The sequence below is a fragment of the Symphalangus syndactylus genome, chromosome 10, assembly GCF_028878055.3.
Source record: "Symphalangus syndactylus isolate Jambi chromosome 10, NHGRI_mSymSyn1-v2.1_pri, whole genome shotgun sequence".
In the NCBI taxonomy this organism is placed as follows: Eukaryota; Metazoa; Chordata; class Mammalia; order Primates; family Hylobatidae; genus Symphalangus; species Symphalangus syndactylus.
The window spans coordinates 63118149-63406506 of NC_072432.2; the positions used below are offsets into that span (position 1 = coordinate 63118149).

The following is a 288358-nucleotide window of genomic DNA, read 5'->3' on the forward strand; positions in this document are numbered from 1 at the left end:
TGTAAAAAAAATGCAATATTTGAGAAACACAGTAAAGTGAAGTGCAATAAAACAACATATGCCTGGATGTCTTTTCTTTTCTCAAAATCCTTTGATGGCTTCTCAGGGAACTTATGATGAAATCCAACGTTATAATGTGTCCTACAAAGGCATGCATGATCTGACTGATTCTCCAGACTCCTCTACCATAACACTCCCTTCCACTCTTTACAATCCAGCATGCTTTCTTGTGTATACCCAGAGCTTTCCACATCATGACCTTGGGGCAAACTCTTCTCTCTACCTGGAAGCTTTTCTTTTAGGTTCTGATTCTGTCTACCTAATTAACGTCTACCAATCATCCAGATACAGGCTCAAATGTCACTTCCTCAGAGAGACACTTTCCAAATGTATTGATCTAAATTATTATTCTGTATTTATTCTCACATAATACTTTTCCTTAAGTGCTTACTAAAATTTGTAATTCTGTGTTTATTTATGTAACGACTGTTTCCTCTACCAGCAAGTGAGCCTCATGAGGCAGAAGCAATATCCAGTTTGTTATTATTAGCATATGGAGAGCATGTATTTTGTTGGCAATAAATATTTGTTGGAATAAAGGTATTATGATTTTTATTGTAAATTAAAAAATATATATTTCTGGAAAGTAATTTTGGGGGAGACTAAATTTATTTTTGGAAGAATTTATCACAGAAATTCTCATATAAAAGACATTATTAGATAGTGTAACATAATATATTAAACTAGAATTTATGTGAGATATGAAAATATTCATTAAATTAATATTGAAAATGTAATACTGGCTTTTTTTAATCATAAAAAGTAATATTTGTGTAAGTGGCACATTGAACAAGTAGGACTCTTGGGATGTATTAGAAAAGCATATTTACTTATTTTTTTTATCTCCCACTGTCTGTATAAAATATATTCAGTGGAGAAAGTGTTTCCCCGCCCTGGTTTACTTTCACGTAACAATAAAAAATCATGTTAGAGTTACAATCACTGTCTCAATTCAGAAATTGAGACATCCAGTCCCGAGGAATGACCCAAACTCTGACCTTGATTTAAGGTTAAAGTATTTCTCCTCCCTTGGCCGGTGGTTTTCTTCAGGCAGGAAGGCAGGGAAGGAGAGGTATCACCCTTCTCTTTCCTTTCTCAAGTTAGGCTTCCATCCCCTTGTTTTTATCTTGCTAATTGTGGCTTTCTATCTTTACCAGGATTGGTGTAGTGGTGGGGATGAGGGATGTAGTGATATAAGAAGGAGAAGCAACAGGGATTGAAAAGCTCTAACTGTGTGGGCCTTTTTGTTAGATGGCTGTGCATTCTTTGGCCTGGGCAGGTGTTTACTATGGACTCTTCCTCTCTCTTCCTCTTCAGAAGTCTTTCTGAGAACTCCTGAATGTGTGTCCTGAGAGGCAGACAATGAATTTCCTCCTGCTGGCAGCTCCTCTCTCAGGCTTTGTGTTCCAGAAGCTCACTTGACACTGATTGTATTGGCCGGGGTTCTTCAGAGAAACAGAAACAAGAGTGAGAGCAAGAGAGAGAGAGAGAGAGAAAGTTATTTTAAGGAATTGAGTCATATGATTGGAGGCTGGCAAGTCCAAAATCTGTAGAGCAGGCTGGCAGGATGGAAATTCAGAGAGGAGTCGAGCCTTCTCTGAATAAGACTTGAGTCTGAATCTGAAGACTGGAAGCTTGGGTCAGTTTTCTGTGTTGCAGTCTTGAGACAGAATTGCTTCTTCTTTGGGAACCTCAGTCTTTGCTTTTAAGGCCTTCCACTGATTAAATGAGGCCCACCCCCCTTATGGAGTATAATCTGCTTTCCTTAAAGTCTAGTGATTAAAATGTTAATCTCATCTAAAAAGTACCTGCACAGCAACATCCAGACTAGTGTTTGGTCAAACAACTGGATACTATAGCCTAGCCAAATTGACACATAAAGTTAACTATCACACAGACTATTTCTGGTAAGTCCCATCACCCTTCCAGGATACTCTGTTGGACAAGGTTTAAAATGGCTTCAGTGTGGCTTTTCTCAAGTGACACATCTAGTCTAAAAGAAATACTCATACATCCTTTGTCCCAACAAATTTCAGACTTTTGAGTCACCTAGTGCAACAAACTCACCTTTGATCCCATTATTGAGGGGGCTTACCACTGTCTTCTAGGTGAGAATCATACACAAGTTCATTGTTCCCCCTGAACTGTAAGTGGCACATAGCAAACTGAATTGAATGCCCTCTCTATAGGCTTGATGTGAGGGCCACGCACTAGAACAGAACAGTTCTCTGCAAAGAAATTTTCCTTACAAATCTCTTTTCAGATTCTTTCCCAATCACTAAACCCAACTGTTCTTTAGCCTTCTTGTGGGTGAGAGGCTTAGGAGCTATGGACTCTTAGAATATCTAGATATTCCCTTTGAATATTTGCATCTTTGCCTCATGTCTTACCTTATGTAATTCTACTTCATCTTGGTGACTCAGTCAAAACTTCAGTTATAATTCCATTTAGAAACTCTGAAAAACCTAAAAACACAGCATTAAAACTTAGAAAATGAAAATCACACTTGTTGTCATCATCCAGGTCACAATAAACATTTTGATATACATCATTCCTGTGAGGTAGGGACAGACAATTCTTAAACATACTAAAGTGATATCTGATTAAATTCTCGATATTTCTTGTGGCTTTGGATTTACAATCTAAGGTCATTCTATGTCTAAGGTTACTCTACTGTCACCTCTCAATAGCAGTTGTTTATGACTATATTCATATGTCATATAAATATATACATTTTAATAAAAATAATGATCATATTTTTCATATTATTTTTTGTAATTACTTTTTTCACCAATATTTTGTGAACCTGTTCTCATGCCATTAATTTTATTTATTACATACATTGTAGTGGCTGCATGGTATTCCACTATCCACAATTTAACTAATCCACTATTGTATACCATAAAGTTGTTTCCTTTAAAAATGTTCTTGTTTGCTTATTTTCTTCATAATACAAGCATTCTTATACACCAATAACAGACAAACAGAGAGCCAAATCATGAGTGAGCTACCATTCACAACTGCTTCAAGGAGAATAAAATACCTAGGAATCCAACTTACAAGGGATGTGAAGGACCTCTTCAAGGAGAACTACAAACCACTGCTGAACAAAATAAAAGAGGACACAAACAAATGGAAGAACATTCCGTGCTCATGGATAGGAAGAATCAATATCGTGCAAATGGCCATACTGCCCAAGGTAATTTACAGATTCAATGCCATTCCCATCAAGCTACCAATGACTTTCTTCACAGAATTGGAAAAAACTACTTTAAAGTTCATGTGGAACCAAATAAGGGCCTGCATTGCCAAGACAATCCTAAGCCAAAAGAACAAAACTGGAGGCATCACGCTACCTGACTTCAAACTATACTACAAGGCTACAGTAACCAAAACAGCATGCTACTGGTACCAAAACAGAGATACAGACCAATGGAACAGAACAGAGTCCTCAGAAATAATACCACACATCTACAACCATCTGATCTTTGACAAACCTGACACAAACAAGCAAAGGGGAAAGGATTCCCTATTTAATAAATGATGTTGGGAAAACTGGCTAGCCATATGTAGAAAGCTGAAACTGGATCCCTTCCTTACACCTTATACAAAAATTAATTCAAGATAGATTAAAGACTTACATGTTAGACCTAAAACCATAAAAACCCTAGAAGAAAACCTAGGCAATATCATTCAGGACATAGGCATGAGCAAGGACTTCATGTCTAAAACACCAAAAGCAATGGCAACAAAAGCCAAAATTGACAAATGGGATCTAATTAAACTAAAGAGCTTCTGCACAGCAAAAGAAACTACCATCAGAGTGAACAGGCAACCTACAGAATGGGAGAAAATTTTTGCAACCTACTCATCTGACAAAGGGCTAATATCCAGAATCTACACTGAACTCAAACAAATTTACAAGAAAAAAACAACCCCATCACAAAGTGGGCAAAGGATATAAACAGACACTTCTCAAAAGAAGACATTTGTGCAGCCAACAGACACATGAAAAAATGCTCATCATCACTGGCCATCAGAGAAATGCAAATCAAAACCACAATGAGATACCATCTCACACCAGTTAGGATGGCGATTATTAAAAAGTCAGGAAACAACAGGTGCTGGAGAAGATGTGGAGAAATAGGAACACTTTTACACTGTTGGTGGGACTGTAAACTAGTTCAACCTTTGTGGAAGACAGTGTGACGATTCCTCAGTGATCTAGAACTAGAAATACCATTTGACCCAGCCATCCCATTACTGGGTATATACCCATAATACATAATACTATTATGAAAAACCATCTATGTAAATGGTGCATCTCTATTCTTAATTGTTTACTTAAGATTTAGGATTAATTCCTAGAAGTTAAAGTACTTTTCTGGGCATAGTTTTAAGGCTTTCCCGTGTATTCCTGAATGACCCTCCAAAAACTCTGGAGAATGCATTTTCTTCGGTAATAATACCCCTAACCTGAGAAGCATAAGCTACGTCTGTCAAAACATTGTTAAATTGGTTTTTATCTCTCTGATTATTGGCAAAGTTGATCCTTCCTTCCTTCCTTCCTTCCTTCCTTCCTTCCTTCCTTCCTTCCTTCCTTCCTTCCGTCCTTTCTCTTCGTCTTTTTGCAGATTCTCCATTCAAGGTCTGTGCCAATTATTTTATTGGGGTGTTCGTCTTATTTTTAAAATCAAGTTCTTCTTAACATAGCAATAATTTAAATACCTGTCAATATGTTGCAAATATATTTATCCAAGTAGTTGCTATTATATTTACATTTTTTTTCAATTGAGACAGGATCTCACTGTGTTGCCTAGCATGGACTGGAACTTCTTGGCTTGAGAAATCTTCTTGCCTCAGCCTCCCAAATAGCTAGGACTATACGCACATGCTACTACACCTAGTAAGTTTCCTTTTAACCTTATAATATTTTAACATATAAAGTTAATTCATTTTTAATTATATATTAATACATTTCCTTATGTTTTTTCCCTTTGTATTTATGCTTTAAAAACTTTTCCTGCGCTGAAATTACATATATATCCACCTATTTTTTCTTACAGTTCCAAAATTAAATTTTTTTTTGTCTATTTTATTCAACTCTTGTATGGAAAGACCAATCCAGGTATCCGTCATTACCACTGACACCTTCTGAATGATGAGTCCTATTTAGCTTCTTGTGCAGATTTCCATATGCTCTGTCATGTGACTCCACTTATCTACTCTGGCTGCCACTGAATAAGCCAGATGTGTGCACCTATCCCAAGAGAACCAATCTTCAGGGAACCAATTTCACAAGTCACCAGCTAGGGGGCTATGAGGTGGACTTGCATGATAGCTCTGTCCAAATGGGAATGACTGGGCAAAGAAGTTTCTTTTATAACTTGCGTGGGAGTGTAAACAAAGATATAGCTGGTTAGTAGCAAAAGGATATGATGAGAAAATGCATGCAAAATTCCCATAAGACAGAGAAAACCAGTAGTAAGCTGAAGATATGAGTAAACAGAAGCTATAAAACAGAGAATATAAAGTAGCTAGCTTTTTGATAGCACCAAGAGTGTAGAAATAGAATGGAAAGGTGCAAGGTCATCTGCCATGAGGGTGAACAATAGAATAACATTAGATGTAGAATTACTTTAGATTGCAAAACCAAAGACTTGAGAGATATCAAGAATTCAATCAGATGTCACTTTAATATTTGTAAGAGTTTTTTGGTCCTATGAAACAGAAAATAAAAGAATAGAAATCCATCAAATTCAGAGTGCTTTATAGTTATATGGAAACACATTTGCATGTCTTAAAATCCAAAGATTGAAGTCAATTGGATGGAGGCTCCAGATTCTAAGGTAACTTGAAGATTAACAGTAATATGAGCAAATCTAGGGTATGTGAGTTATGTGGCTTTCTCCTTTAAATTTTGGAGTCATTGATACAGCTATAAATAGACCCTTCCCATCAGTGTAACAGACAAGGATCTAGTCCCATTCTAGACTGATACCCTCTGGTTACCGGGAAACTTCAGCAAACTAAGAAATGCCCTCCTCTTAATTATTTGGGATGACATATTTACTTCCTTAGTGAGTATGCTGGATATTCTCTTATTTGCTGTTTACTCCTTAAGATTCACTCTCTTTCCCTCTCTACTCGCCTCTGAACCCCCAGAAAGCTGATCTAACAACCAGATCAACCAGGCTCTCTTGTTTTCTGGCTGCCAGAGGTTCAGAGGGTGACAGAGAAGAGAGGGGTGAAGTATTTGTTCCCCTGTCTTTGTATATGTCAGGCTTCAGATTGGCAGTGGCTGTGCTCCCTCACCCAAAGCCATGGCTCCTGTCAGGGGACCACCTGACAGCTCGAGGTTTTACTGCATTCTGATAAATGCCCCTTTAGACCTAGATAGGGTATCTGACCTCTTGTTGCTAGCCCTGGGGTTTTTTGCCATTATTGTGGGTTTCCACCACATTTTTGTCAATAATCATTTAGCCAAACTTTTCTCCATTACCCTGTCTGAATGTGTAATCTATGTCCTGCAAGCACCCTAATGATTACATAACTGGTACCAAGAGGGGTCTCAGAAATAAGCTATTAAAATGGGATTTTGGGATTGAGTGTCTCACTTATTTGATGCAAAGATAAATAATCTTTTTTTTTGGCTGGGACACTGGTAATCCATGGTATGTGGTGTTATCATGATTACTCAAAGTATCATCAGTAGTAGCATAGAATGGAGTGCAGGTGGAGGGTGAGGGTTAGAAGATAAAGCTGTCTAATTCTCCTGGCATCCTTTATTGAATAACCCAATTCATTATTTTATATTTAACATTTTAAATGTTTCTTTACTGATTGAAACAGTCTTTACCATAAACTAAATTCTTTTATATACTAAGGTCTGTTCCTGGGCTATTTATTTTGTTCTATTTATTTGGGTAAGTCTCATGGGATCACTTTATTTTATTGATCCTTCCTGTAAGTCAAAGACATAATACTGGCTCATAATAATAAAAGCTTCTACTTACATAGCATTACTTTGTCTCAGGCAATTTTCTAAGTGTGTTATATATATTAACTCATTCCATCTTCACAACCACTCTGAATAGAAGCTGTTATTTTCTATTTTTTGCAGGTGGAAAATGAAGCACAGAGAAGTTCAGTGACTGACCTCAGATACTACCAGCAGAAAGCAGAACAGCTAGGATTTCAACTTAGGATGTCTGGATCCACAGTCTGCAGTCCTACCCGCTATGTTACACTGCCTCTAACTATGAGGAAGCAGGGGCATTTTTTTTTTTCTGGTGACTAAAAAGATACAGTTCAGGTGCATGGCTCCTGATAATCTAACTTACACAGCCTGGAAAAATTGATAGTTACTATATCCAGACTGTCTCATTCAATTAACAGTTTCTCAAGTAATCTTCTAGTTACTGTCATATTTTATCTGTATCAACTTAGCAAACCAAGTCCAAAACATTTTATACGTGTCTATCTTTTCCACTGTTCTTATTATTGAGTTAGCCAAATAAATTTAATTTTTATTTCTACTGTTGGTTTCTCACAAATTATGACTAGCATCTGTATATCTCTGAAGGTTCTACTGCATTGCTGGATTATCACTATATAATTATAAGAGATCACAGATTGCATTGATGAAGGCCACGATAAGACATGATGAGACAGGGTCCATCATGACTGGGTGAAACTGTCTTCAATTTCCTGGTCTATAAAGCAGAGGTGAGAACAACTGACTCATAGCATTGGAGTGAATATTAGATTAAATAAGATCATGCATGTGGGAGCATCTAATGGTGTCTGGCATGGGGCAGGTCTTCATGTAATGTTAGTTGAATCTAAATCATTGTAGGTTATGGTTATTATATGGCCAAGACTATAAGAGGAGATGAGGAGTTTTATATATTCATTGAATACTTTCCATAGTTTAGGCACTGTACTTGGTGGTTACATGCGTATAGTTTTATATCATGGAATTAGTAAGTACTTTTATAAGATTACTTCCCTATGAGGTATAAGGCCTAAAATTAAGTTTCAACATGTCGCGCTGCCTTTACATCTGGTGAAATCAGGGGCCTGGAGGGTCTTGAGTATCCCAATCACAAGTTCTCCCCACTCTGCTCTTGTGGATAAGGTCTCCAACCAGATAATCCTCTTAATCAAAGGGACCGGGGCAGTTCCTACTTATCCTTGAATAGGTATTTCAGTCCCTGACAGCCTGAAGATTTATTTTTAAAAGTCACTTATATTTTCCCACAGGAAATAGGGGGCAGCTCACCCTCTTGACTAACTAAAAGGTCTGCCTCCCATAGCCCTCAGTTATTGATTCTATTCCTGAGTGCAATCTGTCTATGGCCCAGTGAATTGTGCTATGTTTCTTATGCCACCATGTGCTGTGAGTATATGTACTAACAAACAGCTGTGATCGCATTGGTTCAGTTTCAGGTGTTGTGTGTTTGGCCATCCCCATAATTCTAGGCTGAGAATCCTTTAAACCACAAGGTGATGTAGAAGGTTGTCAAACTCCCTAGGAGAAGCAATTGTACTGAATGTGTCCCACGGAATTCCCCAGATCATTGCTTCCCAAATTTTAATGTGGAAACCAGTTACCTGGGGATTTTGTTAAAATGTTCATCTGACTCAGTAGGTCTGCAGTGGGGCCTGAGACTCTGTATTTCTAACAAGCTCCCAGGTGATGCAGCTGTTCTTCAGACTGCATATTGACTAACAAGGCTCTAAGAGACAAATTCTAGCCAAGGGAAAATGGAACATTCACTGTGTCACTTGTTAATGGCCTTCCAATCATCTAAAAATCTGTAGCTTGCAGAATGGCTGGTAGCACCCACCAGGATCTGGGACATTCAGCCTGAGAAATAAAAAACTCATCAGGATCTGTGTAAGACATGAAGATAGAAATGGTACTAGAAGAAAGAAAATGCTTAGAAGTCATATGCAGGTAGGGGAAAAGGTACTTATTAATCTCTGACACTGATCAAAGAGCATTACCATTTTAAAGCAGGATGTATTAGTACTCATAAAACTTATCACTGGACTTCTTAGCATTAAAGAACTTGGCTTGAGAGGGCGTTCCAAGATGGCTGAATAAGAACAGCTCCAGTCTGCAGCTCCCAGCGTGATCGACGCAGAAGATGGATGATTTCCTCATTTCCAACTGAGGTGCTTGGTTCATCTCTTTGGGACTGGTTGGACACTGGGTGCAGCCCACAGAGGGTGAGCCAAAGCAGGGCGGGGCATCGCCTCACCAGGGAAGTGCAGGGGTCAGGGGATTTCCCTTTCCTAGCCAAGGGAAGCCGTGACAGACTACGTGGAAAAACGGGACACTCCTGCCCAAATACTGTGCTTTTCCCAAGGTCTTAGCAACTGGCAGACAAGGTGATTCTCTCCCCAGCCCATGCCTGGCTCAGCATCTCCCACACCCATGGAGCCTTGCTCACTCCTAGTGCAGCAGTCTGAGATCAATCTGTGAGATGGCAGCCTGGCTGGGGGAGGGGCATCCGCCATTGCTGAGGCTTAAGTAGGTAAACAAAGCAGCCCAGAAGCTGGAACTGAGCAGAGCCAACCACAGCTCAATAAGGCCTACTGCCTCTAGACTCCACTTCTGTGGGCAGGGCATAGCTGAACAAAAGGCAGCAGACAACTTCTGCAGACTTAAACATCCCTGTCTCACAGTTCTGAAGAGAGCAGTGGTTCTTCTAGCATGGCATTTGGGCTCTGAGAATGGACAGACTGACTCCTCATGTAGGTCCCTGACCCCTGTGTAGCCCAACTGGGAGACACCTCCCATTAGGGGCCGACAGACACCTCATACATGTGGCTGCCCCTGTGGGACAAACTGTCCAGAGGAAGGATCAGGCAGCAACATTTGCTGATCTGCAATATTTGCTGTTCTGCAGCCTCTGCTGGTGATACCCAGGCAAACAGGATCCGGAGGGGAACTCCAGCAAACTCCAACAGACCTGCAGCTGAGGGACCTGACAGTTAGAAGGAAAACTAACAAACAGAAAGGAATAGCATAACATCAACAAAAAGGTCATCTACACCAAAACGCTATCTGTAGGTCACCAACATCAAAGACCAAAGGTAAATAAAACCACAAAGATGGGGAGAAACCAGTGCAGAAAAGCTGAAAATTCTAAAAATCAGAGCACCTCTTCTCCTTCAAAGGATCGCAGGTCCTCACCAGCAACGGAACAAAGCTGGTTGGAGAATGACTTTGACAAGTTGACAGAAGTAGGCATCAGTAGGTCAGTAATAACAAACTTCTCCAAGCTAAAGGAGGATGTTTGAACCCATGGCAAGGAAGCTAAAAACCTTGAAAAATGATTACACTTATGGCTAACTAGAATAAACAGTGTAGAGAAGACATTAAATGACCTGATGGAGCTGAAAACCGTGGCACAAGAACTTCGTGATGCATGCACAGGCTCCAATAGCCAATTTGATCAAGTGGAGGAGAGGGTATCAGTGATGGAGGATCAAATTAATGAAATAAAGTGAGGAGACAAGGTTAGAGAAAAAAGTAAAAAGAAACAAACAAAGCCTCCAAGAAATATGGGACTATGTGAAAAGGCCGAATTTACGTTTGACTGGTGTACCTGAAAGTGATGGAGAGAATGGAACCAAGTTGGAAAACACTCTTCAGGATATTATCCAGGAGAACTTCCCCAACATAGCAAGGCAAGCCAACATTCAAATTCAGGAAATACAGATAATACCACAAAGATACTCCTCAAGAAGAGCAACCCCAAGACACATAATTGTCAGATTCACCAAGGTTGAGATGAAGGAAAAAGTGTTAAGGGCAGCCAGAGAGAAAGGTCGAGTTACCCACAATGGGAAGCCCATCAAACTAACAGCAGATCTCTTGGCAGAAACCCTACAAGCCAGAAAAGAGTGGAGGCAAATATTCGACATTCTTAAAGAAAAGAATTTTCAATCCAGAATCTTATATCCGGCCAAACTAAGCTTCATAAGTGAAGGAAAAATAAAATACTTTACAGACAAGCAAATGCTGAGAGATTTTGTCACCATGAGGCCTGCCTTACAAGAGCTTCTGAAGGAAGCACTAAACATGGAAAGAAAGAATCATTACCAGTCACAGCAAAAACATGCCAAATTGTAAAGACCATTGATGCTATGAAGAAACTGCATCAATTAATGGGCAAAATAACCAGTGAACATCATAATGACAGGATCAAATTCACACATAACAATATTAACCTTAAAAGTAAATGGACTAAATGCCCCAATTAAAAGACACAGACTGACAAATTGGATGAAAAGTCAAGACTCATCGGTGTGATGCATTCAGGAGACCCATCTCATGTGCAAAGATGCACATAGGCTCAAAATAAAGGGATGGAGGAAGATCTACCAAGCAAATGGAAAGCAAAGAAAAGCAGGGGTTGCAATCCTAGTCTCTGATAAAACAGACTTTAAACCAGCGAAGATCAAAAGAGACAAAGAAGGCCATTACATAATGGTAAAGGGATCAATTCAACAAGACGAGCTAACTATCCTAAATATCTATGCACCTAACACAGGAGCACCCAGATTCATAAAGCAACTCCTTAGAGACCTACAAAGGGACTTAGACATCCACATAATAATAATGAGAGACTTTAATATCCCACTGTCAATATTAGACAGATTGACGAGACAGAAGGTTAACAAGGATATCCCGGACCTAACTCAGCTCTGCAACAAGCAGACCTAATAGACATCTAAAGAACTCTCCACCCCAAATCAACAGAATATACATTCTTCTCAACACCACATCACACTTATTCTAAAATTGACCACATAATTGGAAGTAAAGCACTCCTCAGCAAGTGTAAAAGAACAGAAATCACAACAAACTGTCTCTCAGACCACAGTGCAATCAAATTAGAACTCAGGATTAAGAAACCCACTGAAAACCGCACAACTACATGGAAACTGAACAACTTGCTCCTGAATGACTACTGGGTACATAATGAAATGAAGGCAAAAATAAAGATGTTCTTTGAAATCAATCCAAATGCCCACAAGAGAAAGCAGGAAAGATCTAAAATCGACACCCTTACATCACAATTAAAATAACTGTGAAGAAAGAGCAAACAAATTCAAAAGCCAACAGAAGGCAAAAAATAACTAAGATCAGAGCAGAACTGAAAGAGATAGAGACACCAAAAAACCTTCAAAAACATCAATGAATCCAGGAGTTGGTTTTTTGAAAAGATCAACAAAATTGATAGACTGCTAGCAAGATTAATAAAGAAGAAAAGAGAGAAGAATCAAATAGACGCAATAAAAAATGATAAAGGGGATATCACCACCCATCCCACAGAAATAACAATCTGCCATCAGAGAATACTATAAACACCTCTACTCAAATAAACTAGAAAATCTAGAAGAAATGGATAAATTCCTGGACACATACACCCTCCCAAGACTAAACCAGGAAGAAGTTGAATCTCTGAATAGACCAATAACAGGCTCTGAAACTGAGGCAATAATTAATAGCCTGCCAACCAAAAAAAGTCCAGGACCAGATGGATTCACAGCCAAATTCTACCAGAGGTACAAAGAGGAGCTGGTACCATTCCTTCTGAAACTATTCCAATCAATAGCAAAAGAGGGAATCCCCTCTAACTCATTTTATGAGGCCAACACCATCCTGATACCAAAGCCTGGCAGAGACACAACAAAAAAGAATTCTAGACCAATATCCCTGATGAACATCGATGTGAGATTCCTCAATGAAATACTGCCAAACCAAATCCAGCAGCACATCAAAAAGCTTATCCACCATGATCAAGTCAGGTTCATCCCTAGAATGCAAGGCTGGTTCAACATATGCAAATCAATAAATGTAATCCATCACATAAACAGAACCAGAGACAAAAACCACATGATTATCTCAATAGGTGCAGAAAAGGCCTTTGACAAAATTCAACAGCCCTTCGTGCTAAAAGCTCTCAAGAAGCTAGGTATTCATGGAACATATCTCAAAATAATAAGAGCTATTTATGACAAACCCACAGCCAATTTCATACTGATTGGACAAAAACTGGAAGCATTCCCTTTGAAAACTGGCACAAGACAAGGATGCCCTCTCTCACCACTCCTATTCAACATGGTGTTGGAAGTTCTGGCCAGGGCAATCAGGCAAGAGAAAGAAATAAAGGCTATTCAATTAGGAAATGAGGAAGCCAAATTGTCCCTGTTTGCAGATGACATGATTGTTTATTTAGAAAACCCCATTGTTGCAGCCTCAAATCTCCTTAAGCTGATAAGCAACTTCAGCAAAGTCTCAGGATACAAAATCCATGTGCAAAAATCACAAGCATTGCTATACACTAATAACAGACAAACAGAGAGCCAAATCATGAGTGAAGTCCTATTCACAATTGCTACAAAGAGAATAAAATACCTAGGAATCCAACTTACAAGGGATGTGAAGGACCTCTTCAAGGAGATCTACAAACTACTGCTCAAGGAAATAAAAAGACACAAACAAACGGAAGAATATTCCATGCTCATGGATAGGAAGAATCAATATCATGAAAATGGCCATACTGCCCAAAGTAATTTATAGATTCAATGCCATCCCCATCAAGCTACCAATGACTTTCTTCACAGAATTGGAAAAAACTACTTTAAATTTCATATGGAACCAAAAAAGAGCCTGCATTGCTAAGACAATCCTAAGCAAAAAGAAGAAAACTGGAGGCATAATGCTACCTGACTTCAAACTATACTATAAGGCTACAGTAACCAAAACAACATGGTACTGGTACGAAAACAGATATATAGACCAATGGAACAGAATATAGGTCTCAGAAATAATGCCACACATCTACAACCATCTGATCTTTGACAAACCTGACAAAAATAAACAATGGGGAAAGGATTTCCTATTTAATAAACGGTGCTGGGAAAACTGGCTAGCCATATGTAGAAAGCTGAAACTGGATCCCTTCCTTGCACCTTATACTAAAATTAATTCAAGATGGATTAAAGACTTAAATGTTAGATCTAAAACCATAAAAACTCTACAAGAAAACCTAGGCAATACCATTCAGGACATAGGCATGGGCAAGGACTTCATGACTAAAACACCAAAAGCAATGGCAACAAAAACCAAAATAGACAAATGGGATCTAATTAAACTAAACAGCTTCTGTGTGGCAACAAAACAAAACAAAACAAAACTACCATCAGAGTGAACAGGCAACCTACAGAATGGGAGAAAATTTTTGCAATCTACCCATCTGACAAAGGGCTAATATCCAGAATCTACAAAGAACTCAAACAAATTTACAAGAAAAAAACAACCCCATCAAAAAGCGGGCAAAGTATATGAACAGACACTTCTCAAAAGAAGACATCTATGCAGCCTACAGGCACATGAAAAAATGCTCATCATCACTGTTCATTAGAGAAATGCAAATCAAAACCACAATGAGATACCATCTCATGCCGGTTAGAATGGCAATCATTAAAAAGTCAGGAAACATCAGATGCCAGAGAGGATGTGGAGAAATAGGAACGCTTTTACACTGTTGGTGGGAGTGTAAATTAGTTCAACCATTGTGGAAGACAGTGTGGCAATTCCTCAGGGATCTAGAACTAGAATTATCATTTGACCCAGCAATCCCATTACTGGGTATATACCCAAAGGATTATAAATCATGCTGCTATAAAGACACATGCATACGTATGTTTATTGCAGCACTATTCACAATAGCAAAGACTTGGAACCAACCCAAATGTCCATCAATGATAGACTGGATTAAGAAAATGTGGTACATATACACCATGGAATACTATGCAGCCATAAAAAAGGATGAGTTCATGTCCTTTGCAGGGACATGGATGAAGCTGGAAACCATCATTCTCAGCAAACTATCACAAGGACAGAAAACCAAATACCAAATGTTCTCACTCATAGGTGGGAATTGAACAATGAGATCACTTGGACACAGGGCAGGGAACATCACACTCTGGGGTTGGGGTTGGGGGAGGGATAGCATTGGGAGAAATACCTAATGTAAACGATGAGTTGATGGGCGTGGCAAACCAACATGGCACATGTATACCTATGTATCAAACCTGCACGTTGTGCATGTGTACCCTAGAATTTAAGGTATAATAATAATAATAAAAAGAACTTGGCTTATTTCTATTAGTTTTCTAGTAAGGTTCATTGAGAAAAATATCTGTTTGACTCAGAAGAAGGAGGAATTATTTAGGATTTATTTCATAGTACTCTAATAACAATCATGCCAGAATCTTCTCACTGAGAAGGACAGAAGGTAAAGGAGAGAAGTAGGAGAGGGCTGGATGAAATCAAATCTTGTTTTCTCCAGGAGGTCTGACTTTAGTGAAGATCCAAAGGCAGAGGCCCCATAGGAGTCCTTCTGCTCCCTGGAGACAGTCCATATGAGATTGGCCTTATGCTTAGCAGACAAGCCTTAATACTAATTTATCTTGACCTTCTCATGTGATTCATGTCAGCTTGGCCCTCATTTGTTAAGCTTGCTTTAATTATGTGCAAAATGCCTCATTATTTTTTATAAAGGAAGCAGCAAAGAGACAATTATGCAAATGAATGAGGTGTGGTGTTCACCGAGGAGTTGCAGGCTAATTGGGCACTGGTACAAAAATATAATTGCCAAATACAGTGCTGCCAAAAAGATTCCCACCTATCCCTATTTCAAATTAAGTACATCAGTGCCTACAGGATAAATGCCCAAGAAGATAAAATGCCCTGAGAACTCAGATACGGCCAGGATTTTCTTGCTAAGGTTGAAGGCTTATCTAAGTTGGCCAAGGTGAAGCTTCTCCTAGAAACATCTTTTTAGTTTTGTCTGTGGTCGTTGCCAAATGGGAATAATTTGTGTGTTGAACCTAGTATTATTTCCCCTTGTCTCTCCTTTGGAAAGTCTCACTCATTTATTCATTTTGTCTATTTTAATTCAATCTAGTTAAAATCTTTACCTAGGCCCTTCATGTGTGATTTGGCTCCTTCATACCTTAACTCAGGTCAGCTCTCATTGTCACCCTATCTTCACCCCACTGTGTGACCCCTAATTCCGTTTTATTAGATCAGGTCAGGAATAGATGTCCTATGCTTCCATGTTACCCTGTGTTTTTCTCTCAGGACTCAGGACATCTGTATTTAAATTCATTGCTGTTGTAAAATGACCTAAGCCACCTTGGTTATTTGCAATTATCATGTTTTCTCCAGAACGCATAGCCAGCGGGGATATTACACTGAAGGAAAGTTTCAAAACAGATTCTTCACAACAAATACCAAGCAGGCACAAAAACTGTCACACAGCTTGTTTTGTTGGCATAGTGAAATCCTCACTTTCTGTCTTTTTTTCTTTTTTCTTTCTTTTTTATTTTTTTGAGACATAGTCTCGCTCTGTCACCCAGGCTGGAGTGCAGTGGCACGATCTCGGCTCACTGCAAGCTCTGCCTCCCGGGTTCACACCATTTTCCTGCCTCAGCCTCCCAAGTAGCTGGGACTACAGGCACCTGCCACCACACCTGGCTAATTTTTTGTATTTTTAGTAGAGATGGGGTTTCACCGCGTTAGCCAGGATGGTCTCCATCTCCTGACCTCGTGATCTGCCCGCCTCAGTCTCCCAAAGTGCTGGGAGCTGTCTTTTTAGTCTTTTTAAGCACCCAAACTAGCCCTTAATTAAAGGGTTCATTTGAGGCAGATGTGAAAATATTCAGTAACAAGAATCAGCTAAACTTCTAATCAGGATCAAATACTGACTAAATGGTAGGAACCAAAGAAATACCAAGGTCTAGGGCATTATTTTAAAAGATATAAGGCTATGAGTTTTGCTAAATTTTTATATGTGTTTATTGCAAGGTTGGGAGTGCCTATAGAATACTTTTAGTCATTCCATACAACTGGCAGATCTTTTCTTTGACCAAAGAAAAATCATCTATAATATCCATTGTACTAAGTAACAAACCTGCTGTTGATCAGATATTAAGGTAACTAGCTTTCTGATAGCTGCCTCCTGAGTGTGGATTTTGATTAGTCTTTCAAATGCTAACTAATCATCCTGGAGTGTGTATTTCCGATTAGGGTAGTTCAGATATTAATCAACCACCTCTAAGACACAAATTAAAATGCCCACCTATTGATAAACACAGTCTATGAAGTATTTAAAGTTAATTGCAGACAATGTAGCAGTTGTTAAACTTGCAAGTTATTGTCTGACTTACTTGCTGAAATGCAAGCCCCGTGGAGGGGAAGGAGATTTATTCACATCATATACCCAGATTCTGCATGGTTCCAGACCTGGAGCAGGTGACCAAGAAATGTTTTTGGAATAAACGGGGATCATCTGACATCCTCACTTCTTTGCTTCTCAATTCTCCCTTTGCTTCTCATTTTCTTCTATCACTCTTCTTTCTTTTTTTCTCTGTCTCTCTTTTGATTCCCCTGCACCTCCCTTTTTTTTATTTGTGTGGGAAACTCATGTGACTTTTAAAGAATTTTGGCTATATATTCTGCTGTTGAAGAATTATGTTGTGTGAAGATTTGCTTTATCCTGATTCGGTCACTTGGAGGCTTCATACTTTGTGTTTTTGTCTGTAAAAGAAGGATAGCAGTAGTGCCTATCTGGAGGCTGTGAGAATTTGTGGATTGTGCTTAGCATGTTTAATTCTTCTTCTCCCTCACTCTTCTGATTTAGCCCTAGACCTGCTTCACTAATAATATGATTACTTGAATTTCCTTAGCCATGATGTCATTCATTTATTTCTCCCTTAGTCTTGAGAGTGTGCCAACGCAGTGTTTTCTTTGTTGGATGTGTATATGTGATGTAAAGTAGGTGGGCAGGGGTTGGCAGGCCAAGGAGAATGCTTTGCTGCACTTATCATCCTCTTCTAGCTGGATTCTCTTAGACAAGCCAGTTAATCTCTTTCAGGTTTTGTTTTCTTATTTGTAAGAGGAGGTTATGATGGCAACCTCACATAGAGATCATAAGAATAAAATGAGATTAGTGTATGTGGAAGACATTCCGCCCAGATCAATGTTCAACAAATGTTAACGGAATGAAATAATCCTTTTTAGCCAATTGTCACATCAAGAGTTTAGTGAGGAAGCTGATCTTTCTGAGCTATGGATATGAGATTTATTATAGGAATGAGATCCTATACAATTGTGGGAAGTGGGGGAAGTGAAATGAAGGGTGACTGGGGGATCAAAGAAGACAAAAATCGGAAAGCCAGTCACATCCAGCCACCAAAGTGAGACCAAGGGAGAGCTGATGGAGAGGTCTATGGGGGCAACTATTGCCTGTTTGGATCCACAGCCATGTTTGTTAATGGACCTGGGGTCTCTTAAACAGCAGAGGGAATGGTCAGGAAGAAAAGCTTGACCTTGAGTGGAGGAGGGTGACAACAATGTGGACTCCTCTGGCACCTGCATCTGTCTGACACCACATCCAAGGACGATGTTCAGAGAATAACAGTTACTGTTTCATTTCCATCTTCCAAATCTATGCAAATTCCACTGTTGACCAATATAACGCTGTATAATATACAGCATAGGTATAAGCATTCTAGGAAACGTAGTTTCAGCTTTTCCAAGTTGACACAGAACAGACCACCATACCAATGTTTTCCAGTTTAGAGTTAACTTATTTTGGCTTTGATTTAAACTACTCCCCAAACCCACTAAGGAATTCTGAAGATTACCCTTTAACTATGACTTAAGTTTACAGAGTTATATGAAGTATTAGCCTAAAGAGGCTCAGGATCCCTACTTCACACTTAAAATGCAATCTCACATAAGAGAAGGAGTGTAATGTAATTATAAATTAGTTTCCTTACAAATAAGAAAGGGAGTTTTATTGATTATAATTTGGGTTTAAATTTATTTCTTTTTTTTAATTTGAAGCTCTCAAATTATTTATTTTCAATTCAAGTGAAGACAATTAGGCCACTGCAGTCATTTCCTCATCTGAATCACTTGATTCATCATTTAGTTCCAATTCCCCCAAATCTTGGTCTACAGTTATAACAGTTTTCCTCTTGCACTTCTTGGGGATTGCATCATTAGTGCAAATTTTTCTCATTTTAATGTTTGTTAATTTCTTCAGATCAAAGTCCCATTCCCTAAATGTTTTCAGATTACTTGCATTTAGAATGTCTGGAATCTCAAGGCCATATCCTTCAAACTGCTGTCGCTCCCGCTCCATCGTCTGCTTGATGACGGTCTCCCGGGAACAGTGCCGCCTCCCCTGCCTGTCCCTGATACTGTTATGTAACTCAATCTGCTCCAGCTCACTGCTGAATCGATTTAAGTACCTTTCAATTAGTTCACAAGCATCTTTCTTTGAATATCTCTTTTTTTGGGGATCAAGATGATTTTGAAACCATTGCAGTTTTTCACCAACAAGGTTGAGACACAAGCCCTTTTCATTCTTCAATTTTTCGTTTTTTTCTTGTTTGTGGGCCTCTCTCGTAATTTGAGCTGCTTTTCTACTATATGGATGGATGACTTTTTTTTCCCGTCCTGCACTTTTTCCCTTTGGTGCTTTAGGCATGGTGACGTCCTCGTGGCCACGGAGCAGTTCTGCACTCTAGACCCAGGTAATCTCCTTGGGTTTAAATTTCAAATATACAGTATTACTTCTCAGGTTCTTTATGGTTTATTCATTGATTTATTATTTGTCTTCTCCCATTAGATTTGAAGTTTTATGATAATAGAAACATTATCTCTCTTGCCATCTTTTCTGGGAGCCGCTTGGGACTCTGGCATGAGAGGCCTGGACTCTTTTGAACCTGTGTCTCTGTATCTTTGGTGGACCCAGAGCACCCATGGGTAAAAAACTGAAGTAACGAGTACCATCTTCCACTTGTTGAGGAGAAATTAAGTGTTATGGTTCTTGGTTTTTTAAGGTTTGTTCCTTACATTTTTCTTAATAAAATTTGCTTCCTTACTTGAGGCTAATAGCACAACTGTGACACCGATTATTTCAATATTTTAGTGTAGGTTAAAAGCATTAATCTTCTGTCTTGTTAAGCTTGTGGGAAGGAAAGAGGAAGGAGACGCTGGCATTGCGCTCAAAGAATTTAAAATCTAGCGGGTTTCAGGAAAGGGGAGAGTACAATTGTAAGATGATTTTGGTCTCTGGAGAAGAACGTGGCCAGTTCTTGGGGAGGTGAGAACAAAAATCATGAGAAGAAAACTAGACGGGATGCCCTCAGTGGTCAGCCTTCTAAGAGTTCATTAAGCAAAGAAAGTGGGCAGTGTGTGTTTATTCCCAATAGAGGAAACTCGAGGAGATCTGAGGACTGAATTAATCTTTTAACAGTTCTGGTTGGGTGAACTGAGAAGCTTAGTTCTTATTTTAACAAACTGAAACCTAACAAGAATAGACAGAGGAGAAGATAGAAAGCAACCAAAATGGAATGTCTGTGATAGCAAACAGGTAAATCGCTAAGGTGGTGAGGTCTATTTTTAGCGTCTCCATTGATCCCCTGGGGGCCTTCTCACCCCTTTGCACCCAGGCTCGTGGGACCTTATGCTGTCTGTGGTTGCTCCCCCCACTTTCATGCTACACTATGGCTCAGCAGGACTCTTGCTTCCCTTGAACCTTACCTGCTGTCTTAGTCAGTTCATTCTGCTATACAAAATATCATAGAACAGATGGTTTATAATCAACAGAAATTTATTTTTCATAGTTCTGAAGGCTGGGAAGTTTCAGCTCAAGGCACTGGCAAGTTTGGTGTCTGGTGTGGGCTTACCTCCTCATAGGTGTCAGTCTTGTTTATGTCCTCACATGGTGGAAGAAATGAAGGATCTTTCTGAGGTCTCTTTTTAAAACAGCACTAATCCCATTCCTGAGGGCTCCACCCCCATAACCTACTAACCTCCCAAAGACCCCACCTCCTAATAGTACCACCTTGCAGGTGAGAATTTCAACACAAGAATTTGGGAAAGACACAAACATTTAGATTATACTTCCTATCTTCACCTTATTCTTCTGGGGCTCTTTTGTTTATTAAATTATATCTTTACCCAGACAATTATTATCATCATTAGAGTGTCTTACATTTGTAGAGTTTCTTTAAAGTTTGCTAAGTGCTTTTAAGTATATCATGTCATTTGATCAACTTATTAAAATGAGTTAATATCTTAATAATTTATTCCTCCTAGGTAACACATTGATACATTAACTACTGGAAATAGTACCATACTGCCCCAGATATCTTAGATTTGCAGAGTTCTTTATACTTGGCTAAGTGTTTCAATAACAACTGTTATTGAAAAGGCTCTAGAGTATTGAAAATTGGGCACTGGGGTAGACTGGTGGGGACTTTTGGGCCAGGGCCACCACACTGCACAACCTCAGAGAGTGCTGTTTGCACTGTGGACACTGGGAAGAGAATCTGGCAGCTGTGCAGAGTACTGCCTGTCAGTGGCCAGATGCAGCAGCTTTGTTTGTGGCCTTTAATTCACCCTCCTGGTTCTGCTGCCCATGCCCAAGAAGATGGCTTAAACCTCCTAGCCGGTAATGGGTTGGTGTAGGGGTTGGGTGGAGGCGATCCTGACCCTTATACTTTCCAAGATGGAATAACTGAAGGCCCCACAACACATCCTTCTTCCTTTAGCCCAGGGGCAGTCATAAAGCTATGATCCACAGAAATTTTTTTTTTCTGAACATTCAGAGTAAGTCTTCTTGGAGTTGGGAATACAGCAGAGGTCAGAGATCTTATGAAGTACACAAAGTACAACAGGCTTTATTTGTATTTATTTATTTATTAGACAGAGTCTCACTCTGTCGCCAGGCTGGAGTGCAATGGCTTGATCTTGGCTCACTGTAACCTCCACCTCCCAGGTTCAAGCAATTCTCCTGCCTCAGCCTCCCGAGTAGCTGGGATTACAGGTGTGTGCCACCATGCCCAGCTAATTTTTGTAATTTTAGTAGAGACAGGGTTTCACCAGGATGATTTAGTTGGCCAGGATGGTCTCGATCTCCTGACCTCATGTTCCACCCACCTCAGCCTCCCAAAATGCTAGGATTACAGGCATAAGCCACTGTGCCTGGCCAACAGGCTTTATTTTTAAAAATATGTACTCCTCTCTCCTAGGCAGCTGTCATTTACAGCTCAGTTACTATGCTCATGTTGCCTAGGACTTGCACACAGGCTGCCGCGATCTTCAGATGAATTTGCACATGATACTCTAGTTTTAGACATAGTTTGTTTGAGTGCCAAGCACTGGATGTCAGGTGCCCTTCTTTTTCTTTCTCTTTTTTCTGTGGCTTAAAACAACAGAAATTAATTTTCTTGCAGATCCAGAGGCCAGAGTCTCAAACCAAGATGCCAGCAAATTTGGTTGCTCCTGCGAGCTCGAGGGAGAATCTGCTCCATGCCACTTTCCTACCGCCTTGGTGGTTCGCTGGCAATCCTTGGCTTTCCTGGACTTCTTGATGCCCTGTCTCACACAGCCTTCTCCCCTGTGTATCTGTGTTTAAATTTCCTTCTTATAAGGGCTCACACTGATCCAGTGTGACCTTACCTTAACTAATTACATCTTCAAAGATCCTATTTCCAAGTAGATTGTATTTCCATTCTGAGGCTCTGGTGGATGTAAATTTGAGGGGTACAGAAGGAAAAAGGTGTGTAGGCAAGATCTGGGGACTGCAGAAGTCTTCTCTTCTTTCCTTCTTTCCCTTCTTTCCTACCTGCTGGTGCTTACCTTGAACATGCATTTAAAAAGCAATAGAGCAGAGTGGGTTATGCTCTGGGCCCTCAGTCACAGCATCTGTATATCTCAGCACTGCATCTCGCCTTGTGATGTTCTACTTCTTTGCTTCTGTCTCCTCACCTACTAAATGGGGATAATGATAGTCTTCACTTCAAAGTATTATTCTGAAAATTATCCACATTAATCAATGTGGAGTGCTTAGAACAGCTCCTGGCATATGGTTGGTGCTCAATAAATGTTACCAGCTGCTGCCTATATTTTCTTTTAAATATTTTCAACTTTTAGATACAGGAGGTACATGTGCAGATTTGTTACGTTGGTATATTGGGTGATGCTGATGTTTGGATATGAATCCAGTCACCCAGATAGTGAACATAGTACCAAATAGGCAGTTTCAACTCATGTCCCCTTTCTCTCCATCCCTCCCCCTCCAGTAGTCCCCAATGTCTATTGTTCCCATCTTTATGTCCCTGTGTACTCAATGTTTTGCTCCCACCTATAAGCAGGAGCATGCAGTATTTGGTTTTCTGTTCCTGTGTTAATTTGCTTAGGATTACAGTCTCCAGCTACATTCATGTTGCTGATAGACATGATTTTGTCCTTTTAATGGCTATGTAGTATTCCATGGTGTATATGTACCACATTTTCTTTATCCAATCCTCAGTTGATTGGCACCTAGGTTGTTTTCATGTCTTTGCTCTTGTGAATAGTGCTGCGATGAGCATTCGAGTGCTTGTATCTTTTTGGTAGAATGATTTATATTCCTTTGGGTATATGCCCAATAATGGGATTGCTGGGTCAAATAAAAAGGTAGTTCTGTTTTAAGCTCTTTGAGAAATCTCCAAAATGCTTTCCACAGTGCCTGAACCAACTTACATTCCCACCAGCAGTGCATAAGAATACGCTTTTCTCCACAGCCTTGCCAGCATCTATTACCAGGGCCCCTTCTTATCAATCTTTCACAACAAAATGGTGTTTTCAGAACTTCCTGGTTCTTCTGCTATAAACTCACTGTGATGTTTCTGCTTCAGAGGCCCAGGAGTTCTGCAAGGACTCCTGAGACCTTTGGTTGTCCTAGCAGTTTATCAAGACATCATCAGAAAATGTGATGATTTTACAGGAAAGAGCAATGACCATTTTCTCCATATTTATTTCACATATTTGCAATACAAGATTAATTATAGGCTTTGGAGAAATTCTGTTACATTCTTAACAAACCAAAATGTTCTAAAAGTGTTGCTTCTGTCAAAACACCATGTGGGTCAGCTATTTCTGCTGACATCTGGTTCATCTTCATTACCATGTTCATGTTAGGTTTGAATTTCAAAGAGTTTGGAATCACTTCTCCAGACACACACAGATTTTGTCTCAGGCCCCATAAGGAACAAGAATAAATGGCAAAAGCAAGGTTTCTTTAAACATTTAGGCATTCCCCCCTTCCCAAATCTCAATTTGCCATGTAAGGAATGCAGGAGCAAGTGACGTTTTCTTCAGATCTTGGTGGGAAACATGGAGAGCCACAGAGATAATACAATACATTCGAGCAGCTCTGCAGGGCTTAGGGCAAATGAATGTACAAGTAGCCGATGCTCCTCACAAACTCTTACATGAAAGCTGCCTGTAAAGCCACTTTGTTTGAGGATGGTTTTGAAAGTCAGAAGGAAGTAGGGTCTGTGGGGTGTGGGAGTCTAACCCTCCAGTCCTCGCTGTCATTTCCTCAGCCAGATGGCCATTCTAGCTTCCTCTATCTGTCCACAATTGTTTTCTCTGAACTTTAACCCCACAGTCAATTCATGCCAAAACTTAAGAAATGGTTATTACCTGATATTACTGATTTAAAAATATATGGATGTTATCTTAGTGCCCCAATTTATGCCCAACATCTTAATCAATGTCATTCATACTACATGCTTGACACATTTGAACCCTCACATCAGTAACACTTTGCTTTACAGTTGTGACACTCACAAGCTCTTCATCCAGAGAAACTAAACCATCTCTAGTTGCACCTAAACTGGAGATGAGGTCTTCACAATTTTGCAGAGAAAATCTGACAAGTTGAGTAATTTTTCTCAGTTCCTCTCTAGCATTGTGTTTTACCATTGGTGTTGTTATTTATATTTGTTATTTGTTATTTTGGTTGTTGCATGATATCCTGATGTTGTCAAAGTGATTCAAAGCCTTAAAAGGGTTTATTGATGTATAAACATAATTATAATAATAGGCACTGTGAAATTCCACAAACTGGGACAAGTAACTCCATGGGAATAATGATTTTACACAAGAAAAATATATTATTAGAAAGCATAACAATAAATACCTGAATTTGAGCGTTACTGGACTGACAATTTAATTTTCCCTTATAGTATATTGGCCTTTGGAAAAAATGGCATGGAGTCATTGTACTCTTTTTCAAACGAAGTTTAATAATACACCCATTGGGGATAATTTCAGCTGCATATAAGAAATAACTCCAAAATAACAATGACTTGAGATTCATTTCTCTTTCTCAAAGAAGTCTGGGGTTAGGCAGTCTAGGGTTGGTATAGTGGCCCCATGGTGTCATCAGAGCCCAGGCTCTTTACTCTTTATTTCACCTTCTTAGTGTGTGGCTTCTTTCTTACCTTTAATTCATCATCAAAGATGGCTGCTGGAGTTCCAGGCAACACAATCTTACTGTAGCCAGCAGGAAGAAGTAAGAATGGGTGCACCCATTCTCCTTCAAGAAGGCTTCCTGTAAGTCATAACATAAACACATCTATTTATATCTCATACCAGGATGTCACATGACAATCCTAGCTGTAAGGAAGGTGGGCTGGTTGTCTTCCATCTGAGCATCACAGTGTCCATCCTAAATTTGAGGTTCTGATACTAAGGAGGAAGGGGAATATGGGCATTTTACAGTCAACTAACAGTTTCTTCCACAAATGACCTCCACAGCAAACCAATTTGTTTCCCAAGGAAAAGCACAAAATGATGATTTCTAGTATAATACCAATAAATTTTATTGCTAAATGTGAAGAGACCAACGTGGAAGAATAAAGTAGTGCTGCTTATGACAAAAAATTAATACTTGTTACACAAATCACAAGAATCTTATAAAATTGGTCACAAAGTTAACGATAAATATGTTTGAAGACTATTGGTAAAATTCCTTTATGAATTGGCTCCATTGTGCATTGCTCAGTATCAATGAAATGTAATGTGAAGAATGAACTACTATCATGATAGCATAATAATGGTAAATATTTTACTTGGCAGTTGTATAAAATCACAGAGATTCAGAGTTTTAAATTAGCTCCTGACATTTGTCAAGTTATATGTGAAGGAAAATTGCTTGATAATTTTTTGTGTTATCTATTCCTGAAAAGCCATGATATAGGAGATTTGTGTTCTTTTAGTTAGGAATAACTTTGTAAATCATGATGTATATAGGAAACATACATGGAGATTAGTACTGAAGAAGAACCAGCCATGTTTACATCAGATCAAAGAGATTCCACTGAAATGTGAAATCACTCACTGTTTTATTTACACGGGACAGTTGGTGGTCAAGTAGGCCACAGGTTGTAATTTTAGAGGGAATAGTGGAAGTTGTAAATATACATAGTGGTTACCAAGTGTTTTATGTTCAATGCATTATTCAAAAATTTGGGAATCAAGTGAAATCTAATGATGGAAGGCAGAACACAGATAGCCTGAGGCATGTGATGGTGGTGCATTTGTTGAACATTTTAATGAATTAGATAATATGCAGCCAACACGTTGACTTTGGCCTTGTGAGATCTTAAACAGAGAATCCAGTTGAGCCTGCCTGGACTTCTGACCTATAGAACTGGGAAGTAATATATGAGTGTTGTTTTAAGCTGCTAAGTTTGTGGTAATTCTTTATGTAACAACAGAAAATTTAACACAAGATGTTCTAGAGGGTGAGAGATAAACACTAAGAAAATTCAGGGGCTCACAAGATTAATGAGATTTTTGGCCTAATAGTCTGAACTATTGTCTCCAAAGTTAGGGGAATATTATTGCATCTTATGCTTCCCATTACCAGGGAGGAACACAACGCCTGGCAGGCATCTTTGATGTATAGAGGCAGCATATTATGCACCTAAGAATATTGCTTCAACCCATATACTGGGTGACACATAAGACTTCCAACTTTGTGTGGGGCTCAGGACAGAAAAGGATCCACAGTAAGTATAGGCTGTGAGACCCCTTCTGCACTGGATTTGACACCTATTCCAAATATGGGTTTGCCTTTTCTGTCTGCAGGGCTTCATCCAGCACCATTAACCAAGGGCTGAGAGAGAGTTTGAGCTATAGCATGGGATCCCACATAAAACTGCAATGGGCCCAGACACCCATTATATAGCAAAGGAGGTGCAGCAGGGGGCACATGGCCATGGTATCCACTGGTCCTATCAAATACCCCACCACCTAGAGGCTAGTGGACTGAGAGTAAAGCAGTCTGTCAAAGGCCCAGCTGACATACTATCTGGGAAAGGATGCCTTGTGCAGATGGGACACCACCCTCTAGGATGTAGTATACACCCTAAATCCATACACATATCATGTTACACATATCGTGTTTTCAAAACATAGAATATATAGATCTGGAAAGCAAGAGGTGAAAGTAGCAGTGACCCTGTTACAGTCAGCCCTAGTGGCCCCCTTAGGGAAATTGTGTGCTTCCCTTCTCTGCAACTCTGGGTTCTGATATTTCAGTGGCTTTGGTTTTTAGAGGGTAAATCGTTTCACCAAGGAACACAGAAAGATATTTTTAAGGTAAGAACTACTGCTCAGTTACTTCAAAGACCTTGTCCCAAGAGACCAGTAGGCAAAGAAAGCAATTGCCATACTGGCAGGAATAATTGACCCTGACCATCAGCTGCTGCTGAGCAATATAGGAGCAGAGAATGATATATTTGGCACCCAGGTGATCCACTTGGTTTGCTCTTGGCAACCCTTTGCCCAATTTTGATGGTAAATGAACAAATACAGCAATCATCCCCTAAGAAGGTCATGGTGACCAGTGAGTTGCCAATGGCAACCCTAGGAGTCTATCACATCAGCAGCCTAGCTACCTAGATCAGCAGAGATGCTAGTTGAGGGAAAAGAGACTCTAGAATTGGTGGTGGAGGACAGGGAAGATGACTGCCTGTTACTTCCTTGAGATTGCTGCAGTGACAGGAATGGTAGTTTCTCTCATTAACCTTTATCTTATAAGAGTCCGCCAGAATACTGGAGTTTTCCCAGAATTTATTACATGAAACGAGTGGATCTAGATGGTGCCAAACTTGTCTACAGTGGAAGTCATGGTGTGCCACCCAGATCCCCTTCCAGGTCTGTTTGTTAATCCCCCCAGCTGGCAGGAGCGTTGGTGGCATGTAGTCTCAGTTGAGCTTCCTTTCTGGGACTTGCTGTGGAGTGGAGAGAGCTGTCTTGCCTGAATTTATGTCCCTGTGGGGTGAGGAGACAAGTGAACTTGTGATACTCACCAACTTAAGACAAAGCTGAAGGGGCACCTCAGACTCAGAGGTCCTCACAGGATTGGCTGAGACCTTTGTTGCAACTGTACTGCAGTTCCAACTTGCCCTCTGCCCAATCCTGCTTCTTTCTCTCCCTTTCAGGTGCTGATCCCAAATTCACTTTCCAATAAGCCTCCTGCACACAAATCTCCATTTTGGAGAATGATCCTCAGGTTTCTGATCTGTGAGAGGTTTTTGCCAACTTATATTCCACTAGAAAAAATAATCATTTTATTAAAGCATGTCTGGCATTGGATACCTTGATTTTTAAAGTTGGAAATGTATTTTTTGTTGTCTAATTTTACTATGCAAAAATGGTATATCAATTTTATTTAGAATTTAAAAAATTACCACCAAGTTTGAAAATATTCTTACATATTCATTTACTAGTTATACTTTTTCTTTCATAAAATGTCTGCAGGCATGAATATTTCTGGACCTGGCCTTTTAACGTCATCCATACCAATAACTGTTTCTTTTCTACCTTTCCTACTTCTTTTATGTGGTGCACAGTAGAGGATTTTGAAGCATGCTGATCTTGTTTACTGTCAGGGTTTAAGACACTATTCTATTCTTCAATCTCCCAAATTCCTAGAAGTGTCTATTAATAAAATTGGGTAGAATATTGGGTTGAAAATATGCTAAATGTAAACAGGTTTTTTATTAAAGAGCAATAAACATACTTCATTACTCCTTTTGCTTGTTTAAGCTTTTTGAGCTTGTGACTTCAACTTTTCCAAGGCTGGGCTATTTACTCTGGATGTAGGATTACATATTTCAGGACTAAATGTGCAGACATAACACTCAGTATTCATGACCCTGTATTGGGACCCTCTTCAGACTGACAAAAAACTTCAGCTTTCATTTGACTTCTTAGAAAAGATTACACAGACTCAAGGATATTTAGAAGTCTTTTCAAAAGTCAGAAACACTTTTATATCACTCCAAACTACTACTGACATTTAAAAACTTGATTATGCAAAGAACTTCATCTCTAGGACATGGAATTACCAAATGCCAAAAGTAACTCAACTGAGACCCAGAATCTTTTCCTAGCTCTAAGAGAAGTGATGTTAGTAGGATTAGTTAATAGGCCAGAGTACTCATTTTGAGCAAAGATATCGTATGTGATTAATGGTATATTTGGAAACAGGCACCACTTGACTTAGGATGGTTTAACTTGAGAACTTTCATCTTTATAGGCTGATCATAAGTAGGGCTTTAATGATAAAGAACAAATTTTTATATATGATTACCTAACAGCTGAAACGGATGCGCTCTCAGAATAAAGTCAATGCAAATAATTAGTGATAAGACAATGTGATGTGCTAATTTGAGAGGTGGAAAAATTGTGATGATACGGACTCATGATTGGCTAAAGAACATGCCCTTCAACTAAGCTATAAATTTCAGCAAGGGCAGTAATTATCTCTTTTTAAAACTCTTACATACAGAGCTTGTGAAAACATCAAAAAACATGGTAAATGGTACAAAAGATGGTTTGAACATTCTAGAAGAGAACTGATTGTCAAATTGTCAGATTTTAGGGCAAGCTGAAAGGGTTGATATAGAGAAGTTAGCTGAAGTCTTTGCAAATGAAAGCTACTGTTCAAGATGGGTGTTTAATTTTTGAAAGGGAAACAGGAGACCTCTGTAAGAGAAGTCACCTGGAAAACTCCTCCCTTAGAAATGACCACTCATCTTCACTGGCTTATCAGTGGAAAATTTTGCCCCAGACAATCCAAATATTGAACATTTTTAGGTTCCTGGAGCAAAGAGAATTGCTGATTCTGACTACTTAGAAACTTACCAGGAAAAGAAGGCCTCTTTAGTCCACTGGACTCTCATTTTCAGGAACTAAACAATTAGCCTATATCCTCCCTCATCACAGACGTTTTCAAATGTAGATTTGTATCGTGTGTTTGGTTTTACATACTAAATATATTTTTATCAAAGTGTGTATACAAAGTGTGGGGGTTTTTCTTTTCATGATTATTTGGCATTTTAATTAAGCGAAATGGGTTTTTAGGAACAAAACACAAATTTATAAAACTTCAACTAATTTAGCTGTCATCCAGAAAGTTTATTGTAAATAATTTGTCAACAAGATCTGCATTTCTAATTTCAGTTTGTCATTCCTTCTGAGGCACAGAGAAAGGAAAAGAAAAATGACAGTTAATGTTTGTTGAGCACTATGTACAAAGGATCTTATTTAGTCCTTATAAACAACACTGCCAAATAAGACTTAACATCAGTAGTTTTTTAGGTGAGGAATTAGAGGCTATGGAAGACTGAATTACGTGCCCAAGATCATTAAAGCCAGTAACTGGCAGAACTGAGACTTAATTGCAGGTTTATGTTCACATGCCAATTTGCCAATAATCTATCCAACAAGAAGATAAAGGTGTGGCATGAAGTGATTAGTTTGAAAGTAAACATTGTGAGTCCCTGGGCGCAGTGCCTCACGCCTGTAATCCCAGCACTTTGGGAGGGTGAGGTGGGTGGATTACTGGAGGTCAGGAATTTGCGACCAACCTGACCAACATGGTGAAACCCCGTCTCTACTAAAAATACAAAAAAATTAGCCGGGCGTGGTGGCAGGCGCCTGTAATCCCAGCTACTCGTGCGGCTGAGGCAGGAGAATCTCTTTAACTGTGAGGCCGAGGTTGTGGTGAGCCGAGATGGTGCCACTGCACTCCAGCCTGGGGGACAGAATGAGACTCTGTCTCAAAACAAACAAACAAACAAACAAAAAACATTGTGAGTTTTACTTTGTTTTATCCTACAATACGCCTAGCTTAAGGCTGGGTACATAATAGACGAACAATGGGAAGGTGAGGAGATGGGTAAAGCAAGGACTTGGGAACGATAGCACTCAGGCTCCAGAGTCAAACCTTTGGGCTGAAATCCTTGATTCACCACTAACCAAATAGGTTACCTTGGGTGAGTAACCTTTACTTCCTAGTTGTGCCTCAGTTTCCTCACATGGTAATGTCATGGGATCCGTGGGGTGTTGTTTTACCAGCTGGAAACCTCTGTGGCTGGTGGCACCTTCTGCCTGAGCATTGGTCAGGCCTGCTGGGCTTGTTCCACCCACTCGGCCTAGCGGGCTGCGCTTGGCTCATGCTTCTGGCCCAGATCCCACACCTGCCAAGGGCGAGCTGGGCATGGAGCTGAAAAGAGTGTGTGGGTGAGTGAGTGCGTGGTCTGGCCACTGTGCACGGCCAGGCATGCTGGCTGTTGCGGCAGGGCAGGCAGCTCCAGGAGCCAGCACAGGTGCCAGCCCCGCGCAAGACTGCGGGTGGACCAGATGGACTGCATGCAGCTTCTGCTGTGGACACCTGCATCTGGACGAGGGGAATGTGTTGGTGCCCAGAAGCTTGGAGATGCCAGGAACTGCAGGGCCTCAAAGAGGATGTCACAGTCCTGGCTCAGGGAGCCCCTAGGTCTGGGTTCTCTGAAGGGCTCCAGTTCTTCTCTCCTTCTTGTTGCCCACAGCCTGGTGAGATGGCAAGAGTATTTCAGCCCTGTTTGTGTTATGGCTCTTTCAGTCCTGCCATTTGGCAGGTCCTGAGTTCTTGTCCTGTGTCCAGGAAGAAAGAGATATGTAGACAACTGGAGGGTGAACAAGGCAGAGAGGAGCTGCATTGAGAGGCAGAACAGCTCTTAGGAGACCCACAGTGAGTAACTCCTTTCCACAGGCAGGTCTTCCCACTGAGCGTCCAGCTCTCAGTAGAGCGGGTAGCTCCTTTCCACAGGCAGGTTGTCCTGATATCTGTTGGATGCTGGCTGAGTCCAGGGTTTTTATAGGCTCAGAAGGGAGGCAGTGCATGCTGATTGGTTCATGGACGACCATGAGTGGGCCTGGAAAAAGTATCATAAACTCTCACTCCTGGCCAGGGACTTCATCCGGAACTGTCGGGCCCCGAGGCTTCAGGCCATCCCTGGCTTGAAGGTGGGGTTTCACCAGGGACCCACCCCTTTCAGCCCAGGAAACTGTCTGCCTCCTGCCATCAATGGGCCATCCATGGTGCCCAGGCTGTTCCTGCCAAAGGGTGCAGGCAGGCCCCAAGCAGCCCTCAGCACTCCCTCATCCTCCCTCCCATGCTGGTTGGTGCCCAAAGTCCAGAGGGACCTGAGGTGGCAGGGACTAGTGTGTCAGTGCTGCCCTGAGCACGTGCACACCCATCCAGGTTGCAGCAGTGCCTGCCTGGGCTTGGCCACAACTTTGCGCCAGCCTAGAATGGGCACCAGGAGAGGGAGCAGGCACTTTCAACCCTGTAGGGGGAGGGAAATTCCTGGACCTCGGAAAGTGCAGTGATGCCTGGGTCCAGAACAGTCACTGGGCAGCCGCAGCTGTGCCCGGGAATGCGGGCCTCCTGTCCCACCAACTGGGTAAGGGGTGGGGCTCCCGCCTGTTCCCAGCCCTGCCAGCTCCACTGAGCATAGCCCTGGCCATGCTTCCCAGGCTGCAGTTAGCATCCCCACAAGGGGCTGCTCCAGACAGGCCAGTGCCACCATCAGTAAAATGGAGATAAAATACCTATATTTTAGGATAATTGTGAGGATTGAGTTGATTTTGGTAAAACACTTAGAATAGTGTCTGGCACATAATAAGTGCTCAGTGAATATTAGCTTTTATCATTATGATTAATCAGATTCTACTACACTGTGGCTGTGTTCAACTTGAATGTCTCAGTTTCCTCATCTGTAAAATGAGGAAAATCATTTACCTTACATGGCTATTTTATTTGGCAATAATATGCTTTTATTATTTCTAAATGAAATATTTTATTGTGCTGTGGATCTAATGAAACAACATTTGTAAATTTGCTCTGTGCCAGGTACTATTCTAAGCATGCTGTTGGCATTGATTCATTTAACTTTCGTAACAGCCTAATAAGGCAGATGCCATTCTGATCCCCATTTTACAGATGAAGAAACTGAGGAAACAAGAGGTTAAACAATTTTTTCAGGGTCACAGAACTGGTAATTAGCTCAGCCGAGATTCAAACCCAGACACAGTAGCTCCACAGTAGTCTAAGTCTATGATGACTACACTATGTCATGGATCTAATGAAATAACATTTGTAAAGAACCTGCCCAGTTCCTGATATAGAGAAGAAACTTAGTAGACGCGAGCTCTTTGCCTATCTTTTCAATAAATACCCTTCGAAATTCTCATGGAATGCAAAATGATATAAATTTTTCAGCTGGCCTACATGGTTTACTAAAATGTCCAATTTTAAGTAATAGTGGCATCCCTGTACTCTTGGAAGGCATACAGAAATATATGAACACACCTCTCTCTGATTAGGCCCACCTTGGATCATCTTTTCTGTTGACACTTAGGAGTTTCAGTTAGCAAGACATCAACATGCACTCATGTGTGTGCAGTGATATCCTGCAGAGCAGCTGTCAACGATGACAGTTTGGAACAGAACAGCTGGAGGGCAGACCTGAGTTTCTAATGACTGAGAACAAGTCATGGAAATAAGGTAGCCAAAGGGCTCATGGCTGACAGTGGTGCACACCTCCCCATGTTGCTGTTCTGGGTTTCTTAATAGGATGCTATAAAAATTGTAGGTGGTACAATTCTGGGTTGTGCAGGACTGTCCTGAACAAATCAACCTAGACTATTTCTTTCTCTGTAGCAGCATCCTTGACTCCCAGATACCAAATGCCAGTAACTACACCAGTCATAGTAACAACTAAAAAACACAACTAAGAGATGTTGCCACACTTTGTTGCCCTGAGGGAAGATGTGGTGTTATCACCCCTATTGAGAACTGCATTCTATGGGGCCTTTTGGGTTTACCTAGGCTTATGTGTAGAAGGTTGTGTCTTACGTATTATCTCCCTTCTCAAAATTGGGGGCAGTATCCCAGCATTAGCACCACCTGGGAGATTATTACAAATGCAAATCTCAGACTCCACCTCAGAACTATGAATTAGAATCTTATTCTTGTTAAAATTAGAATTTTAACAAGATCTCCAGTAATTTGCAGGCACATTAGAGTTTGGGAAGCATTTCCATACTAGGTAGAACATGGATTTTGGAGTAAGAAGGTCCAGGGTTAAAATTCAGACTCTGACGCTTACTAGCTGTGTAACCATGGGAATGTCACTTAACCTTTCTAAGACTCAGTTTTTTGCTCTCTGAAAAGACCTTAATTCCTCATGTGTAGGCACATAACAGGCATTCAATAAATGTCATTTCTCTTCTCCTCTTCAACCTTTCATCAGAGAACATAGTCAAGAAAACCACTTTAGCTCTTTGGATAACATTAGGGAATTATTACCATAGGATAGTGTGGCAAGATAAAGAAAGATGACTACTTTCTCTCTTTTTCCACAGTTAAAGACATACTACATATGAAGTTCCAGTTGTGGCATTGTTGGGCATGGCAGACACCGGAAGAGGGGTTGACCTGGGTGTGACCAGGATTAGAAAAGGCCAGTACCCCTGGTTCAAACAGGTCAGTTAGAAGGAACAAATCAAATTTCCCAGATGAAATCTGGGACTGATGGCAAAGGATAGATCTTCACAGGGAGAGCCCAGAGAACAAGTTCAGGCCCAGGAAGTCAGTTAGGCAGATGGTGGGGCATGAGAATCAGAGAGACATCTGGAAATAAGGAAGAGAGGAAACACTTCTCAGGATGCTCTCACATCCTTTGGCCTTATCCTCTTCTTGCTCCTGGTGTACCCTGCACATTGCTCTACCAAGGTGCCCATTATACACTACAGAATCATAGATTGGATTGTTTCATTAACAGATTCAAAGCATTTTGAAGATGAGTTTTTGAGAGGTCATGTCTTGTTTTATTGTTTTACCTAAATATTGTATGCAATTTCTAAGAAAGTATCTGGAATGTGTAAAAGAATACTGCTTGTTAAATGTTGAATACTGTTTGTTAAATGTTGAAATACTGTTTGTTGAATGGATGAGTGAATGAATCTTTTGTTTCCAACACTGTATTTCCATCACAGGCCATTCCTTAGAGAAATCCATGGGGCCTTTAGGAGAGCAAACATTGAGACTCTCTGTGAACAAATGCATCCTTGCTGGTTTCAACTCCCATTTGCCTGTAATCAGGTAGCAGCCTGGATTTCCCACTGCCCCCGTCTTCTTACATCTAGTGTCTCAAGCCTGTGCTTCTCTATAGGAGAAACCAAGAGAAAAAGGATATAAAGTTGTCAGAATTTTCAGTCTATCAGTTTTTCTTTGCTCACGGTTTTGGCTATGGTTAGATTGAGAGTCTGCTACTTTTCAAGGACCAGCTCCCTAAGTTTCTAGAAGATCAAGGAGGCTAGGAAAGAATAATTGTGCCTTTCTTTACTGAAAAGCCACCTGCCAGCCCCCTGGGATTGCTCAGATGGTCAGTGCCCCAAATTCTTGCTCAGGGATTTACCTGAACTCTAGATAGATGAAGCATTGAAACTGGCCTATAGGAGACAGACATGAAATCCAGCCTCTCCAGCCTTTGGAGGAGAAGCCAGCGGCTAGGTTACACTGGAAACCCTTAGAAGGGGACAGGTAAAGTCCTCAGGTTGTGTTCCCTTGAGTAGAGCTGCTTGATGAACTTGGCTCCTTTCCAGAAATGGATGTTCAGAAGGAGGATGGGACAACCCATCAGACAGTCCCTGGGCCTAAGGACGTGAGATTAATTGTCATTGAGGATTACTCATCCTATAAAAGTTAAGTGTATTTCATTTCATTGCTTATCAGCTCTAGAGCTTGTTATCAGTGGCTCAGTAAAAGCATCTGCAGCCTGAAATGTGTATGAAATGGCTCATGGCACTTCTAAGTTGAAAGTGAATACATTTAAGAAAACCTTGTTCTTTCTCTCCCCCACACTTCCTGGCATGTCTTTTATCAACTCCTTGCTGTCTGAAGGATGCATAGGTCTTCTCAGAAGAGCTCAAGCAGAGATAGGAGAGCTGGGGGTAGTTAGTGCGCAGATGGGGGCATGGAATGGTCCATGGCTCTTCAGGCAGCAAGCCAAGGGCTGAGAATGGTTCTGAATCTCTTCTCTATTTTCTCCCCCACTTTTTCTTTACCTTTTTGGTAAGGGTAGGTGAGGTGGGCTGGAAGGATGGGGGAGGAGAGAGAAAAAAAACAATGAAAATAGGAAGAGGAATGTATTTGGAACATTACATGCAATGTGAGCTGGTCTTTCTTTCAGGGGTAGAAACATTATTCAGTTTAGTAGCTCCCTTTTTCTTTTCTAGTACCCAAGTGTTAGCCATATTTTGAAGGCAGGTTTGAGTCACCCTGCCACATAAAGAACCAGGACGAAATAAATGTCGACTGAGGACAAGAGGAACATGTAATGATTAGTGGAAGAAGAAAGTTATAAATACCAATATGGTCATATGACTAGGGGTAAAAGGGAGTCTTTAGAAACTATGCATATTTTCTTGCTTGCTTTGATATGTATATGTGTGTCTGTATAAATCAGTTCTTTTTCTGTCCTTTCTTATCCCCCTCTGTCCAATATGAACTGAGTTAAAGTAACTAACCCCATAATTTGGTATCAAAGGAAGATTGCATCTGAACTGGAAAAGGCATGAACATTCCCAGAGATAAAAGCAACACATGGAATGATGTGTCTTTCTTTTTAGGGAGAAGGTGTGTGCATCCTCAGTTGTGTAAGGAACAGTTGCATAATGTTACAGATAACATACTGTTATTGACTTTTTGCAAAGTTCTCATTTGGGGTAACAGAGGTGGCCTGTGATTATTTGCTTATTTTTAGCTCAGCATTATCACCTTTTCTAAGATCTTTGTAATACAGAGGAGAAGCCAGAAATTACATTTCTCAGAATGCTCTTTCCCTTATGGCTCTGGCTGGAGTTTGTCAATGAGAGGTTCTCAGGCAAGATATGGAAGATGGAAAAAAGGCAAAGCCATTCTTCTTCAGAAACACTTGCCATCAGGTGTGTGGGCAGGTGTGACTTTCCAGTGAGCTCTTGAGAACCATTCACTTCACTGTTGTAGCCTGAGATGGTGGCCATTTTCCAGAAACCCTGGCATTTTAGCAATTATCTACTGGTGGTTTCCCTAACCTTTTCTCCTGCTCTCTCAAAGTCCGTATAAGAAACTAAGTTTTATATGAAATCCACAACTTTGTATTAAAACTTTAACATATATTCCAGAAATACACAGAGCAGTTTTTTGGTTTTTCATGTTGAACCTCTGAATGTCCTGGCACAGTGGCTGGCAGTGAGCATTTGTGTCTCACACTACCTGGTAGACAACACTTGGCTTATGACTGATGTGAACTTTTCAACACTCTTCTCAGTGGTGTTTGTTGCAGCAAATTCTGTCCAAATGCCGAGGAAGAAATGGCTAGTGGGAGAACAAGACAGTAGTCTAGACTGTCTCATTACAGCTGCTGTATGGACCTGGTGACAAGGGAAGGGTCAGCCTGGAGTGCCCTGCTGTTGAGTTGGTGGTTGTCAGATGAGTGACTTTGACTGGAAGTGTCATGGTGTAGACAGAGACAAGTCAGAGTCTGAAAGGTCATCAGTTCTGAGGGCGCGACTGTTTTCAAAAGATCCTAAGCCACCATCCTGACAAACATGAATATGTAAAGGCTCAACCACAGAGCTGCCCAGTTGTGGGTGCACTTAAAATAGGCCCTTTTGGGCCACTCTAGAAACCCTTCTTCAGGGAGAAAGCTGCTTCTGCATTGGATACCCAACTTTGGCTTCAGGTTGTCTCACATGGCTGGGCATGTTTGTCGGGCAGCAGCACGTACATGTCAAGAATCTCTGGCATGGAGTGAGAATTTGACTTGGGAGTGGTCCAGAGCATGGACCCTGGAGACCCATGGTCCCCATTTCAATTCTGCCCTACCGCTGTGTGACCTTGGGCAATTTTCTCTACCTCTTTGGCCCTTAGTTTTCTCTTCTGTACAATGGAGATGTTAATAATATCTATCTCATAGGGATGTTAACCCATGTAAAGTTCTTACAACAGTATCTATTTCATAGTAAGTGCTATGTGAGAATAAGCTGTCATTATTATTGCTACCCTGAGGAAAGACAAGTTGGCCCAGTGATGGACTCTCAGGGTAAGATCAGGGAGTGACTTCGAGGGCAGCATCTCTAGTCTAGGCTGCCATGAATTCACATGTGATTCCTGGGAAGAGCAGGGAGGCTGCAAGTTGAAATTAAGAGAGGTTTTCACCAAAATTCTGTGAGACAATGGGGCTCTGTGCTGGTGTCCTGACAGGACAGGACGGAAGGCAGTCTCCCTCTTGGCAGAGAACACAGTCATAGATGTGGGAGTCAGCAGAAAGAGACAGTGTCTGGCAGGGGATATGCGCTTTAAGAGCTGACTGGGCTTGCTCTGGACTGCATGCTAGACACCCTTGAGACTGCCTGCAATAGCTGAGAGGGACTTTGCAAGGGGCAGAAGGTCTCATATGAGCAGGAGGTATGAGGGTCTTAAGACCCAGGTTAGATTTACATTGGACACTCATCCTTTGGGTGGTAAAAAACCAAGGGCTCTGGTGCCAGATGGACATGGTTTGAACCCCACCTCTTCCACTTACTAAACTGTAAATACTTGGAGGACAGGGACTATCTTGTTCATTACAGAGTACATAGGATTCAATATGTGGATGAATAAATTTAATATTCTGGAACTTCAGTTTCCCCATCTGTAAAATGGAGATGTAATGACCACTAAAGCAGATGCAAGGATTACACTCGATAATGCTCACAGACACCCAAGTTCCCTAAAGAATATGATACTTCTGTTTTTGTAGAGTAATTATTATATATCTTGCTTAGGATAAAAACTCAGCACATTTGTTGACTCAAACTGATTAATAGTGTTTTGGTGCAGTAAATGTAGTCTACATCTGCCAAAGACTAGATCCTTTAAAGGAAGGGATCATGCCTCTTATAGGTTTTTCCCAACATGATCAGTGCTTTTAAAGGTCATTTATGATTCAGTGCTTTCTGACGGAAGTCAAAATATAGTCAGCTATTGGAAAGTGCTATTGAATTTTGGGGGAGTAAATAATAGCGTGTTTAGTTGCTTTTGTGCCCACAAAATGGTCTCGAGAAATGACCAAATCATTAATGGAAAGGGCCTGTTTCATGCTCAATCCTCATTCCCTATCTCGACTCTTCCCAGTCAATCCTCTATGTTACGTCACTGGGAGCTGAGTAACTAAACTTATGAAATCTGACCGAGTAACTAAACCTATTAAACCTGACCCCAAGTTTATATCCATCCTCTAATCAACAAGTTCTAGTTTGCAGGTGATCCATTCCTTTTCTATGGAACAAAATGAATGGGTTTTGCTGCTGCTCTTTTCTTTGGAATCAGAATCATCTTTAGTTTGCTTTTGGGGGTTGAAATTACATTTTGGATGACTGAAATTGCCTGCTATTTAACTGTCAGATAAGGATGAGTATTCTGAATTTAATTTTTAAAGGGGAGTGAAGCAAATGTCAAATGTATTACTCATGCCAATATGCGTTAATATGACTTGATTATGTATTGCTATCAACTCATTGAATCAAAGTGTTTGTTTTTACATCTATTTTATAAGGCCCAGAGTATATTTGAGAGTAAAATCACTGCTTGAAAAGTTTCTTCAATTCTTCAATTCTTGAAAACTTTCTTCAGTTCTGACATTCTTCAATTCTGTTTCAAGGTCATAGAGACCTTTCTGCTATGCAGAAAATATTTACTGGTGTGGGACACATTTTCTTTAAGAGCAAGTCAGAACTACTTAATATGAGTTGTGCTGAGCATATCAATCAAGTGGTTTGAATAACAAAATATATCAAAATGTGAATCACCCACAGCCAGACGGAAGCTTTTATCAACTTTAATTGATATAATTATAATTGGTATGCAATATGTCTTACAACAAATGTGGATACAATGACATCAAATATCAAAGAATTTTCCCATCTTTCCATCTTTAAATGACTTCAGCTAACTTACCCCAAGAGAAAAATCTGGCATTGATCTCTTGGTTAGCATTATTACCAATATCAACTAGCACTATTAAAATCAAAGTTGAAATGGTACATTCATTTGCCAAAAAAAAAAAAAAAAAAAAAAAAGGGTTAAAGGCAAAGAAGGTGAATCAACGTGCAAATTAGCATCTGGCCCAATTGCAAAATTCACTTCCTGGATGTGAGGGATTGAACCATGCACACTTGCAAGCAAGATGAAGGGCAAACAGATGACATCAAATCAAAATTAACCCCACAAATAATCCAGAAGACCTAATGGTAAAGGCCAGAGGTCTATGTCTACTGCTGTTTAGTGCTCAGGTGTTGATCCTGTTTTCCCTAACCTCCTGATTCTGATTCAAGAGTCTTTGAGACCTATGTCCTAGGCCATCCTTTCATCTAGAAATGGAAACCATGGCTGTAACCCCAGGCATGGTCAACCCTGCAGTGATTCAGCTGCACAAAGGGGTAGTCCAGAGCTTAGATAGCCGTCTGATGTGGCTAGGACACAACTGTCATTTTATGGAATAAGTTAAAACAACACATTAGTATCATAGCAAACAAGAAACTGAGATCACTTATATGTCTCTGTAATAGTTAAACTGTCTATAAGTATTTTTCTCCAGAAACTGAAAACACCATAGACATAATTTTATTAATCCTCACAACACATCTGTGAGGTAGTATGGGGTGAGGTCAATATGAAAGCATCACCCCCATTTTAGAAATGAAGACACAGACGTGCAGGGAGGGCAGGAGGTTTCATTGGGGCCACAGGAAAAGAAAACAAAGTTGAATCCCGCTCTTTCATCATCTGCAGTCGATGGCCGAGAAGAGGCGACTTGCCTCCCTCCTGCTCTGACATTCTCTCTAAAGTGTTATGACTAGACCTATCCACGGATAGGATGTGGTTGTTTAGACCCACTGGAGCCATTTCCCTTAGGTAGACCTGAACAGGTGCTCTCCCTGAGGTCAAAGACGTCAATTTTCAGCATATATTTCAGATGTGTGTGTGTGTGTGTGTTATAAGTAACATTTGTAGAATATAGTTGCTAAAATCTTTTGGCCAATTCAAGAGCAGAAAAGATCATTTGGCAAAATAAGGTTCAACCCTTAAATATTTTATATTCACATAAGAAGTGTTAGAATTGTTATGGGAAACTGTCACCTTGCTGAATATATCTGCTCCAGGCCCACATCTCTCTCTTTGCCATGCACATTTGGAAGCCAATAAGAGCAACAGACCCATTATGTACCCTTACACAATAGCAGCCTTTTGGTAAGAAAAAAAATATGCCTGCTTGAGTTCACAGTTTGTAGAAGGCCATGGTTCCTGGGAAGAGGCTGGTCCCTTGCCCCAGGATTTACGGCAGAGGCAGCATTCAGAAGTGCACCTCTCCAAAGGTGTTTCACAAACATTGTGTCAAAATGTTTTTGGCCGATGCAAAAAGAAACACATGGAATGTCCTGTTTTTATCTGCTTTTCCTTTGCCAAACTGAAAGCCCTATGATGGGGGTGGGGAAAGAGAGGCAGTTACTCAAGCCAAGCATGGCCAGAAGGGGCGCCCTTGGTCATTTGCTGCCCTTTTTTTCTGAGAAGGTCCACTTTTTTAGTTGTTGTTTTCAATATTCAGAGATATCACGATTCCAGTAAGCCCCCTCCTCATTACCCACTCTGGTTGTAAAATACTTGCTCATTTCTCCGTCCGCACTTAAAGAGAGTTTAGGAATAATTTTTTTCAGAATTACTCCAGTGTGTGGGTTGGCAGGTTGTAGAAAGTGGCACTGCCCCTACTGTCTCTGAGACCAGAGGGGTTTTCAGTGCTTTGCCGGGCCACAGCCAGAGACAGGACGAGCCAGGGTCAAGTTTCTGTAAACTAAACGGTCATGGCAGCAAGGTCCAACTTTAGAAACAAAAGTTCATTTTCAGGTTCTTTATGACACTGTAGGAAAATATTACACACTTTGAAGTCGGACCCCATGTTTGTTTTCTACTACATGAAATCAGGACATAAGATGCTGCTTGCTAATATCAGCTGTTACAAGAAGACAGAGTTGTAGCCATGAAATAAAGCTCTCTAGGAAGCAGAAATAAAAAGGTCACCATGCATACCAAGAACAACCCATCAGCCAATAAACTAAACACTTTGGAGATAAAAACTTAACACATCATTTCATTTTGTTTAAAATAAAACGTATCACTAATCTGTGAATGTCTTGTTCTGTCACAGTGGGCATTGTGATAAATCAGGGCTTCTCAATCTCAGCACTATTGATATTTTGGGGTGGATGATTCTTTGCTGTTGTAGGCTGTGCTGTGCATGGTAGAATGTTTGGCAGCATTCCTGGCCTCTAGTAGCACCCCCAAGTCATGACAATGAAAAGTGTCACCAGACATTTTTGAATGTCCCTAGGGTGGAGGCAGGGGGCAAAATCACCTCCTGGTTGAGAATGATTGCAATACACGGTTGCTTACAAAGAGGAACAATTCTTTCTCAAAATTTATTGTGCAGAATTTTAAGACTATACCCAGGGTTGCTCATTTATTAACGGGAAGAATTAGTAAGGTAAGTGTGTGGGAAGAATAAATGGATTAATCATAGTCTGTTTCCTATGAAAATGCCTCGTTGAATAATTGCAGATAGACTAGTGCCTCTTTTTTGTTTTGTTTTGTTTTGTTTTTAAACAGGTTACAGCCATTATCCAACAGACAGTAAAGCAGTGGACCAGTTGCTGTGTAGGTATAAAGCAAACAGTCTCTGGGCTCCTCCAAGCTGTGGATATCTCTGGCCATTATCGATAGCTGATTCTCACTTGTCCTAATGAAGTACTCAGTGCAGGTTAGCCTCCTTCTCCCCCGCCAGCTTCTCTTCCACTTCCCCACACCATACATGCCTCTCCCTTTCCCTCTATAACTCAGCTCATCTCATAGCCTTTTTCTTTGGAAATGAAACTCTGCTGATCACTTGTGGGCTGGGATCCCAGCTGCCTTTTGAACAGAGCAGACATCCTTTACAGAGACAGGTGGCCTGGAGGGGAGAACAGGTAGGGGCACACTGAGATCCCACACCAACGTGAGAGATTCTGCCCCGTGACCTGCTGGCCTCCTCCAGGGCACTTCCTATTTTCAACTTTCATTAATTGGGCAGCTAAGAAGCTGCTTTCCAGCTTGTAGAGCCAAGCAGGCAGCATCCTGTCAGAAACAACCAGATAAACAGAGATTTAAAAGGAATCTGAGAAAACCCTGCTCTCTCCCATGCAGGGTGAAATCCTCGTAGAGCTCATTTCCTTTCCCCTCATTAATACTTAATGTAATTTCCTAAATATAAGTTTAAGAAATAACACAAATGAAATGTTCCCCTGAAAGTAACCCCTGACAAAACAACCCAAACCCTCCTCCTCGGTCCTTCTCGAAGTGGGTCCTGCAGTGGGGAAAGAAGCCTTCACCATGGTGGTCTGGCCTGGCTGGTGCAAGGCTGGCCCACTTCAGCTGCAAATCAGCCTCCACTCACCTTTAAAGAATGGTTCTTTTAGTACCAGAAAGGGGAAGTTGTAGCAGCCAGAGGAGAGGGAGGAAAACAAAAACAACCATACCAACAAAACAGGGCTTAAGATTGTCGTTCAATGCGCATCAGGTACTTATTAATTCTACTGGATAAGCACTTATAAATAAAGAACAGTTAATCCTCATCCCAGGCCATATTCCGTTGTTAGGAGTCATCATACAGAGGGTTGTTGTAGTTTCCCCAGGACCCGTAGTCATGGTCGTCCAAAAGCCTTCCATAGGAGGAATGCCTGGTGGAGAAACAGAAGAAGGTTGTGATTATTTGGAAAAGTTGCCCATCTGAGGACAGCGTACTGCCCTGCACTGAACTGGGGATGCTTATGGGGCCAGGGAGAGGGAAAGGTGTGATGCTCTCACTAGGACAACAGACCTACCCACCGTGGAGGCCCTGGTCTACCAAACACCCTGTCAGTGACAACTCTTCCTGCTAGGATCCTGACTGGCACGTTTTGTTGGGATCATCTGAGTCCTTGTTGTCTTCTGGATCCCAAGTGCTGGGGAAGGAAGGGGAGGCCCCATTTCCATAGTAATTTGATAAGATGAGATGGGAAAGGGAAGCTTGCATTCCTAACATTCTGACTTAGGTTCTGGACTTAATTTTCCCTGAAATAATGGTGACACAACCACAACCACTGTTGCTATGACCACCTCTCCTGACATTTATATTGTCTTATAATTTATAAAGTGCTTCTATATTTAGTTTTTACTTGATCCTCAAAATAAGGCCATGGGGCAGGTATAGTTTATACTTATTTCTCTGACAAGGAAAATGGGGCTCAGAGATGTTAATTGAAGTGCCCAAAGTCATCCAACTGAGCTGTCAGCCAAATCCCCATCTCCTGTATCTAAATCCAGCACTTAGAGCTCGAGTTCTCAGAGTCTCATTAGCACCTGAGTTGAATGGCAATATGGGTTAAGCAGAATTTGGTGGATAATTAATTGTGAGACCCTCTCTCATAATTAATAATATATCTATAAGAAATTAAATCAGATTGTTATCACTCCTCTGTTCAAAACCTTTGAATGGATCCTTATCTCAGAGTAAAAGCCAAGTCATTAAAATGCCTTGCAAAGCCCTATGGGGTCTGGCCCCAGCTACTTTTCTGAGCATACCAGCCCCTATTATAGGACCCCTGCTCCCTCTGCTATAACTATATTGGTCTCCTTCTCTTCACTCTCATGCCTGACACACCTTTGCCTCAGGGCCTTTGCACTATTTCCTTGGCTTGGAACAATTGTCCTCCAGGTCTCCACAGAGCTCATTCTCTCATTTCCTTCAAGTCTTTGCTCAAATGTCACCTTCTCAGTGAGGCCTTCCTTAACAACTTGATATGGTTTGGCTGTGTCCCCACTCAAATCTCATCTTGAATTGCAACTCCCACACTTCCCACACGTTGTGGGAGGAACCCTGTGGGAGGTAATCATATTATGGGGGCGGGTCTTTCCTGTGCTGTTCTCATGATAGTGAATGAGTCTCATGAGATCTGATGGTTCTATAAGGGGGAGTTTCCCTGAACAAGCTTTCTTTTTTATTGCCTGCTGCCATCCACATAAGATGTGACTTGTGCCTCCTTGCCTTCCGCCATGATTTTGAGGCTTCCCCAGCCACATGGAACTGTAAGTCTAATTAAACCTCTTTCTTTTGTAAATTGCTCAGTCTTGGGTATGTTTATCAGAAGTGTGAAAATGGACTAAAACACAATTCAATTTAAGTTTTCAACCCCCACCCAACTCCCAGTTTAATATTTCTCACAGTACTCCTCACCTTCTAACATACTATATAATTTACTTGTTATTGGTGGAGCCAAGATGGCCGAATAGGAACAGCTCCGGTCTACAGTTCCCAGCCTAAGCGACACAGAAGACGGGTGATTTCTGCATTTCCGTTTGAGGTAACGGGTTCATCTCACTAGGGAGTGCCAAACAGTGGGTGCAGGACAGTTGGTGCAGCTCACCCTGCGTGAGCCGAAGCAGGGCGAGGCATTGCCTCACTCGGGAAGCTCAAGGGGTCAGGGAGTTCCCTTTCCTAGTCAAAGAAAGGGGTAACAGACGGCACCTGGAAAATCGGGTCAGTCCCACCCTAATACTGCGCTTTTCCAATGGGCCTGGAAAACGTCACACCAGGAGATTGTGTCCCACACCTGGCTCGGAGGGTCCTATGCCCACGGAGTCTTGCTGATTGCTAGCACAGCAGTCTGAGATCAAACCGCAAGGCGGCAGCCAGGCTGGGCGAGGGGCGCCTGCCATTGCCCAGGCTTGCTTAGGTAAACAAAGCAGCTAGGAAGCTCGAACTGAGTGGAGCCCACCACAGCTCAAGGAGGCCTGCCTGCCTCTGTAGGCTCCACCTCTGGGGGCAGGGCACAGACAGACAAAAATTCAGCAGGAACCTCTAAAGACTTAAATGTCCCTGTCTGACTGACAGCTTTGAAGAGGGTAGTGGTTCTCCTAGCACACAGCTGGAGATCTGAGAACGGACAGACTGCCTCCTAAAGTGGGCCCCTGACCCCCGAACAGCCTAACTGGGAGGCACCCCCAGTAGGGACAGACTGATACCTCATTCGGCCGGGTACTCCTCTGAGACAAAACTTCCAGAGGAACTATCAGACAGCTGAATTTGTGGTCTCACGAAAATCCGCTGTTCTGCAGCCACCGCTGCTGACACCCAGCCAAACAGGGTCTGGAGTGGACCTCTAGTAAACTCCAACAGACCTGCAGCTGAGGGTCCTGTCCGGTAGAAGGAAAACTAACAAACAGAAAGGACATCCACAACAAAAACCCATATGTACATCACCATCATCAAAGACCAAAAGTAGATAAAACCACAAAGATGGGGAAAAAACAGAGCAGAAAAACTGGAAACTCTAAAAAGCAGAGCACCTCTCCTCCTCCAAAGGAACGCAGTCCCTCACCAGCAACGGAACAAAGCTGGACGGAGAATGACTTTGACGAGTTGACAGAAGAAGGCTTCAGATGATCAAACTACTCTGAGCAGATGATCAAACTACTCTGAGCTACGGGAGGAAATTCAGAACAATAGCAAAGAAGTTAAAAACTTTGAAAAAAAATTAGACGAATGGATAACTAGAATAACCAATGGAGAGAAGGGCTTAAAGGAGCTGATGGAGCTGAAAGCCAAGTATCGAGAACTACGCGAAGATTGCAGAAGCCTCGGTAGCCGATGTGATCAACTGGAAGAAAGGGTATCAATGATGGAAGATGAAATGAATGAAATGAAGTGAGAAGGGAAGTTTAGAGAAAAAAGAATAAAAAGAAATGAACAAAGCCTCCAAGAAATTTGGGACTATGTGAAAAGACCAAACCTACGTCTGATTGGTGTACCTGAAAGTGACGGGGAGAATGGAACCAAGTTGGAAAACACTCTGCAAGATATTATCCAGGAGAACTTCCCCAATCTAGCAAGGCAGGCCAACATTCAGATTCAGGAAATACAGAGAACGCCACAAAGATACTCCTCGAGAAGAGCAACTCCAAGACACATAATTGTCAGATTCACCAAAGTTGAAATGAAGGAAAAAAATGTTAAGGACAGCCAGAGAGAAAGGTCAGGTTACCCACAAAGGGAAGCCCATCAGACTAACAGCTGATCTCTCAGCAGAAACTCTACAAGCCAGAAGAGAGTGGGGGCCGATATTCAACATTCTTTAAGAAAAGAATTTTCAACCCAGAATTTCATATCTAGCCAAACTAAGCTTCATAAGTGAAGGAGAAATAAAATACTTTATAGACAAGCAAATGCTGAGTGATTTTGTCACCACCAGGCCTGCCCTAAAAGAGCTCCTGAAGGAAGCACTAAACGTGGAAAGCAACAACCGGTACCAGCCCCTGCAAAAACATGCCAAATTGTAAAGACCATTGAGGATAGGAAGAAACTGCATCAACTAACGAGCAAAATAACCAAATAACATCATAATGACAGGATCAAATTCACACATAACAATATTAACTTTAAATGTAAATGGGCTAAATGCTCCAATTAAATGACACAGACTGGCAAACTGGATAAGGAGTGAAGACCCATCAGTGTGCTGTATTCAGGAAACCCATCTCACGTGCAGAGACACACATAGACTCAAAATAAAGGGATGGAGGAAGATCTATCAAGCAAATAGAAAACAAAAAAAGGCAGGGGTTGCAATCCTAGTCTCTGATAAAATAGACTTTAAACCAACAAAGATCAAAAGAGACAAAGAAGGCCATTACATAATGGTAAAGGGATCAATTCAACAAGAAGAGCTAACTATCCTAAATATATATGCACCCAACACAGGAGCACCCAGATTCATAAAGCAAGTCCTGAATGACATACAAAGGGACTTAAGCTCCCACACAATAATAATGGGAGATTTTAACACCCCACTGTCAACATTAGACAGATCAACGAGACAGAAGGTTAACAAGGATATCCAGGAATTGAACTCAGCTCTGCACAAAGTGGACCTAATAGACATCTACAGAACTTTCCACCCCAAATCAACAGAATATACATTTTTTTCAGCACCACACCACACCTATTCAAAAATTGACCACACAGTTGGAAGTAAAGCTCTCCTCAGCAAATGTAAAAGAACAGAAATTATAACAAACTGTCTCTCAGACCACAGTGCAATCAAACTAGAACTCAGGATTAAAAAACTCACTCAAAACTGCTCAACTACATGGAAACTGAACAACCTGCTCCTGAATGACTACTGGGTACATAATGAAATGAAGGCAGAAATAAAGATGTTCTTTGAAACCAACGAGAACAAAGACACAATATACCAGAATCTCTGGGACACATTCAAAGCAGTGTGTAGAGGGAAATTTATAGCACTAAATGCCCACAAGAGAAAGCAGGAAAGATCCAAAATTGACACCCTAACATCACAATTAAAAGAACTAGAAAAGCAACAGCAAACACATTCAAAAGCTAGCAGAAGGCTAGAAATAACTAAAATCAGAGCAGAACTGAAGGAAATAGAGACACAAAAAACCCTTCAAAAAATTAATGAATCCAGGAGCTGGTTTTTTGAAAAGATCAACAAAATTGATAGACCGCTAGCAAGACTAATAAAGAAGAAAAGAGAGAAGAATCAAATAGATGCAATAAAAAATGAAAAAGGGGATATCACCACCGATCCCACAGAAATACAATCTACCATCAGAGAATACTACAAACACCTCTATGCAAATAAACTAGAAAATCTAGAAGAAATGGATAAATTCCTCGACAAATACACCCTCCCAAGACTAAACCAGGAAGAAGTTGAATCTCTGAATAGACCAATAACAGGCTCTGAAATTGTGGCAATAATCAATAGCTTACCAACCAAAAAGAGTCCAGGACCTGATGGATTCACAGCCGAATTCTACCAGAGGCACAAGGAGGAACTGGTACCATTCCTTCTGAAACTATTCCAATCGATAGAAAAAGAGGGAATCCTCCCTAACACATTTTATGAGGCCAGCATCGTCCTGATACCAAAGCCTGGCAGAGACATAACCAAAAAAGAGAATTTCAGACCAATATCCTTGATGAACATTGATGCAAAAATCCTCAATAAAATACTGGCAAACCGAATCCAGCAGCACATCAAAAAGCTTATACACCATGATCAAGTGGGCTTCATCCGTGGGATGCAAGGCTGGTTCAACATACACAAATCAATAAATGTAATCCAGCATATAAACAGAACCAAAGACAAAAACCACATGATTATCTCAATAGATGCAGAAAAGGCCTTTGACAAAATTCAACAACCTTCATGCTAAAAACTCTCAATAAATTAGGTATTGATGGGACGTATCTCAAAATAATAAGAGCTATCTATGACAAACCCACAGCCAATATCATACTGAATGGGCAAAAACTGGAAGCATTCCCTCTGAAAACTGGCACAAGACAGAGATGCCCTCTCTCACCACTCCTATTCAACATAGTGCTGCAAGTTCTGGCCAGGGCAATCAGGCAGGAGAAGGAAATAAAGGGTATTCAATTAGGAAAAGAGGAAGTCAAATTGTCCCTGTTTGCAGATGACATGATTGTATATCTAGAAAACCCCAGAGTCTCAGCCCAAAATCTCCTTAAGCTGATTAGCAACTTCAGCAAAGTCTCAGGATACAAAATCAATCTACAAAAATCACAAGCATTCTTGTACACCAATCACAGACAAACAGAGAGCCAAATCATGAGTGAACTCCCATTCACAATTGCTTCAAAGAGAATAAAATACCTAGGAATCCAACTCACAAGGGATGTGAAGGACCTCTTCAAGGAGAACTACAAACCACTGCTCAATGAAATAAAAGAGGATACAAACAAATGGAAGAACGTTCCATGCTCATGGGTTGGAAGAATCAATATTGTGAAAATGGCCATACTGCCCAAGGTAATTTATAGATTCAATGCCATCCCCATCAGGCTACCAATGACTTTCTTCACAGAATTGGAAAAAACTACTTTAAAGTTCATATGGAACCAAAAAAGGGCCCGCATTGCCAAGTCAATCCTAAGCCAAAAGACCAAAGCTGGAGGCATCACGCTACCTGACTTCAAACTATACTACAAGGCTACAGTAACCAAAACAGCATGGTACTGGTACCACAACAGAGACATAGATCAATGGAACAGAACAGAGCCCTCAGAAATAATGCTGCATATCTACAACTATCTGATCTTTGACAAACCTGACAAAAACAAGAAATGGGGAAAGGATTCCCTATTTAATAAATGGTGCTTGGAAAGCTGGCTAGCCATATGTAGAAAGCTGAAACTGGATCACTTCCTTACACCTTATACAAAAATTAATTCAAGATGGATTAAAGACTTAAATGTTAGACCTAAAACCATTAAAATCCTACAAGAAACCTAGGCAATACCATTCAGGACATAGGCGTAGGCAAGGACTTCATGTCTAAAACACCAAAAGCAATGGCAACAAAAGCCAAAATTGACAAATGGGATCTAATTAAACTAAAGAGCTTCTGCACAGCAAAAGAAACTACCATCAGAGTGAACAGGCAACCTACAGAATGGGAGAAAATTTTTGCAACCTACTCATCTGACAAAGGGCTAATATCCAGAATCTACAATGAACTCAAACAAATTTACAAGAAAAAAAAAACAACCCCATCAAAAAGTGGGCGAAGGACATGAACAGACACTTCTCAAAAGAAGACATTTATGCAGCCAAAAAACACATGAAAAAATGCTCATCATCACTGGCCATCAGAGAAATGCAAATCAAAACCACAGTGAGATACCATCTCACACCAGTTAGAATGGCCATCATTAAAAAGTCAGGAAACAACAGGTGCTGGAGAGGATGTGGAGAAATAGGAACACTTTTACACTGTTGGTGGGACTGTAAACTAGTTCAACCATTGTGGAAGTCAGTGTGACGATTCCTCAGGGATCCAGAACTAGAAATACCATTTGACCCAGCCATCCCATTACTGGGTATATACCCAAAGGACTATAAATCATGCTGCTATAAAGACACATGCACACGTATGTTTATTGCGGCACTATTCACAATAGCAAAGAGTTGGAACCAACCCAAATGTCCAACAAGGATAGACTGGCTTATGAAAATGTGGCACATATACACCATGGAATACTATGCAGCCATAAAAAATGATGAGTTCATGTCCTTTGTAGGGACATGGATGAAACTGGAAACCATCATTCTCAGGAAACTATCGCAAGGACAAAAAACCAAACACCGCATGTTCTCACTCAAAGGTGGGAATTGAACAATGAGAACTCATGGACACAGGAAGGGGAACATCACACTCTGGGGACTGTTGTGGGGTGGGGGGAGGGGGGAGGGACAGCATTAGGAGATATACCTAATGCTAAATGATGAGTTAATGGGTGCAGCAAAACATCATGGCACATGTATACATATGTAACAAACCTGCACATTGTGCACATTTACCCTAAAACCTAAAGTATAATAATAATAAAAAAAAATAGTTTACTTGTTATTGCTTCTCTTCCAGAACTAGACTGTAACCTCCATGCAGGCATGGATTATTTGCCTGTTGTGTTTATTCTTAGCTCTAACTCCAGCACCGAGAAGAATATCTGACACACAGTAAGTCCTCAATACATGTTTATGAAAGAAACAGTGATTGGAAAAAATAAATCCAGAGGTTCCCCCAAAACTGATATGTTCATAAGACGGGAGCTTCCTGGAAAGGAATATGGTCATTTTAAGACTAAAACTATTGGCAGGATTAGAAGAGCATCACAAAATGAGCATTTGTTACCTCTAAGGCTCATGCTAGCATATGAATTATTATACCTTGCCACTGGAAATCATGTATGCTAGATACAGTACAAAAAATGACCACTCCTAGTAATTTTTATCTCAGCTAGATGTGAAAATTAAACAAAATGAAAACACAATTCGAAGGTGCAAAAAGCATTTGGTATACTTATATCTGTTGCTAAAATAATTGCTATTGCAATTTTGAAGCTTATTTACATCTGCCAGGTATTTGCAAAAAGACAATTTTTTTTTTTTTTTTTTTTTTTTTTTTTTTGCGAAGAACGAGACCTTTGCTGTGCTCGTTTCAAACTCTTAGCCTTCAAAATTCGATTTATGTCCTGAAGGCTGATTCAGCTGACCTAATCTATGTACCTGAAAACCTGAAGACGTTCCACAATTTACTTTGCTTTCCCTAAAGGCTCACATTTATTTCTGTGGGTATGAGAATGAAAGAGACCATAAATAGAAACCCAGAAACACCACTGCTTCTTTGATCTATAGAAATAAGGGAGGTAGTTTTGGTAAACAAAGGTCATGGGCTGTCTATGGCCAACACTCTCCCCAAATGTGAAACCTCCAGTTCCAGTCAAATCCTTTAACAGGATGGTTGAGAAATGGAAGCTGCAGAATGAACAAGTTAAAACCCGGTAACTAAAGCCCTGGAGCTCTGCCTAAATTTCAGCATAACTTACTGCTACAAGCCTGGCAAAATATACTTAATAAACATGCTCCTTTATTGATAGGGTACTCCTGCTTCACCTCATGTGGTAATTGAACTTCTCACAGAATTTTTTTCTCTATCATATATTTTTATTCCCATAAAATGTGAGTTTGGTCAATAAATGTATGTCCTTGAATAAGTTTTTAACCCCCTGTTTCTTCATCTATAAAATGGAGAAACTTTTAAAAAAATTGCTTTATGGTTGTTAGGAGGATTAAATCAGGTAATGAACATAAAAGGCCTGCCACATAGTAAATGTGCAATGAATGTTGGCCAATATTGTTTTTAAATTTTTAATATAATAAATCTTACACAAGCACATGGTGAACCTGCCAAATAGTAAAAAATGTCATTGAATGAAAAGTGGGCCGGGCGCGGTGGCTCACGCTTGTAATCCCAGCACTTTGGGAGGCCGAGGCGGGCGGATCACGAGGTCAGGAGATCGAGACCACGGTGAAACCCCGTCTCTACTAAAAATACAAAAAAAATTAGCCGGGCGTGGTGGCGGGCGCTTGTAGTCCCAGCTACTCGGAGAGGCTGAGGCAGGAGAATGGCGTGAACCCGGGAGGCGGAGCTTGCAGTGAGCCGAGATTGCGCCACTGCACTCCAGCCTGGGTGACAGAGCGAGACTCTGTCTCAAAAAAAAAAAAAAAAAAGAAAAGTGAACCTCCTCCCACTAGGAACTCCTGAAACTATACCCCAGGCATAGTTATAAAACCAGTTTCTTACATGGCTGTTATTGTATTTGAATTTTTAAAGTTTATTAGTATGTTGGAATGAGGGTTAGAGGATTGAAAATCTTCTGGCTGTCAGGTTTTACTGGCTATGGTTATTTTAGGCAAGACTATTTGGTTAATGCTATATCTGAATCTCCTATATTGTAAGACACACCTCCTATACAAACACTAGTAAAATAAAGGAAAAAGACTGGCCTTTACTGTTTTGTTTTTTTTCCTTCCCATTAAAGAAACAGTGAGTTGAGTAAAATGCTTATAAGTGAGGAAAGATATACAAGAGATATGGATGAACCAAAATTGGGAATGTACTGAACCCGTAGGGCTTATTTACCACATTAATGAGCTTAAACAGGAAAAATTGGGTGTACTGGGATTCCAGCCAGGTTTGGACAAATTGGATACTATTGTAGTAAGAGTAAGACAAACACATTTTTTGTACGTATGATAAGAGGACAATAATTAGTGAGCATGTTAAACTTTCTCTCTAGGTCAGAACCTTTTAAATTATGGCACATTTTGGAGGAAATGGGGAGGTTTTCAGATTGGCATTTGCATAGTGTATGAGGTTAAAAAAAAATCAGAAACCAAAAAACAAAGTAACTCCCATTCCCAAGATAAGTAAAGTGGGACCCAAGGAATTTAGGTGACTTGTCAATGTTATTTAATGGTAGTGCAGCTAATGAAACCAAGGTCTCTTTGCTTGCTTTATAAGGCAACATTGCTTTATCTAATTTCAACCTGAACAGCAATCTAGATGAATGATGTCATTGTCAGGTCAAAGCAATTTTATTTACTAGAAGTCTTAATAAGACTGGCACTGATTCAATATAGCCATGTTTTCTCTTTGCTGTGTCTTGGCTCCGCTTAGATGGTAAACTTCTTGAGGGCAGACTATGTCCTACTTTGCTTCTAACTACCTGAACACCTAATATGTTGCTGTTGATATAATGGTTATTTTATAAATATTTGATGATAACTGCTTATATCCAGCAGCATAAATAGTGTATATGGAGTGTCTATGGGGTTTGGCTAATACCGGCTAGGATTAGTATGGCCCATGGAAATTCACTGTATAGTATAATAGGAAAAATGAAAACATCCCATAAGGAATATTGATGGTCAAAGTCACTATTTTGACTTTAAACACAGGAAGGGAAAAGAGAATTATGGCTGGACCAGCATGCGATGATGTGGCTTTAAGGCCCTTAGCACAGTGCTCACAGCCCCTGTTAATCAATGGCACTGTGCTTATTGTCAATGTGAGTCTACTGTATCATATGATGCAGTAAGCAAATTAAAACCCAAGGGGGAAAAATGAAGAATGATTTCTTTTAAACTCTTCCCTCATTACTCTCTTTCTCTAGTGGTTTTTCCCTAATAGAAAGCAGCACTCCCTACTCCCTGCCCCTACTTGGTGACTGCTTGTTGGTAACAAATGGTAAATGATGTGGTGATACTTGTGGCTTGAGGTATTCTCCAACACTGCAAAATGGTACCTATTTAAAGATAACTGTAGGATCAATACTTAATGAAACTCTATTGTCTTTGAAAATGAGTGAAGTGTCCCTTTTCTTGCATTGAAACAAAACATATTTTAGGAAACATCTTGTCCTTTACAAGGGTCAGCCCCAGTTCTCCACAAGTCTCCACATTTATTTAAATGACTATGCCCCACAAAGCCCTCTCCTCTTTAGCCAAGCAAGTCTTGCCATTCAATCATTAGTGCTTACCATGTGCTAAGGATATGAAGAAACATGGAAGGATACAAAGATGATTAAGACATGGCTTAGTGCTGGAAAAATGCAGCTGAACTTTCAGTTCATTAGCCATGAGTAATTAAGCCTTAGACTCTTGGCGTCCATTAACAAAACTGTTTGATGCAGCTGTCACTGTCTCCTTTTTATTGTTTCCATCGTTCCCTCTTTTTTTCTGATTATCATTTCCTGCCTGGCTTCTTTAAGTATTCATTGAAAACTTACCATCTATCAGGCCCTACTCTAGCACCCGGTTGATACCTTAATAAACTGAACAGATCAAAATCCCTGTCCTTAGGGAGCTTACATTCTACGTGGGGAGACACAATAAATAATATACAAATAATAACATGGTAAATATTACTAAGTCCACGGAGAAAACAAATAGAAGAAGTGGGTGGTGAGGAGTTCCCAATAGGAGGTGGGGACTGTAATTCTGAATATGATGATCAGGGAAGGTCTCACTAAGACATCATTTGAGCAGACACATAGAGGAGATGAGGGATGAGCCATGTGGATGACCGAGGGGTACCGTGTAGACAGAGGGAGCAGCCAAGTACAGAGGCCCTGAGGCAAAAGCAAACAATATACCCTCGTGGTAGCTACTGAGTCATAATTAAAAAAAAATAAACTTTGTATGTTGGAATGATTTTAGATTTAGAGAAAAGTTGCAAAGATAGTACAAAGATTTCCCGTATACCCTTCACCCAGCTTCCACTAATGTTGATACATAATTGTGGTACATTTGTCAAAACTAAGAAATTAATATTGTGAGCCACAATTTTGGGGGTAAGAAAACTGAAATCATTATAATTTATTTTATTCACCCAAAGTTACGACAGCAAGTTAGTGGCAGAGTGAGTATCACAACTCAGGAATCCTATCAGTTCCATGTTTCTAACAAAAATCTCACTGATGGGAATATTTCCAAATATTTATTTTTAAAATCCTTTTTTCCAGACTCTGGGTTTCTTTTAAAAAGCTATTACTTTCAAGCATATCTTGAAATAATTACCTTTGCTTTGAAGGGGCAGGTCATATTTGTTTATTTAAAAAATTATCCGCCAGATGGCATACTATTGGCAGACAATCATCACAGAAAAGGTCTACACATTGGCACATCTGTTTATTTGTAAACTAGTTCAGTGTCACGAGGTAGCTAGTAAAAGTCTGTGTGGTTTAACAGATTCCCATGGCTTCCCCTTCCCCAAACCCTGGTTCTTCTTGATTAGGAGTAAACAAATGTTATTGCTGCACCCTCAAACTTTCCTATTCAGACTTATGAACTCATCCACTAAATGTTCATTAAGCAACTACTATACTTCAGGTACTGCCAGGGACTTGATATTGTTCTAGTGGAGGAAACTGGTAGAGAATGCACTGATTCCAGTACAAGGAAGCGCATGGTATGAGGGAAGCATGCACAGCAAGGAACTCAGTATGGAAAGGTGGATGAAGGCTTCCCAAAGGAGGTCTCTCTTGAGCTGGACAACTTGAAATTAGCCAGATGAGAAAGGGGTGAACCAAACACCTCTCACAGAGGGATCAGCATGTTCAAAATTACAAAGGCAATATATCTGAAACAGGGCAACATATCTGAAATATATGTGAAACAACAGGGCAATCTATCTGGGAAACTCTACAGCAGAGACTGTGTTTGGGGTGTTAGAAATGGGTAAAACAGAGCTACTGGAGTGTTAGAAGTGGGTAAAACAGGGCTACTCAAAGTGTAATCCTTGGACCAGCAGCACCGGCATCACCTTTGAGCTAGTTAGAAATGTAAATGCAAGGGCCCTACCTGGACCTACTGAATCTGAACCTATGGGGATGAGACCCAGGAAACTGTTTTTTTTTTTTTTTTTTTTTTTTTTTTCTCACTGTGTCACGCAGGCTGGAGTGCAGTGGTGCGATTTCGGCTCACTGCAAGCTCCACATCCCGGGTTCATGCCATTCTCCTGCCTCAGCCTCCTGAGTAGCTGGGACTACAGGTGCCCGCCACCATGCCTGGCTAATTTTTTTTGTATTTTTAGTAGAGACGGGGTTTCACCGTGTTAGCCAGGATGGTCTTGATCTCCTGACCTCGTGATCCGCCCACCTCGGCCTCCCAAAGTGCTGGGATTACAGGGGTGAGCCACCGCACCCAGCCAGAAACTGTGTTTTTAATAAGCTCTTCCATTGATTCTTATGCACATTAAAGTTTAAGAACCACTGAGGGAGAAAATTGAGTAAACAAGACCTACCTAACTCCAAAAGGTGACCTGAAAAAGTCAACTGTGTATAACAAAGTCTAGAAGATCTTGGCCTTTATGGCTGGCTGGGCCTACTCTAACAACCAGAAGGAATCCAATTGTACAACATGCAATCACTAGAAGACATAAAGCAAAATAGGTGACTTCTAACAAGACGTCTTAAAAGACAGGTCCTGTTGTGTCTATAAATCAAGATTGCATTTATTTTTGTGAAGAGAACACCCCATGTAGTCTGTCTGGGTCACCAGCACACCTAATTATAGCAACATCCACATCACTGGTCTTAGCAGATACAGTCCCCTGTGCAGGGAGATTACGTCTTGGCTGAACAGTTTTGAGCCAACTTAAACAAATCAAAACAGACTTATCTCATTCTTCAATCATCACTAATTAAAGATACTTCTGCAAAAGGCAGACAGGGCCTTTGCTTTCTTTTAAAATTGCAAACAAGCCCTGGCATAAAGACTGCTCAGAGATAGTTTCCATTTATAAATGTGTAACATGGATGCAACTTCACAGGCGTTTCAGAATAGCACTAACGAAACTGCCAAACTGGAACATGGAAGACTGCCATATCAATATTCAATTAGGAAATGAGCTGCTGCGCCATCTTCCTTCTCCTTCTCTCCCCTCTCCTTTGAATCCCTACGCCTACTGAATGGAAATGGTAGGATGGAGACTGTGCTCCCAACCTCACAGCCTATGTGTTAGTGGTTACCAGTTTACTGAGTCCCTATTTGCTAAGCACTGTTCTAACAACTACAGCAGTAACAGTAATTGCCCTTCCATCATCCTCACCTCATACCAGGCACTGAACGTTTATATGTATCATAATTTAATCTTTGTAACAATCTTGAGTTAGGTACTATTATTATTATAGTCTCATTTTACATGAAGAAACTGAGCACAGAGTGATTAAGAAACTTGCCCCAGGCTGGGCTCAGTGGCCCATGCCTGTAATCCCAGCACTTTGGAAGGCCAAGGAGGGCGGATCACCAGGTCAGAAGATCGAGACCATTCTGGTCAACATGGTGAAACCCCATCTCTACTAAAAATACAAAAATTAGCCGGGTGTGGTGGTGTGTGCCTGTAGTCCCAGCTACTCGGGAGGCTGAGGCAGGAGAATTGCTTGAACCCAGGAGGTGGAGGTTGCAGTGAGCCGAGATCACGCCACTGCACTGCAGCCTGGGCGACAGAGAAAGACTCTGACTCAAAAAAAGAAAACTTGCCCCAGAGTGCATGTTCTTAGTCACCATGCTAGTCTCTCCAGTTACTCTGCATTCATTACTTCATTTCGTCTTTAAAACAACCTTGAAAGATACATATTATTAACTCTATTTTTTTGCAGATTGAAGAAATTGAGGATCAAGGAGTTAATAATTTGCCCAAGGCCGCCTAAATAGTAAGTAGAAGAGTCAGCATTAAACTTGACTGCAAAGCTCACATTCTTCCCTCCACACCACACTGCTGCTGGTTAAAAGGTGGGGTCATAAACCAAGAAGGGCCCTGGGTTCAGGGCAGTTCATTTTATAAGTCACATGCAAAAGTGGCTCAGGTTACAAAAAGATGTGGTTCTCCAGGCAGGGGTCATTGTGACAAAACTAGGGGTCATGGGTCCCTGGAGGAAGAGAGTGTGAAAAGCAGATGGCTCTTAAGTTTACAATGCCTTTAGAGGAAATGAGGATTTGCGAAGAAAGGTGAAAAGTCCCCACCCACTGTTAGCAGAGCTTGCCAAGCATTCTATTTTTCTGGTCATGAGGCTGCCTTTTCAAGCAGATTCTCCCCTTGCATTTGCAGAGAACTTGGCTGGGCCAGGACCATATCCCATGGTTGCAGGTCAGAAGCTAATGGCTCCCTATGGGTTGTGATTTTAGTCACTCGCTGCTCCAGCCAAACAAGCTAAAAGACCACAGAAAACAGATCTTTTGTTATGTTATTGTTTTTAGAAATCTGGGATGAAGAAAGAAGAGTAAATTCCCAACCAAAGCAAAGCCTGTCCTTAGGAACATACATGCACACACACACGTCAACTGAAGTATTTTTGATGAACGATTAATGGGGCTTTCCGACAACCTGGCAAAATAATAGTTGAAGGGGTTTTAGCATAGCCTTAAGATTCATAACAACGATTAATCTCCTTATGTTATCATTTTACCGAAATAATTAATAGAGAAGCAGAAAGGGGCTTTCCTTAGGGGATTTCTGAAACCCCTTAAGGTTCTAATAACTGTATCCATTCATAAGATTATAGTGCTTAAACTTAAGTAGCATAATAGATAAATAGCAACCTTATATTTATGCCACTGTGGATCTTACTACATTTAAGAGACAGAAGCTGTATGGGGAAGAAGAATAATGATTTATTCAACTTAATCATTTACTTAATTTATCTGGTGCTCTGAAGGCCTGGGGAAAATATAGCTTAAAATAAAATTTTAATCAGCACTCATTAGAGCAAATTATAATGGCCTGCTAACAAAATTTTCCAAGCATGGTAAGTTCTGTGATGGCAGAACTGTGTCACATCACTGATGTGGCCTGGCACATGGCTGACACGCTACAGCTATCTATCAAGGACTGTCTTCCCGGGGCTCCTTCCAGTCTACTACTTTGATGATGATGATGATGTTGGCAGTGCTGTGTACTTGCTTCCAAACAACGCTACAAGGTAGAAACTACTGCCCTTATTTTACAGGTGAGGGAAATGAGGGTTAGTGGTGCTCTGTGACATGCCCAGGTCACAGTGCTGGAAGTAGTAGAGCCAGGATTTGAACTGAGGTCTCCCTGCTTCTGGAGTCTGAATTGTTAATCACTGTTTTAGACTGCCTGCCCATAGCCAGTGTGGGTTTAGAGGTGGTAAACTTGAATTCTTGCCAAAGTGAAGAGGAAGAGTCCTTCCAGTTATTTCAGCACCGTTTTGGGGAAGTGTGTAGCAAGAAGGAAGTGTTTCTATTTCACTCCACACTTCAGTGAAGGTCGTATTTTTGATAATGTAGCCTGTTAGGAACTCACCATTGGTGATTCTAAAATGACTCTAAAATTTATGTGTAAGTTCCTTTTTGGGAAGGAGGGGCAGAACATATTTTTCAACAGATACTTTGTTAAAAAATGGAAACGAGGTTCCCAGAGTAGTTCATAAAAGCCAATTTAACTCGTAATTAAAATACAGTGTATCTGCAGCAATAAACTAAACGAGATGGAAAAAGGTACCATTCAGTAAGATATAATTTATAAAATTAAGTTTAGTGCTCAAGGACATGCAAACTTATTGAAGAAAAATATTTTTTTAAATCTGGGGGAAACTTCTGGATGCTTTTATAAAATGTTTTATTAGAAACAGGTCATGCGGGCCCTTTAATTCCAATTTCTCTTCAAAACCTGGCTTTCCTGTTCTTTGTATCGTAGATGCAGGTGATATTACAAGGCACTCTCATACTTGACATTATCAAGATTGATTTGGTGCACATTTAGAACACAAGATGGAGGGAGATAAAAGGGAAGGAGGAGGGACGCACTCCCAGTGGGCACTGGGTGGGGCTGGGTGGTGAGTGGGGATGAGAGGAAGCAGCAGCAGAGTGGATATGTGCTCTGAGATGAGGAATCATATCCATGAGCTCCACGTGGGGTCAAAGGCAGGAGGGAAGGACAGGGTGGCACAGCCTCTTGAGGAAGAAACATGGCTGCTTGGGGGACAAGTCAGGGGTGTCTGTGTGTGTGTGCCACAGTGCCCATGGGATAATGTGTCCCTATGGTTCGCTGCTCATTTGTTCAATATATCAAGCACTGTCTTGGTCCCTAGCAGTGTCCTCAAAGACAAATCCAGGTCCTCAAGGACCTTACATTTTTTGTGGGGAAAAGAGACAACAAACAAGCAACACATATGCAAAAACAAAATGAGAGTAATAAAATAAAATAATAGACAGTGGTCACAGCCAGGATGGACTTAACAAGGCACTAAGAGAGTAAATAACAGGGGCTCCAAACTGGAAAGGACATCTCTCAAAGGAAGTGAGATGAAAGTCAATGTACACAGCATGAGAAGAAGCTAGAAGACAAGCATCTCATGGAGGGAGTAGCAAGATTCCAGGGTCTGGGGAAGGAAGGACAGAACCTGGTGTGTCCTAAGAATTGGAGGGAGCTGGAGTGACTGGAGCTCAGGGCTTCAGAGGGAGAGAGGGATGTGATGATTGGAAAAGGGGAGGCAGGCACGGTCCAGGATGACTGAGGGCCACGCTGAGGAGTTACAATTTAATTCTCAGTGCAAGGGGAGCCACTGGGGTTTTTCAGGAAGGGAATGACAGGGCAGAGGAGCTTGCATAGAAATGGTTCTGGTTCCTGGGAGGAGAACGAATTGGAGGTCAAGGGTGAGTGTGCTCACCATGCAGCTTGTGTCTTTCTGTCCTTTGTTATGGGCACTGCACAGACTGGGAAATAAGACTGTCACTTGCCATCTGGCATTTTACAGCTGGAAGGACACTCAGAGACTGTGAGTAATGTGATGTTGAGACTTGATTTCACAGAGCAATAGAAAACAAAAATGGAGGACTCACAGAGTATTGCAACTTCCTATTAGGCTAAAGAAAGTAAAATCTCAGCTACTATCACTTCATTTCATAGGAGAAAAGATAAAGCCAAAAATATAAAGACATAATCTCAGGGGAAAAAACAGTTTTATAGGAAATGCCACACCTTTCTTATATTTTTTACATTTTGCATTGGAATCAATGAAAACCTCATTAACAGATTGAGTACAAATCCACAGTTCAGTATTCAGAACATCAGAATTTAGGAACCATCGATCCCACCCTTCTATCCCCTTTCACAGATGAGAATAGGTGAGCTTTAGGAGGCATGAGGCTTTCCCAGGGTAATGAGGTACATTCAGGGCAGGGAGCCTAGGCTTCAGTCTCCCGACTCCACGTTAATTCTTTCATTGCATCATCATGCTGTATATCTCAGCTTGCTTCTTCTACTTTGCCAAGGTTCAGATACTGTACGTCTATACCCGTGTTGTGCGGAGTAGGAGTACACCCGCCATTTTTCACTTCTCTGACAATATTTCTGAGGGCTAAGATACCTATTAAGGAACAAATATCCAGCAAAACAGTGCTCAGCCCAGAGCCCAACAAAACAGAATCCTTTTTGTTAAGAGTAAGCTGCGTCTCACCTGATTTTTAGGTAGGCTGCAACTCCAAACACCAGCAGCACCACGGCAATGACTGTCACGGTAATGGCGGCGATGCTGCCTGTGAAGGAGGAAGGGCACAGAAAAGAAGATACATGAGGATACGGGGCATCATGTGACTTTGGCCTGCATAGTATCCACCTTCTGCCTGATCCCATCTTTTCTCTGAAAGGGGAAAAAGCTACTTCAGATCATTCTGCATGACATTCACAGCTAGAATAAAACCCAGGATTTTAATTCTGTTACCAAAACACTTTTTATGCAGGTGAAATTGGGTAAATGGTCAATATTTATCAAGACTTTTTGGCTGGCCTGGAATTTAGAGAGGAGTACTTAGTCATATTTTGATTATCTTTTTAAGAATGACATCAATCTGTTGTTGTTGCTGCTGCTGTTGTTTGCAGGGGTAGTGGGTTTTAGATTTCTTGATGTCCTATTTTCTTCTTTTGTGGGCTCTGCCTCATCTTTCTATTACTTGTGAAATATTGAGAGACTTAGGATGTTTTACTCAAGAGTCAGTGCAAAGTAATGTGGTTGGTTTTTTCATAAAAATATTGGCAGTATCCACTTCAAAAGGGTCGTCTTGGTAGGAAATGCACTAATTTTAATGAGGCAATCAAGTCAAAGCATTTTAAAACATTCCTCTGTGGGAAATATGTTCAGTTTTCATTCTTGAATAGTAAACTTGGTTTTATAGAGAATAAAGTGAAATTTGATATATAGAATAAGGTCAGGTCTGATAGGTAACACTTTTTTGTTTGTAGAAATATCTTGGTGCAATATAAAGTCACGTGAATATTTTATTCTGTAGTTTGAAATCTGGTTCCAAAAGCAACTATTAATGGGCAGTTTAAAAAAACTCTTTGAGCATGTACCCTTGTAAGAATAACGACACCTCCTCCAAATACTACTTTGAAGCACAACATGCTTTTTGTGTGAGCTTTGCATTAATAATGAATATACTTTAGTTTTATTTCACCTTAAAAATGGCAAAAATCAACTGGGCTCTTGTCCCCTAATACTTAAAGTGAGTTTTCAGCACTAAAGCTGGTGTTAGGGACCCCATTTACTCTTTTAGGCAACTGGGAAATTATTTACTAGTACTTCAACAAATGAATGGGACTCTTTTAAACACACTGCAAAGAGCACAAGAGACTTGGAGTCTGAATATGTGGATTCGAGTGTGGTTCAACCATTAGTAGCTGTGTGACCATGAACTATTTACTTAAGCCTGATGACTCTTATACTACTTACCTGCTGAGACAGAGGAATAAGAGTGTTTTACCCATCTTGCATGATTTTAAGGGGATTAAATGAGATGCCAAGTGCACCAATCTAAAGAGCTATGCAAATATACGATCCTGGACCAATTCTCATCTCTTGTGTACTAGGTCTCAAAAGTGATGAGTCTCCCCCACATTTTTGGAGATTTATCACTGTAGATTATTTTGGTATCTCTTATTTATTTATTTTTGTCTGCTGGTATGAACGGCTCTTGTTACTGTTCGTTTTATTAGCCTTCCCACCAAAAGAACTGTAGGACAGTTAAGAAGCAAATCAGTCCACTTGTTAATTCTTTAGTAACTTCTCAAAAGCTTTGGATGAAAGAATGCTACATCAGACACCCATGCTCCCGCTGGTTATAATTTCTAAAAGAGAGACGAAAAAAAATCATTGCTAACATTAAGACTAAGACCAGAGCTTGTCGTGTCTGTGAAGACGGATCATATTCAACCGTTTCAGAGCTTACAAGCTTCTGAACACTCACAGATCCATTTCTTTGCTCCTGGAATCATTTTGAGCCAGATTAATATAATTATCAGAATAATTCTCTTTCCCTGTTTACTACTGTAAAGACAGAATTATGGCACTGAATGCTCAAACTTGCAGACTGGGTCAAGCAGAGAAAGTCCGAGGTCAGTTCCCCTTATGGAAAACCTCCACTCCTACTTTGAAAGGCTCCTCTTGGCTTCTTGGCTTCTAAACTGTGTTGAAATTAGAACAATTCAAAGTTCACTGAAGCCTCGTAATAGCTCTTTTAAAAGCTTATGAAAGGAGGGTTATAACCATAGGGTAAGGTGATGGGAGTATTTTAAGACTCAAAAAGATACAGTCATTTCAATTAAGAGGAGTGTAAAAAACTGACCTTTTAATTTAATTTCTCCTTTTAAAAAAGTGGAAGAAAAGAATGAATATAGCTGATTTTTTTGCAAGACTCTTCTTTCTTGCTCCAGGGATAGTTTCATATAGGAAATCACAGGTTTGGCCTTTTTTCAAAGATTCTTCTCTAACTTTAAGCAGTTGGGTCCCCTCCAACTTTGTGATTTACTGAATTTATTTATATACCACTTCTTTCTAAAGATAAATCAGGCAGGTTCTCCAACTAAAGTGTGATTTTTTTTTTTTTTGATTGTAAGTGATAGAGTGACCACTTCTCCTCCATATGATGGGTGGCTCTCTAGCTCCAAGTGTACCCCCAATCTTCAAATGGGACTCTTCCATGTCACCCTTCCATGTCCACAGAAGATAGCCTATATGACCAGAGCTGGAATTAGCCAATTATTTTCCTCCTGATGGGCCCTTGAGGGCAGCTGGGCAAAGGGGCACTTCTAAGAGTTTGTACAGCCCAATATAAGGCCAAATGGTATAAGATAAAACAGATAGCAATTAAATATTTGAACCACTGTATTAACTATTCTGTTACCCACTGGCTCTTCTCAGTGGATGCCAGCCATGGGAACAAGAGTCCTCCAAAAGCAGAAAACCTTTATCTGGCCCTGAGCCTAGGAGATCTTGTATCCTGAGCTTGCTGTTACCTCCACAGCAGTGGCTGCTTTCAGAAGCAGCTGGTAACATCAGCCCTGGGAAGTTCCACACCTGAGGACATCACAGTTTGAGAACATGAATGGGTTGCTGAGCCCACGTTAGCACAACTTTATAGGGTGACTGAAAAGGCTTTATTTCCTCCTTGTGAAAACAAATGCCATTTCCCCCTGAGTTCTGTTTAAACTAAACTGGAATTCCCCTCCTCCTCCTCCTCTTACATTTTTCATTATGAGGAAGGGAGAGAAAAAAATGAGGAAGGTGTGGCTGGGGGCAGGGGAGCCTCTGCCTTATGAGGAAGATGTGGGACACTGATGGGCAGTCCACTGGGAGTGGAGACATGGGGAAGGTGGCTGGCATTTCATTTCTTCCTCATTGGGATTTGTGAGTTAGAGACTGGGTGTGACTCATGTTATAAAGCCCTGGAATGGGCAGAAATTAAGAACTGGAGGAAACTTATCTACATACTTTATAATCCCAGATACAAGAATATTCCACTGTGCTAGCACATTTCACTCTACCAACATGTTCTGCCTATCCAGAGGGCTGGTGAAGGCCTGTGAACCAAAGCCTCTTTGAATTTTGGGCCTCCCTGAAGTATGGAATTCCTCAGGGTTGCATTTTGCCACTTTTTTTAATGGCCCAGGATCAGAATAAATAGGCTAAAGAATAACCATAGCTACCATTTGCAGATGATTACTTTGGGCTGAGACTATGCACAAAACTGTATAGCTATCATCTTATTTAATTCTCTTTACAAGGTGGGCAGAATTATTCCCATTTTATAGATGAGGAAGTTAAGGCTCAGAGAGATTAAGGTTTTACATGTGGTAAATGATTGAACTATCATTTGGACCCAGTACTATTTAATCCTGGTTTTGCATTTTTAATCATTAACTTTTCTTAGCTTGGCCAGCTCCTATTCTTCTTCACTATCTAGCTAAATATCAACTCTTCTGAGCCGTTTTCCCTGACACCCCTGAGTAAATTACAGTGTTGCTGTGTGTTCTCAGATCTCAGCATCAACTTCTTTCAAGCATTCTGTATTATGTTTATGTGCTTCCCTAGGTCATTTCTATTCATGGCCATCTTGCATCTCTTCCCATTTCTTTGTGCACTGTTAGCTTAAGGCACCATCTTTGGCCCACAGTGGGTACTTAACTCATGTATTTAATGTTGAATAAACAAATATACTTTTAGCTTAAAAAAGATTACCAGAAATTTTTTTTTACCCTAATCACTGTGCTAAGAAAGTGTCCACACAGCTGACTCACCACTTATTCACCTTGGAATCACCTGCTCCAGTTCTTACCTGAGTACCTACTCCTATGACTACATCTATGATCCCACCTCCCCAGCCCCCTGCCCTTCTCACTGTGCACTTGAAAGTCCCCATCAGTGACCAAGGTGGTTAGTTGGAGGAGAGTTCTTTTAGGAATGAATTAGTCCATTCTCATGCTGCTAACAAAGGCATACTCAAGACTGGGTAATTTATATGTAAAAAAAAGGTTTAATGGACTCACAGTTCCACATGGCTGGGGAGGCCTCACAATCATGGTGGGAGGTGAAAGGCATGTCTTACATGGCGGCAGGCAAGACAGCATGGGCAGGTTAACTTCCTTTTATAAAACCATCAGATCTTCACTATCACGAGAACAGCATGGGTAAAACTTGCCCCCATGATTCCATTACCTCCCACTGGGTCCCTCCCGTGACACATGGGGATTATTACAATTCAAGGTGAGATTTGGGTGGGGACACACAGCCAAATATATCAAGGAATAATTGTCTAAATATATTCAGATAACATCCTTGAAGCAGCCAGAGTAAACTCCTGGTCAGCCTGGTCGGCCACTACTCCACTCCCCTACAACCCTGAGGAAGGAGACTGCCTTCAGGGTTATTCCTTTTCCTGTTTCAGCTCTGTTCTATACCCTGAGGCAGTCCAGGAATTGACTGTAGCATCATTTAAGAGTCTCTCTCCCCACACTCACACATCCCCATGGGCCTGCACGCCACACACATGGGCCCCTTTTCTTGATCGCACACTCAGAAGGGGTTCTGTTCATGCCCAAGCCTCCTGCCTCTCACTTGACCAAAAGGGTCCTTCTATATTCCTGGGCTTAGCAATATTCTCAAACCTCAAATGTTCCTCTAGGGACTCTTCTCATTGAGGGATTTTCTTTTTATTTCACTTTAAACATGAAATAAACATTTTATTTGAGCTCTTTGGAAGAAATATTAATATTCACCAATTGTATCCAAAATGTAAATATTAGGACATGATGGGATGAACCCAAACAACCTCTGAAGAAAGAACTTTGCTGGGCTCTTTAAAGAAGTTGTTGTTACTCTGAGAGAGCTGGGGGTGGAGGAGGTGATGGTGCAAAGTTTCCAGAGGTGAAAAAGAGGTGAGTGTCTCACTGCTATCCATAGATGACTCCTGAGCTACATTCTCCTTGAAAATTCACCAGTCAGCTTATTTAGAAGGTGCGTGTAAATACTTGACCAAGTTCCTGAGTATGTGTGCATGCCTTTGATCTATTTTGAGAAGAGTCTTTAACAAACCTCTTGACTGTTTTTCAATATTCTTGCTCTTTTCTTTCCACTTCCTGGTCCAGAGATTAGGTAAGAATCGGAGAAGAGGAGCAGGTGGCCACTTCAGAGTGTGCGGCAGCTCCTTCAGTCAAGGTCACCGAGAGGAAAGGAACATTTTGTCTCAGAGGAATTCTTTCTCTTTAAAAGCATGTGTCTGCGGATGTGCTGGAGGAGGGAAGTGGGCGACTGGCGAGGGCTTGACAGTTAGAACTCTGTGTGTGCTGAATCTCTATTTATTACGCTAGGCTCTTCGTTTTCACAGCAAGAGCATCAGATCATGTCTCCTTCCTCCAAAGAACAACAGTAATAGCAAGAGAAATCAATAACAACAAAAATAATAGCAACTAACACTTTCCTGTTACTTACTGTGTGCCAGGGACTGTTCTATGAGCTTCACTTATTTCAGTTCATTTAATCCTCATGAGAAAGTAGGTATTCTTGTTATCTCCATTTTACAGTTGGGGAAACTGAGTCACAGAGATGCTAAGGACCCAAAGCCACAGAACTGCTAAGTAGAAGAACTGGGATACACGCACAGGTTCGAGAATCCATGTGTTACCCACTAGGCTCTCCTGCCACCCTGGGCTCTAGTACTAAATCCTCAATTGTTTTTAAGTAAAACCTACAGCTCTGGTACATCCTCTGTCTGCTTTCTGTTAGCTGCCCAGGAAACAGGGCCTGCCTTAGGCTGTGTGATGGCTTGGGTCCTCTTGTACATACTGGTGAAGGAAGAATGAAGCTCAATAATTCAAATTAATTGGGAAGAGGGCTAGTTAGAAGCAGACAACAGTTCTAGAACAGCAACCTTAGATCATTCAGGTCATTGGTTTCTAGTGTGCTCTGTGGTGCAAAATAACTGCTCAGAATGCTGCCAAATGCTGTTCATTTCAGTGTGTTAAATAACCCAGGGTACATGGTAATTGCAATTTGCTTCTAGTGGGGTGGTAGTGGGAGTGGGGTGTAGTTTGTGAGATGGAGAGAAAATGAGAAAAGAAAACCTTAGTTCTTAGACACTGCAACCTGGGTAGATCTTAATTTTACCATTATTGGAAGTCTCTTTGTCTTCTGGCCTTGTCTGCTTGGATTTCATGCCCATTCTTCTTTCCATTCTACCCCATGCCAGGGGAAGCACATCTTGTCTCCTCCCTTTTACCCCAAATCCACCCTACAAGCCTCTCCTGAATGAGCTCCATGGGCTCACCTTAAGCCAGGACAGTGTAGGGTGTAGAGACCCAATAGGCAGGGGCCCTGAGGTTTCACCACTCCATGGCAGAGACAAGTGTCAGGCTCTGGGAACCATTCTGGGGTGTGCAGGATTGGATGGGATAGGCAGTCAGGGAGGTAAGAGAGGTGAGTAGTGCCAGCCTCTGTATTTCTGCCTGTGGGTGGAATGGTGCCTACGGTGGGTGGGCCTGTAAAGTCTGGAGCAGTCTTGGAAAGAGTTGGGAATGAAGCTGTTCTCTGATGGATGGGGCAGGACTTGGACAGAGAGCAATGGAGGATCGAGGTGGGAACCACCTCGGAGGAGGGCAGACACCCAACATTTATGGGCTTGAAGGGTTTGCACTGGGCTTGAAGACAGAGCATCTTGACTGGTGTTCTTATCTAAAAAATGGGCTAATCCCTGTCCTCTCCACCTCATAGGGCTACTGGGAAGATCAAATGCTTTGTAAATTAGCATGAACAAAGGGGGCTGTTGAGATCTTTGTAGAGGCCAGTGTCTTCATTTTATGGATTAGGAGACTGAAATGCTGCAGGACTGACTAAGTGACAAAACGAGGACCACAGGCTATACAAGAAGGCGTAATGGAAATTAACAGAGATCATGTAAATGGTTGAGTACTCAGGACAAAATTATAAAAACTCTGAAAGCCAGGGATCATGGTGTTTGGGCTTGATAGTTTGGGGAGCAGGGACCACGGAAGTGCTTTCGGAATAAGGATGCACCTTTTATGCAAAATCCTTCTCAAGTCCAACCTTCTCTTGGAATTCTTCCCCGATGACAGTCACTATCTTGAGTACTCTTTTTCTAGACATTTGCTGTTTTATTTTGTATGGGACAATTTAGTAAATTTATTTTAGTATGTAACTGATACTGCCATATGTAGCTGTGGGTGGTTATGCATATTATACATATAAGACATAGATGTATGAAATACACTGTAATACCAGTGGCTTTATGAGAATACATTCTGCCTACTCTCTAGACTGAAAGTCTCTTAAAGCCAGGTATACCACATTATACTTTATTATTTGTCTAGGCCCAAAGTAAGTGATTCACAAGATAACTCTGATTTCCTCTGAAGCACAGCTATTTTTAAAAAACCTGAACTTTATTAGTAGTTATGTTGCAAAAAGAAAGCATCTTTCTAAGGAAAACAGCTTGCATAAAAGTATGCTACAGAAGTATTTTTAATTAACACAACCTAAGCTTGTCTCTGTCAATTAGTGAATTAGTCCTTTTCCCCATTACTCCTCTCTCAAAATCTTTACATCATTAAGTTACTAGTCATTTGTTTACACAGAGTGGCAGAGGTAAACTTTATAAAAATTAGCCAAGTATTATCACAGCTGGAATGTTTTACCTCATGTTTATACTCTTATCTACATGCTAGTTAGTGGGCAGAATTGGGATTCAAACTGTGGGGTAGGATCCCAACATCTATATGTTTCCACTTCATGTCATCAGGAGACCTGGTTTAGGGACTGGCTTCACTTTTATCTAAAAGGATGTTACCTACCTAAAGCTCGTAGTTAAAAATGTGTGCTAGAAATGTTAATCTTGGTTGAGATAATAAAATCCTTGCACTTGCACAAGCCCAGTGCTTGTTTCCTCTTCCTTCATTTCTCTCTCATGGGAGCACATCAGCTGTATTTTAAGGACCTGGGGAGCGCATGTTTGCAATTAATGCAAACCAGGCACACATGTCGGCACAATTCTTGGTTACCATGGTTTTAAAGTTTCTTCACTTCACTTAGAATTACAATCTTTTCCCACACGAATGAAGCCTCTTTTTCACTTGGAATTTATTTTAACTATGTGTTCAGGTTGTTCAATCTCAGCTGTCTTTTGACACCTGTAATGTGAACTACACTGGTTTTCTAAGAATAATGAGAGATATTCTTCATTGCCTTTTCTCAAGGCAAAGCAGCTGTCTTCCACCTTAGAACAACCGATTAACACACAGCAACTCTAGCTAAGTGTCCGGGATCAATCCCCTCATTCAGTTGTGCTAATGGCGCTCCCCAGATCAAAAGGAGTGTGCCAGGAATGAGGAACATCAGAGGCCAGGCTGGGGAATCTCAACTCCTAGGTCATCTCTGTGAATGAAGCTGAGAGGGGTGAATATGGACTGCAGGAAGCATGCCACCGTCTTGCTCAGTAGGTGCCAGCATCTCCATGGACAATGAGAGAGAAGAGCTTTTTGTTGTTGCTGTTGTTGTTACCCTCTCCTCTATCTCTTTAGTATTTCGATGATGAAAACAAGGCATGACCATGGATAAAATAATACTAAAGGGGCTGGGAGCAGTGGCTTATGCCTGTAATCCCAGCACTTTGGGAGGCCAAGGCAGGTGGATCACCTGAGGTCAGGAGTTTGAGACCGGCCTGGCCAACATGGTGAAACTTTGTACTAAAAATACAATAATTAGAGGGGCGTGGTGGTGGACACCTGTAATTCCAGCTACTCGGGAGGCTGAGGCAGAAGAATCACTGGAAGCCAGGAGGTGGAGTTTGCAGTGAGCCGAAATCAAGCCATCGCAGTCCAGCCTGGGTGACGAGAGTGAGCGAAACTCAGTCTCAAAGAAAACAAACAAACAAAAAACTAAAAGGAAAAATAAACAAGAAAAGTTTGCATATGTCCTTTGCAAAAATCATCCAGGCTGCTTCACCTTAGGGTGAAGGCTCAGATCCTTGTGGGGTTCACCAACCTTGGCAAGTGAGAGCTTCCACACTGGTATTTTCTTGGTTCAGAGGACATAAGCAAGAAGGAAGAACTTCTAAGAGCCCAGGACAAAGTCCTAACTCTGGTTGCCAAGCAGTGTGCAAGTTTATCTTTTTTATCACAGAATATGGGCAGGGAACAGAGAGTCATAGTTTCAGGTTACCTATCCTGACACCTTGACCAAGGGCGGTGACATCAATGTAATTACTACAGTCCCAAGGACTCAGGGACCTCCTAGGAACCACTAGCTAAATTTAGCCTTACTCCATGTCATTAATCAGCAAGGCCATGAGGGAACTTGCTTTTTTTTTTGATGGAGTCTTGCTCTGCTGCCCAGGCTGGAGTGTGCAGTGGTGTAATCTCCGGGAGGCGGAGCTGCACTGCAAGCTCCGCCTCCCAGGTTCACGCCATTCCCCTGCCTCAGCCTCCCGAGTAGCTGGGACTACAGGCGCCTGCCACTACGCCAGGCTAATTTTTTGTATTTTTTAGTAGAGACGGGGTTTCACCGTGTCAGCCAGGATGGTCTTGATCTTCTGACCTCGTGATCTGCCCGTCTCGGCCTCCCAAAGTGCTGGGATTACAGGTGTAAGCCACCGCGCCTGGCCAGGAACTTTCTTTTGAATACTGTATTTACCAAGTGTTAATTTCCCCCAGACTCAGGAATTCAAAGTTTTGGAGTTAAAAACATGGGAAAGAAAAATAATTTCCAAACTTTATGCAAGTTAAGGGAAGAGTACAACTTCTAGGTCTCAACTGTCCAACCTTAGGGGCATATGGGACCCAGGCTAAATCCTGCAGCTCAGCTTTTTTTCCCCCAATGCCCCAAGATTGCCTTTCTCTTAGCTAGAAATCTTCAGTTGTTTGGACTCTTTAACACTTTTCTTTGGATTTTCCAAGTTTTCTGAAACTGTTATTGTTTCAAATGTGAACACAGCTATTTTTATCCTTTATACTTTTTGGACTATGCTTTTCTGTATTATGCTGTAGGCAGGTACTTAAATGAAATTTTATTACCTAATATTCACAGTAATAATCACTTTGGGAATCTTAAGGTGTTTTTACAAACATTGTAATTCTTCAAGTTAAGAAAATCAGAGTCTAGAAGAGTCAAAACTCTTGCTGGTTGGTATCCACATTGAGAATTAAGGACCCAACTGTAATAATAATAGCTAACATTTATGTAGTGCTTACTATGTAAGAGGCACTTTATGTACTTGTCTCATTTAACCCTAATAAGAATCCTGTAAAACAGGTACAGTACTATAATTACCCTCATCATATAGATGAGGAAAATGGAACATCTGTGGTAAATAAACTTGCTCAATTCTCCCATTTAGCAAATAGCACTGGTGAGATTTGAACCAGGCAGTCTGATGCCAAAACTTGTGCTGTTACTAACATTCTTGCCTTCCTAGAGCCTGTCTTTGAAATGACTCCATGATTTCTCCACATGGAAATATGGCAAAGTGTTTTTGATGGCCCACATCCATGGATCTACTGAGATTTTATAATTTTAACATAAATTTGCCTTCATCTTTGAGCCTCTGGTCTACCCCTTGAAGGCCATGAGTCTGAAAATAAAAGCATTATACTGTTAAATAAAATATCATCTCTTTTGGCCAATATTTTTCTCTCCTAGGACCTGAGGGGGAACAAAGCATGCTGAGGACAATATTAAGTTAGCATCCATTTTATGCACTCCTAATGCAATATTCCTGACTTGACTCTCTGAAATGAGATTTTTAGAACCTTTCTGATAAAGATGATGGGAGGGTGTTGATCCATTCTCATTTCTCTGCCAAATTATTTTGTAACTAAAAAGGCACGCTTTTTTGAGTTGGAAGATTAGAGTAAGGGTTCAGTCAGGGTATGGAATCAAGCATATCTATATCCTGGCATATTAATGGTATCAGCTGTGTTTATAAGTTAAATCCCACTTTCTCAGTGAAGCATTTCCACAGCGACTTTCATCATATGCAATTGGTGAAAGCATTTGAAACAGAAAAAGAAAATTGCTCCATAAAGACAAAAACTTTCCAAATGTAATAAAAAGTGACATTGGGACAATTAAAACATGTGATAGAGTTATATTGCTACTACATGACAAACTAAATAGATAGTAAGTAGCTGATTTTATTACCTTGACATGTATATCTCAAAAGATATTTTGGAAATATTTCAAAACCAGATTAAGATTTAGGTAGCAAAAGTGAGCCAAAGGAGAAATATAAGAAGAAGAGACAATAATTCGGAATAATTTTTACTTAAAATAAAATCTGACAGTTGGAGCCCCTTATGGGAGTTTAACTGGTTTTAGGAAACTTTGAGGTTTAAACTAAGTTTAAAGAATAGGCAAACAACAAGTATATGAAAAAGTGCTCAACACCACTAATCATTAGAGAAATGCAAATCAAAACCACGATGAGATACCATCTCACACCAGTCAGAATGGCTATTATTAAAAAGTTGAAGACAGATGCTGGTGAGGTTGCAGAGAAAAGGGAATGCTTATACACTGCTGGTGGAAATTCAAATTAGTTCAGCCACTGTGGAAAGCAGTTTGGAGATTTCTCAAAGAGCTTGAAACAGAATTACCATTTGACCCAGTGATCTCATTATTGAGGATATACCCAAAGGAAAATAAATAGTTCCACCATGAAGACACTTGCACATGTATGTTCATCACAGCACTATTCACAGTAGCAAAGACATGGAATCTACCTAAATTCCCACCAATGGTGGATTAGATAAAGAAAATGTGGTATATATAATACTATTCAGCCATAAAAGGAATGAAACCCTGTCCTTTGCGGCAACATGGATGGAGCTGGAGGCCATTAGCCTAAGCAAATTAATGGAGGAACAGAAAACCAAACACTGCAAGTTCTGACTTAGGAGGAAGGAAAACCTTGAGTATACATAGACACAAAGAAGGGAACAACAGACATAGGGACCTACTTGAGGGTGGAGGGTAGGATGAGGGTGAGGATTAAAAAAAACTAACTATAGGGCACTATGCTTGTTACCTCAGTAACAAAATCTGTACAACAAACCCGCATAACACACAATTTACCCATGTAACAGACCTGCACATGTACCCTCCAAAACTGAAATAAAAGTTGGAAAGAAAAAAAAAAGAACTGGGCACAAAAGAAAAAAATATGAGTGAGAGTTTATAACAACCCATAGCGTTGGCAGCCCTGGAGTCTATGGGAAAACCAAAGAAGGGGGTCAGAATGGTGAGAAGAGAGGTGGGGTGGGCTTGGGGTGGGCAGCAGAAAGTCCTTTAGACAGCTACACTGCTTAAATGCATCCGAGGGGATGTCTTTGCAGACACAGCGAGGATGTTCGGTTTTTCTTCATTCTCATTTCAAAGCTCAGGATTAATGAGGCTAACACAATAAGTGAATTTATTGTCTAAAGATTGATATTGTCACCAAAAATCATTGATTGATTGATTGATTCATTGGACATTTATTGAAAACCTACACTGAGCCAGACACTGTTAGGTGCTGGGAATATATTTGTGAGCCAAAACAGACAAGGACCCACCCTCAGGTACTTTAAAAGCAGTGAAGACAATGAACAAAGAAACACAAGAAAAATGTATAATCACATGCTGTGAAGGAGAGATGCAATTGACTTGTGACAATTTGTAACTGGGAGGCCAACACTGGACAGGGGGCCCCATAAGAGATCTTCTGACCAGGTGCTATTTGATCTGAGACCTGAGGAATGAGCTGGAATTAACCAGGTGAAGTGATGGGTTGTGAGAAAGTCCCAGGTAGCGTCTAAGTGAGTGAAGGCCCTAAGTCAAGAGGGAGACACAGGTGCTCATGGAACTGAGAGACATCCAGTGTGGGTGGTGCAGAGAGCGAGGGGAGGGTTGTGGGATGACACTGGGGTGACAAATGGAGCCCACATAAAGTGAAGGTGTGTGGACTTCATCCTAAAAGCAGTGGAGTGCCCCCAGGGGCTGAGATGGTGGTGGTAGTAAGGTTATGTGAGCCTTGATCAGAATCGCGTTTAATTGTCACTCTGGCTGCTGTGTGGACAACAGGGAGTAGGGAGATGGGTGCGGGGGGGAAATGAGGGGCAGTTGGGAGGCTATTGCGGTGGGATTATGTGAGCCCTGAGATAAAAATGAAGAGAAGTAGATGAATTTGAGAGCTACCAAGAGTTCAAAATCAACAGTACTCAGTGACAGAGGGGAGCTAGGGAGTGGGAGAGAGAGAATTGAAAAGATGGTGGTGGCACTCACCGTAAGAGGACCAGGCCTGGGCATATACAATGAACTAATATTTGTAAAGCTGAGCCTAAGACACCATAGTTGTTAGGATTATTGCTTTCTGATACATTCTGGCCACTTTAAAAGAATCTGACCAGTAAATGTTTACCATTCTTTAACATGGTCTTCTCACACCTATGTTTTTGCTTTTAAATTAAATAATTGTTTTCCCCTTTAACCTATTTTTAATATATCAGTTAAACACGATGGTCATTAACTTACTACAATATACATTTTTTCGCTTCTGAAATTTTCTAGGTATAGTTTTAAAATTATTGTTTCATCTTTCCACAAGTTGATTCTTTTTTTCAAATCTAAGGTTTATGGGTGTCTTGTAGAGCTGAAAGTCCCTTGCAGGTATGGACATAGAGATGTCTAGATGTCTGTGCCTACTTATTGCCCTTTATTTAAAGGTATTTATTGGCATAGCTCATACTGAATAAATACTAGGGTTCAGATCAGCAATTTAATGTTCAATGGTCTTCACCAATTTTCACGGTTGTGTGCGCTTCTCTTTATAGTGAAAATAGGATAGTGAAAGACCAGTGGACACATGGATTTTACAGACAAAAGAGAATATCCACTTTGCAACAAGCACAGTAACTATAATTTTAAAGTCTGCATATGCAAGAACTGATGATGTTTTGAATATTGCTTGTTTTGCAATGTCAGTTAATCCCTCAAGCATGCACTGAGCACCAAATTGTTCATAGCACCATTCAATTTTGTTCAGGGAGTCAAACACACACTGTAGTCATAGTTTTCATCCTTGAAGAGATCTGATTTAATAAAACAAAATGACCCAAATTTAACACATCACGTCTTTCTCTCTTCCTTTAAGAGCCAAACAAAAGCTAAAAAATGAAAATCAATCAAAACTCTTCTTCTGCACAGCCAATTTTGCATGGCTGCTACCACCATCTGCTACCCCTCCCACTGGGCAGCTCCACCCCTGGGACCCAGTTGGCAACATCTGGCAACTAGCCCATCTAGCTCATTTCTACAGTAATGCTGAAGCCCATCAGTTCTTCCCCAACTCTGTGTTTCTACTAATTCAGGTAGGATGGGCATTGTGAAAGGAACACTTGGCTTTGGGTCTGTCGGGAACTGGATTTCAATCCTGGTCTGGTCACTCAAGTGAGAAGTTGAGTCAGTCCCTTAGTCTCTCTGGACTTGTTTTGTCACCTGTAAAACAGATACTACTGAGCTCACACCACTGGAACGTTCTGAGGATCAGATGAGGGCTACCTGTGTCAGTCGCTAGCCCAATTCTTGGAACATACATATTCTCAGTATGCCTCATATGACCATGAACCTCATGTTTTCTGTAAAGGATAATTGTGATAAATAATTACCATAGTATGAAAAGCCAAAAGGACCTGAGAGACTGCTTCTCTTGTATTCAGTTTACAACCAAGAGCCTTTTAAGTTAGAGTAGTTAAGTGACATGCCTAGTATCAGTGCATGACAATGACAAACCAGAAAACAGTTATAAACTGGCATACATGGTTCCAAATCTGAACTCCCTGCAACTTGACATGCATACTCCCACCAGTTGAATACTTTTAAAATATGATTTTCAATATGTTCTTCCCCTGATCAAAAGCCTTTGGTGACTATAAATGGCTTAGAAAGTAAACCAATTGTCTTAGGCTGCTCCCCAGGGTTCTCTAATGCTTGTCCTGAAGTCGTCCTTCCTACATCTACAGTGTCTCCCTTCATGTAGCTTGGGACCCAAACTAGGTTACTCACTATGCCATGTGCCATGTGCACACTACATTGTAATGTCCATCAGTGAAGTGACTGTATTATTCATGGCTATATCCCTAGTATTTAACCAGATGCCTGGCTCATAGTAGAAGCTCAATAAATATTTGTTGAAGATGGTGGGCATTCTTCAATATGATAAATCAAATAATAACAATGATAATCACACCAGCAGAATAGTAATAGCAGTAAATAATAGTAAAGTAGCAACCATAGCCATTGATTGAGCTATTGCTTAATAGCCATATGCTATAAATTTATTATCTTAACTGAACCTTCCAATAACCCCATTATGTGAATACTATCACTATCCCATTTTACTGATGATAGGATCAAGGCTCAGGGAGATCTAATAACTTCCCTAATATTGGTTGATTGGCTCTTTTATTCATGTATTCAACAAATGTTATTGAAGGTCTACCATGTGTTGGGCTCTGTTTTAGGGGTTGGGGGTGTAGCCCATATCTTCCTATTTGCAAACAAGGTCCTCACTTTCATGGTGGCATGAAAACAGACACTGACTCTGTCTAGTGGCAGAAAACAGGCACTAACTTATCAAATAAATCAGATGATGTCAGAAAATGGTTAAGTGATAAAAAGAAAAATTAAGTAGGGAAAGGGATCAGTAGTCATGGGGGTTACTATTTCAGATGGGGGAGTGAGTAAAGGCTTGCTGAGGAGGTGACAGGTAAACAGAATCCTGACTGATGAAAAGGAGGGAGCCACTGAAGATCTGGAGGGAGAATGTTCTAGATAAGGGGGATGGTAAGTGCAAAATCCCTGAGACAGGAGTATCTCCGGTATGTTCAAGAAGCAGTAAGACTGCCAGTGTGTCTGAGGGTGAGAGTGGAAGAGGTGAGGGTAGAGGTCCTATGGTCAGATCCTGCTGAGCTTTGTAGGCATGGTAGAGACTTTGGCTTTTACTCTGATTCAGAGCAGGGAGTGATTGGAATAAGAGAGCGGACGAATAGTGGAGTCTGTTCTGAGTTTTGAAAAGATCTGCCCGACAAGGGTGCAGTGAATAGTGAGATCAGTTGCAGGAATATTAAAGTGATACGTGTGAAAGATGACAGAGGGATGGGAGGCGATCAGTCCAGATCTCATGCACTGGATATACAGTATGTGAGAAAGAAAGGAGTCTAGGATTACTTTGAGGGTTTTGGCCTGAAGAATTGAAAGAAGACAGGAAATGATCAAGGGGCACAGGCTGAGAGTTGAGGAAATCAATAATTCACCTTAGACATATTAAGTGTGAGATGCCTATGAGCCACCCAGTGGAGATGATGAATTCGCTGACAGCTGGCTATACATGTCTATAGTTCAGTGAAGCAAAACAGGGGGAGAATTTTACATCTCAGTGTTATCAGCACACAGATGACACTGAAAGTCATGAGTCATCCATGCAGGAGTGACAGTGGAGAGATCAGGGAGAGAGGAAGCCTGAGGTGCTCGACCTGGATAATGAAGGAAAATGAGGAAGTGAAGTGAGACAGCAGAGACAGAAGGTAGTGAAAATGCACACTCTGAACGTCGAGCAGAGCCAGTGCTTTAACGATGAGGGCAGTGATCATCTGAGTCAGACATTGCTGGCAGGTCAGGTCAAACCAGGTCTAAGCACCAGAGAATACAAGAACAGGGAGGCAGAATGGGGGAAGGGCTGAAAAACTACCTATTGGGTACTGTGCTCACTACCTGGGTGATGGGATCAATTGTACCCCAAACCTCAGCATCACGCAATATACCCACGTAACAAACCTGTGCATGTACCCACTAATCTAAAATAAAAGTTGAAATGATAAACAAAAAAAAGTCTAATAATTTACCCTTAGATCTGGTAATGTAGAGGGCACTGGATTATTCAACAAGAGCAGTTTAAGTGCTTACAACTTCTGGGTGGATTCTGAATGCAAGCATGTCCACTCTTAATGATCGTGCTCTTGGTTCCTTGCCTTTGTAAATGAGCATCCGAAACTAACTCCCTTTGCCCAAATCCCCTTCATCTCTCTTTAGGCTCAAATTTCCTTTATTTCCTGCAACTCAGCTCCCTGCTCTCTCCATCATGGAGCCCTTTCTTAACGTCTATAGTCAAATTTAACTCCCATAATATTCACCCTGTTTCAGAATTATTCATTGGTGACTGTGTTTAGATATTTGCCGAGTGGGAGAATCCTTGGATTAATAGAAACATACTACGTGAACCCACACAGAATAAGACAAAATGCTATGCAAAATGTGGTGTTATTACTGCCACTACTAAAGGCAGCATAAAGAATCTCTAAATAAGAGTACCCCAAAATAGTAACCTGAAGCGCAAACCCACAGAATGTTGCTTGGTCTGCTAGCTAATAAAGGAGCAGTGCAGCAATTCAGAGTGGTGAGAGAGGACTTGACTTGGCTTAGAGCTCTGGGCCATGGGCGCAGGGCCCAATGCTGCCACTGAGCCATGTGATCTTGGGTGAGGCACTTCAAACTTCTGGGACATAGTTTCTTCACCTTGGAAGTGAGCAGGTTCTATTACATCATCCCAAAGATCCTTCTGCCTACCAGGTTCATTCTCATATTAGAAACTAAGTACTGATATTAAGAGTTACTTGTCCTGTGTCCTTTCTCTCTACTTAAACTATAAAATCTCAAAGGATAGGTCTCATACTTGTTTGCATGAAGAAGAGGGTCTTGGTAGATGCAATCTAAATATTTTTTGATTTAGTAGGTCATAAGGATATATACTCTTTGGTCTGTGAAATGTGTACTCATCAGTGATGTCCCTCTAACCCGCCACACCTCTCTTCCCCAGTCATTTAAGCATTCTGTCATTTATTCTGAGTTTCTGCTGTATGAATATTCCCATGAACTTCAAGGTTTATGAGCCAACTGCCACCAATTTGGGGCCTCTTGACCCTGCTGGCCAAGAGTTGAGGAAATCAAGACATAGAGCCTAAAATCAAGCCAAGATATTAGAACAGAACTGTCTTGACTAACCCAGCCCATAAAACTAAGGTACTTGTAGGAAGGAGTAGATGTGTCAGTTTAGAGATTCATGTATGCTAAGCTTAGATTTTCTGCTCAGGAATATCAATCTGCTATGTCTAAAGTATCCTGAAGGGGACAGAATGTGAAGAGCGAGTGGCTGGTTAAAAAGTGAAAAAGTTGTACAGACAAGTGGTGGTGAGGGCCTGAAATAGGAAAGAAAAAAGATGGGGTCACTGTATTTTGATGATCCCTTTGTTTAAGATGGTTCTTAAGATATCGCATCAAAGTCAACACCCATTCTGCTCCAGGTACCAATGTCAGAGATGTTATCTTCATGCTGGGAACCTGGGGTGCAGGGGTTGGGATAGAGACAGACTGAAGATACACATTGAAGCTCAATGTTTTAAGTGCTGGCCTGGAGGTATAAAAAGGGTGCTAATGGGGTGATGGGCTGCACAGAGGAGTCAATAGATTTCCTCCCTTCACCTCTGCAGATCCACTCTCCACCCTTCTCTGTGTGGTTCTCTGACCAGCCCTCTAGGAGGCCAACCTGCATGGACCACACCAGTGGGTCCCCTTGTTCTTGGCTTCTGGCTGCATATCAGAGGAGCAGGGAGAGGGAGGGCAGAGTAGTCATTCCCTTCACTCCGGGGAGGTTAACCTTGAGATCGTTGTGTCCCTCAGCCAAGAGTCACTGCTCCTGATGGCGTGCTCAACTCTACTGGGTCTCTCCTTCTGGGTTCTGGTTACTACTCCCTCCTTTCCTCCTAGGTCTGGCCTGTAACAGCCCTGCTATTGTGACCCCCTGTGGTTCTCCCATTCCCCAGCCAGACCTTTGTTATTAGTTCCTTTATCCCAGTCTGAGTGTCTCTCTTTTTCTTGTTGATATCCTCAATGATATACTGGACCTTTGAAATAAAAATGTGCAATTCTCTGGGACTTCTTCCCTTACTAAATTGTGAGCTCTTCCATGAGGAATCACGTCTTCATTAATCTTAGTTCTATCTCTTCCTACCTCCGCTGTCAAGCAGTTTCCATTCATGATGGATGTCTATCAACTGTTTGTTAAAAGTTGTGATTCTCTCCTCAGTGATGGCCATTCCTTTGACCCCAACTGACCATGCAGGGTTCTGTCTGGAAATGACCTTCTCAGTCCACACCTCTCACAGGACCATCCAGGGGAGGGGCTGCAGCTCCATTTCCCCTTCTAACTTCTGGCTCATCTAAAATGAGCTCACCTCACTCTTTCTCAGCTAAGTGGTGAAATGCTCCCATGAAGGCCTCTTCCTGCCCAGTACCCTAAATTGTACAGTCTTCACATCAATGTCAGATGCAGGTGACCTCAGAAAGAGCCCTTGATTTCTCTCCACCATAATTTCCAAGATTACAAAACAAAGATAAAAATAATACTAACTTCATAGAATTACTGGGAAAATAAAAACAGATGTGACATCTTGTAAAATTTACTGTCTTTCCCTTGAAATACATCAGTGACTATAAAGAATAAGTAAGTTTCCTCCACTCCTACTCTACTTTGACTGGTTTCCAAAAGGGAGACACTACTTTAAAACACTGAGCAGAATAATAATAACAAATGACATTTCCTGAGCATTTACTCCCTTCCAGGAACTGTTCTAAGTGCTTTATGTCATTTCAGTTAATCTCCACAAGAACTGTATGCAGCAGCAACTGTTTTATCCCATTTTACAGATGTGGAAAAATAAAGGCACAAAGAGGTGAAGTAACTTGTCTAAGGTCAGGAGCCAGAGTTGAAACCTAGGAAGCTTAGCCAAAACCATGCTGTTAATCCCTTTGCTATCTGGTCTCCTGTGCTTACATTCCCTGTAGCATCATTATGACTTGTGAAAACAGGTCATAAAGGTGCAACTGGCCACAGTGAATCATGAAAATTGTTAAGTGACTAAAAATAAAGTTCGCACTCTTGTGGAAATTCTTGTGAATTATAATTCAACTTAGGCGTTACACTCCAAAATAGAAATTTTCCATTGTGTTTGGTTCACTGAACTGCATTCTTAATGTGTGGATGTAGTAAAGAAAACTAGTGGACTGGATAGCAACTCACCTGAACTTAATGCATGTTCTACTTCCTGCATGATCACCCTGGGAAAGGTGGTGGTGGTCTCCATGTCTATGAGCTCACACATCACTTTGCCTGACACAGTTGTTGGGGTTGTTTTCTCCTGGGGCACTGGCTCAGCTGTGGCATGTGCAGTGGGTGTGTGGTCAGAGCTGGACTCCTCTGTTGGGGACTCTGGTGCAGTTGGAGCTCCAGTGGGTTGGGTGCTGGTCACAGTGGAGCTATGGTTGGTAGTAACGGAGGCAGAAAAGACCTCAGGTGGTGAGGTTGATAGGGATGAGGGTGATGAGGCTGGAGCTTGAGGGGAGATGAGTGTGGGAGGCTCAGCAGCCGACTGCGACAGTGTAGCTGCCAGGCCTGCTTCAGGAGTGCCCGAGCTGTGTTCCTCCGACGTGGCTGTTAAGTGGACTCCACTGCTTGTTGATGAGAACCCAGGAGGTGAGGGGTCTGTGTTTGTGCCTTCCCAGTTCGAACCTGGGCTGGTGATCTCCTCTTCTCTGGACTCTACGGAAATGTTCTTAGGAAGCAGAGATGTTGGGGCTGATGCTATAACTGGGAGCACCGAGTTGTTGTGAGTGCCGTTGGATGGGGAGGCAGTGTCTGCATCAGTGTTTTGTGGAGAGCTAGTCCAGATGGTGGTCAGTGGCATAATGTTTGCCGGAAGAGAAACGGACAAGGGAGCTGATGTAGGCAGACTCTGTACCCTCCATCCTGTGGAAAAGCCAGTACAAAAGTGGTTAATATGTGAAAACACAATAATATGTGAAATAGACGCAAGGCTCTTACCCCACAGCTGTTTTACAGCATTTTCACAGGTATTTCTCATTTTGCATTGTGCCCTCCCCAGTTGTGAAGGCAACTTTTAACGGATTTTCTTCCCACCATTTGCTCTACAAATCTCAGTAGGAACCCGCCCGAAACTCAGTAAGAACAATTAGTAGGACTGTCAACTCAAGATTAGCCAATGCATGGTATGAACTAATCTTGTTCCCAGCTTGCTTAAAATCATGTCCTTAGAGAGTAAGACCCCCTGGGGAATTGATTTATGGGAACTTGTCTGGACTGCCGAGCAGCCAACTCCACAGCTCCTGTAGGAACGCTGGGAGTGTGGACATTGGGAGTGGGGAAGCAGTGGTTGGTAATGAGTGTGGTCACTGGCAGGAGGGGGCTTCAGTCTCATTCCATCCCACAGCTGAGGAGCTCACTGATTGGCTGTTCCGTGTCTTGAGGGCTATCCATTCTGCCCTTACGCACAGGGATATAAGGGATATGGACCTGCTGGCTGGGATGAATAAATATGTGAACACATTTCCTGCAGAGAAAGAAAAAGGGAGAGGTCCCAGAATAAAAGCTAGAAAGAGAAATCTGAGGTTTGGAAATATTTTCTGAGACTGGAACCCTGTTGTCTGAAATTCCAGCCTGGGGTCCTTACCATCATATCACTTGCCAAATGCACTACTTCATATGTTGTAAAATTTAGAGCTAGTTTCCATTCTTCCTTTCTCCTTCCCTGCACTTACTCATTTGGTTTCATTCATTGACTCATTCAATGATTATTTAATAAAGGGCATTTATGTGCCAGTACTCTCCTGGACATGGGGTTTATGGTTTCACTTTTAGGTAACACATCTCTTGATTGCCTCCCCATACCCCCTTGTCATTCCCTGACTAGTATTTCCCCTAGTCATTTGCATCTCAGTAGATGGGAAACCCATTCACCAGGTTGCTCAGTTAAAAACCAAGATGTCACCCTTCATGCATTTCTTTCCCTCACATCCCACATCAAATCCATTAGTGACTCAGGATGAGTCTACCTCGCAAATATAATTCTGATTCAACCACTTTTCACTATCTCCCCTATTATTTCAACATCCCCTGAGCCATTATAGTCACTAGCCTAGATGACTGCTGATTAGTTTGGATGTGCCCTCCAAATCTCAGGTTGAGATGTAAATGCCAGTGTTGGAAGTGGGGCCTGGTTGGGGATGTTTTGGTCATGGGGGCTGATCCCTCATGGTTTGGTGCTGTCCTCATGGTAGTGAGTGAGTTCTCTCAGGATCTGGCTGTTTAAAAGCATGTGGCACCTCCCACCTACACTCTCTTGCTCCCACTCTCACCATGAGATGTGCCTGCTCCCACTTCCCCTTCCATGTAAGTAAAGCTCCCTGAGGGCATCACCAGAAGCCGAGTAGATGCTGGTGCTGTGCTTGTACAGCCTGCAGAACCATGAGCCAATCAAACCTCTTTTCTTTATAAATTACCCGGTCTCAGGTATTCCTTTATAGCAATGCAAACACAACTGCAATAGTCTCCTAATTGGTCTTCTAGCCCCCAGGTTTCCTCCCTTTTAATGTGCTTTCCACTTAGCAGCCAGCATGATCTTTTATAGCAGTAAATCAGCTCATGTCCTTTCACTGATCAAAACCCTCCAAAGGTGTTCTGTTGTACTTAGAACAAAATCCAGAATTGCTTCCCTATGTAATCTCATGTTCTCGTCATCACTTTGATTGGTCTCTAATAAAATGTCACCTCTTCCTCAAAGGAGTCTTCCCAGACAAGTCTAACTAATTCTTTTCTACTCTAGCCTGTTGTCTATTTAAAAAAATTTTTTTAAATTTTTTATTGTGGTAAAGTATGCTAACACTTTACTATTACAACTAATTTTAAGTGTACAGTTCAATGGCAGTAACTATATACATATTGTGCAACCATCATTATTCATCTGCAGAACTTTTTCACTTTCCCAAACTCAATCTCTGTGCCTATTAAACAACTCCCTTTTCCCCATGGGAATGGCATAAAAACAACCAACCATTCTACACTCTACTGTCTCTATGAATTGGACTGCTCTAAGTACCTCACACAAGTAGAATCATACAATATTTGTCCTTTTATGACTGGCTTATTTCACTTGGCAAAATGACTTCAAGTTTCATCCATGTGATAGCATGTGGCAGAATTTACTTCCTTTTTAAGGCTGAATAATATTCCACTGTATGTATGTATCACATTTTGTTTATCCATTCATACACTGATAGATACTTGGGCTGTTTCCATCTTTGGGCTACTGTGAATATTGCTGCCACGAACGTGGGTGAACAAATATCTGTTTGAGTCCTTGCTGTCAGTTCTTTTGGGCATATTCCCAGAAGTGGAATTAATGAATCATATGGTAATTTTTTGCTTAATTTTTTGAGGAAATGCCATACCCTTTGCTCATTTTTGTCTTTCACAATAAGAGAAGTGTTTTCCTGAAATTACATATTTATTTATTCACTTATTTATTGTCTCTCTCTTCTACTAGAATAGAAGCTCAGTGAGGGCACAGTGACCTGGTCTTACCCATTGCTGTTTCCCCTGAGCCTAGGATAGCATTAGGACAGCATTAGGTAAGTGCTTAATAAGGACTTGTGGGAGAAATGAAGAAAGAGTAGAAAAATGAATTAACCCAAGAACCTTATTCATGAATACTCCAACATCTCTCCACTCTTTTCCACATGTCACTTTAGTTATGGCCACATCCATCATGGCTTCCTTAGGGAGGGCTGCCTACCTAGTATTATTTGAGGGCAAGATTCTTGCTTAAAGATCAGCTTCACTCATTTTAATTCCAACATAACATATGCCTATGACTGATGTCTAGCTAGGTCTTCAACTATTTAACTCTATGTACCCTGAAGATATTTCTTTGAAGGTGTCAAATAGGTAAAGGCCAACCATAATCAATATTCAAAAGGAATAGAACATGGCCTAGATGCCAGTCAGAGGAAGGGAGAAAAGACCAAAAGGGAAACATTCAGGTACTAGGCTAAAATCTGCTTACATCATCATTTGCCACTCGGCTGACTCAGGAGCTGATGGAAGGCTGTGCTATAGAGTTTATTCTGAATTTAACATTTGGATTGTCTTCAAAATAATTGGCTTTATTTTATTTAAAAGGAGTTCATCAAGGCCATAAGCTTCAGGAGAGTTAATTTCCTGGTAAAGAGGAGGACAGACCTCCCAACTTAGGCCACATGCTATTTCATGCTGTTATGGTGGTCTTTTGGCAGCTGTGAACTGTCAACAGTTTTAGGATGAATACAGGCCAAGAAATCTTTGAAATATGGACAAAACAACAGTTGGGACAAATATTATTAAAACATGCAATCCTATCTATGACCTTTGGAGCTTACTGGCTTTGCATTCTGGCAGCTGTCATGGTTGATTGAAGATTCCAAGGGCAAAAAAAAATGACACCATTTACCATTCATAGCATCATATAATAGATAGGCAGATGGAGGTAGAGAGAGCCTCAGTCTGTTAGGCAAGTCAAAGAGTCTTGTCAAGCCTGAGATAAATGAGAAATCAGTCATCTACAAAGGAGAACCAATTCATTCATTCATTCATTCATTCAAGAATTTATTGAGCTTTTCCCTCAGAGAGCTCATACTCAGCTTCCTGTAATATGAGATGATAAGTGCTGTATAAAAGTAAAACCAAGTTGTAATGGAAATTCTGAGGAAAGATTAATAAATTCTGTACTGATACCATGGAATGTAAAAATATACAAATGTCATTTTCGAATGACATTTAGAAAAGTCACAGAAGAGATGACATTTGAATTCATCCTGAAAGAATAAGAATGCACAAGATACCACTTAAGATATCTGATGTTCAGAATGACACTTGCATTGTCATTTCCAGTGGAGCTAAAAGCTGTACCATAGAAATCATTACAGTGCTGAAAATGGCAAGCTCTGGGAATTGGTTTTGTTGCTGGAAATATCCATTTTCTTGTTTAATATTACTAATATGCTTTTACAATTCCTACCCTGCCTGCTTCCAAAGAGGACTGGAAGTGGTCATTCATTTCCCATAGCTATCTACTGAGTACTCATTTAAAGAACTTTACAGCCAAGTTCAGGCAATTTCTGTTCCTATCAAATTAACAATGCATGAAATTGTTCGACAATGTTGATTATCTTCATTTGAACGAGGCTTTAGAAGCGTCTGCTTTGCCTTATTTGATGGTACATTCCATAATGCACTGACTCCTGGGGTAGGTCTTTTTCCAATACAAAGATAGCCAAGGCTAAGGCACCATGATGATCCTAGAGAATGCTTGCTGTCTTAGTCAGCTAGGGCTGCTGTAACTAAATACCATAGATTGGGTGGCTTAAACAACAGAAATTTAATTTTCACAGTTGTAAAGGCTGGGAAGCTCAAGATCAAAGTGCTGCCTGATTCAGTTTCTGGTGGGGGCCCACCCCCTGACTTGAAGATGATCGCCTTCTATCTGTGTCCTCACATGACCTTTCCTCACATGGCATGCTAGTGAAGACAGAGAGTAAGTTCTCTAACATCCCTTCTTATAAGGGCACTAATCCCATCACAAGGGCCTCACCCAAATGATCTCATTTAACTTTAATTACCATCTAGAGGCCCCATCCTCAAATACCATCCCACTGGGGGCTAAAGCTTCAACATTCAGAATCAGTGTAGAACTCGTGTCTCTGCAGGAATACCAAACTGCATAAGTCAAACCAGTAAGAATGTACCCTTTCTCAGGATTTCAAGAAAATTTTAGAGCTAGGGAGGGCCTAACTAATGAGTGAGTTTAACCCTTAATTTGATAAATGAGGGAGCAGACACAGAGAGGGGAAGTGGTATAACTGACCTTACACTAAGAGGAAGAATCGGACAGTGTCTACTTGGAAAGAACTGTGTAGCAAGAGTCAGAACGAGAACTCCTGCCCTGTGACCCCCACTGAAACCCTGGGTCCCAGCCTCAAAAAGGCTGGTGGAACTTACTTTAGCAACCACTACCACAGAGAATGCAATGAGGAGCCCATGTGAGACTGGGCAGCTGAAGAAGTTAAAAAAAAGTCTACAGTCCCACCAACAGTGTAAAAGTGTTCCTATTTCTCCACATCTTCTCTGGCACCTGTTGTTTCCTGACTTTTTAATGATCGCCATTCTAACTGGTGTGAGATGGTATCTCATTGTGGTTTTGATTTGCATTTCTCTGATGGCCACTGATGATGAGCATTTTTTCATGTGTCTGTTGGCTGCATAAATGTCTTCTTTTGAGAAATGTCTGTTCATATCTTTCGCCCACTTTTTGATTGATTGATTTTTTCTTGTAAATTTGTTTAAGTTCTCTGTAGATTCTGGATATTAGCCCTTTGTCAGATGGGTAGATTGCAAAAATTTTCTCCCATTCTGTAGGTTGTCTGTTCACTCTGATGGTAGTTTCTTTTGTTGTGCAGAAGCTCTTTAGTTTAATTAGATCCCATTTGTCAATTTTGGCTTTTGTTGCCATTGCTTTTGGTGTTTTAGTCATGACGTTCTTGCCCCTGCCTATGTCCTGAATGGTATTGCCTAGGTTTTCTTCTAGGGTTTTTATGGTTTTAGGTCTAACATTTAGTTCAACCATCGTGGAAGACAGTGTGGTGATTCCTCAAGAATCTAGAACTAGAAATACTATTTGACCCAGCCATCCCATTACTGGGTATATACCCAAAGGATTATAAATCATGCTGCTATAAAGACACATGCACACGTATGTTTATTGCGGCACTATTCGCAATAGCAAAGACTTGGAACCAACGCAAATGTCTAACAACGATAGACTGGATTAAGAAAATGTGGCACATATACACCATGGAATACTATGCAGCCATAAAAATGATGAGTTCATGTCCTTTGTAGGGACATGGATGAAGCCGGAAACCATCATTCTCAGCAAACTATCACAAAGACAGAAAACCAAACTCCACATGTTCTCACTTATAGGTGGGAATTGAACAATGAGAACACTTGGACATGGGATGGGGAACATCACACGCCGGGGCCTGTCATGGGGTGGGGGGAGGGGGGACGGATAGCATTAGGAGATATACCTAACGTAAATGACGAGTTAATGGGTGCAGCAGACCAATATGGCACATGTATACATACGTAACAAACCTGCATGTTGTGCACATGTACCCTAGAACTTAAAGTGTAATAAAAAAAAATTAAAAAGTCATCCCTCCTTATACCTTCCCACCCAAAACACAGCCACTTTTCTTTGAAGAAAAGAATTAGTATTTCCTTGAGAAGATACGATGAAGAAACTGAATCCATTACTTTCTCAGTTAGAGGTGAATGAGCATTGTTTCAAAACACAGTGACATTGTCAGAGATGGTGTGTCCTGCCAGGGCAGTGACAGGCCCACAGACATGAAAGGGACAGATTCAGGGAAGGGCATCTCTTAGACTTAGCCCCCGTGTGCAGCCTAAAAGCCTGATGACCAGTTCAATCTGGAATTCCTCCTTGTAAGTTTACAGATGGCAGTGGTTCCTGATGTTTGGTCAGGTTCAAGCTTTTTTTGCTGCAAGAATAGCTGACGGCTTGTTGCTCTGAAGAAAACCAGATTCTTAGTTGGATAGAAAACTATTTGTTTCCATGTGTATTGTCCTCTATGGGGAGACCACTATTATAGTTTACATCTATTTGATATTCAAAAGAGCTAGTGTTTGGCTTGGTCCTCAGTTTCTAGACCTGCTAGGAGGGATGTGGAGGGCTGATTGTTGGGACATGCAGGTGAGTTCTTACGGTGCTGAGAGGAGTTAAAGGCATTGTAGTGTAGAGAGTCTGCCTTCTGTGCCTCCTGACCTGACTGGATGTCAGGAATATGGGCAGTGAGTGCCCTGAACTCTGTCACCTTTTCCTGGACTCCATGAGCGACAACCTGGGCCAGTGGCAGAGTTGCAGACAGCCTGATTTTCTGTGTTGCTCACCGATTCTTTTTTTCTGTCCCTGGCCACGTCTTTCCCTGCTCTCAGCTTGTCAAGCACGTGAGACAACATGTGACAAAGCTTTGGCAAACTTAGTGAAACTTGATCAAAATGCAGTCAAGCCTTTTCCTGCTGCTGCCAAGTCAGCCGGGAGCATTGCCTGTGGTCGCCTGGCAGAGGCCCCACAGCTGCTGAAGGTCTGTGTGCTGAGTAATTGCTACCAGTTTCTCCATCTGTTACGGCCACCAAAGTGAACCGCTGAAAAGGCCAGTGGGACTGTTTAACATATATATTAACAAGTGTACTGAGCACTTTACATGCATCATCTCATTTAATTGAAATATAACCTCTGCGAGGTAGGCACCATTGTTATCTCGGTTTCACAGATGATAAGACAGAAGCTCAGAAAAGTTCAGTAATTTCCCTAAGGTCACACTGCTAGTACACAGTACAGCTGAAGCTTGAATGCAACACTATTTAACTTTTAACCACCAGCTTTTTAATGATTCTATAGTAGTGAATTGGGAAATGCAAATTGAAGTCTGGGCTCCATGTTTGTGAGGCAGTTGGTAACCAGTTTGCTTCTATCTTCCCTAGTACATTCCCTAGTGTGGGCAACTAAGTGACTTTTTAAAAGTTATTAGACTGTATGAACCCTTCCCCTTCCCTTTAATCTGGTCACAGGATTCCTACTGTCTTTGGGATAAAACCTGAGCTCCTTGGCACAAGACATGCCACCTTTCATAGTCTCTCCAGTTTACCCCTCATGAGCACTGCGGTCTTGTCAGTCTGAATCACTGTAAGCTCCTGAAGTATCCCATGGCCATCTGCCTCCCTGTCTTTGCACTGCTGCTCTTTCTACCCTGACTCTGTTCTCCATGTCTCCCCTCTTGCCATCCCACTTCTGAGAAACCCAGAGCCTTACCTTCTCTATGAAATATTCTCCAACTTGATAGACCCTTCCTCCTGTGTGCAGCCACCTCACTTCACACAGACTTTAATGGCAGCACACATTATATTGAGCCATAGTCTTTCTCCTGACCCCCTTCAGGCTAGGAGCCCTGATAATAAAAACTAAACTTGTTCTTTGTGTCTCAGTGCCTGGCACAGAGAAAGTGCTCAATAAATATTCATTGAGTAGAAACATAGATTTTCTACCCTTTGAAAACAGAAATGTTCTCTGGCTTATATGCTGAGTCATGATAGCAGAAACGTATTCTCCCTGTGATTTGTCTGTAAGCTCCATGAAAATGACCTGTTAACACAAAAATGTGGATGGGCCTCCAGACAGACTTTTATTATATTTGTTTGCTTGTTTTTACTTTGGAGACTGCAGGGATTTCCTTTCTTTATGCATGATCTAGACCAAGGTCACCAGCTTTTGGTGACCACCTATCAGTTGGGGCAAACACAGGCTAGTTTTAACATCTTCACACTGAATGAATTGAATTTCAGCAGGTATTTAAGAGAGAGAGAGAGAATGTTAAAATGATAATTATTTATTTACATTGCAAAGCTAGGTTTCAGTGTGTTTTAGGTTGAGCCACTGTTAGGGACCTACAAAAGTTTTGCACCTATAAAGTTTCCCATGTTGTCTTTGGTGGGCTCTGCTGAGGGCACCCAATGCTTCAGAAGGCTCATCTAACATCTGCAAAACCATTCCTAATTAGAGTGTGGTCCAACCATATGGTATTTGAAAGCTATCATATGTCAAAACAGAATGTGTATGCCCCAAAACCATCAAACTGTGTCTAAGAAGATACTTGCTTGAAGCAGGAAAGCCATATTCTCCTGAGTATTTTGCTTATGGAAATGAGACATAATTCAATCCAAAAGAGGAAAGAGCTTCTGTTTTCTAGCCACTGAATTACAACCTACAGAACTGGTGAGTGACTCAATTTCTCCATCCATAAAATCAGTTCTAATGATATCAGCAGGCTCCCCATGGTGCTGTGAATTCTAATGAAAGAATAACATTTGTGAAGAATGTTGTACTTCCTGGGAGAAAAATGTGTCATTTTCTTTTTTTTTTTTTTTTTTAATTATACTTTAGGGTTTTAGGGTACATGTGCACAATGTGCAGGTTTGTTACATATGTATCCATGTGCCATGTTGATTTCCTGCACCCATTAACTCGTCATTTAGCATTAGGTGTATCTCCTAATGCTGTCCCTCCCCCCTACCCCCACCCCACAACAGTCCCCAGAGCGTGATGTTCCCCTTCCTGTGTCCATGAGTTCTCATTGTTCAATTCCCACCTATGAGTGAGAACATGCGGTGTTTGGTTTTTTGTCCTTGCGATAGTTTACTGAGAATGATGTTTTCCAGTTTCATCCATGTCCCTACAAAGGACACGAACTCATCATTTTTTATGGCTGCGTAGTATTCCATGGTGTATATGTGCCACATTTTCTTAATCCAGTCTATCGTTGTTGGACATTTGGGTTGGTTCCAACTCTTTGCTATTGTGAATAGTGCCGCAATAAACATACGTGTGCATGTGTCTTTATAGCAGCATGATTTATAGTCCTTTGGGTATATACCCAGTAATGGGATGGCTGGGTCAAATGGTATTTCTAGTTCTAGATCCCTGAGGAATCGCCACACTGACTTCCACAATGGTTGAACTAGTTTACAGTCCCACCAACAGTGTAAAAGTGTTCCTATTTCTCCACATCCTCTCCAGCACCTGTTGTTTCCTGATTTTTTAATGATGGCCATTCTAACTGGTGTGAGATGGTATCTCACTGTGGTTTTGATTTGCATTTCTCTGATGGCCAGTGATGAGGAGCATTTCTTCATGTGTTTTTTGGCTGCATAAATGTCTTCTTTTGAGAAGTGTCTGTTCATGTCCTCTGCCCACTTTTTGATGGGGTTGTTTGTTTTTTTCTTGTAAATTTGTTTGAGTTCATTGTAGATTCTGGATATTAGCCCTTTGTCAGATGAGTAGGTTGCAAAAATTTTCTCCCATTGTGTAGGTTGCCTGTTCACTCTGATGATAGTTTCTTTTGCTGTGCAGAAGCTCTTTAGTTTAATGAGATCCCATTTGTCGATTTTGGCTTTTGTTGCCATTGCTTTTGGTGTTTTAGACATGAAGTCCTTGCCCACGCCTATGTCCTCAATGGTATTGCCTAGGTTTTCTTGTAGGATTTTAATGGTTTTAGGTCTAACATATAAGTCTTTAATCCATCTTGAATTAATTTTTGTATAAGGTGTAAGGAAGGGATCCAGTTGCAGCTTTCTACATATGGCTAGCCAGTTTTCCCAGCACCATTTATTAAATAGGGAATCCTTTCCCCATTTCTTGTTTTTGTCAGGTTTGTCAAAGATCAGATAGTTGTAGCTATGCGGCATCATTTCTGAGGGCTCTGTTCTGTTCCATTGATCTATGTCTCTGTTGTGGTACCAGTACCATGCTGTTTTGGTTACTGTAGCCTTGTAGTATAGTTTAAAGTCAGGTAGCGTGATGCCTCCAGCTTTGTTCTTTTGGCTTAGGATTGACTTGGTGATGCGGGCTCTTTTTTGGTTCCATATGAACTTTAAAGTAGTTTTTTCCAATTCTGTGAAGAAAGTCATTGGTAGCTTGATGGGGATGGCATTGAATCTATAAATTAGCTTGGGCAGTATGGCCATTTTCACGATATTGATTCTTCCAACCCATGAGCATGGAATGTTCTTCCATTTGTTTGTATCCTCTTTTATTTCATTGAGCAGTGGTTTGTAGTTCTCCTTGAAGAGGTCCTTCATGCTAAAAACTCTCAATAAATTAGGTATTGATGGGACGTATCTCAAAATAATAAGAGCTATCTACAACAAACCCACAGCCAATATCATACTGAATGGGCAAAAACTGGAAGCATTCCCCCTGAGAACTGGCACAAGACAGGGATGCCCTCTCTCACCTCTCCTATTCAACATAGTGCTGGAAGTTCTGGCCAGAGCAATCAGGCAGGAGAAGGAAATAAAGGGTATTCAATTAGGAAAAGAGGAAGTCAAATTGTCCCTGTTTGCAGATGACATGATTGTATATCTAGAAAACCCCATTGTCTCAGCCCAAAATCTCCTTAAGCTGATTAGCAACTTCAGCAAAGTCTCAGGATACAAAATTAATGTACAAAAATCACAAGCATTCTTGTACACCAATAACAGACAAACAGAGAGCCAAATCATGAGTGAACTCCCATTCACAATTGCTTCAAAGAGAATAAAATACCTAGGAATCCAACTTACAAGGGATGTCATTTTCTTTTTTTTTTCCTTAGATGCAACATCTGTCTTTGTCAGTCCCTTAAACTTACTGCTTCTAGATTGGGAGGGACTATAGTGGTCACACCAGAATGAAGCCGAGCTGAGCAAGGACGCCAATGAATGCCTGAAATTCCAAATGCCCTGTATTGGGGCTTCTCAGGGTGGGGCCATGGAGAGAAAGAGAGACAATGCAGGAGGGCAAGTAGCTTCTCTTCCGTCACTTTGTGGTTGAAGGTGGATATGGGCATGGGTGGTGGGGAGTGGGAAGGAGATTTTCTGAAGGACAACATCAGGTTCTCTGGTTCTTTCCTTTCATAGACCCAGTCCCAACATTTGTGGGGCCCAGGGCAAGAGTACACACAAAGGCCCACACAAAGCATGTCTAAATATGCAACTTACAAATTAAGATGTGCCCATGGCTCAGCCTGCGCTCCATCCTGGGCCCTGCAGCCCACCCCCAGGGTAACCCTCTGCAGACCCAAGACTAATGGGACAAGGGATCTGCTGGGGCAGTGTAGGCCAAAGCTGGGGCTGGGTCCACCAGAGGCCAAGATGGAGACTGACCTGGACATGCTTCCCGGGCAGCTTTGGTGGCAGTCTCCCTTCTCTATGCCTCACTTTTCTGGCAGAATTTTCAGTCATTTCCAAGCAGAAGGGAGGCAGAGAACTCAGGCATCACTTTGAATGTTTTGCCAGTGACCAGCTTTAAACAAAGACAGACACCCTGATTCTCTAGAGCCAAGGTGGTTATTCACTCCTTCCTACCCTCACTCCTGTGCCTGCAGGTCACACACACTGGCCTGGGAGACCAGTTTACTCCCTGTATCCTTCTCTTGTTTGCTCAATCATTCACTGAAATTAAAAAAAAAAATTCTCATGGGACTAAAAAGATAAAAAGTTTTTGAGTTTGGGTGTTTGTAAATTTCAGACATCTGTGGCATACCCTTCTACCCACCTCCTATAAGCACAAACTGCTATCAAGTCATTTCTCAAACTCTGCAGCCCCTGGCAACAATCAGAATTTAACAAAGCCCAAATATTGCCTTGTTTTGATTCTGAACCTCTTCCTTCAGAGGATCTTTTCTAGGCTTAGAATTGCCCAAATGACTGAGGCTGCTCTTGTAGCCTAATGCTCTTGTAGCCACTTGTCCACTTCTTTTCCTGATGTCTCTACCTCAGCTAATTGCACCATCCATGACTCCTTGTTCCCCAGAGAGCTGGAGCCCTTTAAGTGGTCAGCTCCATGGCACTTTGCCTTTGAAAGGACAGTTCTCAGAGGCATCCCAGGCTAATGCATCCTGGCCTTCTTTTTGGTGAATCAGTAGGCAATTTGACTGATTACAGGGTAATGTTCATGAAATGCAACCAGGCTTTGTATTCATGTTGGCTTCATTGCCAGAGTTCATTGCTGACCATCCAGGGAACAGGGAAGGGGACAGAGATGGTTCCAGTGCAAACACATCTCCACAACTGGGAAAATGGCTCAAACTTAGAGGGTGTTTCCTCCGATGGGAGAGAGGAAACCAGGGGCTTTCTGAGAAGGCAAATAATCTGTAATATTGATGTGCCCCTTTCTCTTCTCTCTGCCACCATTTTCTTCTAAGGGTTTTTACCGAAGATGCCAGTCAGCATGAATGGGTATACTTCATGGTTTCTTTTCTTTATTTTTATTTACTATTAAAAATGAAACATAACTTGCATGCAGTAAAATGCACACGTCTTCATTGTACAAAACAATGAATTTTTACATGTGTATACCTGTGCTACCACCACCAAGATCAAGATACAGAACCTTTTCAGCACCCCAGAACACCCCCTCAAGTCCTCTTAACACTTAACTCTCCAAAGGTAATGCTTATTCTGATGGAACATTATGACTTTTAACACAACAGATTAGGTTTTTCTGTATCTGAACTTCACATAAATGGAATTATGCAATCTATTCTCTTTTGCCTCAATTCTTTCACTCACTGTGAGATTCACCTCTGTTGCTATGTGTATTACTAACTCATCATTTATCATTGATAAATTGTACTCGGTTGTATGAATATATCTCAATTTTTTCCCATTCTACAAATGATGAGTATTTAGGCTGTTTTTGGTTCAGGGTTATTACAAACAAAGCTGCTTGCTTCATGGCTTCTTAGTAACCCTTTTCTAATGCTTATTACTGCCATATTCTGGGTATTTTATGAGTAATAAGTCACCTAATCTTTACAATAAACCTATGGGAAATATTATTATTTCTCCATCTTACAAGAGCAAACTGAGGCACAAAGAGATTAAATAACATCCCAAGATACACAGCTAGAAAGTAGCACACCTTGGACTAAGTAGTAGTATACCTTGAATTATCTCTTGCCCTCTTAACCACCAAGCCATACAGCTACCTGCAATGGTTAAAACTATAGGTCAAACCACTTACTAGCTTTGTGATCTTGGACAAGTTCCTTAATCATTCTGCTTCCTCATCCACTAACATGAAATAACAGCAATATCTCCATTCAAAGGGATATTTTAAGAATTAAATAAATAATCCATCTAAGGCAGACACTATTGCTTGGCTAATCCAACAGCCACTTCCAATCCATTTCCAAGCTAAATGCTCTTTTGTAGCCTTCTTTGCAACTAAGGGCGTCTACGTGCCCCAGTTCTGCGAAATGAGATTGATGGAACATATGCTATGAGGCATCTGAAAAAGTGTTTGCCTCTTTATAAAAGCAATATATAAGAAAGGGAACTCTCTTGGTGACTATTCTTTCCTCCTCCTTCCTGTCCTTAACACAACTGTGTCTAGCACAGTGGCAGCCATCCTGTGAAGCCAAGGATGCCAGTAAACCCACTAAGAATGATGAGAGTGAAAGGCAGAAAGAGACTTTCTCCTTGATGATATTGTTGATCCACCAGGCCAGGCCTGGGATGCCTATCTCCAGACTTCCTGTTAAATAAACACTATATACTTTGTGAGCTAAGGCATGGTTCATCAGGTTTCCCATAACTTGCAATATAAATAAATGATAGGCCATGTAAAGAGCTAATCACAATGCCTAACACAAAGAGCTCAATAAATATGAGGCTACTATGTTAACCTCTGTCTAATTGGAACCTGGGCCCAAAGGCTCTCAACTCTTGTAATCTGCTAATGATTTTCTAAAAGTGCTTTGCAGCCGCTATCAGAGGAAGATGATTACTCCTCATGGCATCAGCTCTGAGCGTCAGGAATGGAGTGCTTCCCACATCCTTCAACAAAGCAAGAGGCAGCTGGACCCGTCAGTGTCCCAGAGGTACTCTCCAAGCTGATGCCCAGGAAAGCCAAGCTGCTGCACACACCCACAGATGCATCCAGGAAAAAAAAAAAGACAAAACCCAGATAAATATGATTGTGTTTTCCCACCTTATTAAAAAAACGTTCAGAAACTTCTGGGTCAGTTTTAAAAATGAGTCATGATATGACATGCATCAGCCTGAATGGCTCCCGGAGGCTGAAGAAGCAGAGGAAGCAGCACTCAACAACAATCAGGGACCCACACTTTGTTTTTAGAAAACCTGGCCTGCCTTTATCAGTGCTTTGAGGCATAAGCTAGCACACACTCACTACAATGGCATCCTATTATGCTATTTATTTTATGCATTGCTTAGTTTACTTTTTAAATATTCTTTTAGATTTTTATTTGTTTAAGTTCAATTCAACAACTATGTATAGAGTGCCTGCTGTGTGCAGGGAACCCAGGTATCTAAATTATATGGAGGAAGGCACACTGGAAAAACATATACATTTGTCTTATTAATATATTTCATACAACCTTTCCATTGACTGTTGCAATTTGGTCCTATTTACCCCTCATGGATTTTGATGCTTAATGTCTCCTGCACCTGACCTCTCTGAATAAAGGTCTCTGATAGTGGAATAGTCATGTTTTCTCTACTACAACCTATTCTCCCCACAGACGGTCTGTTTTGTCAAGCATGCTGAAAGGAAAGGATTGGTAAGTAATTAAGTAATGCACCAATGTAAGGTTTTAATTAATTATGATGTCTGCCTTTCAGCTCCTTTTCTGCCTCCTAAACTGTCTTCTAAATAGCAGCTTTTAAAACTTACAGTGTTGGGATGTAGTTCTTAGAATCTGAGGATCATTGTCCTCTATAGACATCTAAGTGAGAATGAAGTTGGTTGCTCCCTTGAGTGTACCAGGCTGGATGTACTGAGGCAGAGTTTGGATCTCTGAAGTCTCCATCTGGCTTTGTGGGTCTTTAGGTAAGCTGCCTCTCGTCTATGAGACCCAGTACCTCTGACAATTAATGCTTTTTCCCATCAGGGACACTCTATGTTGTGTGGTCATTTTTAAAACTAGGATTGGGTGGAGGAAGGAGGCTGTTGATGGAACCACAATGTAGAGCAGGACCTAACTTATCACCAGAGACTCCAGGAGAGCCTTTGGGTTTTATTTTCTTATGGAATGTTTCCTAAGTCCAGATATATTGTCAAAGATAGGCAGGCAATCCGAGGGGAGTTGGAACTGTGTATTCATTCTTTCCCTGAATAAAGAGAGGGGGCTAGAGAATGGAAGTCAATTATTGGGAGATTAGTGTAACACATGCATGCTTGTAGCTCACACCAAAATATGAATAGCATAAAGCTAAGCTGGGACAAATCTTATTTCCAGTTCAGATGTTATTAAGGTAACCTATTAATTTTGTAGGAATGAATACCCTCTGCAAAAAGTGTTCCTCATAATGAACTAAATCAGTTGATATCAATGTGGGGAGCAGTGCTTTATGTAAGAGATGTTGTGGGTAATGAATTTTAATTAAATACTTTAAGTGACAAGGGAAACTGGATGTTTGAAGAAACTCCATGGTGAATCCTCATTTTGTGTAATTAATTACCTTCCAATTTGTCTCTTGTGCAAGAAGCTTTTAGACTTTTAATTTGCCTAAAAGTCCAGACTCTCTTAAGCTTTTGTTACCTAACGCATTCACTATTCCAGAAAGAGGCAGCTTGCTTTAACTACAGACTTTGCATCTCTGCTGAAAATAACATAAATCACTACTTGGGTACACATAACCACATAAACACCATCTTCGGTGTTTCATTTGTTAACCAATCTCCAACTGCTGCAACCGTCAGTATCTCTCAAACGCCTGCAGCATGGCCACCTCTGCTAAAGACAGTGTTTGCAACGCCAACTGGGGAGTTGTCATTGGCACTGTGATTGGAGTACAGCATATTCTGATGAAAATCTGTGGGAACTATTAAAATGCTACTCTGCAACCATTGCTGACAGATGCTATTAAACACATCAGTCTGGAAGGACAGAATCTGGCGACATGAGCTAACTTGGGTGAATTGCGGAAGCTGTATAAAAATTGGCTCTGTTGAGCTCAACTCAAAGAATAATTTTACGTTTGGTGCACTTATTTAGAATAAATCTCTATGTGTCGCTGCTTAGAAAAAATATTCAAAAAATAACTCTGCCCATTTTAAACCTTATAAACCACTTTTTAATATATTCCTATGTTCCTTCTGGCAATGTTGGGATTATACAGTGACACCCCAAATATACACATGCTTCATCGGAGGCAGAGTCACCTCTGCTGCATGGCTTTATTTTAAAGGTGAGTCTCAAATCTGAATATCCAGCTTTATGTTCTCTCCTGCATTCCAGTCCTCTGTCTTTTGGGCTTTACATTCAAAGTCAGTAAGTCTAACATATCTGGATTATCCTTCCCTCATTACACCAGCTCCCTGATTTCTGTCATTATCCTGCACCTTACCCAAGTTCTAATTCAATGTCAAGCAGCTCACAAGAGGCAGAGCTGGGATTTGGGCTCAGATATGTCTGAAGATTCCAATAATCCCTCAGGTCTTTTTGAAGGAGGATCCTACTCCTATAAACATGATTCCCCTTAAGGAAAGCACTTCATTTTCAGTGGGCTGAAATATTATCCACACATATACCCTTCTAAATGATCCATCAGAGAGAGAGAACTTTTTCTGTCCAGCCAAATGTGCACATTCTTCATATAGCTATCCAGAAGGAAATGGGTGTGTCATTCTTCAGACCATAGGATAGATGCCAACATGTCCCTTGGTAGAAACTACCTGCCAGCCAGACTATGGATACACCTTCTCTCTAGCTCAGAGGCTGCTTTTAACATGACAGGTTCCCATCTCACCCTAAAGGCACTTATCAGCTGTGAGTCAGGTCTCTGCAGGCGGAAGCACAAGCATGCCAGTTTGGTGTAGCTAGGGGGCTGTAATTGCATTCACTAGCCTTCATCCAGAAAATCTACCTTTTATTAAGTCCTTATCAAATAGTCATATATAGAAAAGCCAAAATTATTTTTTGAAAAATCAGAAATAGCATTTCTATTTGCTATGTAATTGAATCAAAAGCATTTCAGCGTTGGCTCTTCTCTCTGGAATCTACCCTCTTGTTCACTAGCTAAGCAAGTATGAGCACCATATAAAAACTACAAGCAAATTTTCTGAAAGATGTAGAGAAAATTAATTCTCCTTTCCATGTATGGCTGTACACACAATCTGGAAAGTAGTGGGTCTGGTAATAATTCTGATTTCTGTTTCACTGTAATAAAACAATCAATCAATCTACATCAAAACTACAGAGCAAAGGGAGAACAGCAAAATTCCCTAAGAGAAAAGTGGTAAAATCTCCAGGAATTAGCAAGTCTGAATCTGCAGGCTCATTCTCAAATGAGCCCCAGATCCCATCATTCCAGCTGCACACAGGGCATTCATTTCTTCTTGGATGACATTTTATCACCAAATTCAATAGGTCAATCTACATTAAGCAACTCCCCACTGCCCAGCTCCAAAATAATTTTCCTAAATGCTCCCTGATTCTGCCAATAGCACCGGTCAGGTTTAACGTATTTGAAGAAAGTTTGATTTGTTCCTCGCTTTTCTTTTCTATGTCCTGTCAAACTCAATCCTCATTTATTCTTTAATTTAAAAAATTATTTAGAGCCCACTAGGTACCAGGTACCATCCTAATTGTTGAGAATAAAATAATAATGCACAGAATCACTGCCCTCACAGCACCAATATTCAGTGGAGTGAGCCACTATAGAGCATGAAGTTAGAATGTGGTATAATTAGTGACAACACAGGGGCCTGTCCAGGGACATCGGGGGGCAGGCCTACAACAGATGTGGGTCAGGGTGTCAGAGTAGACTTTCTAAGGAAAGTGACCTCTCAGATTGGATGGGAAAGATGAGTAAGAGTCAGTCCAGGAAGAATAGTGGTTTGGATGGAAGGGGGAATAACATTTCCAACTTTAAAAGCATTATGTCAAAAATCCCAGACATGAGAGCATATGAAGCCTTATGTCTGGGACTTAGGATGCAAAATGGAGAGGGATGAGAGACAAGGCTAAAAAAATCATCCAGGACCAAATCATGTAGGGCCTTGTAAGACATGTATGAGCTCTGAAATTTATCCCAGTGATTTTGAACCAAGGGGGTGATGTGATCAGCATGATGCTTTTGGAAGATCGCTCTGGTGAGGGCAGACAAAACTGATTGATGGAGGAGGACACATTTGGAGGCAGGAAAAGCCGCTAGGGGCTGCCGCTGAGAGGACACTGTCCTGGCCTAAGGTAGTAGCCATGGAGAAAAGTGAATGCACTCAGGATATCTCTTGGCCTTGGCTTCTTCTTTAATGGCACTCTGAGTACTTCTCATAGGACCCATACAGAGTGAATGAATGCTTAAGAGAGCACAGAGCATGTGTGAAACTCTGGAGCCAGACTACCCCGTTCAAACCCTGACCGGACTCCTCACTAGCTCTCTCTTGTGTCTCAGTTTTCTCAAAAGTAGGGATAATAATGATATACATTCCATAGTAAATACTTAGTAAGTGGACAGTTAATACATGTAAACACTTAGAACAGTGCCAGGCACATGAAAATACTCAATAAATGTTAATTAGTAGTAAATGTGTTCAGGATTGTACCGTCATTTCCTTTATCCACAAACTCACCACATCTCACTCAATCTACCCCACGATGTCGTCTTAAATCGCCTTTCTGCCTATTTGTACTCTGCCTAATTCTACTCTGCACATGACTTCTAGATTAATCTTAAAGACATCTTTCATAATGTCATTCTCTTTTTTCAGATCTTATAAGGCTCCCAATTAAGCCCCAAATCCTTAATCCAACAATGCAAACACTTCCCCAGCCTGGTCATATTTAATCTTCTCTAAGTGTATTTCACTTTACAGTTATATCCCAGGGTATGCCCTTTAGTTGACAAAAATTTAAATTTGCGAGGAGTTTTATATAATATCTGCTTTGGCCTATGATGCATGCACTCATTTATGAGAGCTATTTTGGATTGTGTGTACGTCCCAAGTAGCTGAGCGCCAGGAAACAACAGCCCTTATGAGGTCATCTTCCCAGTTTTGAAGTGTTCCCAGAATTTTTGGTTTTTAAGTTTATTGTAGTGACAATCTTATGCATCATTTACATTGCTATTTATTTATTTATTTATTTATGTATTTATTTATTTATTTATATTTTTTGAGACGGAGTCTTGCTCTGTCACCCAGGCTGGAGTGCCCTGGTGTGATCTCAGCTCACTGCAACCTTTGCTTCCTGGGTTCAAGCAATTCTCCTGCCTCAGGTCTGTAGGCATATGCCACCACACTTGGCTAATGTTTGTATTTTTAGTAGAGACAGGGTTTCACCATGTTGCCCAGGCTGGTCTTGAAATACTGACCTCAAGTGATCCACCTGCCTTGGCCTTCCAAAGTGCTGGGATTACAAGGGTGAGTCACCGTGCCTGGCCAGTATTGTTTTTTAATTGATTTATTTAGCCTTCTGTAGCCCGAAAAAGGACAGCAAAGGTTTAAGTTTATGGTATGCAGTAGCCGTAAATGAGCTGAGCAAAGACATTCAGCCTTATTACAGAATAATTAATGAAGGGAAATTGCCTGGGAAGGCCATGCCATGACAATGAATGTCATCTGCTGAAGCAACAGTGTCCATTTTAAGGCAATTTGGTGTCGTTTTAGTATGAGTGGCTTAATTTGGGGGCGCAGGATGCATCAACATCTCTTGAAACTAATAGTAATTATGTTTTTGATTTTTAGGAATTTGCCTCTTGGGAGTTTTCAGGAAAAAATTACCCTTGCAAGCTGGTTTTCTTCAAAAGGCACGCTTTGCTCAATGTTCTTTCCCTCTACACGTCACACGAATTCCTACTTGTTGGCCTTGGTAGTCTACTGTTCTCCACTTTCATTTTTTCCTTACATTTCTTCTGCCATTTTATTAGAGCCTGATTCTATTGCTGGGTCCTCTGTGAAGTCTTTTGTAATAATTACACCTACATCAACCTTTCTCTTTTGTAAACTTCTATTGTCTGTTCCTTAGACTTTTATTTATATTTTTTGAGGTATAATTGATGTATAATAAAGTACCTATTTAAAGTCTATAAAATGAATGAGATTTGACATATGTACCTATCTATGAAAACATCACCACAATCAATAATGAACAGACTCATAACCTACAAAGGTTTTCTCATACCCCTTTGCAAATCCACTCTTCATGCCTAGCCCTGTCTCAACCAGTTATCTGCTTTCTGTCATCAAAAATTAAAAATGGTCATACATTTCACTTCTTCATTTGTTATAAAATCATAATCCATTGTTATTCTTTTTACCTGAAGCACTCAATTATCTTTTAAAGACATGTAAAAAATAAGGGAAAATATTTTATTTTGATCCTCATATATACTTTCATTTCACTTCTGGTGTATCAGTTATACATGGCTGCATAACAAATTATCCCAAATCTTAGTAGCTTAAAACAAAATTTATTGTTTCACAGGTTTTGTGGGTCAGGAATTTGAAGTGGGAGCAGTTCAGTTGGATCCTCTCTTGGGGCCTCGCACAAAGCTGCAAACAAGGTGTAGCCGGGGCTTCAGTCATCTTTAGGCTCAACTGGGGAAGAAACTGCTACTAAGCTCATTCATAAGGAGGTTGGTAGAATTCAGGCCCTGGTGACCTTTGAATGGAAGACCTCAGTTTCTTCACGGCTACTGGCCAGAGGCTACCCTCAGTTCTTTGCCACATGGGCTTCCGTATAGGGCAGTACACAAAATGGTAGATTGCTTTATCCAAGCAAGCAAGCAGGAAGAAATAGGGAAAGAGTTTAAGCAAAATGAAAGTCACAGTCTTTTATAACCTAATCTCAGAACAGACATCTTAACACTCTTGGCATATTCTATTCATTAGAAATAAGTCTCTAGTCTATCTTACATACAAGCGAAGGGGATTACATCAGGAGGTGGGGATAATTAGAAGCTATTTAGAAGCTGTCTGCTACTTTGTTTTATTTGTATATATGTTATAATGCTCATAACACACTATTATTATTTTTATTTTAAAAAGATACTTTCTGGAGCACTTCATTCCTTTGTTTAGATCCAGATTTTTGGGCCAGGCGTGGTGGCTCACGCCTGTAATCCCAGCACTTTGGGAGGCCGAGGCAGGCAGATCACTTGAGGTCAGGAGTTCGAAACCAGCCTGGCCAACAAGATGAAACCCCGTCTCTACTAAAAATACAAAAACTTAGCTGATTGTGGTGGCGCGTACCTGTAGTCCCAGCTACTGGGGAGGCTGAGGCAGGAGAATCACTTGAACCTGGGAGGTGGAGGGTGCAGTGAGCCAAGATCGTGCCACTGCATGCACTCCAGCCTGGGCAACAAAGTGAGACTCTGTCTCCAAAAAAAAAAAACAAATAAAAATAAAAATAAATCCAGATTTTCATCTGGCATCACTTTCCTTCTACCTGAAGAATTTCTTGCATTGCTTATCTGATAACTGCATTCTTTCAGATTGTGTATGTCTGAAAGAGACTTTGACTTTGTCTTTAAAAATATATTCTTGCTGGGTATAGAATTCTAAATTGAATGTTTGTTTTCTTTCAGTACTTTAAAGCGGCTTCTTCACTTTCTTCTCACTTGCACTGTTTCCATTGAGAACTCTGCTGTTATTTTTATCTTTGTTGCTCTATACTAATTGTGGTTTTATTTCCCCTCTGGCTGATGTAAAGATTTCCCCTGCCCCATTGGCCTTAAAAAATTTCATTAAGATGTGCCTTGATGCAGTTTTCTTCATGTTTCTTTTATTTGAATTTGTTGAGTTTCTTGGATTTCTAAACTTATAGTTTTCATCAAATTTGAAAAAATGTAAGCCATTAGGTCTTCAAATATTTTTTCTGCACTGCCCCTTTCTTTGAGGACATGTGTACTAAGCCTCTTGAAGTTGTCCAACAACTCATTGCTGCTGTTTTTTTGTTTATTTTTTGTTTTATTTTGAAAAAGTTCTATTACTTTGCCTTCAAATTTACTCATTTTTTATTAGGTGAGAGACAATGTGATGATGCTGCTGGGTGTTATGCCTACCTAATGAAGTATCTGTAAAAACTCAAAAGGAACAGGTTTGAGGACCTTCCTGATAGCTGAACACAGGGAAGTCCCTGGAGGGTGGCTGCCAGAGAGGGCATGGAAGCTCCACATCCCTTCCTACACACCTTGCCCTATTCATCTCTTTATTTGGCTGTTCATCTGTATCCTTTGTAATATCCTTGAACATAAGCTGGTAAATATAAGTGTTTTCGTGGATTCTGTGGGCAGCTCTAGCAAATTAATTGAACACAAGGAGGGGGTATGGGAATCTTGATTTATAGCCAGTGAGTCAGAAGTATAAATAGCAGCTTAGTTCCTGGGATTGTGTTTTTTTGTTTTTGCATTACTTTTACTGTACTTGAACTTTGTTCTGGGACATGCGTAAGTTACTTAGAAACATTTTGATTCTCTCAGCTTGCAGTTAAGTTCTGTTATGTGGGGACCACAGCAGCTTTCATTAATTTGGCCCCTCTACTTATGCAATACCCTTTTGAGCACTCAACCTAATGCCCCATGTATCACAAGGGTTCTTTCCTCTGGCTGCTGAAAACGTGAATTATTTCCAGTCTTGAATTACTGCGAGGAATTGTTCTGTTAATTTCTTTCTGGTGATGTTTCTACATAAGCATGCGCTAATCAGTACTCAGCTTTGGACTTGAAAAGAATCCTCTTCAGGTTCTGGAGTTCTCTCTCTCTCTGCATCTCTGGTACTCTGCCTCAGTAATCCTAGGAGCTTTAGCCTACCTTAACATCCTCAACTGTGCCTCTCAACTCACGAAGTTTGCCTGGCTCTGCCTAGGTTCCTTTTCCCTCAACACTAGCCTGGAAACTCTGTCTAGGTATCAAGCTGAGGCAATTGTAGGGCTCACTTTGTTTTTCTTGTTAGAAATTACTGCCTATTGACCAATATTGGAAAACCATTGATTCATATATTTTGTGATTTATTTTTTGTTTAGTTGTTTAAGGTAGAAAGTTGAATCTGGTTTCCATTACTCCATCATGTTCAGAGGTGGAAATATTTCCCATTTGCTTTAATAACCTGTGACACAATCTACCCCCCAAACTTTTTATATATCCTTTATGCTCAAGAAAAAGTGCTTCTGCAGGGCAGAACCCATGTTATCTGACTTCTTTTACACCTAATACAGTGCTATGCACATGTTGAAAATATATATTACTCTTCACTTGGTCTCTTGGAAAAGTTGGCTGTGAAGTCTCTTTCCTTTGCTTCAAAAATACTGCATCCTTTTGGTCTTTCTCTTATCTCTGTCTTCTTCACATCTAGCTCCTCTTACCATTCCATAAATACGATAGTACACCTTTGAAATGTCATCCAATCTGATGGCTTCAGCTATTATCTTTGTCAAATACTGACTGGCAACTTTATAACACTGGAGGGCCTCCAACTGGCATTTATGCTCCAAATACAGTGTTTTAAAGGTGAACTCAAGTGAAAAATTTTGCCATCTGGCAAAATTAGTCTGATTATCCTAATTTACTATGCTTGGTTGACACCCATTATTTTGGCCAACTCCCTATTTTCTGATCCTCACATCCCACTCTCTGCTGGGATTTTTGGTGTCTTCCCAACTCAGCCAGTAGCAACTATGACTTTCGAAGACTTTCCCTGGATGGTCCTAAGTTCTTGTCTCTTGGATCACAGACAGAGCCTGAAGTCCATTTGCTGTTTCTGGTACTGTGCCTGCATATCTAAGTTTCATCTCTGGCCAGCTCTGTGTTGTGCTGAAGCCAACAGTATTTTGGAGGAGCTCACTAATCCCTATTTACATTGCAGCTGCAAAACTTTTCCTCCTTCCAGCTGGAAACACTGATATTATAGATGAAGATATCCATGAGATTACTATCGAATAGATGAAAGTCAGTCCTTCAAGGACCTACTGCAGTTGGTCCTAGGCCTTGCTTGCTTGAATTAATAACCCTGTGCAATGGATGTACTACACATTTCCATGTGCATACTCTGCTCTCATTTCAAGCCTAGTATATCCAAAATGCATCTTCCCTGCCAATCTGATCCTTCCCCTGTGATCCTTATTTTCATTAATGGCGCCTTTAATCTCCTAAACAGGTAACTGTGAAGCTCAGGAATCATCTATGATGCCTTGGTCTCTTACTATTACTTGATATGTCCTCTAGTTCCATAAGTTTTACATGGAAATGTCTCTTGTATGTTACAGTTTCTAACCTTCCAGTGTTTCTCATATGCATATGTTTTCTATATTTCCATGATCACTCCCTTGCTGCAAGGCCTCATTCCTGATGAGGACACCAATGCAATCCACACAGCATTGCTAGGTGAATTCCTCTGTGATATTGTGATATATATATACTTGGTCTTTATCCCATTTTCTGACATACATCTCCTAAAACACTTTGAATCTCTACAGTGATAATAGTGTCTTTTATATGCTCACGAGATGACTGGTGGCTGGCAACTCTAGATAGCACTCAGGATGGGGGCTGGTTACCAAAAGACCAAGGCAGGATTAGAGGGTTGGGATTTTCAGCCTACCCTAAAACTTCTACAGAGGGTAGAAAGGCTGGAGGTGGAGTTGATCATCAGTGGCCAATGATTTAATCAATTATGCCTACCTAATGAAGTATCCATAAAAACTCAAAAGGAACAGGTTTGAGGACCTTCCTGATAGCTGAACACAGGGAGGTCCCTGGTGGGTGGCTGCCAGAGAAGGCAGGGAAGCTCCACATCCCTTCCTACACACCTTGCCCTATTTATCTCTTTATTTGGCTGTTCATCTGTATCCTTTGTAATATCCTTGAACATAAGCTGGTAAATGTAAGTGTTTTCCTGGATTCTGTGGGCAGCTCTAGCAAATTAGTTGAACACAAGGAGAGGGTATGGGAATCTTGATTTATAGCCAGTAGGTCAGAAATATAAATAACAACTTAGTTCCTGGGATTGCTGTCTGAAGTAGGGGCAGTCTTGTGGGGCTGAGCCCTTAAGCTGTGGGATCTGACACTATCTTCAGGTAGATAGCATAAGAATTAAATTGAATTAGAGGAGACCCAGCTGGTTTCTGCTGGAGGGTTGGTTGCTAATGGGGAGAAATCCCCGCACATTTTGGTGACTGGAGGTGCTGTGTTGTATTAAGACATAAAAGAGAATAGGAAAAACATACTTTGGTTTTTTCCTCTCTATCCTTGGACGCCCTCAAAGACAAACTGCTTATAGGACTTCTAAAGTTTCAACAACTCTTTACTGTGCACAAAACGAAGTCCAAACTACCCCTTCAGCATCAAATGCCCTTTCCTCAGTGGTTTTGGCTTATACTACCTTTGTAATCTTCATCATTGTGCCTCACCTTACATCTGCCATCTCCAGCCAAACGTAACTTTGATCTTAGAATTCTCTCAGGCCCATTTTGCCTGTTTAAATCTATGAATTGGAACTTTAAGGTCTAGCATACCAACTCTAGCATGCCAACTCCTTTGTGTCATTTTCTAAAAGTTTCTAACCAGAAGTAATAGCCATACAATTATGCTTAAAACAGCCCCTGATACATAGTAGGCATACAAGTGTTTATTTAATGAGTGAATGATTCTCTTTTACACTTTTATAACATTTTGTGCTTGTCCAATAACACTTTTATCATCCTGCCTGATGCACCAGTTAGTTTATTCATTCAACAAGAACTGAGCACCAATGATATGGAAAGTTCCATGCTACAGAGTTTACTGAATTATGGTCATTGTTCCATGTCTCTCTTATCTCTCCCACTCATCATCATCTCTCCCATATTTACACAGTAGCATAAATATGTATACTGCATACCTCCCATCTCTCCCACCATTATGTAAATGTGTCTGCTCTATACATGGCCATCTCTCTTAGAGTTGTGTAAATGTGTCCATTGTATAAACAATCGTTTCTCCTATAGTTGTGGAAAGGTCTACTGTATACACAACCAGCTCTTCCACCACTGGGTAAATATGTATACTGTGCACATGGCCATCTCCCACAGTTGTGTAAATTATCCACTGTGTACGTGGCCGCCTCTCCTACAGTTGTGTAAATGTGTCCACTATACACACAGCCATCTCTCCAACAGTTGCATAAAGGTGCCCATTGTATATACAGCCATGCCTACTATAGCTGTGTAAATGTATACCCTGCATACACGGCCATCTCTCCCATAATGAAGTCCCCAAGGGAAAAGAGCCCATTTCATTCCTCCTGAACTCACTCACAAGCTTACTAGCCCAGGGCCTCATATGACACACAGCAAATGTGAAATTGAACATAAATTAATTTTTCTGAATAAATGAAATAACACAATCAAGAATCAGAAGGACACTGATGATCTATCTGCTTGTGTCTCGAGTAACTGAAATGAGAACAAAGATCATGTAGTATCCCCAGAGGAAGTAGGTGCCAACTTGTTTCTTTACATCTGATTTTTATCTCTTTCAAAAAAAGAACAGAATTCTGTCCTTCTTGATCAACCATAAGAAAATACAACAAACAACACAGGATCTGTTGAGTTTAGTTTCTTTAAAAGGAAATCAAGCAAATTGCATGGCAAAACTTTAAAACTTCAAAATTTCATCTCTTGATGTTGACATAACCTGTCTTAACAAACACCTTGAATATTTTAATTTTTAATATACAAAATAAATATTCAGTATGTTATTTCAAATTTAAAAGAAGTTTTTACAAATAATTTTACTTCATGATCTTCTTAGATACCATTTAGAATGGGTTTTGATTTACACGCATCTTTCCTTATATATTAAGATGTTCTACCATTTATAAACAGTAGAACATTCAATATCAATAACTATTAATATCTATATTGAATTCAAAAGTACTATGGAAGTTCTCTGTCTCTTCTCATGCCCCCAGTTAACAAAGAAATGGGTCTCTGTGGTCACAGCTGAACTCTGTGATCCTGTCCTCCAACCACAGCTGATTGGACCAGGAATAGAACCTTACCAGTGCCAGATCAGATTCTTTCCTCTAGGAAATTGTATTTGTGACTGAAGCACTAGGTAGTCCGTTAGAATTAATGATTAAATTGGGAAGACATCTTATCACATGCATAAAAAGAAGGCGAAGCCAATTTGATGATGGAAAAGGATAAAGCAAATACGAAAGAAAAGCACTAATAATATTGAACATTTAGTATGTGTTAGGTCCTATCTCAATTAATTTTCATAGAACTCAATTAAACTCAAGTGCTTACAGTCAAAGGAACTGACACAAAGAGAGATTAATGGAAGTGCACAGCAGGGGTGTGAATCTAGCTGTCTGACTCCAGAGCCCAGCTTTTGACTGACATTCTACTACCCTGGAGTAGTAGAGCAGGTGTGAGGGACCACGTGATCACAGAGAGCTGGTGGGCTTCCTTAGCAAGAGGTTTCCTGATCTTGTCTAAAACTTGTCTGAAATTTCTGCCCTGGATATTACGAGGAAGGTCATTTTTTTCCATTGAAATTTTTTTCCGTTGCTTAAACAATTTCAGAGGTTTCAGTTACCCGCAACCCCAAAGTCCCCTGCAACAGCCCCGCCCCCTTCATTTCCACCCCCTTGTGTTGGACCTAGCACTGCCATTAAGCTTCATGTGTATGTGCTCTCATTCCTGTTTTCAGCAACCTCCTCTGCTGTTTGTGTTAGTTTTTGACACATAGACACATATGCACAATGCCTCTCTGCACCTGTTTCTATACTATCCATACAAATCAGTTACTGGTTTGTGGAAATGTAGAGAGAGTAACACAAAGGGTGTGGAGGAAGATGTCTGGGACTTCATTTAATTGATGAGACTGGTTAAGTCATGAAGAAATATTTTATTGTGAGTTGCAATTTGTAATATCTGTAATTAGCACTTTGAGTATAATTAGGCAGTTCAAACATTAGCTAGAGAAAGATAATTAAATCTGTGTTTTGCCTTTCATACTGCAAAGGAAACTTCTTAAAACAACTGGCAAAGGTAAAATCTAGCCAAATCCATTTTTTTTTAATCAGGAAAGATTTTGGCAAGCTTTAGCTAGTATCTGAACATATATAAATCTTAAAATTATTATGTGCCAAAGACTCTATGCATTGTCAAAATGCCATCTCTCAGCATTATCATTAAAAGAGGAAAACAAAACAATGAATTATTCTAAGGCCGGGTGCAGTGGCTCATGCTTGTAATCCCAGCACTTTGGGAGGCCAAGGCAGGTGGATCATGAGGTCAGGAGTTTGAGACCAGTCTGGCCAACATAGTGAAACCCCGTCTCTACTAAAAATATAAAAATTAGCCAGGCATGGTGGCACACACCTGTAGTCCCAGCTACTCAGGAGGCTGAGGCTGGAGAATCACTTGAACCTGGGAGGTGGAGGTTGCAGTGAGCCGAGACCATGCCACTGCACTTCAGCCTGGGTGACAGAGTGAGACTCCATCTTAAAAACAAAACAAAACAAAAACAAAAACAAAACTCCAATGAATTATTCTCTCAGATACATAATTTAAGTCTGTCCCTTGTGGTTCTCAATTTCCTGCCAAATGGAATGAGGCAGTTGTATGTTGTTTGGGCCCTGCATTCAGATAGAGTAGGGTTAAATCACTGCTCGCTGTCTACTAGCTTTGCAATGTTGGGCAAGTTACTTTTGACCTTGGGCAAGTTGCTTATGACCTTAAGCAAGTTGCTTTGTTACTTTCCTTTCACTGAACCTCAATTTTTTCCCTTGTGAAATGGGATAATAGTAGTACCTTCTTCTCAGGATTGTGATAAGGATGAAATGGACCACCCACTGTTGGGAAAGGCAGTCTTCCATGGGCCCCAGCATCTGCACCCATCCTTGCTGAGTATGCCAAAATGGAGGCCTAGCTGTCCTATGATGCTGAGCCATTTCTGTAGCTAATCACATAGCCAATTAAGTAGGTCATGGTGACACAGACAGACAACCATATGACTACTAACTCCTCAGGGGAAGGATTCTGGCTTGTTCATTACTTGCTGTAAAAGGTATGGAGGGCTTGGTCCTAGATTCCTCAGCTGCGGCACAACTGCCTGCATAGCTGCCACCTGGGCCCTTTGTGTTATGTGGGATGTAATGGCAGAGGAACTGGCAGTATCATGTGATGCTCCTGCTGCTTTCTGTGCTGTAAATAAAAATGGTCTTGCTCAGATCCATTGAATCTCATTGTCTACTTTTGGAATCTATGGGGCTGTGGAAAGCCAGCCTTCCTGATTGCTTACTCATGTCCTTTGGATCTTTTTTGGAGCTTTGTCACTCCCTGCCATCCTCTGTAACGAGGGTTGGCAAACTTTTTCTCTAAAGGGCCAGAAGGTAAATATTTTAAGCTTTGGGACCACAGATAGTCTCTACTGCATATTCTTCTTAGTGTGTTTTTTCTTTAACAACCTTTTAAAAATAAAAAAAATGTTTAACTCACAGGTTGAACAAAAATAGGCTGAAGGCTGGATTTGACCTCAGCTCTTAGGAGGCTGGCATCTTCCCTGATATCCCTGTAAAACACTTAAAACAGTCTACGCTATGTTAATGACCTTTCAAAAAACATTAGCTATTCTTACACTTAATGCTTTTTTATTTTGTTACTCTCTAAGCCTAAGGAAACCCTCCTGGTACTCCAAATAACGTTCGAAAATGATAAAGAACCTTTTGGAAAACGTATAGTGCACAGCGACTAGTTATTCTCACCCCTTTAAGTAAATTCTGTGTCTTTGGAAACAGGACAACTCCTTATGTCAGGCTTCCTGACATGGTGCCAAGAATAGGTTACAGGTATGTGTGTAGACATTGAACTCCTCCACCTTCAGGGCAGATGGTCACCTTCATCTGTTTATTCCAGAGCACTGTGCAAACATTATCATTTTCTATGTGGGTCAAGGCATGGAAAAGGTTGTTAAACCCTGCTTCAGGTCATTAAGTTACCATTTAGTGAAGTACAGGTTTGGTGTATAATAGAACAGTTTTCAATTTTTAGACCACTATTTTCAACTAGATTGTGGTTGGTGTGGAATTCAGAGGAGCATGCAGTTTCCTTTACTGATTCCAGGTGACCGTAGAATGGTTTCTCCTCACAGGACAGGAGATAATAAGTCACACTAACTGGTTAACTCTCAATGGTCCAGACACCCTCTGAGGAAAAAGATGACAAAAAACAGCCAAGAAAGCCAAATGTGGTGGCACACACCTGTAGTTCCAGCTACTTGGAGGGCTGAGGCAATTTTTACAGATGGGGTCTTGCTATGTTGCCAGGCTAGACTTAAACTCCTGAAATATTTCAAGCAATCGATCACTTGAGCCCAGGAGTTCAAGTCCAGCCTGGCAACATAGCAAGACCCCCATCTCTAAAAATAAACCTTAAAAAACAGCCAAGAAGACATCATCAATGATACAAAGAATAAAGACAACAAGAAGTTTTGAAGGATTGCTAAACTGGAAGGTGAAGGGGTGGGGTGGAAAGGGAAGCCAGAAGGAACTACAATAATAATTGAGTGCCCCAAACTGTCCAAGCACTCATTCTGGTTAAGAAGGTAAACTCTCCAGGGCCAAATCTAAGAAGAGAGGAAAAGTAATGGAATAAAGTACATGGGAGCAGGAGGGGATGTTGAAGGAATAGAGCCATGGGCTGCAGAAGCTACAGTAGAGTGAAGAATTGACAGGGATGATATAAATCAGGTCCAGTCATGGTGACCAGAATAGCCAGCTTTCCAGATAGGAGGAGAAACTCCTACTGAAGTCTCATAGCTGGTAGTGCTATCCACTGTACCAGCATCCTATGACATCACTCCGTCACTGAAGTTCGGTGACAATGACCTTGAGTCATCCACAGATGCAAGAATGAGGCACAGTCTGTTTTGTCTCCCGAGTCAGAAAAGCATACATTTAAAAGGTCTCCCCCTCAAAATAGTTATGAGTTAAGATTTCAGACGTTCTCTCCAGAAAAGGATAGATATTTTAGTTTTCTGAAAAACCTATTCCCAGACCATATTCAGTGACCAAAGCCACAACAATCTACTACCTACTGAGATACAATGACTCTCATAGTACATGAGGGGTGGGTCAGATGAATGCTCTAGAGTCTTCTTATAAGACCTGTCCTGGTCATGAGTTGTAATCAGTTCCTCTAATTTTCCCTCTAACTTAGTATAAGACTCTGAGTTGTCACTATAGATACAAGACAATATCTGGTCCCTGGAACAATTTTTTAAATGATGTCAGTGGTTAGGTAAGGCAGTAGAGATTCAACTTTTTTTTCCTGTTGCAGTGTTAACAAAAGAGTAGGAAAAGATGCATGAAAGTAGGAAGCATACTTCATGGGGCCAGAGAGCTGTCCTCTGAATAGTGAGCTGATTGACTGAAGGAGTGATAATGACTTTGTGTATAAAAAGAATTAGGACTAAACTGTACGTGTCATGGAATAGTGACAACTTAATTCAAGCATATCACTAGGGAGATTGCTTTAGAATGTTTTCTTTTAAAGAACTTCTCTGAATATGTTCCCAGAGGGAACTGTTTCTGAAAGTTACCCTGGAAATAAAGAGCACTGCCTCTGGAGTACATTCACATTCAACAATGGTAGCACAGTTTCAAACCCTAATCTTAAGATTCACTGACTTCATTTTAAAGATATACTCGAGAACAGTGGTGATCTTTGGATGGTGAGAAGAGGAAGTTGCTACTAAAAAACGTTTGTTGCTTGAATTTTCTTTTTTAAAAAAGTTATGTGAATGTGTTTATTACTTTTATTTTCTTAATTTTAATTTTAATTTTATTTATTTTAAGTTCTGGGGTACATGTGCAGGATGTACAGGTTTGTTACATAAGTAAACATGTGCCATGGTGATTTGCTGCACCTACCAAGCCATCACCTAGGTATTAAGCCCAGCATGTATTAGCTATTTTTCCTGATGCTCTCCCTTCTCTTTCGCCCCCGACCCTGACAGGCCTCAGTGTGTGTTGTTCCCCTCCCGGTGTCTATGTGTTCACACTGTTCAGCTCTCAGTTATAAGTCGGAATATGCAGTGTTTGGTTTTCTGTTCCTGCATTAGTTTGCAGAAAATAATGGCTTCCAGCTCCATCTATGTCCCAGCGAAGGACATGATCTCATTCCTTTTTATGGGTGCATAGTATTCTATCGTGTATATGTACCGTAGTTTCATTATCTAGTCTATCATTGACAGGCATTTGGGTTAATGCCATGCCTTTGCTATTGTGAATAGTGCTTCAATGAACATATGAGTGCAGGTATCTTATAACAGAATGATTTATATGCCTTTGAATGTATACCCAGTGATGGAATTGCTGGGTCAAATGATATCTCTGGTTCTAGGTTTTTTTTTTTTTTTTTGGAGATTGAGTCTCGCTTTATCACTCCGACTATCGTGCAGTGGCGCGATTTCAGCTCACTGCAACCTCTGCTGCCCAGGTTCAAGCCATTCTCCTGCCTCAGCCTCCTGAGTAGCTGGGATTACAGGCGCTTTCCATTGCGCCCGGCTAATTTTTGTAGTTTTAGTAAAGATGGGGTTTCACCAGCTTGGCCAGGCTGGTCTTCAACTCCTGACCTCATGATCCACTCGCCTCGATCTCCCAAAGTGCTGGGATTACAGGCATGAGCCACCACGCCTGGCCCTGGTTCTAGGTGTTTGAGGAATAGCTACATTGTCTTCCACAATGGTTGAACTAATTTACATTCCCACCAACAGTGTAAAAGCATTCCTATTTCTTCCCAGTCTCACCAGCATCTGTTGTTTCTTGACCTTTTAATAAGTGCCATTCTGAATGGCGTGAGATTATATCTCATTGTGGTTTTGATTTGCATTTCTCTAATGATCAGTGATGTTGAGCTTTTTTTCATATGTTTCTTGGCCACATACGTTTCTTGGCCACATAAATGTCTTAAAGTATCTGCTCATGTTCTTTGCCCACTTTTTAGTGAGGTTGTTTGTTTTCTTCTTGTAAATTTGTTTAAGTTCCTTGTAGATTCTGGATATTAGACCTTTGTCAGATGGATAGATTGCAAAAATTTTCTCCCATCTTGTAAGTTGTCTGTTCATTCTGATGATAGTTTCTTTTGCTGTACAGAAGCTCTTCAGTTTAATTAGATCCCATTTTTCAATTTTTGCTTTTGTTGCAATTGCTTTTGACATTTTCATAATGAAATCTTTTCCTGTGCCTATGTTCTGAATGGTATTGCCTAGACTTTCTTCTAGGGTGTTTATAGTTTTGGGTTTTACATTGAAATCTAATCCATCTTGAGTTAATTTTTATATAAGATATAAGGAAGTTTCAATTTTCTGCATATGGCTAGCTAGTTTTCCCAGCACCATTTATTAAATAGGGAATCTTTTCCTCCATTGCTTGTTTTTGTCAGGTTTGTTGAAGATCAGATGGTTGTAGATGTGTGGTCTTATTTCTGAGTTCTCTATTTTGTTCCATTGGTCTATGTGTCTGCTTTTGTACCAGTACTGTTTTGGTACTAGCCATTTTGGTTACTTTTGCCTTGTACCAGTTTGAAGTCAGGTAGTGTGATACCTCCAGCTTTGTTCTTTTTGCTTAGGATTGTCTTGGCTATATGGGCTATTTTTTGATTCCATATGAATTTTAAAATAATTTTTTATAATTCTGTGAAAAATGTCAATGGTAGTTTAATGGGAATAGCATTGAATCTATAAATTACTTTGGGCAGTATGGTCATTTTCATGACAGTGAATCTTCCTATCCAGGAGCATATAATGTTTTTCCATTTGTTTGTGTCCTCTCTAATTTCTTTGAGAAATGGTTTGTAGTTCTGCTTGAAGAGGTCCTTTACTTCTCTTATTAACTGTATTCCGAGGTATTTTATTCTCTTTGTAGCAATTGTGAATAGAAGTTTGTTCATGATTTGGCTCTCTGCTTGTGTGTCATTGATGTATAGGAATGCTTGTGATTTTTGCAAACTGATTTTGTACCCTGAGACTTTGCTGAAGTTGCTTATCAGCTTACTAAGCTTTGGGGCAGAGATGATGAGGTTTTCTAGATATAGGATCATGTCCTCTGCAAACTTGAAACACTTTATTTCTTTCTCTTGCCTGATTGCCCTGGCCAGAAAATCCAACACTATGTTGAATAGAAGTGGTAAGAGAGGGCATTTTGTCTTGTGCCAGTTTTCAAGGGGAATGCTTCCAGCTTTTACCCATTTAGTATGATATTGGTTGTGGGTTTGTCATAAATGGCTCTTATTATTTTGAGGTATGTTCTCACAATAGCTAGTTTACTGAGAGTTTTTAACATGAAGGGATGTTGAATTTTATCAAAGGCTTTTTCTCCATCTATTGAGATAATCATGTGGTTTTTGTCTTTAGTTCTGTTTATGTGATGACTTAACGTTTATCGATTTGCATATGTTGAACCAGCCTTGGATCCTGGGGATGAAGCTGACTTGATCATAGCAGATAAGCTTTTTGATGTGCAGATGGATTTGGTTTGCCAGTATTTTATTGAGGATTTTTGCATTGATGTTCATCAGGGATATTGGCCTGAAGTTTTCCTTTGTGTTGTTGTTGTGTCTCTGCCTGGTTTTGGTATCAAGATGATGCTGGCCTCATAAAATAAGTTAGGGAGAAGTCCCTCCTTTTCAATTTTTTGGTATAGTTTCAGTAGAAATGGTATTAGCTCTTCTTTGTACCTCTGGTAGAATTTAGCCATGAATCTGTCTGATCATGGGCTTTTTTTGATTGGTAGGCTATTTATTTCTGCCTCAATTTCACAGCTGCTTATTGGTCTATTCAGGAATTCAACTTCTTTCTGGCTCAGTCTGGGGAGGGTGTATGTGTCCAGGAATTTATCCTTTTCTTCTAGATTTTCTAGTTTGTTTGCATAGAGGTGTTTATAGTATTCTCTGATGGTTGTATTTCTGTGGGGTCAGTGGTGATATACCCTTTATCATTTTTTATTGTGTTTATTTGATTCTTCTCTTGTTCTTCTTTATTAGTCTAGCTAGTGGTCTATTTTAATATTTTTTTAAAAAGAACAGCTCCTGGATTCATTGATTTTTTGAAGGTTTTTGTGTGTGTGTGTGTCTCTATCTCCTTCTGTTCCTCTCTGATCTTGGTTGTTTCTTATTTCTGTTAGTTTTGGGGATTGTTTGCTCTTGGTTCTCTAGTTCTTTTCATTGTGATGTTAGGGTGTCTATTTGAGATGTTTCTAGATTTTCAATGTGAGCATTTAGTGCTATAAATTTCCCTCCTAACACTGCTTTAGCTGCATCCCAAAGATTCTGGTACATTGTCTCTTCATTCTCCTTAGCTTCAAAGAACTTCTTGATTTCTGCCTTAATTTTATTATTTACCCAGGAGTCATTCAGGAGCAGGTTGTTCAATTTTGATGAAATTGTGTGGTTTTGAGTGAGTTTCTTAATCTTGAGTTCTAATTTGATTGTGCTGTGGTCTGAGAGACTGTTATGATGTCAGTTCTTTTGCATTTGCTGAGAAGTGTTTTACTATCAATGATGTGATCAATTTTAGAGTAAAGTGTCAGGCAATTCTGAGAAGAATGTATATCCCATTATTTTTTGGGTGGAAAGTTTCGTAGATATCTATTAGCTCCATTTGATCCAGAGCTGAGTTCAAGTCCTGAATATCTTTGTTAATTTTCTGTCTTGATCTGTCTCATAATGACAGTAGGGTGTTAAACTCTCCCACTATTATGTGTGGGAGTATAATTCTCTCTGTAAGTCTCTAAGCACTTGTTTTATAAATCTGGGTGCTCCTGTATTGGGTGCATATATATTTAGGATAGTTAGCTCTTCATGTTGAATTGAACCCTTGACCATTATGACCTTCTTTGTATTTTTTTATCTTTGTTGGTTTAAAGTCTATTTTGTCTGAAACTATGCTTGTAGCCCTTGATTTTTTCAGCTTCCATGTGCTTGGTAAATTTTCACACATCCCTTTATTTTGAGCCTATGTGGGTCTTTGCACATGAGATGGGTCTCTTGAATACAGCACACTGATGGGTCTTGACTCTTTATCCAGCTTGCCATTCTGTGTCTTTTAATATGGGGCATTTAGCCCATTTACATTTAAGGATAATAATGTTATGTGTGAATTTGATCCTGTCATCATGATTCTAGCCAGTTATTTTGCAGACTTGTTAATGTAGTTGCTTCATATTGTCATTGGTCTGCATACTTCAGTGTGTTTTTATATTGGCTGGTAATGGTTTTTCCTTTCCATATTTAGTGCTTCCTTCAGGAGCTCTTGCAAGGCAAGCCTGGAGGTGACTAATTCCCTCAACATTTGTTTGTCTGAAGAGGATTTTATTTCTCCTTCACTTATGAAGCTTAGTTTGGCCTGATATAAAATTCTGGGTTGGAAATTCTGTCTTTTAAGAATGTTGATGTTGGCCCCCAATCTCTTTTTGCTTGTAGGGTTTCCGCTGAGAGGTTTGCTGTTAGTCTGATGGGTTTCCCTTTGTAGGTGACCTGGCCTTTCTCTCTGGCTGCCCCAACACTTTTTCCTTCATTTTAACTTTGAAGAATCTGATGATTAAGTGTCTTGGAGTTGATTTTTCTCATAGAGTATTTTACTGGGGTTCTCTGAATTTCCAGGATTTGAATGTTGGCCTGTCTTGCTAGGTTAGGGAAGTTCTTCTGAATGATATCCTGATGAATGTTTTCCAACTTGGGTCCATTCTCCTTTTCTCTTTCATATACCCCCATTAGTTGTAGGTTCAGCCTTTTTACATAATCCCATAGTTATCAGAAGTTTTGTTCATTCCTTTTCATTCTTTTTTCTCTAATCTTGTCTGCCTGTCTTATTTCAGAAGATAGTCTTTAAGCTCTGAGATTCTTTCTTATGCTTGGTCTATTTGGCTATTGATACTTGTGGTTGCATTGTGAAGTTTTCATGTAGTGTTTTTCAGCTGCATCATGTCATTTATGTTCCTCTCTAAACTGGTTATTCTGGTTAATAGCTCCTGTAATGTTTTATCATTATTCTTAGCTTGTTTGCATTGGGTTAGAACATGCTCTGGTAGCTCAGTAAAGTTTGTTATTACCCACCTTCTGAAGCCTACTTCTGTCAATTCATCCATGTCAGCTTCAGCCCAGTTCTGTTCCCTTACTGGAGTGGTATTGCAATAATTTGGAGGAGAAGAGGCACTCAGGGTTTTTGAGTTTTTGGCATTCTTGCATTCATTTTTTCCCATTTTTGTGGGTTTATCTACCTTCGATCTTTGAGGCTGATGACCTTTGGATAGGGTTTTTGTGGGGTCTTCTTGTCAATATTGTTGTTGTTGCTTTATATTTGTTTGATTTTCTTTTAACAGTTTGGCCCCTCTTCTGTAGGGCTGCTGTGGTTTTCTGGGGGTCCACTCCAAACCCTATTCTCCTGGGTCCCTCCCGCACCTGGAGGTGTCACCAGTGGAGGCTGCAGAACAGCAAACATGGCTGGTTGCTCCTTCCTCTTGGAACCCTGTCACAGAAAGGCAGCCATCTGATGCCAGCAGGAACGCTCCTGTATAAGGTGACTGGCAACCCCTGTTGGCATATCTCACCCAGTCAGGAGGCACCAGATCAGTGACCCACTTAATAATGTACTCTGGCTGCCCCTTGGCAGAGCAGGTGCCCTGCACTGGGGGAAGTCCTCCTCATGTGGACTGTCCAGCCTCTTCAGAGCAAGCAGGCAGGAAAGACAAAGTCCACTAAACTGTGGAAACTGTGGCCACCCCTCCTCTCAGGGTCTCCATCCCAGAGAGTTCAGAGTTCTGTCTGTAAACCCCTGGCTAGAATTGCTGAAATTCCCAGGGAGGTCCCACTCTGCGAGGAGGAATGGATTCAGGTCCCACCTAAAGAAGCAGTCTGGCCATTATCTGCCACAGCTGCTGTACTGCCCTGTGGGAATTCCTCCCAGTCCAAACTGCCCAGCTTCCCTGGCACCAGCAGGGGAGAATGGCAGACTGGAGCCACAGTGATGGTCGTCACCCCTCTCCCTGGGAACCTGGTCATCTTAGCAGTCTCCAGCCTGCTGCCACTGGCCACAACTCAAGCAGCCACCAAGAGTTTACATGATTCTGTGCTTGGGATCCAAGGCCCTGATGGCATGGGCTCACAGGGGGATCTCTTGATCCACAGAAAAAGCATGGTTTCCCTGGTGAAGTAGCACAATCACTCACCACCTCCCTTGGCTGGGGGTAGGAATTCCCCTTAACCTATGTGGCTTTCAGGTGGGCTGTGGTTCCACCTTGCTTTTTCTCATTCTCTGGGTGTTGTACCAACTGTCTAGTTGGTCCCAGTGAGAAAAACCTGAATACCTGTGCTGAAGGTGCAGGATTTACTTGCCATTTTCATTCTTCTCCATGAGAGCCACTGACAGCAGCTGGTTCTAGTCAGCCATCTTTCCCCCTCCTCCCTATTGCTTCAATGTTCTAATTTTCTACAATATCTATATATTGCAACTATAATAATGCAAGACTCGATTAAAAAATTAAACTCAAGCGATTGTGAGGTTGATTATATAATTATACAGAAGTTGTTGAACTACCAATTTACTTGTCTCTCCTAGCCCCATGAATATAATTAATATAACAAATGTAGTCAAACGTGACTACATGTTTATAAAATATACCTTTGACTTCATGTTCATGAAATACATGCATTTTATAAACTTCTCTGGTGTGCATGTTTTGGTAAAATTTCTGGCAAATGCCAAAACCTAGTAAAGAATATGCCTTCCCTTGTATTCACAGCCATAGTTATGTCTTTCAACTACTCAAAAACTCACACAAAGTCAATTAAAGAGATTGAAATAACTGAACTACTTCTAGGTGGAGCTTCACATCCCATGATTTGTTTTACAGAAAAATAATACCGCACTCTAACATGATTGGGAAAAGCAAAACTCTCATTAACTGCAGTGTCTTGTTATGACTAACTAGAGATCATTTAACTCTAAAGCTAGGCTGAAGATGCTTTGCTTTGTAAAGAGTGATATATTAGAATGTGTAATACATCTAACAGGGGATGCAATCTTTCAAAAACCAGATGCCAAAGTCCACCTGTTCTAGCTTTGCAGAGACTGCACTGACATTCAAAGGTTAGGTGAAAGGGGGAATGTGCAAATGTCTGATGCAGTGTCTGATGCTGCCCATATTACTTGCTTTGGCTGCCATAACAAAATGCCACAGACTATGTGGCTTAAACAACAAAAAATTTTTTGCCCACATTTCTGGAGGCTGGAAGTCTGAGATCAGGGTCTCAAATGGTCAGGTTCTGGGGAGATCCCCTTTCCTGGGTTGCTAATGACTACCTTTTGACTGTGTCCTCACATGATGGAGAGAGACAGAGAGCAGGCTCTCTGGTGTTTCTTCTTAGAAGGGGACTACTCCCATCAAAAGAGCCCCATCCTTATGACCTCATCTAAACCTAATTACTTCTGAAAGCCCTATCTCCAAATACCATCACATTGAAGGTTAAGGCCTTCAATATCTGAATTTTAAGGGAACACAATTCAGTTCATAGCACTGCCCCTGAAAGTCACCCCCTCAGGCCAAATTTTGGGAGGTCACAATAACATGTGCATTCACATATTTACCTTTCTCTACTATGACTGCAATCACCTCCACTTTCTATGGTAACAAACCATAATAGAGAATAGAAAACTTCTGACAGGCTAGTGCTGGGAATAAAACCCTTATATGTCTCCGTGCCTCCTGAGCTTGAATGAGCTGAATTATATTGACATAGATACAGGAGTCTGAAAAACTGAACAAGTCTTCTCTTGAAAGCTATTTAACAACTCCCAGTGGCCCATCCTCCTGGGGTGTCACTGCTATGACAGTGGAGACCTGGGGACCCATGATGGTTAATTCTTTGTGTCAACTTGACTGGGACAAAGGGTGCCCAGATTAAACATTATTTCTAGGTAAGCTCTGTGAGGGTGTTTCCGGATAACTAGCATTTGAATCCATGGACTCAGTAAAGTAGTTTGCCCTCCTCAAAGGGTGTGGGCATCATCCAATTCGTGGCGAGCCTGAACAGAGCACACACAGAGGAAGGAGGGATTTGCCTCTTCTTTTTCTGCCTCATGGCATAATGTGGGACATCTCACCTCATCTTCTGTGGTCCTTAAACTAAATCACACCGTCAATAACCCTGGCTCTCAGGCCCTCAGATTTGAACTAAATCACATCACTGGCTTTCTTTAGTCTCCAGCTTGCAGACAGAAGACGGTGGAACTTCCCAGCCACTGTAATCATCCGAGCCAATTCTTTATAATAAATCTCTCTCTCTCTCTTTCTCTCTCTCTACACCCACACACAGACACACACACACACACACACACACACGTAACATATTTTATTATTTGATTCTCTAATCATGACCAATACAGGATCCCAGTGTCCTAAAATCTGAGGGTGGTGGCCTGAGTTCCTCTGCAGGAACTTGTGTCAAGAGAGAGGAGACAGCCAGAATCTGCAGAGTGTGAATAGTACGGGTTTTATCTACCTAAAAAAAAATGGTCTATTTAACTTTATGGCCATCTTTAGGCTTGTGCCACTGCAAGAGGGTCCTGGGAAGGATTCCTCAGGACAGGACTTTGTATTCAATTTGTACTGCCTTCCAGGACTCAGATGCAGATGAGGAGACCTGACCCTCCAGTGGCCTCCAGAAGATGAATGTCTCTAGCTCTATCCCTGGACTGTGATATACAACTGGGGAGGCGGTGAGGGGGGCGGGGGGTTGGGAGGGAGAGTTTCTTGTTTTCAAGTGCTGAGATCTTTATGGGGGAAATAAAAGCATTTTATATGCTGAGATCATTTATTCTTTTAAACACCTTAAAAGTCTGTTCATATTTGTTGGAAATTTTTTTATATAATCATATATACTGTCCAGTATCTTTAGATGACAGGTTTCACTAATTTTTCTATGTTAAGTTTACATTACATATAATGTGTACCACTGTGAAAATATTCAGATTTTATACTTCATTGACTGAAAATCAAAATCAAAAATCAAAATTCAAACGAAAAAAATGTTAAAGAAGGGTCCTAAAGGCAGTGTGGACATGGGAAAAAGGAGTAAATGTAAATACCTCCCATGTGATGGGGTTGTAGAAAGTGCATTCTTGTTATTTTTTTTAATCTTCAGAATAACACTGTGAGGTGTGATTGACTCATTATGTGCAAGTGAGGACAATGAGGCTCAGAGATCTAAACACCACATGGTGGATAAGGGGCAGAGCCAATGTTTTACTGTCATCTACTCAAAAGCAAAGCCTTGCCTTCTCCACTACGCTGTAACAGCTTGCAGATGTCCTCAAGTCTCCTGTCCCCACAGTGTAAGTCTTCATTTCCCCTTACTGCCTGGACACATTGAGGCATCAGCAAGATGACACCATCAAGGACTTAACATTTAAAATAAAATAACCCAAATAACGTAGAAGCTTATCTGTTACTAGGCTCAGATTGAGCTTATGTTACTTTCTGCTGATCAGAAAAAGAAATCATAAAGTACTACTTTGTATATTTACCGGAAGAATTTTCATAAGTATGCTAAGTAAGAAACAAGTCTCCCAAATATAACTCTTGGTTCCAAGAAGCTATTTACAGCAGAATGTCAAAACTCACATACTACTACCGAAGAGCTGCACTAAAAGATACAATTTTGAGAACATTCAGATCCATCTGCAGATGTTCAAAAAGGTAAAGATTTCAGAAACGTGTTGACTTAGATTTGTGCTTCTTTCTGAAGTTATTTTATTGTTACAAAGCATACAAATACACAACTCAGTGCCAAATAAAGGGATTCTCAAAGAAACAGAAAGAGGTTTCAAAACTAAGTGAATGAATATGAGTGAAAGGTAAGTATTATCACAGGCATTTTCTTTTTGCATTGTAAAAAACAAAACAAATCCAATGTTTAGGGCAAAAATCAGGGCTCCCCAACAGTAGACCACAATCTTGCAGATGCTCAGGCAATCCCAGAGCCACGTGGCCCTGTTTTCAGCTCATGCTCCCGCTGTCCCTGTAGTTTCATGGGAAGGTGATGTGGGCAGCACTGCTCCACTGAGCATTCTCAGGGATTTCAGTGTTTTTACCCCTTCCCTGCTCAGAGACAGGGCATGCATGTTGTCAATATTCTTGCTCATCTTTGCAGACTTACAGCCACACCCTAACTACCAGTAACTTCAAGGAGCTACATATGAATAATAAAATATGTGTGACAGAAAATTATTATGCTTGTGGCTGTGAAAGATGTCCTCTGGTCTTGGTAGGAGCAGACACCATCCAACTAATCAGTGCTGCAGGAAGAATGTGTCCCAATACCTTGAACTTCTCAGAAACCTTGAAAACTTTCTTCTAGAAAGAAGAGTCTAGACTAGGCTGGGAAAAGATTGGGATCAGAGGTAAGGTATTAAAAGGTTAAGCCAGCTCCTCATTAACCCCACTAGTGCAAGTAGGTGATAAAGTGTGCAATTCAGCAAAGCAAGACTCAGAATCTCAGAGAGGAAGGAGATCTGAGGACTTGCCTCACCCTCATGCTTTATTTTCAGATAAGCAAACTCAGCTCAGAAACATAAACATGACTGTATTTCATCAAATCTAAAAAGTGTCAACTATCAGACACATTGTTATTTTATGTAGTCTTAAGAGTGACATAAAATGCTGTTAATAAAATAGGATATGCCATTGATTGTGAAACACATCTCATTTTTAAAGTGGTAAAAGCAAAAACAAAAGAACAAAACAAAAGCTGAAAAAAAATCTGATATGATTTGGCTGTATCCCCACTCAAAACTCATCTTGAATTTTAACTCCCATAATCCCCATGTGTCGTGAGAGGGACCAGGTGAGAGGTAATTGAATCACAGGGTGAAGTTTTTCCTGTGCTGTTCTCATGATAGTGAATAAATCTCACAAGATCTCATGGTTTAATAAAGGGCAGCTCCCCTGCACACACTCTCTTGCTTACCATCATGTAAGACATGCCTTTGCTCCTTCGCGTTCTGCCATGATTGTGAGGCCTCCCCAACCATGTGGAACTGTGAGTCCATTAAACCTCTTTTTCTTTATAAATACCCAGTCTTGGATATGTCTTTATTTGCCCTGTGAGAGCAGACTAATACAGTGTCTTAGAAGGGGTATCTTGATGAAATATAGTAAGCAACTTGCCTCCAAATGCTCACTTCTCAGTCCTTAGGTCTCCTGCTGTTTCCCACTATGCTCATGCAGCTTCATTTCCGATGAGAAACCTAAAATCCAGGAGTGAGGAAACTATCTCAAAGTCACTGAGTGAAGAAGGAGCAGAGCCAGGACTCATACTAGGCCCCTGATTCCTTTGTGCTGGCTCCCACAACTCTATATTGCCTCTCACTCTAAGGTATTTATCTCTTGCTCTGGAAAACAGAGCTAAATTAGTCAGAGAACATTTGCCTCCTGATTAGGTTTAGCTTATGATAACATAAAAATTAAATTGCTGCCCTGAACACAGGCAGGCAGGCTGGAAGCAGCCTGACATTTACCAGGGTAAGACAGGGTCTCTGGATTTGAAACATGCTCGGTAAAATCTATAAAGCAGGTAATCCATGTGCCAGGCAATTGAATAGCTATTTATCACAGTTAGATTAGATGTTTTACTCAATCTAGACTTACTGGAATATAGGAGAGAGGCTGAGAATAAAATTTTATTTTCTCATAGACCTGGCCCTTCCCTCTGCCACACAGCTAGAGCACTGGGATTTCTCCACAACACCTGTGCCACTGCTTAGATGATGGAAGTTTGCCACGTCTGTAACTAAGAGCCTGGCGGCTGACATGTGAGCCGTCCAGCCTCACATGGTCCACAACCCCCTCAAACTTGAAAAGAAGGACAGAGCCACACAAGAGGACAGCTCCTTCTGCAGTGCCTCCTCTGGCCTGCCTGGTGAGGCACAAGTTAGGCATGGAAGAGAATTATCTGGAATGTCTTATCTGGCTGGTGCCCCAGGAAACCTGAGATACTGTATACCTCCTGTTCACATACTAACACTTCTAAATTTAGCTTAGGGAGGTGTGGCCTCTAATTCTTCATATGAAGATAAGCTTCCTTTAACTCAGTGTTTCAACCTCTGCATCGTGACTAGATGACATGTGAGTGGAGATACTGACTGCCCCCTGCCCCGCCTTCATCCCTAGGCTGGTCATCTGGCTGTGAACCGCTGTGATTTTTAAATCTGCCAGTGACTTAGACAATAACAAAAGGTTGCATCCAGACTAACTTGGCCCATGTTAAGAACCCTGGGAGCTCAGCCCACAGATCTCAAGATGAGAGTGCAGTGTGCTATCAATTTCTACAATCTCAAAAACAGTGAAAAACAAAACCCCTGCTGCTCCTTGGCTACTTTATTCTTATCTGCTGGGTGATAGTCGATAGTAAGGTGTTGAGAGCACCCAGAAGAGAAGGAACAGCGCAGCTGCCCATGGTGGGAGGGGAACAAAGACATCTGCCTTCTCATGAGGTATTTAGTTTCATTGCAACACTACTCAGTCTAACTTTTATTTTCTCTGCCTCCCCTGCCTGATGAAGAAAGGAGACAGCCTCAGAGCTATGCCTCCAGACGCATCATTCCTCTTGCAACACTGACTGTTTTCACAGCAAGATGGGCCCTTTAGCTCTCCTCATGAAATGTGAGGCCGTGTGCCCTCTCTGCCTTCCTCTGACTACAGAGGACCACTGGGTGAGTCTGGAAGGCACGACACATGTCCTAGCACTGGATACAATGGAGTGGTAACTACATTCAGATTTGCTTGTCTGCAACTTGGGTGATACAACATTCTGAGTGCTGTACTATATTTTCTGGCATTTAAGCCCCTTCTTACACGTTAAAATAGAAATTTGGGTTCATGCTTTCCCTGTAAGTGCCTACAAACCCTCTTTAAACTGCTTAACACAGCCATAAAAGGGCCTTAGCCTCCCCCCAATGCAACAACAAGGGACCCATGAGCTTGGCTCTCTCTGGGTACTTCTGTAAGTGAGAAAGAGCAGCAGGGGATGTCGGCTGCCCTTTGGCACCCTCTCCCTCATCATCAGGAGAAGCACTGTGTATATACCATCACCTACCTTCACAGTATCCGCCTGCAAGGAGAGAGAAGCAGCCAAAACTTGGTTTACTATGTGCTTGTATTTAGTCCATTCTGGTTCTCTGTCACGTTATTTCTATTTTTGAACATAAACTACTCTGGCAAACCAGCCCATAGCCTACTTTCAAAGCCTGTCTTTCAAAACATTTCTTAAATATGGGAAATCACCACTACGCTCAGAATGACCGGAACCCAAAAATCCTACAGATTTACCTGTATTTCTAGAATTTAATTTTGACACCTTCCAAAACTCAGGCTTGTTTTAATTCTGTTCAAAGAAGTTTCATCGTGTATTTTGCTACCTTTGAGTAAAGGGGAACAGAAGTAAACGGCCAAAAGGAAAAGTTCTTTCATTTGTTCTGAATGAATGAATAAAAAATGCAATGAATGAGTGAATGAATAGAATGATCACTGGCAAAAGAAAGCACAATAGACAACTGACCCCAAACTGCCTTATCTCTGCAGTCAACAAGACCATATCCAGGGGCTGAGGCTGGTTTCACAATTAATTAAGTTCCAGAATTATTTTCCCTTCCTCTTTCTTCTTCCATGCACACTGACAAATAACCAGGGTGTGACATGTAAAAATTTTAAATCTCATTTGAAGTTGAAATGGTATAGAATTCAGGAAGTGCTGAAGTCTTATTAGAGATTACAGCATCCTTATAAACAATAATGCTTAAAATCAGAATAATCAACTTTTATATTTCCTGACCTGTACAGATTTAATTATCTAGACCTAATGTTTTAGTAATCTTATTTTCAAATGATATAATTTTTTTATCTTAATTTTATCTTTAAACAAATGCTCGTTTATTTGTAGAAGTTGGGGAAAGTAAAGTTCAATGTCTAATTTTTCTGATAAATTTAGAGCTCTTTCCTCTGCTTTCCAGGAGACAAAATAGAGAAACAGAAATAGGATCAAGTTCTACAAATAAATTGTGGTTGGCTTGTCCTTAAATATCATAAACTGTTGAAAAGAAATGAAGTCATAAATATATATTAATTTTATTTAAAAAGCTGGCTAAGATATGGTGTTAGAATTAAAAAGTTTTGCAAGAAGGAAAATGAAAAGGGGAGGAACCTGCAAACACTTCAGAAATAATGAAACACCTATATTTTCTGGTCAGCTTCTTCTAAGGCAACAGAATTCTGTGTTTGCCACTTTACTACTGTGCCGGTGGGATACTTCAGTAACTCACCAAAGCATTGAGGTATTGGCTAACAGTCCGTCTATGTGTTGCTTATTAATAATGGTTACATTGTGCCCAATATTTTAACCATGGTTTCACCTTCTCCCTATATTTAAAGATTCCCCAAGGAAAAACCACAAGTTAAATAACAGCAGAACAAGACTTTACAGGTAGGCATGTATTTGGTTGAATTTTGTGACCTCCTTTCATGTCTTTTCAGAATTTATTTATGGAGTTGGAAGAGTCAGAATGCGTTTGCCTATGAAAATTTTTTTTGGAACTGAAACAAAACAAAACAAAAAAGCCCAACCAACTTTGAACTTGTTTTCACTAGCCCAGCCCATGTGCCACTATCAGCCTTCATGGGCCTTACCCCAGCAAGGCCGCTGCTTTGGTGCTCTCCATGACGCAGTTTGTCTCTCTGCAGACAGAATTCTAAGGTGTCTGCAGAGCCAAATTCAGGTGAAGAAATGGGGTTATTGTGCGGATTATTTTAGGTCAGAATACAGGTCAAAAAAACAAAACTGGTTCTGTTTGAAATTGCCTGGCTGCCCTCATTTTGTCACTTGGCTTTACATGGAGAGATACTGCCCCAGGAATTACCCAAATGACAAAACAAACAAACAAACAAAACCATACATTCTGCACCAAGAATAAACAATGCAAAGTGGAGACTGAGCTTATTAATTTTTCAAAGCCTTCCATACCTGAATATGTTAATGTGAATTAATGTGCTGGGCTGGCCCAGAGGAAAATAAAGTCCTGTAGTTTATCTTCTATGCCTAAATTGGCAGGTTTATGGAATTCATGTTTGCATTACATGTAAAGTTTTTACAGTTCTTACACCTGGATAAGGATCTTTTGACTGGAAAGGTCAACATATTTCAAGGGCTTTGGCTCTGAGAAAGAACGGCTTGGTGGATTCCAGGTACCAAATCATCTGTAAAATCACATGCCAAATCCCAAAAGCTTACTGTCTCCAGGACCACAAACCAATCAATTTGGGAGGAAATTGGCTCAAATAACATCAACACTGGTAATGCCAATGGCCAAACTCTAGATGGTGAATGTGAAATCTTAACTGGAATCTGCTCCCAGGCCAAGACAATTAATACAACCCAATCATCTGGATACAAGTCAAGCTATGAGGTGAACGTGGGTAGTATAGTCACCAAATTCGAACCAGATGGTATCAGTGTGACTGATAATGACAAAGACCCTCTCCTTGACTGAATTTCAGTTGGGTTCCCCTGAGCTCTCTTCTTGACTAGGCCTCAACCTTGGCCCCTGTCCAGTCTGTTGCTTGCCCAGTCCAGTCTCAGCAAGAATTCTGCCAAGTTATTTTAGTGAGAATTCCCCCACCCTTGATATCTGATCAAGTTCCTGACCCCACACTTTTGATGTATAAGTCCTTGGCTTGCCTTCAAGAATCCTCTTCAGTTTGTTTAGCAACTTCCCCTTACCCTGGATGTCTCCTCTCAGTGATTTGCCATCCATTCACCCCCTCACTCTACTCATTGGTTTTAAATCCTTATTTGTCTTTATTGTATTCAGAGTTGAGCCTGATAGCTCTCCCCTCTTAAAATAGTCTTGACACATATTGCAAGAGTCTTGAATAAAGTCTTCCTTGCCATTTTAAGAAGTAATAAAACATTTTTTTTTGACATGATAGCTATGTTTAATAGGAGCCAAAGGTCAAGGCACTTTGGTGACAACCACTGTCCACTTAGCAAGGAGCTTAAGTTCAGCAAGGAGCCAAAATTGACCATTTTAGTTTTGAGGCTTTACCTTTAAATAAACTATTTATTTTGGAATGAATTTAGATTTATAGAAAAGTTGCTATGTGCCCCTCACCCACTTATTCCCATTGTTAACATCCTACTCTTGTAAAAACTAAGAAACCAGCATTGGTAGATGGCTATTAACTAAAATCTAGACTTTATTTGAATTTCACCAGTTTTTAAAATTAATGCCCTCATTCTGTTCCAGGATTTCATCTAGGTACTCCATTGCATTCAGTTGGCATGTTTTCCCAGTCTACTCTGGAATATAATTGTGTCTTAGCCTTTCCTTGTTTTCATCACCTTGACACTTTTGAGAATCACTGGTGAGGTATTGGGGAGAACGTCCCCCCAGTCTGGGTTACTCTGATGCTTTTCCCATGATTAGATGGGCCATGATTTTTTGAAAAGAATACCATAGAAGTGAAGTATTCTTCTCATCACACAGTGATGTTTTTGAGATGACTTTTTGATGTGGCAACTTTTGCTCATTAACCTTACAGCAGGATTCTTCATACCTCATTGCTATCCAAAGTGAAACCCACCTCTCAAGGCTTTTTTGAAGAATTTTACGGAAGATTTCATACTGGAAGGTGGGGAAAGGAAAAGAGGAGAAAGTTACATCACATATAACAGAGCACAAGTTAATGAAAATCCCCTCTAATATCAGTTTTTGCCCTTTTACAAAGAAAGGACAGCACCTGTATCCTCCACTTGCCCAGGAAGTTTCTGGAATCCACCTGCTCTAGCCCATCTGTACCCCAGATCCTCACTTCTTCTTGCTATGCATCTGCATGCCATCATCCAGTTCAGCAAAAGACCTTCTGAAGACTATCTGCACAGAAGTCACCTGAATATAGTATTAATAACGGAGAAATAGTTTTTCAATCTCAAATAACTTTCTTCCTTTATACAAAAAAAGTTTATTAAAAATATTTTTACTCCACAATTTATCAGTGAGAACTGACTTTAGGACAATGCCCCTCATCCATGATGAATTGGAAGCTTGAAACGAATTGGAAGGTTGAAGCAAACTGTCTTGCTCCTGGAATCTGGGGGGTGGAATGAGTGAACAGGAGCTTACTTTGCTCAAGTGTTAAACATTGGACTTTCTTAACAGTCATATTAACAAAGTATCACAAATTTACTAATTATTTTGCTTTAGTTGTTTGAGTCTCAGTCTCTTTCTAGTTCTTGGTCTTTAGCCAAGTCTATTCCTAAACTTTCAAGAGAAGTAGAAACTAACCTAGATTTCTCATAAGAACAGGTAATTTATCCATTTACTCACTTAACAAAAAATTATTCATTGTTTAGCTGCTAGTCACTACCCATGAATAGAGTTTTTCTTTTATTTACTTATGTTTTAATTCAACAGATATTTACTAAGCTCCTACTAAATGTCTAAGAACAGATTAGACCCTAGGGATAGGGTCTCTACTCTCATAGAATCTATAGTCTAAGGAGGAGATAGATATTAAACAAATAATAATAAAATGAAGTGTATTAAAAGCTGTGAAGAGAATCATAAACAAAAGATCAAGGAAGGATGCAATGAGTGTCTGTGTGTGTATGTGTGTGTGTGTTTTGCCAGGTGTGGAAGGAGTTGAATTACTTTTTAAGAGTAGGGGTCAGGGAAGGCTTATCTGAGGGAGCAATATTTGCAAATGATCTGAAGACTTGAGTAAGCATTAGCTAAACTGGCTAAAAAGAGGAAAAGTACAGACCAATGCTGAAAGCAGGGCCTGCGGGAATGTTCTAGGAACTTAACATGACAGTGTGTCTGAAGTGGGGGGACTAATGTGACCTTATCAATCACATGGGCCAGGCTAAAACCAAGTTTAAGATTGTGAATGCTGTTCTCCAGGTAGAGCTCACTGGTAAGTGCTCAGGAGGGCAAGAGCTAAGTATTAATAGCTCCGTCACATAAAAGAAGAGTATTATTTGAACTGTGAATATAACGCTAATTGACTTGTCCCTCTCTTCCTTAGCTATCCATCCCTGCTCCTACACAACCATGCCCATGTCTTAAGGAGAATGAGGCAGCAAACTTTCAGTGTCCACTCAAACTCTCTGACACCATGCGTCATTCCATAACGAGGGTCATTCACAGCTAAAGACTGATATTTCTCTCTGCAGAAGGGAAGAGATAACATTTGTGTAGATCAGGTACAACAGTCCCATTAGCACATTCACCTCTTAGCTCAAGGATAACTAAATACAATGATTGCTGCAAAGGTCTTGTCTTTGTCTACACCTGATCATCCCATTTTTATTTTTATCTTTTGGCACGTAGAAAGATTTTTACCCATTTTTAACTGCTTAATTGGGTGGCATTAATTACATTCACAATGTTGTTCAACCATTGCCACTATCTATTTCCAAAACTTTTCAATCATCCCAAACAGAAACTCTGTACTATTAAGCAATCACTCCTATTTCTTTCCTCACTCTAGCCCCTAGCAACCACTAATCTACTTTGCTTCTTTGACTTGCCTATTCTAGATATTTCATATAAATGAAATCCTATAATATGCGACCTTTTATGTCTGATTTCATTCACTCAGGAAAATGTTTTCAAAGTTCATCCACATTGTAGCATGGATCAGAACTATATTCTCTTTCATGATTAAATAATATTTCACTGAATGTATATACCATATTTGGTTATCTATTAATCTGCTGATGAACATGGGTTATTTCTATATTTTGGCTATGGTGCATAATGCTGTTAAGAACATTAGCTAAAAGTATCTGTTTGAATCATACGTTCAATTCTTTTGGGTTTAATATACGTTTTTAAGAAATAACACATTTTTAAAAATTGAAGTAAAATGCACATAAGATAAAATTTACCATCCGTATTAGTCCATTTTCACACTGCTATGAAGAAATATCTGAGACTGGGTAATTTATAAAGGAAAGAGGTTTGATTGACTCACAGATCTTCATTGCTGGGGAAGCCTCAGAAAACTTACAATCATAGCAGAAGGCAAAGGAGAAACAGGCACCTTCTTCACAGCGTGACAGGACAGAGTGCAAGCAGAGAAAATGCCAGACGCTTATAAAACCATCAGATCTTGTGAGACTCACTCATTTTTACGAGACGAGTGTGGGGGAAACTGCCCCCATGATCTGATTACCTTCACCTGTCCCACCCTTGACACGTGGGGATTACAGTTTAAGATGTGTTAACTGTTTTTAAGTGTACAGATCTATGGCATTAAGTATATTTATATTTCTGAGCAACCATCACCACCATCCATTTCCAGAACTCTTTTCATTTTGCAAAACTGAAACTCTATACCCATTAAAGAATAACTCTTCATTCTTTCTCTTCCCAGCCCTTAGCAGCCACCATTCTTTCTGTTTCTATGAATTTGACTACTTTAGGTACCTCAAATAAATGGAATAAAACAGTATTTTTCTTTTGGTAACTGGCCTACCTATTCATCCCTGCTCTCTTACTTGCAAGGCATACTTTTTTCTAAGTTTTCACTTTTAACCTATTTGTGTCCTTAGATCTGAAGTGTTTCTGGTAGATAGTATATAGGTGGATCATATTGTTATAAAATCCATTATCTCATTCTGTTTTTTGATTGGGCAGTTTAATCCATTTACATTTAAAATAATTACAGATAAGAAGAGACTTACTTCTGTCATTTTATTTCTATTCTATATTCCTTATAGCTTTTTTTGTTCCTCATTTCCTACATTGCTGTCTTTCTTTCTGCTTAGTTGATTTTTTTTGCAGTTAAATGCATTAATTATTTTCTCCTTTTTCTGTGTATCTGTATATTCTTTTAACTATTTTCTTTGTGGTTTTTATGGTATTACATTTAACATCTTAATGTTATCACATTCAAATTTGAATTTATACATCTTAACTTCAATAACATACAAAAACTCTGCTGCAACACAGCTCCACTCCCATCTCTTTTTAGTTACTGATATTACAAAACTGTATCTTTACACATTGTGGGTCCAAAGGTATAAACAAATTTTTATGCATCAATTTCTTAAATAATGTAGAAAACAAAATGTAGAATTAAAAACCAAAGTTAAAATAAGACTAGATTTTAAAACTGATAATAGTTTTAAAAATAAGCATTAGTCTCTTAAATCATATAAAATACATAAAGTGGAGTTACAAACCAAAATGTGAAAGTTACCAGATTTTATAATTGTTCATGTATTTACCTTTACTGAGCCATCTTTATTATTTATTCATATGTCTTCAAATTACTGCCTAGTGTTCTTTCATTTCAACCGAAAGCACTTCTTTTAGCATTTCTTTAGGGCAGGTCTAGTGGTAATATACTTTCTCAGATTTTGTTTTTCAGGAAATGTCTTAATTTCTCCTCTTTTGAAAGACAGTTTTGACAGATACAGGATTCTTGGTTGACAGGTTTGTTTGTGTGTTTTCTTTCAGCATTTTGCATATATCAGCCCTCTACTTTCTGGCCTCTAAAGTTTAGAATGAAAAATATGCTGACAATCTTATTGAGGATCCCTTATATGTGACAAGTTGCTTCTCCCTTGCTGCTTTCAAGATTCTCTCTTTGGCTTTCAACAGTCTGATTATAATGTGCTTTGGTGTGGGTCTCTTTGAGTCCATTTTATTTACAGTTTGTTGAGCTTCTTGAATGTTTACATTCATGTCTTTCAACAAATTTGGAAAGTTTTCAGTCATTTTTTCTTTGAATAATCTAGCTTCCCTTTTCTCTTTCCCTCTTCTCCTTCCAAGACTTTCATTATGTGTATATTTGTCTGCTTGATGATATCCCACAGATTCTTTACACTCTGCTCACTTTTCTTTGATATTTTTTTCTGTTTTCTCCAGAATTGATAATTCCCATTGTCCTGTCTTCAAGTTCACAGATTCCTTCTTCAGTCTGCTCAAATCTGTCTTTGAATCTTACTGGCAAATTTTTTATTTCAGTTATTGTACTTCACAGCTCCAGAATTGCCTTTTGGTTTTGTTTTAGGTTTTTTCTCTCTTTATTAATCTTTCTGGTTTGTTCGTATATTGTTTCCTTGACTTTCTCCACATCACTTTTCAGTTCTTTGAGCATCTTTTTTTTTTTTTTTTTTTGAGACGGAGTCTTGCTTAGTCACCCAGGCTGGAGTGCAGTGGCGCGATCTCGGCTCACTGCAAGCTCCGCCTCCCGGGTTCACGCCGTTCTCCTGCCTCAGCCTCCTGAGTAGCTGGGACTACAGGTGCCTGCCACCACGCCTGGCTAATTTTTTGTATTTTTAGTAGAGACGGGGTTTTACCATGTTAGCCAGGATGGTCTCAATCTCCTGACCTTGTGATCCACTCGCCTCGGCCTCTCAAAGTGCTGGGTCTTTGAGCACCTTTAAGACAGTTGTTTTAAAGTCTTTGTACTGTAGATCTTCCATTGGGTATTTTTTAGGTATGTTCCTATTGGGTTATTTTTCCTTTTGAATGGGCCACACATACTTTCCTATGTTTTTTTTTTTTTTTTTTTTTTTTTGAGACAGAGTCTCGCTCTATCGCCCAGGCTGGAGTGCAGTGGTGCAATCTCGGCTCACTGCAAGCTCCGCCTCCCGGGTTCACGCTATTCTCCTGCCTCAGCCTCTCCGAGTAGCTGGGACTACAGGCGCCCACCACCACGCCCGGCAAATTTTTTTGTGTTTTTAGTAGAGACGGGGTTTCACCGTGGTCTTGATCTCCTGACCTCGTGATCCACCCGCCTCGGCCTCCCAAAGTGCTGGGATTACAAGCGTGAGCCACCGCGCCCGGCCTTTCCTATGTTTTTGTGTCTTGTGATTTTTGTTGTTGAATACTGGACTTTTGAATATAATAATGTAGTGATTTTGGAAATCAGATTCTTCCCCTTCCCCAGGGTTTGCTAATTGTTGCTTTTGTTTTTTAATTGCTATAGGCTGTGTCAGTGCTGGTGATCAGCCCAACATGTAAACTTAAGGTCTTCTCGGTTAGTTTTTAAGACTGTGCCTTTCCCTAAGCATATGTTGTGACTTCCTAAATGCCCCCATATATGTGGTTGTTTTTAGAAGTCTTAGACTTTAAGTGTCTGTCTCCCAAAAGGGGAAGAAGAGAAAAATAAAGTGGGAGGAGGAGGAGAAGAAAAATAAAATAAAAGTGCACTGGTCCTTTAGATCTTATGGAACTTGCTTTAGCCAAAGGGAGAAGGGCTTGCAACGTGAAGAAAGGGGTGCAACAATGGCTTCCTCCTATATGTGTGCACCTCAAAGATTAGACACAGAAATCAGCAATCAGAATATATATCTCCAGTTTTTGTAGGATTCTTTTCGCTCACCCTGGCTCCTACAAACTGCCTGCAAGTTACATATGAAACATGTGCACACCTGCCTGCCATGGGGCTGGAAAATGGGTAGCTGCTGCCATGTTGCAAGCCAAAATTAACCAAAATTTACTATTACCAATCCTTCCCCTGGAAGTTACAATCATTCTAATAGATTCCAGAATTCCAAAATAGGTCAGACAGATTCCGCAACTGCAATTGTTGTTTAGATGCGGAAACTGGTGCTTCCTATTCTGCCATATTCCCATAGCGCTCTATGATCAATCCTTCTTAACTGATGACCCTGCTAAATGGTTTGATCATCCTAATTTCTTAATGATGAATAATCTGAATTTATGTTTTGTAAATGCTATAAAAAGATCAATATTCTTATTGACACAAGTTTAATACTTAGGCAAAGTAACAAAAATTAATACTAGTATAACAACAAAAACAACAAAATACTAGTTATGAAAATAATGGTGCTGAGAATTTTGTACTAAATGAGCTGCTGCTGATATAAAATGTTCCCAGGAGCAGGAACTAAAATATCTATCAGTGAGTTATGGATTACTTGGGATTTACTGGATGTAGCATGCATATTATATTATTTAAAAAAAGAAGTAGAAATGAGCGTGGTGAGGGAGGAAAGGTGGCTGAGTGGAACATCAGAACCCATGATGCATTTGCAACAGACACTTTCTAAGGTGGAAATAATAAGCTAATCAGACTTCAGGATAATAAGAACTTGGCTTAGGATGCCAGAGGAGCTGCTGGGTTCTAGCACCAGGTCTGTCATTAGTTATGTGACCCCGTGAAAATCAATTTCCCTCTGAGAGACATTTGTAAAATGGTGATGGGGGGAGGATAAGAGCTTTATATCAATTTCTAAGGTCTTTTACAAATAAAACATTTTATGATTTTATAAATCTAGATCTCTAGTGTCTAATACAATAGCCACTAAGATGCATGGCTATTTAAATTAAATAAAATGAAAATTTCAGTTCCTCAATTGCACTAGCCATATTTCAAATGCTCAGTAGTCTGATATAGTAGTCAGATGATGACTAATAAGTTGGACAACACTGATAGAGAACATTTTTATCATTATAGAGAGTTTTGTGTTGGATAGCCCTATTCTAGATCTTTTTCTTTAAAAAGACTCTTGATAAGCCTAATGTGAACATTATTTATGTTCTTATATAGTGCTATTGATTTTATTATAAAATTGACTATTGCTACTTAAAATACTACAAAGAATTGGCATTTATTGAGCATGACTATGTGCTAGAATTGTCCAAAGGGGTATTTTGACTTAATCCTCAAAACTCTTGGAGATAGGAACCATTATTAGGCCCATTTTACAAATGAGAAAAACAAGATTCAGAGTGACTTAGTAAGTTCTTCAGAGCCACATTCTAGAAATGCCAGTGCTAGGGCTTAATCCCATTAACTATCATTTCTCAGAGAACGAGACATTTCACTTTGGCCCCAAGCTTGGTCTCTGGTCTTACTGTCTTATGGGCGAGCCTCATAAATTCCTCACAATCTTTCTTGTGGACACTGGACCTTTGTAGATGCTTTGTCAGAGTACTCCTCTACCCCCAGCTTTTCATTTTCTTTGCTTGGCAAGTTCCTATTTATCCTTTAAAAGGTAGCTCAAATATTACTTCTTCATCAAGTAAAATAGTTACCCTGTCTGCTTTGGGTTTCTGCTATACTCCATTCATACCTCCAGCACACAGCCTACTGGGCTGCCTTATAGTCTCAGTACACATGTATGGTCTCCCACCAGACGGTTAGTACATTAAAGATGAAGGCTGTGCCTTAATTATTTTTGTATATCCCTAGTTCAAGGAAAGTGCTGAGTCAAGGTTTGCTAAATAAAAATATCAAAATATCTTCCTAGGATTAAGAGTCATTACTCTTTTCAATCACTCTGGCTTATATAGATGCTTTCCATTATTCTTGGAACATGCAGTTTTAGATGCTATTTATTATCTGTAAGCAGAGAGCTCTACCACCTTCAGGTAGGGAGCAAGGTATAAATAAATAAATAATCATTATTTCTGAGATAAGTAGTTATTCCCAAGCCTCTCTATGAGTAGTCTGCCATTTACAGGCAAGAAAATATTGCCATTCCCTACCAATTCTTGTGAAGTTCTGTCCACATTCCCTACCATGCACCAGGCATGGACAGCACTCTGGGCTACCTGCCTGCAATGAGAGGCCATTTGGAATACTGCAGGCCTATTAAGGTGCAGCTTGGCTGCTGTCTAGCTTCAATCCCTCCCTGAAGCTGCTTAAGGAAGGAATATTAAAATTGTTCAAAAAGGTCTTGGTGCACAGTTAAGAAGACACCTGGCAACCCCACACACTCTCCCAGGGTACAGAACAGCACCACCCCATTCCCTGCCTGCAGCTCTTTACTCTAGACAAATGACAAAAGAAGAAAATGTTATTCTGGTTCTTCTTGTCTTCTAATGTCATATAGACACCTCTATATTGAATCATCTTTTTGCTTCTCCATCTTAGAAAAAGCTGAGGTGGGCCCAAATATTTAAAAAGAACAAAAACCCTTAATCAAGCTAGCAAACAAATTAAACAACAAAATCAGAGCTATTACCAGAACAAAGTGTAGGGAGAGAAATATTATTCATCCAAGACATCCTGTATATTAGGATTGTTCTGGGTAAATTAATCTCTTGTAATCCAGCAGTCCTAAAAGGCATGCTTACTGATCTTATTTTACAGATGGAGACATTAAAGCCCAGATAAGACGTGCTGAATAATAGAAAGAACATGAATTTATTGGCAGAAAGACCCGAGTTCAAATGTGGCTGTCAGTAACGCTGTGGCTTTGGACAAATTATTAAGCCTCATTAAATCTCTGTTTTCTCATCTGGAGATTGAGACCAGTAGTACCAACTTTCCAGGGCTGGTATAGAGTCGAAATTAAAATGTGTGTAAAGTGCCTAACACAATGGCTGGCACCTTATTAGATTTAATAAATGTTAGTTCCCTCTTCCCTTGCCCACTATATGGCAGAGATGTAATTCAAAAGCAGGGAGGTGGGCCTCCAAACCCAAGTTCTTGGCACATCTGTAATGAGAACTTGTCTGAGCTGCTTCTCCACCACTGCGGTGATATAATCAGATTGGCTGAACTTGAATGATTCTTTCCTTTATACTGGCAAACCACTCTCTTATTATTTTATGTATTTAGCCCAGATGTAAATCTTGTACAAGTCAAAATCAAAATATATAAATCATGCATTTCCCAGTGCATTCTAATGTGCCTGCAGTACAGCCTGATCATAAAAATATCTGCCAGCTACTTAAAGTCATAGACCTACTCAGAAAAAAGGTTTAACATTGGCAAAAGACTATAGAGTAATTACTGGGCTTCAGGTTCTAGGGAATTTGCAAAAAGCCAATAAGACATAGGGAACACCAATAGCCTTTCTTGTGCTAAATCTCTCTCACAGTCCCCCTGTTTTGAATCAGGCCATGTCTTCCCCTGGAAAGAAAAGAAATGCAAGTTCACAAAAAATATTCTTGTGAAAAGTTGTAAGCTGCATTTACAACTGGGGAAGATTTCAGTCTCTGTTGTTTTCTTGCTGGTCATAGATATATTTGTCCTTCGCTTGGTATGGAGAAAGATTCTGAACTTTCAGAAAAAAGCTTCCAAATCTAGACTCCAAAGAATATAGTTTATCTTACTGTGGCATTTATTTTGCAGACAGTTCCCTCTCCAACACATGAGTCTATACAAATGGTCTTACCTGGCAACATATTTCCCAGCCCATGCACCCCTCCCCTATCCCTGATGCCCTAAGGACACCGCAGAGACAGCTGTGGGTGCAATAAAAGAGTGCAAACTTGGAGTAATGAGATCAGCACCGTGTTCTAACTCTGCACTTTTGTCTCTGCCTTTGTACATGTCACCTCAATTCTATGAATCTTGACTTTTGTCATCTCTATAATGGGGACATTAGCTGACTACCAGGTGTTCCACCTGAAAGCTCTGTAAAAGAAAGCACATTGTGTTATATAAATTTTTTAAATTGGAATTTAGAGAGCAGAAACTGAAGAACTGTATGTTCAGCAGGTATTTTCCATTTTTTTTTTTTTTTTTTTTTTTTTTTTTGAGACAGAGTCTCGCTTTGTCACCCAGGCTGGAGTGCAGTGGCGCGATCTCGGCTCACTGCAAGCCCCGCCTCCCGGGTTCACGCCATTCTCCTGCCTCAGCCTCTCCTAGTAGCTGGGACTACAGGCGCCCACCACCACGCCCGGCTAATTTTTTTTTTGTATTTTTAGTAGAGACGGGGTTTCACCGTGGTCTCGATCTCCTGACCTCGTGATCCGCTCGCCTCGGCCTCCCAAAGTGCTGGGATTACAAGCGTGAGCCACCGTGCCCGGCCTGAATTTTTAAGTTAAAATTTATACTTGCTACTAGTCTGGTTTCCTTTGAATTAGGTTTTTTTTGGAGGTCTAAACTTTAGAGACCTTTGCATACATAAGTAGCTTCCGAAATACTGAGCTTTGTGCATTAAAATGTAAGTTTTATGATACTCTACATAATGGACTGTAATGGAAAAAGCACCAGACCAGGAAGCCAAAACATCTATAACTGACTCCTATGTTTACTGACATACCTGAGCATTCTGCCCCTCCATTTCTTCATCTGTAACTTGAGAGGACAATGTCTGCCTTCAAGGGTGATCTGAGGGTGAGATGAATTCATGCAAGAGTGATCTACGTGATGGAAGCTATGGCCAAAAAAACTAAAGCCAGTACTAGATATCCTGAGGAGGCTTATGAAATTTCAAAGAAAGGCTACATCACTTAACAGTTAAATTAATCACAGAATCAATGTTAGATATTCTTAACCTTACTGGGGCACAAGGTTCAGGTCTTGGATAAAATCTATGGATCATCCCAGAAAAAAATGCAAAAAAGTACATATACATGATGTTTGATACAATTTCAGGTGTTTTGTGGGCTTTCTGATGCTCATTTGTGTTTCATTTATGTTTAGATAGACCTCAGGTTAAGAATCCATTTCAGATCATAAAGAAGAGCAGACACTAATGATCATCTCATTTCATCCTCTTATTTAACAGATGACAACTGGAGGTAGGGAGCTTATCAGTGACCTTACCATAACTGCTAAATATAGCTTTAATGAGTTTTTTTTTCATTTTTCAAAATCTGCAGTCTACATTATATAGAGTAAGCTTAGTTATCTGGAATATGTTCATTAGCAGAACATTTCATTTATCCTCCCTGTTAAATCAAAATAAGCTTATGAATATCTTATACATTTTCAATAATATAAATGGAATTTATATCTTGAAATGATGTCATATGGCAAGAAAGCACAGACTGAATTAATCTAGTGTTCCTTTTAAAGCCAAATTGCCAAACACTTTTAGAAGGAAACTTTATCCACCATGGCTTAAGCCTAAATTCTTAGGTGAATTATGATCTGTTAATCAGGTTTCCTGAATTTACACAGCTCCCAGCTAATTGCCTAGGTTCTGTCAAATTCCTTATCAAAAAGAAAAATCAAGTGTTGCTGAAGTCTGATGCTAAGAAAAATGCATTATTTTTATAAAATTTTTTTTATAAATTTTTTTTATAAATATTCTTATTTTTATAAAAATAAGATCAAGAAAATGCATAAACAATATAATTTGCACATTTAGGAGCCTTGGTGAAGAGGACCAACATTCTCATTGCTGATGGGATTTGAGACCTATTACTTTTCCACTGTCATTGAAACCAGCAGAAATTGCTCTCCCACAGGTGCAGGATTGATTGGTATTTTCTGAACATGATGCTGCACGATGCTAGAATGGGCCATCAGCATCATAAGTGAAAAGAAAATGAGCAGGTAGAATCACTGAATGTACAGCAAGATTCAATCTACACTTTGCTATCTCTATAATTTCAAAAGAGCAGTGTTTTTTTGTTGGGCATTATGAGTCAAACACAGGTCAAGTTTACATTGTTAGAAACTTTGCAGTAAGTGCTCAGCAAAGAACATAGGCACACTTTCAAATCCTAGCTGTCATTCTTGGTAAAGTTGGAACAGAATAGACATGGCTTAAGAAAGAAGATAAATGTCATCATTTTTACTAGTAAAGACTTAGTGAAGTATCAACTGGCACATGACAATGAACCTTGCTTCTCCAGTTCAAGTTTCCTGTGCCCTCTTAGAAACCCAAAAACTCAACGCTGATTAAGTAAAAGAAAAATTGGGTCTATTCCCTAAATTCCTGTACCTTCACATACCATCTCAGAAGGCTTTTGGTTCTTCCTGAGTAGCTCTTGCTGAAATAGTGAATGCTCTCTTCTCACTAAGAATAATTTACTGTGGATATCGAGACTTGGAGCTTCAGAAGATTTATTCCATATCTACTCTTAGTTTTTGCTTCAGGTGCCATGTAATATCTTAAGTTGTAGTACATGTCACTTTTGGAGAGGAGGTTGTGAGGTGGCCAGGCCAGCCAAGGTAGAGTCTGTAGCCTCCAAATCAGTCAGCTTGACTTGCCAAGAGAGACAGGCCACTTCACCAGGCATGACCCACTTCTCTTCCTCTTCCTGGGGTTGCAGCCCAAGCTCGCTCACCTGCTTCCCTCAGTCAGATGTCTCTGGAGAGGCCAGGATGTTCTCAGATGTCAGTAGTGGTGGGGATCGCTTTTCAAACTTTAATGTTTCTTGTCAGTTCTTTCATTCTGGAAGAATTATCATAAAGTACAATCTTCCATGGAAAAGTTTGGTCATCCAAAGCATGTGCCCCAAACCAGATATATGAGCTGGTTGACCTGTTCACCCCTTATATAACCTCAGATTTCCTGATTAAGTCCTTTAATCTTAATTGTTTTAGAAAAAGATTCAAAGCTTCTAAAGCTCTTTACTCCTAGCCTCCTGGGCACCGATGTTGGGTCCCAGGCTGTCTTGCCACACTGCTTTGGCAAAACAATGACTTTCCCTGGAATTTTAAAAATATAATGAGGCTGTTCTCTTGCTTTGTAACTTTTTATCTCAGCATGAACTCAGTTCTCATCAAGGAGCTTTGTTTGCAGCATCAGAGCTTTAATTTTTTTATTCCTTAAATAATAACTCATATCAATAAAGGCTTTAGACAGCAGATCTCTCATTTTTTCTTAGAATATTTCTCTTACCTGTATAAGCAGAACTATTTAAGTAGTTAAATCTCCTATAAGGGAAATTATATTTTTTTCCAGAGGAAGAAGTTTCAGATATTGATTTTCACTACATATAAGGAAAGCTGTGATTCCAAAAGAACATGAAATAGGTAGCTACAGAGCCAAATAAATGCTCTATTGAATGTTAATTTTCTCTTAAGAAATCATTTCAATGCTATTTGGTCTCCTTCTTTTAAAGACTTCTAATTACTTTAGTAAGGAAGGAAGCCGGTAAGGAAAGAGGAAAATGTATATCTCACTCACAAATATATGTATATACACATTTTACATATGCATACACATAAACACACACTTTTCACATTGGCGAACAGAAAACCACTGTCCTAGAAGGTCACATTTTCTATATATTTCAGTGAAAGATTCTTGTAACTTCTTATGTTCCCATATCCAGTAATACTTACACAGAACTGAGAAGAAGATACTTTTAACGGTGTTGGGAAAACTGGCTAGCCATATGCAGAAAACTGAAACTGGACCCCTTCCTTACACCTTATACCAAAATTAACTCCAGATGGATGAAGGACTTAAACGTAAGACCTAAAACCATAAAAACCCTAGAAGAAAACCTAGGCAATACCATTCAGGACATAGGCATGGGCAAAGACTTCATGGCTAAAACACTAAAAGCAATGGCAACAAAAGCCAAAATTGACAAATGGGATCTAATTAAACTAAAGAGCTTCTGCACAGCAAAAGAAACTATCATCAGAGTGAACAGGCAACTTACAGAAAGGGAGAAAATTTTTGCAATATATCCATCTGACAAAGGACTAATATCCAGAGTCTATAAGGAACTCGGACAAATTTACAAGAAGAAACAACCCCATTAAAAAGTGGGCAAAAGATATGAACAGACACTGCTCAAAAGAAGACATTTATGTAGCCAACGAACATATAAAAAAAGCTCATCGTTACAGGTCATTAGAGAAATGCAAATCAAAACCACAATGAGATACCACCTCATGCCAGTTAGAATGGCGATCATTAAAAAATCAGGAAACGACAGATGCTGGAGAGGATGTGGAAATATAGGAATGCTTTTACACTGTTGGTGGGAGTGTAAATTAGTTCAACTATTGTGGAAGACAGTGTGATGATTCCTCAGGGATCTAGAACTAGAATTACCATTTGACCCAGCAATCTCATTACTGGGTATATACCCAAAGGATTATAAATCATTCTATTATGACATATGCACATGTATGTTTACTGCAACACTATTCACAATAGCAAAGACTTGGAACCAACCCAAATGCCCATCTATGATAGACTGGATAAAGAAAATGTGGCACATATACACCATGGAATACTATGCAGCCTTAAAAATGGATGAGTTCATGCCCTTTTGCAGGGACATGGAGGAAGCTGGAAGCCATCATCCTCAGCAAACTAACACAGGAGCAGAAAACCAAACACTGCATGTTATCACTCATAAGTGGGAGTCGAATAATGAGAACACATGGACACAGGGAGGGGAACATCACACACTGGGGCCTGTCATGGGGTGGGGAGCTAGGGGAGGGATAGCATTAGAAGAAATACCTAATGTAGATGATGGGTTGATGGGTGCAGCAAACCACCATGGCACATGTATATCTATGTAACAAACCTGCATGTTCTGCATATGTACTACAGAACTTAAAAGTATAATTAAAAAAAAATAGAAAGTGGGTCATGTCCTCCCTTGCATGCAAACAAAGGAAAAGTATCACTTCTACATTGCAATGAGCAACGCTAAAAAAGTGCAGGAGGCTATTTTCATCTCCTGCAACTTTTTGCTATCTCTCTATACTCTTCCTGACTTTACTGCAGGCATGGTGATGTAAATGATACAGCGTTGTAAACAATAGAGTATTGAATATGGCAGAGGAGAAGTGAAATGGTGCCTTTGAAATTTGTCTCTAACATTGTATACCTGCTACTATCCTTGTCCTAGTCAGAATGCTCTGGAATCACCCAGAGGCCTCTGACAACCTACAGGCTGGTTGAGTTACCAGAACGGCTGCTATTGCTCAGCACAGCCCATTTTCTGTGAGTCTCCAAGGAGCGACATTAAAAGTCTCATCACTTTAGACTGTTGTTTTCAAAGAGTCAGATGGTTTGGAAATGTGTGACGCCATTTCCTACCACCATCCTTTCCTCCATTTCTTTTCTTTTTCCCGATTTTCTTTGTTCCTGCTTGTCACAATGCCTGCAGGATGCTACTGGTATTTAGTGGTCAGGAACCAGAAATGCCATCTCCATGTAAAAAAAAAAAAATCCCCCTCCAAATGCCTAAAATATAGATTGAGAAACACCTGATTTAAACAGTCTCATGAAGAGCAATAAATACGTAGATAAATAAGGAAACAAATAAAAAAAATTGATGTGATAGTGAATGCTATCTTGAATAAAAGTAATTTATAATCAATTAAGTTCATAACTTATTTTATCTGTGGGGAGGAGTCTTTCATGAACATGATTGAGATGTGGAATTAATATAACTGCTATAAGTTGAACCATGGTCCCCAACAAGATAAGCTGAACCACAACCCCTAGTACGTGTGAATGTGACCTTGTTTGGAAATAAGCTCTTTGCAGATATAATCAAGTAAAGATGAGAATGGGCCTTATGACTGGTGTCCTTGTAAGAAGGAACTTTGGACACAGAGTGACTCAGAGGAAAGGAGGCCATGTGAGACAGAGGTGGAGATTGAAGTGATGCAGCCACAAGCCAAGGAATGCCTGGGGTCACTGGAAGCTAGAAGAAGCAAGGAAGGATCCTCCCCTGGAGCTTCAGAGGAGGTATGGCTTTGCTGAAACCTTGATTTCAGGCTTCCAGTTTCCAGAACTGTCGGGAATACGTTTCTGTTGTTTTAAGCTATCCAAGTTTATGGTAATTAGTTATGGCAGCCTCAGGAAACCCAGACGATAGCTAATCTATATTTATCCAAAGCTTGGCAAGTTGGCATAGTTCAAAGGGGTAGACAGCTCACAGCAGTTTGGGGATAGGACACTTACTGATAACCTCTGCTTCTGGGCAACTGAGAAGACACATTTCCCTTTCTACCCAGGAGGGCACACTTCCTTCTAAATTCCTCTAGTTTTGGTTGATAACACCAGGAAAGATTTCCAGAGTCCCAAGATTAAAGGAAAAAAAGGTATCTTTTTGGTGACATAAAACCAAAAGAGCAAAACAAAACTCCTTTCTTTGTCACTCTTTTTCTGTTGCAGAAGCGGATTATGTTGAAAAATAAAAAATAAAAAGAGTAAGAGGCCAAACACAGGGAAGTGCCTCTATTTGATGCCACCTTCATTTCCATAGGACATGTTTGCCATCTCATGTTTACTGCCTTGTCTAGGCTGTCTTCTATAACACATTTCAAACATGACAACTCATGTTTATTGGCCTTGCCTAGGCTACGTTCTAAGAACACATTTCAAAGGTTAAACAGTGAACTGCAAAATTAAAATAAGAAAACTGACCTATAGGCTGGGCGTGGTGGCTCACGCCTGTAATCCCAGCACTTTGGGAGGCCGAGACAGGTGGATCACGAGATCAGGAGATCGAGACCATCCTGGCTAACACGGTGAAACCCCATCTCTACTAAAAATACAAAAAATTAGCCGGGCGTGGTGGCAGGCACCTGTAGTCCCAGCTATTCGAGAGGCTGAGGCAGGAGAATGGTGTGAACCCGGGAGGCAGAGTTTGCAGTGAGCTGAGATCGTGCCACTGCACTCCAGTCTGGGTGACAGAGCAAGACTCCATCTCAAAAAAAAAAAAAAGAAAGAAAACTGACCTATACAGAGATATAACTCATGCCCATTTCTTACTAAGTACCAAAACCAAATAGATGCATTTTTTTTCAGAGGAAACATGGATTTTCTCCTTCTTATGGAAAGCTCCCCTGTGGCTAGTACTGGATAACTAACTATGGATCTTTTAAAAGACAATCCCTATTGAATTCACTTGTCTAGAGTGAAATTTTATTTCATAAGGATGTTCAGGTAATGATTGCCCAAATATAACAAGCTTGTCTGTAAAGTGATTACAATGCCCTTTTTCTTTTTGAGACAGAGTCTTGCTCTGTCACCCAGGCTGGAGTGCAGTGGCATGATCTTGGGTTGCTGCAACCTCTGCCTCCTGGGTTCAAGCGATCCTCCTGCCTCAGCCTCCCAAGTAGCTGGGATTACAGGCACCTGCCACCATGCCTGGCTAATTTTTTGTATTTTTAGTAGAAACGGGGTTTCACTATGTTGGCGAGGCTGGTCTCGAACTTCCGACCTCGTAATCCTGCCCTCCTCGGCCTCCCAAAATGCTGGGATTACAGGCATGAGCCATGGCACCTGGCCTATAATGCCTTTTCAAATTTCATTTGCTGATGTGTAATCACAGGAAACTGGCCAACTGGATCTCCTGGACCCTGTCATCTCTCCTGTGTTTCCCCTGTGTCTTTTTCGTGTCCAGGGCATTCACCATGACTCTCACTGTGCGATTCCTGATCCAAGTGGTGTTGCAGGTTCCAGCCCACTTTCCTCTTCCCTATAAGATGTATTTGTCTTATAGGCCACTCGCCCGGGGCCTGTGCTTTTCTACATGCCAGTACATGGTAATGGATAATAACCTTCAGCTACTCTAAGTTAATGTGTTACTTCTCTCAGAGATCATAAAGCCTTTAAATCTTAACTCTCAAGGAAAGGAATGCTGGTGAACAAGCTTGAAGAGGCTTTGGAGTTCCTGAAGTCAGGGGACTAATGTTTACATGAGATTTTTAGTTAAGTTCTTTCACTAACTAGCTGTGAGACCTTGGAGTCCACATTTTGAGCCTCAGTTTCTGCAGTTCAATTTGACAGGCATGGAGCACTTGCCATGTATGTGCTCATATCTGGGAGGAAGGGATATGAAGCTGAGACATGATCTCTGTTCTCTAAAAGCTGAAAGACTAGTAGGGCTGACATGTGAAGAACACAGGGAAAAATTTGAGCCTACAAAATGAAGAGACTTTTGGTTGGCAGAGAATGGAGGAGTGTGGAATTCTAGAATGAGGAAATGGCATGAGCAAAGGCAGAGAGGCCTGAAAGCGTCCAGCAGTCTCCTTGGGGAAGACTTTCCAAACAAGAATGACCTCTCTGCTTCTCTGGCCTTTCACACCATGATAAGAGGCACCTCCCTTTTTTTTGTTCCACCTCTAGTTCAGATCCCAAGCCACTTGCTAAACACTGTGGACTTGTTTTGCAAGCAATTAGGAGGTCTAGAGGACTCATTTTAAAACTATGGAAAAACATAATCATCTGCAAAGTAGGAGAGAAGAGTATAATGAATCCCCATGTTCCTTTCAGCCAGTTTCAGCAATTATTAACTCACAGTCATTTTTCCTATAATATTCCCACTCCCATATTATTTTGAAGTAAATCCTAAGCATCATAGCATTTCTTCTATAAATAAAATAGTATGTATCTCTAAAAGATAAGGGTTGTTGAAAACATAAGGGTTATATTATTATCATATTGAAAATATGAACAATACTTTAATGTCATCATATATCTAGTCAGTGTTAAAATTCACAATTGTCTCATAAATGTCATCATTTATTTTTGCAGTTTTGGTTTGATTCAGGATCCAAATAAAGTTCATAATTTTGATTGGCTGCTATGTCTCTTAAGTCTCTTTCTAGTCTATAAATTCCTCCTACCTCTGTCAACCTTTCTCTCAATCTCTTTTTTTTCCTTGCAATTCATTTATTGAAGAAACCTGGTTATTTTTCCCATAGAGTTTTCCATAGTCTGGAGTTTGCTGATGTCATCTCCACAGTGTTATTCAACATCTTCCCCAGTCCTCTGTATTTCCTGTGACTTGACTGTTGGAGGTAGAAGCTTGATCAGATGTAGGTTTCTTTCAATTTGGCAAGACTGCTTCATAGGTGATGGTGCATTCCTCCATTAGGAGATGTAGTACCTGAGTGCATCACACTCCATGGTGTTGGCAGCCACCACAGATGATTAGTACCCAAGCCCACTAACTCAGTAGGTAATGCAATATGGTGACATTCTATTTTTTCCATGCCTTCTTCATTTATTAGCTGGAATAACCCTATAGAGAAAATTATCCCATCATCTAATATTTGGTCACTCAATGGTACACTTCACAAAATAAAGGCAGGCTTAGATAAATAAATCAATTAAAAAACTTGATTTTTTTCTACTCATCTATTATGTTTTCAAAATAATGTGTTGCTTATTAGCATTCTCCAATGAAGGTCGATGAATTTTGGATTATTATTGTTTTGTTTTTGGCATTATTGTGAACTTATGAATTTAAATGTATTTAATGTGTTTCAAACTATTACAATTATAATCATCATCGATGCTCAAATTGCCCCAGCTTTGGCCAGTTGGTGCCTCATTAAGTGGTTTTGAGTCCTTTTGACAGGATCCTAGTATTCTTTGAGAATATGTTTACTATCCAGTCTAACAAGATATTCCAGATTCATCTTATATATTTCCTAACCCAGACCTGGAATTAGCCACTTCTCCAAGGAGCCTTCATTCTTTTTAGCGGAAATAAAATTTACAAACCATAGTCTCAGCACCTATAAGATTATCCTCTTCCTTTGGAAGACAGCAGGCACTTTGGCATGGCCTAAATGAGTCCCAAGGCTGGCAAGAGACTGTGGGAAGAAAAGGGGTGACCATTTAGGAGTTTCTGATAAGAGATGATAAGGCTCTCAACCAAGGCTGTGGGGATGGGGAAGAGAATTAAAGTTGGGAAAAATTCTAGAGACTACATTTATGCAAGAGAATTTAGCAACTGATTTGGTAGTTCAAGGGAATGGGGACAGAGGCGGGTAAAAAATTAGAGACCTGGGTTCAACGTCTAGTCCAGTTCTGTTACTTATCTACTGCGTGATTTGTGGCTCATTACTTGACTTCTGAATCTCAGTGACTTGAATGGCAAAATGGGAATAGTACTGCCTACTTTCTAGGGTGTGAGAGGATTAGATGAAGTGGCAGATGAAATGAACGTAGCACAATGTGTGATACCTAGTAAAACTAAAAATTTAAAAATGTGACACTCCCAAATATCTAGGTTTATCTATAATGTGAGAGGTTGGCCTAAATCACCCCTAAAACTTCCAGTCAGTTCTGCTCCAGCCCTTTCCCCAGTCACATCTGTGTTGCTTTCTGATAATGTCATAGAGTATTAATAACATATCCTCCAGCATTTACCTACACCACATTTTATTGATTGTTTTGTTGAAAAGATTATATAAGAAATTTAATGTTGCCAAAAGAAAAATAAATTGTATATCCTTCTGAAGGCTGTTTTTCTTTTTTGATATCTGTATTGGTCACTTTCATTTTAGAAGAGTTTAGAATAATGCTTTAAGAAATTGCTCCCATATGTGACAAAGAGAGGAGATCTAAAAAACTAACAAAGTATATTAAATACTGATCAGTTAGGACAGAGTGCCTTAAAATACTATGCAAGATGGTTATCCTGATCAATGATTTATGTAGCATCTGGTTTTAGAAAATGGAGTATTTCTTTAAGTCAATTCCTTCCCAGAACCTTCTCTAACCATTACATCAGTGATGCCCGGTAAACGTTGTTGAGGTTATTTGCTTCTCTAAAATCTTATTTTTGAGGGCTCCAGCAAAATGAATTTCGAATCAAGATTTTTAAGATCAAAATAGCCATCTAGCAGTCACGATAGCCACATTAACTGTTGCTAAAAAGTGATTAATAATATTCATAATATCTCAACTTTTAAAATTGTAAAGGGAATACAAGCTGTTTATTAAAAGTTCAGGCAATGAAAGAGAGAGAGAAAGTAAAAGTGACCCAGTGTTCACTCATCAGATACCATTGTATCCTTCTAAACCCTTTTTCCACAGGCGCACACAACGTACATTTAATTTTGTAGCTTGCCTTTCCAATATACTGTGAAATATAAAGTTACAATATATTATGTCAATATATTGTATTCATTTTTGCATGTCAGTACATCATGGACCATTTCATTATTTTAAGCAGTTGCCTAATATTGCCCAGTATGAATGTTGAATTTATGTTGGTTTATCTGACCAGCTCATTATTGTTAGACATTTACATTGTTTCTAACTTATTTTTATTAAAAACAGTCCTTAACCCAAACAAGCAAACAAACAGCACTTTGAATCAGGTATGGGTAGGTGACAGACACATTCTTATCTATTTCTGTGTAATGTGGCTTTAAAAAACCGTCATAAAACAAGAGACAGCTGTTTCTTATGACATTAATTTTTTTTTAACTGAAATCTTGGCTGTACATTTCTGAATCTCAAAAACCATACTTTCCTCTTTTCTGTTACCACTCCAATCTGAAACTCTATTCTCAGTGATGGAACCATTTTCACTTGCTGAGCAGCTATGCTTGTCTTTGAGATTGGAGGCATTGAAAGCCTGCCTGCTCTTGCTGATGTGCAATTCTTTTCCTTCCGGTGAGAAACTAGGCCCTGCTTTTCATTTCACTCGGAGAACATGGTGACTCCCATGGGAGAAGAGGTGGGGCCGTGGTCACCTGTCCTCCAGCACGACAAGCACAAGACCAGACACAGCTCTCTGCTGGGCCTCCAGCACAGGTCAGAGCTACTGTCTGGGGCCACACCTCTGTTTACAGTCAAGGCTGCTGACGTCAAGATGGCTGAGAACCTGCCCTTCTCAAGAATGGACAAATGGAACAAGCAAGGCACATAGTTTAAATAAACACAAAGTGGCATCCTCTTCTTTGGTTTGTTTATAGGTTGCTCTTCAAGTTGATATAATCTTAAATTTTACCACGATTGCTAAGGCTGCAAGGCAAGCATGTTATTTTTTAAGCTCATATTCTTTTTGCCAGCCAAAAAATAATTAAACATTCTTATTTTGAGTAAACCAGTGTGTACCATGAGTATTTGTTTCATGATGTAGCTGGGGGATATGCCAACCTTGGGGACTTTAACACCAGCCACATCAAGAGGTGTCAGCCCTGCTGGGTAGATGACAAGTGCTTCCTTCCCCGACCTCAGCTAAGGTGCAGATTTTATTTGAGGCAAGACTTCTGCATCCCTTCTATCCACTGCTTAGTATAAAACACAATTCATATTTCAGAATAACCAAAGAAGGTAGCACAGGGTCTCTAAGGTCAAGAAAATTCCCATTCTGTTCTTGAGCTTATTAGTGACTAACTTATAACTTTACCACTCATCATCTTAATTTACTTAAATTCATCAGACTTAACTGGGTAACTTTCAATTGTGCTTCCCTTAGACTCAAGTCACTTTTCATCACCAGGTTACTTTTAGTTATTTGGAATTCTCAAAAATGCTCGGATGGTGAAGGTATCTTTATCTTCCCTAGCTGAGCTCAAAAGTGACATTTTCTTAATTATCCAGGGAGTTTATAAAGTTTCAGCTATTTTTAAATGATGTCTATGGCACTAAATAAAGCTTACATTTTAAGAAGAAAAATTTTGTATGTGTATAGCTCAAAAATAGCTGATTTTCCAAGTTTAGCTTCTGTAATCCTCAATGAAGACTAAAGGCCTGACTCATTTTTTTTTTTTACAGCTTTTTGGAAGCACTAGACATAAGCACCTGATAGTAAGCAAGTTTGCCAATGTCTCATTTTTGGGTCATTTAAGGCAAAATCTGAATTAAGTCTTCATTTTGCCAGCCCTCAGAAACGTATTTTAATCATCCAATTCAACAAATAGATTTTTAGTACCCACATGTGCCCACAAAGAATTCTAACACAGTGGGATACCGCAGCAAACAAGAGGGACAAAATCTCTGTCCTCCTAGAGCTATGTTTTAGTGAGGGGTAAGGAGGGATGGAGGAAGATATACTTTAAAGAAAAAGCAGAGGCAAGAGTCAGATAAGAGGCACTGGGAATATAGTGTTGGCAAGTGGAACAGACTACAATTTTAAGAGGTCAGTCAGGGTAAGTCTCATTAAGAAGGTGACATTTGACAAAAGTTTTAAGGAAGTGAGGGAATTAGTCATATGGATATCTGGAGACTCCAAAGTACATTCCAGACAGAGGATTTAGCTACTATGTGCTTCTGGTAGTCCTGTGGATGGTGCAGAGTGAGCAAAGAAGAGTGTAGAAGATCAGATTCAAGAAGCAACGAGGCCCTAGCTCATGGAGGTCTTGATGGTCACTCTAAGATTTTGGCTTTTACTCTAAGAACAATGAGGAGCCATTACAGGGCTCTGAACAGAGCAGTGACTGATACAGTTCCAATGAATTCGCTGTTGCTATGCTATGTAGAAAACAGACCTAAGAGGGGAGGGGTGAAAGCAAATAGATCTGAGAGGAGGCCAAGGCAGTGCTCTTAGAGAAAGACAGTAGTGGCTTGAACCAGAGTGGGAGAAACTGAGGTGGCAAAACGTGGTTGGATTCTGTACATATTTTAAAACTAGAGCAGACGGACTTTCTTGAAGGTTGGGATGAGGAGTGTTGAGAGAAAAACAGGACTCAAGGATGACTCATGATTTGCAGTCTGAGCAACTAGAAAGGTGGCATTTCCATTCATTGATATGGAGAAGGCTTTAGATAAACCCCGTAGGGGAAGAAAGTCTAGGAGCTCAGTTTTGGATATGTTGAGTTTGAGGTAACTATTAGATATTCAACTACTGATTTCCCTTTGACTAAGTCAAAATTTGTCATCCTCAAAGAATGTAAATTCCCCGAGGGTAGAGTTTTGTCATTGTTCATTAATGTATATCCAGAGCCTTGGACAGTGTTTAGCACATGTAGATTCTCAATTAAAAATTAACTAAATGAAAATTTATAAAGCACATACTATGTTTCATGCTCTGTTCTACATGCTGGGGATACAACAGTGGAAAAAAATACCACCAACATTTCTTTTCTCATGAACCTTGAACAATCTCGTAGTGGGAGACAGAGAAAGCAAATGAAGTAAAATAAAATAAATCCTTTGCCTGTTGGTGTACATACTTGGTAGAGACTGGTTGAATGTTTACTCCCACGGCACTCTATGTATATTGTCATAACCCTACAAGGAAGGAAACTGAGAGCACAGAGTTGGCATTCCTTGCTGGTCTATCTTACTCTAAAGCCTCTGTTAGCACACCATATTGCTTCTCATGTAAAATAACACAAATCCCTTCATCATCTGACAAATATCAGGGCTATGGTTCTCTTCGTATGAGCATCTAAAGGAGAGTCTTCTCATAATCAGATTGTTTTTGAAAAGCAGTTCTAGGAAGGCTGCCTGGAAGTAAGCAACCCCAGACCACTTTGCCCTTCTTAACTGAGTCAAACCATGTAGCTGCTTTCATCTTTACATCACAGGGAAGTTTCCTATTCTTCACCCCCTTTCATGATTACCTTAATTACCCACCATAAAGTCTAACACATCATTTCATCTAAAAGGCTCACTTTGTAACTTTTCACAAAACTAAGGAGGCATACTAAAACAAATATTATATTCATATAAATTTGAAGAGGTATCCCTTATTCCTCTAAAAATGAAATCAAATGAATTTTTCATATCTAGCAGTAGCATCTAGTGTTGGTTTGAGACTTAGTACTCCAAAATAATTTTAATCCTCCTCCTCCCCTGATTCAGCCATTTGATGTTTTCTTGGTCTCATGAAACTTTATGCCCCCAGCTTCTCCTCTGTAATTTTTGCAGAAATTCTGAAACAGCCACTGCCTCTGCCTACTGCGCATTTCTTACCACGTTTCTGCACGTAATTTGATATCACACTTCCTGCCACCAGCAACATTTCCTAGCATGTAAATGATGAATATTTTTTCTTCTGCTCTTACCTATCTGAATAGGTCTCCAAAAAGGAGAATATCTGGGCTCTCCTCCTGAATGTCATTTCCATCAACATTGTAATTTTTAAGATAAAACACCCAGGGTTCCCCACTAGTTGAATGTGGTAAGAAGTATATGTCTTGATGTTGCCTTTCAGTCAGCAAAGTTCATTAACAGCAAGAATTCCCATGATCAGTAGAGTGTGTGATCTACCAATAACTTGCCTCTTTTCAAGGCCAAGAAAGACATCTTCAATCCACCAGATTGTCTTTAGGACCCTCTGATGAACAAGTGGCAGTGAGGTCATCTCATGTTGTAATTCTGAGATATACTGAAATCCTCTCCTAATAAGACACATTACATTAACTCAATAGAATGACTGGGATCTTAAACATCCCTGTAAATACATATAGACAGTGCATTGTAGCTAACATATTAAATAAACAGACACCCTTTAATCTTTAAAATAATTGTTACTGTTCTTCCTGAAGAATCCAATTACAGTACAAAGCAAGAGTCCTATAGTATGGAGTGTTTTAACAATCAAATAATGGTCAACACCAGTTAGTTAAGGTATCTATCTGCTGTCTATCTATGGGATCGTGCTATGGTTTCAATATTTGCATTCTGAAAAAAATTCATATGTTGAAATCCTAATCTCCAAGGTAAAGATGGTATTAGGATGTGGGGTCTTTAGGAAGTGATTGGATCATGAGGATAGTGTCTTATAAAAGAGGCCCCAGAGGGCTGCCTTACCCCTTCCACCACATGAGGAAGACACAGCTACTGAACCAGAAAGACAGCCCCCTCCAGACGCAGAACCTGCAGATGCCCTGATCTTGGACTTCCCAGTCTCTAGAACTGTAAGAAATAAATATTGTTTATAAACCGCCCTGTTTATGGTGTTCTGTTATAGCGGCCTGGACGAACTAAGACAGATCACAAAAGCTTTTCCTACAAAAGTAAAACCATGTCATAAAGGATAGAGGACCAATAACTATCCATTATGGATACAATAGTGGGTGAATAAACTCTGTAAGTAATGAAGTTATGCTTGTGTACTACCCCTGGTAAAAATATCACAACGTAAAAGGTAACGTGTATTTTGTTAACTTCGTATCAGGAAATATAAGGTGTTCTAACCTCTAGGAAGTCTGAATGGTAGCTCCAAGTTTATAACCATGGCCAAAACAAAACAAAACAAAAAACTAATAAACAAAACTCTCTCTCATCTAATTCCTTTCATGTTCAACACCTGCACTAAAGTTCCCAGGTCCTTATTTCCTTGTTCATTGAAAAGAAAATCAAATGTTGGAATTTGGAATGTAAGTGGAAGATGTTATCATCAAAGGTGTATTCCACCACTCACCTTATTTTGTACTGAATAGACATGTTTTCTAAATATCACACCTGGTAATTTATCTTAATATTTTTTCCACTTAACAGTAAGGTATTCACAGATTTTTTGCCTTAGGTATAAAAGGTACAAATATCCATCACAGTTCAATTGATCAAAGGAGTTTTTTAAACATCTGTCTTAAAATTCTATCTAATATGTTGCTTCAGGCTCTATATAGCCACAGCTTCCAAGTGATACCAATAGACTTATCCAGCAGGGATTATGTAAACCTTATATAATTAATATTTGTGAGATTTCTTAAGATCTTGGCACAAAAGACAGCACTGAAATTCAAAGCTTTCAGTCTTAATCATAACTTTCTTCAAAAAAAAAAAAGAGTCTGGAAGGCTTTGAGTCCCAGCCCCTATAGCAAGATCATTGATACCATTAAAAATATACTTTTTTATATAAAGGAAGAGTCAAAGGGGGTTAAAGTCATTTAGGGAGGCTATAGAAATCTCATCAATGTTCAGAAATACACAGTTAATGGATATATAATCAGAATCAAAATATCTCATTGGTGTGAATGCTCCCTCTAAATCCTAATCCATATAGTTGCTAACCCAGAGAGCTGCTCTTAAATCTCCATGTTTTCCCATGAACAGATTATTTCTAATGAAATGGTGCAGGGTAACTAAAGCCCCATGAAGCAGGCTTCAAAATAAAGCTAATCCTGTATCAAAGTCACTGCATAAATGACCTGCAGATGAAAGGCTAAAAGTATGGTTGGCAGTTAAAAAACAAGACAACCACTTGAATTTGAATTTAAGGTAAACAACAAAGAAAGATTTGGTCTAAGTATGTCCCAAATATTGCACGGAACGTACTTAGAATTCACTGTTTATTTCACATTCAAATTTGACTGGACAACCTTTGTTTTTATTTGCTAAATTCGGCAATACTAGCCAAAGGAAAATTGAGACTATTTTCAATTGACACTATACCATCCTGCACCAATGAAAAGCACAGATGAGACAAGTTCTATAACTGTCTATTTCATTTTAAACATTTCTATTACTTATACAATGGCAAAGTTCCCAACACCTATAAGCCATGTTAAAACAGGTGAAAGAAACTGGCTATGCTGGTGTAAAGGGTTATGAGGAACATTTGAAGATTCACACATCAGAAAATACAATGTTACATCAACCCTGTCATTTAAATAATTTAAGCTGTAACTAAAAAAAGAACTGTCATGAACTACATACACAAATCAGTCTTACTGAATAGTTGCCCGGCTTGCACATTAACTAGATGACAACCTATTAGCTCTGTATTTCTAAGTAAAAAGCAAACATTGGATAAAGCAGACATTCACTATCTGCCCACCTCTTCTCAGAATTACCACTGTCTTATACATAAAACATCAATTTTTCCAAGCAACTGCTTCATTTGATATCTTATGAACAAGACAAATAAGTTTGATTTCTAAACTAATGTGCCTAATTTTAGTGATAGATACTTTCAAAGGGAAGCAAACTGTTGTAACTGTTGTTGCAGGAGTCCTTCATTTAGATTTAAGACAGTCAAATTCATTTTGAAAACACTTAAAAAATGTTGCTGTCCGTTGCTTCCGGTGGGGTGCTATAATCCCCTTAGGGTAAATTATGGCTTAAGAAAGTCTGCTTAAACAGTATAATATTTGACCAATATTTTTCTCATGAAAACACAAGCACAATCAGACTGGGGTCAAATGCTGAAGTTAAATTAAACGGCAATTATTGATGATTGCTATTGTTTTGGAGCATTCAGACAAAATGACCTGTCTTTTCCTAAGTTATTAATCTGAATTATCTCAAGTTTGTAGCTCTGGGGTCCTGACCTTTAAGGTTTAGCAGAGTTGAGTTTTTGAAACACACCGGTTTGCAAAAGTTTCTATGGAAGAAATAAAGTCCTTGGTGAGACTTTACATCTATTTGTTACTGAGCATTTTTTGGACTCTTGTGCTAAATCTGAGTTGGCACATTATTAACCTTTTCAAATTAGGCATTTGGTAGGATCAGCTGAATATTTTCTTAATTTGCACATTGGTTTGCTGGAACAGCTGGCATTGCACTGGAATATTAGTTGAGATCTTTGATTTACATAGTCCAAGTACAAACATATAAACTCTGCTTTTGGAGAGGATGACCTAATTAGTGCAGCATATAGTACTTCATTAATAATAATAATAGCAACAACAACAGCTAACACTTACTGAGCATTTGCTATGTCTCCAGCACTGTATACCTATAGGTATATTCAGTTATTGAACACTTTCAATAACTCCAATTTTTTATTCTCCAAATTTTGTAGATAAAGAAAAATGCAGAGTGGTTAACGTACTTGTCCTCAATCACACAATTAGTAAGTAGTAAAACTTAGATTTCTACCTAGGCAATCTAGCTGCAGAATCTACGCACTTACCAACTTGAAACACTGCCTCTGTAAATGCATCAGATAACAACAAAGAGTGTTCATCCACCTTCTCAGGTCAGTTTTCATGTGAAGGAAATGTCACATCTTTGACTGTGACCACAGATTTCAGGGGAACAGGAGTTTCTCAGGCTAAGGAATGCAAGTGACTCTTCACAACTACCCCCAACAAATCATAATCAGCCTTCCTGTTCCTTTAAATGTGTGCATAATTTTGTGTATTTTAATATATGTGTGATAAGGCTACTAAGCTGACATATATCAAGTACAGAGTCATAAATGGGCAGGGTGAAGTAAGTCTTCCTTCAAGGATAAGGACATTCTAGATGTTAGTTACCTGGAGAAGAGGTATCTACCAGATCCAGAACACAAATAGGATCCCTAGCTGGGTGGCAGATTGGGAATCTAGCTCTCTGGTGATCTACTTCTTAATCACCAAGGGACCGATACGTCTGCGCAGGGTACCTGGGTAATAGGTGGAAGGTCCTGAGAGGAGACGGGCAAACAGAGCAGACCCAGGGCGGTAGAAATAGGACCATGAGGTTTGTGCCTCTTTTACCTAGTGTCTTTCCTTTTTGTCCTTGAGTATTCAGAAAATGCCTTTGAAAGTTCTAATATATCTCATACTTCACTGAGGGAGTTTTTAAATAAATAGAGCCATAAAAAGCTCGAATGTGGCCAGGCGCGGTGGCTCACGCCTTTAATCCTAGCACTTTGGGAGGCCGAGGAGGGTGGATCACGAGGTCAGGAGATCGAGACCATCCTGGCTAGCACGGTGAAACCCTTTCTCTACTAAAAATACAAAAAAAATTAGCCTGGCGTGGTAGCGGGCGCCTGTAGTCCCAGCTACTCCGGAGGCTGAGGCAGGAGAATGGCGTGAACCCGGGAGGCGGAGCTTGCAGTGAGCCAAGATCGCGCCACTCCACTCCAGCCTGGGCAACAGAGAGAGACTCCGTCTCAAAACAAACAAACAAACAAACAAAAACAAAAACACTTGAATGTAACAACCATGGTGGCAAGAACAAAGGAAGAGAATCCAGAGGGGAACAGGAGAAGGATAAATGTGGAAGCTACCAGGGGCCTGCCATTCTCGTTCCCTTCTTGGTTTTGGGGACAAACGTTGGAGGCTCTGGTTTGTATTTTAATCTGGAAGCAGTACTCCAATATGCCTTATACTGGCATAAGAAGTGTTTGAAAATGGTTTATAGAATAGACATGCTAGTTTTCTACCATAATCAACCTTGAGAGAACTGAAGGCCATCTAAGATTTCTCTCTCCTTTTAGAAATAGAAGTGAGGCTGGGCACAGTGGCTCACATCTGTAATCCCAGTACTTTGGATGACCAAGGTGGCAGGATCACTTACGTTCAGGAGTTCAAGACCAACCTGGGCAACATAGGAATACCCCCCATATCTACAAAAAATAAAAAAATTTAGCTGCCTATGGTGGTGTGAGCCTGTAGTCCCAGCTACTCAGGAGCCTGAGGTAAGGGGATGGGGAGGCCAAGGTTGCAGTGGAGCTGGAATTGCGCCATTGCACTCCAGTCTAGGTGACAGAGCTAGACCCTTTGTCTAAAAATATATAAATATATTTATATATACCCGAGTGAATAAATGTAGAGATCTACCCTTGTTGGCTTGTTGACGATGCACACATATTTGCAAGTATCCACTGTATGTGCTGGAGGAAATACTATGTATATTTTGAGAGGATTTGTTGAGCCAAAAAATAGGCCCCTGCCTAACGCTATTCCTGGCTCAAGAAAGTATCACCTTAAGAATTTTACAGAAATATCGTTGAAGCCTATGGCTAGAAGGGGAAAACGAGAAGGAAACAGAAAAGACACAAGGCCTGGTGAAACTAACTAGAGATTTGCTAGGGGAGTTCTGGGATAAGCCCCCAAAACACATGTGCCACTTTCACTTCAAGAGCCCTCATCTCTTTCTTCTTTACCAATACGTCTATTTTTTTCTTTAAAAATGATATTTTACATTCTGAAAACACCTTAAAATTAAGGTGCAAAGAATCTCATGAGGTATTTATGCCAATTTTCATATTATTTTTTCAGACGATTTATTGCAAAGTAGCTCTAACAACAAACTGACGTCTTAAAGAGATTCCTTCAGAGGCACAAACTTCAGGGGGAATGCAGCGTCCATTAGCTTCATCATTTTCAGCTTGGGATGTGCACATCGAAGCATAACTAGGGAAATGAGGCAGTATGTCTTCCTGAGTCTCGAGTCTCACAGTTGGAAGGCTGTGACCATCTGGGTTCTGATCCTAATTAGTGCGTGGGGGTAGGAGTGGTGCTCAGCCAGTCCCTGGCCCACCAGTCTCCTCACTCTAGCGGTGGGTCAAGGGTGATATTCCTCCCGGAATAGCGGAGCTAAACTGTAACGCTGAATTAAAAAAAAAAAAAAAAAAAAAGCTTCTTGGCGTGGGGGTGGGGAAGCTACAATACACTGCTTGTTAGGGTTAATCCCGGTTTTGACAACTGCCAGAGCTGTTCAAAAAAGGAAATGATTAAATAAACAAGACAAGCCACTAAATCAAAGTTGCAAACGAACCTCTCTACTGACTCACTCAACGGTTTCTGAACCTCAAGAAAAGATTTTTGAGTGAGGAGAAGTAAAGGTACCTTCCGTGTCATTACGTAAGCATCTCCTGCTTTGAGGATTACAGGAATTACCACCCGCAGCCAGCCGGGAGCTCCGCTGCCTATTACACCTGCCGGACCCAGGCTCTCTCAGCTCAGCCCGAGGCTGGGCAGCCAAAGCCGCCTGCGAGTATTCGGGAACTGTCGGCGGACGCGTCTCCAAACCGTGCCGAGATACTAGCGCGAAAGGGGTTTTCTCAGACGGACGTTCAGTAAGTAGAGAAAATACGCTATAGTTTCAAGTTGGGAAACTTTTCCTTATAACTGCATTACCCACTGTGAGCTGCCTGAAAACCGCTAGCTTCTTTTCAAGGGATTGCGACGACTCGTGTCCACAATTGTAGGAACCCGACGAACTCAAGAGGGCAGAAATACAGACTAAAGCATGAGTAGAATCGGTTTGCGCTATGTGACTTTGGGTCACATTTAAACTGAAAATGCCAGTGGCCGCGCAGTCGGGCTACTTTTCCCACCAGCACCATATCCACAGCCAGTTGTCCCTTTTCGGGAGACATTTTCTGGAAAAAATAGGTACCTGAACTCCAGATTCAAAGCGTCTTTCTGAATCTCTCCCCGGTCCCCGCCAAGTCGAGCTCAGTCGTCTGGCTCCCCTCTTCCCCATTCCCGCTGCCACAGGTCGCCACCGTCTGTGGTCCCGAAATCCGAGAGTGGCTCCTACGAAGCCTTTCAGAGGTGGTGCCGGGGTAGGGGAGAGGATGCTAGTTTAGCCAAGTTAATAGTTTCTTCTATGGGATACGTTTTTGGGGAGCTCTGGGGCAGAAGGTAGCCTTGCTACCCCCAGTGACGATTGCGACTCTGACCAAGGCCAGGCCGCTGCTGTTAGTGCCACATCATCCTAAGCATAACTAGGAAGGGACGCCGGAGATCAGAGACCGCCAAGACTCGAGAAAGCAAACCAGCCCCGCCAGGCGCGCAGCCGCTGCTGAAGCCTTCCCAGATGCGAACCTCCCACCCCCACTTCCCCGGCTTTTTCATCCCTTCCAGGGCCCAACCGCAACAAGAAGTCTGGTCCCGTACTTTGGCAGAGTGCGCTCCGAAACCCTGGTGAAGAAAGAGAAACCTTGAGGCGCAGTCCGTGTTGCCCACCCTGGGTTCGAACACGCAGCTCAGCCAGCCACCTGTTCTACAAAGCTGGAGTTTGTGCGGGCGCGGGCTGCGGCAGGAAGGACCCCATAGTCCCCTCCCTCGGTACGGTTCGGGACCGCCAAAGGTGCACATCACCCCAAATCTAAGTGCGCACACACCTGCGCACTCACCCGGAGGCGCGGAGGCGCGCGGCGACTCACTGCCGGATCTCCTAGCTTCAGCCCCGACTCCGCGCTCGCTACTGGGGCCCACCCCGCGACCTGCCCTTCCGGGAGGATGGCGCCAATTACCTGCAGTTAAGATGCAAAGAGCGAAGAGAGTCTTGTAGACCATGGTAGCCTGGTGTTTGGTACACAACCCGGGGCGGGCAGCAGGGAGTTTGCGGATTGACAGAGCGCACTGGGCGCTGGTAGCGACTCCTCTGCCGGGTGGGCTGCGGTGGGAGCCGGGAGGCGCGGACAGCTTCAGTGGAGGGCGCGAGGCAAACGAGGCGAACGCAGCGCAGCTCCGTCAGCTGCGTGCCCTCCGGTGCTCCGCGCGCTTCTGCTCCATCCCAGCCGCCGAGCCCAGGACCGCCTCCGCCGCCGCCGCCGCGCCTGCCGCTGCCAAACCCCTCCCACCCGGCCCCTCGGCGATGACAGGGCCACCCCCTGGCCTTCCTTCTCTCAGCCCTCAGGTCCCGAGAGCCCCGGCCCAGAGCGGCCTCTGCTGGACAGTCAGGACACGAGACCCTGGGTTCAGCAAATGTTTGCACCCCTTGCACTGTGCTGGGAACTAGGGATGCAAAGAAATGTGACCACATCTCTGCTCTTAGGAATCTAGCTCAGCTTTTCTTACATGAGCTTACAGCCTTTAAAAAGGTGACCTAATGCCATTTTAGGAGTTCCCTCGGAGAACCGGCACATGTTCCAAGAATGAGGACCTTCTTCGTTTTTCCAAACACTTCTGCGTGTGCATCATTAAACCCTCATCCACATTCAACCCGGCTGAGTTTTCTGGGGCCTGAACCAGGATGTCTGCCGCTGTATTCAGCTTCTTACTAGAAGAAAATACTAATGTCAGTTGGGATAACTAAGCCAGACACCCTACTAGGCGTTGTTTCATGAATCCTTCTAAGAATTATTATTATTCCATTTTACAGGTGAGAAAATGAAGGCACAGAGGAGACAATGTTCTCAAGTTCGCATAACTGGTAAGAATAGTTTGTGCACTAGGCCCATAATAACAAAGGCTGACGTTTCCTGAGTGATTGCTATGTGCTAGGCACTGGACAACGTGCTGTTCAGGAATCAACCAAGTCGTTTAGTTATCACAACAATCCTTGGAGATTATATCCTTGTTTTCAGGGGAGAAAGTGGAAGCACAGAGAAGTTTAACTTGCCCGAGTTCACATAACTCGCCAAGTAGTGATAAGATGCCTGCCCAGGCACCCCGCTCAGCCTCTGTACTCTATTCCCTCTCGAGAGCCCAGAGCTTCTCGAAAGCCTACAGATTAGAACTGACCTTTCATTCAGTTCCCTCCCTGCTCCTGCTACACTTTAGGATTGCTTAATTCTCACACTTCGATCAAAGCAGATGCCAGGTTCTCTCCCAATTCTGTTATTAATGAACCTGTTGGTCCCCTAGTCACTAGAGCTGGGGCACTGCAGGAGTTAGCAAGCCTTTGTAAAGAAATGATTTGCTTGGAAGACAGCTTTCTTTTTTCTGTAATATCTTCTTCAGATGCCATGGGCTCTGTTCTCACTTCTTTCTCACATACCAGAAGCTGACTCTAGGAGGCCTGAGCTATGGTCAATTCCTCTGCCTGACTCTATCACACTACCACTTGTAGATTTTGCTCACACTTCCACAACCAGATTAAATTTGGATCATATTTTTTTCTCTTTGTTTTGGTAAATCTATTAATTTCTGTTGGAATGAGAAACAAAAAATACTCAAACCAAGTGCCCATCCCCCTCTCCATCCTCCCTGGCCAGATAAACTGAAAATTCAATTTGTTCAACATGTTCTCTGAATGCTTTTGACTTCAAGGTCCTTCCGGTTTCTAGGGTAATCTATGTGATTATGAACAATTTCTGCATCTGGGTTTTGGTTGTCATGGATGCAGGGACCACACACAGATGGAGTTATGCAGTGACATTCTATCAGGCACTAGCCCCTTTAAATAGGGCAGGTTAAGTAAGTGACTCTATGGCAGAAATAAAGGTTTTTGAAGGCCATTTCACAGAAAAAATTTATTCAATTGAAATTCAACAAAACTTGAAGGAGTCTTTCTGGAGTGCAAAGCATGTGCAGGTCTAACCTTGATATCTAAGATAATGGTTTGGTACTCAAAGAATCATGACCCCTACACACCAATCAGTGAAAATTTCCAAAACTTTTCTATTGTACACAGGATAGAGTTGAAATAATTTCTTTGATTAAAATAGTTCATTTTAATTGCTGATTAAAAATTTTAATTTATTAATTAATTTAGTCAGAGCATATTTAATCACTTATTTTGTGCCAGCCCTTATGCTAGGCAATGGGAATATAATGGTTGTAATAGCCAGGGTAGTGTAGGTTATGCTGCTGTAATAAAACAGCCCAAAGTATCCCAAGCTTAAGCAATAATGGTTTTTTTTTTTGCTCATCAAAGTCTGCTATGGATCCAGTTTACTCCTCAGAGTAGCTGTCCTCAGGATTCAGTGTTGTACCGCCATATCGAAACCTGCTTTTGTTACAGTAGGTAGCTAGCCAGGCATGAGTAGGGCAGCAGAGGGCTCTCCCCACACCCCACCAGGAAAGTCAGGTAACCATCATGTGATGGCCAGGCAGTTATTAACTATCTCTCTAAAATAATTGGTTACAGCTGGCACGAGAGAATGGCCATCCCCCCATAAATAGGGAACACATGAAACTGGTAATCAGCAGCTTCCAATAAGATCTCAGGAGGTGGGCGACTGAACTCAAGCATGTGCATTAAGATGCAGTTTAACTGGTATATGACCTTCTGGGGGCATTAAAGGAATGCAAGATGCCAGAAGTAGGCCAGCATGTAAAACCCTAAGTCCAAGGTCAAATGGGGCACTTGACTTCCAAGATGCCCACTTAGGCCTCTTCCAACTGTACTTTCCTTTCTTGCTGCTCTAAAGCTTTTTAATTAACTTCCACTCTTGCTCTGAAACTTGCCTCAGTCTCTTATTCTGCCTTATGCCCCTCAATTGTATTCTTTCTTCGGAAGCAAGAATTGAGGTTGCTGCAGACCTGTACTGATTCCCCGCCGGTGACTCGAATAACTTCCACCTCTAACAGTTTCACATCCACTGAGTTAGGGAAAGAGAGAAGTGGAGAATTAAGTATTTAAATCTTCCACCTAAAAGTGACACTTCTGTTCATATTTTATGGACTAAGGCAAGTCAGTGGCCATGCCCAACTTCAAGAAAGCAAGAAAGCATGTTATTTTTGTGTGCTCGGATAGAGACGAGAACTCTATAGCAGGGAACGTTGTGATGTGTGCCACAGGGGCTAATTGTCCCTGCACCAGGAAACTTATTTTCTAGTAGCGGGGAGTTAAACATTGAATGAATAATCACAAAGACATATGCAATAACATTATATTAAATGCTACAATAATAATGATGAAAATTTATTAATTGTTCCAAGCATTTTATGTACAGTCATATGTTTACATTTCTATACTCTAACTTTGTGAGATAGATAATGTAGAAGACCAGAATATGCCACTTCAGAATATGCCTTTTCAGTATAAGTATTTGTTTGAGAAACAGCAGCTATAGGAGCAACTCTGAGAACAGAGTGGAAATTCACCCTTTTTGTAGAGTGAATTTAAATCTATAAAGGAAATTTTCATTTGTAAAAATGTCTTCCTCTGAGTTCTAGGAAGAAAAGGATGGCACTAAGTTACTGGAAACTCTTATCAATGGAGAGGGCGCTAACTTAAATATGCATAACAAACTTTACCTTTGTTTGCCATGTTTTACCTGGTCACTTCCTCGTAACTGCACCCCTACCCCCATACTCTTTCTTTGTTTCAGCTGAAGATGATATTTAAGTTTGAATTCAAAGTCACCTCTTTGAAAATTACTAATTCCCTATCTCATATATATATATACATGTTAATAACTTTGTGGGGTTTTTGTTGTTGTTAATCTGTCTTTTGTTATAGGGGATCCCAGCTTAGAACTCATAAAGGGTAGAGAGAAAAATTATCTTTTCTCTCCGTAAATACTATTATTATCCAAATTTTACAAAGTAAGAAACTGAGAAGTACTTATACAGAATAAAACTTTGAAGGAAACTAAGGGATGCAATGAGATATAATAGCAGGGAAACTAGTACTCCTCAGTGGGGTCAGGGATGGAATTTGCATGTAACCTTTAGTTATGACTTACAGAAAAAGCCATTTTTTTTTAGTAGAATTCTTAGTTCTTTTATAATACTCCACTGGGATAAAATCTCAGATAAATCTAGCTTTTACTGACTTTGACTCTTTTTTGATCATTGTTTAAATGAATTTTTAGTGTGTGGACTTTTTTTTTTTTTTTTTTTTTTTTTTTTTTGAGACAGAGTCTCGCTCTGTCACCCAGGCTGGAGTTCAGTGGCGCAATCTCGGCTCACTGCAAGCTCCGCCTCCCGGGTTCACGCCATTCTCCTGCCTCAGCCTCTCCGAGTAGCTGGGACTACAGGCGCCCGCCACCACGCCCGGCTAATTTTTTTTTTTTTTATATTTTTAGTAGAGACGGGGTTTCACCGTGGTCTCGATCTCCTGACCTCGTGATTCGCCCGCCTTGGCCTCCCAAAGTGCTGGGATTACAAGCGTGAGCCACCGCGCCCGGCCGTGTGTGGACTTTTAATATTTTACCAAAAAAATTGCTCTTGGCTGACTTAGATTTTTACATCCTGAATATATTATACTTTATAATTTTAGATAATATATTTTAGATAATATAGAAGTATTATTTCTGGATTCTTGATATCATGAGATGGTTTCATCTGGACTCTTGGCTTAAGTGAGAGAATAGCTTGGCTGAGAGAGCTGCGGTGGTTAGAGGTTGGGTCCTAATCCCCTCTGCCATCTACTAAGTGATTCTAATTAATTACTTGGCACCTCTATTCCTTTGTTTCTGTATCAGTCTGCTAGGGATGCCATAACAGAACATCACTAACGAGGTGGCTTAAACAACATAAATGTGTTTTTTCCATGTTATGGAAGTTGGATGTCTAAGGCCAAGGTGATACCAGTATTCAGGCTCTTGACACCATTGCAAGAAGGAATTCATGAATGAGTCAGAAAATAGTGACAGTAGGAGATTTATTGCAAAGTGAAAAGCATATATTCAAGAAAGGGGATTGTGGGGGTACAGAGTTGTTTGATGGAGTTTGTTTGACAGAGTTGTTTGATGGAGTTTGGAGTTTCTGTCTTTATGGGCTTCTTTAACCAAGGGGTGGAATATTCATTAAAATTCCTGGAAAAAGTTAGAGATCTCTCAGAACTGTGGTGCCACCTATTTTTTTTACACCAAATATGGGTGTTCTCAGGACTGTCATGGCACTGGTGGGTATGTAATTGATAATGTTAACAATAATGTAATGAGGTCCTAGGAGAAATCTAGGTCAAATCCAGTGCCATGTTGGATCCAGTTGGTCTTAGCCAGCTGGGTCCATACTTGGGTTTTCAGGGTCTTATCAGTTCCTTGCTTCTGCAGCTATTTCAACAGTTTCCTTTTGCTAGTCATGCAAAACTGCTGTCTGGAATTTTCTTTTCTACTGCGACCACCCTGTATTATTCCTGTCTCAAAGGTGCTGGCAGTATTGGTTTCTGGTAAGACCTCTCTCCTTGTCTTGTAGGTGGCTGTCTTCTCACTATATTCTCATATGACCTTTTCTCTGTATGTGCACACTCCTGGTATCTCTTCCTCTTCTTATAAGGATACCTGCCCTGTTGGATTAGAGTCCCATCTATATAACCTCATTTAACCTTAATTACTTACTTAAAGCCCTATCTTCAACTATAGTCTATTGGGGGTTAGGGCTTCAGCATGTAAATTTTGGGGGACACATTCAGTTCAAAACATTTCACCCTTTGGCCGCCTCAAAATTCATGTCCTCTCACAGGCAAAATACATTCACTCCATCCACCCCAACAGCCCCAAAAGCCTTAACCCATTCCAGCATATAAAATCCAGTCTCATTGAAATATTATAAAAATCAGATATGGATGAGACTTGAGGTATAATTCATTGTGAGGCAAAATTCCTCTCTAGCTATGAACCTATGAAATCAGACAAGTTTTGTGCTTCCAAAATATAATAGTGGTACAAGCATAGGATAGTTTCCTCCTGGCATTATAGGGAAGATTGAATGGATTATATATGTGAGAGGCTTGGTGTGTTCTTTTTTTTTTTTGAGACGGAGTCTCGCTCTGTCGCCCAGGCTGGAGTGGAGTGGCGCAATCTCGGCTCACTGCAAGCTCCGTCTCCTGGGTTCACGCCATTCTCCTGCCTCAGCCTCCTGAGTAGCTGGGACTACAGGCGCCCGCCACCACGCCCGGCTAATTTTTTTGTATTTTTAGTAGAGACGGGGTTTCACCGCATTAGCCAGGATGGTCTTGATCTCCTGACCTCGTGATCTACCTGCCTTGGTCTCCCAAAGTGCTGGGATTACAGGCGTGAGCCACTGCGCCCGGCCAAGGTGTGTTCTAAGTACCAATAAATGTCAGCCATTATTAGAGGAGAAGTTTTGGAGTACATTAAAAAATTAGGTGTTCTAAAATACAAGGAGAAAATGGCTGGATATGGTGGCTTATACCTGTAATTCCAGCACTTTGGGAGGCTGAAGTGGGTAGATCCCCTTAGGTCGGGAGTTCAATACCAGCCTGGCCAACATGGTGAAACCCCATCTCTACTAAAAATACAAAAATTAGCGAGGCGTGGTGGCACATGCCTATAATCTCAGGTACTTGGGAGACTAAGGTGGGAGACTCGCTTGAACCCAGGAGGTAGAGGTTGTAGTGAGCTGAGACCGCATCATTGCACTCCAGCCTGGGCGACAAGAGCAAAACTCTGTCTTAGAAAAAATAAAAAATAAATAAAATACAAGAAGAAAACATTAATACCTGCTGTGGGTATTTCTTGACACACAGAACTATGTGCCTTGGGCTCTACCTTTAGTAATCACTCCCCTGCTACAACTGAGCTGCAGTGGGAAGCTCTAAACTATCTCTGTCAGCCCCTTCCCCACCTAGCCCTCCTTCCCAAAGGCAAAAATGCAGCAGCCTCAAGACCTTGATATATTTTGTCTTGGCTTTATTTCTCTCTCCAAGAGGCATTGCAAAATATTTTCTTTGGGTCTGCCACGCTTCTCCCCATTACTTTGCTTTTCTCTTCTTTACTCCAACTTTTAATTTTAATGGCAAAAAAGATTAAAGGAAGTAATGCAATATGTGCAAAAGGGTAAATTTGGAACTCAGTTAAGAAAATCTGCTTGAATGGGGCAGTTTTAAAAGAGTATGATGAAACATGATAATTTCCCTGATTTAAATAACATTGTTTGAGGCTGCATGAGGTACTTGAGGACAATAAACCATGTGTCAGTAATTTTTATTTTAATTAAGAATAAAGCCCTCTAAACCAAAAATAAAATTCTAAGCTCCCCAACTAACCCAACTGACCCTTCCTCTTGGCCAAGGGGATTCCAAAGTTAACTGGAAAAACTAGTTCAGGCCATGATGGGAAATGGAGGTCAGATATGCCTCATTAATCCTCCTCCCTTTGGAATTCAGGCATAGACGATCATCATTAACTTTAAAATGGAGACCTTAAGACTGACAAAACAGACTCTTTAAGTCTGATAAGAAACATTTATAATCTATTTTCTCTGAAGCCTGCTACATGGAGGCTTCATCTGCATAATAAGAACCTTGGTTTCCACAACCCCTTATCTTAACCCAGACACTCCCTTCTATTGATTCCAGGTCTTTGGCTCAACTCTTTAAACCAATTGCCAATTGGAAAACCTTTGAATTCACCTATGACCTTGGAAGCTCCTAGTTCAAGTTGTCCTGCTTTTCTGGACCAAAACAATGTACATCTTACATGTATTGACTGATGTCTTCTGTCTCCCTAAAACATGTAAAACCAAGTCGTGTCCTGAACTACTTTGGGCACATGATCTCAGGATCTCCTGAGGCTGTGTCATGGTCATGTCCCTAACCTTGGCAAAATAAACTTCTAAACTGATGAAGACCTGTCTCAAATACCTTTTGGTTTACAGCCCTGACAATATTTCAGGAAGGAAGAAACTCCTTCTTGGATGTGACGCACATAATGAAATCTTCTATTTAAACTAGTGTAAAACTTAATTGAGTTGATACAGTACTATCCAACAGAAATAAATTACAAGCCATATAGAAATTTAAAAATTTCTAGTAGACACATTTTAAAAAAGTAAAACTAAGTTATGTTAATTTTAATAATATGCTTTAATATATCTAAAATATTATTTTGACAGGTAATAAATATAAAAAATTGAGATATTTTACATTAAAAAAATTCAAAATCTTCAAATTCTAGTGTATATTTTATACTTGTAGTAAATTGCAATTCTGACATGAATTCATCTCAATTTCGAGTGTTCAAAATCCAAACGTGGCTAGTAGCAATCATAATGGACAGTGCAGTTTTAGAATCTGGACCTAGTCTTTTGCCATGCCTCTGAATATGTTATATAAAAGTAAGAAACAGTGCTACTGAGGCTTTCTCAACTGACAGTACTGTGTAGTAGTTGAAAGCTTGAAACTTGCTGATTGCATGGCCTGAGGCAACTTACTTAATCCCTCTAACCCTCGGTTTCCCCATTTGTGAAATGGAGGTGTTAATAATAATCCATTACTTCAAAGCATTGTTTTAAGTATTAAATGCATGGAAATTATTTGGAATTGAACCTAGACAGGTTAGACTCTTAACAAATACTTGCTGTTATTTTTGGTAGCAATGATTATGGTGATGTTGAAAAATTGTTTTTAATAGTAAAATCAGACTGTGCATGGTGGCTCATGTCTGTAATCCCAGCCCTTTGGGAGGCCAAGGTGGGAGGACTGCTTGAGCCCAGGAGTTCAAGACCAGCCTGGGCAACAGAGGGAGACCCTGACTCTACAAAACACAAAAAAATTAGTCAGGTGTGGTGATATGTGCTGTGGTTCTAGTTACTCAGAAGGCTGAGATGAGAGAATCACTTGAGTCCAGGAGGCTGAGGCTGCAGTGACCTGTGATAGTGCTACTGCACTCCAGCCTTGACAACAGAGTGAGTACCTGTCTGAGGTGGGTGGATCATGAGGTCAGGAGATCCAGACCATCTTGGCTAACATGGTGAAACTCCATCTCTACTAAAAATACAAAAAAAAATTAGGTGGGCGTGGTGGCAGGTGCCTGTAGTCCCAGCTACTCGGGAGGCTGAGGCAGGAGAATGGGGTGAACCTGGGAGGCGGGGTTTGCAGTGAGTCAAGATCACACCAGTGCACTCCAGCCTGGGTGACAGAGTGAGACTCCATCTCAAAAATACATTAATTAATTAATTAAATAAAAATAAAAATTAGTAAATAAAAAATAAAAATAGTAAAATCATGCCAAATATTTCTGTAATATTTGGAAGAATTGATTCCTTACTACTCAAAGACACTGACAATGTCCCTTATCCTTAGAAATTTACATGTGCGTAGTTTAGAGTAGCATTTCTCAACCTTTTTGGTCTTAGGATCCCTTTATACCCCTAACACTTATTAAGAACCTGCCCTCCCACTCCTGGCCAAACTGTTTATTTAGGTTGAAGGAACATTTTAAGATCCCCTTCAGATAATTGTGATCTGTCCTCTTTTATACTACATGAATACTCAACAAGCAGTAGTTTCTTAAAAGTTTGTTGCAATACAGAATCCCAAAGCATTTCAGTGTAATTTTCATATTCTGTCAAATTAAAATCCATTGATCTATATTATATCTTGAATATATCTTTTATCCATGCATGATTTTATATCATAATGCATTGGTCACAAAGAAAATATTGGTTCACCAAGTTCATTCAAATTTTAACATATTTCATTATACAATATCAAAAAGTCACATTTGTTAACATCTTCACGTATATCATCAGAAAAATCTTTAATCGTTGGAAACTGTCAAACTAATAGTAAAAAATACGTTTCCCAGAATTCTAATATTCCCTTGAAAGCTTGAATCTTATTGGTACCAAATAATGTCAATTACTTTATTTCCTTCCTTCCTTCCTTCCTTCCCTCCTTCCTTCCTTGTTTCCTTCCCTTCTTCCTTTCTTTCATTTATTTTTCTTTTCTTTTTTTTTTGAGACAGGGTCTTGCTCTGTCTCCCAGGATCCAGGATGGAGTGCAGTGGCATGATCATGGCTCACTGTAGCCTCGAACTTCCTGCTTCAGCCTCCTGAGTAGCTGGAACTACAGGTGTGCATCATCATGCCTAGCTAATTTTTTTTTTTAATGTTTTGTAGGGATGGGGTCTCTGTGTGCTTCCCAGGCTGGTCTTGAATTCCTGGGCTCGAGCAATCCTTCAGACTCAGCCTCCCAAAGTGCTGGGATTACAGGTGTGAGTCACTGCATCTGGCCACATTTGTTTTGTTTGACATGACATGCTAACTTCATAGAGAAAATGTCTCACAAATACTGAAGCCTAAATAACCATAGTTTGTCTGTTAATAATGTTTTCAAGTGAAAATAGTGTTTCATAAAAAAGTGGTTAGGTTAGTTTTCAATTCAAGTCATCACATACATACACTTACTTTGGTATTCAGCAAAAATGCTTTATGCATACTTTTCATTCATTTATATGAAAAAGATGTGTGTTCAAGATCAAGATTTTATAAAAACTAAGAATTTTTACTGCTTCATTAAGGACATTCATAAGGACATGAATGGTGGTGAGTAATACAATGACTGCTAGTATAGTTTGGTGCCACTGCCTACATTTGTGTTAAAGCACCAGAAGTTTTATCCACAATTGCTTTTGTAGCATCAATGGAAAAATCAAAATGCAAAAAAAGAGATAAATAACATCTTAGTAATATTATGAAAATGGCTTTGACTTCACAGACCTAAAAGGATCAGACTCCTAGGAGTTTGTGAACCACACTTTGAGAACTGCTGGCTTAGAGAAATATCGTAGAAAATTGTGAAGGACATCAACTGTTTTAACTGCCTAGAGTATCCCTTTCTTCAGGTAAGTGTTCTTTCCTCTGCTTTAAGCAACTAGTTTCAATGGTGGTGGCTATTTTCCTATGGAGGCTGCCTCCTACCCTATGGGTGACTGGTATAGGGTAGACACCAGACTCTTTATATTCAGTATACTTTCTCAGAATTCTTAAACTTGGAACCAGAAAATGTCACTGATAGTTGCTCTCTGGGAACAAAGTTATGACGTTCTGGCATTTTGGTGAATCACCCAAGCATGTAGAAAAAGCTAGTCTAAAATAAGATAGAGAAACCCAACTCTCAGAGAGAACCAGAAATGGGAGAAGGCTTGGTAGCATTCCAGTCCCTGGTTCCACTTGTCCTTGAGGCCCGACCACATTCTTGCCCTTCCTGCTACTCTGTGAGCGTTTTGATAAATATCCCTTGCCTCTAAACACTTTATATTTTCACAATCTTTATGAATTTGTCCAACTGTCTTTTTTTCTGAACACTTTTGCTAGCATCAGTTGTTACACATTTTAGTAGATTCCACTTCAGATTACACTGAATTTGAGTTTTCTCAACTTTGAAAATATTCTTGACTGCAGTTTTACTCAGACCATTCATAGAGGCTATGAATTCATGTTATTAACTTCAAAGTCAGTATTAAATTATCAAATAAACATCAACAACTGAATAGCGTTTGGTAACAACTGTAAACTCATCAAGAGCCAAAGAAAAACACTAGAAATTATTTTCCTTCTATCTTAATTTATCCAAAATTGACTCCCAACATCCTCAACTTATTAAGCAACTGTTCTCACAGAAAGATTAATAATCTAAACAAGTTTACTTTCTTTGGACATCTTTTTTTTGTTGTTATTGTTGCTGCAATTGAATAAAATATAATTAACTTGCACCTGGTAAATGACTTTTCTTGCTTGACTAAAAACCAAACTACTTGGAAACTTACTTTGGTTGAAGATTCATTTCAGACTTTTGTGGGAAAAATCTACTGAGATATTGTGTTTTAAAGTTTCAAATTTTTCTGACTCAGGGAGTATTGTACATCAAAGATAGTGTGGCAATCATTTAGTCTGGTACCGTAGACCTATGTTGTATTCTTTTAAAGTAACAACGACGTAATAACATGTATAAAACACAATGCTTACAATTGATTTAGATAACAAAATAATCTACTTTCCATTCTATTTCAAAAATGTGATATTCAAAATCTGTTTTTCTCTTCATTTTCTTATTTGTTTTATTTTGGCAAGATACGTATGCAGTAACAATAAAAAAAAAAGATAAAATGCGGTGGTATGTGCTGAATGTGTCCTCTAAAGAGCATGTATTGAAATTTCAATTCCTAATGCATTGTGTTGGGAGATGGGGCTTAATGAGAGATGATTAGGCCATGGGGGTGAAGTGAATGAATTAATATTATTATCATGAGAGTGGGTTTGATATAAAAGATCAACCCCTTTCTCTCTGTTGTGCTCACCTTTGCCCTTAGCCATGAGATGACACAACAAGAAGGCCTTCACACAATGCCAGCTCCTTGATCTTGGCCTAAGTCTCCAGAAACACGTGCCAATAAATTCATGCTCGTTATAATTTACGGAGTGTCTAGTATTTTGTTATAGTAGCACAAAACAAAGGCAATACGTGTGACACTCAAAATGCTTCCAACCTATGCATTTTTCACTGTGATTTGTAGTACACCGAGAAGCAGTGTGAAGCCATGAAAGTGCCACAGTCTCTGTCACAACTACTCAACACTAACACTGCTGTTGTGGTATGAAATTTGCCACAAGCAATAAAGAAATGACTGTAGCTCTGTTTCAATACAATTTTTGTTATAGAATCTGAAATTTGAATTTCAAATCATTTTCAGATGTCTTTAAATATTTTTTTGCATTTTTCCAACCATTCTGAGGTCACAGGTTATACAAAAACAGATTTGGCCTGCTGGCCATAGTTTATCTACCTGTGCTCTAGAGATTTCCATTTGATTTTGCTACGTGTTCTGGATTAGTTCAATCCTGTAACAACTTCAAATTATTAGCTTGGGGTTTCTTGAGCTAGTTAGTGTATATTCAAACTCCAAATCCATGTGACATTAGGGCTATGATTCTGATTTATGAGATAGACTATTTTCCTTATTTGTTTTGTTTCCTTTTTCACTATGGAGCTCAGCTGAGCTTTTTACAAATTACCTTCTATGTCTCCTTTCACCATCAGGCATATTTTTTTCCTGACATAGCTTTTCATTTAAGCTCTAGCTACTTCTCAAAGGCCCTGACTTTATGCAAGTTCAGTTCCATTATTCCAACTTATTGAAGCCAAGTAAGTCCTTATCTTTTGTATCTCATGTGGCTGTTAAACCTAGGGCATCTGCTGCTTCAACAACTGCTGGGCACTCTAATTGCAGCTCCATTCCCCGCTTTTTGGTAGCCCTAAAAATTTCCCTTGATTGTTTTCAAGTGTTTCTGTTTATTTATAAAAACTAATAGTTTATCCAGCACCTTAAAGATCTTTTGTAGCAGTAGGTATGGTTTTTCAGAATAACTAAGCCTCTATATTTATAGAAGTGAAAGTCCCTTGTATTTTCTTAGTCCTGTTTTTTCTTCCTCTTTTTTTTGTTTTTCGTTTACTTTCTCTAACTCAAGTTCTAATTTAAGCTTCCTATCTCATTACACTGGTTGAAAACTTTAACCTTAGTTATTATAAGTTACTCCTATCTTTCTGGATTTTTTATTAACCATAGCTACAGAATCTTATGCAATGCTAAAATTTGGAGTTTAAGTGATAGCATTTGGTTATCGAGTCATCTGTTCATTCTGAAACCCTGTTTACTTCTGAGAATAAGTTATTCTCTGTAATATGGCTCTTCAGATCCAAGGGCTATCTGCTAGGGTCGAGTATAGAATTCTTTGCAAAGTTGCCTGGATTCCCACCAGTCATTTTATTACTGAAGTATTCCAACTGCTATAGGGGCTGTGCTGACAAAGTAGGTTGCAGATCTCCTTTGCATTTACACCCTGAGAACTCTCTATTCTCACTATTCAACCTATCCTTCTAACAATGGGGATTTCTTGTTTTGGGGAAATCATATTCCTATCATGATTCTGGCTTAAATACGCTGTCTATACCCTAATTTTCTCTCTGCTTTAAGAATTAGCTGTTTAGAAACAAAGGCCTGGAAGATTTCCAAGCAATTTCTGATATTTTGCTCTTCCACAACTCTTTCCTCCCTGCTGCTCTCCTCCAAGCTGGCAGTGAGAACTGAATCAATTTGTTTGAATGGAGACAGGATAAGAAAAAAGTACATCAATATTTTAAAAAGTATTTTAGCTTAAAATATTTTTCTGCCACACGTTTGAAAGGTAATGATAATCATTCTGACAAAAGCTGACGGTGGTTGGAATAGGTCAGTGGCAGTCAAGATAGAAAAAAACAGATCTGAGATACATTTTAAGGTTAAAAGCAACAGGACTATTAACTAATGGCACGATGTGCAGTTGAGGGAGAGGCAAGAATCAAGTATGACTTGCAGATCATGCTGGACCAATTCTGGAGCCTTAATTATTGAGCTGTGGAATTCTGTGGAAATAAAGTATTTTGAGAACCCCTTTATAGGCATTTTCCTTCTTGAATTAGAATCATATTCTAAATGATTCAATAAATAGAGCGAATAACAGTTAAAGATGTAAATAACTAACGCTTATTCCTACCTTCTACCATCGTTGATCCCCTACAAAATTCCATTGAGCACTCAGTTTATATTTCAACTCTGGAAGATTTTGAAATGGATGAAAGAAATTATTAAATATCCTTTAACTGAAGGCACGCCAGTGTGCACTTTTGCTTTTAACTAAACTATTTTACAACTTTGTAGAGTTATAAACCTGTAGAAAATTCATAGTAATATAAATTATTTTAGTCTAAGATATGCAAATTTTGTGCAGTGGAGTACAATTAATTATCACCCTGTGGATACCGACTAGTTTTTACCAATTTTTCATACATTTGTAAGCTTATTTCAGCATTTCTTCTTTGCCTACAAATGTATATTTCATGTTCTTTGAAGCACTTGTAAAATCTCACTGGTTGCCTCATTTAACCAAGGAGTTAAATAAAACCCTTGACATGTATTATTATTATTTTTTTGAGACAGGGTCTCACTCTGTTGCTCAGGCTGGAGTGTGGTGGTGTGATTATGGCTCACTGCATCTGTGACCTTCCAGGCTCAAGAGATTCTCCTTTCTCAGCCTCTCAAGTGGCAGGGACCACAGATGTGGGCCACCACACTGGCTAATTTTTAAAAACAGTTTTGTAAAGATGTGGTCTCACCGTGTTGCTCAGGCTGGGTTTGAACTCCAGCTCAAGTGATCCTCCTGGACTGTATTCATTTTTCTTTTAGTTTAGCTATTATTACTTTATTACAAAAGAGAGACATAGAAATTATTTACATAATGAAAGATTTCAGAACTTTAGTGGAATGGGCAGCTTCACTATTATGCCATTTCGATGGTGATTTATTTCAGTCTGCATACTTTCCAAGAAGGTCACCATCTCTAAACCATCTCTAAATAAGAAATAATCCTTGTCTAACTTTGGTTCTTCCATATTCTGGGAAAATAACTTTATCTCCAACTTGGATGCTAACTGGTTGAATCTCTCCACCCTTTCTTTTAGAGACCAATCTAACAGCTACTACTGCTGCATGTCATACTTTTCTTTGACATTTGTTCTGGAAGCATCATGCCTCCTTTGGCTACAGTTTCAGCTGCAGTTCTTTCAACCAATACTCGGTCAAAGAGAGAAATAAACTTTCTAAATGTTTGTTCTGCCAAGACTCTTGCACCAAAGCTCGTATTCTACATTCCTACTGCAACTGCAAGAAAAGATCTGAAGTCAGGTCCTTGGGACAGGTAAAAAGGCCAGCCAGCCCTGCCCTCTGAAGTGAATTCAATTTTTGAATCATGATTTTTTTTCTTTAAAAACCGTTTTTGACAGATTAATCGTAGTTTAAGATATGAATATCTTCTGTCTAAATTCCATTTAGAACAATAGAATTTTATATTAGGGTGGGCAAAAATTATAAAGATTTTATTGTTTAATTTCTCATTTCACAGTGGTTAAGTAATATGTCCAAAATTATAGTTAACTATGTTCAGATTAAAATTCATACTTAGCTCAAACAACGACTAGTTCAGTACTCTTTTCAGTATACTCTTTATTTGTTTTTTGTTGTTGTTGTTGAGACGGAGTCTTGCTCTTTCACCCAGGCCAGAGTGCAGTGGCGCGATCATGGCTCACTGCAAGCTCTGCCTCCCAGGTTCACACCATTCTCCTACCTCAGCCTCCGGAGTAGCTGGGACTACAGGCGCCCGCCACCGTGCCTGGCTAATTTTTTGTATTTTTAGTAGAGACGGGGTTTCACCGTGTTAGCCAGGATGGTGTCGATCTCCTGACCTCGTGATCCGCCCGCCTCGGCCTCCCAAAGTACTGGGATTACAGGTGTAAGCCACCGAGCCTGGCCCTATACTCTTTAATTTAATGTAATTTCTTCTCCTTGCCTTTGTGAATTTAGGTAATACATAAAGAAGTAGTAAGCCAGGCATGGTGGCTCACACCTGTAATCCCAGCACATTGGGAGGCTGAGGCAGGTGGATCACCTGAGGTCAGGAGTTTGAGACTAGCCTGGCCAACATGGTGAAACCCTGTCTCTACTAAAAATACAAAAATTAGCCAGGCCTGGTGGCACACACCTGTAGTCCCAGCTACTTGGGAGGCTGAGGCAGTGGAATCGCTTGAACCCAGGAGGTGGAGATTGCAGTGAGCCAAGATTGTGCCACTGCACTCCAGCCTGGATGACAAGAGTGAGACCTCAAGTCAAATAAAAAAAAAAAGTAGTAGACCAGTTGCTTCAGAAAAACAAATTTAATCTCTAATAACTTTATGTGTGTGTCTTCAGGACAAATTATGTATTTGAAAAGCACACAAAAAGTTTAACTTTGAGGCTGAGAAAAACAAAACCAAACCAACAGATCGAATAATATATTTTCATTGTAGGAGAACACTTACTGTTTACATGGCTAACACAACAGGTTTAGAGACTCTAAATTCTGTCAATGTGACCTTTTTCTTGGTTGTTTTTGAGCAAAAAAAAATCTATTAGAGTTATAAATGATGACATTTTTACAGTTAATTTACAAATTTTATTCTACTTATTAGTCAAATTTCAGTAATTTTTAAAGTTTTTGGATAATATTTAGACCCATATACAGAGCAAGTTAAACATATTAGGACATTTAAAACTATAATATTGGAAAAGAGAAGATGGCTGAATAGGAACAGCTCCAGTCTGCAGCTCCCAGCGAGATCAATGCAGAAAGTGGGTGTTTTCTGCATTTCCAACTGAGGTACCTGGCTCATTTCATTGGGACTGGTTAGACAGTGGGTGCAGCCCATGGAGGGTGAATTGAAGCAGGGTGTGGTGTCACCTCACCCGGGAAGTGCAAGGGGTTGGGGAACTCCCTCCCCAGCCAAGGGAAGCCATGAGGGACTGTGGCATGAGGAACAGTGCATTCTGGCCCAGATACTATACTTTCCCACTGTCTTTGCAACCTGCAAATCAGGAGATTCCCTCAGGTGCCAACACGACCAGGACCCTGGGTTTCAAGCACAAAACTGGGTGGCTGTTTGGGCAGACCCTGAGCTAGCTGCAGGAGTTTTTTTTTCCATACCCCAGTGGTGCTTGGAATGCCAGTGAGACAGAACCATTCACTCCACTGGAAAGGGCTGAAGCCAGGAAGCCAAGTGGTCTAGCTCAGCAGATCCCACCTCCATGGAGCCCAGCAAGCTAAAATCCACTGGCTTGAAATTCTCACTGCCAGCACAGCATTCTGAAGTTGACCTGTGGTGCTCAAGCTTGGTGGGGGCAGGAGGGTCCACCATTACCGAGGCTTAAGTGGGTGGTTTTCCCCTCACAGTGTAAGCAAAGCTGCTAGAAAGCATGAACTTGGTGGAGCCTACTGCAGCTAGGCAAATCTGCAGTAGCCAGACTGCCTCTCTAGATTCCTCCTCTCTGTGCAGGGCATCTCTGAAAGAAAAGCAGCAGCCCCAGTCAGAAGCTTATAGATAAAACTCCCATCTCCCTGGGACAGAGCATCTGAGGGAAGGGGTGGCTACGGGCACAGTTTCAGCAGACTTAACTATTCCTGCCTGCCATCTCTGAAGAGAGCAGTGGATCTCCCTAGCACAGCGCTTCAGTTTTGCTAAGCGACAGTCTGCCTTCTCAAGTGGATCCCTGACCCCTGTGTCTCCTGACTGGGAGACACCTCCCAGCAGAGGTCAACAGACACCTCACACAGGAGCCTGGAACACCAGCGAGACAGAACCGTGGCTGGCATATGGCAGGTGCCTATCTGGGAAGATTCTTCCAGAGGAAGGAACAGACAGCAATCTTTGCTGTTCTGCAGCCTCCACTGGTGATACCCAGGCAAATGGGGTGTGGAGTGGACATCCAGCAAACTCCAGCAGACCTGCAGCAGAGAGGCCTGACTGTTAGAAACAAAACTAACAAAGAGAAAGGAATAGCATCAACATCAACAAAAAGGACATCCACACTACACATCCGAAGGTCACCAACATCAAAGACCAAAGGTAGATAAACCCATGAAGATCAGAAAAAACCAGAGCAAAAGGGCTGAAAATTCCCAAAACGAAAATGCCTCTTCTCCTCCAAAGTATACAACTCCTTACCAGCAAAAGAACAAAACTGGATGGAGAATGAGTTTGACAAATTGACGGAAGTAGGCTTCAGAGGGTGAATAATAACAAGCTCCTCTGAGCTAAAGGATCATGTTCTAACCCAATGCAAGAAAGCTAAGAACCTTGAAAAAAAGAGGAATTGTTAACTAAAATAACTAGTTTAGAGAAGAACATGAATGACCTGATGGAGCTGAAAAACACAGCACGAGAACTTTGTGAAGCATACACAAGAATCAATAGCTGAATCGATCAAGCGGATCAACTTAAGTAAAGCATGAAGACAAGATTAGAGAAAAAAGAATGAAAAGGAACAAACAAAGCCTCCAAGAAATATGGGACTATGAAAAGACCAAACCTATGTTTGATTGGTGTACCTGAGAGTGACAGGGATAATGGAAACAAGTTGGAAAACACTCTTCAGGGTGTTATACAGGAGAACTTCCACAACCTAGCAAGACATTCAAATTCAGGAAATACAGAGAACACCACAAAGATACTCCCCGAGAAGAGCAACCCCAAGACACATAATCCTCAATTTCACAAAGGTTGAAATGAAGGAAAAAATGTTAAGGGCAGCCAGAGAGAAAGATTGAGTTACCCACAAAGGGAAGCCCATCAGACTAACAGTGGATCTCCCTGCAGAAACTCTATAAGCCAGAAGAGAGTGGGGGCCAATATTCAATATTCTTAAAAAAAAAAAAGAATATTCAACCCAGAATTTCATATCCAGCCAAACTAAGCTTCATAAGTGAAGGGGAAATTAAATCCTTTTCAGACAAGCAAATGCTGAGGGATTTTGTTACCACCAGGCCTGCCTTACAAGAGGTCCTAAAGGAAACACTAAATATGGAAAGGAAAAACTGGTACCAGCCACTGCAAAAACATACCAAATTGTAATGACCATAGGCACTATGAAGAAACTGCATCAACTAATGGGCAAAATAACCAGCTAGCATCATAATGACAGGACCAAATTCACACATAACAATATTAACCTTATATATAAATGGGCTAAATGCCCCAGTTAAAAGATACAGACTGGCAAATTGGATAAAGAGTCAAGACCCATCAGTGTGCTGTATTTGGGAGACCCATTTCACATGCAAAGACACACATAAGCTCAAAATAAAGGGATGGGGGAAGATCTACCAAGCAAATGGAAAGCAAAAAAAAAAAAAAAAAAAAAAAGCAGAGGTTGCAATCCTAGCCTCTGATAAAAGCGACTTTAAACCAACAAAGATCAAAAGAGACAAGGGCATTACATAATGGTAAAGGGATCAATGGAATAAGAAGAGCTAACTATCCTAAATATATATGCACCCAATACAGGAGCACTCAGATTTATAAAGCAAGTTCTTAGAGACCTACAAAGAGACTTAGACTCCCACACAATAATAGTGGGAGACATTAACATCCCACTGTCAATATCAGACAGATCAATGAGACAGAAAATTAACAAGGATATTCAGGACTTGAACTTAGCTCTGGACCAAGCAGACCTAATAGACATCTGCAGAACTCTCCACCCCAAATCAACAGAATATACATTCTTCTCAGCAACACATCACACTTATTCTACAATTACCCACATGATTGGAAGTAAAACACTCCTCAGAAAATGCAAAAGAATGGAAATCATAACAAGCAGTCTCTCAGGCCACAGTGCAATCAAATTAGAACTCAGGATTAAGAAACTCACTCAAAACCACAAAACTACATGGCAACCGAACAACCTACTCCTGAAAGACTACTGGGTAAATAACAAAATGAAGGCAGAAATATAGTTCCTTGAAACCAATGAGAACAAAGATACAATGTACTAGAATCTCTGGGACACAGCTAAAGCAGTGTTTAGAGGGAAATTTGTAGCACTAAATATCCACAGGAGAAAGTGGGAAAGATTTAAAATTGACACCCTAACATCCCACTCAAAAGAACTAGAGAAGCAATAGCAAACAAATTCAAAAGCTAGAAGACAAGAAATAACTAAGATCAGAGCAGAATTGAAGGAGATAAAGACACAGACAACCCTTCAAAAAATCATTAAATCCAGGAAGATTATCAAAATAGATAGAACTCCAGCCAGACTAGTAAAGAAGAAAAGAGAGAAGAATCAAATAGATACAATAAAAAATGATAAAGGGGATATCACCAATGATCCCATGGAAATACAAAATACCATCAGAGAGTACTATAAACAGCTCTGTGCAAATAAACTGGAAAATTTAGAAGAAATGGATAAATTCCTCGACACATACACCTTCCCAAGACTAAATCAGGGAAGAAGTCGAATCCCTGAAGAGATCAATAACAAGTTCTGGAATTGAGTCAGTAATTAATAGCCTACCAACCAAAAAAAGTCCATGACCAGATGGATTCACAGCTGAATTCTACCAGATATACAAAGAGGAGCTGGTACCATTCCTTCTGAAACTATTCCAAACAATAGAGAAAGAAAGACTCCTCTGTCACTCATTTTATGAGGCCAGCATCATCCTGATACCAAAACCTGGCAGAGCCACCAAAAAAAAGAAAATTTCAGGCCAATATCCCTGGTGAACTTTGATGCAAAAATCCTCAATAAAATACTGGCAAACCAAATCCAGCAGCACATCAAAAAGCTTATCCACCACAATCAAGTTGGCTTCATCCCTGGGATGCAAATCTCATTCTACATACTCAAATCAATAAATGTAATCCATCACATAAACAAAACCAATTACAAAAACCACATGATTCTCTCAATAGATGCAGAAAAGGCCATCAACAACATTCAACACCCCTTCATGCTAAAAACTCTCAATAAACTAGGTATTGATGGAACATATCTCAAAATAGTAAGAGATATTTATGACAAACCCACAGCCAATATCATACCGAATGGGCAAAAACTGGAAGCATTCCCTTTCAAAACCAGCACAAGACAAGGATGGCCTTTCTCACCACTCCTATTCAACATAGTACTGGAAGTTCTGGCCAGGGCAATCAGGCAAGAATAAGAAATAAAGGGTATTCAAATAGAAAGAGAGGAAGTCAAATTGTCTCTGTTTGCAGATGACATGATTGTATATTTAGAAAACCCCATCATCTCAGCCCCAAATATCCTTAAGCTGATAAGCAACTTCAGCAAAGTCTCAGTACACAAAATCAATGTGCAAAACTCACAAACATTCCTATATACCAATAATAAACACAGAGCCAAATCATGAGTGAACTCCCATTCACAATTGCTACAAAGAGAATACAATACCTAGGAATCCAACTTACAAGGGATGTGAAGGACCTCTTTGAGGAGAACTACAAAGCACTGTTCAACAAAATAAGATAGGACACAAAAAATGGAAAAAACTTCCATGCTCATGGATAGGAAGAATCAATATTGTGAACATTGCCATAGTGTCCAAAGTAATTTATACATTAATGTTATCCCCATCAATTTACCATTGACTTTCTTCAAAGAATTAGAGAAAACTACTTTAAATTTCATACGGAACCAAAAAGCCCATATAGCCAAGACAAGCCTAAGCAAAAAGAACAAAGCTGGAGACATCAAGCTACCTCACTTCAAACTATACTACAAGGCTACAGTAACCAAAACAGCAAGGTACTGGTACCAAAACAGATATATAGACCAATGGAACAGAACAGAGGCCTCAGAAATAATGTCATACATCTATAGCCATCTGGTCTTTGACAAACCTGACAAAAAAAAAAAAACAATGGGGAAAGGATTCCCTATTTAATAAATGTTGTTAGGAAAACTGGCTAGCCATATGCAGAAAACTGAAACTGGATCCCTTCCTTACACCTTATACAAAAATTCACTCAAGATGGATTAAAGACTTAAACATAAGACCTAAAACCATAAAAACTCTAGAAGAAAACCTAGGCAATACCATTCAGGACATAGGCATGGGCAAAGACCTCATGACTAAAACACCAAAAGCAATGGCAACAAAAGCCAAAATTGACAAATGGGATCTAATTAAAGAGCTTTTCCATAGCAAAAGAAACTATCATCAGTGTGAACAGGCAACTTACAGAATGGGAGAAAATTTTTGCAATATATTCATCTGACAAAGGGCTAATATCCAGAATCTACAAAGAACTTAAACAAATTTACAAGAAAAAACAACCCAATCGAAAAGTGGGTGAAGGATATGAACAGACGTTTCTTGAAAGAAGACATTTATGTGGCCAACAAACATATAAAAAAAAGCTCATCATTACTGATCATTAGAGAAATGGAAATCAAAACCATGGTATGATACCATCTCACACCAGTTAAAATGGCGATCATTATAAAGTCAGCAAACAACAGATGCTGGAGAGGACGTGAAGAAATAGGAAAGCTTTTACACTGTTGGTGGGAGTATAAATTAGTTCAACCATTGTAGAAGATAGTGTGGAGATTCCTCAAGGATCTAGAACCAGAAATACCATTTGATCCAGAAATCCCATTACTGGGTATGTACCCAATGGATTATAAATCATTCTACTATAAAGACACATGCACACGTATGTTTATTGCAGCACTGTTCACAATAGCAAAGATTTGGAATCAACCCAAATGCCCATCAATGTTAGACTGGATAAAGAAAATGTGGCACATTTATACCATGGAATATTATGCAGCCATAAAAAAGATGAGTTCACGCCCTTTGCAGGTACATGGATGAAGCTGGAAACCATCATTCTCAGCAAACTAACACAGGAACAGAAAACCAAACACTGCATGTTCTCACTCATAAGTGGGAGTTGAACAATGAGAACACATGGACACAGGGAGGGGAACATCACATACTGGGGCCTGTCAGCAGTTGGGGCACTAGAGGAGGGATAGCATTAGGAGAAATACCTAATGTAGATGACGGGTTGATGAGTACAGCAAACCACCATGGCACATTTATATCTATGTAACAAACCTGCACGTTCTGCACATGTATCCCAAAACTTAAAATATATATTTAAAAAACTGTAATATTATATGCTTAATATTTTTCTTTTTCTTTTAGGTATTTCTGTTTTCTGGCTTACTGAAAACAAAAAACCTCCTTGAATTCTTGAATAATTCCTTTAAATATAATAAATTAAATTTGAGTTACTCAAGAACTCAGAGAATTTTTTTGTTTTTTTAAAATATATAATATATAAACTAAAATCTTTCTATTTAAAATCACCAATGTAAATTACAAATCTCTGTATTTTAAAATAGACTTATAAGTATTATTTTACTAATAGGTCACATTTTCTGAAGTGCTAGAAGTACATAAATTACAAAATATGAAGAGATTACTAAATCACAAAAGTATTTTTATTACGGATTTTTTTATAGTTTTGGTTCTCTGAAGTATTTTTATACTTAATTTTAAATCTTCCTGGTTTTAAAATATGTTTACCCACCACAAAAATATTTACCAAATCCCAAGACATTTTGGGGATATTTCCTCACATATGTAATGACTAAAACATATTAGCTGAGGTAATGACTGGATTCTTGTCTGCAATACTGATGAAACTCCAATTATCTAAAGGATTTCATAACGTAAAGACTTAGTCTCCTAGTCCATGCAGTTCACTTCCCTGCTTTGCTCATGGATGTCTCTATTCCTACTGAAGAGGGCTCCTGAATTTGGCTCTTCTTTGCCAGTTAAAATGGCTGTAAATCCTTTACATTTGAGAGGCCTTCTTTCATATTTGTCTATGCGGTAAAATTGTTCAACTGTAAAAAATACCATCCAGTTGAATCCTGAAAATCTTGTCTTTGAATGACTATTTAATCACAAATGTTAAAGTCTTTCTATCGCCAGATTCCTGAGTTTCAAGCCACAGAAACTGATTCCAGTTAATTTAGACAAAAACGTGTTCATTTGACAGCTCAAAATGGAAAGAAAAGTGAAACATCAAGCCTCAGGAACTAGCAACCCTCCAGAAAAAGGAGAGCAGGAATGAAAGGACCGTTTTTTTAATGAGTCCTGTCAGAATATTCAAGAATTATCTTTATCCATTTTAGTTGCTAAATTATCCATATAAGATTAAAAATCTTGAGCAAATGAATCTGATTAGCCTAACTTGTGTTAAGTGCCACCCCTTGCCCAAGAAGCTCCCCAAAGGAAAACAGATGCCAATACTAGACGAATAAGAAACTGATGAGGCTAAAGAGCCTTCCTGGGATAGAAATTATTTGCATATCTCTGTTGCCTTCAAGCTAATGAAGATATATCCTTTTGGGCAATCACTGGATGCCAGTAGTGTTGTAAACCCAATCTCAATATGTAATCAATTTTGATGTTATTTTCATCCTAGACAGATCTTATGGTAGAAAGCAAACTTACAGCAGTGTAACTTTTCTACTAAAATTGACTCCCACATCACTTAATCCTTAAATTAGTAACAAGTCACTTGTCTGGAAGGAAAATAAGGCCACGTAAATTATTGGGTCAACCCATCTGTGCTGATGAGCACAATAAATCTGCCCTCTGAAGCAATCAGGGTGCAAGAGGTCACTGGTGGTGAAACGAATAAATGTTTCTTCATTGCGTCAACAGCCATTAGATGGTAGCAGAACATATTGATTATTCAGGAGAGCAGAAATAGTCAACATAGTAGTCACCATCACAGAATCAGCATCCCCACTACAAGCTCAACTTATTAAATCAGTGTGCCCTCACAAGAATATTATCTTGTGGAAATATAATTCTACTGGCATTTGCATTAAAATAGGAATCCATTTCCCTATAGTACTTCCAAGTAAAGATTATGATCTTCAGTGAATTTGTTTTGACTGTTACATGCAAAATTTTTTTCTGTTTATTCCATCTGTCATTTGAGTATATGCTTGCAATTATTTAGGTAATATTCTGTGCTTATAAAACATCCAAAGAGATTAACTAGTAATCCTTGTCTTTAGATGTGGCAAGAATTCCTTAAAATCAATTAAAGATCCTTGTATTGTTTCTTCCCTTTGATGCTAATTAAAAAAAAAACCCACTAAGCTATAGTTTAAAGCCCAGCACTGTTCTATTTTAAATTATTTACATTTAAAAATACTATTTCAAAGCTATTTCTGAGTATGCAGTCATGCTACCTTAGATTACAGTACTTAAAGAAGAGTAGGCTTGGTGATTAGAAGAGAATTTTGGCAGTCAAGGCAACATTAAAAATACTTAGATCATTTTGTTATATGTAAAATTTTGACATACTATTTAATAAAGCTATGTAATAATGTAAGAAAGCTATAAAAGCTTCAAGAAATTTAAGAAGGGGTTTGTAGACTTTACTTTTAATAATTCAAATCAGTGCAAGAAAGGTCTTATTAAAGCCATAATTTCATAGGCAAAATGAAGTAGAAGTCTGCATAATTAACAAGTGATGTACAGATCAGGGGACTGGAGTGTGCTTTAGCTTGAGTTATCTGGATTGGCTCATTATATATATTTGTGTCCAGTTTTATGTAAGCTGTCCAGTAAAAATTTGAACTCTCCTTTTCACATATGGTATTGTCACTGGAAGGAGGGTGTCCAGAAAAAGACTTCATTTTTCAGCACCTCCTCTTTGCCTCCAGATAATGATTAGTGCTTTTGAAGGGAATGTGACCAGAAGTTGTCTATCTGTGTCCCTCCCAGGCTGAGACTTGTAAGAAGCAGAAGAGACTTGTCTACTTTGTTCTCTCCCTCTCTCCCCAAGATAGGAGGAGTCTGGGCTCTCTTTTCCACGGAGAAGACAGCATCTCTCCCCAACTAAGAAAACCTGTAGTAAATTATCATATGACCAAGCAACCAACATCTGTTGCATTAAGCCACTGAAATTTTGGGGTTTATCAAACCTAGTGTTACTCTGATTAATATAGCATAATAATATAGCAAGATACGTGTGTGATCTTTCAATCTGTCTCTATATCCATCTATTTGTCTATACATCTATTCATTCAACAAATATTTATTTTGAGTTTTTTTTATGTTCCAGGCACTATGCTAGGCATCAGCAATGAAAGATGAGCAGGATCCTCTTTTGTTTATAGAGTAGGGGGATGGATTAATTGGAATGAATGGGAGGAAGGGGTGTGAGAAGACAGATACCCCAAAATATCCTTTGTAAATATGATGAGTAAAAAGAGAATTACAGGAACCTCATTCAACCCAGGGAGTCAGAAAGGCCTTTCTGTGAATTAGGTGTTTGAGTAGGAATGAGCCAGCTGAGAATTGAGGGGATGGGAGTAGATGTGGGGAGCCAGAGAATTCTAAGCAGAGTGAGCAGCATGTGTAAAAGCCCTCCAACTAGGGAAAAATGTATGAGTCAGCAACCAAAAGAATATAGTGGCTAAAAATCATTTACAGTATTCTTTAGTAAACAAGCAAATTAAAGCACCAACAGTTTCAAAGTTGTTTGGCATAATGGCTCTTTCCAGTCAGATGCTGGTTTCAGTGCTATCCAAAATGTGAAACTAATGAGAGAAGTTGGTATGGACTGATTAGCTGCATCTTTCTTCTGTAAGCCATCCTATTGCTGTGTCAGGCTAGGAACAAGCCAGCTAATTATGAACAGACTTTTAGCAGCTGTCTTTTATTGGTGTGGCAATGTTGCATCTCTGATTCCCCAGAAGTATCTGTTTTAAGTATTTTGTCCTATTATTTTTTCATATAAATGCACCTCCAAATCAGAAGCCAAATTAGTCATGCAGATTTTACTTTCTTCTTCCCCTTTCTCATCCCTTTCTCCCCCTCCTTCTCTCCTTTCTCTTCCTCCTTCTTCTGGAAAGATTTCTTTGAGAAAAAATTACTACAGGCCAAAAATATATTGCAATACTGTATTGTACATCAATAGAAACTCATGATGAACAAAAACATAGTAAACAATGAACCACAGATGTCCTTATTTCGCCTAGTATCGAGGAGCCTTGTATGACTGTGTATTAGATATAGTAATAAAAAATACTTCTTCTTGAGACTTCTCTTTCTCTTCATTGACATATTATCTTTTTGGGCATTGGTTTCCTCATGTACAAAACAGGCATAGAACTCAAAGCAGAAGCAAGTCCATTTGGCAAACATCTGTGCTGAATACTGTACTATAGTATTTAGTTTTGCAACCTATGGAAGCACAAAGTAGCTGAAAGATTTGCCTCTAAGAAGATAGTCAAGATGAATTTTATTAGATCTGGATTAGGTTTAGGTAATGAAGAGAAACAAGTTGAATACCTCCTACCAGCCTAAGTGAGAACTACTTACCAGAGAGGTCTCTTCTGTTTCCTTCTAGCTTTGTGTATAACAACAAAAACAATAGTTGTAACAGCTATAACCATCGATTACATTGCTATTACATTCCAGATCCCATTGCACTGAATTTCTCCAACAAAGCAGGTTGTTTAGACAGCACTGTTTTGATGCAGCTTGGGTCAGGAATAGGCTGAGGCTCAGTAACAGGATGACATCTTCTGCTCTAGCTACTTTCAGTCAATGTTACCATTTTTGGTTGCATAAAAAATGCTTTTTTGGTTTTATTATTTCCATTTTATAGATGAAGAAACTAAAGCTCTGAAAGGTTAAATGGCTTTCCCCAAGTCCCTCACCTAGTGAGTAACAGAGCACAGAAAGTTTCTGATATGGTTTGGCTCTGTGTTCCCACCCAAATCTCATGTTGAATTGTAATCCCCAGCATTGGAGGAGGGGCCTGGTGGGAGGTGATTGGATCATGGGGGCAGACTTCCGCCTTGCTGTTCTTGTGACAGTGAGTGAGTTCTCATGAGATCTGGTTGTTTAAATGTGTGTAGAACCTCTCCCTTCTTCCTCTTCCTTCTGATCCAGCCACATAGGACATGCCTGCTTGGCCTTCGCCTTCTCCCATGATGATAAGTTTCCTGAGGTCTCCCCAACCATGCTTCCTGTACAGCCTGCAGAACTGTGAGCCAATCAAAACTCTTTTCTTTATAAATTACCCAGTATCAGGTAGTTCTTTATAGTAATGTGAGAACAGAATAATATAGTTCCTAAGTCCTTGCTCTTTCCTTCAGCAGTTCTGCTTCCTGCAGCTGCCATTTTCAAGGGCCACCATTTATCGAGGTCTCCTGGTACCACTGTCCCTCTGTTATGTGCTCCATACATATGCAATCTGATTTAATTCCTCCTCTTCTGGAACTGCAGGAGCTGGGATGAACCAGGGCAGCCGCCAGCTCTGGAGTTATTTCTGTCTTCTCTGGGCCCCTTTGCTGCGCTCCATGACCTTACAATCTAGGCTTTTAAGTCAAATAACCTTTTCAACTTGCCTACTTTAGGTTTCTTTTGCTAGGATTTGGCAATGTAGCTTCTGCCTGAGCTTCTTGGCTCTCTAACCCATGGTGTGATTGCTTTGGATTTGATTTTGGATTCCCCATTTGTGGCTTGGGAGGGCTTCTCTCATCCCAGAACATGGAGACAAGACTCCCAGCCCCAGGTCACTGCCTCCTGTCCACCCTCCTAGACCCCAAGGCCCCCTTCCTTCCTTCCCTGGACTTGCCAGAGGAGGGAGCAAGAACAGACTGGCAAAATAGAAAGAGAATGAACTTGTAGTCAAAGTATTTAATCTTTCCAGAATTCCACTTCTTATTTATAAAAAGAAAATAATAATACCCAGTTTACTAGATTATTTTGAGGATTAAATAGGCAATAATTTTACATGTATTCAGCATATAGCAGGCACTCAATAAATAACTATTATTGTTAGAATCACATTAAAAGAGTTCACATTTTTAAGGTGATTAACACTGAGCTTGGCACATAATAAACTACCCAAAGGTGAGCTATCAATCAAACCCCAGGGTCTAAAAAAGATCTTTGAGATAACCAAGTTTAGCTCTTATTTTATTATACTGGGAACTATTCTTTATGCAAATCTAACTGCAACCTTTACTTCTCTGTTTTCAGTTAGTAATTATAATAAGAAAATGTCTGTATTATTGAATAGTGTAGAGTTTTATAGAGAGAATGTCATACCAAATTGTGAGACTTACATTTACACTAAATGCAGTAAGATTCAGCTACCTCAATAGAAATTACTTCTTTACTTACACCATTATTAAAATCACATGGTTTTTCACATTTGCACATTATTTTACTTAAAGCACAATATGTCATATTTATAAGTCCTCTTTATTTAGACTAGTGAGGTTGGGAGCTGATCAGCATTAGTGAAAATTCTGGTTAATGGCTTATTTAAAAAGAAATAAAATGTTTTTTGAACTTACTTTGACTTAAGGGTATAAATTACAAATTACTTAGGAACACATTTCTTTGTGGATTAAAAAACTTCAGTATTTTTCTTATTCAAATCATCACATATTCTGAATTTAATAAGTCAGTTAATAAAGTTTTATTATATATTCTTAAATTTCTTTGTGCTGTGGCTACTCTGAATTTTGTCAAGTATAACAAGAAACTTAACTATCAAGAGCTTGATTTAATAAATATCATGTTACATGAACATGATATCTTACAGCTTGAAAGGCCAACCAACCTAGTTTTAACTGGAACAACTAGAAATGAACCTCTCAAAGATGAAGTTTTGTTTTTTTTTAATACCATCTTACCCCCTTTTTAACTATTTTAACAAGACATGTTCACTGCTTGAATTTTGATATCTGTGGTACAATACCACACTTTTTATGAAAGGACAGGGAATGATACAATAAAATAGATACTTTAGCTTTGAGACACTGAATGTTTGAAGGAACAATGACCAAATCATATATGACAGCAGAACACTGACCCACAACCTCTGCAGCAATGAGTCCAGAACAGTCAGGACCTGGTCAGTCACTGCCAGCTTCTCTATTTTTTGTCCCTGCTTCCAAGTCTGGACCAACCAATGAAAGCCAATGTACCCCCAAAAACAATCACATAAAATGCCTCACATCCGGTTATCCTTTCTCCACTTTCCCCATCCAAACAGCCTCCAAGCAAATCATACCTGAAGCCATCTCTTTATTTTTTTTTACTACAAAACTTCCATATTCCCCCTCTGTCTTTGAGTGTGTCCCAAACACATGATGATGCTGAGTCCTTTGCCATAGCACGCTGTAAATATATACTCTCTGCTTGTTCTCGTCTGGGCAGTCTGTTTATTTGTGTTTTCTTTGAAATCCCACTAAGATTCAGTATACACTGCTTAATGCTGTGGACCCAAGGCTCTGACCACGTGCAGTGCCCACAGAGGCCTCTCTGCTTTGCTGCTCATGGCTTGTCAAATCCATTCTGACACTGTAAGTCTGCACAGACCTGAACTCTGTTTCCTGTGCATTGTGTTCCTTGCATATTTATTCACAGTTTGATGCCAAGTTGTCTTATTGTTTTCTGTTTGACATCTTTGGTAGAATCAAGTCATTCCTTTTCATCTCTTTTTGCTCTTTTTGTACTTTCTGTTTGTATTGTGCAATCTAATAGTGTTGTCTGTCATAAGGAGAATCAAACAGTAGAATACAGGCATAGGAGCTCCAGGCCTATTGTTCCAGGTGGCCTCACAGATTGCTGAGCTTGAAATTTTCATTGGACTGGCATCTGTTTGGACACACTATGCTATGAGTCTCCAATAAAACTGGATAAAGTTTTTCTTTTGCCTTGATGTCTGTTTGGAGAACTTGGCTTTGATTCAGAGAAGCATTCTCGCTAGCTTTCCACCTGCCAGTGAGAGGAAGGGGGAAAGTAAGTTGTTGGATCTGCATTTAAAGGTGGTATGATGGTTCATTTTATGTGCCAAATTGATTGGACTAAGGGATGTCCAGATAGCTGGTAAAATATTTCTGAGTGTGTCTGTGAAGGTGTTGCTAGAATAAATTAGCATTTGAATGGTAGACTGAGTAAAGATTTCCCTCACCAATGTGGCTGGGCACTGTCCCACCCATTGGGAAACTGAATACAACAAAAAGCTGGAGGAAGGATGAATTCATTTTCCTTTCCTGAGTTGGGCCATCCATCTTTTCTTGCTACTAGACACTGGAGTTTATGGTTCTCAGGCGTTTGTCCTCCACAGCTAACACCAGCAGCTACTTTCCTCCACCCATCAGTTCTTAGGCCTTTGGCCTCAGTTTGAATAACACCACTGCCATTCCTGTTCTCCAGCTTAAAGACAGCAGATCACAGGACTTCTCAGCCTCCATAATTGTGTGAACCAATTTCTACACTAAATCTCCACCTACATATTTATATATAGTATATCCTCTTTATTCTGTTTCTCTGAAGAACCTTAAAAATACAGGTGGGACAACATCAGGTTGGAGAACTGAGACACAAAGTGTATAAGCATCATTTTTGCCTGACTGTTGCTAGCTGTCATTGAGTTGTCTAGGTTTAAATCTTTTGCTCTTACAGGAAAAATTTCTATGTCTTACATGTACTCTCATTATTTATGCTACCATATCTCTAAATTATATAACTTCATCAAGGATCCTTTGAATCTTCAGTGACCACTCGGGGGAATATTTTATCTGAACAGAATTGTTTATTTAAGGCATAACTTAGAAAAGAAAGGAAATAAGATTATTCAGGCACAATGTGCACTATTTTTTATTATGATGTGACAACATATAGGGCATGATCTCTCTAAGGATGGAAAAACATCCTCTCCTGATAAAGACTATCCAAATTTATCCTAGATTACTCACAAAATGACAATGGAAGGACTACTAGGTTTAACTGGATATGGCAGACAATGGATGCAAAGGTTTTCTGAAATTTTGACACTTCTTTGTGAAGTGACTGAGTCCTTAGTAAGAGACTCTGTCCTCTGGGAGCCCAAATAGGAACAGGTCTTCTGTAACCTGAGAACTCTCTTCAACAGTGTCCTTTCCTAGGCATCTTTATTAGTTTCCTAAATATTCCGTAACAAAAGTACCATAAAATACTTTGGATGGCTTAAAACAACAGAAATTTATAGTTTCAGCCTATTATCTGCAGGCTAGAAGTGAGAAATCAAGGCATCAAGACTATGTGCTCTCTGAAACCTGTAGGAGAGGCTCCTTCTTTGCTTATTCCTAACTTCTGGTATTTTCTAGAATCCTTGGCATTCGGCCCACTGTATCCCAGTATGACCTCATTTTAATTTAACTAATTACATCTGCAACCACTGTATTTCAAAGTAAGGTCATGTTCTGAGGTACAGAGGTTAAGGTTCCAACATATCTTTTGGTGATGGTGGAGCAATTTAACCCATATCAGCATTCCTAAATACAGAAAACTCTTTTGTCTGCTGGGCGTGGTTGGTCACACCTGTAACACTAGCACTTTGTGAGGCTGAGGCAGGCAGATTGCTTGACCCTGGAAGTTTGAGACCAGCCTAGGCAACATGGCAAAACCCTGTCTCTAGTAAAAATACAAAAAATTAGCCAGATGTGGTGGTAGCACACCTGCAGTCTCAGGTACTTGGGAGGCTGAGGTGGGAGGATCACCTGAGCCTGGGAGGCTGAGGCTGCAGTGAGTTTTGATTATGCCACTGCATTCCAGCCTGGATGACAGAGTGAGACCCTGTCTTAAAAACAAACAAACAAACGAAACTCCTTTGTCTATCTGCACATAAACAAAATAGATAAGCCCTTGCGGCTTCAACTAAACTTCATGTAGACCACGAAAACCATTACTTACAGCCTCAATCCTGACCTTGTTGCAAAGGCCCTCTTGTCTCAGGATGATAGCTGCAAACTGCCAAATTTGTTGATGCTCCTGGTGAACTGGTCCTCTGTTCTCTACTTGGTTCCTCAGACATTATAGACATTCCTACTGACTGAGATTTTTTACTGTCACTCCCTTATATTACAATTCACTGTTATGTCACCCTAAATCCTGCCACTCTACTATCTCTACCAGAAGTGGAATTTCACAGTTCTTTTCCTTTTCCTAACATTTGTTAGGAAACTTTCTGTGCCTCCCTAAGATTTATTAGAGACTCTCATTGAGAACTCCAATCTAATATTATTTGTTGATGGATTCTACCTCAAAATTAAAAGTAAAACTTGAGGTTATCGAACAGGATATGTTATCATTAATTTAAGTTAACCTTTAGAATATAGTCTCCTGAAGTAAAACTAGGACAGACGGCAGAATTTATTGTACTTTTTAGAACCTGTCAATTAGTCAAAAACTAGAAAGTAAACATATATGTAAATATATATACGGAGAACAGGTATACCTTTGAAGTGGTATATGACTTTGGGATGCTTTGGAAACAGAAAGGATTTCTCACCACTGCTAGAACCTCTATCAAAAATGAACACCAAGTTAAGGAACTGTAAATGCACTCCTACTTCCTAGAGAGGTGGCTATTATAAAGGTTGAGACCCGTGCCAAAAGCGGTAACAGAGAAGCGAAAGGAAATGCTCAAGAAGATTATTATGCCAAACAGGCAATCTTAACCAAGGTTATGATATTAACTAAATCCTCAAAGGAAAATTCTGGAGGAAATCAGAGATCATTATAAAATATCAATGTTTAGTTCCTGATTTGGAAAAGGAAGAGTGGAAAATACATGGTTAGACCTTTCAATAGACGATCTCTGATGCTCTTGAGTTAGCTGTTTGGTAGCATTAGATGATTTCAAATATATACTGTTAAATTTCTCCATGAAACTACTCATCCTGACATGAACAAGTTGGTTACTATCATCTTAAATCAACATTAATTGGGAAACTTTAAGAAGATAAGCTGAAGGTCATTTGTTATCTGTCAGTAACAAAACCCTGGGGAAGCTTTAAAGGTGAGACATGGTCAGGAATAGAACTTTAATGGCCCTTTGAACTCCAGCAGATGGATTTTATCCAGCTCTCCTCCTTTTTAGGATTCAAATACTTTATTATTGTTATACGTTTATTTTCAATATAGGGCGACACAGCATTTCCTTGCCAAAAAGTTATAGCATTTACAGTTGTTAAAAAGCTGCTAATGCTTTCAACTTGGAGATACCAAGTTTATATCAAATGACCAACCTACACATTTTATGAGAACTATTATAAAATAACTCAGCAAGGTTTTACCCCTAACTCAGAAACTATACTGCTTTTACCACCCATGATATTCTAGAAAGGTTCAAAAAACCAGTGCCATCTGTAAATTAAAATTACCAAACCTTTCAGAAAAAGTCCTGGTGCTCCCAGGGCCAAAATACTTTCAATGACCCTATGGGCATATGACTGACTCTTCTAGGGACACATTGGTTATCCTTCTGTGAACTGGTAAGTAGAAGGCCCATACATTGAGGAATTTCACCTCCAGTACTAGATCCACCCTGCTTCACATAGAGATGACAAAATATTGAAAGGAGTGCCTATGCTTTATTCAATCCTGTCGTTAATAGGTTAAGGTCACCTTCCCACATCTTCCTAAACAGTCTCTTTGTGATCTTCAATCAGTAGGTTTTTCCATTGGAAGAGACATGAGAGAAAAACTGCTCTTAAAACTTATTGAATTGAACATTATCAGGTATTGTTAGCAACAACCACAGCAGTGAAATGACAGGGAGCCAATCTTTAGGTTTATATTTCATAACTAAATAAGCAACCAGAATTCCACACAATTAGAAGTCTACTCCAACAGGGGATCTCAATAATGAGGGTTTTCAGAGATCCTCTAGAAGCTGCTCATCTTCAGAAGCTGACTGCTGACATAAGACTTTCAGAAGAAGCCGATGACCTCAATAGTGGACAGATTCCAAACAAGACCTTGAACCAGAACCCCTGAATAACTTGGTTTTTTTTCACTGCTTGCTTACGATCATTCTTCTTCTCATTTTCTATAGACCTCTGATTGTCATCCACTCATAACAGGCTCTTTTTCACTTTTTGTTCTTTTTTTATGACAATTGTCAGATCAGAATATAATCGTTTTAATTCCTTTATTAGGTTTATCCCAAAGAGCAGTCATTGCTCCCATTCTTGTTGATTGCTAGACATTCCATTCATCACTGAATCCCCACAATAAAACCTCTGGGATAATTTCTGGCTTCATCAAATGAAATCAGAGGGAATTTTAGCTGATGGTGTTTCCGCTTACACTGCCATGGACAGATAACTTTAAACAAATCAACCTATGACTTTGCTGAGTCCCTTTCTCCAAGAAAAATGACTAATTATTATAATCTACTGATAAAATCTAGGTTATTCTAAACTTTAACAACCTTCATAAGGTGTGGGCCACAGGGCAGTGGGCCAAATACTTGCCACTTTATGAGACTAAAAGGGACCCAGATATGTAATACAATTAACATAAGGTCTGGTTCTGACCTCATGTCAAAATGACTCCTTTTTCCTGGTTTTTCGTGTGCCCCTAACTGCATACCACTTCCTTTGTGCTAAGGATGCCTGATCCTGTTTGCTTTAGACTATCACCTCATACACTTTAGGAACAGTAGTTGGAGGCTTGTCTCCGAACATAGAGACTCTGATTCTATAAATCACCAAGACTGTAAATTCTGATTCACACACAAGCTCCAAAACAATGCCACCTTTGATTATTCAGATTTTCTAGCTGGGGAAATTATTGACTCATTGTTTATGCAAACAATCAGAGTAGTGTTCCCCCACCCATGGGAATCATACAGACATGAAACACTGTAAGAAACTGATCATAAACATTGGCAGAAGTTATTAATGATATCACCTTTGCTTTAGATGAAATACAGACCAGTCTCAACTCATTGGCATGAGTAGTGATGGACAATCACATTGCTCTAGATTTCTTATTGCCTAGTAGTGGTAGCATCTGTGCCATTGTTAATTCTTACTCTACTTGTATCAGTGAAACAGACAAGGTAGTACAGGCCATACATCACCATAATGAAAAAGCTACTTGTTTCTCTAAGGCTGGTTCTCAGGTCTAGGAAATTTGTTCTTGGCCTTCGTTGAGTAATTGGATGGAGTTTCTGCTTCCATGCGTGTTACAGGGACTATTTATTATTCTTGATTCTCCCATAGTGGTCATTATATTAGTCCATTATGTTCTGCCCAGAAAAACTGCTCTCTTCTTACATGATTGCCATGATGATATAACAAAAAGGGCAAGACAGTCTTGCTATGCAGTTGATTGTGGAAGCGGGTGAACAATCCCTGAAAATGAAGGTTTAATATCTAGCCTTTTTTGAAGTAGTCAACCTTTTACAAGTGAAATACTAACCAAAAATGAAGACTGAGAAACTGACTATAAAATTAGATGGTGGCCAGATTATATATCACAATAGAACTCTGACCCACAATCTCTGTAGCAAATAGCCGGGGAAGCTAAGCCACAGCTGTGCAGCAACTGTCCTGCAATGATTATGACGTGGTTAATCATTGCTAGCTTCCCTATGTTTGCCTTTGCTTCCAACTCAGGAGCAACCAGAGAAAGCCAAACACTGTATATTCTCTAAGCCATATGATGCATATCATACATATAATGTTCTTATTTTAGTTATCCCTCTTCCAGCTTCCCAATGCAAGAGTCTCCAATCAGATCATACTTGAAGCCTTCTTTTTTATTCACTATTAAAAAGCCTTCTTATTTGTTCAGTTTCCCACTTCTTTGTCTGGTTTTGAATTTCTGCTAAATGCAAGTGATGGTGGCTGACTTCCTTGCTAGAGCAAATTCTAAATAAATTGCCTCTGTTTGTTCTTATTTCAGCAGTCATTTATCTCTACAGTTTCTAATCATTGTAACTTACCTTTGTTTTAGAATATCTATAACAATGCTTATAAAGGTAGTAAAATATAAAGTGAGTTTCAGACATGAAAGGTAACTGTGAGGGGATAGTGAGGATAGGTTCTTTTGTTTAAAAATAAAGGAAAAATGGTTTTGGAAAATTGCCTAGAAGTCTTCTGAAAAATATAAAGGAGAGAAAAATAAGTGATTTGTTTGGCTTTGTAAAATGACTTGATGGGCTAGATGGAGTCTTTATTTTTTACAAGTAAAGAAAGAAAAGAAGGTTCAGTGCTTTGTATCTGAGAGCAATCTTCTTACCTAGGTTCCAAAAGCACTTTGCAAGAATCATTTGGTGTCAAATATTATAAATTCTTTTTCAAAAATGAGAAGTGGGAGCACTGTTGGTTTTTCTAGGAGAATAGAATAAAGATTTGTATTTTCCCATTAAATATTAGAATAATTATTCTGGCCTGATCATAAGCTAGTCTCTATGACAGGCTTTTATATATTGTGTACGCTATGTCAACTCCTAGCAATAAAAACAAAATCCCAATAAATAGTTGCTGAATTTTAAATTTAGTCTGTTTTCTCCTAAATGTAAAGAAAGCTAGTACCAAAGTTACATATTTATATGGAGTAATTTTATTGCTTGAAGTAATCCTCACACCACCCCCTCAATCCTGTGGGCAACACTTTCTATCATATTGAATTTAGTCCCCTTGCCTTGATTTTATAAAAAAAAGTGCCATACCCTTCATTTTTCAGCTTTAGTATGGAAGAATGCCTTAGTAGTATAAATGTGACCTGTAAATCTAATTCTTCGAAGCCAAGTTTATTGCTTTAGATCTATCAGAATGGTACTTTTTCCGCCATTTTGGAAAAAATGACTTAGGCGTGAAGTTGCAATACATTATTTTTAAATCACAATTTACCACAAATACAGTGATTCTTAACTTTCTCAAATGCCTCTGGGTTTATCTAAAATTTCCAAAAGGTTATTATTCAAAATAATAGCAAGCGTAGGGAAGGCGTGGTTCTTTCAGCAGAGAGATGGGTAGCGAAATAAAATTCCCACAGGGCTTTATAATTCTAGGGAGGTTGGCAGAGAATCTCCTTATTCTGGGGGGTGGTCTTTGCTTTGAGGTCTTGGTTTCCTCACTGCCATTGTGGAATAGGAAAATGGGCTTTGAGACTGAGGATGTCATAGACTTAATTCAATTCTGTTGTTTTTTTTTTTTTGGCTTCTGATTTCTTGTTTGTATAAGTGTTGCTGCTGTCTGCTCACAGAGATGATGTAAGAAATTATCACCTAAGTAACACTATAATGTTGAGGCTAAGCTTGTCAACCTGATCATTATTTTTTTCTATAGTCTCTGCACATCTCTATAGTCTTTCATGAGACTTCATGTTCCCCTACATTTTACCTTCTCTTTTTAATAACTGCAGTGTTACACTTCCAGTTTTATTACTCATACTTTCCAAGAGCAGAACATGACATGTAAATATATGAGCCCTTTTCCTATTATAGGTCTTTGAGTATGAATTTACTGCTCTTCTGTTTCCACATTCATTTTTTCATTTTGATACTTTTCTCATACCACCAAGACACTATCTCATCTTGCCCTAATAAAAATGAATTGATTTCTTTATATATTTATCCATTTATTTAACAAGTACTTATTGACTACTTACTATATGTCATACACTCTGCTAGGCACTGAGGGTGCAATGATGTTTAAGATACATTTCCCTACCCTGAAGGACTCACTTTTGTAATGGGGAACACAAGGTCAGCTAGTGGACACCAGATGGTACCTGACAACTCCTTTCCTTGGACATTTAAGAAACACTGTTCAGATACTTATTGCTTATCCCAGAGGAAGCCCATGGCCCTTGGCAAGGTTTTGTTGTTGTTTCAGACTCTATGGGCTTATAGTCTCATGGTCACCTCATTCTACACTTGATTTTACTTGTTTTTCACCTTCCGTGGCTATCCTATTTTCTATGCCATGCACAGACCGTATGTGGAATTCAGCCCCCTTTTCTTGATTTCCTATGAAACATAAGGCATTAATGCATGTAGTACGCATTATTAAAGGTTTCAGGTGATGTGATGACAAAGGACACATGGAAAATAATTAAATGTGAGTGTTACTCTCTTTTTAGAATTTCTTAGGTCAATTCTACTATCAGGAGCTGGCCGATTTTGCTCTAATGACCTCCCATATGTGGGTGTTTTCTGATCCTTTGATCCCTCCACAGTGTCCTTATATTTGGAATTTGCTTCCAATTCCCTAAATTCTTGCTTATTTTGAATGCAAGGCAATTTTATTCTTTGTTTCACTGAACCATTCCAAATCGTACTCTGGAGGTCTCTCCTTTTACAGCCACAGTGGACTGCGAACCAATTTTGTTAAGTAGAAGGCTTTCTACTCTATGGAAAAAATTGTACACTTCCTTAGGGGCTGAAGTGGCTGCAGTCAGTGTTGGTTTTAAATAGTGATGTAGTTCTCCCCCTCCCTTACATGTGTGAACTATACATGGTGCTGGGAATCACTGTGGAGGTCTTAGACCATGCTATGTGCTGTGGGAGTCAGAGAAGGTACTTCAGAAAGTCAGGAAAGCTTCCCAGAGATGAGATCTGAACTGGTTTTAAAGTATGAGAATGAATTTACCTGTCAACAAATTGGGGGAAAGGATGAATGTTTTATTTTAGCTTACTGTATAAATATTGGTATAATTAAGTGAATCTATTATTTGTAATTAGCAAAAAGTATAATAAATCATTTTTCACTTTATATATTAAAATGTTGTTATCCTTTCTCAGCCTAATCTTCTATTATTTAATATTTTCAAATCCTTTCTTTCACTGAAGCTACAACATGTTATCAACCTCCCCTCCTGCTTTACTACCCTATGATCCACTATTTCAACTATGTCCTCTGGATCTGGCTTGACTGTTCCCTCTTTCACCATTATCTTATACAGCTTGTCAATTATTAATGCTAGGTAATCCCCACATTTCCCTTTTCTTCTGCTCCTTTCTTACTATCCCCAGAGAAAATTATAAAATGAGAACTGAAAGTAAAACAATCTCCTGTCCCTATGCTAAATAATAACTGTAGGCTTTCCTGTTTCATGTTAAATAATGCCAAGAACAAGAATAACTTAGCTTCTTCTATTTACTCCTCAAAATAAGACTCTGAATCAGCTAAACTAACAGCTTACTCATCAAGATTTGCTTTGAGACCCTTGCCTTACTGTGCACATTATTCTAAAGCTGCTGGGTCATAATGCTCCATAATCCCAACCAGTGACCTGCCTTGCAAGACCTGCCTAAAAACCACCCAGTCAGATCTTAAAGCCTATACATATCCCCTTCTGATTTCCTTCTTCCAGGATGCTACTAAGACTCTATCAAGGGGCTCTTCTCTGTCACTGAAGAAAGTCTAATAAACTTGGTTTTGCTTGCTATATTTTCCTGGTGTCTTTTAGGGCAGTCCACAAGAATCATCCTCATTTGATCTCCTATAGCTCCAGCTATAATTTCAGCTTCATCCTTCTCACTACTCTGCAATTCTTTCATTCTCATCTATTAAATAATAGTATTTGTAAAACTTTACTCCTCCAGATGTCAATAGCAACACTATATGCCTCAATTTCAGCAAATGCTCTAACTTCATTCTCTCTTCCCTATCCTAAAAGGATAGCAAATGAGCTATAAAAAGTTGCAATGTAGAGCTATTCTTATGCTCTCTGTTGGTGTCTATAGCTCCTGGGGTGGTCACCTCACTGACTTTTCTCTTTCTTTTTCATCTTCAGCCATTTGCCCTTGAAATGAACGTGTCCCACAAGATTATCTTTTCTTTTTACCTTTTCTTGAGGCCAATCTCATTCAGTTCTACAGTTTCAACAATGATCTTTATGCAGATAATTTTACTAATTAGTGTTTCCAGTTCTAATTTCATATGAATTGCAGGCATAAAATTGTGACAAGAATGAACCCTGGACTCAATACTTTGATCTTTCTCATGATCTTTCTTGTCTCAGATCTGATCTTTCTCTTACATTTTTCATCTCAGTTAATAAACGTGCTAATGACCATTCCTTGACAAGGATGACCATTCCTTGACAAGGAAAACCAATAATACATGAATAATAATAATAATAATAACCAATCTAGTTGTGGTAGGAGTTTTGGTTACGCAGAGCTCATTTTGTTTTTCTCAGCAGTTGTAAAATGAAATCATAAAGCATTTTTGCTCTACCATTCAGGAGTGTAAAATAAAAATAGAGCTTCTTTATTTTCTATGTTGGATTCAGAAAGAATGAGAGCTAACGCTTAGGTATATGTGCCTAAATCCATCATGACCTTTAAAAGCTGACTAGCTTCTTTTCCCCAAAACCCCCAAGCTGCAGATGTCTGTAAGACTTCTTTCTGCCCATTCCCTTCCTCATTCTTCCCATTGATGGGGAGCAGAAAGAGTCACAAAAGACTAATATTGTGATAACTCTGCCCAGGAAGACTAACTACCTTGTCTCCTGTTGGAAAGATTAAGTAAGAAATTGGCCGGACGCCGTGGCTCACGCCTGTAATCCCAGCACTCTGGGAGGCTGAGGAGGGCAGATCACGAGGTCAGGAGATCGAGACCATCCTGGCTAACGCAGTGAAACCCCGTCTCTACTAAAAATACAAAAAATTAGCCAGGCGCGGTGGCGGGTGCCTGTAGTCCCAGCTACTCAGGAGGCTGAGGCAGGAGAATGGCATGAACCTGGGAGGTGGACTTTGCAGTAAGCCGAGATCGTGACACTGCACTCCAGCCTGGGCAACAGAGCCAGACTCCATCTCAAAAACAACAACAACAAAAAAACAAACAAAAAAACAAATTAGTCTTGTGTGGCTTACTAGTCTTCCATTGTAAATGGCAGCTTTGGTGGATGAATAAATTAGACAATGCAGGGAACTCAGGTTAGAAAGCTATTGTCACTGGTTTCTTGGATGGAGAGGTTGCGGCCAGGGGAGTTGCACCTCCATTCAACTATGGCCCTCAGATTGTTTTATGCAGCAGGACTGCTGAGTTTTATCTTAGTCCTCTCTTCTACATGAGAACCAAACACTTGGGCATGCTGGCTTAGACAGTTTATCTCTTTAAATATGCTGTGCTATCATTTTCACTGTGCTTTTTTGGTATCATGTTACTGTTACCATGGGGCTAAACTGCACTTTGGTCTCCTTCAGAATTTCAAACAGTACATGACACAAAAATTCTTTAACCTTCACCTCTTTTAACTTATATGCTGTAACAGAGAGATTTTCTGCCTGGGACAGTGCAGGGTCTCCACAAGACATGCTGGGCTGACTCCTGCTTCTGTTCCTCTCTGTTCATTCTCATTCACAGATATTCCTGGGCTGGGACTGAACAGATTTTCTCTTACATCCCTTCTCATCCTTATTCCTATTCATAGAGGGATTTCCTTCACATTATATTGGATTCATTTTCATAGTGGAATGCAATGCCCCTACCCTTCCCCAAAAGTATAATGGTAGAATGGTTACCAGAAACATACTTCCTGGGCGGAGCAAAGTCCAAATGAATTTAACTCATTTAAAGTATTATCCCTGTTGTCACAAAATTCATTGATATATAGAAGTTTTCTGGGCAGGGTACTGGCAAATTTGCAAAGGGTCCTGGTGAAATTCCAGCAGAGAAAGGACTGAGACCCAATCCTTTCAGCCTGAATTCAAAGTTACAGACATCATATTTGTCAAAGTGGAAAGGTTGTCTCTGACGGAGGCCTAGTGTCAGAGAAAGGCACTCAGGCTGGGTGGAGCAGATGGAGAGAAAGAAACCTTGGCCTCTGGCTCATCAATTTCTCAGAGAGGCTCAATCCAAGAGGAAAAAGATACTTGGCTCAACTGGAGAGAGGCACACACGCAGGGAAAGGGACATAAAACAGCATGCTTTGCCATCACTGTTTACCTCATCCAGAAAAAGAATTTCTTTAGGAATTTAAATAGCTGTGAAATAAATTTTAATCATTTGTTGCTCTCAAAATTTAATAAAGCTTATCTGTTCAGTTAGCTTTCTGGCCATCTGTCACTGACAATCTATTCCTCTGTTTTGAAGAAAGCTCCATGGCCCAGACATTCTCTGCTACTCTGTCCTGCCCTGTTCCCTGAGCCTGGGGACATGAGGCTGGTGCTGACATTTGGGTTTCCTGACAGCGATGCTGCCAAAATCAGTGATGCAGATTAGGGAATCTGCCAGGCCCTCAAGCCTGTTCTGCTGGACAGTTTGGCCAATCACAAGTTTGTCACTTCATCTCATGACTGTGTACCTGCTAATGCAGCTGTTAGGATTTTAGAAAAGTGGGAGTAGCCCACATAGGGGCTGCAAGGCTACTGTTACCTGATCAGGCTGTCATGTTTTATTATACAAATATGACCCATGCAGTTTCTGACTTGGTGGTGGCGATGGAGTGCTAATGGACTGTAGTGTCTTCTCTGTATTACCATCTTTCTTTTATTCCAAGGCTCACTATCAACTTAATAACTCATTTTTAGAAAGAAAAAAGCGACACTATTTCCATAATGTTAAACGTATGTATTAATTGCAAGGTGTGTGCCCTGATTTCAGAAACATTTAACTCACGGGGAACACTTTCATTAAATGATCAAGAGAATATAAAGAATTCATGAATATGTAATGATTATGTTGGCCAAACAGGACTCATGGAGTGTGATGAGAAAACAGCTTTACCTCCTGTGCACCTCATCAAGCCCACTTTGACGTTTGTAGGGGTAGCTCTTTTTGGTTACCCTGCATGGTTCCAAAATGCAGTTTCAATTCAAGACTTAATATGTCCAAACCAAGTGAGGAGAGTGAAGAATTAAATGATCCTCTTACTAGGATCTTTTGCCTGAAGTCCATTTGGCACAAGGGAACCCACTGATTCCATCTGATTGTTATGACTCCTTCCTTTATCCCCAAGCAACCAGTGGAACAAGGAACTAGGTTCCTTCTGCTGAGGTCCCCTCGGACCTTCAGGTGTTTTCTTAGACAGCATCTTAGAAGCTTCACACCAGCTTTCTCATGTATAATCTACAGGAAACATCAATGCTTTTTCACCCTAAAACCCTGGGAACACAGGACAATCCCATTAGACCTACCACACCCTCACTTCTCTATCAGAGATATCTCATCAAAACTACTGTGCTGAGACCACATACTGCCAAATTCTGGTGGCCATTTACTGGATATTGCCTTGTCTTACCTGGTACAACTGTTGCTCTGTGGGTATCCCAACTTCTTTGTGTGTAATTTTGGGCCTCCATCAATGACCAATGCAAAAACATAGGCCTTTTGATGCCAGGATTCTGCTATGACTGAGGCAAAGTGAAGAAATGCCCTCTCTCCTTTTGCATCAGAGTTTGTTAGAAGGATCACAAAATACTTTTTTTTTTTAAATTTCTAGATTTATGAGTACAAATTAAATTGTGTTACATGCATAGATTGTACAGTGGTCAAGTCAGGGCTTTTCAGGTATCTGTCACCTAAATAATGTACATTGTACCCATTAGGTAATTTCTCATCATCCATCCTCCTGGTATTCCCTCATCTTTGCAAGTCTCTGTTATCTATCTTTCTACTCTCTCTGCCTATGTGTATACATTTTTTTTATCTCCCACTTATGAGAACATGTGATATTTAACTTTCTCTGTATAATTTGTTTCCCTTAAAATAATGACTTCCAGTTCCATCCATGTGGCTACAAAAAACATAATTTTATTCTTTATATGGCCAAATAGTATTCCATTATGTATACATACCATATTTTCTTTATCCAATTATCTGTTGAAGGATACTTATGTTGATTCCATGACTTTGTTATTGTGAATAGTGCTGTGATAAATGGGAGTACAAGAATCTTTTTGTTATACTGATTTCTTTTCCTTTGGGTAGATACCCAGTAGTGAGATTGGTAGATCAAATGGTAGTTCTATTTTTAGCCGTTTGAGAAGTCTCCATACTGTTTCCCATAGAGGTTGTACTAATTTACATTCCTAACAACAGTGTATAAGAATTCCCTTTTCTCTGCATCCTCATCGGTGATTCTTATTTCTTGACTTTTTATTAATAGCCATTCTGACTTGATTTGCATTTCTGCGATGATTAGTGAGGTTGAGCATTTTTTCGTATACCTGTTGGCCATTTGTATGTCTTCTTTTAAAAAATTTCTATTCACATTCTTTGCCCATCTTTTTTTTTGTTTGTTTTTCAGATGGGGTCTCACTCTGTTGCCCAGGCTGGAGTACAGGAGTACAGTGACACAATCATGGCTCACTGCAGCCTCAACTTCCCAGGCTCAAATGATCCTCCAACCTCAGCCTCTTGAATAGCTGGGACTATAGTGTGCACCACTATGCCCGCTTAGTTTTTTATTTTTTGCAGAGATCCGGGGGGAAGTTGGGTGGTCTCACTATGTTGCCCAGGCTGGTTTCACTCTCCTGGGCTTAAGCAATCCTCCCACCTCAGCCTTCCGAAGTGCTGGGATTGCAGGCATGAGGCACTATGCTTGGCCTCTTTGCCCACTTTTTAATAGGATTATTTGTGTGGTTTTTTTTGGAGTTGTTTGAGTTCCTTATATATACTGTATATTAATCCTTCATCAGATGAATAGTTTGTAAATACTTTCTCTTATTCTGAAGGTTATCAGTTCAGTCTATTGATTGTTATTATTATTTTTTTGTTGCACAGAAACATTTTAATTTGTCTCATTTGTCTATTTTTGCCATTGTTGTGTGTGTTTTTGAGGTCTTAGTTACAAGTTCTTTGACTAGACCAATGTCCAAGAGAGTTTTCACTAGGTTTTCTTCTAGTATTTTTATAGTTTGGGGTTTTATGTTTTAGTTGTTAATTCATCTTGAGTTCATTTTTGTGTATTGTAAGAGATAGAAGTCCAATTTAATTCTTTTGCATGTGGCTATCCAATTTTCCCAGCACCATTTATTGAAAAGGGTGTCCTTTCCCTAATATATCTTCTTGTTGACTTTATCAAAGATCAGTTGGCTATAAATATGTGCCTTTATTTTTGGATTCTCTATTCTTTTCTATTGATTTATGTGTCTATTTTTATAACAGTACCATGCTGCTTTGGTTACTACAGTCTTATAATATAATTTTAATTCAGGTAATGTGATGCTTCCAGCTTTGTTCTTTTTGCATAGGATTGCTTTGGCTATTTGGGCTCTTCTTTGGTTCCATATAAATTTTAGGATTTTTTTTCTAATTCTGTGCAAAATAACATTGGCATTTTGATAACGATAATGCACTGAATCTTTAGATTGCTTTGGGCACAATGGCCATTTTTTACACTATTAGTTCTGATTCATAAGCATGAAATGTTTTTCTGTTTGTGTCATCTATAATTTCTTTCATTAGTGTACAAAACAGTTTTGACCCTATATTTTTAAAAGTTGTTTAGCAAACCCAGTCTTTCAGTTTTTATTAATTAATTTGCTCTTCCTTGAACTTAGACATGGAGTTAGGAGGCAAATAAGAATAATAAACACTGTTATGCATCCAAAATAACTACCTTTCTGTCAACTAAGACTTTGTTGCTGTCAGACTCCTGGAGTTTGTTTTTCTCTTCCTTAAACCTGAGTTCTCTCAGGAAGCATCTGGGTCATTCTGCAATGGCCAGCAGGCTGGCTGCCACAGTAATTAGCCAAACATGTCCAGACATGTTGCATACTCAAGCTGGGAGCTCAGCTTCTGGTGATGAAGTAATCAAGTGTCATAACAGAAAAGAAGCTTACGTATTCAGATCTCTATCATTTGGTGGATGGAGCAACCAAGGTTGAGAGAGGTAAAATTATTTGGTCAAGGACATACACTGGTTTGTGACAGAACTCAGACAAAGCCCTCATCTCCTGATATCTCAACAAGTGCTCTTTCCACTTCAGAGTTCTGTCTGTCTTTACCAGATGAGGATATGCTGAAATTATATATAGAAAGTATCATATTCAGAAAACCACTTTCTGGTTTCAGAATCAAGTAACATTATATATCCCATGTGTTAAAAAGAGGCAGCAGAGTTTAATTCAGGACAATCCTATATATGTGGAATGTCTGCCAGTTCTAGATGGTAATGTTGTCAATTGAAAAGAGATTACAGAAGAGAAAATTCACTCTTTTTTCCCCCTTTCTTTTTTTTTTCTACTTCAATTACAGTCTGGGTTTTCCCAGTGGTTTCTTCAAATCTGAGGTAAAGCTTGGCAGACTGGGATTGATTGTTTTCTTTATTATTAGTCTAGATGAGTGGAAGATCCTGGTAAATTATGGGGATTTTTGAATAAAATGGACAACGTTTAGCCTTCCAAAATTAGTCAAAAAGAATGCTAGTCTTGAAGATAAACCCAAAGAATTTCCTGTTGTAGAGTAACAGAAGCTATGAGAATTGTCTAGGTGGACTATGTTCAAGGCATACCAATATCGTATGGAAATGCAGATTAGAATTCGTGAGTCCCTAAAGAGGGTGCAGAAGTGGCTGGTCAAGAAAGACCTCAGCAGTGGAATTAGAAAGACAGAGAATTTGAATGAGTGGACTGAGACGTGGAGGACAAGGTGGGATGAGGGCCTCAGTATCATGTGCTAAGAGGAAGATGACTGAGGCCCAAGGCCAGTCAGGATGAACTGTGCCTCAGTGGAGACGGGCAAGGACTGACAAAGACTCTCTCCTTGACCAAAGTTAGGCTCCTCTGAACCCTCTTTTTGACTAGGCCTTGACCATAGCACTATCCTGTCTTTGGTCTGCCTAGCTTAGTCTTAGTGAGGAATCCTGCTAAGTCATCTCCCCACCCTTGATATCTGATCAAATTTTTTTTTTTTTTTTTTTTTGAGACGGAGTCTTGCACTGTCACCCAGGCTGGAGTGCAGTGGCGCGATCTCCACTCACTGCTAGCTCTGCCTCCCGGGTTCACACCATTCTCCTGCCTCAGCCTCTCCGAGTAGCTGGGACTACAGGCGCCCGCCACCACGCCCAGCTAATTTTTTGTATTTTTAGTACAGACAGCGTTTCACCGTGGTCTCGATCTCCTGACCTCGTGATCCGCCCTCCTTGGCCTCCCAAAGTGCTGGGATTACAAGCGTGAGCCACCGCGCCCGGCCCTGATCAAATTCTTTATCCCCCACCTTTGATGTATAAGTCTTTGGACTGACTTCAGAGTAAGAATTCTGTTATGTTAGCTTAGCAAGAAGTCCCCTACTCTTGATCTCTCCTCTTAGTAATTTTCTGTCTAATGGCTCCTTCACTCTGCCCATTGGCTATAAGTACTTGTCCTTGCTGTATTCAGAGTTGAGCCCAATCTTTCTCCTTTATTGCAAATCTCTATTGCAATAGTCTTGAATAAAGTCTTCCTTACTATTTTAACAAGTGTGAGAATAATTTTTTTCTTTAGCAGGACAGAGGAGGGCACACAGACCCCACACACCCTCTTTACCCACCAACTGGGGCTGGGATGCTATGTAAGCTTCCCTTAAATCCTGATGCTGCCTGAAAGTAGGGGAGAAACAAAACCCTGAACCAAAGAGAAATTAACCAAAAGAGCCAGAGAGGTAAACCACAAGAACTAAGTTATCTCGAAATGGTACAATTAAGCATTTCTGTTTACAGTAAAAGTTGGGGCTGGTAAGTCCAGGTTTAGAAAAGTAAAGTTGTATGGCTTTGTATATCTCAGCTACTTTACTTCATTTAATAACCATGTATTTCTTAAAAATATTGCCTGTAGGGTAATTTAATTTTTTTAACTCCAGAAAAATAGAACGTACCTTTTGTAGAAAATGATTAATGTGTATTAACAGAGATATTTCCCTTATCACATTAACGCTCTGTGCTTTAAGGAGAGTCAAGAGAGCTGCTCAAATTTTGTTATTTCTGGAAGTTTATTTTACTGTGAAGCTTTCTCACTTAGTAATTTTAAAAAAGCGTTTATAGCCTCAGGTATGCCTCTCCACCACATAATTTGCATGTACTTAATCAAGATCTTATTTTTATTATTAAAAAATCCAATCCCCATGAATATCAGTGTTTATGAACTCTCCATCTAATAGCCAGAGAGGTCTGTCTCACTCAGCCTAGCTCTCTGCAAAATTTAGCGAGTGGCTGTTCATCAGGCAGTAAATGTCAGGGTGACAAATTGCCAAATCCAGGGCAGCTTCTCCTCCCAGCAGCGAGCACTTTTCAGATCATTTTGCTTTTAAGTGTTTTTCCCCTTGTTTCTAATGGAAGAGAGAGAAGGGGGAGGGGGTAACGATAGTAATGCACTTTGTTCAGTCACTTAGTTCTAAGTGAATAGTTTTCCCCAGTGCAAAGAGATGTTATTCCCTTTATAGCTCCAGGTCTGGTTAGATTTCTGAAAGGTCAGGGAGCACATGGAGCACATCGAGCACATCAAGGAATCATGCCTCATTTTAAACGTACAATTTTTTCTTTCTTTATCTCCTGAAGGACGATGATAATATTTCAAAAGTGTAAGGAGTAAAATGATGTGTAGTAAAAATACATTTATTACTCTCTTTTGCAAATTGTAGAATGGTAGCTCTGATATTCTGACCTATTTGCTGAAGCATTCGGTACGCAATTTGTCAGCTGATATTTATAGTTACAAGAGCTCTTTCTTTAGAAAGAGGTCCCTTTGTACTGGAATCTGAAGGAAAAAATGGGAGTGTAAATTGGGTGTATTTAAAAATAATCTGCTGAACCAACATACTTGGAACAATGTGTCATCAACCATTCTTTCTCTCATTCTATTCTCTAACATATAGTTATATAATCAAGAGAATCTCTGTGGCCAGGGATGTACCTACAACTTGAGATGAAAACTTGAGGACGAGTACCCTTGCAGTGGTATGAGATTGAACTGAATACTCACAAAATCCCTTCCAAATTTGAAACTCACTTATATAATTTACGCTCTTAAATTTTCCTTGGCATCAATTCTTTGAATAATTCAGGTGATAAGGTGTATGTATTATCCAAGTTCAAGGCCACTTTTTTACTGGAGTTTTCTTGAGATGAATGAACTTTATTTCCCATATTTCATCTACCATGGAGTCTGGTAATGGTGTTGGAATACTATCAATTATCAAACATTATGATTCCTTCTAAACTATTACTTTTCATCCTTCCAGCAAAATTCTTCTCTCTCATGAGGCTCCTACCTTCAGATTATATGATCTTCCTTGGTATCATTCAAGTTAGCTCACTCCTGGTCTTTCTTTATAGTCTCAGTCTCATCTCTTCACATTATCATCATCATGTGTGATGTCAGGGCCCATGGCTTTTAATAATGTACCAACCTGGCTTTAGAGTTTCCTGATATCCTTAACTTCACTAATTATCATCCAATGACAGCAATCGATATCCATGGGCACACCTATTATCTTATTGTTACATACAACTGTTCCACTTCTGGAATTCTAAATTCCATTTTAGTCTAACCTCTAAACCTAATTTACATTTGCCTTTGACCTCATGGAAATTCTTGACCCAATCTTTTCATCCTAGCTTTCACCCCCTTAATAACTCAAATTTTCCTCCTATTTAGATCTCTTTTGCCTATTTATATCTAGCTGAGATTCCATCCACTATAAGAAATAGAAGATTCAACCAGTAGTTTAGTTTAAATAAATAGTTGCTTATTTTTCTCATGTAATGGAACATTTAGAGGTAGGAGTTTACTTTAGGGGTTTTAGATGCTCTGGAGTGTTTTGCTAGGGCTGCTGTAACAAAGTACCACAGTTTGAGTGATATAGTCAACAGAAATTTACTGTCCCAGAGTTCTAGAGACTAGATGTCCAAAATCAAGATGTTGATCTGCATTTCATTGCTTTAGGGCAAAAAAAAAAAAAAAAATCAAGGTGTAGATAGGTTTGTCCTTTCTGAGCTTGGTGGGGAAGAAATTGTTCTATGTCTTTCCATTAGCTTCTGGTGGTTTTCAGGTAATCTTTGTCATTCTCTGGCTTATAGAAGCATCACCCTGGTCTCTGCATCCTCACATGGCATTCCCCTGCATGTGTGTCTGTCTCTAAATTTCCCCGTTTTATAAGAACAACAGTCAGATTGGATGAGGACTCACCTCAATGACCTCATTTTAACTTGCTTACCTATGTAAAATCCCTATTTGCAAATAAGGTCACTTTGTGAGGCACTGAGGGTTAGAGCTTCAACATTTAAATTTTGAGGGGACACAACTCAGCCCATAACATATTCCATAATGTGAATGGCCCCAGGCACTTTCTACCTTTCTTCTCACCACCCTCACCCTGTTGGCGTTGATTCTCATGGTTTTTGCCTCGGGCTTAACAGGTAGCTGCTACACCTCTAGGATTGCTCCATACTCCAGACTCGGAGAAGGAGGAAGCAAAAATGGGCCATGTATCATCCACATCTGCTCCTTTTCATCAGGAAAGCAAAACCTGTCATGAGGTCATCTTCAGTTGAAATAAAAACTGGGAAATGAGTATTTCCAGTTTCAGTAGGAGGGGAAGACAAAAGAGAAGAGGGGTGGGACTGGGTGTTGAATTAAGTCTGCCTATATTGTCTACCACACCAGCTTCATCCACTTCATAACAAGCCCCCTAGTGTCCTCACCACAGCTCTATTTGTTGCATCTACTTTGGTTGCCCCCAACCTTGGCTTATGTCTGCCTTTCCTATTATAGCACCCAGCACAGGTGAGAGCTCCTGGAAAAAAACCATCTTCCAAACTGGAACCACTGCTAAGTCATGGTCTCCATCCGAAGGGGTCTTTAGCATGATTTTGAAACAGTTTTACATACCTCTGATCAGCTCCCTCATCTGTCCACCATGGCAACTCCAAACGTTCACGGTCTTCTTCACTTGCTGCCTACTACTCATACTCTCTCACTGTAACACTTGTGGTAATTAATTGTGAACAGTTTCGACTACCCTTTCCCTTACTCTGCTGGTTTTCACCTTCCTTCTATCCCCTTTCTTTGTTCAAACGTGATTCCCTAATATAAGCACTTCATCTTGTTTCTTCTGCCTCTCCTGGGATTCTGCTGCATGGAGGACTCCATTATCCTGTTTTCATCCTTTCCTTCTCTACTATCTCCTTCAGCCTTAAGTATGTTCAAATTTCCTCCACCAAAACATAAACAAATACATAAATCCTTTTATCAACACATATATACATTCTTCTCTGGCTACCATTCTTATCTTTTCTTCTTATCTTCATGATAAATTTCTTAGAAGAATAGCCTTTGTTTGTTGTCTTCATCTCTTTACCTTTCAATCACTCTTAATGGTACTCTAGTCAACACTTTGCTAATCTACCGAAATTGCTGTCGTGGTAATTTCCAGTGACTTCCAAAGCACCAAGTCCAATAAACTTCTTCGGTTTCCACTTCCCACCTTATTTGGCTTAATTGGGGCACTGGAAATGTTTAATACCATGGCTTCTGAGAGGTATCTCCTGGCTCTCCTCCTCTCTGATTTGTCCTTCTTTCTCTACTTTACTGGCTTCTATTCTTTTACATGTACCTTGAATGTTGTGTTCTCCTTGGAGGTTGTTCTTGGCTTCCTTCTCTGTTTGCTCTTCATTCTCTCTCTAGGCATCTACTTCCCTGTTTTCACCATGACTCAATTCTCTACCCAATTATCCCCTGAGTTCTGATTATTGTGTCAAAACTACCCACAGAATGCTGGTTCCAGGTATTCCATAGGGATCTAAAACTGAACTTACTCAAAGCAAAATTTATTATCTGCTTTCTTTCCTGTCTCCACCATCTATCTTTCTCTTTCTTTCTTTCTTTCTTTCTTTCTTTCTTTCTTTCTTTCTTTCTTTCTTTCTTTCTTTCTTCTTCTTCCTTCCTTCCTTCCTTCCTTCCTTCCTTCCTTCCTTCCTTCCTTCCTTCCTTCCTTCCTTCTTTCTTTCTCCTTCCTTCCTTCCTTCCTTCCTTCCTTCCTTCCTTCCTTCCTTCCTTCCTCCCTTCTTTACTTCCTTTCTCTTTCTTTCCTTTTTTCCTTACACTAGTAAAAATGAATCCTACATCATCTCAGACGCTGTTCTTTTTATTCCCACCACTGAGTGATCACCATGTTTTGAAGAGTTTCTAAAGCTGAATTTCCTTCATTTCCATTGCTCCTTGTGGTTCATATGATTTTTTGCCTGGTCTGGAGGAACAGGCCAAACTGATGTCCCTATCTCCTATCTTACACCCATCCAATCCATTTTCCAATCTTCCACATTATTAATGTCACAATGCCCATCAATTCATATACAACCATGCTTCAAAAAGCTCCTATTAACAGGACACACCTTCCAATCTTTGGTTTGCCACGAAGGCCCTGCGTAGTCAAGCCCCTGTCTCTCAGGCCTTGTCTCTTGTTGCCTCTCCCATCTCCAATAACCCTGTGCTTTTGCTATATCAAAATATTTGCAGTGTTTTCTATATATCCAGTCTTTTATATATATATATATATAATATGTATATAAAATATATACATAAAATATATATAAAAATATAAATATAAATATAAATAAATATATGTATATATATATATATATATATATATATGCTTTGGTAATATAGCCCTCTTGGCCAGAAATATCCTCTGCTATCATTTGATGATTACCTCCTTATCTGAAGTGCACCTTTTATAGAGACATTCCTCACCCCTTCACCATTCTTTGGAGAAAAATGTCTATCCTCTTTTGTGTTCCTTCCATATACTTATGTCAAAGCTTCTCCACACTTTATTACAGTTTCTTATTTATATGTCTGTCTCTCCCTTTTAGACTCTAATGCGATTGAAGGATTGAAGGTAGGGACTGAACTTCATGCATCTGTGAGTTCACAGCATCTACAAAGCTTGATGTGCAGTTGTAGGGATGTATATGTGAACTCTTGGTTAGTGGAGTGCAAAAACACTGAATTTAAATTTAAAAGATGAGGCTTAGGTGTTGACTTCACCATTTATCAGCTGTGTGACTTTGGGTAAGTCATTTGACGTTTCTGATTCTTAATTTTATATGGGTATTTTAAAACTCTTATCATGTGCTAACCTGTGCATTTAACCAGAGAGTCTCCCTGTCCCACCCCTCTATGGTGAGCCTCAGGCTCACATGTATTGGAAAGCACACTGTAAGCTGTTAAAATTTATTCAAATGTTGGCTGGTATTATTACTGTGGTCAATGCTTAGATATTAGCAAACATTGATGAAAATAAGAGCACAGATGAGTGACTTTCAGGCAACGATGTGCATTTGCTATTACTGGGAATAATGACATGCATTTATCCATTAGCTAAGTAGTGTTTGTAACTCAAGATTAATATATAAAAAGGTCTCGCTTTTTGTTAATGCCTGAGCAGGTTGGCATATTTCGTTAGTTTTCTATCTAGAATAACAATAGATTAAAAGCATTGAGAATACCCTTGAAATGCTAAATTACATTTAGGTTCTCTTTTTGGAAGTGTGCAGAAATTGTTTCTTGTGTCTCTTAACTCATTTGAACAGACATACTTTATCAAAGCCAACTTGGGGTAACATTGATACTGGCCATGAGTGTATATCTTTACGTATTTTGTATGGTGTTTTGTTCATGTATCAGGCTTAGGGCCACCCTGTTAACATTCTGGCCTGTGTGCCATAATCCCAGCCTAGTTGGAGAAGCTGCTTTCCTGCCTGTATGTTTCATTTCCTCATGAGATTGTGATATTCTCTCTTCATATCCTTTTTGACAATTGAAAGCAGAAAGTTCTTGAATTTTTTTTTAGCAAGCTTGTGGGGTCGGTAGTATTTACTGAGGCCTGGTAATTTTCATTCCTTTTTGTGTTGATGTTTCTTCTACGATTCTGCCCTACTGCACCCTCTTCTTCTGACCAAGCCCTCTGTATCCCTACTCTCTGCCCTCCTTAGCAAAGCCTTTATTGAGCAGAGGAGATAGTAAGTGTGCAGTTTGTTGTTAAGAGCTGAACTGTGTTGTCCCAAAATCCATTTGTTGTAGCCCGAACCCCCGGTACCTTGGAATGTGACTATATTTGGAGAAAAGATATTTAAAGAGGTGGCTAAGTTAAAATGAGGCTGTTAAGGTGGACTCAAATTCACTCTGACAAGTGTCCTTATAAGAAGAGGAAATTTGCACACAGAAACAGACACTAAGGATGCAGGCACATAGAGAAAAGACCATATGAGGACACAGCAGAAAAAATTCAGATGAAATGAATCTGAAAAATTTAGAGAAACTAGAATTCATGGAACTTGGTGCTTGGATATGGGAGATGAGAAAGATGGAGGAAAATTAGGATATTTAGATTGTTGGCTTGAGTGGTTAGTTGCATTCTGATGTCGTTAATGGAAATGGTCACTATAGAAAGAAGAGCAGGTGCAATAGTGAAGTGCGAGGAAAGATATTCTGCCTTTGTTTAGGGACATGTTGACTTTTGCAGGGCCCATGGGACACCATAGTGGAGCTGTTCAACAGGTGCTTGTTTATATCAGTCTGGCCTGAGGATTTAGAATTGGGAAACTACCACCATTCAAAGGTTAATAACACCTGAGAATGATGTTTTCAAAACAACATGGCACATGGATACATATGTAACAAACCTGCAGATTGTGCACATGTACCCTAAAACCTAAAGTATAATAATAATAATAATAATAATAAAAAGGTTAGTAACACCTAAGAGCAGTTTTTGTTGTTGTTGTTGTTTTGTTTTTTGTTTTTCACCCAGGGGTTGCTTGTGAGAGGAAAGAGCCACAGGCAGAAGATGGAACTTAGTGGGATATGAGCATTTAGGGAATGATCAGTGAAATAGGAGCCTAGGAAAGAGATAGAGCACAATTGTAAGAGATCTGGGTAAGTGCACAATCATGAAAAGAAAATGGACAAAGAAAGTTTCAAAATGGAGAGGGTGCACCTCTTTTTAAAAGCTTCAGTTATTGACATTCAGTTATCAACAGTGATGTAAAGAAGTTTTTAAAATGTATATGGCTTTTCCTAGTGTTCCTATGTCATATTGTGGAGATGGCTTGGTATCCTTCTTCATTCTTGGCTCTTAAAACCTGATTCTGGCTGGGTATGGTGGCTCATGCCTGTAATACCAGCACTTTGGGAGGCTAAGGTGGGCAAATCACCTGAGGTCAGAAGTTTGAGACCAGGTTGGCCAACATAATGAAACCTCATCTCTACTAAAAATACAACAGTTAGCCAGGTGTGCACTTGTAGTCCCAGCTGCTTGGGAGGCTGAGGCAGGAGACTAGCTTGAATCTGGGAGATGGAAGTTGCAGTGAGCCGAGATCATGCCATTGCATTCCAGCCTGGGGAACAAGAGTGAAATTTTGTCTCAAAACAAAACAAAACCACCCAAAAAAACTTGATTCTACTTGACTTCAGCATGACCCTTCCTGCCTCTGAGAAAGTCAATCGATACTGTTTTCTTCAAACTGCACAAGGTCCATATCCTCATCTTTACTCCTGAAACTCTATTGGCTTAAGATTTGGTCTTGAACTAGGAATTCAAGAATCTGGTATCTTAACCTAAGCCAATGTAATAATAATGTTCTCCCTACTAACTCCCAAATGACATTTTAAAACTTCATTTAAAAAATCTTCCCTTGAGACATACAAGTGGCCAACAAACATATGAAGAAATGTTTCACATTACTAATCATCAGAGAAATGCAAATAAAACCACAATGAGATATCATCTCACATCAGTCAGAATGGCTGTTATTACAAAGTAAAAAAGCGACAGACGCTGGTGGGGAAAAGGAAATGCTTATACGCTGTCAATGGGAATATAAATTAGTTCAGTTGCTGTGGAAAGTAGTTTGGAAATTTCTCAGAGAAACCTAAAACAGAACTACCATTTGACCCAGCAATCACATCACTGGATATAAATCCAAAAGAAAACAAATTTTCCTACCAAAAAGGTACATTTACTTGCATGTTTATTGCAGCACTATTCACAACAGCAAAGACATAGAATCAACCTAGGTGCCCATCAACCATGGATTGGATAAAGAAAATGTGGTACATATAAACCATGGAATGCTAGGCAGCCATAAAAAAGAATGAAACCATGTTCTTCGCGGCAGCATGGATGCAGCTGGAGGCCATTATCCTAAGAGAATTAATGCAGCAGAAAACCAAATACCAAATGTTCTCACTTACAGGTGGGAATTAAACATTGATACTTACAGACATAAAGATGGCAAACAACAGAAACTAAGGACTACTAGAGGGAGGAGGTAGGAAGAGGGACAAGGGTTAAAAAGCTAACTATTGGATACTGTGCTCAGTATCTGCGTGGTGGGATCATTTGTAGTCCAAACCTCAGCATCATGCAATATACCCAGGTGAAAAACCTGCACATATATCCCCTGAAGCTAAAATAAAAGTTGAAAAAAAAAAACTTCCCTTGAATATGTTAGCTTATTTTTGCAATTCCTGATTTATTTCTGGTTTTTAAAGACTTACAGAATCTTAGAGTTGGAAGAACTTTCATGGATCATCTTTCTCCATGAAAGTCTTAAACTCCGAAGTTTAAGAGCCCCTTTTAGAATATTCTTGCCAAAATAATTACTCAGGCTGCTCAAAACCTTTCATGAGCTCATTGCATTCCAGGCAACCCTTCCATTGTTGATTGGATCTCATGGTAATTTTTGAACATGGCCTTGACTAGCCCACAGTGTACCTTTGTGGGAATTGGAAACAGGTGCTCCCTGGGGGTATATGCAAATCCTGGCAAGTTATGACTTTCACTCATTGAATCTAGTTCTGTGAACTACAGAGGGAAGGATAAATTTCATTTTTTTTATGTAAGAGTCATTCAATATTCAAAGAGAACTATCATATTGTTACCTAAGTCTTCTCTTCAGGGAAACCTTCATTCCTTGTAGAAAGGACATGATTTTGATACTCTACTGCTCTGTTCTAGATGGAGTCCAGTTTCTCATTCCTCCTCTGAATTGAGCAAAATATTCCAAATATGTTCTGATTGTGAGGTAGAAGTTTCCTGCAACTACACTCACTGTATTTCTACGAGTGTAGGCCAAAAGAACATTCACTTTTTCTATTCTGCCAGCTGCATTGCCCAGTTGTTTAAAGGGAAACTTAAAGTCATGTAAAGTACTTGGCTTAATGAACCTCATATATTTTACAATTTTAATTTTTGATTGTAGGTTCAGGACTTTTTCCTGATCTCCATTTTTTTTAAAATACTTCCTTATTAGGTGTTTTAAGAAGGGATTATTACTCAACAGGTGTTAGTATCCTTACTCTCAAATAGTAGACTACTTATTCTTTGTTTATATTTTTCTTGTTCATATAGGTGTTTTTATGATAAGAGCACTAATATTTTTAACAAATCCTTCTAATTGGCCTTTGCAAATTCTAGACTAAAGTCTCAGTTCAATTTCATAATGGTAACAGAAGTACGAGGCACCCTTATGTTGTTACTTCCTTTTTATCTATACTTTGCTCAGGTAGCTACACTAGTAAACTGAATAGAGACTCCAACTGCATTTGGCTGGTGCAGCTGTGGCATCTCTACCATATCTTTGGAAACTCCAAATGCATTATAGTCTGGAATATCCTTTCCTCAGAGACAGGAAAAGGAAGCAAGGAAGTATTCTCTCTGCTAAAGTTAGAATAAATAATAATGACTGTCTAAGGTCAATGTGGAGGGGTATCTCACAGCAGCCACTCTTCTTTGCTTGGTGACTTCCTGTTTAGCTACTAAAACAGGAAAACCCAAAGACATTAATGAAAGTATTTCATTTTACCCAGACTTTGCCTCATTGTGAGCTAGTGAGCAAGTACAGGGGTTCACATAAAATGTTTGACTGCTTCCAGAGAAACCAAAACCTACTTCAGAAAAAGATCAGCAGTGAGACCAATGTGTGAAGAGAATTTTAGGAAAACATAAAGCAAAACAGATTAGTGGCTCTTAACACCAGGTCCAATGAAAGGCATCTGTTCCTCCAATGTCTTTGTGCTTGATCTGATTGATAATATTTATTTTTTTTGTTTATATGATAGGCCCAATCTTCCTAGTTGCCTAAGGAAAAACCAATGGCTAAGTATATAAGGCTAAATAAGAGTGGATTCCTCTTCTTCCCCTCTAGGTCTTGTTCAGTTTGCTATGTTCTAGACTGCCATCTGGTGGTCAAGAAGGATCAATCACTGCCCTTGCAATGAAGAACTCTATAAAAGCGAAGGCTTGGCCATTTTGTGTTCAGCTCCTTCCAGTAAATACTCCACGGCATTATTATTTATTTTTCCTTTTCTCTTATTCATAAACCAGAGTGGCTGTTTGAACTTAACCACCCTTATCAAAATCTTTAAAAATATTTAAAATATTTTGACCCAGTGCTTCCACTTTTATAATCTCAAAGAAACATAAGCAGACAGATTTATGTATGAGCATGTTTCTCAAAGTGTTATTTATAATAGCAAAATTGGAACTACTGCAAATGTTCAAAAATAGGAATTGTTAAAATTAGAGTGTTCTGTACCACTATTCACTTATGCTTTGGAAGAACATTTAATGACATGGGAAAATGTTTATAATATATTATGAAGTGAACAAAAACAGTTAAAAAGCAAGTAAAACTTCACAATCTCCATTTTGGCTTTCTTTGTATTTCCTCCTTTCAAAGGCATGAACATATAATACTTTGGGAACCAGAAAGAAATGCCACCATAAATATTTTATAAATATGGTTACCTGCATAGTAGAGTATCAGTATCAACTTTTTTTTTAAAGTAACACGTCTTTTAAGATATCTATCCTAGAAATTTATTAAAAACATACACCTACAGAATATTGGTGCAAAGGATCATGAACAATTACTTTAGTGTTCTTGGGATCAGGAATAATCCAGGAAGCCAGAGCATGCAACTGCCACTTCAGGTTTGCTAATGAGTCTTGTGGCTGAGACAAAAAGCATATTATTTGTTGCATGACCCTAAAGAGTTATTAATTTGTTCTAAGGCTTATATTTTGCTTCCAAGAGTTGTTGGTGGGGATGTGGAAGATGATGCAATTCAAATCACTGTGCTGTATATGCAGTAACCAGAGCTCTATTTTATAATTGGACACAGTCCATTTCTTAAAGTTTTTTCAAGACATAGCTTTGAGATTTTTCTTTGTACAATGAAAAGGTACACATATACTGCTTTGTTTGCTTCACTGGGTAATTAGCCCACAAAGAGAAGATTGAAGGCTTCCTCACGAGTTTCTTTAAATGGAGCTAGGAGCAGCTGCCCTTGGGTCCTAGGAGCAGCTGTGTGGCTAGGCAAACCCAGCTAAAAGGTGTTCCTCCTACAGAGCTTTCTGTTTCACATTTGTTCACTTAATACATTTGGACACGATTTCCATATACATGGTTAACATGTCACTTCTGTCTACCCTAAGGGCACCAGGTGGTAGCTCCAAGAAGAGGAAATCATTTTCGGAGCTCCCTGCTGGCTCAATCAACACTTTTCAGTTCTCCTAATGAGATGGTTAACCTGTTTTTTTCATTTAGCCATTTGGTCAACAAAACTTTAATGGCTGTTATAGAGTAGTCTATAATTTTCACACTTACAGGCATTAACACCATTACTATTAGATTGGGAAACAGAGATTCAACTAATCCTCCAGCTTTAGCTGGAAACATATCTCCATAGAGATTTTTCACTGAATTAATTCTGCTAAATTCTTGGGTCAAACATAGTTAGTGTTTCTGCTTAGTCATTTTTAAAGAAATAGAAATGAACACTGGCTGGTATACATTAACCTGTGTGTGCTTCTTAAATAAATGTACAAATATAAATGGACTCAAACATTAATCAGACTATTATCTTAGCATATTAAAAAATAAATTTACATAGCACACTGTGTTAAAGTGAGTATTACAAACTTTTAGTTACAAAGTAGTTGTTTCTCTTTGGCATGTTTCATTGGGCATGTTTCAGGAATTCAGTAAGTCCTCAAAGGTTGTTTTTCTGTATTGGTGCTCCTTTCTTTTATCTAAGTAAAACATATTCTCAAAATAACATGCACTGGGAAATAAGATTCAGTGCACAAATACTGCTTTACACATAGCTTTTGGGGACTATAATACCAGTTCTGTGATTGTCATAAAGATCTTTAAGATGTGGTAGGTGTCACAGTTACAGAAAATCAGGGACAGAAGAATTTGCTTTTTGAATTTAGACCCTTGTTCATCCTTATCTATTTTGTCTTCAAATATAATTTCAACTTTTAAGAAATTGCTTCCATTATCCCTTCTGCCTAATGCACTTGGCTACTTTCTGAGGCTTATCATTCATCAAAATTGTAAGAAAATAATTTCCTTTTTTATTTGAATCAAGAAGCCTATGCAGAAAAAAATACTTTTCATAAGTGTCTTGAGCTTAAGTTATTAACCTAGAACTTTAGATATTAGTAGTCCATAAATTGGAAATAACATATTAGCTACATTTAAATGGATTTATTCCAAGGCTTTATTAATTGATGAATAAAGTGGGCAAAAGTATATAGACTCATAAGATATATTAACATAATAATAGTTCCAATATATTGGATCCCACTACAGATTGTTTTCTGCATTGAACCAGTTATTTATATACATAAATATCATTTAAAGTATTCCCTTGCCCCAACCTCTCCTTATCTAGTTAACAGTGCTATCCAATAGAACTTTCTGTGATGATAGAAAAATTTTACATCTAGCTACATATGGCCATTGAGGTCTTAAAATGTGACTACTGCAACTGAGAAACTGAATTTTTAGTTTTATTTAATTTTAATCAATTTCAACTTAAATAGCCACATGTAGCTAATGGATACTATATCTGATAGCACAGCTTTAATGCATTAGCTGGCTTTATTATCTTCAGAGTACTAGGCACAAACTATGATTATCTTTTTAGTTTCCTTATTTCCTAATTATCTGTCTTCTCCTTGCTAGGCTGTAAACTCCCAGAAGGACCTGGTCTGTCTTTTTCACAGGTATATTATTATAATCTAGGACAGAGCTTGGCATGTAATAGATACTCATGTTATTTATTTAAAATTCACATGTGTATTATTATTGTGTATATGCTACAGATGGTGAGGAACAAAGAGGGAACAACTTTTAAAAGATGACAGGGATTCAAACCCAGGACTATTTGACTCAAGCTCCAAATCCTTCCATTCTACCAGTTGGCCATAACTACACCCACGACTGCACTTCAGACTCCTGATAACCAAGCCCCAAGAATGGGAACTGTTTTAGTGGGATTAATACCCAAAGCTGACTAGAAGTTCTCTGATCCACTTTGGTTGCTAGCATTCTGGGCGGGAATCTTTCAAGCCATTGAGTTAAGGCATTCTCCCAGAAGTTTGAATGTACACATATTACTGTCAAGGAGTAATACTTCAACTTATAATTTCCCAGACTCTTCATAGTACTTAAGAATTCTAGTGCTCTTTCAGGCATGGTGGCACACGCCTGTAGTCCTAGCTACTTGGGAGGTTGAGGTGGGAGGATCACTTGAGCCCAGGAGTTCAAGGTTATAGTAAGCTATGATCATGCCACTGCACTCTAGTCTGGGAGACAGATACTCTGTATCAATTTAATAAGAAGAAAAAGAGTTTTAGTGCTCCTTAAGATATAGCGAATTGCTCTTCTAGGAAGAGAGAAGTTCCGAAAATGTTTTTTCTAAAATGTATTTACAATGTATATGTAAAAAACAAATTGCATACATTTTCTTGGTTGTTCTTGTTATTTTTAGATTATCTGCTTAAAAAAAAGTGTGCCAAAAGTTTTAGGAAGCTACATGTAGAAACCCCTGAGGTTTGATTTATGCACTGATGCAGAGTGAGGACTTACAAATACTTCTTTAGGTTAATGTAGGCAATCCAATTAAGATTCCTTGTCTATGTTGTCTGGAGTGGTAAACTTGCAACAAATTTGTGATATTATCACAATGTAATAAGTTAAACACTCATACTATACAAATGTATTCTTTATGAGGTGTAAGCCTCATAGTTTATGTAAATAAACAAATCAAATCTTTAGAAAGTGAACAATTGTAGCCTTTGCTTTCTTAAAAGGTGAGAACTGTGCCTTTCAATAAGAAATAGACCTTATCAATGGCAAAATGTAGAGCCACCTAAATATTAAGAAACTTTTGTTTTACGTGATCTTTGCTATAATACACCTGTGCAAAATAAGGTTTTCATAGAATGTTGTATTGGAAATAAAATACAGGATAGGCATGAGGCTAGATCTGACAAATGCTCTGACATGGCAGCAGCATTTCTAATACTAACCAGGGTATATATATATATCTGACATAAAATAGTATTTTCATTTAAAAAATAACAAAAATATAAAAGTATTGATGCTTTGACTTGACATATATTGTCTTTGACATTTCCTGGTGGAGGTCTGGGATGCTAAGGGCACTGAGGAAGGTTTGGCCTGGCTCAAGTCCTAATCCTTCTCATGAGGGGGCAAGAACCAGATCCGGGGTTGGAATCATTGGTTGCTAAAGTGGAATATCTTGCACATGGTCATCAGAAGGGCTTTTCAGTTTGGAGGTTGAGTGTCAGCCAAAGTTCTTAGAGTACATAAAGAGTCAAGCAAGAGAAACCAAATCTGATAACACCAAAGGTCAGAGCAGTCTCAAAAATTGGAGAGAGCTGAAAGTGGCAATTTATCGTAATGAGAGCAAGCCTAGGAACAAAGTAGATTGAAGCTAGTAGGTCAATGCATGAGCTGGGGGTGTTTTATTTTATTTGAAATAAAGATGTAGCAGTTGGCAGTATTGAGATTTGAAACAATCTGATAATTCAAACCCTTCCTCCTTTTCTCACTAAAGGATTCAAATCCTTCTTCCATTTCTCACTATAGAAACCTTGTTGAGACTCACTTTCCTTTTGCTGATAATAGTAGTCTCCATCTCATAGGCAGACTATGAAGATTAAATGATTAAAATGGCATAAATCATTTAGCCCAGCATCTGTTACAGGTTGGCGCTCCATAAATATTGGCTGCTATTACTAAGGCAAGGAAGATTCTGGGCTGTCATCATGAACAGAACCAGATGAATCTAGGATAATGTAATAGTTACACGTGTGCTTGGAATCAGACATATCTTGGAAAAGTTACTCAACTCTTCATTAGCAAAACAGAGATAATAATTACTTCACTGGTCTGCTGTGAAGGTGAAGTTAAATAATGTATATAAAATGCTTAGCACTTCACTGCCTGTTACAGGGCTAAAGCTCCATGAATGGAAGGCCCATGGCCTGATTTCATTGGCTGTCAGCCATAGGGTGGACAGGCTTAAATGTAAAGAATTAGATCAACACTTTACAACTTGGCAAAAGCCAATGTGCGTTGATCCATGGCTTGGAAAACCTCATTTTCAAAGTTCTTCAGGCTGGTATGTCAGTGCTATACAAATGTACAAGAGACTTATGATTCCTAGAGCTACAATAACGTCTCATTATTGGAGTTGTTTTTCCTACTGCCCCACCTTAATGCAGTCTGAACATTTATTTGGGTTGCATAAAACACCATATTGTCAAGGTCACAATTAAGTAAGGTTTTCAGCTATGCCAATATTTTATTTCAAGTTCCACAAAAAGCTGGTATTTTATAGAAAATGGCTGGGGGAAACATAGGGTCTCTCCCTTTTTGACAATTGCTATTTTTTCACTTTCATTTACTTTAAGAAGTTTATGACTTAAAAGAATAGAATTAGTAGAAAAGGAATCTAGCAAAAACGTGATGAGCAGTTTGCTGAATGTTGAGAATTCTCTCTGGTTAATTAAGGGGAAAAAGATGTTATGTTTGATGTTACACTTCAGAACTTTAGCATCTGTGCAAGACCCACAGAACCACATCCTTGACTATGTAAGAATACTGTACATTGTAAAGGGCATGCCACTATTACACCATCCCTCGGCTGAGAAAACTCACTCAATTCTTCAGATATTCTCAAAGCATCCAGCTTGTATATATTTTGCTTTTGATTGTTTACATAAATCATTAGCGTGAATGTTACCAGTGTCATAATAGCCTTAAAAATAATTGATTTTTTGTTTATATGACATAGTTTAATGGTTTAGATTTGATTTATTTTTAAAAACTCTAAAAAAGTCGTTTTGAGTTTTTAAAATACCTTCTCCCTCCAAAAATTTATTTAATAATATAAATTAAAGCCCCTGTGGTGGCTTTGTAATGTGTCACATTTGTATTGTGATTAGGCTAAATTACATTTCCCAGAATTTGCTTTCCTTTATGTTTCTGCTTCTGGCTGTGTCTGTAGATTTCAGAATGTTTTTGCTGTTCCCCATCTTCCAGCCATCTTTCATTCGCAACTGCCAGGTAACATTCTTGTAAAAAGAAAATTCATGTATCTGTTTGTGTATGTATATACATGTAGAAATTTTCTATATGTACTTTATTCTTTCTCTAGTGGTCTACTTGTCTGACTAAATCTTGAGACAGTCCTCCTTCACCAATTCTAGGCTTTTCTCCAGAGAGACCTACAGCTACTAGCGTGTTGCAACCATATAGATTTTTCTTTCTGTGCATACCCCTAAACATTGCCCAACATGTTTCTCACTGTGCTGAGTGCTTTCATGTGATTTAAAAAAGAGGATAAAGGCTAATATTGTTTATATTATATTTTTGAAATGTCATTTAATTGTTATCAATCTGTACTTATATTTCTCAGTTTTGTGTGCTGAGCTGATAGTTCCTCTTTTTGCTTGCAGTTAGTCTAATTAAGATGTTCTCTTAGTTAAAGTTTCTTCTCCATTTCTTAGGGATTGTTTATTCAGTTACCTTTGAAACCACTAAATAGGTCATCTGGATTCAGAATGAGCATTGAAAAGATGCATCTGCCTATTAATTAGCTTTCTCTCTTTGCCAAGTGATTTATACTACTTCTTTTCACATTTGGGTTTTATATTTTTCACTCCATTGTTTAGGTCAAGGGTGAGCATTCAAAATTTGAGATATGGAAAAATAGCCATTCATGTATGTCTTACTTTCTTTGATTTATCTTGTTTCCAGCCTTTTCAGCCTCAGTGGAGGTCCATGGTTTGGGCATAAAATAAAATCATATTATTGAAAATCTGAATTATGTAAGACATAGGAGTAAGTACTGTGGGGAAATATAGGAAATTACTTTAAAAATCTCTGTTCTCTAGTTTATAATCTAGTTAGGAAAAATAAGGCATAAATATGCAACAATCTAATTTATAGCAAAATACCTAAATTAATGAGATGTTACACAATGACATACGATGAATTGCCACATTACAGCAGAAGATTTAGAGATGTTGTTTTCAATTGGTGTTGGGAATATGGACATGAGATTAGAGGGTGATATAGGAGAATAAGCCAAGAAACTTCTTCAAGCTCTTCATTGCCGTCTTCTATACCCCCAACTGACTGAAAAGCACTGGTTAAAAGAAAAGCACATTAATTTTTTTTCAGCAAAACCAAATTATCTCCTATTCTATTATGTCTCATCTTTGTTTCATATCTCTTAATAGCTTTCTCCTTTGAGTTTCTTTCCAACTGTCCAAACTCTAAAGACTTCAAGTTTTAAAACCACATTCACTTATATTCAGCAATAGAGCATCAATCTACTTGCTTTCTTCTAATGATATGTTTTTCATAATTTATTTTACTTTATTTTTTATTTTTTGAGGTGGAGTCTCACTCTGTTGCCCAGGCTGGAGTGCAGTGGTGCCATCTCGGCTCACTGCAACATCTGCCTCCCCAGTTCAGGCGCCTCCCAGCTCAGGTGATTCTTCTGCCTCAGCCTCCTGAGTAGCTAGGACTACAAGTGTGCGCCACCACACCTGGCTAATTTTTGTGTTTTTTAGTAGAGACAGGCTTTCATCATATTGGCCAGGCTGGTCTTGAACTCCTGACCTCATGATCTGTCCACCTTGGCCACCCAAAGTGCTGGGATTACAGGCGTGAGCCACTGTGCCTGGCCTCATAACTATTTTTAATTTTACTATTCAAGCTTACATGTGCCTATGCTACCAAATTTGATTTAATTATCTCTGGGGTGTGGCTGTGGGCATTAATATTTTTACTAGTTCCTGGGTGATTTTTACATGCAGCAAGGATGGAGAAGCATTACACTAAGCATGCTTTTAGAAAAGTTGGCCTGATTGTAATTGACTGCTTACATACCTGTTACCTCATTCCCCCAATTAGATTGTAAGCTTGTCGAGAAAGAGATCATCTTTGTGATAAATAAATGTATTTTGGGTAAGGGAGCTACTTTGTTAGCCCAGGTCTGCAATCTGTTACCTACAATTCCAAAATTCCAAAGCTCTGAAAAGGAAAAATATTTCTTAACTCATTTGGAGATAAAAACTGACCTCAACTAAGATAAGGCTATTTATAGTCTTAATCGATTCCATTTAGTATGGTTGTTTGTTTCACTGCAGGAGGTTAATGTTTGATTATGGGGTGCTGCCCTAGACTCTTCTGAGGGCATTACATATTTACACACACACACACACATACACTCAAAAAAAAAATCTGAATTCGGAAACACATCTGATCCCAGAACTTCAGAGGAGATACTGTAGAGCAGTATTTATTAATGGGGTTTAAGAGAGCTGTGGTCTTAGGGGATAAGGTAGCATTTAGAATTTAAGTCAGTGGTTCTCAAACCTGATTGAATCACCTGCAAAGCTCTTAAAATCCAGCAGTGCCCTTGTATCACCTTTAAGATTCTTAGTCAATGGATCTGGGTTTGGGACTGGGTGCTAATTTATTTTTTTCAACTCTTCAGGTTATCCTGTTGTGCAGGCAGAGTTGAGAAGCAATGATGTGGACTAATGATTCTAAGTTGGGAGCTTTCCTGACCATTCCCAGAGTCTGGGGAAATTTTTCTAATGACATATGATCCTTTGGAGACATGCCTCCATCACTCACACTACTAATGTGAGCCAGCATCATCTGTGATGAGTGTTGAAGCTCTTGAGGGAAGAGACAAAGGCTAGAAAACATGGAGACATAAGGAGAAGACGAAGTAGCCTGGATTTATTTTTATTTTTTTTATTTTACTTTAAGTTCTGGGATACATGTGCTGAACATGCAGGTTTGTTACATAGGTATACATGAGCCATGGGGTTTGCTGCACCTATCAACTCATCATTTAGGTTTTAAGTCCCACATGCATTAGGTATTTCTCCTAATGCTTTCCCTCCCCTAGCCCCCCACCCCACAATAGGCCTGGGTGTGTGATGTTCCCCTCCCTGTGTCCATGTGTTCTCATTGTTCCACTCCCACTTATGAGTGAGAACATGTGGTGTTTGATTTTCTGTTCCTGTGTTAGCTTGCTGAGGATGATGGTTTCCAGCTTCATCCATGTCCCTGCAAAGGAGATGAACTCATCTTTTTTTATGACTGCATATTATTCCATGGTGTATATATGCCACATTTTCTTTATCCAGCCTATCATTGATGGGCATTTGGGTTGGTTCCAAGTTTTGATATTGTAAATAGTGCTCCAATAAACATACATGTGCATGTGTCTTTATAAGAGAATGATTCATAATTCTTTGGGTATATACCCAGTAATGGGATTGCTGGGTCAAATGATATTTCTGGTTATAGATCCTTGAGGAATTGCCACACTGTCTTCCACAATGGTTGAACTAATTTATGCTCCCACTAACAGTGTACAAGCATTCCTATTTCTCTGCATTTTTGCCAGCATCTGTTGTTTCCTGACTTCTTAATAATCGCCATTCTAACTGGTGTAAGATAGTATCTCATTGTGGTTTTGATTTGCATTTCTCTAAAGACCAGTGATGGTGAGTTTTTTTTTTCATATGTTTGTTGGCCACATAAATGTCTTATTTTGAGAAGTGTCTGTTATATCCTTTGCCTACTTTTTGATGGGGCTTTTTTTTTCTTGTAAATTTGTTTAAGTTCCTTGTAGATTCTGGATATTAGACCTTTGTCAGATGGATAGATTGCAAAAATTTTCTCCCATTCTGTAGGTTGCCTGTTTACTCTGATGATAGTTTCTTTTGCTGAGCAGAAGCTCTTTAGTTTAACTAGATGCCATTTGTCAATTTTGGCCTTTGTTGCCATTGCTTTTGGTGTTTTAGTCATGAAGTCTTTGTCCATGTCTATGTCCTGAATGGTATTGCCTAGGTTTTCTTCTAGGGTTTCTATGGCTTTAGGTTTTACATTTAAGTCTTTAATTTATCTTGAGTTAATTTTTGTATAAAGTGTAAGGAAGGGGTCCGGTTTCAATTTTCTGCATATGGCTAGCCAGTGTTCCCAGCACCATTTATTAAATAGGGAATATTTCCCCATTGCTTGTTTCTGTCAGGATTGTCAAAGATCAGATGGTTGTAGATGTGTGGTGTTATTTCTGAGGTCTCTGTTCTGTTCCATTGGTCTATATATCTATTTTGGTACAAGTACCATGCTGTTTTGCTTACTGTACCCTTGTAATAATAGTTTGAAGTCAGGTAGCGTGATGCCTCCAGCTTTATTCTTTTTGCTTAGGATTATCTTTTATCACAATATACAGCCTTTTTAAATGAAACTTAAAGTAGTTCTGTGAAGAAAGTCAATGGTAGATAGATGAGAATAGCATTGAATCTATAAATTACTTTGGGCCCTATGGCCATTTTTGTGATATTGATTCTTCCTATCCATGAGCATGGAATGTTTTTCAATTTGTTTGTGTCCTCTCTTATTTCCTTGAGCAGTGGTTTGTAGTTCTCCTTGAAGAGGTCCTTCATGTCCCTTGTAAATTGTATTCCTAGGTTTTTTATTCTCTTTGTAGCAATTGTGAATGGGAGTTCACTCATGATTCAGCTCTCTATTTGTCAGTTATTGGTATATAGGAATGCTTGTGATTTTTACATATTGATTTTGTATCCTGAGACTTTGCTGAAGTTGTTTATAGCTTAAGGAGTTTTTGGGGTGAGACAATGGCGTTTTCTAAATATACAATCATGTCATCTGCAAACAGAGACATTTGACCTCCTCTCTTCCTATTTGAATACCCTTTATTTCTTTCTCTTGCCTGATTGTTCTGGCCAGAACTTCCAATACTATGTTGAATAGGAGTGGTGAGAGAGGGCATCCTTGTCTTGTGCCAGTTTTCAAAGGGAATGCTTCTAGCTCTTGCCCGTTCAGTATGATATTTGCTATGTGTTTGTCATAAATAGCTGTTATTATTTTCCGATATGTTCCATCAATACCTAGTTTATTGAGAGTTTTTAGCATAAAGGGGTGTTGGATTTTGTCAAAGGCCTTTTCTGCATCTATTGAGATAATCATGTGGTTTTTGTCATTGGTTCTGTTTATGTGATGTATTACGTTTATTGATTTGAATATGTTCAACCATCTTTGCATCCCAGGGATGAAGCTGACTTGATCGTGGTGGACAAGCTTTTTGATATGCTGCTGGATTCAGTTTGCCAGTATTTTATTGAGGATTTTCTCATCAATGTTCCTCAGGGATATTGGCCTGAAATTTTCTTTTTTTGTTGTGTTTCTGCCAGGTTTTGGAATCAGGATGATGCTGGCCTCATAAAATGAGTTAGAGTGGAGTCCCTCTTTTTCTATTGTTTTGAATAATTTCAGATGGAATGATACCATCTCCTCTTCATACCTGTGATAGAACTCGGCTGTGAATCCATCTTGTCCTGGGCTTTTTTTGGTTGGTAGGCTATTAATTACTGCCTCAATTTTAGAACTTGTTATTGGTCTACTCAGGGATTTGACTCCTTCCTGGTTTAGTCTTGGCAGGGTGTATGTGTCCAGGAATTTATCAATTTCTTCTAGATTTTCTAGTTTAATTGCATAGTTTATAATACTCTCTGATGGTAGTTTGTATTTCTGTGGGATCAGTGGTGATATCCCCTTTATCACTTTTTTATTGTATCTATTTGATTCTTTTCTGTTTTCTTCTTTATTAGTCTGGCTAGCAGTCTATGTATATGTTAATTTTTTCAAAAAACCAGCTCCTGGATTCATTGTTTTTTTTGAATTATTTTTCATGTCTCTGTCTCATTCAGCTCTGCTGTGATCTTAGTTATTTCTTGTCTTCTGCTAGCTTTTGAATGTGTTTGCTCTTGCTTCACTAGTTCTTTTAATTGTGATGTTATGATGTCGATTTTACATCTTTCCCACTTTCTGATGTGGGCATTTAGTGCTGTAAATTTCCCTCTAAACATTGCATTAGCTGTGTCCCAGAGATTCTGGTACATTGTGCCTCTGTTCTCATTAGTTTCAAATAACTTTGTTATTTCTGCCTTAATTTCCTTATTTACCCAGTAGTCATTCAGGAGCAGATTGTCCAGTTTCCATGCAGTTGTGCTCTTTTGAGTGAGTTTCTTAATCCTTAGTTCTAATTTGATTGTACTGTGGTCTGAGAGGCTGTTTGTTATAATTTCCATTCTTTTGCATTTGCTGAGGAGTGTTTTACTTCCAATTATGTGGTTGATTTTAGAATAAGTGCTATGTGGTGCTAAGCAGAATGTATATTCTGTTGATCTGGGGTGGAGAGTTCTGTAGATATCTGCTAGGTTCTCTTGGTTCAGAGCTTAGTTCAAGTCCTGAATATCCTTGTTAACTTTCTGTCTCATTGATCTGTCTAACACTGACAGTGGGATGTTAAAGTCTGCCACTATTTTTTGTGTGGGAGACTAAGTCTCTTCGTAGGTCTCTAAGAACTGTTATGAATCTGGATCGCCCTGTATTGATGCATATATATTTAGGATAGTTAGCTCTTCTTATTGCGTTGATCCCTTTACCATTATGTAACACCCTTTTTGTCTTTTTTGATCTTTGTTGGTTTAAAGTCTATTTTATCTAAAATCAGGATTGCTCCTGCTTTTTTTTTTTTTTTTTTGCTTTCCATTTGCTTGGTAAATATTCCTTCATCCCTTTGTTTTGAGCCTATGTGTGTCTTTGCACGTGAGATGGGTCTCCTGAATATAGCACACTGATTAGTCTTGACTCTTTATACAATTTGCCAGTCTGTGTCCTTTAATTAGGGCATTTAGCCCATTTACATTTAAGGTTAATACTGTTATTTGTGATTCTGATACTGCCATCATGATGCTAGCTGTTTATTTTGCACATTAGTTGATGTGGTTTCTTCATAGTATCGTTGGTCTTTACATTTTAGTGTGTTTTTCCAGTGGCTGTTACTGGTTTTTCCTTTCCATATTTAGTGCTTTCTTCAGGCACTCTTGTAAGGCAGGCCTGGTGGTGACAAAATCCCTCAGTATTTGCTTGTCTGTGAAGGATTTTATTTCTCCTTCACTTACGAAACTTAGTTTGGCTGGATATGAAATTCTGTGTTGAAAATTCTTTTATTTAAGAATGTTGAATATTGACCCCCACTCTCTTTTGGCTTGTAGGACTTCTGCAGAGAGATCCGCTGTTAGTCTGATGGGCTTCCCTTTGTAGATAACTTGACCTTTCTCTCTGGCTGCCCTTAACACTTTTTTCCTTCATTTCAACCTTGGAGAATCTGATGATTATGTGTCTTGGGGTTGCTCTTCTCGAGGAGTATCTCAGTGGTGTTCTCTGTATTTCCTGAATTTGAATGTTGGCCTGTCTTGCTAGGTTAGAGAAGTTCTCCTGGATGACATCCTGAAGAGTGTTTTCCAACTTGGTTCCATTCTCTCTGTCACTTTTAGGGACCCTAATCAATCATAGGTTTGGTCTTCTCACATAGTCCCATATTTCTTGGAGGCTTTGTTCATTCCTTTTCATCCTTTTTTCTCTAATCTTGTCTTAATCATTTCATTAAGTTGATTTTCAGTCTCTGATATCCTTTTTTTGATGATCCATTCAGCTATTGATACTTGTGTATGCTTCACAAAGTTCTCGTGCTTTGTTTTTCAACTCCATCAGGTCATTTATATTATTCTCTAAACTGGTTATTCTAGTTAGCACTTCCTGTAACCTTTTGTCATGGTTCTTAGCTTCCTTGCATTGGGTTAGAACATGCTCCTTTAGCTCAGTGGAGTTTGTTATTACCCACCTTCTGAAACCTACTTCTGTTAGTTCATCACACTGATTCTCTGTCCAGTTTTGTGCCCTTGCTGGAGAGGAGTTGCAATCATTTGGAGGAGAAGAGGCATTCTGGTTTTTGGAATTTTTAGCCATTTTTGTGCTGTTTTGTTTTTTTTCCCCATCTTCTTGGATTTCTCTACCTTTGATCTTTGAGGCTGATGACCTTTGGATAAGGTTTTTGTATGGGGTTCCTTTTTGTTGATGTTAATGTTATTCCTTTCTGTTTGTTAATTTTTCTTCTAACAGTCAGGCCCCTCTTCTGTAGGTCTGCTGAAGTTTACTGGAGGTCCACTCCAGACCTTATTTGCTTTTTTGTCCAATGGAAGCTGCAGAATAGCAAATATTGCTGCCTGCTCCTTCCTCTGGAAGCTTCATCCCAGAGGGGTGCTGGCCTGATGCCAGCCAGAGCTCTTCTGTATGAGGTGTCTGTCAACTCCTGTTGGGAGGTCCCTTCTAGTCAGGAGGCACAGGGGTCAGGGACCCACTTGAAGAGGCAATCTGCCCCTTAGCAGAGCTCGAACACAGTGCTGGGAGAACCCTCCTTGTCAGGATCCACTGCTCCCTTCAGAGCCAGCAGGCAGGAATATTTAAGTTCACTGAAGCTCTGCCCACAGCCACCCGTTCCACCAGGTGCTCTGTCCCAGGGGCTTTATCTATAAGTCCCTGACTGGGGCTGCTGCCTTTCTGTCAGAGATGCCCTGCCCAGTGAAGAGGAATCTAGAGAGGCAGTTTGGCCACATCCACTTTGCTACGATGTATCGAGTTCCACCCAGTCCTTAGCACTGTCAGAGGAAAGCTGCCTACTCAAGCCTCAGTAATGGCGGACGTCCTTTCCTCCACCATGCTCTATTGTTCCAGATTGACTTCAGACAGTTCTGCTGGCAGTGAGAATTTCAAGCCGGTGGTTCTTAGCTTTCTGGGCTCCCTTGCTTCAGCCGCCTTTCCAGGGGAAAGAGAGGAACTGCCTGTCTGTAGTTCCAAGCATCTCTAGGGTACAAATAATAATTTAAAAAACCCTCCTGCAGCTAGCTTGATGTCTGCCCAAACAGCTGCCCAGTTTTGTGCTTGAAACCCAGGGCCCAGGTGTTGTAGACACACAAGGGAATCTCCTGGTCTGTGGATTGCAAAAACCATGGGAAAAGCACAGTATCTGGGTTGGATAGCACAGTCGGTCGTGGCTTCCCTTGGCTGGGAAAGGGAGGAGCCTTGCTCCTTGCACTTCCCAGGTGAGGTGATGCCTTGCCCTGCTTCTGCTTGCCCTCTATGGGCCGCACCCATTGCCTAACTAGTCCCCCTGAGATGAACAGGGTACCTCAGTTGGAAATGCAGAAATCACCTGCCTTCTGCACTGGTCTCACTGGGAGCTGTGGACCAGAGCTGTTCCTATTCGGCCATCTTGCCAGATCCCCCCAAGTAGCCTGGATTGACTGAAGGGCAGGCTGAAGAGGCAGTTAGGTATCTGACGTTAGAAATGTGAATGCTTATTTTATTATTATTAGAATAATTTTGTTTATGTAGACACTTTAAACTGAGCTTTTCTCTATTTATTGTGCAAAATAAACTTCTTATTCATCCTTGTCTTTTCTGCCAGTAAACAAGGTCAAATTTTCAAAATTCCTTTTGCAATATTTTCTGTTTCCATGGTGGTCTCAGTGTATGTATCTCTGGTGCCACGTGTGGGATTTGATGAAATGCCTGGAAAATCCAAAACAGATGAGAGCAAATCACCTACTGAAGAGGGTGGTAGAGATGTCTATTGTGAAGTAAATCTGCTGCATGCCAAGGAACACAAGAAGTTATCATACATAAGGTTTTACATGTCATGCTGGCTGCTTTCCATCTTTGAGCATTTGTGCTTCATGGGTGGAACGTCATTCCTGTGAGTTATATTAGACATCCACCCTGTTTTAATTTATAGCATAATGTCAGAGCCATAAATTACAAGCCTTAAAAACCAGCCTCAATAATGACAAATAAATTGAGTCATGCCATGTGCATTATTAATATGTTCAGGCTGTATACGTCTCCTGAATGTATGTAAAAGAAAACCTAAGATGAATTTTTTCTTTTGGAATCTTAAAACAATAAATCAATGCACATAAAATGAAACAAAAGTGCTCGGCACAGAGTAAGTGTTCAAAAATGTTATTCGTCATTGTTGATGGTATTGTCACTGCAGTATGTGAAGGTGTAGGGAGGTTGGTGGCCTGAGCTCAGCACTAGATGCTTGCAGACTTGACAAAGTGCACTGCACAAATGGGACATCTCCCTTCCCACAACTGTCATGTTGTTTGGCTCGTTTGCCATGTCATTTGCATTAATCTTTGAGTTGAGACCAACTATGTGATCAAGCTTAGCCTAGGCAGGGACACTTGAGTATTTAAGCTTGAGTACACTGGTTTGGGTTATTTGAGATGAATGAACCTGTAAGTGGCATATTGGTATACAGTAAAAAGTCCTGGAACCCAGGGGTTAGAACCTGAGTTCTTGTATGGATTCTGCTTTAGATGAGCCCAAGGACCACAGGCAGGTTGCTTCACATCCCTGGGTCTTAGTTTCCTTATGGGTGAAATGAAAAAATCAAACTAAGATGGCTGGTGGAGGCTGGGCGTGGTGGCTCACACCTGTAATCCCAGCACTTGGGGAGGCCGAGGTGGGTGGATCAGTTAAGGTCAGGAGTTCAAGACCAGCCTGGCCAACATGGTGAAACCTCATCGCTACTAAAAATACAAAAATTAGCCAGATGTGGTGGCAGGTGCCTGTAATCACAGCTACTCAGGAGGCTGAGGCAGGAGAATCACTTGAACCTAGGAGGCAGAGGTTGCAGTGAGCAAAGATCATAACACTGCACTCCAGCATGGGTGTCAGAAAGAGACTCTATCTCCAAAAAAAAAAAAAAAGAAAAGAAAAGATGGCTGCTAGAGTCTTAATCATCTTTAATGTTATTTGGATATGAATTTAAAGAAAACCAAGATTATGTCTCAATGGGAGACTTTAAAGGTTTGCTGTCTGATGACCTACACCAGGGGTTGGCAAGCCATGGCCTTGTAGAGAAAACCAGCCTGGCACCTGCTTTTGTATGATCTGTAAGCTAAGGATTTTTTTCTCTTTATAGTTTTAAATAACTATATTAAAGATGGTTATATAAATACCTCCATACTACCTCCAATTTTGATTCTTTTAGGCTGCAAATCCTAATCTATTTACATCTGACTTTCCATGGAAAAATGTGTTTACTCCCATGCTATTCACATCCTACGTAGAGAGTTCAAAATAAAAATCTCATGGTGACCTTTAGTTACCAAAGAGAGGTTCTTTTCTACCCTTCTTTCCAAGATGGATGGATGACTGTCATATTGTCCCATCAGTTAAATTAATTATTCCTTTTATTTTCTTCCCAATACTTTAAAAATTCTTAAATTGTTATTTTATTAGAAGAATGACAGTTAAAAACTTACAAATAGTTATCAAAAGTTTTATGTAATCACATTTCTGTTTGACTCTTTAGACTGGCAGTAGGCGCAGCCCTTTCTATTCCTTTTTGACCATCTGAGGAGAACATTTTTTTTTCTTTATAAAGATTTATGTGGCACAGCTATTTATTAGGGGGAAAGGCCAACACAGCCAGTTCTTCCCTGAGACTTTTTGTGCTGGAGCTGGGCAACCTGCCCCTTTCTCTTCTGAGCATGTAGATGAAGGGCATGTATGAGTGCTGATGTTGTCAGTGGCTCTATTAGTCTGTTCTCACGCTGCTAATAAAGACACACTCAAGACAGGGTAATTTATAAGGGAAAGAGGTTTAATTGACTCACAGTTCTACATGTTTGGGGAGGCCTCACGGTGACCATCATGGTGGAAGGTGAATGAGGTACAAAGTCACATCTTACACGGCAGCAGGCAAGAGAACTTGTGCAGGGGAGCCCCTATTTATAAAACCATCAGCTCTCATGAGACTTATTCACTAACACAAGAACAGTATGGGGGAAACCATTCCCATGACTCAATTATCTCCACCTGGCCTTACACTTGACTCATGGGGATTATTACAATTCAAAGTGAGATTTGGGTGGGGACACAGCCAAACCATATTAGTGGCCCTGTCTCCAGCCTTATGGAGAGGCTGTCTATGGGGAGAGAGAACAAAGCTGACATAGAGATAAGCCAGGATGAATAAGCAACAAATTAGGAGAAACAATTTGGTAGTATTGAGCCCCTGCTTTATGAAACAGCCCTTTTTGCTTATGTGAGTTCCAAATTTCCCCTTGGCCTTGATTAGCTTGTGTTGAATTTTTCTCACTTGCTACCAAAGTTGTTCCTGACTAAGAAGACCATTCATTTTTCTCAGAATAAGAACTTCAGAACCTGGAATGTGATCTTATTTAGAAATAGAGTATTTGCAGGTATAATTAGTTTAGGATTTCAAGAAGAAATCATCCTAGACTTAGGGTGGGCCTAGCCATTCAGCAACTGATGTCCTTATAAGAAAAGAAGAGGACAGAGAGACACACACAGAGAAGAGGGCCTTGTGAAGACAGAGGCAGAGATAGGTGTCATGCTTCCATAAGCCAAAGAACACCAGGAGCCACCAGAAGCTGGAAGAAGCAAGGAAGGCTTCTCCTTTAGAGCATTCAGAGAGCAAGCGGCCTTGTTAAGACCTTGATTTTATACTTCTGGCTTCTGAACTGTGAACAGGATACATTTTGTTGTTTTAAGCTACCTAGTGCACGGTAATTTTATGATCTGAGTCCTCGGATGTCCATACATTCTTCTAGTATCTGGTCAAAGCCAACAAAAGCATGTCTTACTTTTCTGAGCACCTGCTGTGAGTCACAGCACTTCTGTTGTTTTAAGCTACCCAGTGCATAGTAATTTTATGATGTCAGTCCTTGAATGTCCATACACTCTTCCAGTATATGGTCAAAGGGAACAAAAGCATGTCTTACTTTTCTGAGCACCTGCTGTGAGTCACAGCACTTCAATTGTATACATCTGTCATCCCAGCACACTGTAATGGTGAACTTATATCTCTGGCTTTTCTACTACAGCCTGTCCTTTCACAAGTGAAGACCTTAGGTTATCCTTTGTATCTTCTCCTTCTCCTAGCACAGGGCCTGCTCCATCATTGGAGCCCAGTAAATATTTGTTTCATGGATGCATGCATGAATGAATGAATCATGTCTAACATTTTGCTAAGCATTCAGAAAGATTAATCAGAATATGGAATTTCTCCAGGAGTTTAAAACCAGGATGGAAAGGAAAGACAATCCAGAAGCAGATAACCTGCAGCAGTCCCAATGAAAACCAGTCTAAGCGTGACTAAAGGAGAAGCCAAGGATACATTGACTTCATAAAGCTCTGTACACACTTCCCCAACCCCTGGCTTTTATAGCACTGCTCTAGAATCAGATTGACTGGCTCCATTAACCCAGCTCTGCTACTTTTGAACTGATGTCTCTCCAAGATATCCATACTTAAAACCTAAAAGATGTACTTTTTTTCTCTTATGTAAGAATTCCATGTAATGTCTTTCTCACTTGTCTCTTCTCATTAGTGTCTGATATTAACATTGTAATTCAAATTAGAGTTGCCAGCAGATCACACAGAACTCAGTGTATGTAATCCTTAAGGTAGATATAAATTGCAGTTACAATTGTATGTGTGTGTGTGTGAATATAAGTGTACAAATCTACATATACATGTAAACAATGCAATTTCTTATATAGCGTGTTCTTTGACATCTTCAGCATTTAATATAGGATTTGAGTTTTATTTTGTCCAAACCAAAGACAGTTTTAATTTAAAATTCATGGGTTACTTTATAAGGTTACAGTACGTGGGAACCATGTCTTATGTTTCTCTTGTCTCCCACAGAGCATGTAGTAGTGTTGGAAAAATACCAGGAAGTTACTCGGGCCCAAACTATAGGGACTGCTGGAACACTTGATGCCTCCTGACCTGCAATTCCACCTCCAAAACCTTGCCAGTCCTGCCATCTCAATCTTCAAATATGTGCCAAATAGAATCACTTCTTCTCTTCTCCACTGCCACATTCTGGGTCTAATCATCATCATCTCTTGCCTAGACAATTCGCAACACCTCCTAATGGTAGCTCTTCCCTTTCTTGTTCCTGTTGACTCTATTCTTCACACAGCATCCAGAACTTCTTTTTAAAGCATAAGCCTTACAGTCTCCTCTATCACACTTAGAGAACATTTCAAACTTGAACCACTTCTAGTGGCATCCAAAGCCCATTGTTATTTTTTTTTTGCCACTTTGTCTCCATGCATTCTTCTTGCTATGTTCTCTGCTCTAGCCATGCTGGCCTTTTCTCATTCCACAGATATTCGAGCTCATTTCTGTTGTACCTGTCATGTTTCTGCTATAGTAATTCTATGCAACACCACCTCACTACCCCAATTCTCAGTGGCTTAAAACAAAAACGTTTTTCTTGCTCATGGCTTTGTGTGTTGGTTGGGGTATCTCTGATTTATGTCAGAGTCAGATGGGTCCATATGTTTCTGGGAGCAGCAACCTCTCAGGGCATGCTTTTCTTATGGCAGGTGGCAGGAGCACTGGAGGCAAGGCTAAACCACACAAGAATATTCAAGTCTTCTAGACATATGTGATTTTATTATATTCACTCCCATACCATTGGGCTCAAAGCAAAACACACACCCAAGCCTAAAGTTGGTGGGATATAACTCTGCCCAGAGTGAGCCATGAACAGGAGCAGAGGGAGAGTCGTGAATAAGTAATACTCTCTACCCTATTGGCCTCAGGGACTTTGCTGCTGCTATTTATTCTTCCTGGTCCTCTTTCTCCCAGATCTCTCTCTCTCTCTCTCTTTTGTTTTATCTAGGTTCTTGTTCAAATATTATCTTATCAGAAAGCCTTCCTTGACCTCTCTCTGAGATAGATTTCCAGAAACCCAGTAATTCTCTAGTATATATCCTGCTTTAGTTTTCTTCCTGATGCTTATCTCCCCTTGAAGGATATGGTGTATTTAGGTATTACTCTTGTCTTTTGTGTGACTTTTAGGGGGCAGAAGCCTGTCTGTGTCCACCTTTGTATTTTCAGCATGTGGGACATTGCAGGACCCAAGTCAATGCTTTTAATAAATATTGGTTGGATTAAGCAAATGAAGCAATACTATGATTGCTTTTCTTGGTGAGATTAATTGAATTGATGAAATTACAATCAGAACTTGTCATGCCAGGAAGAGTACATAAATTTTTTATGTTTAAAGCGCTGTGTGTGTATTCATACACATGTGCTCAAGTACGTATGTTTTCTACTTTTACTGGAAGGTCACTTTCATGCATTCTAAATTCACATCTAGACTTAGACGCTTTTTGCTTTAGATATGCTTAATTAGTAAGACATCTTAAACTTTGCAAATCTAAAGATGTATTAGAATTCTTTTCATCAAATTCAGCCTTTTCTTCTGATTTTCCCTATTTTTCTCAAGTGGGACATATTCTTCTTAGAACTCTAGAGTTACATTTGACATTTAATTTTCTCTTTTCTTCCTCACTTAATGCTTGGCCATGTAGACTCATCACCCACAACATCTCTCACACACTGTTTCCTTCCTTTTCTGTTTCTGTTTCTATCGCTTGAGTTTCAGACTTCTGTCTCCCTTACAAGAAAATCTTAAATGGATTTGCTTATCCTTATCTGTTGTACACACTATGTGCCAGGATGCTTGTCCTAAAGTGAAGTTCTGATTATATGACTCTCATATTTAAAACATTCAGTTTCTTCCAGTTGCAGGCTATACTAAGAAAAAATCTATGTACAAAGTGTAAGTTAGTTGTTGCCTCAAAATATGAGTCATTTTTATTTCCCAAATACAACTATAGACTATTTCCTTTCGATTAAAAACAAAAATCAGTGGTCAACTCGCTTTAAAAGGCAAATAATTATTTGTCGTTTATCCGAAACTCAAATGTTATTGGCTGTATTTTCATTTGTGAAATCTGGCAACTCTACCTTGAAGGCAAAAGCAGGAAGTGCTTCAAAGTTCTTTCAAAAACAAAATAAAAAATAAAAAAATACACAAATGCATTATAAAACTCCAATCCCAAAGAATCCATGATTATTTGATTTCTGAATTATTTATAATGGGTTTAATATTTGTATTGAAATATATATGTAGCAAACTTTTATTCATGTACACCTGAGTAACACACAGGAAGAAATGTTGGGGATTGCATTGTCAGCATGGCTTTTTTGGCACTACACAACTAATTCAGATTTAGTAATGTCTCCAATTCCAGGTTGTCCATAGGATGAAAGTAAAGATGACCTTATGTCACCATACAATGTCTTTTGTATTAAACCATTCCAGAACTTTATAAATGGAACATTCACATACATTGTCCCCATTTTACAGATGCCAGGAAGTCAGAAGGGGAGCCCAGAAGTCTGGCTTAATCTATCTTTCAGAGGCTTCCGAACACATCACTTCATGGATTGTGCAAAGAGTACCTTTTTAAAGCACACAGTGAGTGTGCAGTCTGAAGTGAATCAGCAATCACAACAGTAAATCTTACATTTGTATGTTGCCAATAAACATTATCTCATTTGATCCTCATAAAATGCTTGTGAGGTAGTAATTCCCTCCTTTTTACAGAAGAGGGAATTGAATTCAAAATGAGAGTAATATAGTTAAAAGGTCACTTGAATAAAGGCCTGTACTATTTTGTTAGGGAATGCAATTAAGTGATGAATACTAATTTCCTTGAAGCTGATGTAACCTTTCCCCCTATGTAATACTAGTGACACAACTTGAGTGCCTTGATGGAAGGTGTCCAACTTTTTAATTTGTCAATGAAGAGTAACTGAGAAAATTGTATTGTCATAGTGTTTAACACTGTGGTCATTTAAATGCAACTAATATTTTTCAGGTGCTTTAATACTATTGCCTACTTTTTGAATACTTCTGTGTGCTGGACACTGCTATGTACTTTGTGATTACAGGTTTTCTTGGGAGACATTGAGAGTTAGGTTCCTGACCATCACAATAAAGCAAATATGGTAATAAAGCAAGTCACACGAATTGTTTGGTTTCCCAATGCAAATTAAATTTGTATTTACACTATAGTATAGTCTATTAAGTGTGCAATAGCATTATGCCTAAGTAAACAATGTGCATACCTTAATTTAAATATACTTTATTGCTAAAAAATGCTAATGATTGTATGAGCCTTCAGCAAATTGTAATGTTTTTGCTGGTAGAGTGTTTTAGCCCAATGTTCATGGCTGCTGACTGATCAGGGTGGTAGTTGTTGAAGGCCGGGCTGGCTGTGGCAATTTCTTAAAATAGCACAACACTAAAGTTTACTGCATCAACTGACTTCTTTAAATGAGAGATATTTTTTCTTAGCATGAGATGCTGTTTCCACGCATTTTATCTATACTTGAGCTTCTTTCAAAACTGGAGTCAGTCTTTTCAAACTCTGCCACTGCTTTATCAACTAAGCTTAAGTAATATTCTAAGTCATTTGTTGTTATTTCAACAATGTTCACAGTGTCTTTATTAGGAGCAAATTTCATATAAAGAAATCTCTTTCTTTGTTCATCCATAAGAAGCAATTCCTCATCCACTCGAGCATGATCATGGCATTGCAGCAATTCACTCCCATCTTTAGGCTTCACTTCGAATTCTAGTTCTCTTGCTATTTCCACCACATCTATAGTTACTTCCTCCACTGAAGTCTTGAACCCTTCCAAAGTCATCCATCAAGGCTGAAATCAACTTCTTACAAACTGCTGTTAATATTGATATTTTGACCTCTTTCGAGGAATCACAAATGTTCTGAATGGATCCTGAGTGATGAATCCTTTCCAGAAGGTTTCCAATTTACTTCACCAATATCCATCAGAGGAATCACTATCTATGGCAGCTATAGCCTTACAAAATGTGTTTCTTAAATAACAAGGCTTGAAAGTCAAAATTACTCTTGGATGCATGGGGTGCAGAATGAATGCCATGTTTGCAGGCAAAAAAACAACATGAATCTTCTTGTACATCTCCATCAGAGCTTTTGTGTGACCAGGTGCATTGCCAATGAGCAGTAATGTTTTTAAATTACTCTTTTTCTGAGTAGTAGGTCTCAACAGTAGGCTTAAAATATTCGGTAAACTATGTTGTAAACAGATGAGCTGTCATCCAGGCTTTGTTGTTCCATTTAACAAGCACAGACACAATAGATTTAGCATAATTCTTAAGGGTCCTAGAATTTTAAGAATGTTAAATGAGCATTGGCTTTAACTTTAAAGTCACTAATTGCATTATCCTTTAAGAGAGTCAGCTTGTACTTTGAAGCTTCAGAGCCAGACATTGACTTGTCCTCTTTAACTGTAAAAGTCCTAGATGACATCTTCTTCCAATAGAAGGTTGTTTTGTCTACACTGGAAATCTGTTGTTTGGCATGGTAAAGGTACAAAAACAGACACGTAGACCAAAGAAACAGAATAGAGAGCCCAGAAGTAAAGCTGCACACCTATAACCATCTGATCTTTGACAAAGCTGACAACAAACAATAGAGAAAGAACTCCCTATTCAATAAATGGTGCTGGGATAAATGGCTAGCCATATGCAAAAGATTAAAGCTGGACCCCTTCCTTACACCATATACAAAAATCAACTCAAGGTAGATTAAAGACTTAAGTGTAAAACCCAAAGCTATAAAAACCCTGGAGGCTGAGGAGGGTGGATCACGAGGTCAGGAGATTGAGACCATCCTAGCTAACATGGTGAAACCCCATCTCTACTAAAAATACAAAAAATTAGCCGGGCATGGTGGCAGGTGCCTGTAGTCCCAGCTACTCAGGAGGCTGAGGCAGGAGAATGGCATGAACCTGGGAGGCAGAGCTTGCAGTGAGCCAAGATTGCTCCACTGCACTCCAGCATGGATGACAGTTCGAGATTCCATCTCAAAACAAAAACAAAACAAAGCAAAATGAAACAAAAACCGTGGACAACAACCTAGGCAATACTATTCTGGACATAGGAGCTGGCAAAGTCTTCATGTCAAAGATGCCAAAAGCAATTCCAACAAGAGAAAGAATTGACAAATGAGATCTAATTAAACTTAAGAGCTTCTGCACAGCAAAATAAACTATCAACAGAGTAAACAGACAACCTATGGAATGGAAGAAGATATTTGCAAACTATGCATCTGACAAAGGTAGTATAGGTAATACCATTCAGGACATAGGCATGGGCAAAGATTTCATGATGAAAACACCAAAAGCAACTGCAACAAAAGCAAACATTGACAAATGGGATCTAATTAAACTGAAGAGCTTCTGCACAGCAAAAGAAACTATGATCAGAGTGAGCAGACAATCTACAGAATGGGAGAAAATTTTTGCAATCTATCCATCTAACAAAGGTCTAATATCCAGAGTCTACAAGGAACTTAAACAAATGTACAAGAAAAACCCAAACAACTCCATTAAAAAGTGGACAAAGGAGATGAACAGATACTTTTCAAAAGAAGACATACATGTGTCAAAAAAGCATAGGAAAAAAAGCTCAGTATTACTGATCATTAGAGAAATGCAAATCAAAACCATAATGAGATACCATCTCACACCAGTCAGAATGGATATTATTAAAAAGTCAAAAAATAACGGATGCTGGCAAGATTGTAGAGAAATGGAATGCTTATACACTGTTGGTGGGAGTGTAAATTAGTTCATAATTGTGGAAAGCAGTGTGGCAATCCCTCAAAGAGCTAAAAACACAACTACCATTTGACCCAGCAATCCCATTACTGGGTGTATACCCCAAGGAATATAAATCATTCTACCGTATACATGCACATATATGTTCACTGAAGCACTATTCACAATTTCAAAGACATGGAATCACCCTAAATGGCCATCAGTGCCAGATTGGATAAAGAAGATGTGGTACATATACAACATGGAATACTATGCAGTCGTAAAAAAGAACAAGATCACGTCCTTTAAGGGAACATGGATGGAACTGGAGGCCATTATCCTTAGCAAACTAACACAGGAACAGAAAACCAAATACCACATGCTCTCACTTATAACTGGGAGCTAAATAATGAGAACACGGGGACACAAAGAGGGGAAGAACAAACACTGGGGCCTACTTGAGGGTGGAGAGCGGGAGGAGGAAAAGAGTCAGAAAAAATAACAACTGGGTACTAGGCTTAGTGCTTCAGTGACAAAATAATCTGTACAACGAGCCCCCATGACAGGAGTTTCCCTGTATAACAAACCTGCATATGTACCTCTGAACCTAAACAGAGAGTTAAAAAAAAAAGGAAAAAAGGAAAATTCGTTATATAGTATAGTCATCTTCATCTGCTATTTTAGCTAGATCTTCTGGATAACTTGCAGCGGCTTCTACATGAGCACTTTCTGCTTTACCTTGCACTATTATGTCATGGAGATGGCTTCTTTTCTTAAACCTCATGAATGAATCTCTGCCAGTTTACCACTTTTCTTCTCCATCTTCCTGCCCTGTCTCAGTCTTCACAGAATTGAGCAGAGTTATCCTTGCTGTGGATTAGGTTTTTGCCTAAGGAGATGTTGTGGCTGGTTTGATCTTGTATTCAGACCACTAAAACTTTCTCTTTATCAGCAATAAGGCATTTTTGCTCTCTTATCATTCATGTCTTCACTGAAGTAGCACTTTAATTTTCTCAAAAACTTTTCCTTTGCATTAATAACTTGCCTAACTGTTTGTTGCAAGAGGCATAGTTTTCAGCTTAGACTTTTGATATGTCTTTCTCACTAAGCTTAATCATTTCTAGTCACTGGCTGATAGCAAAACATGTGACTCCTCCTTTCACTGGAACACTTAAAACACTCTCTAAAGTTATTAATTGACCTAATTTCAGTGTTATTGTGTGTCAAACAATAGGGGCTTCTGAGAAGATGGAGAGAGAGCTGGTTGGTGGAGCAGTCAAACATATACAACATTTACTGATTAAGTTTTCTGTCTTATATAGGCACGATTCATGGCGCCCCAAAACAATTATAATTGTAATGTCAAAGATCACTGATTATATAGATCACCATAGCAGATATAGGAGACATAAAAAATTAGAAATAGTGTAAGAATTACCAAAATGTGACACAGAGACACAAAATGAGCACATGCTGTTGGAAAATTGTGCCAATAGACTTGCTAGACACAAAGGTTTCACAAACTTTTAATTTGTTAAAGAAACCCACATTATTTGTGAAGCAGAATAAAGTGAAGTGCAAGAAAAGGATATATGCCTGTGTTATCAGAGTAAGTCTAAAAGACAGTTAATAGTCTTTATCATTCTATTAAATACATAATACTCTAGTCAGCATGCCTTGCTTCACCAGCTTTATATAAATAACTGGCCTAATCTCTTTTCTTTCCAGCTTAATCACTGTAGCACACCCAGGTATAAAGAAGTTCCCTTTTGATTGTTCCAGAATTCTGAGGACTTACCTGGTTTTAAGAAGGCCAGTTCAGCTCTCATAGGCCAAGCAGAAAGAGAAACTTCACAGCCTTGTCAGTCCACAAGCACCATTGTTGTTTTGCTTTCAACCCTATGGTGTCCATGTGGTTGACTCATTGGTTCTGAGTGGTCCCATGTGTAGGCGCTTGCTCTGCAGCCACATTATTGCTGAAGCATGTGTATGTTCATGTATGTTCAGCCTGTGGTCTTTCCTCATGCTTATTTCACAGTTCATATTCACATGGTTGGCTAGTGTTCTTTTTGTTATGATGCCATGTAAGGAAGGCTAGGTAGTTGCTTTGGAGATATTTTCAGTCTCAGGCATATGCTGTGCTGGAATCAGCTTCTCCCATAAAATCTTAGGGTCTTATGTTGATCGTGGGCTCACCCTTTTCTTTTGGGGTGTTCTCACCTCTAGTTTGGGTTATGTTCTAGCAGTAGACTTTGGTTAGGGCCACCTTGTCCTATCTGACAACTTTTCCTAACTAGAAATCTCAAACAGTAGAAGTTGTTAATTCGCTCATGCAACAAATATGACTTTTGCACTTATTATGTGCTAGGCACTATTCTTAGCAGATTACAAAAGAGATTCTATCTTCATCAACTTATATTTTGAGCAAAGGTGGAAAATGAACTAATAAAAAATTGAACGCATAGAATATTAGGTTGTCATAAGTTCTGTGGAGAAAAATAAAGCAAGTATCCGGGAGGAGATGGGGGCAGAAATAGTTGCTATTTTAAATAGGGTAGTCAATGCAAGACTCATTGAGAAAGGGCTATTCAATGAAATGCTTGAAGAGGTTGAGAGAGTCAGTAATGTAACTGTCTAGGGGAAAACATTCCAGGAAGAGGGAACAGAAATTAAAAAAAAATCTCTGAGGTGTGAATGTGCTTTATGTATTCTGAGAAGAGCAAGGAGGCCAGGTTGCTGGAGCAGAGTGAAGGGGAGGAGTGGCATGAGCTGTGAGTGAAGAGGCAGTGGAGGGGTAGTAGGGAGCCAAATTGTGGGACTGTGTAAGCATGATAAGGATTTGGATTCTACTCAGAGTGAATTGGGAAGCTACTAAAGGGTGCTGAGCACAGAAAGATACAATCAGACCTAAATTTCAACAGAATTACATGGATTCTGGTGGAAAATAGACTGCAAGAGGATGTAGAAAAAAAAAAAGAACAGACTTCTCATTAACCCTAGTGGACTGAATATATGCATTTATCTTGTGTGTCCCCTGAAATTCCACTAAAATAATAGTATGTAAATAAAACTATTATAAACCCATAAGGAGAGAAAGAGGTGGGGAGAGAGAAACTACTTCAGCAGTCAAGATGCATAGTTAGATAGATTAGATAGACACACACGTATATACATATACATAGTCTTATGAGTAACAGGTATACATTCTGAAACGTGTCATTAGGCAATTTCTTCATTGTGGAAACACCCTAGAATGTACTTACACAAATCTAGATGGCGTAACCTACTACTCACCTAGTCTATATGGTATAGCCTATTGTTCATATGCTACAAACCTGTACAGCATGTTACTGTACTGAACACTGTAGGCAGGTGGTAATACAATAGTAAGTGTATTTCTAAATATATCTGAACACAAAAAGCATACAGGAATGGATGAAATAAAAATTTTTCATCTCCATTATAATCTTATGGGACCACTGTTGTATATACAGCCCATTGTTGACTGAAACATCATGAGTCCCATGGCTTTAATGCAAAGCACATACAAAGTACTACCAGCCACTCTTCTTAGTGAACAAAACAGAATTTCTGCTAGTTTCCACTGACTTATATTTTGAAGGAAGGTGGAAAATAATTTTTTAAAAAATAAATACAGATCAGATCCTGAAACTTAATACAGATCTTGCAAGTTAGCATCTTTCAGGGAAGGATAAAGACCAGGAAACCTATTCACTCCAGAGAGCCCCAGAAGGGCTTAGGAGTTGGAGTAGCTGTTATTTCAGAAGTTATGGCAAGGGATGGGATTGGAAATAGGGGAATTGATTGAAACACTCTGTATGGAACAAGTGGATCCTTGGATTCCTTCCTTTACCCTGAAAGGAAAGCATTAGTTTACTTTCTAGAGAAATTAAACCTGAGGACATTGGTCATGTCAGAAAGCAGGTGTGAAAACTGGAAATTACATAAATGTCTACCCACTGAATGGTGAGTTCCACAATCCTCTTTTCCTAATTCTGCTTTCAAAAAGCTGCAGCCAGATGTACTCCCCCAGCCAGAAGTGTGAAAGTTTAGTGTCTGAAAGAAACTTCCATGCCTAAGAAGAGCTGCAGATACTGCTGACATTTGAGAACCCTTGACCAACAAGCTCGCCCACTGTCTGATTATCCTAGAGTTAGCTCAGATAGTCATTAAGCCCTGCCTGAGCATAGAGAGCTTCTGCTTGGCTATTATTGAGTGTCGTTGCTTTGTGGAAATGAACGAAGTAGACCAGTGCTGTCATGAATGGATTTATGAAGTTTATCCTTGGTCTGGATGAGGGAGGATAGATGGCATCTTATTGGCATCTCCATAGTCAATAAGAGGGCGTTTCAGGGAGAGGGAGCCATAAGAATGAAAGGGTGTGCAGTTAGGACTATGAGGAGACCAGAGAGCCTAGAGCTGTAAGGTGCATTCCATAGAAAAGGGAGGGGGGAAACTTTGGATTGGTTTGGATGGCCAAATAATAAAAGGCTTTATGGGGGCTGGGCATGGTGGCTCATGTGTGTAATCCCAGCACTTTGGGAGGCTGAGGGAGTGGGTTGCTTGAGTCCAGGGGTTCAAGATCAGCTTGGGCAACATGGTGAAATCCTGTCTCTACAAAATACAAAAATTAGCTGGATGTGGTGGTGTGCCCCTGCAGTCCCAGCTACTCAGGAGGCTGAGGTGGAAGGATCACTTGAGCCCAGGACGTGGAAGTTGCAGTGAGTCGAGATCGCATTACTGCACTCCAGCCTGGGCAAGAGAGCAATACTGTCTCAAAAAATAAAATAAAATAAAGTAAAATAAAATATTAAAATGAAATAAAAATAAATAAAAGTTTCTATGGCAGCAGTCCCCAACCTTTTTGGCACCAGGGACTGGTTTCATGGAAGGCAATTTTCCCACAGACCAGGAGTGGGGGTGGGGGTAAAGGGTGAGGATGGTTTCAGGATGTTTCAAGTGCATTACATTTATTGTGCACTTTATTTCTATTATTGTTACATTGTAATATACAATGAGATAATTATACAACTCACCATAAGAATCAGTGGGAATCATGAGCTTGTTTTCCTGCAAGTAGATGGTCCCATCTGGGGGTGATGGGAGACAGTGACAGATCATCAGGCATTAGATTCTCATAATGAGTGCACAACCTAGATCCCTCACATGTGCTGTTCACAATAGTGTTTGCGCTACTGAGAATCTGATGCCACTGCTGATCTGACAGGAGGCGGAGCTCAGGCGGTAATAAGAGCAATGGAGAGTGGCTATAAATACATATGAAGCTTTGCTCGCTTGCTTGCCACTCAATTCCTGCTGTGCTGGCCTGGTTCCTAATAGGCCACAGACCAGTACTGGCCCCAGGGTTAGGGAACCCTGCTCTATGGGCCACAGAGGAATTGATGCTTGATGTAATGTAGAGTTGAATGAACATTTTTTTGAGCAGCCAATGTGCTTGTGTAGATGTTGGGGGGGAAATGAATCAGGCACGTTTAATGTCCTAATAAGTTCAAACTCTAGTGAGGGAGAAAGATCCAGAAGTAGCTGAGGAAGGTTCAGTGCCATGTAAGCACTGTAAGAGGGCCAAGGTACCATGGTAGGGATTCACATAGAGTGCCTCTCTGAGGCTGGCAGTTCAGAAAAGATATCCTAAGTTTGGAGGTAGAGCTTGTTCTAAGCTTTGAATGATGCTGTGATGGGAGGTTGAGAAGAAGGTATTCCTAGCAGAGGGAGCAATGTGAGTAAAGGCAGAGAAACATGAAGAAGTTTAGAGACCCGTTAGATGTGCAGTCTCACTGCTGAGTATTGGAAGGGGAGGGGCAGGAGTTGGAACTCCAGAGGATATGGGGGTCAAATCAAGGAGAGCCAGCTATCATATTTAGGGAAAAAATGGAAAGCCCTAGAAGGGTTTTTGGAAAAAGAATGACATGGTCAGATGGAAGATTAGTCTGTGTAGATCCTGGGGAATGGATTTCAGCAGAGATTTATCTGGATAAATTTTAATTATCTAGATGAAAGCCTGAGCAAGGCCAGAAGTAACAGCAGCAGGACTCACTGATGGATTGAACACGAGGAGCAGTATTACAACTGTCTGGCAGGGACCTGCGTCCAAACTCTGACTCTGCCATTTATGCCCTGTGTCTATGTAACCTTAGACAAGTAGCTTTACCCTCTCTCCATATACCTCAGTGGCTCATCCCTTTCTTGTTCACTTTCTTGATTTTTTTTCAAGCTTCTGTTTGCCTTCCTTATACTGTTGGTATAAGTTTCCTTATTGTCCCATATTCACCCTCAATCCTGAGCACCCCTCACATCTCTCCTTTCTTTAAACCCAGGCTCACTGACATACTGTTAGAGCAACAGGAGTTTCCTGCTAAGCCTTCCCTTTCTTCATATGGATTCTTTGCAATTAAATGCTTAGAACTTCATTTCTTATAGTTTATTTTCTGATGTTACCCTTTCAAATATCTGGCTTCTGTAAACATCTTTGATGTTGTATGCACATGCACCAACTCTCTGAGCGATTCATGGAATTCTAGACACTCAGTGCCACATCCTGGACACCAGAAATGTATACACTTTTTCTGCATCACCTGTGAGATAACCAGGGCAGGCTGGCATGGTGTTGGGTAGGAATGAGAACTCTAAGAGTAGTGAGCAAGAAATGTAACTTCAGGGAACACCCAGAGTGAGCTCATAAGGCACAGTCATACACGTATGTGTGTGCTACAGAGTGTGTGCATGCATGTTCCCCCAGATATGTGCATGACCACATGTGTGAGTGTGGGTTTATGTAAAAGGATGTCTTGCCTGCTATGATGGTTAATACTGAGTGTCAACCTGATTAGATTGAAGGATGCAAAGTATTGATCCTGGGTGTGTCTGTGAGAGAATTGCCGAAGGAGATTAACATTTGAATCAGTGGGCTGGGAAAGGCAGACCACCCTTAATCTGGGCGGGCACAATCTAATCACCTGTCAGCATGGCTAGGGTAAAAGCAGGCCGAAGAACGTGAAAAGCCTAGACTGGCTTAGCCTCCCAGCCTACATCTTTCTCCCATGCTGGATGCTTCCTGCCCTCAAATATCAAACTTCAAGTTCTTCAGCTTTGGGGCTTAGGCTGGCTTCCTTGATCCTCAGCTTGCAGACAGTCTATTGTGGGACCTTGTGATCATGTGAGTTTAATACTCCTTAATAAACTCCCTTAATATATCTATCTATCTTATTAGTTCTGTCCCTCTAGAGAACCTTGACTAATACACCTGCTGATCCAGGATTTGGCTATTAGGTTAAATCTCTACATTGGCCCACATGCCCTCAAATGTTATCATGTGCCCATGATGTGAATGGTGCTCCCATGGTTGTGGCATACCTGAATATAACACCTGAACAGTGCACAATCTGAAAATATGTACTGGAAGGAGAGTGGATTTTTAACATATCCAAGTAGGGGGTCCTAACAAAGTAGGCTGTGGAGTATATTCAGTCTGATACTTAGCATATAACTACTAGTTTCTGAGAAATAAAAATTATTCTAATATCCATCGTTTCAGTGATAACAGATCATGTGACAGATTAGACCTGGTAGCCCATGAGAAGCGTACGTGGTCTCTTTTTCTCCACTTGGGTATCTTTATAGTGTACATTTTCTCAATTGTGTTCAGACGTTTTCAGAACTTGACAATCCCAGAGGCATTTACCCAGGTAGGTGAGTAATAGTCTGCATTTCTTAATTTAAGGCACAGTGATCAGAAAAGGCCTATGACCCCTAACAAAAAGTGTGGTCAGTGACCTGGAATCATGAAGCTTTGTCCAGTCTCCTTGTTCGAAATAATTCAGTCCGAGATAATTCATTGCTTAGTGCATTTCCCTCTTGGCCACTCTGTGGCCACTCAGGGGCCACACCTCTCAGGTGCAGTTAGCTGCCTTTTGCAACGACTGTCAGTCTAGAACCATAAAATAGCTAATGACATAATGCTGTCCCATATGCTACCCGAATCAGCGTGACTTTAATTATTTCTCCTGGGATGAGTTCAAGGGCTCATAGATTCTCAGAAAGCTTGGAATAAGATGGTGACTTAGTCGCAGCCAGACAGGGCGTGATAGATCCCTGGTAAAGCTTAGCAGCTGTGGCCTATCTGCACTGGAGCAGTGATGTGCACAGATGTTGCTATGGTGACTTCCATAACTCAGAGGGTGTGAGAATTTCGGGATTCCCAGGGGGAGCACTGTATTTCCTCACACCCGGCTCTGTAACCTGGCATTCACAAGCCCTCAAATACAAGCTGTGCCGATTAAGATCCCTAAAAATCTGGTCCCTTGCTATTTATATGTAACAGCCATGTGAGCTTTAATGGAGGAGCTTGTGTGTGTGTATGTTATAAAAATGTGATGGGAATTTTCTAGTATTCGTACTAATGTCTTACAAGGCAGAACATGACCCATGTACCCCATCTTATTTACTTTTCCTAGAATTATAAGTTTCCTTGGTATCTCATTAATCACTAGAAGTCTAAAATTTTATTCTCTTTATACTCTGCTGTTACTGCCTTGCAACAATCTCAGCTTTAGTGTCTAATTTTTTTTTTATTATACTTTAAGTTCTGGGATACATGGGCAGAATGTGCAGGTTTGTTACATAGGTATACATGTGCCGTGGTGGTTTGCTGCACCCATCAACCCGTCATCTACATTAGGTATTTCTCCTAATGCTATCCCTCCCCTAGCCCCCAACCCCCTGACAGGCTCTGGTGTGTGATGTCCCCCTCCCTGTGTCCGTGTGTTCTCATTGTTCAACTCCCACTTATGAGTGAGAACATGCGGTGTTTGGTTTTCTGTTCCTGTGTTGGTTTGCTGAGAGTGATGGTTTCTAGCTTCATCCATGTCTCTGCAAAGGACATGAACTCATCCTAATTTAATTGGTGTGTTTTACAAAAATTATTGAATACCTACTCTGTGTATAGAATTATACTTTATGGTTATACCTCCTTTATGAAAAAAATGGTATGGAAATAGAAGAATTAATTTCTATTGAAGTGATATCTAGTGTTTTCTTGTGTAGTTTCATCATTGAAAATCTCTAAGTACCTTGAAAAATCAAAGGGTCTAATTAAGTAACGTGGATATGCAGAAACAATGTATATCAATGTTTAAAGTCTTAAAAGAAAATTCTTTATCTGGTTGATAATAAATTGCCCCTTGGACCTAGACAGTCAATTAATCGAGAAACTAATTCATTCATTCAACATGTATTTATTGAACACTCTGTGCAGGGTGCAGGTCCTGGGCATACATTGATGAATGAAACAATTAGAGTTCCTGTTTTCATGAGCTTATGGTACAGAGGAAGAGAGAGAAAACAGTGTGTAAACTAACATGAATATGTAATTGCAACTGGAAAAATGCACGCAGGAATTAAATAGGGCAAAGTGGTAAAGGATAGTTAGAAGGCTACTCAGATGTGTGTGAAATATCAAATGCAATTACACGTATGACTTAAAATAGGGCATACACAGAGATTTATGTCTAGAATGGAGAAGAAGGGCACTTTTGTATCTGTACTTCAGTGACACATGTCTGGCTAAAGTCATAGTCATCTGTGTTCAGGGCCTGATGATTTAGTAGTTGAATGATATAGGTACGTAAGGAAGGGGAGATATCTATCTGCAGCTTCTTCTGGGATGAAAATGAATTTTGTTTTGTCACCCTGGGAGCAAGAGAGCTGGCAGTGGAGGTGGGAGTGGGGGTGTTGAAAATGAGTCTACCTTTATCAAAGGTGCTGGAGAATGACAGAGTTAAAGCATTTGCATAGGACTGATTCCTAGGAGAAAACCGGAGAAAAGGGAAGGAAAGCTGCATTTACCGTACACCTACCATGCACCAGGCATTTTATACGTCATCTCACTTATGCATGGATATTGCTTCTGTTTGGGAGATTAGGAAATTCAGGCACAAGAGATTAAGTAATTTGCTCAACATTTCATAGCTTGTGAGTAAAGAGTCTGGAATTCAACTCCTTGTCTGCCTGACTTCATAACTTTCTAGTCCATGTTTTTTTTTTTCCCCACTATCTTTATGCTCTCTAAGCCATAAAAAAGTACAATCCCTGTATACAGTTTACAAAGAAAAAAGGTGACAATATAATACATTTATGTTTGTATCTTTCCCATAAAACATTTTATTTACTCCTGTGTATAACAGTAGGTACTATAACAATTTAACATACTATCATAAAATGTCTTTAGATAGACCTAGAAAATATAATGTAGAGAAAGACGATATTCATGGATTGAACAATTTATACTGTAAATATGTCAATTTGACTAAAATTCATCTATAAATTCAATATAATTCCAATAACAGCACTAGTAGGATCTGTTTGGAAGAAAGCTGACCAATTTTTAAATTTATATGGGTGAGTAAAGGTCTATAAATAGCTAAGAAAAATCAAAGAGTAGAAGTTCGCACTTCTAGTTATATTTTATAATTAAAGTGGCACTAGGGCAGGAATAGAGAGTCCAGGAACAGATTTATATTTATTTGGATATTTATTACATGTCAGAGAGAGCATCACATATCAGGAAAAATTAGTTCACTATATGGAGACAAATAAAGTTGGATTCCTTACACAACACTAAAAAATGGATTTAAGATTTAATTATAAAAGATAAAACTGCAAAGCTTTCATTGATCTAATGACCGGTTAAGCATTCTTAAATAAGACCTCACAAGTTCAAACACTAAAGATGAAAGAAAAAAGAGGAAAAAAAAGTTTTACTAAATAAAGCCAAATTAAATATTTTTTTTGTGTGTGTGTAATAAGGGACCCCCATAGACAGTTTATACTTGGAAGGGAATATTTCCAATACTAACAAGGGATTAATATCTAGTATATATAATACACTTATGCAAATCAATAGGAGGGAAGGACATTCAACAGAAAAATGGCAGAAGACATGAAGAGGCAATTCATGAAGTAGAAAACCAAATGATTGGTAAATACTTAAGCGCTCCCTCCTCCCCAAAAGCTTCACCTAACTATTAATCAAGTAAATACTAATTAAATGAGAAAGAGGTGTCACTTGCCACATACCATTTTGTCAAGAATTAGAAAGTTAGCTAATACTAAGTGCTAGCAAAGGTATGTAGGACATGCAGCCCTCATGCATAGTGCTGCGAGTGACAACTGGTACATTCACTCTGGAGACCAATGTAGTACAACTCTATGAAAACACTCTCTAAGCAAGCAATCCCACATCTGGGTGTATATTCCAGAAAGAAACCTTCACATCAGACAGATCTATAGTTCTCCTCGTAGGTAAGTAAATAGCAAAAATGTGTACATAGGTTCACCAAAAGCTTTGTTCAAGAATGTTTATATAGACACTATAAATAACAGCTGAAGACAATATATATTTCCAATTACAGTACATAAATAAATAATGATATATATTTATATAATGGAATGTGATAAAGCTATAAGAATACATAAACTACAAGTACAGACAATAGTAAGGAGGAATCTCACAAATATCATGTGAGGGAAAGAAGCCAGACCCAAGAGAGTATACACTATATGATTCAGTGAAAAAGGGTCCAAAACCAGGTAAACTTAATCGATGGTGTTAAAGATCAGGTTAGTGGTTACTCTTGCTTGAGAAGGAGGTGTCTGGAAGGAGGTACAGAGGGCCTCTGGGAGGATCTGGTGGTGCTCCTGCCACGGATGCTGATATGCCTGTGCTCGTTTTGGAGACGTCACTGAACTGTACATCTATGATTTGCATGCTTTTCAGTATGTATATGTCGCACGTGAATAAAATTTATGTTAAAAATAATTACATATATAAAATACCATTACATAATCTTCAAGTATACATTTCAGTCTAAGTAACCGTTGCCTAGCTAGAGAATTAGAAAATACTTATAATTTCCAATGATGTCAAGTAGCAGATTACATACAAAATATAGCAAAGTTGATGTCGTGCCAGTAGTTAGAGGAAGGCAGGTAGGTATGGGGGAAATGTGAGTAGGAATAAACTAATTGAGTGGGAAACATGAGGATCATACACTAAAGGAAGGCCTGCGTGGGCCAGTATTGATTGTGCATCACGAGCTGAGAGAAATGATTGATCCAATCGTGTGTACTTGAGTCTGAAGGAAGAAAACTGTATTTATCAAAACACTACGAACACCAAGCTCTGAAATACAACAGAAAACAAGGAAGACACAGCTCCTGCCCTCAGAGACTTCATGATCTTGTGGAGAGACAGACATTTTACAAATAAGAGCCCAAATAATAATGAATTAACATTCTGATAAATGAGACAGCAAAAAGATACAGGTTGCAATGGAATAGGAGGGAAGGAGAGAAAATGTCAAACTGTGCCCACTTCTTCAGTAGACCTGGAATAGATAGGTCTACAGAATCGAAGAGTAAGGTAGGTGATCTGGGAAATGGCCAGAAATGTAGGAATGAGCTTAGGAGTGTTAGAAGAGGCTGAATGATTCTAACTACATCGTATTAAAACTTGAGGCATCTCTTGCCAAATGGGATTTCTAAGTACTTTATTTTAGACAACATTTAGATATCTGCCTATGGATTTTGCCAATATGGCAAAATGATTTGATTTTAATTTGAGGTCGGGAGTAGGCAAGGAGGGTATTACAGTAGAGATACTATCTCATTTAAATGGAGACTGTCTCTCCCTCGTCTGATTACTTAGTTTGAGAAATATAGACTCACAGTGAACTTTTTAAAAATTCTTGTCTGGGCGCAGTGGCTCATGCCTGTAATCCCAGCACTTTGGGTGGCCAAAGTGGGGGGGGGTGGGGGAGGGGTGGATCACAAGGTCAAGAGATCGAGACCATCCTGGCCAACATGGTGAAACCCCGTCTCTACTAAAAATACAAAAATTAACTGGGCATGGTGGCACGTGCCTGTAGTCCCAGCTACTCGGGAGGCTGAGGCAGGAGAATTGCTTGAACCCGGGAGATGGAGGTTATAGTGAGCCAAGATCATGCCACTGCACTCCAGCCTGGGCAACAGAGCTAGACTCCATCTCAAAAAAAAAAAAAACAATTATTAAGAAGACTGATTTAAATTAATAACTGATTTAAAAGTTACATATTTTCCTATCTCTTCACTGTATATTTTATGGAATTTTTTTATAAAATATACATGACCTGTGATCATAATCTCAAAGTAGAGGCGAACACTAAAATGTGTAAGATGGCAATATTCCATTTAGGAGCACAGAATTTTATCTTAACCTCTGTGAATCTGTTTCAATTGCAGCAACATTAATGGACTGAAAATCTAAAGTCATTAAAAATGTCTGGTATCATGCAAGGTGTGATATGTGTGAGTAGTACTTAACAAACTGTTTCTGTAGAGATGTCGTCGGTTGTTAAGCTGTGATATGATTAACAGCACCCAAAATAAGTAATTAGCTTTTCATGCTTAGAAACAATTTTCATTTGATTATGCAGGGGTGATGGATCTATTGTGTGCCGATGCTTCTTAAGGAGAGTGAATAGGTAGAATGAACCTCAGTTCTTCCCTAGTTCCATGATTCTGTGATTTTAGGCAAGTGAGTTAACCTCACTGTGGAAGGGTTTCGTCAGCCTTATAATCAGGAAGTGACCCAGTAGCCATACTGCCGGGATGGTCTATTTGTTCATTTCAATGAGTCATCTCTTTCCCTAGTGATGTTATTCTTTGAATTGGCTTTCTTGATTACTTCTTTTCTAGTATTGGGGCACCTACTAAACAAAGAGAGCCATCTGAATGCTGCTTGATGCACATGAATCCAGGACTAAAGGGAATTATTTGGAGATACTTCCCCTTGGATGCAGCAGATCCTAAGGAAGAGCTCCTACTCCTTGCCGAATACACCTTCTGAGACAGCTAAGGGCTGTCCCACTTGGGTCTCCTTTCACGAAATATTTTGCTTCCAACTGCAGAGAGGGCAGTTATCTGACAGCCTCCAGTTGCAGCAACCTGAGGATCCACCAAAGCTTTTCAGCTGAGGCCAAGCTTTTTCTGGGCAATCCTGAAGGCATTGGCAGAATGGATTCCACAGGGCCAGGCTGCTTCTGCCCAATGGTTCTGAGTGACAGATTGGATTGGCAGAGCCTTGTCAGATCTGCATCACAGTCTAAGGCTGCCCCAGTCCAATCCTGCTTTCTCCTCCCTTTCTCGTCACAGAGGACTGGTAAGCATCAGGGCTGAAAGGCTTTTTCTGCCATTCCTGCTTCTTTGCGCTGTGTTTCAAGGGTATTCTTTCCCTCCACCAGCTTCCCAATGAACCTCTTGCATTTCTAAATCTGTCTCGGTGTCTGCTACCTGCAGAACCCAAACTGATATTCCTTTCCAGTGACTAATCAGTATGTCTACTGGATTTCATGTCCCTCTATCCTGACTAATACAAGCAATGGTTACTTTTTCACTAATTACAATATTAACCTCACTCTAGTCTTCCCTCTCTATAAAGGTTTATTAAGAAAGCCAATCATAGATTTATACCCACTTTCTGAAAACACCCAATCCAGATCAAATCCTCACTTTCTTAAGGCTTTCTCCATAGTCTCCTAACCCACAGCCTGAGTCCTATAATAAGTTCTTTCTAACACTCTTACTGAGATGCCCCACTGTTCCCCATGGTGTACCTCCCTCCCGCCCATGGAGATAAGAAATCCAACTTGTTCAGCTACAGGTGTGTTCTTTGTGGTCTTTGCCTAGAGGACATTGAAAACAGTATAATTTATCTAAGAAATTACTGTGTCTCCTGTATCCATTCATTTGTTCATCTATTCACTTATTCATCCCATAAACATTTTTTGAGCACCTCCTTTGTGCTGGAGACTGCTGGACACTATTGATTTGAGATGGACTGTATACTGCTGGCTAGAAAAGCCCAGCAGAGATAAGAGCTGCCATGTATTACATACTGATTATATGTCTGGCACTGCTCTCAATGCTTTATATAGATTACCTATGTAAGGGCGCCTTACCTTAGCCTCCAAGGTGAGAATTGTTATTTCATTTCTACAGATGAGAAAATTCAGGCTCAGAGAAGATAAATCAACACAGCTGGAAAGTGGCAGAAACAGGATTTGCACAGCTTCAAAGTCCTGCATAAGTTCTTTCAAGGAGGCTGAACTCCCTGAAATCAGGCTGTGCACAAAACTGCCTCATTTTATTCCAAGTAAGGTTGGCCATATGTAGAATGAAACAAAAATGATGGCCGAAATTTATCATTTAAAAACCAGCTTTTTTTTTTCTGAAGTGGAGTCTCGCTCTATTGCCCAGGGTAGAGGGCAGTGGTGCAATCTCGGCTCACTGCAACCTCCCGGGTTCAAGAGATTCTCCTGCCTCAGTCTCCAGTATAGCTGGGACTATAGGCACAGGCCACCATGCCTGCCTAATTTTTGTGTTTTTAGTAAAGACGGAATTTGACCATGTTGGCCAGGCTGGTCTTGAACTCCGGACCTCAGGTGACCTACCCACCTCGGCCTCCCAACATGCTGGGATTACAGATGTGAGCCACCGTGCCCAGCCAAAAAACCCAGTTTTTATTTTTTATTTTTTATTTTTTTTTATTGAGGAGGGATTTGCATATGTTCAGGACTATGAAATCTGTGGAAACACATCCTGTTTCTGTGTAACTAATGATAACGACTTCATTATCATTAGTATACCAACACAAAGTTTGTCATTATATTAATATTTTAAACTGTTAGTATATAATTAGTCATTATATTAGTTAGCTCAAGCTGCCATAACAAAACACCATAGATTGGGTGGCTTTAACAACAGAAATTTATTTTCTTATAGTTCTGGAGGCAGGAAAGTCTAAGATCAAGCTCCAGCAGAATTCAGCTTCTGGTGAAGATTGCTCTTCTTAACCTATAGGCAGTCGCCTTCTTGCTGTGTGCTCATATGGCCTTTTCTTGGCGCATGTACAGACAGAGAGAGAGAGAGAGAGAGGGAGGGAGGGAGGGAGAATGCACAAGCAAGCTCACTGATGATTCTTATGAGGGCACTAATGCCATCATGGAGGACCCACCGTCACGGCCTCATCTGACCCTGATTCTATCGCAAAGGCCCTATCACCAACTATCATCACACTGGGGGACAGGGCTTCAGCGTGTGAATTTTGGGTGTTACAAACATTTCATCTTAACATATGGTCTCATCTCTGATGAAGCACCTGAGATTTTAGAGTATCTGTTTTACACATGGCACCCAGCGTTCACAGGGGTGTTGGGAAAAAGCCTGCAGAACCGAATGCACTTCAAACTTTCTTGTTTCTTCTTTATAAATCCAAAGCAACTGCACAGCACCGTAGATTCTGAAATTGTGCTGTATTTAGTGTGGGCCTTTCATGAATATTTCATAAGCAGTTCCATTGCCATGGGTGGTGAGGAGACCACTGGATAGAAGGTAGTGGCATGACTGTCTAACTCAGTTCCAGCTTTATTCATGGAATTGGGCAGGTTCTAGCAGCTAAATAGAAGGGGAAATTTGAAGAAAGGGCAGAGCACTGGGCCTCTCATATAGCTCTTGCAAATTATGTGATATTCTAGCCAAACCACACTCCTTTTAAATTCTGTGACTCCTAGTTACAAAATTCTCAAGTTAAAACATGTTATCTTTTTCTTTAATTTTAAAAATTAAAATTAAATACACATACAATAATATTTGTATAATAACACATATAAAACATAAAGCATAAGAATAAAATGAATACCCATAGACCCAGTTTGAAAAATGGAATATCAAGATCATTTTTGACACTTCCTATGTGCCCTTTCTGATCCAATCCCTCCTTTGTTCTCTCCTCAAAAGTAATCACTGCCCAGAATTTTGCGTTTTTAAAAATCTTCTTGTTTTTCTTCATAGGTTTTACTGCATAAGTATGTATACTAAAATCATATACTTTTAGTTTTACATGTTTTTGAACTATATAAAAATAGGAAACAAGATTTTCTTTAGCTATGTACTATGATTACATGTCCCATTTCAAAGTGTTACCGGAAACATAATTTTTTGAAAACTTCAAAGACATCTCATTTCAGAAAATGTTCCTTTTCCTCTGCTTCTATTAAGTGTAAATTTGAAGATAAAAAAAAGCAATAGCAATGCTGAATGTTTTTTGTTGTAACTATCGACCCATCAAGTCCGGGGTGTCTGTGTTGCAGGGGTGGAGGGAGGATGAAAGTGGGAGAGGAAAAGGGAAGGAGATAGGGAGGGAGCACACCTCTTCCTTGACTCTGTGCTTGTGAGATGATACAGGACCAATAAATCAGAGTCTTCCATCCCCCAGCCACAGAGGCAGGTTCAAGGGTAATCATATGACCCAAGTCAGGTCAGTAAGCATCAAACCTTGGCCTTTTGCCAGAGCTATTAGAGAGGCACATTGTTTCCACTGAAAATACAATTATTCTTTAGTTTTTAGACTTTTGAAACCATGTCTCAAATAATTAAAGAAACCAATGACTAACAGAAATTCTTGAGTTTGCAGGATGGCAAATAAGAAAAGAAACAACTTGCTGAAACGCTGAAACTCCCTCCACTTGTGAAATAAAAGAACCTGCTGAAATTGAACCAAGATGGCCACCTGGAGTTTGGGCAGAAGGAGCTTGTCGATGTCACAGCCTGAATTTCCACTGCATGTTTTATACTAACTCCCCTCACATTTGCACATGAAATCCATGAAGTAACATGAAGAAATAACTGCACACTCAAGTACTTTCTGAACTTCTCCTTTGTTTCCACTAATTACCCAATAATCTCAGAATCCACCCCCTAACCTTTTCTAATAAAAATGCTGCCTGAAAGCCAGCAGAGGGAGACAGATTTGAGCTTGACTCATGTGTCCTTGAGAGCTTACTTTCTTTCTTTTCTTTTAAGCCATACTTTTTTTCAAAAAAACGATTTGTTATAAGAATAAAACAAAGATATGTGAGACCTATATGAAGGAAACTGTAAAACTTTACTGAAATTCTTTTTTTTTTTTTAATTATACTTTAAGTTCTGGGATACATGTACAGAATGTGCAGGTTTGTTACATAGGTATACACGTGACATGGTGGTTTGCTTCACGCATCAATCTGTCATCTACGTTAGGTATTTCTCCTAATGCTATCCCTCCCCTAGCTCCCCACCCCCCAACAGGCCCCAGTGTGTGATGTTCCCCTCCCTGTGTCCGTGTGTTTTCATTGTTCGACTCCCACTTATGAGTGAGAACATGTGGTGTTTGGTTTTCTGTTCCTGTGCTAGTTTGCTGAGAGTGATGGTTTCTAGCTTCCTCAACGTTCCTGCAAAGGACATGAACTTATCCTATTTTATAGCTGTATAGTATTCCATGGTGTGTATGTGCCACACTTTCTTTATCCAGTCTATCATTGATGGGCATTTGAGTTGGTTCCAAGTCTTTGATATTGTGAATAGTGCTGCAATAAACATACATGTGCATGTGTTTTTATAGTGGAATGATTTATAATCTTTTGGTATATACCCAGTAATGGGATTTCTGGGTCAAATGGTATTTCTGGTTCTAGATCCTTGAGGAATCACCACACTATCTTCCACAATGGTTGAACTAATTTACACTCCCACCAACAATGTTAAAGCGTTACTATTTCTCCACATCCTCTTCGGCATCTGTTGTTTCCTGACTTTTTAATGATCGCCATTCTAACTGGGGTGAGAGGGTATCTCCTTGTGGTTTTGATTTGCATTTCTGTAATGACCAGTGATGATGAGCTTTTTTCATGTTTGCTGGCCGCATAAATGTCTTCTTTTGAGAAGTGTCTCTTCATATCTTTTGCCCACTTTTTGATGGGGTTGTTTGTTTTTTTCTTGGAAATTTGTTTAAGTTCTTTGTAGATTCTGTTTATTAGCCATTTGTCAGATGAATACACTGCAAAAATTTTCTCCCATTCTGTAAGTTGCCTGTTCACTCTGATGATAGTTTCTTTTGCTGTGCAGAAGCTCTTTAGTTTAATTAGATCCCATTTGTCAATTTTGGCTTTTGTTACTGTTGCTTTTGGTGTTTTAGTCATGAAGTCTTTGCCCATGCCTATGTCCTGAATGGTATTGCCTAAGTTTTCTTCTAGGGTTTTTATGGTTTTAGGTCTTACATTTAAGTCTTTAATCCACCTTGAGTTAATTTTTGTATAAGGTGTAAAGAAGGGGTCCTGTTTCAGTTTTCTGCATATGGCTAGCCAGTTTTCCCAACATCGTTTATTAAATAGGGAATCCTTTCCCAATTGCTGGTTTTTGTCAGGTTTGTCAAAAGATCAGATGGTTGTAGATATGTGGCATTATTTCTGAGGCCTCTGTTCTGTTCCATTGGTCTATATATCTGTTTTGGTACCAGTGCCATGTTGTTTTGGTTACTGTAGCCTTGCAGTATAGTTTGAAGTCAGATAGCAGATAGCGTGATACTTCCAGCTTGTTCTTTTTGCTTAGGATTGTCTTGGCTATATAGGCTCTTTTTTGGTTCCATATGGAATTCAAAGTAGTGTTTTCTAAATCTTTGAAGAAAGTCAATGGTAGCTTAATGGGGATAGCAATGATTTTGGGCTGAGACAATGGGGTCTTCTAAATATACAATCATGTCATCTGCAAACAGAAACAATTTGACTTCCTCTTTTCCTAATTAAATATCCTTTATTTCTTTCTCTTGCCTGATTGCCCTGGCCAGAATTTCCAATATTATGTTGAATAGGAGTGGTGAGAGAGGGCATCTTGTCTTGTGCTGGTTTTCAAAGGGAATGCTTCCAGTTTTTGCCCATTCAGTATAACATTGGCTGTGGGTTTGTCATAAATAGCTCTTATTGTTTTGAGGTACATTCCATCAAAACATAGTATATTAAGAGATTTTAGCATGAAGGGGTGTTGAATTTTATTGAAGGCCTTTTCTACACCTATTGAGATAATTATGTGGTTTTTGTCATTGGTTCTGTTTTATGTGATATATTACGTTTATTGATTTGCACATGTTGAAGCAGCCTTGCATCCCAGGGACGAACCTAACTTGATAGTGGTGGATAAGCTTTTTGATGTGCTGCTGGATTCGGTTTGCCAGTATTTTATTGAGGATTTTCGCATCGATGTTCATCAGGGAGATTGGCCTGAAATTTTCTTTTTTTTGTTGTATCTCTGCCAGGTTTTGGTATCAGGATGATGCTGGCCTCATAAAATGAGTTAAGGAGGAGTCTCTCTGTTTCTATTGTTTGGAATAGTTTCAGAAGGAATGGTACCAGCTCTTCTTTGTACCTTTGGTAGAATTTGGCTGTAAATCTGTCTGGTCCTGGGCTTTTTTCATTGGTGGACTATTAATTACTGCCTCAATTTCAGAACTTGTTATTGGTCTATTCAGGGATTTGACTTCTTCCTGGTTTAGTCTTGGGAGGGTGTCTGTGTCCAGGAATTTATCCATTTCTTCTAGATTTTCTAATTTATTTATGTAGAGGTATTTATCGTATTCTCTGATGGTACTTTGTGTTTCTGTGGGATCAGTGGTCATATCCCATTTATCATTTTTTATTGTCTATTTGATTCTTCTTTCTTTTCTTTTTTATTAGTCTGGCTAGTGGTCTACCTATTTTGTTAGTCTTTTAAAAGAACAGCTCCTGGAATCCTTGATTTTTTGGAGGGTTTCTTGTGTCTCTATCTCCTTAAGTTCTGCTCTAATCTTAGTTATTTCTTGCCTTCTGCTAGCTTTTGAATTTGTTTGCTCTTGCTTCTCTAGTTCTTTTAATTGTGATGTTAGGGTGTCAATTTTAGATCATTCCTGCTTTCTCCTGTGGGTATTTAGTGCTATAAATTTCCCTCTGAACACTGCTTTAAATGTGTCCCAGAGATTCCGGTGCATTGTATCTTTGTCCTCATTGGTTTCAAAGAATGTATTTATTTCTGCCTTAATTTCCTTACGTACCCTGTAGTCATTCAGGAGCAGGTTGTTCAGTTTCCATGTAGTTGTGTGGTTTTGAGTGAGTTTCTTGATCCTGAGTTCTAATTTGACTGCGCTGTGGTCTGAGAGACTGTTTGTTATGATTTCCATTCTTTTGCATTTGCTGAGGAGAGTTTTACTTCCAGTTAAATGGTCAATTTTAAAATAAGTGCAATGTGGTGTAAGAAGAATGTATATTCTGTTGATTTGGGTGGGGAGTTCTGTAGATGTCTATTAGGTCCTCTTGGTCCAGAGCTGAGTTCAAGTCTTGGATATCCTTGTCAATTTTCCGTCTTGTTGATCTGTCTAATATTGATAATGGTGTGTTAAAGTCTCCCACTATTATTGTGTGGGAGTCTAAGTCTCTTTGTAGGTCTCTAAGAACTTGCTTTAGGAATCTGGGTGTGCCTGTATTGGGTGCATATATATTTAGGATAGTTAGCTCTTCATGTTGCATTGATCCCTTTACCATTATGTAATGCCCTTCTTTGTCTTTTTTGATCTTTGTTGGTTTAAAGTTGCTTTTATCAGAGGCTAGGGTTGCAACCCCTCCTTTTTTTTCTTTCCATTTGCTTGGTAAATAATCCTCCATGTCTTTATTTTTAGCCTATTTGTGTCTTTGCAAGTGAGATGGGTCTCCTGAATACAGCACACCGATGAGTCTTGACTCTTTATTTAATTTGCCAGTCTCTGTCTTTTAATTGGGGCATTTAGCCCATTTACATTTAAGGTTCATATTGTTATACGTGAATTTGATCCTGTCTTTATGATACTAACTGATTATTTTGCCCGTTAGTTGATTTAGTTTCTTCATAGTGTCAATGGTCTTTACAATTTGGTATGTTTTTGGGGAACACATACCAAAAGTTACCGGTTTTTCCTTTCCATATTTAGTGCTTCCTTCAGGATCTCTTGTAAGGCAGGCCTGGTGTTGACAAAATCTCTCAGCATTTGCTTGTCAGTAAAGGATTTTATTTCTCCTTCACTTATGAAGCTTAGTTTGGCTGGATATGAAATTCTGGTTTGAAATTTTATTTCTTTAAGAATGTTAATTATTGGCCCCCACTCTCTTCTGGCTTATAGGGTTTCTGCAGAGAGATTTGCTGTTGGTCTGACGGGCTTCCCTTTGTGGGTAACACGACCTTTCTCTCTGGCTGTCTTTAACATCTTTTTCTTCATTTCAACCTTGGTGAATCTGATGATGTGTGTCTTAGGGTTGCTCTTCTCGAAGAGTATCTTTGTGGTGTTCTCTGTATTTCATGAATTTGAATGTTGGCATGTCTTGCTAGATTGGGGAAGTTCGACTTTCAATATAAAGCTTTTCTTTTCTCAAAAACCCAATGTCATAGTATTGACTTCCAATGCATTGGGCAGTGAGCCCCTTTTACTCCATAACGCTTTTAGATGGTCACCGTCAACAGAACCCAAATTATGTAGATAATCTTGAGTATAACAGCATAATGATTTTGCTGAAACAAGGCAAATAAGTATAAATAATTTTGAAGAGCAGATTTTAACAACAAAAATTTTCTCTTTATTACCCAATCACACATCACCGACTCACTCAGATTGAGCCACCATCTACAGAACACCCAGATTTGTGCAATAACAATTAAATTCAGTCATCCTTAGCCATATTCTAGATATAGATTCACACACTTTTTTTTATTTTGTTGTTATGAGTGCATATTTATTGAGATAGGAGGATGGAACATATTTTATCTGACAGCATTTTGGCTTGAGTTCTATTTTTATAATATTTGGACATATGAAGTATTGGCCTCCATTTTTACTTTTGCCCGGTGCCTATGAATTGTTAAGTCTAGCTGACTGGAACCTGTTTCATCACTACAGAATCCCTAAATTCAATCCTTAATTTTTCTACAGTTCTTCCTTTTCATCTCCCTCTATTTCCGTTAGCATTTCCTGGTTTTTCACAAATGTAGCCGTGTGTCCTCTTCTGCTGCTTCTGGTGGCTTCCCATGTGAATCTGTCAGGTCGTGCTGGCCCCTGTGATCACTGCTGCCTGTGCAGAGACATCGGGCTTTATCTCCGGAGGGCAGAGGCTGAAGAGGATTGTGTTGGGGGCACCAGTGTGTGTGTGTGTGTGTGTGTGTGTGTGTGCGCGCGTGTGTGTGTGTGTAAGAGAGAGAGAGAGAGAATTGGAAAGAGGTGGGTATGCAACAAAGCTAAAAATAATGAAAAGAAAATGATGATGAGGAGATACGTTGAAGGAAGGAGTAAGTAAAAATAAAATGTACATATATACAAAATGATGATGGATGAGGATTTGTCTGTCTTAGAATTTCAAAGTGAAAAAAAAGCAGATGTGATTGTAGGGTTTGGAGCATAATAACAAAGGTGGCATTGAGAGCTATCTCTACATCAGCAGTCATGGGAAGCTCACTTTTGGATCTGCAGATATTCAGACTCAAAATTTCTTTAACTTACAGAGCAAATGTCAGCCAATTTAATGGACAAAGCAGAATTTTACTTATATTTTAGCCAAAGCCCAGTCAGATTCATTAAGAGGGTATAACCACTGCTTTATGAAATTTTGACCCTTCTTGCCTTTCTCCCCTGCCTTACTTCAGGCTAAGATTTCTAATGATGTGAAATCTTCTCAATGAATTGGTCAAGAGAAGTGTGGTCTCATCAGTCCAGATGTCCTTTTAATAATAAAAATCAGAGGTCGGCCGGGCGCAGTGGCTCACGCCTGTAATCCCAGAACTTTGGGAGGCTGAGGCGGGCAGACCACGAGGTCAGAAATGGAGATCATCCTGGCTAACATAGTGAAACCCCGTCGCTACTAAAAATACAAACAAATTAGCCAGGTGTGGTGGCACGCACCTGTATTCCCAGCTACTCGTGAGGCTGAGGCAGGAGAATCACTTGAACCCAGGAGGCAGAGGTTGCAGTGAGCCGAGATCACGCCACTGCACTCCAGCCTGGGCAACAGAGTGAGACTCCATCAAAAAAAAAAGGTATGGGCAATGGCTTGGGTCTTCAGAACATCAGTAGGCACTAAAGGCATTTAAAGATGAAAGGAAATCCCTACACTCTCTTCTTAACAGCTGTAGTCTCAGAATCAGCACTTTGCTTCATAAACAGAAATGGGGAGAAATGAGATAAAATAATGTTAATAAAAAAGTTCAGGGGAACAACAGAAACAAGAGGAAATATACAAAGCAGGGGGTTGTGGAAGCATCCTTACATTGTCACCCTAGTGGTGTGACTCCAGTGTGGGGACAGTTAGAACCCCAATGAACACTATTCCTGGACCAGAGAAAATGTAACAGGATAATTATGCCGCACACTATGATTGTATGTTTAGAATTCCTGCCTAGGAAAGGAGATATAGGAATGCATTGAGAGCTCTCCTACTGTGATCTGAGAATCAAACACCTGCATTAGCATCACCTGAGTTCTTGTCACCATTATTCTTGGGCCCTACCTGTGACCTACTGAAGCAGAAGCTCTGAGATCAGGGTCTGGGGATATGCATCTTAAATTCCCCAGGAGGTTCATATTCACAATGAAATTTGAGAATGACTTGCTTAGAGGATAACTAAGAACACAGATATTATTTTACCTTCCTCCTAATATCTTTTCTTGTGTTTATCTCCTTGTGCTTTGACTGATGAGAAATCAAGTAGCACTAAAGGATTCCATGGTAAACTCAGAAAATCTCTGTGAAACAGAAGTTTACTTTCCTGCTGTGTCTTCATGGAAGGAGCCAGCTTGCCATATGGAGGTCTGTTTGAATACACTCATTGACATGATCTTATCTAATTTCGAGTTTGAATAATTACAAGTTACAGACATTTATTAAGCTCATGAGCATGGAAGAGCAATGAATATAAGTAAGATATGATGAAGTATTTAGTAAAAATGCCAATATAAGCTCTGAATCTGTGATGTTTGGATAGGGTAACTACAGTCACCCTTATCTGTTCAATAAGGCCAAACTCAGCTGAGCTATTCATTAAAGCTGGATCCAGCTATGTAATGGTTGCATAACAGGATATTGAAATAGAAGCATCAGATAACTAAGTGACTTGTGAAAGAACACCGATTGAATTTGAAAAATGTAGGTGGCTGAGAACTAGTTGACATATGGCCAGATAAAAGAGGATTTGAGGGACGAAAGCACTTTTTGGAGAGAACGGTTTATGTGTTGTGAGCCCTACCTTCCTCCAAAGAAGAAGGATGGATAGGGCTTTCCTTTTCATCTCAATGCAACGGAGGTATTGCAATGGACTGAATGTTTATGTTCACCTGAATTCATATGTTAAAGTTCTGGCCCCCAAGGTGATAGTATTGGGAAATGAGGCCTTTGGGAGGTGATTAAGGTCACCCTTATGATAGGATCAGTGCCCTTATATAAGAGACTGAAGAGAGACCTCTTGCCTTTCTGCCATGTGAAGTTAGAGTGAGATATCCCCCTGTGCAGAAGCAGGCCCTCACCAGACACTGAATCTTCCAGAACCTTGATCTTAGACTTCCCAGCCTCCAGAAGAGTGAGAAATAAGTTTCTGTTTTATAAGTCACCTAGTCTGTGGTATTTTGTTATAGCATCCTGGACCGATGAACATAGTTGCTCTAAAGAGATCACTGACAGTTTATCAAGACTACTATGAGTCACTGGTAGTTTCAGTGGTTCACGGTTACTATTTGGGGATCTTGCCTGAAAATATATTGAGCAAAAGTCCATCCGCTGATGGATGAGCTGATGGATCAATGTTCTAGAATTGGCCTGCTACAACAGGGTTGCTCTAAAACATGCCCACGTGTTTCCTTTGCTTCAGATGTGCAGAAAAATTGCTGGACTAGAGTTGTCTTAGGTCCAGAAGACCCCTTGCTGACCAAACAGGCCTCATATATCTTTTTAAAAAAATGCTGAGGATATGGTCAAATTCCTAGGATCTGGGTGACTAAGTTAATAGAGATGTACCCTCTAATATCAAGAAAACTTCAGGGAGACCATCCTGATAATGGAAGTTTTCTGAACCATCAGTGAATGTGCCCAACAAAGGAAAAGCCAGCTCCTGTGATCTTCTAGGCTCTGAATGCTCTAGGCCAGCTTATCATCAGGCCAGTCAGGTGAGAACGTTGATGTCTTCCTTCTGTTTTCTCCTCTCATCCCCCACACCTCTATTTGCAAAGCTAGAGGCATCACATCAGTAAGAGCAGCTGGCTGTTGAGGGAGAATATGAGAGAGGAAGGGAGAAGCCAACCACACTCTCTCTCCCCAGCTTCAACATTGCTTCTGGCAGCAAGATCTGGCTACAGGTGAAGGGAGAAGCCGCACCTTTGAATGAGGATCAGACATCCTGGATCTGAACCGGAACTTTGCTTTGTAACTTTAAGTAATCTCAGATTTCAAATTATTTTAAGAGACTTAGAGGAATATAAAAAGGTTTTGATTTATCATCCAGGAACAAGAAGAATTCAAGGAAACAAACAAAAAGAAGGACTGTAAGAGACAAAAAAAAAAAAGTAGCTTTGTAATTGCATCTCATGAGATGGTCTTGATTGGTGCAGTGGTTGTATTTGGTTAGTGTAGCTCTAGAAGTTTTGTGCTTCAGGTGTAGTTTGAACAACTTTTTCACTGTTAGTGTTATCCTTTTAATTTGATTAGTCAGGCTGAAAAATTGGAACTAAGGAGGATTTAGGTTTTGTAGAGCTTGAAGTCTTAGAGGTCCTTTTTTAAAATAAAGGTTATGAAATTACAAGTACAAAATTGCCAGCATCCCTCTGAAATGCTCGAAAAGGGTCCTTTCAAGTGAGTGGCCTTGAAGTTTGAGCTTCTGTAGCTTCAGAGCACAGTAGATCCACCTCTTTCTAGAAGTCAGCTTCTCTCTGCTGCACCCCATCACTAAACCATCAGCAAGGCTTGTGGGCTTTACTTTAAAAATACATCCAAAGTCCCATTACATGATAATATCTCACTAACTCTCGGCCAGACCCACCCTCATGTCTCACCTGGACTGTGTGGCCACCTCTGACTTGCCTCCTGAGTCCACTTTTGCCCCTTTTTGCATGTTCAATAGTCAGAGCTATCTTGTAAAAGCATAAATTAGATGCTCATATAATTTCTCTCCTCCAGTGGATTCTTATCAAACTTTGAAGAAAACTCAGAGTCTTTCCTATGTCTTAAGTGGTTTTATGTGACTTGGCCCCTGGCAATTTTCTGACCTCACCTCCTGTCATTCTCCCCCTTACTCACTGTGCTCCTGCCACGCTGGCATTCTTGTTCTTCCTCAAACACACCAAGCCAATTTTCTCCCCCATGGCCTTTGCATTTCCTGTTTCCTCTGCCTGGAATATCCTTCTCCTGGATTGTCTCAAAGTTTGAATTCCAGATTTGGTTACCAGGGCAGCTCTGGAGATATAGCTGAGAAAGTTCATTATTTTCTTAAACAGTAAGTAGCTGAGAAAGCTCATATTTCTTCTTAAGCAGTTTTTTCTGGTCTCTTTGTCTATAAGTGTGCTTGCTTAAAAGAACTCTAGATGGCCTGAGAGGCCACAGGAGCTTCAGGACTCTTCAGCAATTACAAGAAGAAGATAATGCCAGTGTGAAACAGGCACAAACCAGAACTGGGGACCCCTTGTTACCTTTAAATCATTACCATATCATCATAATGTTAAAATCCCTGCCCATAAAGAAAATCACACCTTTCTGAACATACGTTGTATGAAGAGGAAGAGGAAGATAACAACATACGTTGTTATCTGCGCCTGCATGTCTGGAGTTCTTCCCTGCCTGTGTTTACATACCTCCTCGCCCCACATCTAACTCCTTAATATTCACTAGCTTCCCACACCTGGGAAGAAAGTGAGAGCAGGAGCTCTCTCCTCCACTACTGGCCAGGAATAAACTCGCTTGTGTTTTGTTCCCAATAGGGTATTCTTTCTTCGCAACTGATAGAAAGTAGAGGAAGAACTCAGTTTACTGGTGACAATTTCAGCTTCTCAGAAAGTCCTCCCCTGAGCACTTTTCCTATAGGTCCAGCCCCTGCTCACCCCATAACCTGATTTCGGTCTCTACTCGCCAGTGCTGCTTTAGTACCTTCATGGCACTTAACGTGGTCTAAGATTGCATTAATTCAAGTTCATTGTGTATATCCCTGTATTGGTCAGTGTTCTCCAGAGGGACAGAACTAGTAGGAGAGATGCATACAAAAAGGGAAGTTTATTAAGTAGTACTGACTCACGTGATTACAAGGTCCCATAGTAGGCTGTCTGAAAGCTGAGGAGCAAGGAAGCCAGTCTGAGTCCCAAAGCTGAAGAACTTGGAGTCTGAAGTTCAAAGGCAGAAAGTATCCAGCGTGGGAGAAAGATGTAGGCTGGGAGGCTAAGCCAGTCTAATCTTTTCACGCTCTTCTGCCTGCTTTTTATTCTGACTGCACTGGCAGCTGATTAGATTGTGCTCACCCGGATTGAGGGTGAGTCTGCCTCTCCCAGTCCACTGACTCAAATGTTAATCTCCTTTGGCAACACCCTCACAGATACACACAGAATCAATGCTTTGTATCCTTCAATCCAATCAAGTTGACACTCAGTATTAACCATGACACTTCCTCACTCTTCCATGAAGTATCGACCTTGTCTTTTTAAATGCTCTATTTACATTTGATTTGAATCTTCAGTACACAAAGAATGGTCAAATAAGTTTGTGAAATAAACAAATACAAGTCTTAAATACATTCTAAGATGGAGACTTTTCACTAATACAGAAGACTTCCTATCCAGCAGCCTTCACTGCATAGATTTCGCTATAATGAAAGCTTTCTTTAATCCTTCCCAGTTGATTATTAAATTAGAGGTGCCTAGAGGTTAATGTGGAGAGAGCATGGAACTTGGGCATTCTAACAACAAGCATTTAAAACTGAGTGACACTCAACCTCCTTTCTCACAGAGTTTATATTCTATAAGGGCATAGATTCTCCCTGTCAAAGAGCCAAGTCCTCTGGGCCATCTCAGGACCATGATGGAGGCCAAACACTTCTAGTGGGCTCAGAATTTGTTTGCTGCCCTTGGGACCAGAGTGTGACTCAGTGGTCATCTAGACCTGAAGAGGCTGTTCTAGAGAGAAGACCCTTCTATTTACGTCCTCACCACTAAACCTGTAGAGTCTGGTCATTCCGTAACCACCTGCTGGCAGGAAATGAGTTTGACAGCAATTTACCTATAACATCCAGATCTCAGTGATGATGCCAGAAGGGCACATGACCACACAAGAAGGAGCCTCTTTCCTGTTGCTGCCTGATGCTGAAAAATCCTAGTCCAGACTGCAAGTTTCCTACATCTACTGAGTGGCTACTGAGGGTAGCAAAGGTAAAGAGTATTGAGTTATGTGATTTCTCCCTGTGAAGATTTGCCATGTTGCTATGGAGACACATCTGTATCCTAGCATCTGCATTAATGATCTACTAATAAAGAACATATATATGCTGAGGACACAGAGAAAAAACAGTGATCAAAATAATGTTGTATTAATGAGGGTGTTCCAAAGAAATAGAACCAGTTGGAGGATATATATATATATATATATATATATATATACTCTTTATTGAAAATGCACCTGGTCATTCAAGAGCTCTAATGGAGATGTACAAGGAGCTTGATGTTGTTTTCTTGACTGCTGACATAACATCCATTCTTAGTCCATATATATACATATATATATAGCCTATGTACATGGATATAGGCATACCTTATTTTATTGTGCTCCACTTTATCGCACTTCACAAATACTGCACTTTTTACAAATTGAAAGTTTATGGCAACCCTGAATCGGGTAAGTCTATTAGTGTCATTTTTTTCCAACAGCATGTGCTCACTGTCTTTTTCACAATTTGGAAATGATTGCAATATTTCGAACTTTTTCATTATTACTATATTTATTATGATGATCTGTGATCAGTGACCTTTGGTGTTACTGTGGTAATTGTTTTGGGGCACAATGAACTGCACTCATAGAAGACAATTAACCTGATAATTTGTGTGTGTTCTGACTGCTCCACTGACTGGCCCATCCCCCATCTTTTTCTGTCTCTGTACTCAGGCCTCTCTGTTCCCTGAGACACAACAATAGAGGCATCAGACAAATTAATAATCTTACAATGAGTGTGAAGTGTTCAAGGGAAAGGAATTGTTGCATGTTTCTCACTTTAAATCAAAAGCTAGAAATGATTAAGTTTACTGAGGAAGGCATTTCAAAAATTGACACAGGCCCAAAGCTAGGCCTCTTGTGCCAAACAGCAAAATTGTGAATGCAAAGGAAAAGTTTCTTGAAGGAAATTAAAAGTGCTACTTTGATGAACACACAAATGATAAGAAAACAAAATAGCCTTATTGCTGATATCAATAAAGCTTAAGTGGTCTGGATAGAAAATCCAGCCAGCCACAACACTTTCTTAATCCAAAGCCTAATCTAGAGCAAGGCCATAACTCTTCAATTCTATGAAGGCAGAGAGGTGAGGAAGCTTCAGAGGTTTAAGGAAAGAAGCCATCTCTATAACACAAAAGTGCAAGGTGAAGCAGCAAGTACGGACGCAAAAATTGTAGCAAGTAATCCAGAAGATCCGATTAAAATCACTGATGAAGATAACGACACCAAACAACAGATTTTCAATGTAGAAAAACAACCTTCTATTGAAAGAAGATTCCATCTAGGACTTTCACAGGTAGAGAGGAGAAGTCAATGCCTGGCGTCAAAGCTTTAAAGCACAGACTGACTCTCTTGTTAAGGAATAATTCAGCTGATGACTTCATTTACCATTTTCAAAATCATATGACTCTTAAGAATGATGCTAAATCTACTGTGCCCGTGCTCTATAAGTGGAACAACAAAGCATGGATGACAGCACATCTGTTTACAGCATGGTTTGCTGAATACTTTAACCCTGCAGTTGAGACCTATTGTTCAGAAAAAAATTCATTTCACATTATTACTGTTTATTGAAAATGCATCTGGTCACTCAAGAGCTCTGTTGGAGATGTACAAGGAGCTTGATGTTGTTTTCATGACTGCTGACATAACACCCATTCTTAGTCCATAGATCAAGGAGTAATTTTGACTTTCAAATGTTATTATTTAAGAAAAACATTCTGAGGTCGGGCGCGGTGGCTCATGCCTGTAATCCCAGCACTTTGGGAGGCTGAGGCAGGTAGATCACAAGGTCAGGAGTTCGAGACCAGCCTGACCAACATTGTCAAACCCTGTCTCTACTAAAAATACAAAAATTAGCCCGGCGTGCTGGTATGCCTGTAACCCCAGTGACTCAGGAGACTGAGGCAGAAGAATCGCTTGAGCCGGGAGGCGGAGATTGCAGTGAGCCGAGATTGCACCACTGCATTCCAACCTGGGTGACAGAGCAAGACTCTGTCTCAAATAAATAAATAAATAAATAAATAAATAATAAATAAATAAATAAAATTTAAAAAAAGAAAAGAAAAGAAAAGAAAAAGAAATACATTTTGGAAGATGAAAACTCCCTAGATAGTGAATTATCTGATGGATCTGAGCAAAATAAATTGAAAACCTTCTGGAAAGGATTCATCACTCTATGTACCATTAAGAACATTTGTGATTCACGGGAGGAGATCAAACTATCAACATTAACAGGAGTTTGGGAGAAGTTGATTCTAATCCTTATAGATGACATCGAGGGGTTCAAGACTTCTGTGGAGGAAGTAACTGCAAATTTGGAAATTGAAAAAAGACTAGAATTAGAAGTGGACCCTGAAGGTGTAACTAAACTGCTGCAATCTCATGATCATATTTGAATGGATGAGGAGCTGCTTCTTATGAAGGAGTAGAGAAAGTAACTTCTTGTGATTAAATCTACTCGGTGAAGATGCAGTGGACATTGTTGAAATGACAGCAAAGGATTTAAAATATTACCTAAACTTAGTTGATAAAGCTGCAGCAGGGTTTGAGAGGATTGACTCCAATTTCGAAAGAAGTCCAATTGTGAGTAAAATGTTATTGCATTCTATAGAGAAATCTTTTATGAAAGGAAAAGTCAATTGATGTGCTAAACTTCATCATATTATTTTAAGAATTGCCGCAGATACTTCAATCTTTAGCAACCACCACTGTGATCAGTCAGCACTAATTAACATCCAAGCAAGACCCTCCACCTGCAAAAAAATTTACAACTCCCTGAAGGCTTAGATGACTGCTAGCATTTTAAAGCAATTAAGTATTTTTAAATGAAGGTATGTACATTTTTAAGAGTCAGAAAACAACAGATGCTGGCAAGGCTGTGAAGAAACAGGAACACTTTTACACTGTTGGTGGGAGTGTAAATTAGTTCCACCATTGTGGAAGACAGTGAGGTGATTCCTCAAGGATCTAGAGCCAGAAATATCATTTGGCCCAGCAATCCCACTACTGGGTATATACTCAAAAGATTATAAATCATTCTGCTATAAAGAAACATGCACATTTATGTTTATTGCAACACTATTGACAACAGCAAAGACTTGGAACCAACCCAAATGCCCATCAATGATAGATTGGATAAAGAAAATGTGGCACACATTAAAGAAATGCAAATCAAAACCACAATGAGATACCATCTCACACCAGTTAGAATGGTGATCATTAAAAAGTTAGGAAACAACAGGTGCTGGAGAGGATGTGGAGAAATAGGAACACTTTTACACTGTTGGTGGGACTGTAAACTAGTTCAACCACTGTGGAAGTCAGTGTGGCGTTTCCTCAAGGATCTAGAACTAGAAATACCATTTGACCCAGCCATCCCATTACTGGGTATATACCCAAAGGACTATAAGTCATGCTGCTATAAAGACACATGCACACGTATGTTTATTGTGGCACTATTCACAATAGCAAAGACTTGGAACCAACTCAAATGTCCAACAAGGATAGACTGGATTAAGAAAATGTGGCACATATACACCATGGAATACTATGCAGCCATAAAAAATGATGAGTTCATGTCCTTTGTAGGGACATGGATGAAACTGGAAATCATCATTCTCAGCAAACTATCGCAAGGACAAAAAACCAAACACCGCATGTTCTCACTCATAGGTGGTAATTGAACAATGAGAACACATGGACACAGGAAGGGGAACATCATACACTGGGGACTGTTGTGGGGTGGGGGTCGGGGGGAGGGATAGCATTAGGAGATATACCTAATGCTAAATGACGAGTTAATGGGTGCAGCACACCAACATGGCACATGGATACATATGTAACAAACCTGCACATTGTGCACATGTACCCTAAAACTTAAAGTATAATAATAATAAAATAAAATAAAAAAATTTAAAAAACGAAAAAAGATATATAATACTAAAAAAAAAAAAAAAGAAAATGTGGCACATATACACCATGGAATACTATGTGGCCATAATAAAGAATGATTTCATGTCCCTTACAGGGACATGGATGAAGCTGGAAACCATCATTCTCAGCAAACTAACACAGGAACAGAAAACCAAACACTGCATGTTCTCACTCATAAATGGGAGTTGAACAATGAGAACACATGGACACAGGGAGGGGAACATCACACACCAGAGTGTGTCTGGGGGCCAGGGGCAAGGGGAGGGAGAACATTAGGAAAAATACCTAATGCATGCAGGGCTTAAAACCTAGATGACAGGTTGATAGGTGCAGCAAACCACCATGGCACATGTATACCTATGTAACAAACCTGCATGTTCTGCACATGTATCCCAGAACTTAAAGTAAAATAAAATAAAATAAAGAACATGAAAAGAAAGACACGATTCTATTGAATATTTAATAGTGTACGCAATATGATATAAACATAACTCTCATATTCACGAGAAAACTAAAGAAAATGTGTCACTTGTTTTATGGTGATTTAGCTTTATTGTGGTAGTCTGGAACAAAACCCACAATATATTTGACGTATGCCTAGTTGTGTGTGTGTGTGTGTTTGTGTAGACAGAGAGACAAAGAGAGAGGAATTTGTTCACATAATTATGGAGGCTGAGGAGTACCACAATCTGTCTTCTGCAAGCTGGAAACCCAGGAAAACCACTGTTGTAGCTCCAATCTGAGTCTGCAGGCCTGAGAACCAGGAAAATCAATGGTGTCGGTTCCAGTGCAATGTCTCAGTTCAAAAACAGTCAGGGAGAAAGAGAGATTTCTTCCTTACCCCACTGTTTATTCTATTCATGCCTCCAACAGATTAGGGATTGGAGGAGGCTCACCTACACTGCGGAGGACAGTCTGCTTTACCCAGTCTATTGATTCCAGTGTTAAGCTCATCCAGAAACACCCTCATAGACACACACAGAATTATATTGAACCAAATTTGGGCACCCCGTGTCCCAGTCAAATTGACATGTAAAATTAACCATCACACAAATTAAGGGGGAGACTTCTTGAGGAAAATTTTGAGGATGGTTTTGAAAGAGAAGAGAATTGTTTAAAGAAAAGTAATGAGGATTCAATATGCCCAGATTACAAACCTGCACACGTGCCCCGGAATCTAAAATAAAAGTTGTTTTTTTTTTAAGTGGTGAGGAATTATCTCTGCCCTGAATGTCTTCCCAGAAGTGCTTCCAGCCTGTGGTTAGGCAAACTCCTTCCTTGTGATGTCCTCCGTAATCCTGATCACAGATACATGTGTCCTTGCTGCCCTCTGCCTCTTTTGTACCTTATTTATACCTTTCTTTATGGGCAAAGTGCACCATTTTAGTATTACGTCTTTACATGGCTCTCTACTCCCCTTCAACTGTGAATGTTTTAGGCAGGCTTTGTGTGTGGCACACAGTGAGTAGTTTGTGTGCCACAGAAACGATTGCTAGCAAGTCAAGAGCAGAGGTTGCCAGATAGATATATCAATCTAGGGTAGAGTTAAGGAATGGGGTCCTGGGTAACTCAGTCTAATTTAAATGCCCGGGATATGAGTAAGATTGTCTGGGTTCACATCAGGGCTTGAGTTAATACATAAAACAGAACGCCTGACAAGTAGGTAGTAAAAATTCAAAAAATTTTAGCGACTCCAATCATTCTTGTTATTATTGCTATCATTCTGTTTGTCAGATCTTATAAAAACCTTTGATTTACTTTTCTGTTCTTTAATTACACTGTCTTTCTGAGAGCAGAGGCTAGTCTTTTTTAATATAAAATGCCCAGAGCCTTTCAATATACAGGCACATAGTGGGTGCCTTCCTCTGACTGTTGAGTAATTTAATTGAATGCATCCAGGTGTGAAGGAGGTACCATGGGATGAGAGGTCAGAGGTCTCTTTTGAACTGTTTGCTCCAGATGCGTATTTTGCTGGAAGAGTCTGGACAGAGGAAGCAGAGCTGTGCCAGGTGTGTTATAACACATCTGGCAAGATAAACTGAGGGTGCAACTGGATCATATTTGGGAGAAATTTTTCAGCAGTAGTACTATGGGCTTTTATTATTCCTTGTCTCTTGGCATACAATTTGAAGTTTAACTGACCTTCACACACAAAATCCTAGTAATGAATTCAACTCATTTTTGAACAGAAGGTGATAAAAGTAATACTGTGCATCAGGAAAGTAAGAGAATTAATGAAGTAATTAACCTTAGTCAGCATGTTATATGACCCTGGCCCAAGGAACAGATAACAAAACAAGGAAAAGTGCCTGAGCCAAGAACTTAGTTTATGATCAGCAGAAAAAAAAAAGAGATACTTGAAAACCATGCTAAAAGGGCACTGATAGAAAAAAAAGCCTTATGGGACTAGTACTCAGCAACTGTTCCCATTGAAAGGAAGTGGTTTGAAATTTGGGCTAATGACAACCAGAGCATTGCAAGGACAGTTCTGGTAAAAAAAACCATGCCCTCCACCCCCAACCTCAAACCCAATAATTCTTTTTTTGTTTTTTCCCCTCTTTTTCTTTTTCTTTCCTCTCTCTGGTTTCTCTGCTTGTTCCAGCTTGAATATTTGATCTAGCATACAATGTTGGAAGCTCTGTGGAGTCATCCTCTCATGCGTGATCACCCTTCCCTGGGTTCCACACCTCTGCTGGCATGAGTCAAGAGAGACTCCCTGAAGTTAATGTAATTCAGGAAATATCCAGAAATCTAGGTGGTCCAGATATGACCCTCCTTCGACTTCCATGTTCCCATCAACGGATAGAAAGACAGTACCCCTGGGCTCTGTGTGTTCCTAGCTAGATCCCTGACCTTTCTCTACCTGTCTCTTTCTGCCTCACCTTTGTTATCTTCCTTGAGAGCATCATCAGTAGTCTCGGGTTCATTTGAAACACATAGGCAGAATATTTGACCTGGAGGAGCTTTGACTTTCTAAACTTTCTGCTGTTATTAGGTAGTATGGGAATCAGCATATCCAATAGACATCTTTCAGGCATTCCTGTGACTATTCAACAATATAGATTGAGTATCTATAATCCATATGGCCTATTTTGCACTGGACATAGTGCTGGGTATATGAGTAAGTTCTCTGCTCACATGTTGTCCACAATGTGGTCAAGGGAGATAGGCATGGAAACAAATGAAATCAATACAGTTACTTTATTGCTGAGCTAGAAATCTCTTCAGGATATACCAGGGGCACAGAGGAGGGAGAAATACCTTCTACAAGGAATTGGAAGGTTAAGAAAAGCTTCTCAAGTGAGGTGACATTCTGAAAGCTGGAAGGTGTTTACCAGGTGGAAAAGAGAGCACAGGCATTCAGATCAGCAGGAGATGTTTGGCTGTATGGCCTGGAAACTTTAAGTAGCTCCAATAGTTCAGTGTGTCTTGAGAGTGCACTGTGTGTGGGTCACCACTAAAGATCAGGGCTAAGGGATGGGCAGGGGCTGGATCATTAGATGTACCTAGCTAAGAAGTCTGGACTTAATTTGGCAGTGGGGAAATATTGAAGGGTATTCAGCAGAATGGCAACGTGTTCATTAACTTGTTTATTCATTGTCTTATATGATAAATATGTATTAAATATGTTACATGCCAGGGATTCTTCTAAGCATTAAGGACACACCAATAAACAAATAGATAGCAATCTCTGCCACTGTGGAGCTTACTTTTTACTGGGGATGGGGGATATATGTTATCAACAGGTAAATTATACAGCATGTCAAAAGGCCGTATGTACCATGGAAAAGTATAGAGGAGGTTAAGGGGTATCAGCACTACTGGGGTAGAGGAAGAGTTGCAGTTCTAAATAGGGCAGCCAAAGATTGGAAAGAGATAAAGGAATAAATGATGAAAATTGTATGGGAGAGGGGAGATGTCGCA

General features: G+C 39.8%; 2 protein-coding genes, 1 long non-coding RNA gene and 1 pseudogene across 6 annotated transcripts; 1 reads left to right on the plus strand and 3 right to left on the minus strand.

Annotated features, from left to right (window-relative positions):
* Positions 1-18991: 18991 nt before the first annotated feature.
* On the minus strand, positions 18992-19706 carry LOC129491719 (translation machinery-associated protein 16-like). Its single transcript, XM_055296210.2, has one exon. It carries the CDS (start codon positions 19650-19652, stop codon positions 19041-19043), a length of 612 nt encoding a protein of 203 aa, XP_055152185.2. The 5' UTR covers positions 19653-19706; the 3' UTR covers positions 18992-19040.
* A 20487-nt stretch (positions 19707-40193) lies between these two features.
* Positions 40194-216690, minus strand: PARM1 (prostate androgen-regulated mucin-like protein 1). Of its 4 annotated transcripts, XM_055297338.2 has the most exons (5): positions 216551-216690; positions 143773-143840; positions 83303-84028; positions 62812-62890; positions 40194-44137 (listed from the first exon to the last, which is right to left on the minus strand). In XM_055297338.2, exons 3-5 carry the CDS (start codon positions 83964-83966, stop codon positions 44053-44055), a joined length of 828 nt encoding a protein of 275 aa, XP_055153313.1. In that variant the 5' UTR covers positions 83967-84028; positions 143773-143840; positions 216551-216690; the 3' UTR covers positions 40194-44052. The 4 variants fall into 4 exon arrangements, with proteins under 4 accessions (XP_055153313.1, XP_055153312.1, XP_055153311.1 ...); XM_055297337.2 differs by lacking the exon at positions 143773-143840; XM_055297336.2 differs by lacking the exons at positions 143773-143840; positions 216551-216690 and adding an exon at positions 166013-166344.
* Positions 164549-176965, plus strand: LOC129492249 (uncharacterized). The gene is made up of 4 exons (XR_010114073.1): positions 164549-164827; positions 166864-166914; positions 176087-176193; positions 176839-176965. It is a non-coding gene; the product is annotated as an uncharacterized lncRNA (long non-coding RNA).
* Positions 181463-183882, minus strand: LOC134731564 (10 kDa heat shock protein, mitochondrial-like; annotated as a pseudogene).
* Positions 216691-288358: the final 71668 nt, after the last annotated feature.

Excerpts from the sequence above, each read along its gene's own strand:
- LOC129491719 (XM_055296210.2), bottom strand. The coding sequence starts at position 19,652 with ATGCCTAAAGCACCAAAGGGAAAAAGTGCAGGACGGGAAAAAAAAGTC.
- PARM1 (XM_055297336.2), bottom strand. The coding sequence starts at position 166,055 with ATGGTCTACAAGACTCTCTTCGCTCTTTGCATCTTAACTGCAG. Across the intron at positions 84,029-166,012 it reads TCTTTGCATCTTAACTGCAG|GATGGAGGGTACAGAGTCTG; the intron begins GTAATTGGCGCC and ends GCTTTTCCACAG. Across the intron at positions 44,138-62,811 it reads GCAGCCTACCTAAAAATCAG|GCATTCCTCCTATGGAAGGC; the intron begins GTGAGACGCAGC and ends TTTCTCCACCAG.